The sequence below is a fragment of the Pelodiscus sinensis genome, chromosome 3 (assembly GCF_052426305.1).
Source record: "Pelodiscus sinensis isolate ZL-2025 chromosome 3, ASM5242630v1, whole genome shotgun sequence".
NCBI classification, from domain to species: Eukaryota; Metazoa; Chordata; order Testudines; family Trionychidae; genus Pelodiscus; species Pelodiscus sinensis.
Genome location: NC_143054.1, coordinates 125,080,096 through 125,343,142, shown reverse-complemented (window position 1 = coordinate 125,343,142; position 263,047 = coordinate 125,080,096). Strand labels below are relative to the sequence as shown.

Genomic DNA, 263,047 nt, shown 5'->3' with positions numbered 1-263,047 from the left:
GTTGTCCACTGAATAGGAGCTCTTTCTGGCAACTGTTCACTTACTAGCTGCTACATAACTCATTCTTTCTGCAAACCCATCGAAGATGGGAAGCACTCATGACTCCGGGGTAGGAAATATGATCACCGGGGACCACATACTGCTACAAGGATCAGTTTTATTATGTGAGTGGCTGCATGGAAAATGTCTGATTTGTAAAGGAAGCAAGGAACTCCTAGCTCACTAAAATTACTCTACCAGGCCAGAATGATGGGCCATTTAGTTGTATATCCTGTCTCCAATAATGGCAAATGTTAGATGTTTGAAATGAAGGTACAAATCTCTCTGCAGTCCACTTAACTGCAATATTATTCCAGAGGGAAATGTTTTGCCTTACTCCAAATGGTGATTAATTGAAGGTCTCAAGCATGATTTCTGTCCTTTGTGACTTTAACTGTGCTACAGATCTCTGTTTGAATGCCTTTGTATTGAAAGCATAGGGCCAAATTACCGTAATTTAGCGAATATACCCCGCAGACGCAGGAACCACTAGCCTCCGGGCGGGGGAGCGCTCACCGCCTGGTTCCTGCGCAGCTGCAGGAACCACCATCCTCCAGGCGGGGGAGCACTTATCCCCCTGTTCCTGCGCAGCTGCAGGAACCACCAGCCTCCGGTGAGTAAAAACCGCTGGTGAATAAAAAATCCCTATGTATCCCGCACCCGAATATACTCCACGGGGGAATGCGGGGTTTGTAAAAACAAATATAACCCGCGGGTTATATTCGCTAAATTACGGTAATCAGAAGTGTAATTGTAGTGATGCTAATGGCATTTATACTAGAGATGAATTTGGAAAAGCACGCTACTCAATATCTTTAAATTAACTCCACCCCCATTCCTCATATTTCCTTTCTACAGGAACAGGAGGAGCAAGAGTGGTTTGTTCCCCTTCTGCATTTTTCTCAAAAATGAAATAACCTCAGTGTCAATGAAATATGGAGGTACGTACTCTGATTAGAAACCCACCAAATAATAAATATATATGAAGACTACATCTGTTCAGTAAATTAGGTGTTTTCACAGCAGCTCATTCCATCATATTATATCCCAATGGCTCATCTAATTTATGATGGCAATTCCAGGGTCATTCCTCTTAATCTCCCATTGTATGTAATTTGGTTCTCTCCTTTAAGCATATGGTATATATTTTTATTGCATGCATGGGAAGAAGAGACAGACTCAGACCCTGAACTGGTGCCAACTCAACATCTTGGCTTGCCCCTTGAACATAAGCTTATATAAAAGTTAATCAGTTTTTAGGCTGACTGTACAACATGTGCAGTTGTGATTAGAGTCAGTATTTAAGACTTGGCTGCCAAAAAGATTTTGGCGCTGCTAGGCTTAAAAACTATTTTAAAGCAAGAATCAAACAAACCTGGGACTGTCAAGCAGATCTGCATCGTTTGCAGACAGACACAAGCAAACCCATTTCCTCTTCCCCTCCACTCCTAGAGTATCATTCCAGTGCCCAGTGTTTGCCATTTGTAGGATAAATACCATCTCCTTCTCAGTCCCCAGGGCTGTAAAGTAAAAGATCGGGACAAAAGCGATTCTACAAATGTGACAAAACACATCCACAGCATCTGTATATGACAGTCTGAGGCCCTGTTCTTAAGCTAAGGACTTTGGCTAAGCAGCAGGAACAGCCATAAGCTGGGAAACATATGGTCACGTCCTCACACGTTCCAGGCCAGTCACGTTGAAATAAGTCAATGTGTGGTGAGCCTATCTATCCAGACAAAGGGAAAAACATAAATGTAAAGAAAACTTAGGTTGATAGCTTTCTGTCTGGCAAAGACCCACTCAGTAAAATGATTAAGGCATAGCTGAGAATATTACTATATAAATTGGGGGCAAACGGGAAGTAAGTTGAAGGGGGGAAAAAGGGAGAAAAGGAAACTGGAACCCTGATAAACATTGAAGTGTCTGCCTCTGGACTCTGCATGCTAACTCAGTCACACTAGCGTAAAACTGGGGTAGCATAGTAGTGAGCTAGACTCTTTGAACATTTTTATCTAGTGAAAACAACTCATTCTTGGCTGAAGAAGGTGAAGAATTCAATGGTCACATGCAGTGTCTAACAAGCCAATTTGTTGGCTATTTTTGATGAAAGGACATTGGATTACATTTGGTGGTGAAGTGTAAGCTGTCCACCTACACAGTGACATGATCCCCCTCACCTTAGTATCTGACAATAGTTCCATTAATAGATGTTTGTCTGTGCTATAGAAAAATGGCCTCATTTTACAGATTGGAAGGTGAGGCAGAGAGTAGATTAAGTTGTTCAAGGTCACAGAGGGAAATTGTGAGCAGAAAACCAAACCCAAATCTCTTTTATAGTCCCATTTCAGTGCCTGATCCACTAGGCCATCCATCTATTCCTCAGTAAGGGTGTGTCTACACAGCACCTGAAACTCAAAATAAGATACGCAATTTGCACTAAGCAAATTGAATCGCTTATTTCAAGTCTAATTTGAAATTTGGCACTGTCTACACAGCACCACATTTTGAAATAAAGTGCTATTTTGAGCCATCCCTTACTTCTCAGAATGAGGTTTACAGGGATGGTGAAATAGCACGTCCACTATATTTCAAAACAGCAGATGGGTTCAAAAGACATGGGGTAGCATTGCAGTGTAGATGTACCCTAAGTGGGTATACACAGGAATAAGGGAGCCTAAGTGGGTGTCATTCAAATGCCGAAGGGTTGGAAGAGAGGAGTGAGCGTAAGAGGTAGAGCAGATATTGGATATAGAAGTACTGCCCCACCCTATTGTAACTTACATCAACTTACACTTTCCTACAAACACTCTATTGCGTAAATGACACCACTGTAGATGCATTTATATTCCCGTAAAACAGATTGCCAATCACTCATCTCACCTTACCTGCCAACTGTGACTTCAACCCATTGCTTCTAAGATTCCACATCATGACATCTAGAGACCTTGTATGGCAGGAACCAAAAGTGTTTGTTTGAAATTGTTGGGAGCCAGGCATGCACATCCATGGCATTGTTCGAATGGAGGAGAGAGACTTTTTGAGTCTCAGAGAAAGCTGTCCGGCTCACTCAGACTGAGGTGATTGGAGGCAGGTCATGTAAAGGAAAAGCTGAGTTTGATTTCTTTTTTATAACTTCTATTTCTGTTAAGATCACAGGCTTAAAGCAGACTGAGAAGATGTCCATATCACAGTACCTGTGTTTAAATTCATTTCATTTCCCTCTATTTTTGCCTCATGTCTGCACATTCAGTATAAAAATAGATGTGGATTGCATATAAAGTGATGACCTTTATAAATGATACCAGAGTCTTTCCACATCACTGTAGGCCATTGGTTCTCAAACTGCAGTCCGTGGTCCACGCCCGCCTTGCAAGTGGGCTGCTCCCTGCAGTGGGGAGTCCATGTTAGTGCTCCAGCCTCATGGCTTCCCCAGAAGGCTGGCGCAGCAGCACCGGCTTCCTGCAAAGTGGTGGGGGGAGTCCTGAGCCTCCCCGCCGGATACGGCTTGTGAGGAGAGAAAGCGGCTCTGCACGCTGCTGCTCTCTCTCCCGTGGCCGGGGGTGCAGCAGCACATGGATGCATTGCCTGGAGGATTTCCTGCTGCTCTGTTTCGCCAGAATCCTGCCCAATGGGGAGCAGCAGGAGGAAGATCTGGGAATAGCAGGGGGCGCAAAACCAGGTAAGCGTCTCCACATTCCCAGACACCCCACACACACTCCACTGCAACCCCACACCTGCATCCCACTCTTGCACCCTTCCTTGCTCCTACACCCTCCCTCCTGGCCAGACTCTGCACCCACCCTGGCTCCTGCACCCTTCCTCCTATGCTGACCCCCTATCCTTAGTGTACTCCTGCTTCCATTTTGTCGTCATGGGTGGCTGGCTGATGGTCTGCGGAAAGGTCTGTGTTGAGTTGCATGGTCCACAGGCCAAAAAAATTGAGAACCACTGCTGTAAGGTCTTAGAAAGTCTTTAGCACAAAGCTGAGAGAAGACAGGTGATGAAAAGACAGAGAAAGGTAGCTTGTGTCTCCCCTATTCAGGGACCAGGTCAGCTCCTGGCACAGACCGGAGGAACCAAAAAGGCCTCAATGTGTATTCTATTTAATGTCACCCGCGAGCTGCTATAAGTCTTCCTCTTCTCCAGCTCCCTTCCTAAACCCAGCGATGCTAAGCCCAGCTCCCTTAAAAGGCTGCCACCCTGCTATACTGATGGAAGTCAGTGGGGATTGAGGCTACTTAGGACCTTGTCAAAAGTGAATCTTGCAGGGTTGGACCTGCTACAGGGGGGCTGGTACAATTTGTATTGTGGAGGTGCTGTGAGTAAATGACCCTGTATAAACTACACAAACTATAAACCCTGTTTGTGATGGAAACAACTTCAAGTCAGGGGGTGCAGCAGCAACCCCAGCATTCTTATATCCAGGTCCTACAGAAGGAAAATAGCATGCAATATGTTCCTAAGTTAGGAAAATATGTTGTATGAGTATGAAGCACCGATAATGTGCTATACCTCTTCCTAGTATGGAATGTCTCTTCCATTTCTAATGGCATGATCCTGTCTGTCAGTGCATAATTACTACCCAAGTGTAAGGGGACTGTTACCCCTTATTAAAACTCTGTGGGAGTTTTTTGGTTTACCAGCTTCAGAAGGGGAAGGGTTCATGAGACTGACAGACCCCAGAGACAATGGAAAGCAGTCAACACTCCAGCTCAGCCTGACTGACAGGTTGTAAGTGGGGATTGTTCTGGCTCTGTCTCTGAACAAACAAGCTGTGTGCAGAAGAGGTCCTGCAAAGACAGAGAGCTGAAAGAGGAGTACAAGAAGAAGTCCTGCAGCGACAGAACCAGACACAGACAGGCCAAGCAGTGCAGACCCTGTGTTGAGCAGCAGACTGGCAGTGCTCAGAAAGCCAAAAGGAACAGAGAAGCAACACAAGGAGCTGGAACAGGCCAAGCAGCACAGCCTGCAGCTGGATGTGGTGAGCTACTGGGACCTGCAAAGTGTGGGGAAAGGCTCTGGACTGGGAGAGGGGTCTGGCCACTTAGAGACTGAGGCTGTGTGGTCACTGCCAGTGCAAGCGTGTCCAGCCTGCAGCCCCTTGCAGCACATCCAGGGCTTCAAAGGAAGAGACTGTGAACTGTCCTTACACCCTGCAGACTGCTGTGTTGATGTCCCTGTGCTACAGAGCAGGGCTGTGTGTTCTCATTTAACCATTCTCATTGTTTCTTATTCTATTCTCTTTAATCAGTTGATGTTTAATAAATTGTATTTGCTTTGAACCTTATGATGTGATCACTGGGCCAAGAAGGCCTGCAGTGTAAAGAGAGCACCTCGGAGTGGGGACACCCTAACTCCTGCCCCTAGTGACTACAAGGTCAGGGATTAAGCCCCAGGAAACCTGGGCCCAGCCTTGTTGGGGTTTCAAGGGCTCTGCTACTCAGGAGAGTGGAGGGGGAGCCCTCAGGATCAGGGAGCCGTGGGGTAAAGGAAGTGGGAGCGGGGACTCAGATCCTTTCGCTGGTTCATTTCACCGGGGTGTATAGAAGCCAGGAAAGTTCCCCACAAGAGCGGGACCATTCCCCCGCTTACACAAGCAACACTTTAAAGACCAAAAGACAGAGAGAGAGAGAGAGAGAGAGAGAGAGAGAGAGAGAGCTCTGTCTTCCCTTCACATGCAGTCAGTGGTACTCACATCTGGTGGCAGATTTTGTAGTCCTGCAGCTAAAGGATAAGGGATAGGGTTACTGGAGGCTCAAAACTGCCTAGCGACTTCCCCATTATTGGCACAGGCATCTGCTCTGTTACCTCAGATACCTCATGTTTCATTTGAAATACATTTACTTGCTGCCAGTAGCTTCGCAGTCTTTAGCCTCAGCCTTGCATTGCCATAGAAACAATCTCTCACCTCCCTCTGTTCGTAGTACATTTTCCTTAAAGAATCTTTCTTCTTTACTTATCCACTTGATCTTTTAATTTGCTACCTCTCTCCTCATTATGTGGTTCCAATTCCCTTACCTTTTATCTTGCTCTACTATAGCTAAATATTTACCTGGTAAAATCTTATTCAACTCACAGCCTCTGCGGGTGTGGCTGTCACAATCCTAGTATGATATATCTTAGGGAAATCAGGCCAACTAAGGAAGTGGTGTCACCAAATAAGCTGGAATCAGAACGTCTTGACGTTGATCAGACCAATTTTAATTTGGACTTGATAAATAAGGAGTGGGATTGTTTTAGCAGAAAAGTTAGTGTGGAATTGTGAGGAATTTGCTACCTGGATCACTTTCTGCTGCTATCTAGAAGACGACAACAAAAATGATCCTAGGCGCTAGGTGGTCAAATGGAGTCACTTCAGGGTCACTCAGTGGGTGATTTTTATTTACTGTGTGGTAGTTGCCACTTTCTGCTCTCAAATCTAAACTTTAAATTGAAAAGAGTGGAGACATCAGTGTTCTTTGTGCTTGGAAAGGCGACTTTCAAATTGTACTAAGGGAACTTTTCTAAAATACCAGTATTGAGCTTGGATTCTCATAATTCTTATAATTACCCCTTCCCAAGAACCCAGCCTTTGCTTAGGTCCTTCAGCCCTCAGAGAGCTCTCTGTAAGAGTCTGGCCTGAACTACCTTGGGGACTCATCCAACTGGTCAATCACGGAGCCAGGAATAGAACTCAGATTTCCTGAAATCCAGTCCAGTGCTCTCTCTATAGACAACACTTGCCTCTCTAGATGATTCCAAGAGGGAGTTTCCCAGTGGCAAACTGGCACTGCAAACATATTTTTGCATCACCTGGATTCAGAGGACCCCGCAGAGCACTAGTGATCATTTTGTCTGGTCTTTATTTCAGGAGTTCAGGAGAGTTTCAGATTGCTTCCTTTGCACAGCAATTCTGGGCCCCCCTTCATTTTTCCCTTGCATCAACCATGCACCAAGATCGGTGTGTTGTGCATCGCTATTAAGACTAACAGTAACACTATACAGCATACAACAATCTTCATTTTCTGCAGGAATTTCTACCAGAGGTGAATCTCAGTTCTATGAGATTCAGGGAACCGTGACAATCTCTAATCATCCATCAAAACAAATCAACCTCCCCATAAACATATTGCTTGGACAGCTCCTAGGGTTTAGGAAGATTTATTCCTTGAGTATGTCTCTTTCTGATGTCAGATATGAGTATAATGTGGTCACTAGTTCCTTCTGTGTTGTGCAAAACTCCACTGGTCACTCTGGTGTCATCAGATCACTCAAATCCCTTGTCCTCTTGCTCATCTTTCTCTTCTTTTTTTCATGCCTTCCTCCATGGTGTCCTGTATACCTGGCTCTCCATCCCTCTTGTAATGTATTGGGTTAGCTTCATGTGAATAGATGCTGCTGCTCCTTGAAACATATACGCTGCATAGATGATTCTGCCTGTCATAGGGCAGCTGTGTCGGTATCTAGTGTCTCACAATGCCTGGCCTGTTTCTCGAGCTCTTAACCACAAACACACATGAGGTTATCATCCTTTCAACATGTGTGTATTTATTCTTAGCTTAGTATAACTGAACACATTGCAGGCTTACAGCAGAGAACGTCCGCACAACCTTCCTTCCGCCTAGGCTCATCCTGAGATCTCTTCTCCTGTTTCTCCCACTTGTATCATCCCAAATTTGCAGCCAATTGCTTGGTTAGCCCATCAGTTGCCACCAAGTGTCAACAATTCCCAACAGAAACCAGTGAATTGGATTCAATTATGCCCACATGCTTCCCAGCGCTGCAGCATGTGCCACGACCCAGGTGGAAATAGTGTGGTTGTGTCCTGTCACAGTGGCTCACACAGACAGTAAGGGCTCCAACTATGGGGTGCACCCACCTAGGGTAGCACGGAGGAACATTCTGGAGGGTGCGGCTGGGGCCTGGACCAGCCCCAATATGGGGTAGGGAAGGAGCACCTCCCAGCTCCATTCCTGGCTTTGGCCCTGACCCCAGCTGCTAGTCCTGCTCCTAGCCCCATGCTGGGGGTGCAGTCTGCTGACCCTGCACCCAGGGCTCCTCTGCTGGCTTACAGCTGTGCCCCCAACTTCAGACCCTTACCTCTGTCCATGCCTACCCCCCTTCCTGGAGTCATGGCCCCGCTCCTGTTTCTGTTTTGGAGGAGCAGACGATGTGAGGGGGATGTGAGGTAAAAATATTGGGGACCAGCTGCAGTAAGAGATCTGCAGCTCCTAAAGCTACAGGACCACTTCAGTGGTAGCAGCTTGTATTTCTGGAACTGAAGGAGCAGCGTTCCAGCGTTTGTTAATGTGTGGCAGTACCAATGGGTAGACTTGTTCTTATTAGAAACTGTCGGCAGTAATAAGAGAACTGGAAGAGGCCAGAGGTGTTTTAAATAGTGGAAACAGAAACAAGTATTAACACGAAACACATTCTCTAGCCTGTGGAGAGCAGGATAAATTTGAGCTGTGCTAGGTCAGGTCAATATTTCCCAGTAGGGCCAAAGATATGAATAAACTCCAAGGGACACATTCTTCCCTTTTTATAACTCCATGTGAAGTTGGTGAGTTAGACAAGATAGGAATCTCACCCCAAGTGTTTCCTATTATCAAAGCTCACGGAGCCAGTTCACAGGTGTTGAATCCATATGATATTGCAGCACCCCTGCAATTGCTGACCTTGCACACATGTGTTGACATTTTTCTGTGATTAAGCTCTTTTCCCTCTGGACACTTAATTATACAAAACTCAGTTGCACAGAGGCCCTATCACAGACTTATAATGAACTTTGCATCTCAGTCGTACCGAGAGCCGTCAGCACCTACAGATGCTTAATTCATTATTGAGAGCATCCTAGTCTGTCTGGCCTGAATTCCCTTTTGCACTGTGGCTCCTTTTGACTTCTCTGGCAATGTAAAGAGGTCTTAAGGTGGGCGTGACTGTAATTTACTCCCACTTTAGGGCTTTTCAGTATCCGAGCAATGTAAAGGGGCCTTAGGGTAAAGGAGAATCAGGCTCAATATGTACTATATGGAGGACAAAGTTCTATGCTATCACCTATAGGACTGCTAGCAGCTTTCTACATGTCAGCAGCAATCCAGATTAAGCTCTGTATAAGAGTATGTGCTGTCCTGATGCCCTATTGAGTAGCTTTCTTGCCTGTAGGTAAGAAGGCTGAGATTGGAATCCAACCCAAGACTGGCACTCCAGTGTGGCTATACAGGTGGCTGCTCTTTCACATTAATGCCACGTTGGATGCCAGATTCAATGGAAATCCTTCTTGCTCATCCTTGTTGGCTGCCAACGTGGCCTCTGGCACGTTTCAAAAAGAGCAGGGGATTCCCAAGTTGGCAGATGAATAGCCCTCAGGTTCCATTGACCAATCCATTGTGAGAGGAGTCTCCCAATGCATAATGGCCACTCCTTCACCTACACCAGGGTGGGCAAAATACAGCCCGCAGGAGCCTCAGCCAGGCTCCTTGCTTGTCCCACCACCGCACACTGCTCAGAGCAGCTCTCTGAATGCTGCGAGCCCAGGAGAAAGTGGGGAGGGGCTTTGCATGCTGCCCCTGCCCCCAACACAATCTCACCGCTCCCATTGGCTGGAAAGCAGCCAATGGGATCCACTTGATTGCAGGATAGGCAGCATGCAAAGTGCCCCTCCTCCTCTGGGCTTTCAGTGTTCAGAGCTCCATATGGCCTTGCAGCTGGCTGCTCTGAGCAGTGTGCGGGAGCATGAAAGGCAGGGAACCTGCTAGGCTGCTGGCTGGGAGCTGCCAGGTAAACACCTCCTGGCCTGAGCCTGCCTCTGGCATTCCAGCCCCTCCCTCTTCCCAACCTTCTGCACCCCTACCCCTTCCCAGACCCTGCACCCCAACTCCAGGTCACAACCACCTCCCAGAACCTACACCTCCTCCTACACTCCTCCTGCAGGTCACAATCTCTTCCCAGACTTTGCACTCTAATTCCCTACCCTTGGTCACAGCCTAGATCCCTGCACACACACCCTTCACTCCTGCTGGTCACAACCCCCTCCCAGACCCTGAACTCTCTCCTGCATCCCTCCTCCAGGTCAGAATCCACACCTGCACCAATACCCCATAACAGATCCTGCACCCCCTTCTGCATCATAGTCTCCTGCCCCAGCTCACAACCCCCTCCTTCACGCAAACTCCCTCCCAGATCCCATACCCCCTCCTGTATACCAACCCTTTACCCCAAACTCCCTTCTGCACCCAACCTCAATCACCTATCTCATGCCTCTTTCATTAATATCATGGATGAGTGCAGCCCTTGACCACTTACCAAATTCTTGGAGTGGTTCCTTCATCAAAAATTATTGTCCACCCCTGACCTATGCTGTCAGTATGCTGCTAAGGGCCTGGTCTTGTAAACTCTTACTACTGGCTGAAGTATTCCCTTCTCTGTGTAGTTTCAATGGGCCAAATTCTGCTCTCATTTATACCTGTGTATATCTGGAGTGAATCCCTTGAAGATCACAGCTGTCCTTTGGATTTATACAAGGGAAGATGAGCAGAATTGCTTCCATGGAGACCCCTTGTGGTGGTAGGCAATGTGGGTATGTCTACACTACAAAGTTAGTTTGAACTAACGTCCGTTAGTTCGAACTAACTTTCATAGGCGCTACACTAGTGCTCCGTTAGTTCGAACTTAATTCGAACTAACGGAGCGCTTAGTTCGAACTAGGTAAACCTCATTTTACGAGGATTAAGCCTAGTTCAAACTTACTACATCAGTGTTTCTGCAAAGTGCTTTGTGATACCTCTGCTAAAAAAGCTGCTATAGAAAACCAACTGGATAAATGCTAATGTTTCATTAGAAAGGAAAAAGTGAATGTCCACAAAAGTCAGCACTGCCTACAAACGCCCAGCTGTTCGTTAAAAAGATGGGCACACAATATCATTTTATTATGTCTCTTGTTTTAAAGGTGACTCTACTGAGCTGGAAAAACCTTATTAGAATTTAACATCCTACCCAATGCAATTTCTTTGAAATCACTTTAAAAAGGGTAATAAAAAAAAGCTAAAAATTGCATTGATGCTCTAGCAGAAAATGGTTACAGCTTTGCATGTCATTTGGGGTCAGAAAGCTCTCAGAATGAAATTCTAGCAAAACTAATGCAGAGCACACCTCTCTCCTCAAACCCTCAAAGTGCTGCAGTGCTAATATATCATCTGTATGCACACAACCTATGGTTTGATCAATATTTGAACAAAGTCTGATACTGACTCTGTGCTCACCTATGCCTGTGTTCTTCCAATGCCTTCAGCTGCATAACACCCAGTTTATAGGATAATGAGAGGATAATTAGGTCCATAATATCTGCAGTATGTTTACATATCTGTATCTCTAAAAACCAAAATATACTTGATGAAATACATAATTAGAATATTAATCACTGCTTGGATACTCTCAGAGCTCTCCGGTACAAGGTAATTTGTCTTGACAAAGATTCACATGTCTCTGTTCTGTTTCCTTTCTTCTCATGTGATGACATTGGTGCTTGTGTCCTTTACACGTGTGTGTCTGGAAAGGCGTAGCTTCCACTGTGGTTGTGTTAATGGACATACATTGCATTGCTTTTAGTGTAGATACTTTTACCATAGGTGATTTTTTTGGGGGATCAGCTAGGACAGATGATGGGGAACCTCAGACCCGGGGGCCAGATGCAGCCCCTGGCTTGCTTGGATCTGGCCCTCGAGCCTCAGGGCACCCCCAGCACTGGGAAACCTGCATTGGTGCTCCAATCCCTCTGCTGCCCCACCACAGAGCTGGAGCACACAAAATCTTCTAGGTTGGGCCCTTCTAGGCTTTAGTGTGCAAGGGGAATGTGGAGAGTGTCTTTCTCCTTCTCAGTTGGAGGCCACGTCAGTGAGGGGTTGTGTTTGTTTTTCTTGCTTCTCACTTGTGTGCGGCCCCTGACTGATTTTTTTTTCCTGTGGATCAATGGCCCCCAATCCAAAAAGGTTTCTCACCCCTGTTCTAGAATGAAATCCATCCTCAGATGCACAGTCTGAGCAGTTGTGCTGTGGAGTTCCTACAGGTCGAAGGCAGGGAAAGAGCTGTACTTCCAACCCAACCAGAGCTGTACTGTGTTGGCTCTTCCAGCCTTAGATTTGGAATAGCCTCTGTAACATTTACATCCCTTTCCGCAGCTGGTTTTGGGGAAAATGAAAGGTGAATCTACACAGTGGTGGATCCACTGACCCCACTCCTAACTCCTTGCTTTGTACCAGTGAACAGCAAGTCTTCCTGGGGTGGTCTCTCTCTCTGAAGAGCACAATTACCTCACTGGTTCTGACCTTCTCTGATTGTGGAAGAAGTGGGGAGAGTTTAACAAGAGACCACACGCTCACCAACTATTCAAACAGTAACAATGTGGGACAAAACCAGGAAGAGAATAGGATCTAGTTCTTATGGCAAGGGCTTAGTTTCTAGACTCCTAAATTCTGTTCCTAGCTCTTGCATTCACTTCCTTTATAACCTTTGACATGTCACTTGGCCTCTCTGTTCCTCGACTTACCTTTCTGTAAAATGGGGGAAGAACAACACCTACCTTCAGGAGCTCAGTATTGGTAGACCACTTGGAGATCTTTGGTGCTGCCTTACCACAGGTGTAAGTATTAGTATAAATGAAGTGGGAATAACCATTTCTAAGGAAAGCCTTAGTAAATGCTTCCATTGTTATGTCTTTGATTGCAGACTCTTGTCTGACACAGAATGAATGGAACTGCATACTGTAGGGAATGGCATATGTTGGATTTGCTAGTCTGTTTGGGGTGGGGAGAGAGAAATGAGATGGCGGCAGTTACTGAAAGGCAAGGCTGACCAAGAATACAACAGTGCCGTGTATAAAATATTTAATTCCACAGATTGAGATGGTACGACCAGACTGCCATTGACCCCGGTATCCTTGGTGAATATTGCATAAAGGGCCCTTTCTTCTTGTCACTATACATAAAATCCATGCTTTATTCCTAATGAAATTTGAGTCTTGACTGACACTTAGCTTAACAAAGGCATTGAGCTCAAGGGTTCTGCTACTCTGTATGAGCACCCGGGTCATCTGAAGCAGATGTCTTCACTGACGACTGTCTTGAAATGTGCAGGATATGAACTCTAGCAAATTTCCCCCTGCACAACTATGGAATTGAAAGCACATGTTTGGGGGCAGAAATGTGGTGCAACATTTATAAAGGGAAACAAAACAAGAGGCACTCTACACAGAATGAATGCGGGAGAAAAAGAGCTCACTTTGAGTCTGTCCTTGCTGTGTTGTGAACCTGGGTGTACTACAACTGCTGGAGTCGGGTCTCTTGGCTGCGCTAATGTATCCATGCTACATTACACAGACATTCTCACTTGGGTTTGTGGCTTGAGCTACATACACAATGCAAAATGGCAGGACTAGGTCTCTGCAGGGAGACTCAGACTCTGACCTACTCCCTGACAGGATTTAGGACCAGGATCCTGCATGCCAGCTGACTTGAGTCAGACTGATTTGTATGTGAAGGGAAGCAGGGCTTGGGTTCAACCCTGAGGCAGAGCTCCGGCTTAGTGTGCAATGTAGATGCATCCTTATGATATGTCTGCACTGCCACTGAACACCCACAGCTGGCCCATACCAGCTGATTCAGACTTGTGGAGCAGGGGCTAAGAGGCTGTTTAACTGTGGTGTAGACATTTGAACTCAGGCTGGAGTCCAGGGTCTGGGTCAACGCTGGCTAACGGCCCTGGTGCCCCCACAGAGCTAGTTCTGTGTATCCTCCACCTGAATTTGCTAGGGTCTGTTCCCTCTGTTCAGGGAAGCAGAAGGTCTGATAGGACCCCATATCTCAGTTATTGTGCAGGTGCACGTTTCTAATGCATGTCACTCAGCATCACTAGATATCACTGCAACTTTCCTTATTCTACTGAAAAACATGTTAGGAATGGTTTAGGCTCGTTTTGAAAGCAGGAGCATGGCAGGGATAATCCTGGGCCCTACCCGGTATATTTGAGCTGTGCTGATTCACTGGTCCATAGCTGCATGCAAGGGAGTGTCAGCCACAATCGCTTCTCCTTTCCCAACCCCAGAGTAGCCACCAAACTGTCACACCTGCCGTGGGTACTGCAAACTGGTGCTGTGAGGATTCTGTGCAGGTGGCCAAATTTCACCCCGAGTCAGTGGCACGGTGCAACTGAACCTGAAACGTTTCATTCTATCTGAATCAGCCTGGGAGAGACATTAGGTTTGGGAGGGGTCCCTATCAACGTTCAAGAGTCCTGCTACATAACTATTACAAGAGTCCTGCTACATAACTATATAAAAATGTCTCTGTCATTAACCCTTTTAACATCTTCACAGTTCTTAATAAATATTAATTAAAAGCTCCTGACTAAATATACACAAAAGGTAGGCTAAATATTACTAGCCTCATTTTACAGAGGATGAAATTGAGAACACGACTGGTGATGGTTGATCATTTAGGGAGGTTAAATGGTTTGCCCCAAGGTCACAGAGCTGTTCAGAGTCAGATCAGAATTTAAATTGCAGGAGTTCCTCTGATGATAACGCTAGATTCAGCTGTCATAATGATAAGCATGCTAGATGGCACCATGTACCCTGCCAACAAGTTCACAGAAAACAATCACAATAGACTGCTTCTAAAATCTTTAAAGTGTCTGAATTGAAAGCACTATCTTATAGGTGCTCAGCTAGCAGGGAGATGGGGACAGTATAAACAGCTAAAGAAGGGGGGGGACCTTTTTTTGGGTCAGGGGTTGCTGACCCACAGAAAAATCAATTGGGCGGAGGCCAGCACAGGCTACCCAATGCTGGGGGAGAGGAGCCCTGAGTCCCGGGGGGCCAGATCCAAGCAAGCCACGGACCTCATTTGGCCCCTGGGCCTTATGTTCCCCACCCCTGACCTAGATAATACAGTACTAAACTGCTGATCCTACATGGGAGTAACAGTACACACAATGTTTTACAGGATCAGGACCCATATATACAATACACAGCTTGAAAATTTCCTCCATCTTATTTTAAAAAGACTTTTAGTGCACATTTATGGTAATCTTTATGAAGGCTACTGTCAATAGAAGCAGCTAGCAACAGCATGAAGTCTTCAAGGTACAATCAGTGAGTGTTTGTTCTCACGATGAACTGCCTAATATTGCTGGGAGCTTTGATTTCTTTGGAGCTGAAATCCTCTCTCTGCTGACTGGACAGTTCACCTAAGTTCTGCATTAGCCTCCTAAGCCTTGAAAGTTCATTTGATTTCCAGCAACTGTTTAAATCAGACTAAACACTGGATAGTGCATGCATTCATACAGTATATACACTAATACTACAGTGCACATAAAGACAACGAAGGATAGATTTCCACAGTTAACTATACAGCCAAATAGACACATACATAAAAATGGAAACATTTTCAGGAGTATGAGAAGCAGTGTATCCTAGTGATTTGAAGAAGAGGCTGGAAGTTCAGAAAAACCAGGGTTTTTATCTGACTCTGACACAAACTTTCTGTGTGTTCTTGGTCAAGACACTTAACCTAACTATGTCTCCATTTCCTTTGCTGTAAATTAGTGATGATAATACCTTCCCCTCCTTTTTATGGCACTTTGAGATCCTCTGATGAAAAGTGCTATAGAAAGATGCCGTGTTACCTGGAATACCTAGTTCAGCTGGAAAGAATGATTATTTATTTGTATAAAATTCTGCACATCTGGGAGTCTTCCAGTTGCATATATAGCTTGTCATTAATGTTTCAAAGAACCCAAGAAGTTTCTGTACTCATAAGTATACCTTGGTCAACATCCTCCATGGTCAATAGCATATATGTTGCCTCCAGTTTATGCTTGCATTTGCAATATGTCAACCACTTGTAATATTTTCTGTCCCTCTTTTTTTCAGACATTCATTACACCAAAGATGGGCATCAGTAGTAGGCAAAAGCTTATTTTTTAAAAAATCGGACAGATAGTGAGCACAAGTAGCTCTGTAACTTAAAACAAGAAAGTTCCTCCCTTTTTAGTTCCCCTTTATCTCTAATTTTGTCATACTTATCATTTAGAATTTCTCGCTTCTCCAAAAGAGGTAAAAAGTACACCTTTTCCCTGTATAACCTATTAGCTGGGTAAAAAACGTTTACATCAGATTTTGTTATATAAGAAAAACATACGGCGTTGCTAGGGATTTATGTAGGCGGTTTTGGCAGATTATTTTTAATTATTGAATTTGGATTGGGAGGGAAATTGAATTTGGGGCTGAATCTGGTTCCAAGAATGTGTTATTAAGGGCATATCTTTGCTAGCAAGCTTACTGCAGCACAGCTGTACTGATGCAGCTGTGCCACCATAAGATCACTTTGGAGCCGCGCTATGCTGATGGGAGAGTGCTCTCCAATCGAGCAGTGGTAGCTATGTGAACAGGAGAACATCTCCCACCAGCATAGCTCTGTGCGCATACATGAGCACTTATGCCAGCAAAATTTATGTCCCTTTGGGGAGTGGGCTTTTCACACCACCGTGTGACAGATGTTTTGCTAATGTTGAGTGCTAGTGCAGACACTTTTAATCCGAGTCTTAGTGAATCAGACTTGGACAGAGCATGCTGCCTGCTGATCACAGCCTAGGCTGTGCTACATCTGATGCAGAGTCTATATTTCAGTATAGGTTGAACCTCTCTAGTCCAGCACCCTGGAACCTGACCGGTTCTGAACGAGAGAATTTTCCAGACCACAGGAGGTCAATATTGTCTAGCAGCATTATCAACACTTCCACTGCTTGCTGGGCCATTAGAGGATATTTAGGGGTAAATTAGAGCTAAATAACAGCACAGAACACTGAATGCTAGGATTAGTGGCTGTAAACACACTGTGGGGCTGCGGGAAACTTAACCACGCTCATGAAAAGTAGATGTCCAGCTAACTAAAATCATGCCAGACCATGGATGTTTCTGGACCAGAGAGTTCTGGACTAAAGAAGTTCATACTGTAGTGTTCTTTGCTTTGTGATTTGGTGCCAAGGGTTTTCCTTTATGCATTTTTGTTTTTTTAATTGACTGTTTTAAATCATGAAATTTTAAATTAAAAATTGAAAATACGGATAGTCCTGTGCCAGGGTGCAAGACTGTGGTAAACAAAAGGTTAACTCTGATTTCCTCTCCCAGCTCACTTGCTCAGGAATGGGGCAGCTGGGGACTAAGGAAGGAGGAAAATGCCATGCAGGCGTCCCCAGTAAAGCTTTGAAGAATGGATGAGCCCCAGGCCGAAAAGGATTCTGTGGCTGTTTGTTGCAGCTTATGGTAAATCATTTGGATTCTTTCATGGTTATATACAGACTTGCTGCTAAGGACAGACCTGCCTGGTTTCTGCTGTGTCTTGTTTCTGGCGAATCACTCCCATCCTCTGTACAGCTCCCTGGAAGATCTGATTTGTAGACAGTGGAGAACAAAGTTCACTTGATGTGAAGTAGGCCCTTTACATGTGTGAGGCAAAAGGCATTTTAAAGAGACGTTGCCTCCGCAAAATAAGGGGGAAAACTGTAGAAAAGAGCCAGCAAGAGACTCCTGCTGGTGGGGGCCGAAGCAGCCAAAGCAGGGACCTCTGGTTCTTTAGACATTCAGGCTATGTCTACACTGCAGAGTTTTTGTGCAAAAACGGAGTGTCCACACCTTAAGTATATTTTTGTGCAAGAAAATTTACAGTGAATTGACAGAACAGAGGGGCTTTAGCGGTATAGGTATTCCTCTTTCTACGAGGAATAACTCTTTTTTTGCGCAAGAGCTCTTGCACAAAAAGGTGTATGGGGATGGGAAACAGGCTGTTTTTGTGGAAAAAAAAAACCCCTATCAAAAGAAGCACAGGTGCATTGGTGGCCATTCTGTTAATGGCAATCAGAGCTTTCTTGCGAGAGCGCGCCCATGCAGTCTAGATGCTCTCTTGCGCAGAAGCCTGCAGTGTAGATATGGCCTTAGAGCAGTGGTTCTCAGCCAGGAGTATGTGTGCCCTGGGGGTACTCAGAAGTCTTCTAGGTGGCACATCAACTCCTCTAGATATTTGGCTAGTTTTACAACAGGCTACATAAAAAGCAATAGCTAAGTCTGTACAAACTAAAATTTCATACAATCACTTGTTTATACTGCTCTATATACTCCAGGGTTTCCAAACCTATGGGTCAGGACCCAAATATGGGTCGCAATTACATTTCAGAAGGGTTGCCAAATGTCTCCCCAGGTAGCTTTGCCTCCCCTCCTCCCCCCATTTTTGAACTGCCTTGGGTCACCAAGTCTTCCTGAATTGTCAAAATGGGTCCCCATCTGGAAAAGGTTGGGAACTGCTGCTATACACTGACATAAGTACAGTATTTATATTCCAGGTGATTTATTTTATAGTTCTATGGTATAACAATTTTTCAGTGACAGAGAGCTGTGTCACTTTTATATGTATATGTCTGATTTTTGTAAGCAAGTAGTTTTTAAGTAAGTTGAAACATGGGAGTAAGCTAGACAAATCAGACTCCTGAAAGGGACAGTTGTCTGGAAAAGTTGAGAGCAACTGATTTAGAGAATGTCCCATTATTTTTACTGTACTTTCTCTGCCCTGTGTTGATTGGAGTGTTTGCTCCAGCCTTCCAGCTTTTCCCCCCAAAAGGCAATCAACTCAGTCTCTTCACCTCTGGGGAAATGGATGGGGGAAGGAGGTGATTTTCCAAGCCAAAGAGACATACCTGTGCTAGCTGATTTCCCTAGTGTGCAAAAATAGATATATAAGGGTATGTCTACACTACCACCCTAGTTCGAACTAGGGTGGTTAATGTAGGCAACCGAAGTTGCAAATGAAGCCCGGGATTTAAATATCCCGGGCTTCATTTGCATCTTGCTGGGCGCCGCCATTTTTTAATCCCCAGTAGTTCGGACTCCGTGCCCGCAGCTACACGCGGCACAGAGTAGGTAGTTCGAATTAGGCTTTCTAATTTGAACTACCGGTACACCTCATTCCACGAGGAGTAACGGTAGTTCGAATTAGAAAGCCTAATTCGAACTACCTACTCTGTGCCACGTGTAGCTGCGGGCACGGAGTCCGAACTACTGGGGATTAAAAAATGGCGGCGCCCAGCAAGATGCAAATGAAGCCCGGGATATTTAAATCCCGGGCTTCATTTGCAACTTCGGTTGCCTACATTAACCACCCTAGTTCGAACTAGGGTGGTAGTGTAGACATACCCTAAGGTATGTATTTGGAGCAGCTATCTCCCCCCATCCTGTGCACCACCATGGCTACCCTTTTATTACCCTTCTATCACTAGCTGGATCACAGTTATCATGACTCTATCTAGCTAAGTTGGAAATGGCATCTCCAGCTCCAAATGTAGACATACCTTCAGCTTCACTCCACACTTACCTCATCTTCCCCCCCCTTCTCACGTCTCCTGTTCCCCTTCCCTTTCCCTTACTTTCCATTTAGCTGATCCCCTCCGAAATACCCCGCACCCCCAAAATTGTGGCGCTCATATGACATTTATAGTTATCACATTGTTCATTCTGCTTATGTGATCTACCCCTTCCCCTACTTGTGTCAGTTTGGTCTGTTTGCACTTAAGCTTTTTGGGGAGGGGGTATATTGATATATTGATGGGTCAGCTTGACTTTAAGCATTGTGAGGTCTGGTCTACACTGAACATGTATAGCAGCATTGCTACACTGGCCAAGGGCAAGGGCTCAAACTCACTTTACCTTAGGACCAGTGCCAGTCCTTAAATCCTCCGAGCAGGCCAGTCGGTACCCGCCTCTCGGGCAGGGCTCTGGGGGAGGGGCATGGATCTCTGTGTGTCCCCGCTCTGCTGTGTGTCTGCTGACCCATGCATACCGTCCCCCAGGTGACCGCCCCCCATCCTGTCTTTCACTCCCAGGCAATTTAACCCCCCTTCGGACCCACCACTGGCAGCACAGTGGGACTAAAGTGGCTTCCTGCTGCTAGCCCCATGCTGCTGCCGGCATATCCCTGTGGCTTTAGGGAGGTGTGTGCAGAGCCATCCTGTCCATAGGACAGTTCAAAGGCCACCCCGGGCCCTATGCTTTGAAGGGCCCCACAGCAGCCACCCTAACCCTGTTCAGGATGGTAGTATTCATGCACTGACAGAAAAAACCCTCTGATATATCCTTTCTAGTTCCACTGAGCTTGCTTAAATTCCTTTGGCTATAGTGTTTCTCATATACTGTTCTAATGTACTGAGTGTGGACGGGACGGCTCTGCTCAGGTTAGTTCATGGGGCCCTGGGTGGCTCGAGGCTTGTAGCAGCCGATGGGCCCCCGCACACTCACTGCAGCAGCAGGAGCCATGGGGAAGTGGGGCAATGTGGCAGCCTGCTCTGCTCCACCACCATCTCCCAGAGGCCGCATCCCTCAGGAGAGAGGGTTCAAGGAAGGTGTATATGGGGAGGAGAATGTGGAATGGGAGGTGGGGTGAGGGCAGAGCAGGGGCTGAGCTTGGGGGAAAGGTACAGACGCACAGACCCAGGCCACAAGGACTCATGTGCCAGCAAGTGCATGTGGGCCACATTGAGGAACTAGTCAGGCTGTAAGTGGCCTGCAGGCCAGGAGTTTGAGACCTCTGGTCAAGGGTGTGCATTTTTTCACACCTCCTCTATGACCAATCTAGCTATGCTGAAAAAATAGGCAGTGTCAACATAGCTAGCCCTGTCAACATAGCTAGCCCTGTTCAGGGTGATAATATTCATGCACTGACAGAAAAAACCCTCCTGCCAGTATATTTTCCATAGTGATATATTCTTTCTAGTCCCACTGAGCTTGCTTAAATTCTTTGTATAGTGTTTCTCAGATCCTGTTCCAATTTATCATGTAGGGCTGTGAACCATTAAATAGCTACCACACTCCAACAGAGAGGTGGCTGCATTTCACTGATGGATGGGGTGATTTGTGTATGGTTCTAAAATGCTTTGAGATCCTAATGGATGAAAGGTGCAATATAAATATAAAATGAATTTTATTTTATTGATATTTAAATATTGCTTTTTTTTTTTCACGTGGAGCCACACTGGAGAGATCTCTTGGAAAACTTCCTCGTCAATCTAGAGATCCTCCTGAGGATGTCCTTATTTTTGCATTCATTATTATTTCTTCTAGGAGATGTCAACTTTCCCATCACTGGGCTACACTAATTCCTGCCTGCCAGAGTGATTCAGCAATTTGTCATGCAGTGTTGCAAAGGGAAAACATCCTACTGGCTTTCTGCTGTGCAGTCTGTTTTAGTTGTGGCCAGCTATCAAATGACATATTCATATGGCTGGTTGATTCTTAACACTGAATCACTGTAAAACAGGTTATTTTGAGATCTTTAGCTAGCTAGTGGCATTGTCCATTATACATAGGGACTTCCTTGTATAGACAGGATCAAGGTTACATACCTCATCGCTTTCCCTTTTCTAGACAGGGCCAGATTAAGTAACTAAAGGTTATTTTTAACTGTGAGGTGGGTTGCTAAAGATACTAAATTGAAGGGCAGTCAAGTTCTGTAACAGAAAATATGCAGAAAAATTTGCAACAAACTCAAATACGACATTTTAAAGTGTATTGCATGAGTAAGGCTCATTTGGTTTTGTTGTGCCCTAGAAAAATGGGGACATGTTTTTTGTTTTGTTTTTGCTTAAAAAAAGAAGAAACTCATGTGACAATATTATAATTGTTTTTCCCATAGTAAATTATTAAATGGGGTGAGGGGGAAGGAAGGGGTGTGGTCACACATACTGGTTACTATGTCCTATGTTATGAAGCCTGGTACACATATGTTATATGACTTATGTTATGAAGAATGGTAAACATTGGTTTTATAGATGTTCAGTCACGTCTTAAGAAACCCCCCCACTATTCCCCATGTTGGATACATATGACTTAGCCGGTGACTGCTTAGTTGCCATGGATCACTAACTCATTTTAGGTGCTGTGTGATTCAGAGCAACAATTTTTAGATGTGTTTCCCACATAAATTAGACTGTTTTCTCTAGTGGCTGTTTGCCTATATTGGAATTCAGCTGCTAGAACAAAACTGGGTACTAACTGTAATTTAATTTCACCTCCTGCCATGGGAGCAGTACTAGAGGCTCAGCTCTGACAGGCCTTAGCATTACTGCAACACTGTCTCTTTTAACAACAGAAGAATCTCTGCCTCTTGGTATCTGGACCTTTGTATTGGGAATAAGACAGATTTGAAATACCTGCTGTCTCATCATACCCGGGTATTGGCTGCTTGTGAGATGTTTAGCTAATGACAATTCAGCTGTGACATTCAGAACTTGATATTAATGTCTGACGTTTCCTTGTTACCGTATTGCAAGGAGCACCTGTGAGTCTATATTGACTTTCAGAGGGTGTTCTTTTGTTTCTGCAAGATTTAAAAGAAAGGTCCTGGCCAGTTCACATGCTAATGAAGGTGCAATCAGAATGTTAACCAGGCACAGTAAAGGAGAGTGAAGGGAAAAATAAAGTGGACAGTCTGGGTGGTGACTCATGAGACTGACTACAGACTCTTATACTGCCAGTGCAACTCCAGTCCAGACTGGTAATGAATGTATTAAAGCTGTTAGCAGCAGAGAACTTGCAAGTGGCCTATGTGATATGAGGTTGGTGGGTTCTGTGCCCACTCTAATGGACAGGTTTCCATATCTCAACCCCCCCCAGCACAGCTGGCCCTAGCTGGTTGTTTTAGCAGGAGTAAGATTGGAGAGGAACCAGCCTTCTCACCATGAAAAATCTGGTGGTATCAAGTGCTGTCAGTAAGGCTGTGCAAGAAGTGGAACTTTTGAGAGTTATTTCCTTTAGGTGATTTGATATCAGAAAGATTTAACATCCAATGTGGTTCAGGTTTTGGTTGTTTTGCACAATGTGATGTGAACACTCATCTTCATCCCAACACAGTTTCCAGTTTTAAAAATGTCGAAGTTGTGGCTTCAAAAATAACGCCTGCTTAAAGTTAAAACAAGTCCACTAAAACTCAGATGATCCTATTTTCCAGCAAAGACCTGACATTTTGCAACCTTTGTCTCAATAGTGCAAAATTTTCAGGAATCTGAAATTAAAAGTGAAAACATGAAATTTCAAAATTAAAAAAAAATGCTGTCTTGAATACCTCGCTTGGCTCAAGCTGTTTAGCTCTGTTTGCCCTCCCTACTGACCCCGTGCAGCAAGATGCTCCAATTGAAGGAAAGGGGAGTCGAGATTTAGCTTTCCAGGGTGAGTCTTTGAACTCATGCACCCAGGCCCATTGATAGGGGTGACAAAGGGGGCAGTTGCCTAGGGCCCAGTGATTCAAAGGTCTCCAGGGGGCCTGCCACTGCAGCAGTGACAGCAGCTGGAGCCCTGGGCCCTTTAAATTGCTGTTGGAGCACCGTGCGGCTCTTAGGGTTGCCTGAGAAGGTGGGGCTGCCTCTCTGCATGGCTCTGAGAGCTGGGGAGGGAGTCCAGTAGCCAGCACTGGGCAGTGTTGAGGGCTGGCTGTCCTGGCCCCATCTCTTCTGCCTGAAGCCCCGCCTCTTCTGTTTTTATGTAGTTACACACCACCTCAAAGTGGCACCAGATCCTGCCAGCACAACAAATTCAAAACCTGCAGGCACATCTCCATTACTACAACGATCAGCACCTGATTTTGAGCCCGTGGGGCGCTATGTGTGTCTATCACAATATCTGGTGTACCTCATCCAGTGCACTAAATGTCTCAAACACCACAAGCCAATTCCGACCGTCTGTGATAAACTCACACAGAAAAATGATAAAAGAGGCTTCACAAAGCGATCCCTCCTCCTCAAAGAAAACCTTCACAACACTTTTAAAACACGAGAGCTTAAATTCATTATTTTGCTAGACAATAAAAGTCATGGACTAAACATAGACACTGGATTTATGGCTTGGTACAGCAATCTGTAATCCACTTACTGTCTGTTCCCCCCCCCCCCAACCTCAGAGGCTTAAACAGGTCACTTGAATTAAGGATGTAAAAATCCCATGTAATTGGTTAACTGATTAAAGGGGAGCTCTGCAGGGGCTGCAGGCTTTCCAGCCCAGCAGGAGTGGTCCCCCACTGCCTGCCACAGGCAAGGGCTTCAGTGGTCCCACTTGCTGCAGGCAAGGGCTGCTCCAGCCCCCACCAGTTAACTTTAACTAGTAAGCCTCACCTGTTAAGGGTGAGACTTGTGATTTAACCAGTTAAATATTTGCATCCCTACCTTGAAGGGTTCCTTACTATATGTGCTAACTACTTATGTAAAACAGCTGTGTGTGGCTCAAAAGCTTGCCCATCTCACCCACAAAAGTTGATCCAATAGAAGATATTGTCTCATTCTCCTTGTCTCTCTAATGGCAAAAGGCCCGACAACCCATGATTTCTGGTGGTTCATTCTGGGAGGCTAGAGACTTATATATATAACTCATGAGCTTTTGTGGACAAAATCCACTTCCTCCAGTTTTGCCCATGAAAGCTCATGATACTATATATATATAAGTCTCTAAGGTGCCACAGGACTACACATTTTTTTAAAGTTACAGACTAGCTACCCCTCTGAGTCATTCTGGGAGGGTATGACCCCACTGTCATAGCTTGGCAGGAAGTTTGTTCTATAGTGACAGATCAGCTGAAACACACCTGAACAGGGGCAGTTCTGTGCCTAAAATGTTATTGGTAAATCCTTTACTTCCCTTCCTAAAATCTGCTGTGTGTTGGAAGATGAGTGTATTCTATCCCAGAAAGAAAGAGTGATCCTGGAACTATAAAATGTAATGCTTTAGGATCAGTGATGACTGGCATTAGGCGTCCTGTTGTCCCTTATATAGTTACCTGTGAGTACACCGTAAGCTCTTTAGGACAGGGGCTGCCTGTTTGTTCTGTGTGCGTGCAGTGTCTAGTACAGCGTGATCCTGGTCTGTGACTAGGGCTTCCAGTCAGTACCGCAATACAAATCACAGGGGACAGGAAGTGCCTATTGAGTACACAGCTGTGGAAACAGCAAAAGTGCCCTTCTCCTAACGACTAATAGATCTGCAGAGGTCAGGGACATCCTCGCGGAACCCCCTCCTGCTTCCTCCCAGGGAGTTTAACTTCTGAAGGAAGGTGCTCTGCTGCTAGGGACTCTCCATCAGTCACATCCCCTGGAAAAGTGATAGAGATGTAGCCGTGTTAGTCTGGTGTAGCTGAAACAAAAGACAGGACTATGCAGCACTTTAAAGACTAACAAGATCGTTTATTTGGTGGTGATAGAAATGTAGCCGTGTTAGTCTGGGGTAGTTGAAGCAAAATGCAGGACAATGTAGCACTTTAAAGACTAACAAGATGGTTTATTAGATGATGAGCTTTCGTGGGCCAGACCCACTTCCTCAGATCAAATAGTGCTGTCTGTATCTGTGCGAGTTTCTTCATATGGTTGATGGATTTCCATTCCAAATGGCTAAATGTAGTGCCTTGCATGTAGAATAGTGATAGAAATGTAGCCGTGTTAGTCTGGGGTAGTTGAAGCAAAATGCAGGACAACGTAGCACTTTAAAGACTAACAAGATGGTTTATTAGATGATGAGCTTTCGTGGGCCAGACCCACTTCCTCAGATCAATATGTGGAAGAAAATTGGCACGACCATATATACCAAAGGGATACAATTAAAAGAAAAAAGGGAACACATATAAATTTGATGAATCAGATTGAAGAACAGAGGAGGAGTAAGGGGGGAAGGCTAGTGTCTGTGAGGTAATGACATTAGGGGTGATAATTGGGGAAGCTATCTTTGTAATGGGTGAGATAATTAGCATCTTTAAGACCCATACATAAAATGTCAAATTTAAGCATGAATGACAGTTCTGAGGCTTCTCTTTGAAGTCTGGAGTTAAAATCTCTTTGAAGCAATATGCATGTTTTAAGGTTATTGAGAGAATCAGGGGCGGCCTTAGACTAGCTGCCAGCAACTGGTGCCCTAGGCGAACCATGCAATCAGCGCCCCCACCCCCAACCCCAAGGGCAGATCCTTGAATTTGGCACCCCATTTAACTTGATACCCTAGGCGACCGCCTAGTTTGCCTATATGGACGGGCCACCCCTGGAGAGAATGGTCAGTCTGGTTAAAATGGCAAGCAACGGTTCTCTCTCTGTGAGAGAGCCTGATGTCTGTTTTATGTGCATTGATTCTTTGGCCAAGTGTCTGAGAAGTTTGTCCAATGTACATAGCAGACGGACACTTTAGGCACATGATGGCATAAATTATATTTCTGGATGAACAGGAATATGTGTTCTTGATCTTGTAACTGGCATGGTTAGGTCCAATAATGGTATCAGCAGAGTGAATATGTGGACAAAGCTGGCAACGGGGTTTGTGGCAAGGGAAAGTTCCAGGGTTGGTATTAGTGTGATATGTCCTGTGGTTGTTGGTAAGAATCATCCTGAGGTTAGGTGGTTGTCTATAGGGGTATGTCTACACTACAGCACTAATTTGAACTAACTTAATTCAAATTAGTTAATTCGAACTAAGCTAATTCGAACTAACGCATCTAGACCTAAAAACTAGTTTGAATTAGCATTTTGCTAATTCGAACTAGCATGTCCACATTGAGTGGATCCTGAACCGAGGTTAAGGATGGTCGGAAGCAGTGCCGGCAGGGCATCAGATTAGGACTTAGAGCATGGAGCTGCTGTCTCAGGCTAGTTGAGGGCTGTGCTTAAAGGGACCCGACCCCCACCCCAGACAGACAGTTCTCAGGGGTTCCTCGCTTGCAAAGCAGTCCTGGCTTGGAGTGCCCTGAGTGCCCACAATAGGCACATCACAGCACTCGGCCATCAGCCCGGCTGCACTTGCTGCAGGCTGCCATCTGGGGGGAGGGGGTCAATCGGGGGGCTGCAGGAGAGCTTCCACCCCGAGGAGCCCGCAGAGCCACCCCAGTCCTCCCCATTGGGGGCTCGTACCCCATTCCTCCCTCACATCCTTCCACTTACCCCTCCCTAGCCCCCCCCTTCCTGATAAAGGACACGTGTTCAAAATAAAGGACACATATTCAAAAATAGAAACTCTCTTTATTGAACAAAACTCGGGGAGACTAGGAAAAGGAGGTGGGAGAGGGGAAGAGAGAGGGTGGGAGAGGGGAGGGCAACTAAAATGATCAGGGGTTTGGAACAGGTCCCATATGAAGAGAGGCTAAAGAGACTGGGACTTCTCAGCTTAGAAAAGAGGAGACTGAGGGGGGATATGATAGAGGTCTCTAAAAGCACAAGTGGTGTGGAGAGGGTGCATAAAGAAAAGTTCTTCATTAGTTCCCATAATAGAAGGAGTAGAGGACACCAGATGAAATGAATGCGTAGCAGTCTTCAAACTAATAACAGAAAGTTCTTCTTCACAAAGCAAATAGTCAACCTGTGGAACTCCTTGCTGCAGGAGGCTGTGAAGGCTAGAACTATTAACAGAGTTTAAAGAGAAGTTAGATAAAGTCATGGAGGTTGGGTCCATGGATTGCTATTAGCCAGGGGGTAGAAATGGTGTCCCTGGCCTCTGTTTGTGGAAGGCTGGAGATGGATGGCACGAGACTAATGGCTTGGTCATTGTCTTCGGTCCATCCCCTCCAGGGTTCCTAGTGTTGGCCGCTGTCGGCAGACAGGCTACTGGGCTAGATGGACCTTTGGTCTGACCCAGTACGGCCATTCTAAGCTCAGGGCTCAGGGTCGGGGGTCTCACTGGACCACCCTGATTTTCATGCAGACCTGCTCCTGGGTGGCCAGGCTGGCAGCTATCCTGCCCTAGACGGCCACTTTCCTGTGTCTAGTGAGGAGGTCATGGATGAGGTCCACGATGTCCACACTAGACCAGGTGGGCGCCCGCCTCTTGTGGAACTGGGCAGGCTCCCGGGAGCCGCCAGCCTGGTCCCGGGAAGAGGCAGAGGGCTGGGTGGCAGCGGGTGGCTGGTTCGTGCCGTGCCAGGTGCAGGGTCTGCTGGCTGGGTGCTGGCAGGCTTGCACCTGGCACGGGCACCGTAGCCAGACCGTGCCCCTTTAAGGGCTCTGGGGCCGGGAGGGGGGCAGACGAGTTTCCCTGGCGGTGTCCAGAGTGGCCACCAGGGCAAGCTGGGGAGGGCTAGCCTCCCACTAGTTCGAATTAAGTGGCTACACAGCCCTTAATTCGAACTACTTAATTCGAACTAGGCATTAGTCCTCGTAGAATGAGGTTTACCTAGTTCGAATTAAGCGCTCCGCTGGTTCGAATTAAGTTTGAACTAGCGGTTTGCCTGTGTAGCGCCTATCAAAGTTAATTCGAACTAATGTCTGTTAGTTCGAATTAACTTTGTAGTGTAGACATACCCTAGGAGACTATGGGTCTGTCTCCCAGAGCCTCTCGGAGGGTAGTATCCTGTTCCAGTATAGGTTGTATAGGTTGTAGTTTATTGATAATGCGTTGGACAGGTTTAAGTTGGGGGCTATCGGTGATTACAAGTGGTGTTCTATTGTTGGTTTTCTTGGGTCTGTCTTGAAGTAGATGGTTTCTGGGTATTCAGCTGGCTCTTTCAATTTGTTTTTTTATTTCTCCGGGTGGGTAATTGAGATTTATAAATGCTTGGTAGAGACCCTGACGTTTCTGGTCTCTGTCAGTGGGATTAGAGCAGATGCGATTGTATCTAAGGGTTTGGCTATAGACGATGGATTGTATGGTGTGTCCTGGATGGGAGCTGGAGGCATGTAGGTAACTGTACTTCTCTACTTACGCTACATCGATGACATCTTTATGATCTGGACCCATGGCCAAGGAACACTGGATGCATTCCACAGGGACTTTAACAACCTACACCCCACCATCAATCTCACCCTGGACCATTCTACACGAGAGATCCATTTCCTGGATACGACAGTACAAATCAGCAATGGAAAATTAGACACCACTCTCTACAGAAAACCCACTGACTCTTACAGTTAGCTACATGCCTCCAGCTCTCATCCAGGACATACCATACGATCCATCGTCTATAGCCAAGCCCTTCAATACAACCGCATCTGCTCTAATCCCACTGATAGAGTCTTTTAAGTGCTGCATAGTCCCGTCTTTTGTTTCATCCCCTGGAAAATGCATTCCAGGAAGGTTTGCTCCCTCTGCTGGGGGTGGGGGGCAAGTGACGAAGCTAAGGCTGACAAGGACCATGCTTATTTACACTCAAAAGCACTGGAAGTTTTGAAGGGATGATGCCAGAGTAATCAGAAATTTCTTCCCCTCTCAAGTGTAGTCACCAGCCACCAGAGGCCTGCTGACAAGGGGGACGTGATTTAGCAGCAGCAGTGACCAAAGCCCTAGGTCTTTTAAATTGCTGCTGGAGCACCGCACCATGCACTCTGTACGGCTCTGTGGGTTGTGGGGGGAGTGAACTCTCTGGGCAGTGTGGAGGGGTGTCTACCTTAGCTCCATCCCTTCCACCCAAGGCCCTGCCCCTTCTGGGTGCACAAATCACACACACACCTTGCCCAAAGGCTCACAGTGGTTATCAGCCTGGCCGCCCCCACAGAATTTACTAGGTTCTTGTCCCCTCAGTCCAGGAAAGCAGAAGGCAGGATAGGGCCCCATATCTGAGCTACTGTGCAAGTGCCAGGTGCATGGTTCTAATGCATGTCACTCAGTATCACTAGGTATCACTGCATTTTCCTTATTTATCTGGAAAACATAATGTTAGGAATGGTTTAGGCTTGTTTTGTTTTGTGAAAGCAGGAACATGGTAGGGATGATCCTGGACCATACCTGGCATATTTGAAGTGAGGGGATTCACTGGCTCACAGCCACATGTGAGGGAGCGGCAGCCACAATCACTTCTCCTGTCCCTACCCCGCAGCAGCCACCAAACAGCCATGCCTCAGTGAGTACTTCAAACTGGGGCTGTGAGGATTCTGTGCATGAGGATTCCCACATTTCACCATGAGTCAGTGGCACGGTGTAACTTAAAACATTTCCGTTCGAGCCAGGTGGCCGATTCAGTCAGGGATACATTTGGCCCAGACTGTCCATCTGAAATATACAACCAAGGACAGTTATTTATACTTCTGTCAAACCGATGCTGGGGGGAAACAGTGCGACTGTTGTTTTCATAGAAATCCAGAGGGGCGGGAGGCAGAGTGAAATGGAGCCAGGAATGCAAAGATGGAAAGGACTGAGACATTATTTAGGATGCACATCTCACAGCAGATGCGTTCTTCAGTAACACTGTGCAAGTAACTCCATTAGTACTGTTAACTTAGCCAAGCTGGAACTAGCGATGAACAGCAACAGTACTGTGAATGACATTACACTGGAATCTCATCCCTCTATTACTCTGTATGTATTTATATGCTAGGTATCAATGAAACCTATCTTATTAAAAATGATTTACACAGCTTTAGGGGGTTTGCCTCTATCAATCTTCCTCCTTCTTGTGCAGTGGTTATTCACAGTGCCTCAGAATGTGCTGGAGATCCCTCTGAAATATATAATCTATCTCAGTCAAAGGCCACCAGGGCACTGTCTGGTTACTCTGGAATTATGGCATTCATATTAGCAAGTCTACTAAGAAATTCATATTCAGGAGATGTGCACTCTGCAGAAAAATCTCATGGAAATTAGATTTCAAGAAGCGAAAATAGCACAATGCAATGTGATTACAGAAGGTGGAGATCTTTTCTGTGTTTTCTCCCATTCTTCCAGCAATTAAGTTTTCCCTCTGGCACAATTTGAAAACGATCATTTATTTTCATTAATTTGTCGACATGTCACAGAAAATTATATTGACTTAAAAAAAAAAAACACAAGCACTTTTTAAAATCAAGCTTTCATCATAAATCTGCCAGAAAGATTTAATGCACTCAAGCTTCTTCTTAGGGCACTCATCCATGTTATGCATACTTGGCCAAATGCAACCCTGGAGTAAGCACGTGTCAGTCTCCTGCAGCCAGTGGAGTTTCACCTGCTTGTATCACAGCAGAGTTTGGCCCAATAGCTTTTGCAAAACAAATGGTGGTGACTTGTTATATTCAGATTATATGTGACATAAGTAATGTCATACAGATAGACAAAATTCAATGTGTTCCACTTCTGGATGCGCATATTCACACTCATTAAATTCCTATCTCAGAAGTCTATAGGCCTGCTCACTTAGGCCAAGTCTACACTGGCAAGTTACTGCACAGTAAATCAGCCCTCAGCGCTGGAACTTCTGTGGTGTCCACACTGGCAAGGCACTTTAGTGCACACTTGCTCTGCAGTTGCTGTTCTCTAGCTACACCATCTCTGCAAGAAGCGTAGAGCTCGCTGAGCTCTGGTGACAGCGCTGGGGTGTCAGTGTGGTGTAGCACAGAGTCCTGACTGGCCTCCGGCACCCTTCCCACAATGCCTGTTCCGGCCTCTCTGGTCATCTGTTTGAACTCTACTGCCCTGCTCAGGTAACCAGCCAAGTGACCAATCTTCAGACCTACCCCTTCATTCTTTTTGAAATGTGAAAGTCCCCTTCCTGTTTGCTGGGTGATGCATGGTGTGTTCTCAGTGCATCTCTCCAGCTGGCCATGCTTGTTCTGTGCACCAGGAGGACCCCTGCTTGGAGCCATGCTGAGGTGCTGGACCTGATCAGCGTTCGGGGAGAGGAGGCAGTCCAGTCCCAGCTGCACTCCAGCGTAGGATCTCTGGGCACATCTCTAGATGCACGAATGAATAGGGTTATGAACAGGATGCACTGCAGTGCAGGGTCAAAGTGAAAGAGCCGTGAAATGCCTGCCACAAGGTGTGGGAAGCAAACGGCTGCGCCCACAACCTACAGGTACTACAAAGAGCTGGATGATGTACTTAGAAGTGACTCCACCTCCATTCTGAAGAGCTCTGTGGATACCTCAGGGGCCATCCGACACTGCACTGAGAAAGAAGGAAGGCGTTGTGCCTGAGTGTGCTGAGGAGAAGGGGGGACCTAGAGCCAGAGGAGGCCTCGGCATCCATAGAGCAGTCGGGAGCGGTTTTGTATCCCTGAGGAGGTGAGCCACTCACAGCCCTCGGAGGCTGCACGTGATGCGACTGGTGAGTGAATTGGGAAGCACTTGAGTGACTTGCCAGGACTGAGAGGGTTACAGAAAGGAGACGTGTGTGTTACACAAAGGTTACAGAAAGGAGAGGAGGTGTGATGCTGCTCCCAGCAGCGGGTTGGTCAGCTGGCCAACAGACCATTGAAGCAATCTCTTGCGTCTTGGTACCTACCCTGCCTCACAGATCTATTGAAAGTCTGTACCGCTTGCTTCCATGCTCACTTTAAACAGGAAAATGTCTTCCAGGGTGAACACAGCCTGTGGAAATGGGCAGCCATTACTAAAACTTTCGCTCCCCCCTGCAGTGCTCTCCCCAAATCAGCCCTGCCCAGAACGCAGTATGGCCATGCACGAATGAAAACCCCTGCTCCCCGTCACTCTGCCCAGCTGCACCAAGGAATTGCCCTGTGATTCTGCTGTGAGGGTTTCCCCTGCCCAGCTGCCCTAAGGGATACCCCCACCCAGGCTGCCACAGCAAAGGTTGTCCTGGCTCTTTCCCCTGCCCCACTGCACCTAGGGTTTCCTTTGGTCATCTCGCGGTTGTGGGGTTCCTGTATGTTATGTACGTCACTCTTTGGCAGTCAGGCAGTGCTAAGTAAGTGGACAGAGCAAGTGTTTCAAAGGGGTTGAGGATTGACGTGGGATCCTGTAGCGATATAAACATTAGTATCTACATCTTAAGTTGAACAGGCTCTGTAACTGAAGATTGTTAACACTGTCATGTCTTCTATGGATTGGGCTTGGGAGGGGCTATGTAACATTAATGTCTTCTGTGGCTTTGGGCAAAATACTTAAGACAAGTGCCTCAGTTTTCCCATCTGTAAAACGGGAATCATAATATTTACCTACCTGTGTCTCAGTGTTGTACAATGTGTGTAAAGAGCTTTAAAAAAATGCTGCCTTCAAAATCTAAAGGCTGCTTTTTTTTTTCCTCCCAGGAATCCTATTTACAGCTGCTCGGCCTCAACACTAAATTGAAATGGAACTTTTTTTATCATTATAATGAATCCATTAACGTATGCCAGGGGAATTGTATGACGGGGTATTATTTTCTGTAGAAGGTGATTTGGAACACTTAATGATACAACCTTAGCTAAAGCTTTTCACTTCTACAGATGCCATAGCAATTATGTTTTAATATAAGGATCTTGATATTTTAGAATAAAAAGAGTAACTGCTTTGGCACAAGCCCAGGATTCCTTCTGGTTTGCTGATGTCCTTTCAGGAGACAAGGGATCTAATTCTTCATAGCCTTGATGCTTGTAGAGTCATTTGTGCTTGTGCACAGTGTGTGTCAAAGACTAGCACTCTGCTCATGTAACACAATATACCCACTTTGTGTGGTACATGCTGCTACGCAAAGTGGCAAGGATGGAGAATCCGACCCATAGGGAATATTCAGCCCTTCAGAATATGATACTGAAATGAGTTGCTCTCCGTTCAGCTCCATGGCTTTGTCTGCCTTACAGAATTCAGCAGTTAGCATGGCTGTCAGTCAGTCTAACTGAACTGGAACAGCTAAGCTGCAAACATAGACAAGGACAAACCGAAGAGTGCTGAAGGCACTTAGTTGCAGACATGATAGACGTGAGAGAAAACCTGGAAGAGCTTGGCTCTAGGAAGTTCTTTCCATTACTTGGCCATAGAGGGACTAAGGCTATGTCTAGACTGAAGGCTTCTTCTAAAGAAAGCGTCTACACTGCCAAAGCGCATTGAAAAGCGACCTGCTTTTTCAAAAGATCGCATCCACACTGAATGGATGCTATCTCGCATTTAAGCTGTGATTACTATGAGTGGTGTGGCCACCAGGGCACCTGTGCTTTTTCCTCTTTCCTCTTCTTTCGAAAGAACTCCCTCTTCCCCATCCACACATGCCTTTTTCCAAATGAGCTCTTTCGGAAAAAGGCTTCTTCCTCCTAGAAAGAGGTTTACCAATGTCGGAAAAACCCCTCTGTCCTTTCGATTTTTTTTCAAAAGAACGTGATTGCAGTGTGGATGCAAGTGAAGTTTTTTTTTCAGAAAAACAGCAATTTTTCCAAAAAAACCTCTGTAGTTTAGACATAGCCTGAGTGTCTTAGTTCTTTTATAGCCCTTTTACACCCCTTTTCTTATCAAACAATGCTTCAGTTAGAGAAAAAATAAACTGTACACAGTGGTGCTGGAATGAGGGATGCTGGGGTTGTGCCTGCACTCCCTGGTTTGGTGTAGTCATAACCAACCACCAAATACATGGTTGCCATAGATTCAATCATCAGCACCCTCACTATAAAAATGGTTCCAGCCCACACCGCTGATGCAGTGGAGCAAAGCCCTTGCATGGGTTCTACTTTCCATTGTATACAGACACTCCCTTGTAACAGGGTACTTGACTGAAATGAAGTCTTTGTGTGGCACAGATGAATACCTAGAGCTTTACTTCCCTTTTAAACTAGTAAGCATGTTGCTAGTCTTATGATATGCAAGGTCGTCACACTTATCTATTCTGAGAATCTTTCTCTTTTTCTTGGCCCTTATGCTTCCAGATGGGAATGGAACAAAAGTTCAGTGGAAGGAGCGACCTGCCCTCTCCCCAAAAAGAGAGAAACTAAAGGATTGCCGGGACTAGAATCCACATCTGGGGGCACCTGACATTGGCCCATTGCCACCGAGAAGCCATGCAGAGCCAGTGCCGAAGAGCCCTGGGGAGATTAGGTGCCACAGGAAGTACCATCCAAAAGGGAAGCACAACATTAGCCCTTTGATTGGCTCACATATACTATTTAACTCCGTTTGGCTATCTGGTCAACCACACAGACTTCTGGCTCTGGATCTTTCTTCAGTCTCCAGTTTCCAGCCTTGGCCTGTCTCTTGCCTCCTGTCTCCAGTCCAGTAACTACTCCAGATCTTTGGTCTCCAACCGTGGCTTGACTGTGACCTTAACTCTAATAGTGATTCTGATTCCTTCCTGGTCAGTTCAATGGGAGTTAGGTGTCTAGGGGCTTTTGGAAACCCTACTTGGTGTCTGCCTGCATTTTAGAATCTGGCTCCTAACCCAACCAAAATCTAATTGGTTGGTTGATTGATTAAGCTGATTGATTCTGAGCACCTGAGGCTCCTGTTGATGCTAAAATGGGTGTGGGTAGGCAGGATCTCTCTGAATCAGTAGAGTGGTGCTATTTATGACATCTATGAGGAGTTAATGCTTGTGTGATAAACGCATTCATTCTCGCTCTCACTCTCTCTGATATATGTGTTTGAAAAAAATGATTTTAGTGAGCTGGCTCATTTCCCAGTGTTCTGAGAGAGTCACATATGTCTGCTTTCCTGTGTAATCTGATAATTTATTGCAATTAGTGTTTGAAATATTTCTGAGCCTCTAGTTGCAGCAGTTAACCCGTATCTGTAAAATAAATATTTCCCCTGATTGTCGCATTTCCCGGTGTTTTATGTGATCCTGTAATGAAAGATCCTATTGCGATGCATGCTGTGTGCTCAAATGAAGAGTTAAGGTTTTCTGAGGGAGCTTTGCCACTGAATGTCCTAATTTGCTTTTGTGGGTTTCAATTATGACTTGAATGTTTTGTTAGCTTAGACTTTTTCAATTTAACAGTGAAATTTATGGTTGATTTCTGATCTCAGTAGGTTCATTCCAGCTGCCTGTCCTTTGATAACTAATTTAGCAGTATCTGGTTATTTTGTGCTCATTATGGCATCTGGCCAAATGAGTCATTAATTCATCCTACCTTGCTTCTACTCATGCCCATCTTTAAAAGAATATATTAAATCTTAGCTGTCTAATATGGCTCCAGAGACCTGATATCTTTCCTCCCCCTCTTGTTTTTCAGCTGTAGGTTGGGTTTTTTTTTTTTTTTAGTGCTTATGAAGGCTGCTGGATTCACAGCTTTGGAGAATGAAGGCCTGTCTCTTCAGAGTAAATGCAGCTTTCTTACACTGCCTTGCCAATGTGGCTCAACCCGGGTGGGACAGAGTTTAGGAGGGGAGAGAAGGTCAGACTCCATATCCATTTAATTCTTTGCTGAACTGAAGTTAATGGAACAAATTGTCTGGCAGTGGTGATGTGGGACTAAATGTGGACATTTCACTTTTAGGACCTGGATTGAGTCCACCAGACACGTTTTGTGGAAACCACTGACTAGCCACAACCTACTTGGCCTGGATCTCTCATTTTAAAGTAAGGATTGTTCCATAGATAGTTCAGTTGTGTGTGGCACAGCCCCTCAGCTTGCCATTCTCTTGGGGTGAAATTCATCCCAATATCTAGGCCCAGAGGTGGTTCCCTGCACAGAGGTGAATGTTGCCGTTGATGAGTAAAATGGTGGCCATTAAACACTGCATAGTAAAAATTAAAAAAGGACAAGATCGAGTTTAAAAAATCAAATAAATTAATATTGTTTCCGTTGGGTTTCATATTGTAAATGAGATGGCTCTTTTAAACAAGATGGTTCTGCAAGAGCACACTATTCCACTGAGTAGGGGGGAGCTGTGCAGGCCTCCCACAGGCACTCCCCAGGCCTGGGAGCAGGGGGGCAAACAGGCTTCCTGCTGGCACTTCCTCGGCCTGGCCCGTGGTTGGGGGGGGGGGCAATGCAGGCTCCCCACCAGCATTCCCAGGGTCTGGCCGGGGAGGTGCGGGGGAGAGGAGGCCATTCAGGCTGGCTGCAGCCATGCTGACTGGCCTGCTGATGCTGGGGAGATGGGGTGTGACTCCTGTGGTAGGGGCCGGGGTTGCACTGCCCAGCCTTGGCAGTGCTCCGTGGGGGAGGGGAGGGAACATGATGATGGTGGAGCCTGTGGGGCTTCCCTTCCTCCCAGGTCTGGTGCTGGGCCAAGGGGGAAGAATTTGGGGCAAGAGGGCCACTTACCTGGGCCAATGGCAGGCAAGCTGGTGAACCCCTTCCGCAGCTGGCCACTTTCTTGGTGGTGTGGCTGCCCCCAGTGGTGTCATTGCAATACAGTTGTCTCCTCTGTGTCCATTGGTGAGTGTAATATCCCTCTGCTCAGCCCCTTTCCTTTCCATGTTATGAAAAACTATCGAATTCCAGGTACATCCTGCTCTCCTGGCACGACCAAACTCTGATCGTGCTTTAAATTAGGAGAAGAGGAAGCTGCATAACAAATTTGGTGGTCCTAGCTCTTGCTGTTTTAGGAGGAGTTCTTGAACAAACAGACTCTCAGACAGATGCACAAATCTCTAAAATATATGGCTATGTCTAGACTGCAAGCCTCTTTCGAAAAAGCAAGCCGCTTTTTCGAAAGAAAGCACCCAGTGAGTCTGGATGCTCTCTTTCTAAAAAGCCTGTTTGCTTTCAAGAACGCCTTCTTTCGAAAGAGCACTTTCGAAAGAAGGCATTCTTCCTCGTGGAATTAGGTTTACCACCGTCAAAAGAAAAGCCGCATTCTTTCGATTTAATTTCGAAAGAACGCGGCTGCAGTCTAGACGCAGGTGAAGTTTTTTCGAAAAAAGGCTACTTTTTTCGAAAAAAACCCTGAGTCTGGACACAGCCTATATGTCTAGATTATATCTGTCCTCGTGATTTATTTTCTGGGGATTTGGAAAAATACCTTAGTTGAATAGGTAAGTTTTGAAATATCTTCATTTCTTTTACCTCAAAGTGTTGCATGGTGATCCTATAATTGGATCTGCATGGGCAGACACTTACTCCGAAATGGAATTACACTCCTAAATTCATTACACTCGTATACTGGCAGAATTGACTCAGCTCTTTGTCTCTCATGTAGTTTGATTCAGTTTGGTGAACTTCAGAGTCTCTTTCTATGAGGTCTTACAAATGACATGCATGCTATAGAATCATAGAAATGTGGGCCTATAAGCCCTGTTCTACACTAAGGAGTTATTTTGAAATAACAAGCAGAGCATCCATACTATCAAGCCTGTTATTTTGAAATAAGGGGCTGGTTATTTAGAAATAATAAATCCTGCTTTCCTTAGGGAATAAGCCTATTTCACAATAGTTGTTTTGGGAGTTATTACAGTAAAACTCCAATAGTCCAGCATCCAATTGTTCGGCACTCCCGATACTCCGGCATCAAAATGCCAGGTGCTCCTGACCAGCTGATTAAAAAGCCTGCTGCTCAGCACAGGTGCTGGCTGTAACCAGATGGAGCATAAGGTTGGGGGGGGGGGAGTGGGATCGTGTTACAGTATGAAGAAGAGCGTTTTGCTTCAGCAAAGGGGAGGGGAGGGGAAGGAGGATCAGGTTACAGCATGGAGGAGACGCGAAGAGGAAAGGGGAGGAGAGAGGGAGGGAGATTGTGTCCTGGCCAGCTGTTAAGGATCTCCTGATTCTCCGGCAAATCTGATAATCCGGTACCACCTAGGTCCAAAAGGGGCTGGATTATCGGAAGTCTACTGTATTCTGAAATAAGTTATTTCTAAATAATTTCCTAGGACATCAAGTCCAGCCTCCTGCACTGAGTCATGGCCAATTAAACCTAGGCCATCCCAGATGGGTTTCTCGAACCTGTTCTTAAACACCTCCAGTGATGGGGACCTCCACAACTTTCTTTGAAAACCTATTCCAGGGCTTCCCTACCCTTATAGTTAGACAGCTTCTCTTAATATCCAACCAAAATCTCCCTTGCTGCAGAATAAGCCCATTACTGCTTAGCCTACATTCCGTGGACATGGAAAACAACTCATCACTGTCTCCTTTGTAACAAAATGCAAGACTATGTAGCACTTTAAAGACTAACAAGATGGTTTATTAGATGATGAAAAATGTATTTGATCTGAGGAAGTGGGTCTGGCCCACGAAAGCTCATCATCTAATAAACCGTCTTGTTAGTCTTTAAAGTGCTACGTAGTCCTGCATTTTGCTTCAGCTACACCAGACTAACACGGCTACATTTCTATTATTATTCCTTCGTAACAGCCTTTAACATATGTAAAGATTCTAATGAGGTCCCCCTTCAGTCTTTTTTCAGGACCACATATGCCTGCCTTTTTCAATCTTTCCTCATTGGTCAGATTTTTCTAAACCTTTTATCCTTTTTATTGCTCTGCTCTAGACCCTCTCAGATTTGTCCATATATTTCCTACTGTGTGAAGCCCAGTTCTAAACATTGTGCCGCACCAGTGCCAGTTAGAGTGGGACAATAACAGTAAAAGCTAGCCACTCCTGGTTTTGACCAAATTTTTCCCTCTTCAAAGTGTTGCATGGTGTACTATCTGACTACTGCTGCTGCCATCTAGCCTGCACTTGGGTGCATTTCAGTGGTGCTCTAGGTTTTCTCATTCAGGATGAAAGGTGCTGGGATATAAATGTATTATTTTATGATTTTTGATTAGATATTCCTTTGCATGAGAGAGAATTTGGTGCTTGTGATATTGCCTCTCATTGTTCATTGTTTGTAACTGATGTTTTTGCATGAAAACTTGAAGTGACTAGCAATGGAGGGGTTTAGATAGAAACCTCCCCCGTTGGCATATTATTCCACAAGGTATCTTGCACTGATCTCTAAAGCAGCTTGTATTGGACACTGTCAGGGACAAGATACTAGACTAACGGACCACAAGTCTGCTCGAGTCTGGCAATTTCTATTTTTTCTTCTTGTGTTTGACATCTTGTAAACAAAATTACAATCCCTTAAAAAAAACCCCCAAATCCCTATCAAATCAAAACCAAAGTTTTATATATAGTGTCGTAAAGTACAATGCAGAACTCTGCTCCTGAGAGAGACGGTGCTTTGCTACGTATCAGCCTGCTCCTGGCTGTGGAAGGAATGCTCTGGAGAATGAAGTTGTTATATGGAGTATTGTTTTTAATAAGTATCATATACCTCTCAGATCAACTTCTTTTATATTAAGCTGTGTGACTGCCAGGAGTTAAATTAAAAGAGGGTGTTAAGGGGAGGGAGGCAAACAGGAAATTAAATAAAGGCAAAGGAAGGCTCTTTAAAGGAGCAATGCGGGGAGAGCCCCTGTTTGGCTCCCAACAGGTTGGCATAGCTTGTTCCTATGCTCTGACTCAGCCCAACCCATAACTTGAAGGCCACTCCAGGCAAAAAATTGTACATGCACAACTATGTGCTATTCTCGTAGTGATGCATAATTGAGAAAAGCTGCTCGTGTACCTGCTGTAGGCTGTCTCCATTTCCCTATATTTGGCACTAAATGAGCTCAGCCCAGGGTGTTTGAGCAACAGCTGTTTCAAACAGGAGAAATCAGATTCTGTGGCAGCACAATAGACAAAGAGTCTTCTACATCCTGCATGTAGGAATGTGGGGAGTGCATCGCTGAAAAATAACTTCAAGTGAAATGTAAGCAGGACGGCTGCTTTCCATGCATGCTCACTGATCGTATTCCCTCTTGACAAGGCCATGTCAAAGCAGAGTCAAGGACAGATTCCTTTTTCGAACCAGCTGTTAATGGAATAAGTAATTCTACAGACCTGCCATTCACATAGCACCTACTTTATATGCATTCGAATGAATTCTGTCCAGGAAATATAATTGGCTTAAATCAGGTTGATCCAACTGAAGATCTAAACTTCCGTTGAGTGGTATTTATATTTCAGAAACTAGTCTTTGGTGATACTTTACATGCTAGGAATGCTAATCTTGGGCTTACTTGGCACAAAAGTAGTGCCAAGGTCCATCAATTGACACTGGGTTTTTTGTAAGTATAACATACAAGTGTATAGTTACAGCACAGTGCAGTCACTGCTGGGATGAGAACCAAACTGAACACCACAATGTGCAACAGTGGCAGGTCAGGGTTATTATTTTTTATTTTATTAGGGTGGGGTAAAGTGCCTGTCAGTGTAGAAAGACTGTCTCTTTCCTTCCCACCCCCCTGTAGGGGAATATTTCTCTGGGATGCAGCTGCAGGGTGGCGCAGCAGCTGGTAAGGAAAGAGTTCAAGGAAGCAATCACTTGTGGGGAGGGAGTGCCTGCTACAACCAGACCATACAGAGGGATGAAGAAGTAGTATCATGAGAAGTGTAATATACTGAGGACTGTGTTGGAATGGCAAGCTATCCCTTAAGACACGGGGGCAGCAGGAAGTTCCTGGTCTGGCTTGCAGGCTGGAGCTGTAGCAAAGCACGAAAGCAGAGTCTGTTTAAAGTAAAGTAGGGTGAGTTATCCTCAGTGTCTTAGGGAACAGCCTGTTTTTTCTTTCTCTCTGTTTTAGCATTCTTCTGTGCTGGTGTTCTGGATTCTAAGAAAGGAAGTAGTGTGTGATGGGCAGTATAAGTCTAGCAGTGGTAATGAAGGGGTTAAAGAGCAGTTGTGGGCCGGGCTGGCTGGTCTTGTTTCTTCCAGTCAGTCATGTCAGGGGTGGAATAAGGGCTTAAAAGCAGGAAGTTCCAGATATTACTGAACAGCTCTAGTAGAGAGTAGACAGTGGCCCAAGAGACTCATGGAAGCCTGCAGGAAAGTCATACACCCGTTCCCCCCCTGAGCCTTCCTCCAGCGCCTATAAAGGACAAGAAATTCTCTGGTATGCCAGCTGGGTAGGATAGGTTCTGCAAACCATTGTAATCTGGGCTTAAGTTAAGTAACGTAACATGAGTAACTTGCCTAATTGTTTAATGGGCATAATTGGGAAGGTGAGCAGAAGGTTAAGCTGGCATAACAAGCTGTATGTTGGAGTCATGATAGCTAGTTAAAATAAGCAGGAGCATCCTGATATTAGTAAACAAGCCTAAAGGCGGATAAAGTAGAGGTCACATTATGCATAGACAAAGCAGGCTGCACAGGGTTTGGTACATGAAGAGTAACCAAGTCAACTATGAAATGTATTATGCAGTGTCACACAACAAGCTTTTACTTATTTACCTTTCTACCAACACTAGTTCCTAACTGTACGTTGCAGAGTTAGGGACTAATGTTGGTACAAAATAGATAAGAAAACAGTTTGTTGTATGACTTTGGATCTGTGGTGTACCTTGCATCCAGCCCCTGTGTTTGAGTATGGTCAGTTCAGCCTAGCTTTGCTGTATGCCAGACAAAGGTGTCTGAAGGATGAGATTGAAATTGAACTGAGTTTTTGGGGAACTGAATGGAAGAGGTCTTGGGGGAACCTCAACAGCCTGAAGGGGAACTGTTAGGTGTCTGGAATAGTGACTCTCTTTCCTTTTGAGGGCAAGGGATTCTATGAAGGGATTAGGGGAGTCAGGAGTCCTGCTCTCCTCAAACACGGTTGGACTATTTGATGCCATTTTGTACCACAAAGAAACCCCTGCTAAAGCAGATTGATGCACCCTAAGGATTTTTCAATGTCCAGACAGCAGGAGGTTCCCCATAGCAGCCTGAGAGCTATGACAAATGGTGTCAAATGCAGGCACAAGATCACCCCGGAACTAAGAGGAGCCGCGGGAAAGGGAAGTGAGAGAAAATTACTTACACTCCTGGCTTGTCTAAGCAAGATGGACTTGGACAGGCTGCTGAAATGGCTGACACAAAGCCAACAGCAACAAGCCACACAGCAGCTGCTACAGCAATTAGCTACACAGCAGCAGCAGGTGTGGGAGCAGCAAGCGTGCTAAGGGAAACAGCGACCTGACAGCAAGACTAACATCAGTCGGTCCAACAAATGTTACCTTTTTTACAAACCAAATAGGGTCGTAGGGGGAGCACCAATAAGTCTGATGACAAATGCCCCATCTGCAATGGTGAAGCTGGCAAAACTGGACCCATATGATATACCAGCCCAGGAAGTGTATGTACATCTGGATGGGATGGCCACACAGGGCTACCTGAAAGTCAAAATGTCCAGCCACTGAGATATTAGCCATCTGCACTTTGGAGAAGGAAAATACTCCCTAAGAGCATGACCGAAATGGTAGTTCAGTGGTTCAGGGCAGGCCCTCTCAGAGGTCCAGAGAGGCCCAGGCCACTTCCAGTTTTTGAGGTCCCTTACCATAATGAAAGTAAAAGATGAAAGTGTGTTCTTCCTTTGACTTCCTGCAGTGTAGGCAGTGCCTAAAGCTGAGTTAAGCTATTTCGAGTTCAGCTGCGCAATTGATGTAGCTGAAGTTGCATAGCTTAATTCGACGCTAGCCCTGCTGTGTAGATGCACTCCATCTGGGAAGTCCCTCAATTCTCCATAGGCTCTTTACCTTTTGAACTTTGAAGACAACCTGTTCTAGACCTATTGCAGGAGTCTTGGGAAGAAGAGAGCCCTCAGGTGTCCAACATGTGCCTACACCCACTCCAGTTATGACACATCTTAAAGAACGAGGAGGGTTTCCCAGAGAGAGACTCCTCATCTGGCTCAGTGCAAACAAAAGATGCCCTATAACTGCAGAGCTTGATTGAGAGAGTTTAAATCATGTGATCAGGAACTGTTACTGCTACTCAGCTCAGAGTCTAAAGAGTTGATCCACTGTCAAGGGTCCTTTGAGGTGAATAGAAAGGCAAGACCCCGCTGATTACACAATCCTGCATTCAGGGAAAAGGAAAGATCAAAATTTATCATATAAACCTTAAAGGTGCTTTTCATCAAACCCTATCCCCCATATCTTCAAATTAGGACCCCAGACCCTGATGGATAAACCTGGATAAAGTCTGCAGAGATGGAGAAAAATCTGAACATGTGACATGTCCAGCAATCTGTTCCCATGATCTTCTCATCCACTCCAGAAAGGCCCCATTTAATATTGAAACAGCATCAGGACAAGGACAAGTGAGGGGAAACCCCCCATCCCCTGCCCTGGAAAATATGGGACCTAGAGCAGTGTTAGATCCAGAGCCATAGAGGTCTGCTAAAGTAAGTGCCCCATTGCCCTGACCCCTAAGCCAGACAGAATGGTGCATAGTTTCCCACAAAGTTAGTATGATGATATCTAAATATGACACCTATCCCATGTTACTGGAGCAGTTATGGGCGGCAGAGCATATCTACCATTGACTTTTGCAAAGGGTACTGGCGGATCATCCTTACAGCTGACTGCAGAGAAAAGATGCATACTCCATACTCTTTGGTTTGTACTAGTTCTGTATCCTACAGTTTGGAGTCTGTGGTGTACCCCTGACCTTCCAGAGACTAACGGATAAAACCTCGTCACCCCATCGACAATATGCCATCCGGACAATGTTGTTGTCTATAGCCAGAGATGCGGGGAAGGGGCAGATTACCTGACACTGGGGCCTCAATCCCTCCTGGAGACAGCCATTTGGTGAAATGCAAGATCGGGAACCACAAAGCCAAGCACGTAATTATGCAATAGCAGGTGGGCAGCTGCGCTCTGGCTGGACAAAGTTACTTTTTCGATGAGCTGCCTTATCCCTCTGATGAAAGAACAAGTGCAACGATTCCTAGGTTTAGTCAGATGTTATCAACATTTTGTCCCGGGGTCTTTGACCACTGCAACTTCCATAGCAACCCCTCCCCCTTTTTTTTAAAATGACAGACCATGTTCCGCTTCGATAGTTGAACATAGTGTAGGAGGCCAACATTGAATAATGATTTAGCATTTTTTTACTACTCTCAGATTGTCTCCAACCAGACACCAAGCTAGAAAAGCTCACCAGAATGCTGCCTTTCTCCCCTTTGAGGGTGTAGCACCCTATCCACTTTAATGCCCTGACCCCAAACCTGATGGGGAGAGTGTGTGACAGAGTGTATAAGCACTGAAGTGTCCATGCAAAGGTTAAAGAACAGCACTGGTCAAGGCTGGCCCTTCCCCTCTGGCCCTGTCAGAGGTAGAATAAGGGCTTAAAAGCAGGCTGTTTTGGGTAGTTGCTCAACAGCTCTGGAGGAGAGCAGGCAGCCACTTTTCAGCTCCTTGGAGAGACTCCCAGGGGAACTGGCCATAGTGAGGTCATTCACTGATTTTTTTCCCCTCCTCATCCTACCCATGCCCACAAAGAAACAGTAGATTTTGGTATACCTGCCATGTAGGAGAGGTTCGACAAGCCCCAAGGCGAGTCCTTAGGTGATGGATACTGATATAGTACATCCCTAACGGGACAAAAGGAGAGAGAGCCTGGATCCCCACTCACTTCAAAACACTGTCAGAAAGAATAGTCGACCTGATTTTGTATCAGAGACCCTGCCCCGGCTTAGGCAGATGGGGGCACCATAAGGCATTTTTGGACAGTAGGAGGTTGCCACCTGTAGTTAGAGAACTGTGACATTAGTGTTACTCTTGCTGGAAGGCTGCCATGAATCTCTGCTAGTCTATTTTCTCTCCATGTGTACGTGGAACATAACAGTAAAGTTTTTGGCAAATGCAATAGACTATAAATTTTCTGGGAATCTGGAAAGTGGGATGGAGGGTTTGTTTTTTTACTGATGGGAAGCAGGATCGGTCTGGGCATGTCACAGGCAAATGGAAGGAAGGCTCAGAAGCAGAGCTGGGACAGGGCTCTTTTCACAGGAGGTGGTAGCAAGCAGGGCTGCATGGTGGAAGGCTTGGTCAGACAGGCTGGGGTTGGATGCCTGTAGGAGCAGGCTGTTGCAATGACAAGTATAGGATTCTGTGTTTTAATATTCTTTGAAGGTGTGTGGTCTCCTCCCAGGTTATCAAAGTGTCAAACATCTTCAACTAAAATAATATATTCACCCTGAAAGCCAGCCTTCCCTGCATTTAACACCTCATTTTTTACGTGAATGCTAAGTATGGGAAACTTCCAGCCCACTGAATTAGCCTCATTACCACCGGTCTTACAATTGATGGGTATTTTTTTCTCTCCTTTTTCTGTTATAAATTCTGGTTCTTTGTTGTTCCTCTCCAGCTCATCTGAGGAAGTGGGTTTTGCCCACGAAATGTCATGATACTATACATATTTTTGTTAGTCATGTGGCAAATTGCATATCTTATTTCAAATCTATTTTGAAACAGCTTATTTTGCAATTTGGTCTACATGGCGCCAAATTGCAAAATAACACACTATTTCGAGCCGTCCCTTATCCCTCGTGCAATGAGGTTTACCAGGATGGTGAAACAGTGAGCCTGTTATTTCGAAAAATACTTCGAAATAACGGGCGGCTTGTGTAGACGTGGGGTAGCTATTTCAGGATACTTCCGGTTTCCTGATACAGCTGTGCAGTGTAGACATACTCTTAGGGACTATTTGTTATCCTTGCTCAAGACAGGTGCACTTTTGATTTTCTTCGTCCTTACATTTCTATGAACCATTAGGAGCCAACACTCCATCAGTAAATAGTTTGAATCCATATCCAATCTCTGCAACTCAGCTCCATCTCCACTAGTAACTGCGTCAGCCCACTCTTTTGGATGCTAGGAAGAAAATTCATCCTTCCATCTGGTCCTGTTCATCTCATTACTGAACGGCATGATTGTAAGCTATTTTAATGTCTGCAGAAAAAAAATTGCATTTTATGTCTCATGGAAATGGTCTCATTTACAAAACTGAAAAAATGGTCAAAACTGCTAATAATGCCATGGACTCTCTGTCACTTAAGGTGCATCTACACAGCAGGGCTTAGCGTGAAATAAGTTATGCAAATTGAGCTACGTCAATTGCGTAGCTTATTTTGAAACAGCTTATTTTGAAATTGGGAGTGTCCACAGCACTATTTTTGAAATAGAGCACTCTTCCTCCAACTTCCTTTACTCCTCGTACAATGAGGGTGATAGGAGTCAGAGTAAGAAATCCTCCAACTTGACAGCATTTCAACATTATTTGGAAATAACTGCCTGCTGTGGAGACATGGACTAAGTTATTTCAAAATAACACTAGTTATTTCAAAATAATGTTGCTGTGTAGATGTACCCTTAAAGTGCTCACTATCTTATGGCTTTGCCTTCTTTCATCAGACTGCTTTGGTGAATTATCAAGTGCGATGGTGTTAGTGTCTGAGCCGTATGCACCTCCTCTCTCCCCAATGTTGTTTAAAGCATCTCATCTGTAAACAAAAAACCCCTAGTCTCTTTTTATTATGGTGCTCATGAGAAATGTCAGACAAATAGTCCTGAATCCAGATGTCCCCTTTAGCCATAGAACAGGTCTGGCATAGCCAATAGCAATGTAAACTTTCCCAAATCATGCCACTAAGATGCTACAAACTTGACCTGGAAGGCTCTCCATGCCTATTAATTTCTTGACTGACTTGGGGAGATTGGCAACAGGGTGTTTTTGCTAATACTGATGGCTATGGTGGTTGTGATAAGGACTCAAGTCTATTACAACTACTCTCTCATTTCACATGGGATGTCAAACACCAAGTGGTCACCCTACAAATGCCAACTTGAAAGCTGAGCTCCCATGTTTGGTTTGCAGTTGAAAATCTCTATAGCTGGAGTAGAGCAAATCTCCAATCAATACCCTCTCAAACATAAGCTTGACGCAGGAACTTCTGGGCAAAATTTTACGGCTGGTGTTTATGTAGATTGTAGAAGATCAGACTTGATGATCATAATTGTCTCTTCTGGCCTTAAAATTTAAGAATCCATTCAAGCGAGCACATGTTAGAACAGCGGCTCTCAAACTTTATTGTACTGCAACCTCCTTCTGACAATAAAAATTACTACATGACTCCACATGGGGCTGAAGTTGAAGCCCGAACAATAGAACCCCAGACTGGAGAGGTGTGTGTGTGTGGTGGGGAGTGTGGGGGGAAAGGTGCATGAAACCAGGATTGGCCAGCGCAGTGAGGGTAGGGACAAGAGGCGACCCCTGCTGCTGGCTCCTGGCCCCTCCAGTAAATCCCCCAGGCCACCTAGGGCTCCATGAGCTACCATTAATATGAGGGACTGTCTTGACCATAGGACAATTGGGGCAGGTGCTATGGGGCCTCCCAAAGCACAGGGCCCATGGTGGCTGCTCCGAACCATCCTATGGATGGGCAGGCTCTGGGTGAAGCCAAAGCTCGAGTTAGAGAACCACTACATTACAGTAACTTGCCTTCAGAAATGTCTCAGTGAGAATCTTACTTATTTCTCACTTTCATGTACAATGTTTTTTTTTCCTTCTCTAACTAAATCTTGAAATAAATCTATTTTCTCTGTGCTTTATCTAATTAAAACAAACAAAAAAAAGCTTAATTCATTCGAGTGTTCTGTGAACTTTACCCAGACAAAATGCTGAACCTACCAAAAGCTCAGAGCAGTTTTTATATGTGTAGGTTTTTTGTTTGTTTGGGATTTTTTTTTTTTTTTGGCTATTCAGCAAAGCTTTTCTTCTTCTTTAAGTTAAAAAAAAAGAAAAAAGAAAGAAAAATCTAGAAGCCCACAACTTCGATAGACGAAATAGATAGATTTTCATAAGAGAGCAAAGCAGTTAAATAAACACTATTTGTATTGGTCAAAAAAGATTTTTGTTGTGCATTGCAAACTAATGCTTCTGTGTGTCATTGCACAGTGCCTAGAGGACTGAGGTCATGCTTCTTGAATTCAGAGAACATCAAGGTGGCAAGGGCAAGCCCTCAAAAGGAAGAAGAGATCATAATTAAGGTTGCATGTGCAATCTAGTGCATATGCATTATGATACAGTCCCAAATTACATGATCACATACTATTTTTCCCCCCACAGGACTCCTGCCTCATTCAGTGCGCAAGATGGATGGTGCTCATTTTAATAAGTGGCAATTCAGTTTTTTGTTTCCTGATTGTTCAGTGCTTGGCCCCAGCTCTGGTTTGCTGCACACTATTCCAACCCTGCTCCAAAGACAGAATTATTAATTTCCACCTGGGCTTTTCTGGGGAGCTCATTATCATAGCATCTGAATGCTTCACAAACCTTTATGCATTTATCTACACAACAACTTTGTGAGATATTCTGGCCACAGGGGCTCTCAGAGGAAAACAAAAGAGAGTTAGGAAACAAATAAAAAAAACCTTAGCGATTCAAGAGGCAACACATGAAGAAAAGGAGAGGATTCAAATGAATCCCTGAGAACAGATACAGAAAGTGCCCTTTTCTCTAATGTTCAACTGAGTTGGGATTCTCAGTGAAGGACAAAGTCCTGTGTAAAGGTGCTTATGGCGGGCGGGGGAAGGGAGGAGCTGCAGAGAGGGCCACGCAGAGTGTTAGGGGGAGCATGTGCAGGCACCCATTTAGCAATTACAATTTTGTTGAGGCACAAGGGCATGGTGCCCCTCCTGCATGCTATCGCAAGTCACCTTCTGTGTGTGCATAAACAAGAGAACAAGATCTGTGGAACTGTGGGACTAACGCTAGGACAGGGCATGACAGATTCAGGGCTAGCTGCTGGAATGGCACAGATTCTGCAGCACTTCTGGAATTTAACTTCTCTGACTTCAGAACTGACCAGTATTCAGAATGCTAATCCCAGATCTATCCATGTTAGCCACGGGGGGTTGGAGGAGAGACTTGAAATCAAAAGACACAACTTCGTTCCAAGTCCCTAAGCAGAACCTTTCCACTAGTAGAGCAGAACCATCTAACATACAGAATTAGTGATCACACAGACATTTGCCAGCATGGGGTGAGGAAGTGACTGCCTCACATTATATGTTAGTGAAAGACTTTTCATGGAAACGTGAGAGAGTAAAGTGTTGTATGGCTCTTGGAGAAAGGAAAGCAGCAGCAGGGAGAATATCTAGCTTTGCACTGCGTGATAAGTCTGAGGGGGTAGTCGCGTTAGTCTATATCTGCAAAAACAATGAGGAGTCCTGTGGCACCTGAGGAACTTTAGAAAGAAGGCGTTCTTCCTCGTGAAATGAGGTTTACCGCCATCGAAAGAAAAGCCGCGTTCTTTCGATTTAATTTCGAAAGAACACGGCTGCAGTCTAGACGCAGGTGAGGTTTTTTCGAAAAAAGGCTACTTTTTTCGAAAAAACCCCTGAGTCTGGACACAGCCTTAGAGACTAACCGATTTGTTAGGGCCTAAGCTTTTGTGGGTAAAACCCACTTCATCAGATGAATTGGAGTAGAAGTTATAGAAGCAGGACAATGAATAAGGGAGAAGTTGCTTGTGTTAATGGGTCTAATCAAGTCAGGGTGGAAATGGGTCTAATCAAGTCAGGGTGGAAATGGGTCATTCGCAGCATTTGGTGTGGAGAAGTTGGGAATGCTTTAACCTCACTCGACAGTCAGTAATATATTTGAAAGTAGCCAATCTTCTACAAAAGAATTTCAGAAACTTTTTGCAAGGGGAGATAACTGAACTGGAATTCATTTGCAAATTCAACACTATCAGTTTAGGACTGAATAAGAATTTCAACTGGTTAACACTTTACACAGGCAATTTCCCCTCTCTGGATGTTCACATCTCTGCACCAAGTGCTGTGAATGACCTCTTGGTATCAGTGGAAGAAGCTTCCCCTTAGTTGGAGAATTTAAACAAAAGCTGCCCAGAAGAGACTATTTGTCACAGGAAGTCTCTAAGGGTATCTCTACACTAGCTCGTTAGTTCGAGCTAGATAGGCAAATGAGGGCAAATGGAATCGCAAATGAAGCCCGGGATTTAAATATCCCGGGCTTCATTTGCATGTTCCCGGGTGCCACCATTTTTAAATCCCCCTTAGTCCGAACTAACTGTTCGTGGCTAGACGTGGCAGTTAAACGTTAATTCGAACTCCTTAGTTTGAATTAACTGTTACTCTGCATGGATATTTAAATCCCGAGCTTCATTTGCAACTCCGGTTGCCTTCATTTGCCTACCTAGCTCGAACTAACGAGCTAGTGTAGACATACCCTGTGAGAGGAGATATAGCAAGCCCATATGCAAAGGTGTGTGTGAAGGGCGCAAAAGCACCCCTCTGGCCCCCCCAAGTAAGTATGCTCTGGCTGCCTGGGGGAAGGCTGGGGCTGATTTCCCCACTTACTTGGGGGATCATGGTGGTGCAGTCACACCCTTGTGGCCCACACTTACAAAAAAACCACACACACCCCAGAAATTTCTGTGTATGGGCCTGTATATAGGGAAGTATCTGTCCCCATAAAGGCAGTGTCTAGACCGCAGGGTTTTTTCGAAAAAAGTAGCCTTTTTTCGAAAAAACGTCACCTGCATCTAGACTACAGCCACGTTCTTTCGAAATTAAATCGGAAGAACGTGGCTTTTCTTTCGACGGTGGTACTCCTCATTTCACGAGGAATAACGCCTTTTTTCGAAAGTGCTCTTTCAAAAAAAGGCACTATGTAATGCAAACTGTGCTTTTTCGAAAGAGAGCATCCAGACTGCCTGGGTGCTCTCTTTCAAAAAAGCAGCTTGCTTTTTCGAAAGTACTGGTTGCAGTCTAGACGCTCTTTTTCAAAAGAGGCTTTTTTGAAAGTATCTTTAGAAAAAGCCTCTTTCGAAAGAGGCTTGCAGTCTAGACATAGCCAAAGGTAGTAAGGAAGAGTGGTCACTGAATATCCGCTCTATGATGTGTCCTTTTAAGTCCTGGGACTTTTAGAGGGAAGGCAGAGCTAGGTATTGGGAGCCAGGAGGATGTCCCAGGGGAATGGATAACACGTGGAAAAAACCCTAACTGCTGTTTCTTTAAGGGCCTGGGACCAGGAGTCCAACTGGGATAAACTTAGGGAAAAACCATACATAGGGCCAGCTGGAGGAGACACTGTCTGATGCTCTGCAGCTGGTCTAAATAACGCCCACTCCAAGGAGCAGAGCAGAGCACAGCACCAGAACAGTGAGCAAACTCCAGGGGAGAAGACTACAACCAGGTAAGGCTGAGAACAACGAAATTTGGAGTCTGAGGAGTTTACTTGGATTGGAACAGTTCCAGGATAAAGAACCAGGGGTATTACTGGAAGGGGAAAAACCTTTGTCAAGGGTTTTTAGGAGGCCAAGTTGTGCACCTGCAGTCCTCAGCCTGGGCTTTCTGCTGGCTCTCTGTGGTGACCACACCAGCCTTAACCTGGCTTATCCAAATGGAATTATTGTGGGCAGGCTTTTCCTTCTTGTCAGTGGGAATGCTGAATTTCTTGAGACCTGCCCTTGTTTGTTGCCATATCATAGCTTTGGGTTTCTTTTCTGTCACGGACAGCTCTTAAATTGGAAAGTTTGAAACGGAGAATATAAGCTACCTGGTTCACTAAACTGCAGCATGACTCAGTGTCACGGTTGAGTGACTGTGGCCCTGAACTGAAGCACCAAACCACTGATAGAGTGTGGCTGGTGTATTGAACTGAACAAAGGCATGGATCAATGAAGGCATTAACAAGGCAGCCTTCTGGGAAGCAGAGATGACACAGAGGCCTATGTGATGATACCCAAGAGTCTTTTTGGTTGGTTGGTTTTAAGAACTAGCTCTATGGCATGGAATCTGTAATGCACAGAACAGTGATGTATTAGAAAGGTCTTTACAGCAAAGCCCTGTCATTGAATTTCCAAGAACAAAAGAACTCCTCTCTCTCTTTCTCTCTCTCTCTCCCCCCCTCCCCGTCTTCTCACACCAGCACTCATTTTGTCCTATACACTGACAATGGCAACCAATCACTCCCCTGGAGGCAATGCCATTAGTGGCACCATCAAGCCTGTTACACGTGCCCTTCTTATTTGATCGTTTCATGTGTAAAACCACTTCCAGACCCTAGAGAGATGTACCTCTCCCCACTTCTTCTCCCATCAGACTCTGAAGGCATGCTGTAGTGTACAAGGACCACTGCAAGGCTCCACTGAGGAACTGCACAATCACGCTGCAAGTGAGACTTTATTGGAAAGTCATAAATTACTCTCTTCCCCCACCTTCAATAGCATTTGACTGGCTGATATTGTACATAAGGAATTCAAAGAGCACTCAAAGATTTATTGACGTAGAGACCCTGCTGCTATTATGAATTCATCATGTTGAGGTATCGGAGAGGTCCAGTGTTTGCAAGGCAATCCCTACCCACAAAAAATCCCCCAAACCTAATTCTATCCAAACTTCTAAGAGTCCTTGACATGGCAAGAAGATCATAATGGATTTTCTTTCCCATAGATTTCCAATTGTAATTTAGTTGCCTCAGTTCTCTCTCATACACGTAGATTCTCTCTCTCTCGCTCTCTCTCTCCATGAGAGTGGAGAATAAATTGGGGTGAATCCAATTACTGGAAACTTAATTAAAATAACTTTTAAATGACTTAAGCTCTTTTCCAACAAGTGATTTTTTTGGTGACAGCTGTGCATGGACAACTTATTAGTTAGTGAAGCCAACATTGTGGTTTTCTTATATAAACAGATTAATTAATCAGCAATTAACGCTTTTGACCATCTCTGTTTTTAATCATTGCAGCTATCATTAAGCATAACAGCTTATTTCCCGGCATTATTACCCCAGTTGCCACGAGTGAACCTTAAAGCCGTTTTCAGGATACCCTCTCATTGCCACATGCTCATCGTTTTTTAAATCACTCCTGCCTCTTGCTTTGGAATCTTCCATGTGTCACCACCTCTTGGGAGTGAATTGGTTTAGAAACACTGGAACAAAATATTGTGTTCCATTTTTAAATTCTGGCGGGGAAGGAGGAAGAGAAAAGCTCTCCTCCCTTATGAAAACAACACTTAAACACACTTTTATATAGAACTACAGCAAATGTGGCATAAGTCTGAAACCTGCCATGGCCCTATTGTTAACACAGGCCCAGCACTTTTGCTTGGCTTGAAATGATCTAGGTTTGCTTGAACCAATTACAGGCTGTGCACATGGAGACAGTCAAATTGCTCCAGTTCCCAGTCAGTCTTTCAGTTACCTTCACACCCTTCTGTTAGCATGGGGCTGTCATTACTTGATCTAAATCTTACGTGAGCTGTACCACTGGGAAGGATGAGAGTAGTAGACTGGCAGTAATGTGAAGGAAGGCAATATCGTCAGCCTTAGTGATGATAAAGGGGGAGAGAGCTAAAGCGAAGATAAGTCTATTGAAAACTACGGTCTCTGGACAACATCCAGAGATCCGCTTGGGAAAAGGGAGAAAAGAAACATGAGACACAGCTTGATTGTAGTCTTTAAATCTAGCCCTAGAAAAGCCCTTGGGACAATGGAAAATAAGAGTTTGACCAGTAGAGACTCTAGTAGGCCACAGGCACATGCAAATACCCAATGAGTGGGCATGTAGCATGTATCTACATTCATAAACAGGCCTGCTGATGGGGGAAGGGCAAAAGGGGGCAGATGCCCTGAGGCCCAGTGATTCAAAGGGGTCTGGGGCTCCAGCAATGGTGGGTGGAGCCTTTAAATCACCACTGGAGCATTGTGTGGCGTGCTCTGGGTGGCCCTGAAGGTTGCCTAGGGAGTGTGGAAGGCCAGCATTGTGTGCTCTGGGCAGTGCTGAGGGCAGTCTGTCTCAGCCCCCACCCCTTCTGGGAGGATGGTGCTGCCCCTCCTCCCACTTTGTCTAGGGGCCCAGCAAGTCTGTCGTCCCCTCTGCTCATAAACTAGGTGCATGGAAAAATGTGTGCAGACAGATGTGCCTAATATTGAATAATTGGCTGAAATATTTGGCAGTTAAGGATTCTTTGAAAGACTTAAACAAATGAGTGTCACATTTAACCCTCTCAGCAGAGTCAACATCAAATATAGTCCCCTGGATTCCCAAGAAAGGAAAACAAGAAGTGCAGATGAGGGAAATAATTTTCAAGGGGGAAAGGGGGCACTTCATGTGTTTTGGTACATGGTCATGAGCTGCCTCGGGAAGGGATGGGGCCTCAGATAGAAGGGGTGGGGCTAGGGGGTTACAGAGAGAGATAAGAAGAGTGTGTGTGTGTGTGTGTGTGTGTGTGTGTAAGAGACACTCTGTGAGAGACCGACTTAGTTACACAGATTGAGAGTGTGCAGCAGTGTGTATGTGACAGTGATTGTGTGTGCGGCACAGACTGGATGTGTGTGATGGTGACACAGAGAATTTGTGTGCTGGGTAAGTTTCTGAGAGAAGCCATGCATTGTCTCTTTAAGGGAAATCTGTCCTGCTCTGTTGTCTTCCCCTGAGCTGCATTCCTCTGCATCACTTACCAACCATGTTTCAGATTGGAGATGCTCCGCTATGAGTCTCCCTCTCTAACCCCTGCTCTGCAGAAATGGGGTACAAGAGCAAGAGAACAGACTGACTTCAGCACTTCCTTCCCCTCTGCACAGCTAGCAGGATGGAACAAGGTGCAGGGAGAGGCAGCTAAGCACACGCTGCCGGCTGCAAGTATGCACAATTTGCTAATCAGCTGGGTGGGCCAGAGAGAAATGCTTGGTGGGCTGGATCCAGCCCCCGGGTCTGATTTTTGCCCACCTCTGTTATAGAACAAGCTATTAAGAAGCCACAATTGGAAGCAGGACTCAGTGGGGCAGTAAAATCTAATAAAACCTTGATGGACAAAATAGAATGGTTATCGGACTGGTCCGTGATGTATAATCTTGGCTCTTAGATCTGCTATCAGTGGTCGAAGAGAATAAGTTGAACATCAGAAGACCCAGGTAAAGTCAAGCAAGCCTCTAGAATCCCTAAAATGAGTCTGAAGAAACAAAATTTCCTCTGGTATTTATAGTAGTCTTAAAAATGTCAGATTTTCACAGCAAAGACTGGATGATGGCTTTATCCAAGAAGAACAGATCACAAAATGTTGATTTTTGTAGATTTGAGTCCGCACAGACAGCAGATGCAGTGCATGCCTTTATCTGCAATGTGCTTTCTGTAAAGGGCAAGTGAACACTGCCACTTTCTGCCTTGTAAAACACAAGGTGAACTCTACAGGGTTGGGGGGCAGAATGTGCTCTGTCACATCATGATATAAATAGAGTTACAGCCTGTCTCTGTCTTATGACTACCTCCACTGAAGACCATCCGCACTTACGACCAAAGCGGTCGTAAATGCAGTCCCTGAGTTACGAACGCTATCTGAGCTTATGAACAGCGCGGTCGCCATGTAACTCAATGGGATCCGAGTTACGAACACTTCGAGTTACAGCCAAGTGTTTGGTCTGTAACTCGTTCGTAAGTCGGGGACCGGCTGTACTCCAAATTTACACTGGTGTAACTGGGAGTAGAGTCTGCTTGCCTGTATTTTCTGTCACCAGAATTTCTCCCTCTGTCATGAAATCTATACTCAGAATTTAAATCCATGAGGATGATGCAGGAGTATCTGGCTAGAAAAGTTATTGTAAGTGGCACTAATTGCCCCCTATCCTTTTACTTCATAACTTAGTGCCTACAGTTTTAAAAGTCTCTGTTAGGCCAAACTGCACCTGCTGCTAATCTCCATTGATCTGCCTCTCTCCTGACATATTAAAGCCTTTGTTCTGGTCTCGCATCACTGTAAATCAGGAACAACTTCATTATAATCCATTTGTGTTCATTGATATGAGTAAGATCTAAATCAGGTCCTAAACCAACCCTTCTGCAAACAGGCCTGTCAATCACTCTGTCAGCTCCATGCAAGAGGATGAGGTGGGCAGATGGAAATAGGGGATTTGCCATAAGAGAGCAATCCATTGACCAGTGAAATCCAAATTCTTTTCTCCAGCAGTGACCCATACGTGGCATTTTGGATGAAGGCAAACTCTTCTTCCCTCCCCTAATGTGCTTATCTTCCTCAGGCCTTCTCTCCACTTTATCAGAGGATTGACGCTCTGGCGGTCAATCTTCTGAAGTACGATTTAGCAGGTCCAGTAGAGACTCGCTAAATCAAACACTGAGGGTTCCCCCATCGACCACGGCACTCCTCACTGTTGTGGGGAGTAAGGGAAGTAATTGGGAGTGTTTCTCCTGTTGACCTCCTGCTGTGGGGCTGCCCCAGACAATTGATTCAATGTACGCTCCAGATATGCAATTCACATAGCTGGAGTTGTGTATCTTCCATTGATTTTCTCTGCCAGTGTAGACCTGGCCTCAGTTATGCATCTTGTTCTGTTCACTCCCTCTAGGGCATCTGGCATCGGCCACTGTTGCAAGACAGGATACTGGGCTAGATGGACCTTTGGTCTGATCCAGTATGGCTGTTCTTATGACATTACATTGCTTTAAAATCTAGCTCTATTCAGTCAGTAGCAGAGGCAGAACAGACCATTTTAAAGACAGCTTTAAAAACCAGGACAATTATTCTTGGCAGTGAAATAAATAAAATGGCAGTGACAGGGTATCCACATTTGGGTTTAACCCTCAGCCATTTTGTATTTAACATATTAACACTGAACTCAAAAGCAGACCAAACAGCAACTATGCTGGCTGACAATAAGGTGGGAACACCCACTGACCCTTAGCATGTCACTGCTGGTTTGACAATAGGACCTGATCCTGCAAACACTTACTATTGAATGCTATGCTCACTCTTGTAAACAGGGCACTGAGAACTGCATTCAATGCTATGTGATTACAGACTGGGCCTTTAATCAAGGCCTGATTCTGATTTCAATTACCTCACTGCAAAGCATAGGAATAACTCCATTGAAATTAATGGGATTATATTGGTGTAAGATCAGAAACAGACCCTTAGTGATAATGGCTTCTCATCTTGGATGACAGGCCATTCTGTGTGCATCTCCTCTAGGTTTCTGTAAATCAGGGGTGGGGGACCTTTTTTGGGTCAGGGGCCTCTGACCCACCAAAAAATCAGCCGAGGGCCACACACAAGTGAGAAGCAAAAAGGAAAAACCAAACCTTCACTGGCATGGCCCCCAACGGAGAAGGAGGAAGACACTTTGCACTCTTTGCACACCAGAGACTAGTAGATATTATGTGCTCCAGCCCCACCGTGGGGCAGCTGGCATGCCAGCGCTGGCTCCCCATTGCTGGGTGGGAGCTCTGAGCACCCAGGGACCAGATCCAGACAAGCTGGGAGCTGCATCCAGCCCCTGGGCTGTAGGTTTCCCACCTCTGCTGTAAAGCCAAGACTTGAACCAAGTTCCATGTGGTTCACAGGCTGCTACTCTGCTTGGTGAACCACAAAAAAACTAGGGTTGTCAATTGACCTGCGTTAATGCCCACAATTAACGCAGGACAGGATTAACATGTTAATGCTTTTGATGCATTAATCACAGGCATTAATGCTGCCCTGCCCCTTTGAAGTGCTGCTCTGGCACTTCAAAGGGGCAGCGCAAGCAGAGCTGGGGATCAACTGGAGGGCCCTCCAGCTGATCCCTGGCTCCGCTTGCGCTGCCCCTTTGAAGTGCTGTTTTGGCACTTTGAAGAGGGCAGTGCATCTGTGACGGACCGGGCCGTGTCTGGGCACAGCTGAGGGCGTCCGCTCAGGGCGAATTGCTCAAATCCGGGGCTCCTTACAGCCCCCAGACTGGTGACCTCTCCAAATAGGCCTCAAACCAGTCTCACAGAGCGCTTCAGCTGCCTGCCTGAAGCCTCACGAGCAAAACCGACACCCCAGCAATATCCATGCCCCAGATGGCCCTGGGCCTCATACACAGGTGGGGGGGGGGGGGGGGGTCCTAGCACCCAATCCCACCTACCCCGAACAAGTTCTGTCTGGTTCCAGGAAACCAGCCACAGATCCCTGGTCAATTTACCCTCTGGATCTTACCCACAAATCACGCTGGGCCAATCCTTTAGAATCTAAAACTAAAGGTTTATTGTTACAATAAAGAAAAGCATGAGAGTAAGGTTGTTAAAGATTAGTACGTTACATGCACCGAATCTTCCAGTCCTCAATGCAGGCTCTAGCAGAGATGTTACAGCTGCTGGTTTAAAAGTTCTTGTTGCACATCCTATCATCAGGATGGGTTCATAGGTCTTCCGGGCTCTTCGATCCCTGCAATGCTGCCTCTGGGATGAAGTGCTGAGCTGAGAACCAAAATGGCATCGACCACATGGCCTCTTTATACCTCCTTCCTGGCCTCTTCTTGTCTGCAGCAGGTCACCTGGTCAGAGGCCAATCTCTGTGTTTCCTGCTGGCTGCTCTCAGGTGACAGCCCCCATTCTTTGGGTGTGTCTTTGGCTCATCACGTGCCATTGTCCCACAGGGCCTGGCTAATCAGCCTGTCCATAGCAATGCTTAACCACATTCAGAGAAATATTCAGCTTCCACACAGATTACAGATTCCTACCTACACACACAGACATTATACACTCACATAAATAGCGTACATAAGATCAGCGAACAATAAGCTCCCATTCAATACCCCACATGGCTCCCTTTTATACCAATTTCTGGGGCCAACACCCCCACCTAGGGGTGCAGCAGCGATCTGGCTGCTTCCCTCCAATTCGGTAATGTGACAGCATCAGAAGCCTGGGATCAGCTGTGGACTCCAGCTGATCCCCGGCTCCATGTTGCAAAGCCCCTTTGAAGCCCTGGAGTACTGCGGTGGCACTTCAAAGGGGTTTTGCAACGCAGAGCTAGGGATCAGCTGGAGTCCCCAGCTGATCCCATGCTCCTAATGCATTGCCCCCTTTGAAGCGCCGCTGCAGTGCTTCAAAGGGGCAGCGCTGCATGGACCCCAGGGTCAGTTGGGGACTCCAGCTGACTCCGGGCTCCCGTGGTGCTGCCCCTGGGAAACACCATAGTGGCCTTTACAAGGAGCAGTGCTGCACAGAGCCGGGGTCATCTGGGAACTTCAGCTGATCCCGGGCTCCTGCAGTGCTGCTCCTTTGAAATGCAGCCTCTGCGCTTCAAAATAGCAGCTACACTGAGCCTGGGGTCAGCTGAAGATTCCAGCTGATCCTGGGCTTCAGCAGCGCTGCCCCTTTGAAACGCCACCACAGCGTTTCAAAGGGGCAGCGTGCGTGATTAATCGCGATTAAATTTTTTAATCGCTTGACAGACCTAAAAAAATCCCCCAAACCCTTGACAAATGAGTAGAGGCTCTGCTAGGGCTTTTCTCAACTGAACACTGAGACTGTCTGACCTCAGTTATTGCAATGGTTCTAAACCTGTGCGCCACATTTTCTGAGGGTGGAATTCTCCCAGCCTTTTTGTGTAACCATTACACTTGCCCATTAGCACAGATGGGGCAATCCTCTGCACTGTTCCACATAGTGGGCCAATCTGTGCTGTTACTTCCCTGAATTCATACCTGACAGAGAGTCGTAGGGGGAGCTGTGCCAGCTTCTAAGTCAAACTGAGCAGTGAGGTATATGGTGGAGCAAATCACCCATGGGATATAAGTGGATTGTAAAATAGGTCTAAATAATATAGTAGTATCCCCAGTGTGGCATTGAGTCCATGTACAAAATTAATGTAATTTCCATGTCAGGGTATGTGGATGTAAGAGGATAGTAGGAAAAGGATCTATTGCAAACTCCCTTCCCACAACATACTCACTTCTTTCCCCTTATTATTAATTGATTTTCCTGCTGTTCCCAGCCCACCTCCTTTTGATGCCAGATATGTTCATTTTGCACACTCATGAAAACTAAGTTAGTATAATTTCCTACTTGCATGTTTAACTGTAACAGATTCTAACCACTTGTCTTTCATCTCCTACTTTGATTGCAAACTCTTGGGGCAGGAACAACTCTCAGATGTGTGTGCAATGCCTGTAAGCACTACCATAGTAGATAATATTCCATCATCTACACTTGCTTGGCCAAATTAGTGTTTACCTTACCATGGCGTGTGATAAATGAGTTGAACCAAGTGATGGAAATGGAGTGCAACTGCAGTATTTTGGATCCTAGGGCATGAATAATCCTGGTCCGTTATGGATTACCAGGACCTGTAAGGCATAACAAATCTTCTTTTCAACAGGTTTACTTCTTAGCCTGGTGGCTGTAGACATAACCTTTGACATAAAGCAGCTACTGGCAGACTCCTTCTCTTTCAGTTGAATTCTTTCAGTGGGCCTGATCATCACCAGACAACATTTTCCATTCCTTCATCAAGTATCTGTTTAAATAGATTTCATTAGCCATGAAAGGTTTATGATGATTTTGGCTGAAGGGATTGTTTTAATATGTTTATTCTTTTGTATGTATCTTATTTTATCATGTGGTATTGTCATAACAATGTCCATTTGTAAACAGGATGAACTGATCCTGGTTTTACTTTGTCTCTCAACACACAGGACTTGTTTCCCTCCTATCGGTTATATTAAATGTGGGTAGGTTTTGATTTAGTTAACTGCCTTGCCATTTTTTATTGCAGTCATATCTTGGAGCCTCAGTCAGGGACAGGAAAGGTTTAAGTCCTAGCTTGACAAAGCCTTGACTGGGAAGTTTTAGTTGGGGTTGGTCCTGCTTTGGGCAGGGGTTTGGACTCGATAGCCTCCTGAGGTCTCTTCAAACCCTGAAACAAAATACAGGACTATGTAGCACTTTAAAGACTAACAAGATGGTTTATTAGATGATGAGCTTTTGTGGGCCAGACCCACTTCCTCAGATCAAATAGTGGAAGAAAATAGTCACAACCATATATACCAAAGGATACAATTAAAAAAAAGAACACATATGAAAAGGACAAATCACATTTCAGAACAGAAGAGGGATGCGGGGGGGGGGGGGGGGGGGGGAAAGGTAAATGTCTGTGAGCTAATGGTATTAGAGGTGATAATTGGGGAAGCTATCTTTGTAATGGGTAAGATAGCTAGAGTCTTTGTTGAGACCCCCTGTGTAGAGTGTCGAATTTTAGCATGAATGACAGTTCAGAGGATTCCCTTTCAAATGCAGATTTAAAAGGCTTCTGAAGCAGGATGCAGGTAATTAAGTCATTGAGATAGTGTCCTTTCTGGTTGAAATGGCAAGAAACTGTTTTTTCTTTGTGATCCTGTCTAATATCTGTTTTGTGGGCATTGATCCTTTGGCGAAGTGTCTGAGACGGTTGTCCTATGTACAAAGCAGACGGACACTTTCGGCACATGATAGCATAAATTATATTTCTGGATGCGCAGGAATATGTGTTCTTGATCTTATAACTCACTTGGTTAGGTCCAATAATGGTATCAGCAGAGTGAATATGTGGACAAAGCTGGCAACGGGGTTTGTTGCAAGGGAAGGTACCAGGGTTGATATTAGTGTGGTATGTCCTGTGGTTGTTGGTAAGAATCATCTTGAGGTTAGGTGGTTGTCTGTAGGAAACTATGGGTCTGTCTCCCAGAGCCTCTTGGAGTTTAGTATCCTGTTCCAGTATATGCTGTAGTTTATTGATAATGTGTTGGACAGGTTTAAGTTGGGGGCTGTAGGTGATGACAAGTGGTGTTCTATTGTTGGTTTTCTTTGTAATGGGTAAGATAATTAGCGTCTGTATTCAAACTTGAGTGTAAAGTGTCGAATTTAAGCATGAATGACAGTTCAGAGGATTCTCTTTCAAGTGAAGTCTTAAAAGGCCTTTGAAGCAGGATGCAGATAATCAAGTCATTGAGACAATGTCCTTTCTGGTTGAAATGGCAAGAAACTGTTCAACACTTTACACTCAAGTTTGAATAAAGACGCTAATTATCTTACCCATTACAAAGATAGCTTCCCCAATTATCACCTCTAATATCATTAGCTCACAGACATTTACCTCCCCCCCTCCCATCCCCCTTCTGTTCTGAAATTTGATTTGTCCTTTTCATATGTGTTCTTTTTTTATATATATGGTTGTGACTATTTTCTTCCACTATTTGATCTGAGGAAGTGGGTCTGGCCCACGAAAGCTCATCACCTATTAAACCATCTCGTTAGTCTTTAAAGTGCTACACCGTCCTGTTTTTTGTTTCAGCTGTTCCACAAGACTTTAAGAGTATTTGTTTCATCTGACACTATAAAAACAAGAGAGACAGAAGTGATTATAATCACAAAGCTATATCTTATAACACTATGGGGAAAATCTTAAGCCATGTTCCTTTGCTAGACTTCTGACTTTAGCTGCGAGAATCTATCCTGAGAGCCAGTGTGGCTTCTGCTTGGGAAGGACCACTGCAAACATGGGCTTCTCTGTAAGAAAACTGCAGGAAAAGTGCAGAGAGAGGCATGTGTTCCAATAGTATAATTTATAGATTTAACAAAAGCCTTTGATATGGTTAGATGGTCAGGACTTTACATTGTTCTTATGAAGCTTGGTTGTCCACCTACATTACTAAACTTTGTGGAAAAACATATAGGCGGGCATAAGGTAACTGTAATGTAAGAAAACCAGGAATCTGACTCATTTTAACATCAATAATGGAGTGAAGCAGGGCTTGTACTAGTCCCTATGTTGTTTAATGTTTACTTTTCGTTCCTGCCTCAAAATGTGTTCTGTGATATTTGAGGTGTTTTAGCAATGGACATGATGGAGGTGTGTTGGGTGCAGTCACAGAAGACCTCTAGGGATTGCTCACCAGTGTGCTGATTATCCCCATGACACCCACTTGCTTGCTCTCTGGGGTTCTCCACTACCCTGTCCAGCTGGGCCAGAAGCTCTGGTCTCTCCCAGTCAGGACACAAGAGTTGGGGTTACCACCTCCATGAAGAGCAATGAAGACACTGAACCACTTCAGCTCTGGGAGGATGCAGTTCCAGGGCACAGCAGCTGGGAAACCAACCCACAAAAGGGATCGAAACCCCAAACAAATCCATCTTTCTTTGTGTAAGAGTTTTATACCAGGAAAATTCATGTGGATGGTCACCCTCTTTTTCAATGAAGGAGAGATATGCACAGTGGCTGTCTATACTGGCGCGATCTTACGCCAGAGCTATGCAAATGAGGCTCAGCGTGGCATATTGCCGAGCCTCGTTTGCATAACTAATGAGCCATCATTTTTGCGGAAGAGGCTCTTGCGCAAGACAGAGCTGTCTACACTGCCCCTTCTTGCGCAAAGCCATTATGCTGATTATTTTCAGGCATAATGGCTTTGTGCAAGAAGGGGCAGTGTAGACAGCTCCATCTTGCGCAAGAGCCTCTTCTGCATAAATGGCGGCTCGTTAGTTATGCAAATGAGGCTTGGCGATATTCCAAGCTGAGCCTCATTTGCATAGCTCTGGCACAAGATCGCGCCAGTATAGACACAGCCAGTGGTTGTTCCCTTACCTTTCCCTCAGTAACAATTATTTACATTGGTTCTGATAGTAAATTAACGTGCTTTTATTAAGTACAAATTGTAGGATTTAAGTGCTTGCAAATGAAAACAGACAAATCAAAGTCAGTTACCAAGTTGAAGTGAAAAGAACACCCATAGCTAGTGCTTATTCACTAAAAAACATATTGCCAGCAGATTCCTACCCTAATGAGCTGTTCTTGTTCTAGGCATAATCTTCATGTCAGAGACTTTTACCGTGGCCTGGTAGATGTTATTGACCAATTTGCTACCTACTTGCCTGCAACAGTAGTATGAAACAGAGCCTAGAAGAATAACATTAACTACAATGAAAATCCATAATTAGGGAAGACATAGCGTTTTTTATCCACCGTTCTACATGGCTCAAAAAGCGATGACTTTTGTCAAACATGCCCCAAAACTAATCAATTTACATATCAATTGCTTGTGTAAAATTATTTGAATAAGATGGCAGAGTGACAAATGTGGAAGTGTTAAATCATGCTGGCATGTCATTTATGGGAAGTTGATTCGGAAGAAAAGACTCAGGTGGCTTGGCCATATCAAGCGAATGCTACGCTGCAGGATTCTGAAGAGAATGCTGTTCTCTGAAAGCTTACAAAGGGTCTAGAACGAGGCAGACAGCTGTGAAGATTTCAGAAAGTTTGCAAGGATGATTTAGCATCGGCTGGAACAGTGATGGGCAACCTAAATTAGTGAGTAGACCGCATGAGTGGTTTCCTTCATCTCAGTAGGCTGCAAGATTGTCATAAACAAGATGGTCTCCCAGGATAGGGTAATTTTGCTAACTGTGCCTGTGTACTGAGAATTTGCAGGGTGTGCCGATTGAACCGTAGCAGCACTTTGGCTGCAGAGAGAGCTCACGGCTCTCACAGTCAATGTTGTATGCAATCAGCATGCACCTCACTTCACATGCCCTGGCTTTACGTGTGTGTCACTTTTGTAATTGCGGCAGGAAAACACTGTGTGGAAAAGAAACCAGCAGACTCTGACAGTCCTGCACCTGGTCACCAATAAACGAAATGTCTTGTGGGCAACACGTAGAACCCAAATGGGCTGCATGTGGACCTCAGGCTGCAGGTTATCCACCACTGCTTTGGAATCTGTGAATAATTGGGAAAGGGATGAAGAATGCCACTATGACTGGCAAAGTCAGCTTGTAGATAGAGCGAGACATTGCAAGGCAGACTGGATCACGTGACAGTGCCATTCATTCATAGTCATACAATTTTTGTGTTTGTTTTCCATCAGCTTTTAAATTGTGGACCTTTACTGATGCAAATATTAAGGGAACGTGAATTTCAAAGCTGCATTTTTACACATTCACTTGAAAGTCTGCAGTTCACTTTACATATTCATGTCTGAAGTCTTTACATGCTCATCCACTCATGGAACAGAAACAATATGATACACTTTCTTTGTACAATCACAAGTATCATGGTTTGCATTTGGAATAGTTATGTGTAATCCAAAGAGTAAAGATTTTGCAAAGATATTTGTCAGTTAAATTCTCAAATCAATGAATTTGAAGAATGAATTATCAGCTCCTCAATATTTTATAAGCAGAAAATTGGGATGTATTAATGTAATCAATTATTCATTGTCAATTATTCTGTTTTATCCATAACTCTCCTGTGAGGTTGTTAAGTAAATGCTATTATCCCCATTTTCATAGATTTTTTTTTTTAACGCCAGCAAGGACCATTATAATAATCTAGTCTGACCTTGTGCATAACATGGCTCAAAGAAACTCATCTAATAATTTCTGCAACAAGTCCATAATTTCTGTTTTAAGCTACATCAGCTCTTTCAAGAAGATTTGCATTTTTATCTGAGGACTGCAAGTGATAGAAAATCCATCACAATCCTGGGAACATTGTCCCTGTGGTTAGTTACCTTCACTGCTGAATTTTTTCCCCTTGTTTCTAATCTGAATTTATCTAGCTGCAGTCTCCAGCCATTGGATTTCATATCTTTTTTTTTGTGAGCTTAAAAAATCATCTTGTATCAGAAATTTTATCCCCATCTGATACTTGGAAACTGACCCTATAATCTTTAAACTTCTCTTGGATAAAGTACATACACTGAGCGGCTTAAGTCTCTTAATATGACGCCGCATTTTCCAGGCCTTGAATAATTTTCTCTCTCCTAAATTCTTTCCAGTTTCTCAGCATATATTTTTAATAGTGGAATTCCTGAAACATTCTATATATTATGGGAGTCAATCTCCTAACTTAAAGGCTGTGTCTACATTGGCATGATTTTGCGCAAAAGCGCCCGCTGTTGCGCAAAAACATGCCGCCTGTCTACACTGGCGGGGAGTTCTTGCGTCAGAACACTGACATTCTAATGTGTGAAATCAGGGCTTCTTGCGCAAGAACTATGATGCTCCCACTCAGGAATAAGCCCTCTTGCGCAACTGTTCTTGTGCAAGAGGCCAGTGTAGACAGGCAACATGAATTTCTTACGCAAGAAAGCCCGATAGCTAAAATGGCCATCGGAGCTTTCTTGCGCAAGAAAGAGTCTACACTGGCACAGATGCTTTTGTGCAAAAACACATCTCTTGCGCAAAAGCACATGCCAGTGTAGACGCTCTCTTGCGCAAATACTTTAACGCAAAAACTCTTGCGTTAAAAGTATTTGCGCAAAATCTTGCCAATGTAGACGTAGCCAAAGTGTTGCAACCAAAAAGTCTTTTGATTAGACACTTTTGGGTGTGTTTCACCCATTATGTGTGTGGCTGTGTGTGGTGTTAGAACCAGGATTGTTACAGCCCAGGAATTAATTTATTGCTTTGTTTGGGAGTGCTAGATCCTACCTCCCTCATTTTGGGGTACACAGAAATAATGGACAGTCAAGATTCAGTAAAGTAAACGTTTCTCCATTTTCAAATATATTTATTTTTCACAACACAGAATACAAAGTGCACAATGCTTACTTTATATTTATTTTTTATTAAAATATTTGCACTGTAAAAAAAAAGAAATAGTATTTTTCAGTTCACTTAAAGAGATTGCACTACAGTATTTGTAATGGAATGCTGAACTTACAATGTAGAATTATGTACAAAAAAACTTGCATTCAAAACCAAAATAGTGTGAAACTTAAGAGCCAAAAAGTCTACTTAATCCTACTTTTTGTTCTGCCTGTTGCTCAGCCAAACAAGTTTGGTTACTATTTGCAGAAGATAATGCTGCCTGTTTCTTGTTTACAATTTTAGGCTTGGACTACTTATGGAAAACAGACCCCACATTGTTATGGAGTTGTTTTGGAGCAGAAGCAGATCCTTTGTGCTGAGATCTTGGTGTCATCTTTGTCACATCACTCTCACATGTTTCAAAACTTTCTTTAAAATATAAACTTAAAAAAATCTCTCCCCTTTTCTAAACCTAACCAAATTCTCTGCCAAAAAGCTGTATAAACACTCCCACGTAAAATGCAAATGCGCATACACAGCACAATAGCAACAAAAACCCCATACAGCCAAATTGCAAGAAAAACATGATTAGTGAAAAAATTTCCATTCCCCTTACAGTCGGTTGTTAGCTAACCTCAAACACAAATGGATTAAAAGGTTGTATCGCCATGCAAATTTTGCTTATATTAGCATTGCTTAACTGTACCAACTTATTTGAAAGACCATGCCACTTAGTCACTAGTCTCTGTAAAATAATCCTCTTGATTTTTTTTGTTTTACGTGTTCTACCTTATCTGAATTAGGGAGCCCTGCTTTAGGTTATGTCAAGTTATCTCAGTTAGAATCTCATGCTTAAATATATCATTTAGTTTGTTTAAATTCTTCATATCACCTCTTGTCTTCTCTCAATCTCTGTCTAGTAAGTCTTTCTTTGCATGTTTGTGAACTAGTTTATTCTAGTCATTCCATTCCATACAATAACTTCTTTAGAAGATGGTTACAATATTTCTATGGTCAGGAGCTCAGAAATTAGGCAATGGAAGAATTAAATTTCCTTTGTGCATTTGCTTTATGATACATCAAGATCATATCAGTTAAAAATAACTGTTCTAATATAGGTCTTTATACCCCACCAGCTTCCACAAAGAACATACATCAGCGGTTCCAAAACTGTGGGTTGTAACCTAAAATGGGGTCGCACTGTCAGTAGATGGTCAGAAGACATCATTTTGCTCTACAGAGCATGACCTCGTGTGTACAATGCATGCAAGGTCACAGTGTAAAGAGGATGCCTTTTTGTAATGCAAAATGGTATCATTCCTGCAGTGTGACCTCGTGGGTAGGGTGCAGGCAAAGTCACGTTGTGGGGAAAATTATATTTTGCTCTTCAAAATGGCATATCCCATGCTATCTGGTGTCCTGGAAGGAAAGAATTCATTAAAATGGGGTCATGCTGGTAGAAATTTTTGGAACCCCTGATATACACCTTTAATTCCAGCATCTTTCTATCTGTTAACTGGTTCTTTATCCATCATGATAATTTAGCTAAATCTTATTTAGTCTTATTAAGTCTTATTTCAATTCAGTAACTCACCAAATGAAATTTTATCCAAGTGTTCTGAAAATGTTAAATAAAACTTGTGTCTCATTCTCCATTTACCCTGGAAATAATTAAGAGTAACTCTACTGAACTCAGGGGTGAAAAAAATTAGTCAGTCTAGATTTTTATAAGATCAGCCAGCATGGTGGTATTTGAAGTTCTTTAAATTTATATGAGAGGAGAATGAAGGCCAATAATTGTCTTGTTTCTACTAAATCAACAGTTGTTTCATTAAAAAGATAACCACATTTGTCTGACATGATTTATCTTTCAAAGAACTATACTGACTCATGCCTATTAGAGGATTTTTTTTCAGAAAATACAATTTTTAGTTCAATTTTTTTATCTCTTATCTCAGCTATGGTTGCAATTATCTGACACTTGTTTACCTTTATCTTGTTTACTGAATTAGTGATAAACAATTGCTTAATTTCAGCTTGTCCTCATGAATACTCACCATCACACTGCTGGTGTGCTGCTAATCCTTTTCCTTAACAAATACAGTGCTAATTCTTTTGCCTCTTTCTTTTGAAGGAACAAGAGTTTCCTAATTTGTTGTCCTTTTATTGACCAATCCATTTTTTTTAGATTTATTTCTCCATTGTTATTTTACAAAATACTTGTGTTTCATTTGTTCTATGAAAGGTAGAGACTCACAGTTAAATACAGATTGTTAAGCATTAGAGTTAACTGCAAAAAACTTCCACCTGGAGGAGAGCCTTTTCTTTTCCCCTCAATTGTTGACAAAGAGCCAGTGTAAACACTGTTTTGTTGACAGAACTGGCTTCTGTGAATATCCCACAAGGCCTGCCCTGACGGTTCTGCTCAGTGTTTTGATCTCTGCTGCTGTGCAGGCACGCTCCCCTTCTCTTTCAAAGCTTTGGGAGAATTGTCTGATAATTGAGTGAGCTTTGTTTGGGGAACAAAGAAAGAGAAAATCATTGGACTTCTCCTGTTCTTCCCTGCACTAGGAACAGAATGGTAGGCAGACTGCTGCTGCAGAGGGAGGGAGACAAGCTACTGTGTTGCTTTGACATTGCTCAGCATGGAGAACTCACAGAGCTACTCATGATGTTGCTCCCAGCAGCTGAGGCTGTGGGAGAACACAAAGGGAATCCCAAGATGTGCAGGGATCAGCTCTGCTTTCGCACAACATGGCACTGTGTGATACATACCCACAGTGCACTGCTCACGTTGTCAATAACGGTGTCCCAAGTATAGACATGATCTGTCAACAGAGGAAGTAAGCATGAACACCCTCTGTTGATTTTTGCTTTGTCTACTTTTGGATGCTGCAATACTTTTTGTCGACAACTTGATAGTGTACACTTTTCATAAAAAATTGTCTGTAGTTAGTGACACCTTCTGTAATGTGTTTAAATGGCACTTTTACGGAAATCATTACTGAAATGTTTTGTTTTCTTCCTGAAAACAAGTTTTATGGTCAATAAAACTTAAAAAATGATTTTGTTAAAACTTTCTCATCAAAAAACAAAGAAAATGTTGCAGAAAATAGAAGATAGCTCTCTTTTTGAATCCTGTGGAATGGGAACAACATTGTTTCATAAAATATTTCAATTTGCCTGTTTTTCTACCAGCTCTGAGTATTAGGTGTGTTTAAGGCTGTTGCAGAGAGGAAAGATTCATCATCAGGAGAGGGGAGGGTGCTGCTGCCATAAGCATAAACCTTCCCATTGACAGTAACTTCCCATTAACAAAAAACAGGACGGTGTAGCAATTTAAAGACTAACAAGATGGTTTAATAGGTGATGAGCTTTCGTGGGCCAGACCCACTTCCTCAGATCAAATAGTGGAAGAAAATTGTCACAACCATATATACCAAAGGATACAATTAAAAAAATGAACACATATGAAAAGGACAAATCAAATTTGTCCTTTTCATATGTGTTCATTTTTTTAATTGTATCCTTTGGTATATATGGTTGTGACAATTTTCTTCCACTATTTGATCTGAGGAAGTGGGTCTGGCCCACGAAAGCTCATCACCTATTAAACCATCTTGTTAGTCTTTAAAGTGCTACACTGTCCTGTTTTTTGTTTCAGCTGCACCAGACTAACACGGCTACATTTCTACCACTATTCCCATTAACAGTAACTTCAGAGTTGTGTATGAGATCACAGCATCCATGCCACCTGATGCCAGTACAATGCAAGAGAAGGAGCTGTTGGAGAACGATATTGCAGGTTTCATTTTGGTACATGTATTTTATGCAGTGAATTCTGTGAAGCATAGAGGTATAGGTGTTTATATCATATACATGATGCCCAAATATAACTTTCCATATTCCCCCTCTTCCCTTCCACACACACACTTAAGAATTACATGACATATTAAGTGCTGCACAATGACAACAATGGGGTTTCAAGCCAGTCTTGTTTTGCTTCATCGGAACAGGCCAGGCAGATTAGGTTAAAGTACTCTAAACTATTGGCATTTCAAAATCATCTATCACAATCCAGAGGCCATGAACTGCAACCATGCGGGAAAGAGGGAACAGCGGGAAGCCCTGGAGGAAAATCAGCAACAAATTAAAATGGAAGCTGTTGAAGCCCATGAACACTGCTGAGACTGTCAACAGCACATGGAATAGGAAACAGAAGGAAAACAATTGACATGCCATTAATATTATTGGCAAATGAAAGAGGGTGTTGCTGAAGCCCATACAGGATAACAAGAATGTCAGCAACAGACGGGAGAAGAAATAGTGAAAGACCAGGCTATGTGCTGGTAGAAAGAACAGATGTGTGCCCATGGCTATGTGGACCCTTTGGCATGCCCAGTAATACTTTCCATGATGCTGTGAGATTCAGTCCAGGACAATAAGGAATCCTGTCCTATATCCCTTACTGCCTCTGTGCTGTGCAACTTTGGCTCAGAGCCCTGGTCTCGGCAGCATGCTCACGGCATAGTAGCCAGACCCTGGCTTCCAACCTGGCTTCCTTCTAATTGCTGGTAACCAACTGCCCCCCTCCCCTCCCCTCCCCACACACTCAGGTTCCCCCCTCTCCCAACCCGATCCTTCCCCCAAGTCACTGCCCCCTTCTCTGCCTCTTCCTCCCAGACCCTGCTCCTGATCTGTCTCTTTCTCCCAGACCCTGCCTCTTTCACTCCCTCCCCCTCTCCTTCCTGTCACTTAAGTTGAGCTCCCTGCGCTCTGCCACAGGGATGAAAGATGCTGCAGCCTGACAAGGCACATGCCTGCAGGTAGGAGGCAGCCCTGGGAGAGCGGGGACTGGTTTGGAGTAATGACATGGGCTTTGTCACCTTGCATGGAAGAGAAATGTCATTGTCTCTCCTGGCTCAGTTTACCCTGAAGACAGCCTCCAGCAGACGGAATCTGATTCTTTTGTCTAGGGCAGGGTGACTAAAGCCCAGCCTACCAAACATCTCTTAAGAAATATTTTCAGCCCATATTAGTAATTTTTTGGACCTCATCCAAACATACATCGTGCAATAATAGTACCAGTGTGCATTCGATACCTTACATGAGCCCTTTTAAGATACAGATGATGACAAACAAGGTGCTTTTGGAATCACCCTCTCTGTTTCCTTTCAAGGAGAGCCTGCAGCATAGCTTCCCCATAAAGATTTTAGTGAGGGATAGGACCTAGAGGCATGTCTACACAGCAGGGCTAACGCCAAAATAAGCTGCACAACTTGAGTTATGTCAATTCTGTAGCTTAAGTTGAAATAGCTTATTTCAGCTTTGGGCACTGTCTACACAGCAGGAAGTCCGAGTTAGAGCACTCTTCCTCTGACTTCCCTTACTCTTCGTAAAATGAGGGTTACAGGAGTTGGAATAAGTCCTCCAGCTCGATATTATTTCAACATTATGTCAAAATAACTGCTTGCTGTATAGACATGGACTATGTTATTTTGCAAAAACATTAGTTATTATGAAATAAGGCTGTTGTGTAGACATAGCCTATGTGACCAGACTCCAGCCAATGGCCTGTATTTTTCTGAGGGACGTCTGTGTGCAACGTGGCCCAAGTGAAGATTTAGACCTACAATCCACAAATTCCTTTTAGTATCCATCATGCTCTTTCTTTCCATTTCTTTTTCTGCAGCTTGTTATTGCCCTAGTCCTGGTGGGTATTCCTTCCAGCCTTTCTCTTATCTCGTAGGTCTACACTGAGATTTACCTCATTGCTTTGTTTGGTGGTGCAAGGGAGAGAGACTATACAATATGCAGTGAATGGTATTTATAAAAAGAAAATCATTTGGTACAGGGGCTGAGTCAGCCAGAATATATTTTACAGAAAAATAGCACCAGTGGTCTGCAATATCACATGTAGAGTGGAATTTGTGGCTTTGCATAAGTTAGCACAGTGCTTTGACAGTGAGAAAGATTGATGAAATCATCACTTTCACTTTACAGAAGAAATGGCTCCCACACGGTCCTTTAAATCTCTTGTTATGGCCAAGCTCCCATTTTCCCCTCATGAGTTCAAAAATGCAGCATGAAAACACACAGAGAATCCCCCTAGCTTCATAGCTGCTGGCATCTATATTTCATTATGCGGGTAGGAAGGCATGTGCTCTCTATGCCCTGCCATATATTTTTTAATATCCTGAGAGCAAAATGTCTTGTAGCAATTGGAGAGTGGGGTTTCTTCTTCCTCTTTTAATATTATTATCGAGATAGCCTCAAAAATGTGGTAGGCATTTTACAGAGAAATAAATAAATAAAAACCAAACAAAACCAAGGGCCCTTAACTTGAGTTGGCAGTTTAAGATCCCGATACTGTGCAAATGTAGTCATGCACAGAATTTGACATGTGTGTAAAGTTATACACTATGACAGGTGGGTTGTGTAAAGATTCGGGGATGGAAGTCTATGCAAATTCGCATACATATTGTTAGTGCAATCGGCTACAACACAGTGTGCATTAATAGATTAAAGGAGCAATTATCATATGGTTGAACGACTAAGAGCCTATGGATGCTCACCGTGGGGTGGCTTATGATTCGAGTATGTGCTGTTGTGTAAAGAGAAAACAACAAAACAATGTCAGGAGACCACAGGAGCACAGCTGGATCCCAAAAAACCGTTGTTTACTAAATACAGTATATTCCTGATTTTCCAAATGCCTGTTACCTGAGCCTCTACTTCCAGAACCTTGCTTCATGCGAGTGTAAACACCAACAGGAATGCAGCCTCCCTGCTACCACAGGCACCTCGTATCTACCACAATCCAGCTGGCAGCACAAGGAACTCCCTGCAGCTTTGCTGTTATTGGGAGTGTTTGTGATACTGGAGCTGCAGAGGGCTCCTTGCACTATTGCTTCTGCCCTCTCAACTGGCCAAATAAAATCTGTGCCCCCCCCCCATCAGGCGTATACTGTACTTTTTATTGGTGCTTCAGTTTCTGTGTATGTGGCCCCTCTTCTCAGTGTGTCTTTATTCCCCGCTTGGAGGTTTTTATTCTATTTTTTTTGCATGTGAAAATTTTGTAAGCCACCTCGAAAATTTAAAATAGAGAGGTGGGGTGAAAATATTTGTAAATAAATAAAATAAATATACAAGCCTGCGGCTTCTATGGGCTATGGCTGGCACTGGTTTCTTGTGGCTTCTAAAACACAGAACCTGGTGAGCACCACTAAGGCTATGTCTACACTCGTGGCTTCTTGCACAAGAACATCTTGCGCAAGGGTTCTTGTGCAAGAAGTCTTGCACAAGAAAACGTCCACACTGCCATGTGCGAGCTGTGCTTTTGCACAAGAGCACCCATGGCAGTGTGGATGCTCTCTTGCGCAAGAAATCTCTGATGGCCATTTTAGCCACAGGGCTTTCTTGCGCAAGAAATCCCTGCTGAGCGTCCACACTGCCCTCTTGCGCAAGAGCTCCTGCACAAGAGGGCTTACACCTGTCAAAAAAGAGCGTAGCTCTTGCGCAAGAAGCCCTCTCTTACCACGCCGTACTGTAAATTTCCGTGCGGAAGAGCGGGTGGGCAGTGTGGACGCTCTGCGGATTCTTGTGCAAGAACGGCCGTACTTGCGCAAGAATCCACACGTGTAGACACAGCCTAGATGTGTAGGACAAAAAGACACTGCCCTGTTGCTTGGGCTCACCACTTCCATGATTCCATTTTGAAAACTAAACGGTCATGGCAATGTGTCCCGCCACTGTGAAAAGTAGTTCCAAGACGATGGCCCTGACCAAGGTGCAGTACATTGGTACCCTCGCCCTTGACCACACTGGGAAGAAAATTGTGACTTAAGGTATGTCTGCTCAGCAAACACAAACCCATGGGCTGGCCCGTGATTGCTAAGTTGGGCTCACAGGTCTTAGGCTAGGGGCTGTTTCATTGCTGCGTCGACTTTCAGGATTGGGCTGGAGCCCTTAGTGTTCCCACACCCCCAGCCCTGAGCCCCTCTCCAAACCAGGAGCCTCCCTCCTGCATCCCAAGCCCACCAGTGCCAACCCCACGCTAGTGCCCCACCTGGAGCCCTCATGCTCCTGCACTCTAGTCCTCTGTCCCAGCCCAGTCCCCTCCCACACTCAGAATCCTTGGTAGGTTTGCCAGATGGTTTCAACAAAAATACCAGACACACTTGACATTACATCACAATCTGCATTACATCTTATTTAGAAAATACCGGACATTTATATTTTCTCAATTTGTTTCCTGAACAGAAAGCTCAAATACTGGACTGTCCAGTTCAAAACCGGACACCTGGCAACCCTAATCCTTTGGGCCCAGACACATGAATTTTGTTATGTGCACCAATATGAAAGTGATGCGTCATGCATCACCGCTTTATTAGTGCACATAACACAATTCATTTCACTCGGGGTGGAAAAAATTAGTGGGAGCAGCACTGCTGGAGTCATAAGAACATAAGAACGGCCGTACTGGGTCAGACCAAAGGTCCATCTAGCCCAGTATCCTGTCTGCCGACAGTGGCCAGCACCAGGTGCCCCAGAGAGGGTGGACCGAAGACAATGATCAAGCGATTTGTTTCCTGCCATCCCTCTCCAGCCTCTGACAAACAGAGGCCAAAGACACCATTTTATCCCCTGGATAATAGCCTTTTATGGACCTAAACTCCATGAAATTATCTAGCTTCTCTTTAAACTCTATTATAGTCCTAGCCTTCACAGCCTCCTCTGGCAAGGAGTTCCATAGGTTGACTACACGCTGTGTGAAGAAGAACTTTCTTTTATTAGTTTTAAATAGAGTCTGAGCTCTAGGTCTCTGCTTTCCTTTATCCAAATGAAATATGGAGTATTGAATAGATCCCCGCTTAGCAACAAGCGCAAATGAATTACAAGTGGCGGAAATTGCAGCTTGGCAGTTTAAAACTATCACAGTCTCCTTCAGCACTTCACTTTCTGTTCTCTCTGCATCAGTTTCCCACAGGCCCTCTTCATTCGAGCCCTGGAATGGGTCTTCACTGGGCCCTGGATCAGGTGGGCATAGGTGCCGTCCAAACACGGGATGTGAATGGTTAACCACTAACCGTCAACCTTACTGGGTGATGCTTACTGGTAACAGTTAACCAGTGGCTTGGCCAGAGTAGCCCTTGCCTGTGCCAGGGCTGGAGTGCCCTCTCTCCCCCGCATTTAAGCCGTTAATTGGTTAAACATAATGTAGAACTGGTTAATAGATTCAACAAGATTTTATTTTCCTCACCCAGACAGTGCCACGTGGGCCCAGGGCTTCCACTATTGCTACTGCAGCAGTAGTGGCAGCACAGAGCACTGGGCCCTTTTCAATCACCAGGTCCTGGGGCAGCTGCCATCCTGGTGGAGATGGGCAAGGTGTAGGCAGGAGCAGAGTTAAGGAGACTTGTGAAAGTAAGGGGAGGTTTAAACCTTATGTTAAAAAGAAAGAGAGAAAGGAAGATAATATGGAAGGTCCAGGGTGCAGCCGTCGGAGGAATGGTTAGAGTGCCTGGAAAGGAATCCCTGTAACTCAGTGCATCTGTTGTCAGTGATCACATTGTCTGTGAAAACATGTGCTCTGATGTTTGAGGACTGGCTTGTTTTCAACTGCAAGTTCCATCCCTGTCTTTTAATGGCTCTGGGGGATGTATGGCTGGATTAGTGTGGCTGTGGTCACTGAAATTCCATTAGCAGCCCTTCATGCCAGGTAGGAATGATTGAAATGGCAGGGGCAGATACAGAAATAGTAGCAATACATGGTGCAGCAGCAGGGGAAAAAGAAGTGGTGGTTGCTGCAGCTGTATGAGGAGGAGCAGATATAACTGAAAACATTCACAGGAGAGCTTCTCACAACTCTCCCCCCCCCCAGCCCCTTCTATCTCTGGTGAGCACTTCTCACCGAAGACTAAGCCCACCTCAAGTGTGAAATCTTTTTAAATCAAGACACTGTGGAATCACCCAAGCACAAAAGCACATGGGAGCAATTTGTACCTGTTTCACTCCTCCTCCTGGACAGGTGGAAGGGCTGAAAAATCTGGCCATTCTGGAGGAATCATGAGGGACGTGCTTTCTCTATAGCATAGTTTCCCTTTTACCCCAGTCCTTTGGAAGCTCCCCTGTCAGTGCTTGGAAGAAACCAAGTCAGTACAGGACTGGAAATGGCTGATCTCTGCAGCATCTCCCTCCTCTCCCCTCCCTTTACCTCCCCAAGGCCCTGCAGCATCTCAGCTGAGGTAATTTAATGCTAAATCAGGTCCAGATTTTGTCATCCATTATTCACACTGAATGGTACCTTGCTAGGATGAGCAGAGCCATTTTATGCAGTGATGGAACAGGAGAGAAGGTGGAAGAACATGGCTGGCTGCCAACGCTCACTTTCTTGTTGTCCTGCTCTGTGGTTTGAAGGCTCCTGAGGGGAAAGAACATAGGGCTGGTAACATAAAATTCATAGTCCATAAAACCACTCTTTGGAGTGACCTAGCAATAATTGTAACGTAAATGTCATTAAAGTTGTGTTTGACCCTTTATTTGTTTGGCTCAAATGCAACTAAGATTTGCAGTGCATCTGCCCATTTGTTGAAAGTATCTGAATGTAATTGGTAGATGGTTTCCAGATGCTGTTTGTGTTTTTACTGGTGTTTGTGACAGGTGATATTTTTTCTGTAGAAAGGATAGCCCATAGTTTGGCAAACTCGTGGGTCAATGGGGAGATTCTGGGGTCTTTTCCAGTTCAGCTGTGATAGTGATCTAAATGCTAACAGCAAAGTCTTTTTGGAAACTTTTTAAATGGGTCTAATGCTTTTACAGCATGTGAGTCTAGCAGAGCATGCGATCCTCTTAGCTGTGTTGGTGTGTTAATCATTTCGTGCAATGAGGAGCTGCAGTCTAGTTGCTAGGCAAGACAGCGGAATGGGATGGTTGTCACGTAAGGTGTTGGGTTTTCAACCGGAATGTCTGGTTGAAAGGGGACCCTGGCAGCCCCAGTCTGCACCACTGACAAGGCTGTTAAAAGTCCACTCAGTGGCACAACAGGGCTAAGGGAAGCTTCCTCTCTGCCGGGGCTCCCGGAAGCAGCAGCATGTCTCCCCTCCAGCTCCTACAGGTAGGGGCAGCCATAGGGCCCTGCACCTTGCCTCCACCCCCAGGGCCAGCTGTGCAGCTCCCATTGGCTAGGAACTGTGTCCAGTGGGAGCTGCAGGGGCAGTGCCTAGAGCCACTGATCACATCTCCGCATAGCAGCCGGAGGGGGAACGTGCTGCTGCTTGCAGAAACTGCTTGAGGTAAGTGCCGGCTGGAGCCTGCACCTCTGAGCCACCTCTGTGTCCCACCCCACTGCCCCAGCCCTGATCCCTCTCCCACCCTCCAAATGCCTTGGCCCCAGCCTTGGGGCATCCTTCTATGCCCTCACCCCCGGCTAGAGCTGGGGACAGAATTGCAGGGCCCCAGGGCAAAGGGGGCAGCTCCAGTTCCCAGAAGGGGTGGGGCTAAGAAACTAGTCTCCTCTAGTGAGCCCTATGGGCCTGCCCGGCTCCCACCATCTGGGGCTCTGCTGGCAGTTGAAAGGGCCTGGAGCTATGGCTGCTGCCACTACTGCAGTAGTGGTGGCAGCAGCCAACTGGAAGCCACTGGGCCCTGGGGCAGCTGCCCCAACTGTGCTCCCTGTTGGTGGCACTGTCCCCAGCCCCACCTCAGAGCCCACAATCCCAGCTGGAGCCTCACCTCCCCGCCAAGCACTGCCCTCCCTGTCCCAGCCCTGATCCCTCTCCTGCCATCTGAACCCCTTGTCTGCAGCCTAGAGCAACCTCTTTAACCCTAACCCCTCATCCCCAGAGCCTGCATCCCCAGCCAGAGCCCTCACCACTCCCCACCCAAGTACCCTGCCCCAGCCCAGAGCCCTTCCCAAACCCATCATTTCTATACCCTCCCCCCCAGCCCAGAGCCTGGACCCCTCTCCCACATCCCAACCCTTGCCTCAGCTTGGAGGTCTCTCCCATACTCTGAACTCCATGGCTCTACCCCAGCCCCAGCTAAAGCCCTCAGCCCTCTAGCCTGCCCCACTGCCTCAGCCTGGAGCCCCCTCCCAGACCTCATCATTTCTGACCTCGTCATTTCTGCCCCCACCCCAGAGTTTGCACCCCCAGCTGGTGGCTTCTTGTACCCCAGCTTCCTGAGCCAGCCTCAGGAATAAATGAGGGAGGGGAAATAGAATGAGCCGCAGAGAAGCGCAGGGGAAGAGTGTTTGGTTTTGTGGGAACAGAAAGTTGGTAACTGTAATTCCCTGGCGGTGGATGCTGGTACTGTCCGTGTCACAGACATGTGCAGGTGTCACTATATACAAAATCTAAGAATGGAACTAGAGGCTATTAGTATTACTTTATACATAAAAACAAATATTAGATCACCTCCTGTTTTAAGGCACTGTCCAATAGTTCCCCCAAACATACTGAGTACAACTCTGTGAGATCAATAATAATAATAAGTTCGTATATAGCATGTTTCAGCTGTAGATCTCAAAGCATTTTACAAAAGAGGTAGGCATAATTAATTTCATTATGCAAATGGGGAAACTAAGGCACAGGGAGACAAGCCCACCTAGCAATCTAGTAGCATAGCTGGAAATAGAACCCAGCTTAGTGATTTATCCACTAGACCAGTGTTTCTCAACTAGTGGTACGAGTACCCTTAAGGGTACTCGAAAGACATCGGGGGGAGGGCGGGGGGAGTACGTCAACACAACTGAAACTTGGAGAAAACTGAATTTTTGTTTTAAGTTTTACAGCACTTTATTATTTTTGTACTTTTTACATCCCAAAATTTCATTGCTCGCCTGGCTACGATTAAGTTGTTTAAACAAATGTGTTGCAATGGTAGAAAAAAAAATTGCATGTCTTAAAACTGTAGGTACTCGGGGTACTTATATATATATTTAAAAAAATGGTACCTTATTAAAAAAAAGGTTGAGAAACACTGCACTAGACCATCCCACCTACCTATTACTCAACCCATTTGTGTTGGTGTTTTGAGTGGTCACAGAAGACAGGTATTATTGTATTTGTTCCTTCTCTCCATCTCAGAGGGCTCTTAGGTTTTAGAAAAGCATTAGCATTCTGCCACTCTGTCCCTATAATAAAGCTCAATAGATTTCACTGGAACTAGAATGCATCTTTTTTCCTCCATCCAGCCTCCCACATAGGTCTTTATTAATAGTTTTGGAATGCTGGAATTTAGGCCCCCTAAATTTGTTGTTTATTTTTCACTCACCTGGTAGCTGCCAGCCAGAGGAAGGAGAATTGAGAGAGGCATTTCTGGAGAGTAACACAGCCCATGCTTGGTTATGGTTTAAAAAAATCACTGCAAATTTCCGACAGGATAGCTATGTTATCTAACAGTTATGCAGCTGGAGGATTCAGCTGTGATAACTGAGGCTCCGCCTCCCCCTCTACAATGCGTGAGTTGTCATTGCATTGAATAGGACTACTTGGGTAAGTACTTGTCAATGTGCATGAAAGTTTTAGAACTAGCTCTGAGAAAGCAGATGGAAAAACACCAGTGAGCTGAGTTGCCCTGGAATTACTTTTATTTTTTAATACAAATATTTTAACCCATATACATAGTTTAAAACCACACTGGTGGGGAGTCCGGTGCCCTTTGAGATCCCCCTGAATAGTGATCCCAAACCAGGTCAGACTTTTCTTTCAATCCATAATTCGCCATCCATTCTTGTTGCTCATTCATTGCAGCCCCGGAACACAATGTTGCACAAGAGACATAAAGAAATCACGCCGATAAAAAAGGAGCAACCACGGCAGTATCGGAGAAGAGAACTAGTTTCATCCAAAAGGCTCCTCGGCACCAGCAGCAGAAACTTGCATGAGATGTAGCTTTTGTTTTAAAATGGGGATACAGTGGGCCTAATGCTGAGCTGTGCTGCTGAGTGGCTGACACTGGTGGGAATTGTGAGTGTTGAGTGTCTCTTTGGCTCAGGCACAATGCCCCAAATGCAGACACCTAACTTACATTACCATGGATAAATGTTGAATAATAATAATTAATAATAGTAATAATAATAAATGATGGTGGCCCATTCCACACTTAGACATCTAAACCAACACTAATTCTGAACATTCAAATATCTGCATTGAGCACTTCTGTGCATGATGCACTCTAGTATTTGGATTCCATACCTGGGAAATTTGGCCTCCTGATATTGGAGAGGGAAGTTCTTCATAACAAGACTAGGCCAGGATGGAATGGCTTTAACAATAGAGGTCCAATGTCAGAAGGACAGCCTCAAAGGACTGTTTTCCACAATAACTCATACCTTCCCAAGTAGGTTTGAGGATCCATGTTGTGGGTCAGTCCAGGCCAAGTGAAGACACTATCCACCCACATGGTCTTACATCATTCAGCAATTCTTTCCAGCCCACTTAAGGAGGGGCATCAACTGACGCCAGTCCTCCATTCAACATTAGAACAGTAGTTGAAATTCTGGTGCAGGCCTGGAGGATGGGAATGCAAAATGGAGGAATTGTAAACTGGGGGCATCCTGCAGGCTCTGAGAACAAAGTCCCCTCCTCATCTCTCTTCCCCCTCAACCCCCATATGTCTTTCAGAGGCTGCACTCACTAAATTGAATGCCACTTATTAATCTGGGATTGCTTGAGATGAGTCCATCTGGAAGGAATCCAAACCGGGAGCTTTGCAGATTGCAACCTGTAATCTGGCTTTAACTTTGAAACCATCAAGCTTTGAAATGTGTAATTTAGAATTGACTCCCTGCAGATGTAGTTAAGTACCATAAGCTTCAGATCAAAAAAGGGATAGCTCGGGAGCATGCACAGAGAGGGCGGGTATAGAGCAGTGGTTCTCAAACTTTTGGCTGACAACCCACCCTACTCAACACAGACCTTTCCGTGGACCACCAGCCAACCACCCATGATGACAAAATTGGTGAAGGAGGGGGTGGGGGTCTGGATGGGAGGTTGGTTGTAGGAATGGGGTGGGGGAGGGTACAGGCGTGAGGTTGGGATGCAGAGTGTCAGCATGATGGGAGTGTGTGAGGGGGGTGGGAATAGGGGCACTTACTTAGTTCTGTGCTTCTTCTCGCTCCCAGGCACCAACCCTTGCTGCTCCCATTGGCCGTGATTCCAGCCAATGGGAGCAGTGGGGAAAGCCTCAAAGTGAGTGGTTTCCTGCGCTGCTGTTTCCCCAGCTGGGAGCAGGGGGTGTGCAGAGCCGCTTCCTCCCTTTGCAAGCCAGATCCAGCCCACGAGGCTTACTCCTCTACCTCACAGCAGAAAGCCATCGCTGGTGTGCCAACCTCATGGAGGGAGGGGCGCAGGGCTGGAATGCCGCTCCCAAGGTAATGGGGAAGGTGAGTCCTGAGCCTGTGGCTTTCCTGCAAGACAGTCACAGACAACTAGAGACAGTCAGCTAAGAAAGTCTTCCCAAAGCATAAATGCATCGAAGTCAGTGGGGCATTTTACCATTGGCTTCAGTGGGAGCAGGAGCAGGCTAACTTGCTGGAACAGCAGATCAAGAGGACATACAAAAATGCTAGTACTGATGATTACACTGTGATTTCAATATTGTCCTTTCAGAGCTGTCTGTGGGTATATCGACACCCCTGGCTCCTCATATGGCCATGCACAGGATTGTGCCAGAATCCCCCTGTTGGCCACAGTTGCACCCCAGAAACCTGAAGGCAAGTCGAGGGTGAGTAAGGTGGCACATCTGTGGGGTGTGTGGGTAAGTACAGGCATTAAACTGTGGCTGCTTTTAGAATGCTACAGCCATGCGGCTGTACCACTGTAACACTTCAGTGTAGACAGTCACTATAGCAACAGGAGAGATGCCTCCCATCATTGGTCTATATTGAGACCACCTCCCCAGGAGGCAGTAGCTAGGCCAATGAAAGAATTCCTCTGTCCAGCTAGTGCTGCCAACACTGGCAGTTAGATGGATATGGGTCTGTCTTTCAGGGTTGTGAATTTGTCGGACTCCCCTGGGAGACGTAGCTCAGCCCATTTAACTTTTTGGGATGGAACAGTCCTTAGTTGTGTTTCGGCCCCATACTTGTGCCACTTTGCAGAGTGAATGAGGGTACAGGGTATGCCTCGAGTTTCATTCATTCCCACACATGGTGAACTCCTTTTTGTCCTGCCCCTGACACACTCCAGGTCCCTGTCCTCCTGCCCACTGGTAAAAGCAATATGACACTGACCGGACACAGATTTGGAAAGATCCTGGTTGGAGAAGGGAATAGAAAACTTTACAGCTGGTTTTCTAAGCAAAGGTTAGTCACAGCAATCTTGACAGTCTCTAGCCCTGGTATGTGCCATTTCTGGGCACACAGCCCATACGCTTGAGGGTGTGGGGGTGGGAGAAGGATGTGGTCTGGCAATTGGGTGAACAGTGCAGTGTTCCTTTCCAGTTGTCTGAGGGGAGGAGTTCTGGTTCTGAGCTGACTCTTCAGTAAACCAAATGAAATTGCAGGGTGTCTCTGTATCTATCTACTTTATTGCGTTTAGGAAGACACAACACTAGGATTCTGACGTGAGGCCGGGAGACAGTGGGTTGATTCGTTGTTCAGATCTTATTTTGCATAAAATGGCTGCATGCTTGCAGGGAATACAGTCAGTTTCCATTTGAATTTCCTCCCTGTCCTGCAAGCATATTTCAGCAGAAACTCCAGATGGTTCTTCAGGTTCACCAGCAATGCAATCTGCTTGATTCACCTTCATATAGCTGACCAGACCTCTGCATTCAGCAGATACATATTCCTGGCATAGATTGCTGGATCACCTCAGCAGGAGTGGAAAACCACCTCTTGCGTCCATTTTGGTACTTTGAATATTGCTATGTTCACCACATATTCGCTAGCCTTAAGAGAAAAATATTGTACCCTGCTAACATAATCCTGGGAAGGAATCACACCACCTTTCTCCAGCCCTGTTGTGACAATGTGAATATTTTAAAAAAATGATTAAACACGCTAGTGCTGTGTTCTTACCGTTATTAGCCTCTCTGATTCTTCCTCGTGGGCTGCAAAAGTTGTCGGAGCAGCAAGAGCAATGAGATAACAACATTCCTAGAATGCTAAAGTATCAAAAATGTAACCTTCTGCAGTCAACTTATGCGAGAGGATTTCTTGGTTTGTTCCAGTGGCCAAAAAGATAAGGCTGCTCTTCTCTTTGAATTGGCAGGACCTTTGGCTTCTGAGAGCGAAACTATTCCACCAGTAGGGTAGGAGCAGCGCCCCAGATGCAGCAGAGGTACATGGAGAAGGACCATGGAGGAGCAATTCCATATGGTTGGACAGGAGAAATCAGAAGCAGTTTGACTTCTTCAGGGCATACGAGGATCGGGCTCTTCAGCTGAAGAAGACATTGTGAACCAATCCGTGGACAAGGAGATACTCCATGGGGAATGGAGCAATCCCTAACAGAGAGGTTAATTGAACTAGTGACCAAAAGAGCGTGGTATCTTCTTACTGCTGAGGCCCAGAACCAATCTATCAGATGCTGCTTCCTTCCTTGGGTTGCCACCCAGTGTGCTGCCAAGCCAGAGGGTCGTATTGAGTGATTGCCCCAGCTGAATGAAGAGAATTCTGATCCTTTAGTAGTCCTGGAACACCATCATGTACCGACCCCAAGAACTGGTCACAGGACAGAGCCTCAGTTCTTGGTAAGGCTACATCTACACTGCAGCGCTATTTCGGGATACCAGAGGTATCTGGAAATAGGGATTCCACATCTTTTGAGCACGCCCATTATTTCAAAATATAACGGGCTTGCTATTCTGACATCCCTGTAAATCTCATTCCACAAGGAGTAAGGGATGTTTTTATTTCAATAGACAGCGCCAAATTTCGAAATAAGTTATTTTGAAACTAACTCTAAATAGGCTACGCAATTTGTGTTGCTCAAATTGCTGCTTATTTTGAGCTTCAGGTACAGTGTAGATGCACCCTGAGAGTTTATTGTCCTACATCCCTCACTCCTTCTGATAAGGTGGGGAAGGAGGAAGGTGCAAAGACATTAATATGTGGACGACATTCTCACTTGTGAACCGTTACTTTGGTAACCGTATGTTGTTCTGATTTCAAAAGCATTGCATCGTCTAATGCATGCTTTCCATAGTTATGTTTTGCTTACTGTGTGCTAGTCCTCTTTCCTAACAATGAATTGAAAGGGATTTTTCATTCTTGAGTGAGACAAGAGCCTCATGTAATGGACTGTTGAGTAATAATTTGGTGCTATCATAGTGCAAGTATTTCTGATTTTTCCCAGAAAGGTTCAGAAATATCTTAGGTCATGTGCATACATGGGAGGAACAGGGAAAAGGCAGTGTCTGATATCATATGCTTTAAAAAGTACTGCTATTTTTCTATATAACAGACATCTAAAACACACCGAAGAGGTTGATCAATGGCTTAAAGATTTTATGCAAGTTGAAAATCAGAACCCAGGAACAATAGCAAAAGAAGAGGTAACATGGGGCAAAAATGTCAATCTCCCCCACCAACTATTTCCTAGGGAACCATAGGCGCTGGGCTATAGTACAAAGTTAAGTCAACATTAGCTGCCTTGAATTGACATAGTTGTGCACAGGTCCAGGGCTGGCCCACAACATTTTAGCACCTGAGGTGGGGAGCTCAAATGACGTCCCCATGTTCCCTCGCTTGGGCCAAAACTTTGAAAGGTCTCAATTCTCTGGGTCCTAGTGGTGCACCCCCACAGTCTGGCACCTGAGGTGGCCACCTCAGTTCGCCTCATGGTAAGGCCAGCCCTGCACAGGTCTATGCTTAAGGTAGTCTCCCACCCGTGTAAGTGCCCTGCTATGCTGACATAGTAGCATTGCCTCCTCAAATGGCATTGAGTCACAGTCCATGCATGTAGATCAATCCAGCATGAGCATAGACATTGTGTCACCTATCGTGACCCTCACGGTCCTCCAGCCACTGTCCTACACTGCCTGAGACTGGCCATCCTGGTCAAAATTGTTAACTGCACTGCCATGGGAACACACACACCAGCTGCCTCTCCTCTGTCTTTAAACCCCCATACATTTTTGAAAGGTCTTTTCTTGATTAGACAGCTGAGCAAATACACCTAGTAATTCTCCTTCATAATGTGCAACTGCACAGCTGACCTTCCTGGCTACACACTCCAGCTGCATTCCTGCCTGGAGTAGACAGGAGATATTGTATCCCTGGGCCTGTGGGGAAAGAAGAGACTGGGCAGGCACAGGTACAGACCAGCTGTAGAAACATGGACATCTGTGAGCAGATTGTTCAGGGGATGGAGGAGAAGGGGTATGACAGGGACCAGCAGCAGTACCACGTGAAAGCCGATGAACTATGGCAGACGTACCTGCAAGGCAGGGAGGCCAACAATTGTTTGGGTACAGACTTGCCCCTTTCACAAAGAGTTGCATGCCACATTTGGCGGATACCCCACCATCACTTCCGAGGAGGAGGACGAGGAGGAGTATGGGGAAGCAGGCAAATGGAGGTTCTAGTTGTGCTGTAAGCCAGGACCTGTTTTTGTGTCTACCCATGATCCAGGCCAGCTCCTACAGCTGAAAACAAATGAGCGTAAAGCTAAATATAGGCAAGGATCTTTGGGTAAATGGGTGAATAAACTTCCTGTTACAGTGATGGCACCAACAACTTATCAGGACACAGCAATCGAGTTTTTACTAAATGTACGGGGGTAAGGGACTAAGGCTATAGAGGTAGTTTTCTATCTTTGCATATGTACATATCCCTGCCAAACTGAAGTTTCCACTTCATGCATCTGACAAAGCAGGCACCAGCCCACAAAAGCTTATGCCCAAATAAATCTGTTAGTCTTTAAGGTGCCACAGGACTTGTGGAGGCTCCCCTGCTTTTCCTTGGTGTGATGGGTCAGGGCCCTTTTATTGGGCTCCACTACAGCCCTACTGGGGGAGAAAAGAGAAATGACCCAGGTCTGCCTCCTAATCTGGTTCCCAGCTTCTTGGGCAAGTTTTCTCTCAGTCCTCTGTGCAGAATCCCTCTCCTCTGCTTGGGCGGGGTTTCACTTCCCCTGGTGTTCTGATCCTCTGGTCAACAACAACAATACTCCTTCAAACAACAGTCACTCTTCTTCTCTCCTCCAGTCTGACTAATGCAGGGGTGTTTTATTAGGTCTCTGGCAGGGCCTTAATTGACTTCAGGTGTTCTAATTACCCTATAATAACTTCTCCTCAGTCATGGGGAATAAAGCTCTGATCATCTTGGGGCTTATCTACCTCTCATTGATCACTCTCCTGCAGCTCTCTGGCTCTGCTGTACTACATTATTTGTAGTGGAAGAGGTAATGCTACAACAAAATGTTGGCATTTGCTTTTTATTCCCCTCTAGAATGAGGCAGGAGGGTGTGAGGAATAATTTGTTTATAGATACAGGGATGTCCCTGGAATCCCCTGAGAGATCTCAGTGAAGCTGCCATAGATGTACCCTTCCATCCCGCGCCAAAGGTTTCTAGGGATGGCAGCCTCATTTATTCTTCCTTAGTAGGATGTTTTCCCATGCCATTTGATGTTACGTTCAGCAGACACCATTGCTTAAATTGGCTAGTTGCTCACAGGCCTTGATCCCTTCACACTTATGCGCTTGGCGCCTTTGTTACCCTTTGGAGTGAGATCTCACAAGAATGGCCATACTGGGTCAGACCAAAGGTCCATCTAGCCCAGTATTCTGTCTGCCAACAGTGGCCAATGTCCGATACCCCAGAGGGAGTGAACAGAACAGGTAATTGTCACGTGATCCCTCTCCTGTCATCCATTTCCAGACAAACAGCGGCTAAGGACACCATTCCTACCCATCTTGGCTAATAGCCATTGATGGACCTAATCTCCATAAATTTATCTAGCTCTTTTTTGAACCCTGTTAAAGTCCTAGTCTTCACAACATCCTCTGGCAAGGAGTTCCACAGATTGACTGTGCACTGCATGAAGATCACCTAAAACCATCAATTCTTGTAGAGAATGGTTCCAGTGTTTAAGTTAAGGGCCTTATATTCATAGTTTAATACAACTGAACAGTTCTGTCCTTGTTTCCCTCATCCCTCACCATGGCAGGTGGTGTCATTGGCACTATAACAAGTGCTCCAAAGCAGAAGTGCCTAAAAGCATATTTTGTTTAACATTTAGGGGAGAAAGGGAAGGCGGATTGCTGAATCTGGTCTGTACATACTATACTGACAATGGTACCGCTGTGTTTTATCTATAGCGGTGGCCAGTGAAACCTTAAGATGTAACCCTCCCACCCTCCACACACTCATATCAGTGGAACAACTAACCCAGATGAGGAGGAGAAAAAGAGGGGATGTGAAAAGACACGTTCAGTAAGATCCTGCAAGCCAGTGCTGCGTTGTGCCCTGAGCAGAGGGCTGGAGGGTAGCAATTGCAGACTGTACGGAGAAGAAAGAGTAGACAGGAGAAAGGGTGATCAACCAGGGCATGATGGATCTTCACCTTTGACAAACTTAAATGCTGCAGCCACTTGTGGACCTCCAAGTTCAACAAACCCAGGCTCAACTCCCATTGCAGTTTGTGGAGAACTACAGCATAGTGAATTGCTACACTCCCCAGCCCTGACATTTCTCATGGCCTCTAGGCCAGCATGCCTTCACCTATATCTCTACACTGGGGAGAAATTATGGGCAACCACAGCTTCACATACTGTGACTGGAGAGAGCCACAGTTGATGTATGTGCAACTACAAAGGACATGAGTATTCCTTCTTCTGGTTTATTTATTAAGGTTCCCAAATTTCTGGAGCTAAAATGTATTTTCTGTTAAGTTCTTCAGATTGCTTGTTTGGTGCTATTTTCATAACTGTATAAATCCTTTATTTTGAAAGTGATTCATCTCTATTAGTTTACAGCACATGGCGTATCAAGCCTGCTGGCAGTGAAAGTAATGCTCTGGCATAATCACTACTCATTCTATCAGTGGCAAACATAAATGCCACTGATCATCATACATTTACAGCAAGCAACCCATCATGGTTAGCTGCACTGGCAATGGTATATGCACAGATGTGCACCAAACAGGAAGTTGCTCCTAACACATCCCCAGACTGCAGTACCAAGTTGAGCGTCATACACCACAGTGCATTGCTGTTGCTTTCTGTTATAGTATCCTTTCAAAACATCCCTGAGCTGTACAGCTCCTCATTGAGCTCGTCTGATGGCCCTCGTGTTTGGCTGTTCAAATGAGCAGAGAGTGGCTCCACCTCCACCCGTTAGCCTCGTGGCAAACTCTCTCCCCTTTGCTTCACAAATATTATGCAGGACACAACCAGCAGTTATAACCCTTGGGACATTTTTCACATTGAGAGCCAATCGAGTGAATAAGCAAAGCCTGCTTCTTTTTGGTCTGCCAAAAGCTTATCCAATTGTCATTCTGCACCTGCTGAGCCTGTAGCTGAATCTTTGCTTAACCCTTTCTGTTGTTGTAGTCTGTGGCAAGGTGCTCTGGGGCCAAAGTAGGACGTGTGTGCCATCAATTGCTCCATTGCAGCTCGGGAGCCCCATAGCTGCAGAGCCATCCACTATGTTCTACACGTTGTTCAGAGTCACAGTCCTGAGTCATAGGAAATTATTAATGGCTCTGCACACTTGCATGACATTGGCCCCTAGAGTGGATTTTCCAGCTCCAAAATTATTTCCCACTGACTAGTAACAATCTGGCAATCCAAGGTTCCACAGTATGATTGCCACTTGCTTCTCCACTATCCATGCAGCCCTGTGCTAGAGGGCTGGGGTTGTGCTTGCCACATAGATCCAGGAATGTGGTCTTATACATCCAGAAGTGCTACAGACAATGCTTGTCATCACAAGCTTCATTATAATATGGTCCCACCACCCAGTGCTCATTTCTCAGAAGAAGCACTCCACCATCTGCCATTGCTGCATGAACATTACTACCAACTGTGAACTGTTTCAAGAAATGATTGGCTGCATCTAGATTGGCATGATTTTCCGGAAATGCTTTTAATGGAAAAGTTTTCCGTTAAAAGCATTTTTGGAACAGAGCGTCTAGATTGGCATGGACGCTTTTCCGCAAAAGCACTTTTTGCGGAAAAGCATCCGTGCCAATCTAGACATGCTTTTCCGCAAAAAAGCCCCGATTGCCATTTTCGCGATCGGGGCTTTTTTGTGGAAAACAAATCTGAGCTGTCTACACTGGCCCTTTTGCGCAAAAGCTTTGCGCAAAAGGGACTTTTGCCTGAACGGGAGCAGAATAGTATTTCCGCAAGAAGCACTGATTTCTTACAGTAGGAAGTCAGTGCTTTTGTGGAAATTCAAGTGGTCAGTGTAGACAGCTGGCAAGTTTTTCTGGAAAAGCGGCTGATTTTCCGGAAAAACTGGCCAGTCTAGACACAGCCATTGTGTTCCCCGTGGTTCTTCTTGTGACCCTGCAAATACCAGAATATCATGCATCCTGTGCTTGCAAAACTTATGACAACAGCTCAGAGCTGTGCAGACTCCAGGCTTCGGTCAAGTCCCATGGGTTTGATGGGAAAGTGAAAATAGGTGCAAAAATTATGGGATAGAACTAATATTATGGTATGGAGAACATTGCATAATGGCAAGTCGATGCCTTGCTTACAGTCACCCATGCGCAACTCATTTATGCCCCACCAACTGTTGCCAAAGCTACCTACAAGACAGTGCACTGAATGGTAGTGAATTGTTCACTGTGCTGCCTACCCATGATGCAATACAAGTACTCCTGGTACCTATATGGTCCTCTGAAGCAAGGTGCCAAGTATGCGTGTACACAATTGATTTACCAACTGTAGTGACCATATGCCAATGTAACTTGTGTTGGCAAAACTTTGTAAAGTTTCAACTGCACTAGGGATTAATGCTCTTTAATAGCCATTACTTGCACTTAGTACTGCAGACAATAAAAAGTAAAAAAAATTCAATAGATATAGTACTACCCACTCAGTCATAAGCTCATTAAAAAGTGCAAGTGCTCCCACAACAGAGCTAAAGAAGTATGAATAGCAAAGACTAAAACATTGCACAATAACTGCATAACAAGCTGTCTGTCAGCCTCCACAGCACAACTCCAGCCTCAAGATGATAACCCAAAGGAGGAGCTCTGTTATAATTGTCTTTAATGTGCTCAGTCTCACACAAATGCATGCCTAATGAACTTTGGCTCCAGAGAAACAGAATCTTCACAAAGCTGTGCAGCCCCATAAGAATGCACCAATGTTCCCTCGTGCATGGACAACAACTAGACAGGATGGGATAGTTTCCATGGCATAGGCAAATGTTATCTGCTGCTTGGTGGGGGATGGACGTGACCCTGAAAACTTTGGTGACCACTGGTGTAGGTGTAGCTTTAGTTTGGTTCCAATCTTACTCCCTTTGAAGTCAGTAGAAAAATATTCATTGATTTCTGCTGGCCCCGCATCAGGCTTTTTACACAAATTGAATCATATCTTTCTCCTATAACCATAAAAAAACACTCCAAACCCTCACTCATTCTTATTCATAATGGGAAGATGTTTTACAAATAACAGAATGTGACAAATTAGCATGTAAATATATAAATAATAAGGAGGTAAAGCTAATACATGATTTATTTTGACTGTTTTAATTACTTTTTAATTTGTTGATAATACAGACTCCATAATACATTAGGAGACATGCTGTATTACATTTTCTAAGAGCAAACAAGTCTTAGCATTATGGCATCTCCTCACAGTCCTTGTTTGCCATCAAATGCTCGCTGAGCACTGGGCAGACACAACTAGTTGGACCATTAACGTGTACACTCATATTTGACAAAGCCATCAGAAAGGAATGTTGGAAAAAGTTGAGTGTAAATTGAGCAATTTCATTTCCTTAAGCCCTTCCCAGTACTTTGCAATTTGTTTATACAATAATAATACCAAACACTCAGCTACTCCTGCATGTGCCAGAGCCCCAGCTGCTGTAAAGTGGCACAGCTGCATTGATGGGGTCACTGTATCCATGTTAGAGAGGAAAGAGGATGCAGTGTACACTTCCTCCCCTGGTGCACCCATGCACGATACAGGCATAATTGCTCTCTCCTACTGCGGTGGTGAACAAGGTGACTCCTGTTAACGTTGCTGGCAGCACTGACTGACCTCACCAGAGCCCTGTAGGTCTGGCCAGGAGCTTACCTGTTGATAAAGTGTACTGTCAATTGTTTGATCACACTTTGGTTCCTTAGAAAACATACTTGAGACCAAATTGCCAGTGTCAGTCAAGTTTATTACTATAACCCAACAAACGTTCTGTGTGATTCCCTGCTCTGGAAAGCTGTCTTGTGCAATGATCTTACATTTGCCTTATGCATAATGTGTGCTCCCAAAGCAATACCCCTACAGCCATCTTTTATACCCTGCCTGTTTGCAAGTAAAAGGGACTGTCTATGGCATCTGAAATCAGCTTTCACCAATCCACCGTCTACCAATGTTCCCTCTAGTTTTTTCCATCCGTGTGCACAAAGGCATGTACGCATGTGCATCACCAACACAAACACATGCTGGTTGCTGTGGGTGCTCTGCTAATCAGCTGGCGGGGAGGTGCCTATGGGTGCTCTGCTAATCAGCTGGCAGGGAGGCATTTGGATCTCTTCTGGGTGGCCACCCAAGCACTCAGCGTACAGAGAACACTTCTGTCCATGTTGTTTTTCTAGCACTATGGTATATTCCCTCTCTCAGTGTTCTGAAAACAGACATTTAAATTACCAAAGGGCATGAAGCCATCTCCCAGGTTCATACTAGAGCAGAACAATCATACCCTTTGTTTTCCTTTGGGATATTACGCTACAGGCCTGTGAGAGTAACTCCCTTTCTGTTGCTATGGTAAAGCACTCATCTGTCCTGATCTTGACAGCTTCCCTAGTTGCTTGAGCCAAAACTTACCTTAGGGAATGCAAGGGGTTATAGGATACTTAGCATATAAAAATCATAGGCCAATTTAGGCTATAATATGTGTACTTAATGCATACTAATATATATATGATGTGGTTAATATAATGTATTAATATTATTAATATGATATGCATATATGTTAGCAAGCATCTATTAGTAAACATATCCCTTCTGAATGGCTAGTAGTAGGGCAGGCTTTTTCCTTCCTTTAAGGATTTACCTGTTTTCCTAGTATTTGCAACAGATAACAGGATTTTCCTAATGTTGGTGATGTGGAGAAAGAGACAAAATCGTGGAGTCCCAACTCCATTTTTATTCCAACTTCCTCAAGGAAAACTTCTAACAAGGGCTCACTCTTGCACCTATTGAAGTCAATGGCAAAAACCCCATCGTTTGAAAACCTCCTATTGAAGGTTTGGGCGCTGAGCCAATAGGAGCTAAGCCCAATTAAGGACTTCAGGATTTGATCTTACATTCCATGTTGAGAATTTGTGTAGCCGGTTTCTACCTGGAATCCATTAATAGCAGTGTCATATAAACTCTTGTAAAATGGGGTTTATATTGGAAACATTGGCATGAACCTTAGTTACAGCGATGAAATAGCAACATCATTGGCTATAATTCTTTGAACTTGTCTGGGCTACTTCATTTTCAGATGTCTTAAAGACTTCTGGAGAAAACAGTTCCTTGTCTGAATGACTCAGGAAAGAACCTTAGCTCTAAATGTACCTCTGAGCTAACAAGATCTGAGTAACATCTTGTTAGTCTTTAAAGTGCTACATAGTCCTGTATTTTGTTTCAGCTACACCAGACTAACACAGCTACATTTCTGTCAAGATCTGAGTAATGTGTGTTGCTGTAATGCGACTGTTCAAAGGAAATGAGCAAACTATTACTAAATAAACACTGTAAAGTTAATTGACCTTTTATTACAGAACTAGCCAATAGCCCATCATAAGACGAGATTATCCGGTCTCTTCTCCACGTCCATGTCTGTCTGTCTGTCTGTCTGTCTGTCTCTCTCTCTCTCTCTCTTTCTCTCTCTCTCTCTCTCTCTCTCTCACCTCTCCTCCACTTCCTCTGCCTCTCTCTCCGTCTCTTCTCCTGCCTCTCTCTCCGTCTCTCTCTTTCTCTTCTCCTCCCCCTCCTGCCTCTCACTGGGGGAACTGCGGAGCCCAAATGGCTGTTTGGGCTCCGCACTCCCCATGCTGCATGGGGAGCGTGGAGCCCAAATGGCCGCGTGCTCTTGCGAAGTGGCCCAGCTGAGCGGTGCAGAAGTCCGCTGAGTGCCACGGCAGGAGGCGAAGGGGGGCGGGGAGGTGATGTTCACAGCCAGGGGGTGGGGCCTGGAGCCACCGTCTTGCCGCATGTCACCACCCCACCCCCCTTCGCTTCCCACCATGGCGCTCGGCTGACTTCTGTGCCACTCTGCCGGGCTGCTGCGGAGGCGCAAGCGGAGCAAGCGTTCGTTTGGGCTCCCCTGCGGCGGCCCAGCTGAGCAGCACAGAAGTCAGCCAAGCGCCACGGCGGGAGGCATAAGACATGACTCAGGCAACAGCGCTGCTCAGAGGCAACAGCCAGCATTTCAGTATCACAGAGTCACAGACATTGGGCTACTATATATATGATAATAGGGAGACACAACCAAAATGTTTTTAATGTAGATACAGCTTTTCAAAATGTGTCACTGTGTGATGGCCCCAAAGATACTGAGTCAAATTCTGCCCTTAGATTTTACCTGTGCAACCCCCATTAAAAAGGGGTTAGTGTAAACTGGGGGCTGAAGCTGGTCCATCAGCTTTATAGGAGGAGAGAGTAGAAGAGTGGGGAATTCCAGTTCTGCTTCAGGAAGACAAGCAAAGAGGGTCAGTAACAAGACGTTAAAGCCAAAAAATTAACATCTCTGTATCTAGAGTTGCCAAACCTCCAGGATCGGATTATGTCATGTGATGAAATCTTCCGGAATTCATCCAGCCAAAGTTAGCAACCCTGTTTGTATCTCTGTTTGTCTTTGCTTTGAAATAGGGATGAGACTTTATCCACGGGGATTTTACTAGGCTGAGTTAATGTTTCTTGAGATGCTTTGTGATCTGGGATGGAATGTGCTAAATGCAAATGCTGGCCCTGATTTTGGTGGGAGTAATTTCAATGCAAGGAACGAAAGATCAGTTTTAATCAGTATTATTCAAATTAGGCAACAGTGTACTTCCATGCTGGGTTGCCTAATGCCCTGGCTATGCTTTCAAGTTGAACATATGTTTTTAATGATGAAAATGATTACTTGGATCCAGGGGACTGGAATCACAGTGAGCTCTGTCATTCTATATCATGGGGAAAAAAAGTGACGTGGGAATATTTGTGTGGTATTTTTCTGATGCATTGTTCTTTCCAGGAGGTTTGGGGCTGCAGTGCAGCTGTCTGTGGAGACCTCCAACTGCACTGACAATCAGCGGCTTTCAGAGATTCATACACAGAGCCAAACCCTACCTGCAGCTCCTTGCTGCTCCCCCTCCCCGCAGCACAATTCACTCAGAAGTCCAGCTGCCACTCATGACAGGTCATGACTAAGGATAAGATTATGTCACAGAGGTCATGGATTCCGTGACTTCCCAGACATCTGTGATATTTTCCACTTCACCCTGGAACAGTGGGGCTGGAGCTATTAGGTGGCAGGAGCATCAGGGGACCTCCTACAGCTCCCCACTGCCAGATCCCGAGTGACTAGCCACCATGTGAAGTGGGGTCCCCTGTAGCTTTCAGCTGCCAATGGGAGGACTAGGAGCTCCAACCCACAGAAGGGAAACTCCAGAGCTGGCAGCTGCAGCATCAGCATGTGCTGGCTTCCCTCCCTTCTTCACCACAGCAAGACTTGGGCATTCATCCCCTACTCAGCCCCATTTTGTCGAGGTTATTTTTAGTAAAAATCAGGGGCAGGTCACAGGCTTGTTTATAGCCTTTAATCATGGCAGCCAACTACCCCCTTCTCTATAGGACATGGAGTATGGAATAGAAGACATACAGAAGCTGCTGCTGCTGTGAGCTGTACTACCTTGCGAATGGGTTTCCACTGAAAAATCCATGTGTTCCATTGGTGAAGGGAGAAGGCTGGCCATATATAGCAACCACCTCCCCAGCTCCTCCCATTGTCACTGCAGAGGCCTCCAAAACACACAGAGCCCCGACTTCACAGTTGTTGCACTGAGGAGCTTCCACCATCCTGAGCCAGCTCTGATCCTCCCTTCATATTTATGGGCCAGGTTTAACTAACATTTACATTATTTTCATCCTACCATATGTCTCAGTGAAGGGGACAATAAAGTTGAGTATTCGGCAGAGGAAAAGTAGGCTTGGCAATTTCTTCATTTCAGTAGTTCCACCTCTCTGCCAAACAAAGAAATCAGCAGTACACATGGACCATATTTTTCTATAAGTTATGTCCTGGCCAAATCCCTGTCAGCATAAATATGTGTTAGGCCACACAAAATCTGATATTGCATCACTGGATGTGAGTCATTGTTTACCTCAGAGTGAAAAGAAATGTTCTGGATAGAGGCAAAATTGTATGAGATTAATATGTTTAGTCAAGATTCAGGAATGTAATTGAATGGAAGTTCAACATTCATATGCAGGAATAAAAAACTGCTATATCAGTATATTTTCTTATTCATATATATATGTGCATATATGTCTCTGTGTTTACATATATACATCTGGATGTGCATGTTGTGTGTGTGTATATACATATATATATCACAACTGGCACGAAAGAAAGATAAAGTATATATATGTGTGCTGATATTTTCAAACAGCTAGGAAATTTAGCCACAAGACTCACATTAATTTAAAACTTTTAAAGGATCTTTCTTTCTTAGGGTTCGTCTAGATTACAGGCTTTTGTTGACAGAGTCTTTGTCGACAGTATCTGATACTGTCGACAAACCCTCTGTCGAGAAAGAGCGTCTAGACTATAGCCAGTACTGTTGACAAAGCAAGCCGCTTTTTCAACAGAGAGTCTAGATGCTCTCTTTTGAAAAAGCACAGTGTGGATGAAATAGTGCCTTTTGTCGACAGAACTCTGTCAACAAAAGGCGTTATTCCTCGTAGAATGAGGCTGCCGTCAACGAAACTGCCGCGTTCTGTCGACTTACTGTCAACAAAACTCGGTGGTAAAGTAGACGCAGGTATAGTTTTGTTGACAAAAGTCGACTTTTGTCAACAAAACCCTGTAGTCTAGACACACCCTTAGTGACATGAGTGCTAGTTGTTATACAGGTTATTATAATACGGGCATTCTCACATGAGTAATTGGACTGAGTCGACCTGTTCATTTCACATATTTCTGTAAGTAAATTTACTATCAAAAAATCACAAAAAGGCACTTTAGTAAAAATAATCCAAGAAATGTTGGATAATGACTTGTGACCATAAGTGGGACTTGCACCAATTTAAAAAATTGCTTAGAAATAGTAAGTTTTCAAACTATAAAACTACTTTAAATTTAATCTGCACTTATTGCCTTTTTGCACGTGAGATGTAGAGTGAGGAAGCTCTGGCATCTTACCAACTAAACAATGGCAAAATAGTCTCTGTACAGTTTTTCCTATGGGTAAGCAGCCATCTACCAGTTGCTGTCAAAGAGTAACAATTTTTGATAATTACTAAGCAGAGTGAGAACCAACGACACACTGTGTTCCATACCAGTCCCCCAGGACAGCCAGTATTGCAGAAGTAATTTTATAAACAGACCCTGTAGTTAAAGTCAGCTGAAGGAATTAAATGTTTGTGAAGCTGGGAGCACTTAACTGTAGCAACCTGCTGTGGGTGTCTGAAAACATGGAGATAAGAACCTCTCCCTCTGTGTGGGGAGAGGAGCCAGAGTCTGACAGGGGAGGGTCTGCTTTTGGGGGCAGCTTAGTGTCTCACATTAGGCGGAGCTGCTGCTTGTGAAAGACATCAGTGTCCCGGACTGTAGTTGAAACAAAAGACAGGACTATGTAGCACTTTAAAGACTAACAAGATGGTTTATTAGGTGATGAGCTTTCGTGGGCCAGATCAAAATTGTGGAAGAAAATTGGCATGACCATATATACCAAAGGGATACAATAAAAAAAAAAAGAACACATATGAAAAGGACAAATCAAATTTCAGAACAGAGGGGGGATGTGGAGGGAGGTAAATGTCTGTGAGCTAATGACTTGATTACCTGCATCCTGCTTCAAAGACATTTTAACACCAGACTTGAGAGAGAATCCTCTGAACTGTCATTCATGCTTAAATTTGACACTTGACGCCGAGGTCTCAACAAAGATGCTAATTATCTTACCCATTACAAAGATAGCTCCCCAATTATCACGTCTAATATCATTAGCTCACAGACATTTACCTGTCCCCCTCGTCTCCCCTCTGTTCTGAAATTTGATTTGTCCTTTTCATATGTGTTCACTTTTTTTTTATTGTATCCCTTTGGTATATATGGTCATGCCAATTTTCTTCCACAATTTGATCTGAGGAAGTGGGTCTGGCCCACGAAAGCTCATTATCTAATAAACCATCCTGTTAGTCTTTAAAGTGCTACATAGTCCTGTTTTTTGTTTCAGCTAGACTAGACTAACACGGCTACATTTCTATTACCAGACTGGGAATTACTCTCTATGGGTCAACTCATTATCTTAAAATAAGATACAACTGCTTTTTATGGGAGGCTCCTGCAGTGTATCAAATGGGGGAAATTAACTGCTCTTTTTTGGGGGAAGGAGGGGTTGCTGTCTCAAACTGGAGGACATGTTTTTCCTCAGGACAGTATAGGCCACCACAGAGTCTCCTTCATTTCCATTCAGCCAATCCCACGTGACCCTTCTGCTCATAGTGGGCAGAAAAATCCAACTTCCCTCAGCCTCCCAATATTTGTTATAGTAGAATCTGGTGGAACAGCCTACCCCATGTTTATTGGCATGAAATTAATGCAGTACTACAGCAGAGTGATGTGAAGTGGTTTGATATTAAACACACATTATTCTTGAAAGGTCTGTATGGTTTAAAACAAGTAGAAATAATCAGTAATGGATTACTCATCATCATTATCTGAGACCTACACGGGAATATAGTATTTTTTTCTCATTCGAGTGTCTTCTTCTGTTGGCAAATGTCCCGTGTCCTCCATATACATTTTCTAGAATGCTTATTTCTAACTCCAGCAGCCTTTGGCCTAAAATTAATGTAATTGGTTGAAACTGCATTCCTTTTCTTTCCAGAACTGTAGATCTTTAAACTTCCTGAGGAATTCATAGGAGAAAAACATTTCTAAAGCTGTATCAGACTAAAAATTACTAGGAAAAGTCAGATGTTCCACTCTGTTTTAAATGGATAGTTATTCATAATAATCATATTGAATTGATCAGTTAGTGGCATCAGGAAGAATTTCTTCTCTCTCCCAAGCATGTAGCAATGCTCAAATGACTTGATGTATTTTAGGGGATTTTTCAACTTCCCGTGACTCATCTCATACTGGAGATTGGAAACCAAGCTAGATGGCTCAACAGTGATTTGTTCCAATACAGCATGGCTTATGTTTATATTAGGTCAGACAACAGGTCTTACATGTTTGTCTTCAATCTTTGGACGTGAATAGCTGCAATGTCTGCTAAGAACAAGTCGCTTTCAAATTCAGGATTCTGCTGGGCAGTATGAGTTACGGTTAATTCCAGACTTAGCCAGCTGGTGTTCACCTGTTTATCCATAGCCCTGAATTATTTATCCAGCACAAGTTGTAGAGCTCTGTATTACTGCAGCTTGTTCTTGAGTTCTATACTTTTTCCCAGAAAAGCAATACAGATCCACAGGACAATCTCCCATGTCAATTTCAAGTGACTGAAGATCCCTCACTAGCCTTCACTGCAGAGTTTTGAACAATGTGATGAGGAACGACATTCGTAGGTTATGTCTACACTACTGCCTAGGTTGCTAAACTTATGCCACCCAGGGGTGTGAATCTTCCACCCTCTAAATGGCATTAGCTACACCTACATAAGCACTTGTGTGCATAGTGCTCTGTCACTGGTAGAGCTTCTCCTGCGGACGTAGTTTATGTTGCTTACAGGGAGATTTTTTTTTATGCCAACAGGAGAGTTCTCTCCTGTCAGTATAGAACATCTTCAGCAGACACACTCCAGCGGTGCAACTCTGTCAGTACAGCTGCACCACTGCTGTGCTGTACATGTAGACATGGTTATAGACAAGTATTTATGATTTAAGGTAACAATCTGTAACCCATTAAGCCCCCTTTTTGGTCTGATGAAGGCAGAAGAGTTAAAGAGCTACTTCACTTTGTATGGCTCCTACACTATGTTCTAACTACTTATGCTAAACAATCCATTCCATCTTATATTTAGCTTGGCACTCGGAGTACCTTTCCCAGACCTGAAGAAGAGCTCTGTGTGAGCTTGAAAGCTTGCATCTCTCACCAACAGAGAAGTTGGTCCAATAAAAGATATTACCTCCCTCTCTTTGTTTCATTCATTGGCATGGATATAGATACATATTACTGACATTTATAACCACTGTGACAAAGTCAACCAGAGGGCTGCAATAGAGTGGGAAAAGGCAGCCGTAGAAGGGTAAAAACCAATTCCCCAGCTAATTAGAAGATGGGGGGGGGGGGAGCCTACTGTATATCAAGCAGGAGCAGCTGACGGGTTGTCTCAGGCAGATTAGGATCAGCTGGGACAGAACCATGTTGGATTAGGGTCAGCAGATCCCACTTCAGGCCTGCCTGAGCCCTTTTAAAGCCTCGCCTCTTGGGTGGCGGGAGAAAAGAGACAGGAATACAAGAACACCAACAGCTATTGAGATAAGAGACAGCAGGGGAGTGAGGACCTTCTTCAGGAGAGTCTGGGCTCCTACCTCAGGGAAAGACTACAAGGCCAGTCTCCTGCTAAATCTCCCCTATTTATTGTGGTTCTGGACTGCCAACTCTCTGGTCATCTGAAGAAGTGGGCTGTGCCCACGAAAGCTCATGATACCATCTACATGTTTTGTTAGTCTATAAAGTGCTACATTAATAAATGATGTGCCATAGACAAGTCTGTCAGATAACGAGACTGAAAAGATTGCTATGGGGTGAGTTCAGTAAGGCTTAACATTACAGTCATGGTTTCTAGAATGCCATCAATTTACATGCAACCTCTTCGATAATAAACAGTTGACCCCTTCTGGTCCCAGATATTTTTCTCTCAAATTTAAATCCTTAGTGTCAGTGTAAGGTAGAAGGATATGTGTGTATGTTGTAAGCAATGTGGCATGTGGAATATGATCTGAGAATTCCACACACCAGTCATTTCTCTGTGGAGGCGGTGGAGATAGCAGAAGCGATGATGGGGAATCATCACTAGAGAGAGGTGTGCCAGCATTTATGAGCTAATTCCCAGGACAACCAGCAGGATGCACCACGGTGGTGAGTCACATATACTCTTAAATGGGGCTTTAGATTTTATTTATTTACTGATTGAGCATGACCAATGAGCTTAATGTTGTACAGCATGTACGGAATGGGATCCAGAAAATTGATGTAATGTGGCAGAAAGTTTGGCCCAAGCTTCCTGGGGCTTACTGTGTGGGGACCAAGTCCAAAAAGATACTGTGCATCAGCAACCTCAATCATTTTCAAGCTGGACAAGAGTGATCCAGTGATATACTATGCTTGGACTTTCAGAAAGCCTTTGACTAGGCCTCTTACCAAAGGCACTTAAGTAAGAAGATATGAGATAAAAGAGAAGGTACTCTCATGGATCCATCACTCGTTAAAAGTTAGGAAACAAAGGCCAATAATAAATGGCTAGTTTTCACAGTGGAGAGTGGCAAATAGCAGATTTCTCCAAGGGTCTGCATAGGCACATGTGCTGTTCAAGAGATGCATAAATGGTCTTGAAAAAGAGTTTGCAAGACAGTAGAAAACCACTCAAAACAGTTAATTCCAAAGCTGGCCATGAAAAGATACAAAGGGATCTCATACAACTGTGTGACTGGGCAACAAAATGGCAGATGAGATTCAATGATGATGAATGCAAAGTAATACACGTTGGAAAACATAAACTTAACTATACATATAAAGTGATGGGTTATAAATTAGCTGTTACCAGTCAAGAAAGAATTTAGAGCAGTGGTCTCCAACCTTTTTAAGCACGAGATCACTTTTTGAATTTAAGTGCAATCCAAGATCTACCTCAAACCCAAATACCCTTGCCCTGCCTTCTTTGTGCCTGTGATGGGGTGTGCCAACCCTGCACTGGTAGTGAAGGAGTTAACCAGGCTGGCTGGGCTGAGAAGGCCCCTCCCCTGCAGCCCAAATGGGCATGCTCCAGCTGCAGGGTCAGTATAAAGGCCAGTGGAGCAGCTCAGTTAGGGCTGACCTCTGAAGGCAAAGGAGCTCCTGCCAGGGCTCCCATGGAGTCAGCCAGAGGTACAGTCACCATGCCTGTCATCAGGGGTGGATATAGGGCAGGGTGAACGGGGCGGCCGCCCCAGGCCCCGCGCTTAAAAAAACACCGCGTATGCGCCGTGCAAAAGGGGGGGCCCTGCGGAGTTATGCTGCCCGGGGCCCCGCAAAACAGTCATCTGCCCCTGCCTGTCATGAGCTACTGCCACAGCTGTGATGCCAACTGCTATGTTGCCAGCCACAGGCGTCACTGACTCCAGGCCAAGCACAGCCACTGGTGCGTTCACCAGTCCAGGTGGGAATGGAGCCAGCTAGTAGGCGAGAGTAGGAAGCAGCATGGGGCAGGAGATCACATGGAGAGCTCGGCATGCTTTGGGGATAACTCCCTGCCGAGCCAGTGGTGGGAGCCCGGTGGAGAGGGAGGTCCCAGGACCCCACACCCCCCTACCCTGATGCCCCGGAGAGGGGTGCCATTTGTAAGCAAGACAGACTAGGCCCCTGGGCCAGATTGACCCCCAAACAGGGGGGCTGTATAGACTCGGCCACTAGACCATATTGACTGTCCCCCAAGCAGGGGCAACACAGACTCAGCTGCTAGGCCAGATTGACCCACCCCCCCCCAGGCAGGGGGCAACACTGACTTGACCACTAAGCCGGATTGACCCCCGCATAAGGGGCGGTACAGACTTGGTGCTAGACCATATTGACCCCCAGGCAGGGGGCAGCACAGACTCGGCCGCTAGGCCAGATTGACAGAGGTAGCACAGACTCAGCCGTTAAGCCATATTGGCTCCCAGCCAGGGGATGGCACAGACTTGGCCACTAGGTCATATTCTCCCCCTCCTAAAGGGGTGTGGGGTGTGTGACCCCGTGACAGTGTCCCTTCTCTGAGGCCCTGCCTCTGCTCATTCCATCCTCCCTACCTCCCCCATCTTCCCTTACTTTCACTAGGCTGGGGAAGAGGGTTGGGTGCAGGCTCTGGTCTTGGATTAAGTGATTTGGAGTGTGAGAGGGGCTCTGAGCTGAGCTTGGGGCAGGCAGCTGGGATGCTGGAGAAAGTTCTAGGTGCAGGCTCTGGGAGAGTGTTTGGATGCAGGGGTGCTCAGGGCTAGGGCAGAGGGTTGGGGTGCAGGAGGAGGTTTGTGACTGGGGTAGGGTTTCAGGATGTGGACTCTGACTGGCAACTGCTTACCTCAGGTGGCTCCTGGGTAGTGGTGCAGTGAGGTTAAGGCAGGCTCACCCTTACCCTGGCTCTGCACCACTCCCAAAAGCAGCCAGCAAACTCCATTCCAAGTCCTGTTGTGCCTCCCACCCTGCTTTGTGGAGATAGGATACAGAGTGGGAAAGGGGGCACCTTGATATCAGTGCTGTCCTCTCCCTCCCCTGCTCTGCCCAGCAAGCAGAGGTTCCCAGGGGCCAGGGGAGGCAGCTCCCAGGCAAAGAGCAGGAGATGCACAACAGGGGATGCAGGAGAGGGGCAGCTGAAGTGCCGGCACTTGGTAGCCTCTTGGCCAAACCCGTCAGGATCACCTGTCAGAGGCTCCAGCGTCTACCAGTAGATCCCAATCTATTGGTTGGTAACCACTGACTTAGAATCATTGTGGATAGTCAATGTGGGTAGCAGTCAAAATAGCTAACAGAGTGTTAGGAACCATTAGGAAAGGGAAGGATAATAAGATAGTATAGTATTTTCTATTATATAAATCCAGGGTACACCCGCAACTTGAATACTGCATATTGTTCATGTTGCTCCATCTCAAAAAAGATATATTAGAATCAGAAAAGGTACACAGAAAGGTAACAAGCTATTAGGGTTATGGAACATTTTTCATATGACAAGAGATTAAAAAGACTTTTCAGCTTAGAGAGACTTCAAAGGCGGGGGATATCAGAGAGGTCTATATAATCATGAACAGTGTGGAGACAGAGAGCAAGAAAGTGTTATTTACCCTTTCCCATAACACAAGAAACTGGGTCACCCAGTGACATTTTAATAAGCAACAGGTTTAAAACAAATATAAGGAAGTATTTATTCACCCAGCACACAGTCAATCTGTGGAACTTGTTGCTAGGGGATGTCGTGAAGGCCAAAAGTATAACTGAGTTCAAAAAAGAATTAGCCATTGATGGACCTATTCTCTATGAATTTATTTAACAGCCAAGATGCTCATGGACACAACTTCATGCTCTGAGTGTCATTAAACCTCTGACTGCCAGAATTTGGAACTGGACAACAGGGGATGGATCACTTGATAAATTGCCCTGTTCTGTTTATTCCCACTGAAGCATGTGGCACTAGCTACTTTGGAAGGGGAATAGGAGTCTAGATGGACCTGTGGTTTGACCCAATGTGGCTGTTATTATGTTCTTATGAAGATATTATTGCTGTCCTTATTCTCTGTGTTTTACATAAAGACACAATTGAGTGTTTTCATGCATGGAAATCTAGCTGGAATACTGAGTTGAAAATATAACAAACTGCATTGTATAATCTATTAATTGTTTTGAAAGGAATTTTTCAACCTTTTTTCATTTGTGGTTTCCTAAAAAATTTCAAATGGTGGTGCAGGCCCTTTGAAATTCAACCTGTAGTCTGCCTGCCTCTAACCATAGAAGTCTTAGACTGAAAACTGACTGAACAGAATTCAATTGTAAAATGTCTCACGTGTTTGTCACAGCATGTGACACAGCATGAGAGAGGGCACTAAACTGTGGGTTCCTATAGTAATGGCAACACTTTCGGGTTTTGACCTATAGGTGCGGGTATGTGATTGATCAGAAAAACAAAATGCCTTTTCTGGGATCTGAAACTTTATTTTCCTAGTCATTCAAGGGCTGTTCCCCAACTCTGGCACTTCAAAAATGATCCAAGAAATGTTGGATAATGACTTGTGACCATAAGTGGGACTTGCACCGCGTATGGTGCAATTTCATTTCTGGTATGAAATTTCCTAGTTCTTTTGAAAGAAAAAATACTAAAGGCTAAGACTCTGCCACTCCTGCTCATGCTGCATATTACCTCACTCCAGGAGTAGTTATTTGCATGAAAATTGGAGTGTTCCTGGAGTGAAACTAGGCAGGATTTACTTCAAAATGAATACATTCCTGCAACCTTTTTTCTAGCTGTTCCAGCTATAATTAATGGGATTAGACCGCTCAGCAAATAATGCCAGAAATCTGACAATAGCCATTCTCAACTGGCTGTAGTTCATTGCATCGATGTATTACTTGTACAGTAGCTTAACATTAGTGTTCCATGAGTTGGTACCAATGTCACATTTGCTTTCTGTGTGTGCATCTTAATTGTTTCCTCGCAATTTCTTTTTGGCTCTTGCCAAAAAGATTTTATACTTTTCTATCTTTTGATTTGAGGAAACTAGCTGATCAAACTTAGCATCTAAAATACCCAGGAGATCATGAACTAATTTGGTTTTCTGTCAGACTCTTCCAGTAGACCTTACATAATACAGGTTGCATCTCTCTGGTCTGGGACTCTCTGGTCCGGCAACATCCATGGTCCAGCAGGATGAGAGAGCCATGGTAGTTGGGAGTCCGGTGGCCATGAACGGAACTGTGGGGCCAGCAGCTGTGAGAGGAGCCAGGTGCCTGGTGCTGAGAGCATGAAGCTCAGTGGCCAGGGCTGGACCAGCAGTGGTGACAAGCCAGGGGCGTGAAGTCTAGTGCCCAGGCCAGATCGGCCGCAGCATCTTGCTGGGGACTCAGAGCCTGGTAGTCTTAGAACAGTAGAACTGGAAGAGACCTCGAGAGGTCATCGGGTCCAGTCCAGAGCAGGACCCAGTACTGTTTAGATCAGTGGTTCTCAACTCATTTCAGTCCACGGACCACCAGGCCAATCAACATTTTCATGGATTTTGGACAATGTTCCTGTGGACCACCGAAAAAGTCACCATGGACCAGCAGTGGTCCATGGACCACCAGTTGAGAACCACCAGTCTAGATCATCCCTGATAGGTGTCTGTCTAATCTGCTCTTAAATATCTCCAGAGATGGAGATTCCACAACCTCCCTGGGCAACTTATTCCAGTGTTTAACCACCCTGACAGTTAGCAAGTTTTTCCTAATGTCCAACCTAAATCTCCCTTGCTGCAGCTTAAGCCCATTGCTCCTGTCCTATCATCAGAGGCCAAGGAGAACAATTTGCAAGTCAGTGGCATGGAGCATGGCAGCTTGGGATAGATTGGTAGCAGAACCCAGCAGTGGCAGCTATGGTGTGGGGCCAGCAGTAGATCCCAGCTGGCGGCCAGCAGGGGAGCTGAATGGATAGCCAGGCCAGCAGCAGAGCTGGGTGGGAGTGCAGAGCCCAAAGGGGAGTCTAGCCAGGTCTGCTGATGGACCCCAGAAGACCCTGGAGTCCATCAACATAGGGGCTGGAATGGACCTAATCTAATCCAGTAAACCTCATTTAGGACTTGTCAAGTCGTGAGGGTGCTGGACCAGGGAGGTCCAACCTGTAGTTCATTGTTTTGATAACTGGAGGAAGAAGATAGCTGGCTAGGATCTAATGGGCCCTGCTAATATTTTCCTGGTTCTAAGAACAGAGGAGCTCACTACAATAATGCAGCTGCTTCATTTTTACCTTTTGTTATAATTACTAAAGGACAGGGAATGCTTGGAGGCAATCTGGCCAAAAAAGCAATGGAGGAAAACTGAAAATACTGAAGAACGCAAACAAAGAACATCATGATCTGCTGCAGGGAAACTCAGAGCTGTTGGGATAATTGTTTTATTAAAGTCATGCGCCAGGAAGCTATTTCAGTGTTATTAATTGCACCAAGATATACTGCTCCCTATAAGGTCTAGAAGGATGCCACCCTCCAGAAAAAGACTGAACTAAGCAAGTTTCTGATTGGAGAGATTAAAACAAGCAGTTTTACTATAAAAAGCAAGATTGTTAGTTCCAGCTGAGCCTGCCAAGAAAATGCCCTGAAGCTTAAAAATTCCCCACCCAACAATCCCAAAACAAAAGTCAGAACATCCACACCACAAGACAGCCACATTGGAAGTTTTTGTCTTCTTTCTGGGATAAATCCTATCCTATGGCCTGCTGCTATAGAAGGTGCCTACTGAAGAATCATAAGGAATCATTTCCCAACTACACAGACAAGCAGATATCTCCACAGGGCATTGAGGTATACTACGTGGCTAACATATTGGGCATATGCCTTTTCCTCAAGAAATCAGGGACTACAGGCTGGGTAGTATGTTTAGATTCAAGCTGACTCATGTCTCTGCTGCCATTAGATTTGCACATTGGCCAGCAAGAGAACCCTTGTGTAAACTGCTCCAGTGCATAAACACAGTAAAGAGTGTGAGCAACTCCTCCAGAAACTGCCTTCTCTGTAAGGGAAGAGGGGCTGCCCATAAATTATATATCACATATTTTGGTGACTTTTCAAACACTATTCACTCTTTGCAACACTGAAACAAACATGCAGAATTAAGAAGCAACCCACCCATTTCCCTCATGCACTACATAAGGTGTAGACAGCTTCAGACAATTCTTTGGATGAATGCATTGCTGTCAAAACATCATTAACCCTTGATCTGGCTGCTACAATTCATGGTAGGAATTAGCAACTTTGCCATCGCTGTCCATGGAACACTAAGATAAAATATCATGTATGCCTTTCTAGGCAAATATTTATCCAGCTTTTATATAATAATTAACCTGAAGAACTTCTGTTGCTAACTTTGTCCTGAACAGCTGAAAAGTCACTTCCTATAAGGTTGTTGTGGAACGTCCGCATAGAATGTAATTTATCATGCACAGAGCAATGAGAAAACAAGCCTTTTTTACAAAGTCACTCAAAGTTCACATGAATGGCTATTTGGCAAGTGTATTTTAGATACACGCTGGCTGTGTCTACACTGGGCCACTTATTCCGGAAAATCAGCCACTTTTCCGGAATAAGCTGCGAGCTGTCTACACTGGCCCTTGAATTTCTGGAAAAGCAACGATGCTCTACTGTACAAAATCAGCCGCTATTCTGGAAAAACTATTCTGCTCCCGCTCCGGCATAAGTCCTTATTCCGGAACACTGTTCTGGAAAAGGGCCAGTGTAGACAGCCCAGTAGTCTTTTCCGGAAAAAAGCGCGTCTACATTGGCCACAGACGCTTTTCCGGAAAAAGGGCTTTTCCGGAAAAGCAGCCTGCCAATGTAGACGCTCCTTTTCCGGAAAAACTGAAAACGGAATAGTATTCCATTTTAAGCATTTCCGGAAATTCATGCCAGTGTAGACACAGCCTGACACTGTTTACCAGTAGAAAGCCAGATGCTGACAGGTGCTCCCCATAGGTCTGGAAAACCTGTGGCCAGCAGAGTGAGCACAGGAACTAACATAGGGGCAACCGTCATCACAGAGAGATGCTTGGGTGGAGCCTATGCATCAGAGGCCATGGTCCACCTAGTTTTGCACGTACACTTTTGCATGTACCTGATACTTACCCCAATAGCTACTGCCATGCATAAATTATTCTTGCTCCTAGCAATGATAATGGTCTAGGAAGATTTTGTGCATTAAAACCATATTTTCAAGTGCATATTAATGTTGATTTTGCACTCATCTTCAGGAAGGAAAATAAATCAGTAGGCCTTATTCTTCTCTCACTTACTTTAGCTTTACCCCATTATAACTTCATTGAGTTCAGTATAGTTACTGCTCGTGACAAATTGCTTGTGACTGTCTGAGGCACACTTAATATGCCTCCCCTCACAGGGAATTCTGCTCTAAGACTATGCCTACACTGTAGCGCTACTTCAGGATACCGTGTCTTTTGAGCGCACCCGTTATTTTGAAATATAATGGGCTCTCAATTCCGATGTCCCTGTAAACCTCATTCCACGAGGAGTAAGGGACATTTTGGAATAGGAATTTGTTTCAAAATAAGTGCTGTGTAGACGGCGCCAAATTTCGAAATAAGCTATTTCAAAATTGACTCGAAATAAGCGACACAATTTGCGTAGCTCAAATTGCATCACTTATTTCAAGATATGGGCACATGTAGATACACCCTAACAGTCCTATATTCCAGTTGTCCACTGATGCCTTAGACTCTTTTGAGCATCAGTGAACACAGTCGAGGGATCTCTGCAGTGTCCCCTTCTGGATCCCTGGTTTTTAAGTGCAGACCTTTGCTCTTGCTCCTGTTTTGTCATTCATTGTCCCAAGAATTTATTTGTGGCCTAGGCTCAAAGATTCCTTCTCTGTGCTTGAAGGGTAGCCCTTTAGTTTTGGTCAGGCCTAGGCTCACCCATATAGCACAATAGATTCTCTACCAGTTCTGCTGCCTTAGCCTTTCCGGCTTGTTGTTCTTCAGCCAGTTTCCTTCCATAGTCAGTCCTTCACTGGAAAATACTCTAACCCTTTATAGCCCCAGATGCAGCTCCACCTTCTTAAATGGCCCAAGTGGGAGCAGCTGCTGGGGGGGGGGGGGGAGGGGAGGGGCGGGAGGAAGAGGGGAGACCTGGAGCTGTTCCAGTGACAAAGGCCAGCAACCCTGTGGTGCCTGGTTACCATGACTGATTTATACCAATGTATGCGAGATGAGATTCACATCTAGTATGTCTGTTTCTAAATCATTGGATAAATTATCTTCCGTGTGAATTTCTTGAGACAAAATGTAATTTTAATAGATGTGACCTCAGTTACAGCTGTATAAAGTAGAAGGGACAAATCGACAAGTAAGAGCCAAAGCTAGCCATCTCTTTAAGAAGATGTATGTCTCTTACCACACAATGACTACCCAGAAATACTGTTGGAAGTGGAGAAAACAGTGATCATTACCCTGACGGAGTGAGGGAGGAAAAAAAGACTCAACATGAGATGCTGTTGTACTATCAAAGTCCTTCAGCTTAAAGAGACATATGTGGAAACTTCTTTCATTTGCAGTCACTCTTCCTGAATGGAAATGCTTGCCGCTCTGTTCAAAGCTCTGGAAAGAGCACAGGGCTAGGAAAACACACTGTCCCTGAGGTGCAGTCTCTGTCTTTGAAATTCTCTCATGTCTCTGAAGGACTTGTTGGGCCACATTAATCCCTGATTCAGTGGAGTTAACCCAATGAGGAAGTTGGCTCCTTGTGTTAGAAGTAGAGGCGTGTGAGAGAAATTTCTGTTGATTTTTTGGTTTTAGCTTTGCCTTTAGGAAACTACACAGTTTCAAAGCCAAAAGAGCCATCAAGGCTACAAAGGAGGTTGGTTTCCATTTCCTGCTGTGTAAGAGCCTATTTACTGTCTCTTCCAAAGTACTGAAGGATTCCATGGGGGGAGGCGGGGGAATCAATATATGACTTCTGAAAGCAAATGTAAATTGAAACTGTTGTGGGCATTTATTTTCTTTCTTACATGAAATCTGCTTTTGAGTGTGATACAAAAACCTGACTAATTTGTTCTGATGATTGGGAGACCCAATGCAAAGTATCAGATTTTGCAGATTATGTAAACAAGCATGCAAACAAACATGATAAAGTAAATGCATAGCATGTTCATTTATAATGTACTTTTAAAATTTTAAATTCAAGGATATTATGTCAAACTACTGAATTGCACAATGAAAAATACTCTTGAGAAGGTCCTGGCCTATATTACCCTACAAAATTAATGGTCCATTTTGATCAATTTCACAGTCATAGGCTTTTTAAAATAATAAATACCATGATTTCAGCTATTTAAATCTGAAAGGTCATGGTGGTGTAATTGTAGAGATTTTGATCCACAAAGAAGTTGAGGTATGGTCACAAGGTTATTATCAGAGGGCGGGGTAGCTGTTGCAGTACTGGTACCCTTACTTCTGTCCTGCTGCTGGGGGTACTGCTGCCTTCAGAAACTGGACAGCTGTAGACAGGTGGTTGCTAGCCGGACATCCGCCTCTGAAGACAGAGCCACAGTCAGCAACAGTGCAGAAGTAATAATGGCATGGTATGGTACTTCCATCTTTACTTCTGCGCTGCTGTCTGCAGAGCTGAGCCCTAAGTCAGCAGCTGCCACTCTGGATGCACAGCTCTGAAGTCAGTGTAGAAGTAAGGATGGCAATACTGCAAACCCTCCCCCTCAAAAAAACCTTATGACCCCCCCAACTCTCTTTCAAGTTAGGACCCCCTATTTGAGAAATGCTGGTCTCCTACCCATAAAATTTGTATAGTATTGGGTAAAAGCAAACAGAAGACCAGATTTCAAAGGGGGGGGGGGCAGCGGCGACCAGATTTCACGGTCCATGATGTGTTTGTCATGGTTGGGAATTTTTGGTAGGGCCCTAATTAAACAGGCGCATTTGCTTATTACTGGTAGACTGTACCCCATACCTACGAAAAGATGATTTTGAGCATAGCTGAATGTATTAATGGCATTTGTTTCCCACATTTTCTGAGGCTTTTTGGTTGTCTCCCTCTCTCTCTATAAATAGATCAGGGCAGTAATCTAATCAGTTATATTTCTAAGGTTCCTATCATGAGTTACCTGAGCTTCTAATGCTGCCCTGCTGGGCACCTTTGTCACTGACTTCACTGAGTGCAAGATCAGGACCCAAGTGTGGTGCAACATGAAATGTAGCATGAAGCATGCTCCAAGATAGTCTTTCTGTTTCCTCCCTTTCCCATTCCTTCTCCATCCTCTTCTTCTTTTCTTTATTCTAGTGAATATGTCTTTTTCCTTATTCCCCCTTTCATCTAGCATGGGGGATAGAAGGGCATGGTGCTAGTGTAAAAAGACCTTGAATAGGTGGTGAATATAGTGAGGCTGTGGCTCAGTGTCATACCATGCAAAACAGTAAGGTATTCTGTCATTTGGAATATTTTGTCCAGTCATCCAGGAACCTTATCCTAGGCTATTTTAGTTGAAGTTTTTCTGCAGAGGACAGCTGCTTTGATGGATCACAGATGGATGTTGCCTGTTCCCAGTCCATTAAGGGCCCTGTTGATCTGGAGTACGACAGAAATGTATAAGGCACCAGTGGCGTTTGCAGAACAATGGTGCAATTTGTTCTGATGTATCTTTGTTGCTCAAAAGACAGGCAGCTATGTGACATACTAGTTGTAGTTTTCACTTGGTGTCCCCCCCCCCCCATCTCCTAGTGAGAATGATTAATGGAAGTGTGAGCTGTGTGAATCACAGCACATATAGTTTTGTCCGAGAGGAAAGGGTGGAATTTCCTGTCTTATCACAAATGGTAGAAAGTGTTTCTCATAACTGTTGAGAATGCTGTGGCCCTGGGAGCTGTGAAGAGTCCAGTATAACCCGGAGGAGTCATACAAATCTGATGACCAGTGATCAGATATCCTTAGTCAAAGGTTGATGTCAATATTACAGCAAATCCTTCTAGGGATTCTCTCTTCCTTCCAGCATCTTTCTTCCAGGAGAGCTGTTTCTGTGCTATGTCTCTTTCTGAAATCTGATTGTCAAGAGTCCATAACATAGGAAGAAGCCACATGCTGCATGAGTTTAGTTGTTACAATCTTCTCATTGGTTTTACTCAGGTAGAGCAAGCTGGAAATAGGGCAGTAGTGTTTCTACAAGTTTCCACACAATTGGTGGGACAATAGCATATTTCAAACTGGCTAGAAGCATGCTATCTTCTGAAAGATGATGTCTGCCATCAGGGGACATGATTTCCCTTTGTTTTCTCTGGATCATTCTAATAATCCTGCTCTTAAAATATTCTAATATTTTCTTTTAAAATGTGTGCCAGCTTGCTTACATTTTTCTTAAACTTTTTGCTTTAAGGGAAACTTTGGTTTTTATTCTGCTGTGTAAGTAGGATAGGATTTGTTGGGGCAGAGAATATGTGTGCAAATGTGCTATTAATAGGAGATGCAGCTATTAGTATATAGTTAAGACTGCATAATGATTTACATTCTAATCCCCTGTGATTTACTTGCTTATAACTTTCTGAAACATTTACACTTCGGGGTGAAATTTGCTGGCCTTAATATCTGTCTAAAGATGAATACATTTGGAATATTTCAGCAAAACTGGTTCAGTCATTCTCGAATATCAGCAGCATGAAAAATACATTTCCCATTCTAAACTAAATTATTGAAACCTTTCTACAACTTAATCAGCAGAAGGTTGAAAAGTGAAATCTGGCATAATAGTAGCTAACCCTTGTTGAGCAGAAGGGCTTTCGCTTGTTCCAGAGGAAATTACTTAGGATTTGGCTGAGTTATAAGCTTTTGAAAATTGCATAGTGAGCATGAGCAGTACATTATTTTGCTAAGCTTGTAAAGTGTGTGGCTACAGAAGGATTTGCTGTGCATGCATGGATGACTAATTTTGCTGTGGAATGAAAAGTTGAGTAGTAGTGACATATGTTACTGTACACCAGTGAGGTCACTGCAGAGGCTGAGGAAGGTCCTTGAAGATCTTGAGGTTGTGAAGGAAACAAGGAAAGAGTTGCATGGACTATGTTGGGGCAGGGGGTATGGAAGGTATGGTATTTTGTAGTTCAGACCCTGTAGACTTTGCAAGGTTAAAAGAGATTAGGAAGGCTCCATATTTTAACACTTTAGACACCGGTGTGCAATGTTTTCTATGAAAAACAATTCAGTCAAGAGTACTTTGTTATTGGGCCTTCTGTTAAATCTTTGTATATACTTTCTGTCTCAAACTGTGGCAGATCTGATCTGTTTAGTGAGGGAACCTGCCAGGGGCATAATGCTGGCATACAGGTGCCTACCTCAGCTTGCTCCCAGCTTGTGTCATCATGGATGTGGCAAGCACTGCCCTCCATGAGGGCAATCACTGTCTTCTGTGGCTGCTCTAAACATTGAGGACCAGGCCAATGAAGAACTGATCCCAGGATTGGCCCGAGCTCCATTGCACCTCCTCTCCTCACTGCCTTCAACATGCTTTGGGGACACCTAAGAATCTGGTTCATAATGTCTATACGGCTCTCTGCAGCCTATACCTGTTAACAAGTGTATCTCATTCCAAGGGATATCAATTATCTTGTTCCAAAAGTTCCACATAAATTGAGCATCTCACTCAGTTTTATTGCTGAAAATTATTTACTTCCAAAACCAAGAATCATGAAATTGAATGTACAGAGTCATTTACACTAAGTGGATAAATCTCTTTGCATGATTTTAAGTTTCCTGAATAAATAATAGCTTGTGTTCCTTAGTTTGTGGGTCTGTAAACACTGCATTCAGAGGTGTGATTGCATCACATATAGACATACCTGAACTAGGTTTAAGCTAGCTAGTACGAGTACCAATAGCAGTGAAGCATGACAACATGGACTGCCACATGGGCTACCTGCCCTATCGTGGATGGACGTGAACAGCCTACACTGAATCCAAAGTTGTTGCAGCTTTATCGCTACTGAGATTGTGCTAGCTAGATTAAAGCTAGTTTGGGTTTATCAACTTGTGCTGTAATCACACCTGCAAATGGAGTGTAGACATACCCATTGTTACATATTATATCCCACAGTCAGTCCTTGGCAGGTGCTTTGACTGAAATCTTCAGATGCTGAACACTACATCATAGGCAGCCATCCTTCATATGAAAGGATCACCTTTCAGACTCCATGCCTGCATAGTCTTCAGCCTCTCTGATGAGACTGTCAACAAAGTCTCCGCTCTGGTGAGCAACAGACAGGGGCAGATTTTTACACTCCTTTTCTAATGGCAGTTTCTGTTCCTGGCAATGTAACAGAGCTTTTGTCAGCCCTAATGCTGGTACTTTGCCACATTCCCATACTGCTTGGAGTCATGTCTTCCAGAAACTGGCAACAGATACTGCTGCCACTGGGGCAGATGGACTCACAGACGGATAGCAGGAGCAGGATTGGAAGAGGCTGCTGGCATCAGTAGACAGAAGAATCATAGAAATATGGGACTCATCAGTATATGCAGCAATAAACTGGAATAAAGTTAAAAAAATTGATTCGGCAATAAAATAAAGTTTAAAAAATTTGGTGAGATGATAGAGCAAACCTTTAAAAATCATGAATATTGTTAATAACTTGGACACTGTACTGATGATATATATGCTGTTTGTTTGTTTTGTTCTTTGCAGTTTCACATTCTTGTTTCTTGTCATCTTACTGTGAGAGCAGATGGCAGCCAGAGCTGAACAACAGGAGTCCGGTGGCACCAAAAGAGGCTCAGCAAGTGACCAATTGATGACAAACAGAAGTCACCAGATCTCAGTGAGAACCAGGAACTGTGGCAGCTGTTTTGGGCTGCTTAGGAGTGGAGTCAAGGTAAGCAGTGGCCCCAGCAGAAGGCAAGGGAACAGTGCCAGAAAGAGATGTTCCAAAAGCAACAATCCAAAGTCGAGCTTATAGGGGGATCCAGTCTGCCGTTTCCTGCTGGCAGACAAGGAAGTGGGAGCCCTATACTAATCCCCTGCTAGAGGGGTTTCACGTTTAAGGTTGGAGACTATCTGAAAAGATTCCTTATCTATTTGAATAAGCGTCAGTGCAAGGGGACTCCGTGGCTGTCACGAAATCAGTCTCTAAACCGAATGAGTTACACCGAGGCCGTTTCCTCGTGTAAAGATAGTGTAGGGCAGAGGGGGTTACAGCGAGTGCCAGCGCAACCACGGGTCAAGCAGGTAAATTTCAAGGAGAAAAAGATGAGGCTCCAGTAGGAAAGGATTCTTGTGGTAAAGGACCCGCACCGCTTTCTGCACTGGCGTCCCCCTTAGGCAACTCCCCGCCCTTTCTCCAGGAATATGCCCCGAGCGTGCACACGGGGCCAGCCCTTCGGCTAGCGGGGCGGTGGGACCCCTGGCGTTTCACCCCCGCGCGGTAGCTGCTCTGGGCGCGGCGGGCGGCGGGCTCCCCCCCCCCCCAGGCCTAAGGCAGCGCCGGGCGCGCGGGGGAGGCGGCAGGTGGCCCGCGGCAGCGGAGACTGGCAACAGCCCCGCCCCTCCGCCCCAAGTGGGCGGGGCGGCGGGGCGGCCCAGCGTGCCGTAACCATGGAGACGTCGCTAGTCCCTCCCTGAGCGGCTCGGGATTGGCCGGGGGGCGGGCGCTCGCCCTCTGCCCCCTGACCCTGCGCGGCGGCGGCGGCTGGCGGCCGTTTCCTGCTGGCCTGGCGGCGGCGGCAGGATGCGGCGCAGGTCTCGGCTGCTGCTCTGCTTCGCCTTCCTCTGGGTGCTGGGCATCGCCTACTACATGTACTCGGGCGGCAGCGCCGCGCTGGCCGGCGGCGGCAGGAAGGTGAGTGCGGCCAGACCCGGGCGCCTCTTGCCTCGGCTCCCGCCCCCCCCCCACCTCCGCGGTGGGGCTTCCCCGCCCCGCTCTGCCCGGCCCATGTGCTCCGCTGCCCCGCCACGCAGCGCCCAGGCCCGGCCCCTCCCGCGCCCTTGCTCCCCGCAGCGCCTCAGCCCGCGGTGTGGCGCTGCCCCCTTCCCCATAGCGGCCTCTGGCGCCCCCCCCCCTTGAGTGTCTGTGTGTGTGTGTGGGGGGGTGGGTGTGGGGGCCGGGGGTTCCTTCATCTCCTGCCGGGTGCGTGCGGGTTTCCCCCGCCTTCCCGGGGCGCTGTTCTCCCTGTCTCGCAAGTGATGTGACCCGGGGCTTTTCCCGGCAGGGAGACGCTGCGGGACGGGGAGATGCCTTTCTTGTTACCTCTGCCCCCCCCCCCCCGCCCGCCGCTGTGGGGCATAAAGGCTTGTGTCCCCGCCCCGCAGCACGTTTTAAAAAGCAGATGGTTTCTTTGTGGACTTCAGACCGGTTTCACCTCGTCATTGTGTGGATCGCTCCAACTGCAAAGAGCCACGTCTCAGGCTGTGGGGAAGTTTGTGTGGGAGGGTAGAGAATGGGGGCCGGACTTGGGGGCAAAGAGGGAATGGGCAGGAAGAGATGTCCTGGCTGGCTTATTCACCTATGGGAAGAAGCAGTTAGTTAATTGCAGCATCTCGCAAACGGTATTTGGTCCGTAGCTAGGATGAGTTCCGCCTTTGGGTTTTCGCTTCAGTTCTCGGTCTCTTCCGGCCGCTCGTGCTTTTCTCTCTCTCTCTCTCTCTCCTTGGGGAATTATTAGCCTCTGCTCTTTTTTGAATGTTGAAAAGGGTAATAATTCCATTACTCCACTCTTAGCCTATAGACGATAAATACAGTGTTAATAGCAGTGGAGACTTTTCTTTCCCTGTCCATTATTCTCCATTTTTGTAAAATTAGTTTAGCAGTTTTCTTTATTCCCACAATTATAATGCGATTAAAAGGTTGGGTTTCTTTTTTTTCCCCAGATTATTTTTGTAGTTCTCTTGAAAAAAGAGCCTGACTTCTCAAATTGCTAGCTTAGTTTAAGATAGCTTAAGCCATTTTTATAAATGGCTCAGTTAAAAATGCTTTAATAATAAAACTGCCTGACTTGCTATAATTCAGAAAGCAATCATGTACTGTGACTTGTTACAATATATTATACAATATTATATATTATAATATCCAATATATTATAAAATATTATTTAAGAAGTCATGAAAGACATTTCCATGCAAAAGCTTCAGAGGTAGCTGAGAGGATTGTTTAAGTATTTCCAGTTTCAGACTAATAGTTTAGGAGACCTTAAAGACTCACAAAACATGTAGATGGTATTATGAGCTTTCGTGGGCACAACCCACTTCTTCAGATGAAAAGTGGGTTGTGCCCATGAAAGCTCATGATACTATCTATGTGTTTTGTAAGTCTTTAAAGTGCTGCTAGACTATTTGTTATTTTTAAGTATTTCCATGTAAGGCTTTGGTTAGATACTTTTATAGTAAACTTCCTTGAAGATCCAAAGATATTTAGACAAAATAACATTTTTAAAAACTTGAGTTTTTTCATTTTTGTTGTGTCAAATTAACAAAATATTTAAAGTAAGTTTTTATATTTTTAAGACCAGTAAAACAAAGTAGTGTTGACTTCAAAAAAAAGTTATTGGTGCAAAATAGTTGTAATGTTAGTCTCTAAGGTGCCACAGGACTTCATATGCATGTTCACGTCCTATCATGTAAAAAAACCCAGGATAATATGGTTTAGCTAGGAATAGGCCTTTTAAATCCAATTAGAAGATGGGCTCTCTTTCCCATTAATGTTAGTGGAGTTTGAGTCATAGATGAATTGGTATTTTCAACATAGAAGTCTGCTGAGGGACAGAAACTACAGTACATCTTGAAGTAAATAGTTCCACAAGTAAGATTTTACAGAATTAGGGTCTGCATCTGGGCTAACGTTTTCTGTGCTATCTTTTCATAGTCAAAATGAGTTTACAGTGACAATTGAAATAAAACTTTTATATTGTAATTAAATATTTAGTGTTTAACTATAAATACACACTCTCATTCTCAAACAGAGGACTCTTAGCTGCAATAGGTCTAGCATGTGATGGAATTAGGCCAGTGTCTTAAAAAGCTCTTTGTTGAAGGTCCACACAAGTGTATTTAGTAAGTCAAAACAGGCTGCTGATACCTAATTTTCCCTGCCTCCATCATATACTAAGCTAATATTTATCTTGGGTTTGAATATCTAGAGAAATTAATATCAGAGAAATATGATGTTAATTAATGTTAAGAGGGCTATGGAGTTGATCCTTTTTCTCAACATTTAATGACCAGTTACCATTTTGTATAAAATTCAGTAAGTCTGAACAATTGAGAGAAGTATAGCAAAGAGGAGCCAAAACCTGTGAAGAGTTTTAAAAACATGGACAGGGTCTTAGCACTGGACTGAAGTAATGCCTGGAACAGAGGAAAATAGGCAGTGGGGCCATAAGAAACAAGTGGGGGAATTAGCACTTATACTATGCTTTGGTGAGTTAAGATTCTATTTTTTGTCAGTGAAGCATAAAATTTAATCCCAACCCATAGAATGGTTTAGTGACTATAAGTAGAGGAAGAGATGTGTGAATGTAATGGCTTTTGAAATATCTGTAAAAGGCTCATTGACTTAGAATGTCAGATTCTGAAATAAAGCAAAAACACACAGTCTTAGTTTCATGAATAGAAATGCTGCTGTGGTGAATTTCTTGGTCTAGATGACTCTGTATGGTAAAAAACACAGAAGAGTCTCTCATGGAATATCAGTTATAGTGGACTGAATTCTTGGCTTGCTCAGTCTACAAATTACAGAACTGGGAAAAGGATGGTTCATAATTAAAGTTGGGATGCAAATTACTTAGATCTCATTTATACAAAGAACACATGCTTCTATTAGGATGATACAAGTACAAATTTAGAGGCTAATCCAAGTTTACTGAATTTAATTCTACAAGGTGGTGGTCAATCAGTTCCTATTGACTTCAGTAGTTTTACAGATTATTTGTGTAACTGTAAACTAGGGGCCCTCATAAACTGGGGCCCCATTTGTGCTAGGTGCTATACAAATAGAACAAAAACTCAGTCCTTGCCCAAAAGGTTCACAATCCAAGTATGAGATGAGATAATAGAAGTATATAGACTGATGGAGGAGTACAAGTAAATAGTGAGATGTTATTGGTCTGTATGTTAGACAGTGGTCTCTGTATAGCCTAACATCATTTTTTGCTAAACATTGTGGCAGAGTAGGGTCTTTAGGAGGGATTTAAATGTGAGTAATGAGGTAGCTTTGTGGATATTTATAGAAGTGTCTCACAAGCATGTGGAACAGTTTAGGAGAAAGCATGACTTTGAGGGTGTTCACTACTGTGAACAATTAGGCCTGTCAAGTAACAAGGAGTTTTATTTTTCTCTTATTGGTTTTCTCTCACGTCTTTAATGTGTGTGTCTGCTCTTTGGTTTTCTACTTGCAATCTTTCAGTGCTTGCACTGCTTTATAAACAATATGTGTAACTAATAATGCGTATTTTTTACTGAAGTTAAGCTATTTGGGCTCTCTAAGTAATATGCTAAATAAAATAAGCATGAAAACATAAGCATGTCTTATCAGAAACACAAAACATATAGCAACCTGGCCATAAGGTTAAGGGATGGTAAACAATGGTTGGCTGCCTTTTTCATTCAGGTTTCTTGATTACTTAGTATTTCAAAGGTAACATATTAGAATGATTTATTTAGCACTCTTTTACCTGTGAATAATGAATATTTATATGCATTCTCATTTAGAACAGACTTTCATGACTGCTCCTATTTTCAAAGCAGGAAAATACATCTGTTAGAGCTACAGAATTGTGCATTGGTTGTTCAGATTTCACAGGGACAGTCAGATTCTGCTCAAATTCTGCTCAAATTAACATGTATGTGTGTAAGGCAATCATAAAAAGGCTGTTAACTAAACATATAGGATTTCCCTGGCTGGCCTGTTCTCTTCCAGAGCTGTAGAAAGCCAGTCAGACCAGAAGCTGCCCAAGGCATCTCTGATTGGGGTGGGGTCACTACACAGCAAATAGAATTAGGAGCTACTGAGCTCATTGTAACACTCTGCAAGGTCATCTTAAAGTTCAAACCAAAAAATATTGTAAAATGGTTCCAGGATCTGTTATTCCAGGATGTCTTGTGTCCTAGTAGAATTGGGAGGAGTCTTAATTACAATTAGTTGAGCCATAGGGAAGCATGTTATTCCTGGGCTGGCTTTGTGACTCCTCTCTACAGAGAAGTTTTTATTCCCCCCTTCCCCTCTTCTGACTTTCTGGATTAAGGATGTTAAAATGCAATTATCTGGCTAATCATACAGTCCATACAATTTTTATTGACTATACGATTAGTCAATAAGTGCCTCTGCAGAGCCACAGTGGAGGTAGCACCAGAGGAGCTCACTCAAGCTGGGACTGAGCTTGAGTCTCGCAGCCCCTGGTTGCCACAAACAGAGACAGCTTGTGGCTGCTTTGCAGTAGTGTCCCCTATTCCCCCTCTACCGCTGCTTCCGATAAAGGCAGCGAGGGAGAGGGGAGGGGAAGAGGGCACCCCAGAGACGGTGCTGGGGGGGACCTGGCTTTTAAACTGGCTCTCCCTCAGCACTGGCTCCTGACCCCTCCTTGCTGCCTCTCATAGAGGCAGCGGGTCAGGGGTTGCCACAGAGAGCATGGGGTGATTGCTTGAGTCCCTGCTCACCCAATGCTCCCTGTGGCACTTAGGCTTTTTTGAAATGTACAAAAGCCCAGCAGAGCTCTTACACATTTTAAAAGCTGAAGTGCTCACAGTGGGAACCGGCACGAGCAGGGCCTGAAGCAGTCCCTGCTCGCGCCATTTCCTGCTGTGCCTCTACCTTCTCTGCCCCTGTGGAGACCGTGCTGGGGGGAACCGGCTTTACTGGTTCCCCCCAGCGCTGGTTCCTCCCCCCTGCTCTTGCTGCCTCCCTCTGATAGGGGGGAGCGACTAGTTGAGCTGATTACATGCGTATTCTGGATTGGACAGATTCTTGACAGGTTGGCTTACCATGGAGCAAAATGCAAAGGAATGAATCAAATGAATAATGTGATGCCTTCACTCAAGAGCATACTGTTTAAGAATAAATCAAGGTCAGAGTATGGGGTTCTAAGATAGCTCAAGAATCACAGGATTTTAGCATTGCATCCCTTAGCCCTATATAATACAGCCCCTTTTAAAAAAAACCCACAAACATTAAGTGGAAGTTTTCAATGAAGCATGTATAAGAAGTATGTAGGAGAGAACAAGTATGCTACATGTAGAAATACATTTCACATTCATTTTTGCAGGTTTTAGTGGAAACAAGGAAACTTTGTATAGTTTTTTTTCCCAGTGATTGTAGTCTTAGGTGTTACTTTTAGCCTACTTTTGTCATCTAAAATGGAACTTGCTAAGTACCATTTTTGGTTGACAGTGCCCCCTTTTAAGTTATAACATAGGACATGTCAAAGAACATGTAAAAAGGTTGTGGGCTGTTTTGGGAAACTAAAGTGTGGAAGCTGCTGGGAGCCTTCTCAATGTGGCCTCTGTTGCTTGTGAGAGGATATGTGCAACCCATTCTGTCCATCGCAATTTGAGGATTCTGAGCATATGGCCCCACAATCTCTGGTGAGTTTTTTGAGTTGCTATCATTTGAGAGAACTTTAACTCCATGTACTGTCTGTTCTTGGATTTGGGTTGTTAATATCTCAATGTTGGTAAAATTTGGTTATTCTTAATCTTGAGCAGATAGCTTAACTAGCTCTGTATGGCTCTTTTCTCCTCTTGAGTGCTTAGTTTCTCTAGAAAGAGCATGGAACTATTAGATAAATGATGTTCCTTTCTGTCTTGAAGGTAATAGATGATGCCTTATTTTTTTCTTGTAATCTGCATTTTTCATTTGAAGAGGAATTGTGTGATATATTAGTGCTACCAAGACTTTTCTTTCAGTGCAGAACAGAATCTGGTATTTTGAAAATGTAGTTGTATTTTCTGCTTATTAAAGTCTAATTTTACAGAAATTATTTTAGAATGCTTTGAATGACAAAAATGACTCCATGTCTGTGCTGGTTTTAGTCAGTCACCCTCATGGAACATGTCTAGTCTTGTGTGAAAGTAGGTTCAGGTGCAGTGACTGGCCAGAACTGTCAGAGTATCCTACAACCCAGCTTAAAATTATAACAACCTACTACATTATGACTCTTTGAGGTGATATTAGGATGAGAAATTTTGTATGGAGAGGTAGTGTGAAACTGATATTTATATGCACGATACCTGTCACTTACGTTTTTCAGTTTACTGACCAGTCTCAATTATACTATTCTTGAGTAAAGTGTGGTAGATATGGGTCAGGGAGCAGTGTAGGGAGAACTATTTAATGGTTAGAACTTAGGGATGTTAAATTTAGATTAATTGGCTAATCAAATAGTTGATGCAATTTGCATTGACTTTGATTAGTGGATAAAAGCACCTCTCCCTTTGAAATAAAGCAACAGCCCCAGCGTGAAAGTGCTGAGTGCTCAAAGGTGAAAATGCTGCAAGGGCGGGGAAGGAGGGGGCAATGGAAACTCAAGCAGCCTTTCTGATAGAGGCAGCAAGGGAACGAGGGGGGGGGGGGGAGCGATTAATTGACTAGTGTGTTGACTGTCTGATCAGCAAATGCTTATCGGATAGTTGACTAGTTCCCATCCCTAGTTAGAACAGGGAAGTGGGGAACAAGACTCGGATTCTTTTCATAGTTTTTTCAGGAGCGTGGTGTATCATCTTGAGCAAGTCTCGTACATGACCTCTTAGTCTCTGTTTTGCATGGCTGTTGAGTCCCCGCTGGTCCTGTGTGTCCTGCAGGGCTTCTGCTTTTGAACTGTAGGGCTCTTGCTACAGTTCAAAGGCAGAGGCGCCCTTATTGACTAATTGAATAGTTGATGGAAATTGCATCGACTATTCGATTAGTTAATTCATCTAAATTTAATTCATCTAAATTTAACATCCCAAATCTGATGCCTGTCTGTGATATAAATATGTGGGATTTTTTTTCCATTAATGTATGGATAAAAGCAAAAGATTCAAAATGCACTTCTTTCTCATCCTCGCTGTCAACTACTTTCCTCTTATTAAGGTATTCTCACTTAAAACTTTCAAGTTGGATATTAGGAAGAACTTCCTGTCAGGGTAGCCAAGCACTAGAACAAAATTGTCTAGAGGGGTCGTGGGATCTCCATCATTGGAGAATAAGAGCAGGTTAAACAAATACCTGTAAGGGATGGTCTATATCAGTGTTGCTCAACCTTTTTTTTTTATAAAGTACCCCCTTAAAAAAAAAAAAAAGTACAGGCAGTCCCCGGGTTACGTACAAGATAGGGACCGTAGGTTTGTTCTTAAGTTGAATCTGTATGCAAGTCGGAACTGGCATCCAGATTCAGCCGCTGCTGAAACTGACCGCCGGTTCCGACTTACATACAGAATCAACTTAAGAACCCCAAGCATCCCCAAGTCAGCTGCTGCTGAAACTGATCAGCAGCTGATTCTGGGAAGCCCGGGGCAGAGCAACTCTGCCTCGGGCTTCCTGTAGTCAGCGCTGGTCAGTTTCAGCAGCAGCTGACTTGGGGACACCTCGGGCAGAGCAGCTGGGGTGCTGCTGGGTTGCTCCAGTAGCGCCGCTCCTCGGCGCTACTGGACCAACCCAGCAGCACCCCATCTGCTCTGCCCCAGGCGTCCTGGTTCAGCCGCTGCTGAATCTGCGCCTGTGCTGCTCCGCTGCCGGCTTCCTGGAGGCTTTGCAAAGCTGCGGGGGACTCGGGCAGCGGGGCAGCCCAGGCGCACCTGGGCTGTCCCGCTGCCCGAGCCCCTCCGTGGCTTTGCTCCGCGTCTTCCTGGTCTGCAGACCAGGGAGACGCGGAGAAAGCCCCGGAGTACACGGTCGGCAGGACCGCGAGGTCCCGCAGTCCGTGTCCTCCGGGGCGAGCCCCGTTCGTAACTGCGGATCCTACGTAAGTCAGATCCGCGTAAGTCGGGGACTGCCTGTACTCCCCTTATCTACAGTTTTCAGACACACATTTTTTTTTCTACCATTGCAACACATTTGTTTAAAAAACTTAATCACCCACCTGGCTACAATTAAATTTTTGGGTATAAAAAGTTCAAAAATAATAAAATGCTGTAAAACTTAAAACAAAAATTCAGTTTTCTCCAAATTTCAGTTGTTGATGTACCTCCCCAGACTTCTCAAGTACCCCTAAGAGTACTCAGACCACTGGGTGAGAAACACTGGCCTAGATAATACTTAGTCCTGCCCTGAGAGCAGGAGACCTGATTAAATGACCTCTCAAGGTCCCTTTGAGTCCTGTGATTTTATAACTGACAGACTCTTCTGCTCCTCACACTGAATTTTAAAGAACTGCTTGTATCTAGAAACACTGCTGTTCAATGTACACTCTTATTACAACAGTGGTAATTTTGTATGACTCATTTTTTTAAGTTTCATGAAAGTTTACAGTATTTTGAATAACTTCTGCACAAGAAAAATTAGTAACCCCCTCTACAGTAACTATAGGAGGCAGGCATTTGTAAGAAATTTGATAATTACTGGTTGCATCATGCATCGGAGTTGCTTGAAGTACAAAGGATTTAGTTGTAGAAAGGTTGTACAAAAGATTGACACAAAACTAATGTGTTATATGAGAAATTGACTTGACATAACCCGCAGCCATCTTGTGCACTTGTCCTCACTTTCAGTTTACGGTGCCTATCAGAGTCAGGAAAAATCCAGCCTTGGCTTCGGCAGACAGAACAAAAACATCTGCACAATTGCAGTGTTCCTAAGATAGATAAAGTGAAAGGATAGATTCATGAGAACTGGAGAGGGGGGTTGAGTAGTTGACCTTGGCCTGGCTGCCTGTGTTTGTACGTTTCTTGCTGAAATTGCTTTACTGATAAGTAGAATAATGAATTATTATTTGCTGTTGCTAGGGAGATTGTTAGCCTATTAAGAGCCATTATGATAATGTGCTTTGTCTGGAAAAAACTTACAAAGAATTTAAAGTTTAGTTGAAGTTTCGGTTGGTTTTCTATGAGCTAGGAGACTGACATCAAATTTCTCAGCTGCTAGTAGAAATGCTGACCATTGGAACCCTGCTGCTGAATCACTTGACCCCAATCTCAAGTTTTGGGTAGCTGTATGTTGGGTGCTTCTAGGCTATTGCTAGGTTTTGAAGTGTGCTTTGTACTCAACAAAACAAGGATTTTTGAGCATGTGTGTGAGGAAAAAATCATTTATCGGATGGAAGTACTCTTTCTCCCCCCCCCCCCCCCAACTTATTTTCTGATACTGTCTAAAAAACAGAGATTAGCTACCAGAGCTTTGGGTTCAGCTAATCTTGGGTAACAAATGTTAAGTATAAATCCTCTGACAGATGATTTGAGAAGAAAATATGTTTCCTCAGTATACCAGGTTTCATGTATTTAGCCATTTAAAACCCAATCTGTACAGATGAAATTAGTTTTAGTAGCCAAAACCGTTTTGGTCACTTACTCCTATTTATTTAAGGGAAGCCAGTAAATACATTTTCAGCAAGACATTAGAACTATAAGGATTGCTAATGGAGTGGTGACCAGTTTTTGATTCTTTGTTTTTCTTAAATGGAATTGAAAAAATTAAATATGTATTAATGTACTTGCAGACTGGCTGCTCCTTAGTGAAGAGATGGAAACTTTCCTTTTTGTTAATCAATTTGATTTGGCAGCACTCTGTTGCCATCTGATGGTGTGTTGGCTTAAGTTAGGTATGGGGAACCTTTTTTAGGTTGTGGTCTACTAACCGACAGAAAAATCAGTCCCTCACTGACGTGGCCCCTGACTGAAAAGGAGAAAGACACTCCCCGCATTCCCTTCACACACCACAGCCTAGTGGGGCCTGGCTAGTACATTTTGTGTGCTCCAGCCCCATGGGAAAGAGAGATGGGGAAGTGCAGTGCCACGTGGGGTCCCCAGTGCTGTGGGGGGGAGAGGAGGGGGGCAGATCCAGGCAAGTTGGGGGCTGCATCCACTCTTGGGCCTTAGGTTTCTTATCCCAAGCTTAAGTCACTGGTTTTGAACCTTAGTGGTCCATAGACCGCTAAGGTTCTGCAGACTGTCCAAGATTTCCAAAGGACCTGCACAGCCATTTGAGAATTTGTTGGTGTTGGCAAGAGGAAAAAGGTTGAAAATTATTACTGAATGATCAAAGGTCTCTGTCCAGCAAATAAATATCTGTATCACAAAACCTCTACTAAACCTGGCAGACTCAGCAGAAAGGACAAGGTGTGTTAGTCTCTAGGCGAATCTTTTCATTGTATAGAAAATGTTTTGTCTGATTAGGATTGAGGCATGTGGGCCAGACAGTGTAAAAGAGTCTGTGGCAGCGGTCACCAAACTATGGCATGAGCCGATTTTTTTCAGTGGCACATGGAGTGGGAGCTCAGGCCTGCGCCTCCTCCCCCACACAGCTGCTGGAGAGCCCTCCTTCCCTGCAGCAGGTTAGGCTGCAGTGGGAGGAGGCAGCGCTGGGGCTGAGGCTGCTCAGCGGTGCCTCCAGGTCTTGCCTGGGACTGTGTGGTCGCAGCAGGTGTTGCAAAGGCGTGCAGCGCCAGCTAGGTGTCCCACCGCGTGCCCAGACTCCCACACCCCATTCCCCTCATTCACCTCCCGCACCCCCCACCAAGACCCTGCACTCCTGGCTTGCTCTGACGCCCTCCCCACTGGCCTGGCCAGACACCTACTCCCACCCTGCTGCTGCATCCACTGTTGCTCTTACACCCTCCTTTGCTCCTGCTCCCTCCACCTGTCCAGGCACCCTACTCCCAGCCTGCTTCTGTACCCTACTCCACCCAGACCTCACAACCTCTCCCCTTTCTGCATCCCACCTCCCTCCATCCCTCCCAGATCCTGCACCCAAATCCCTATCCCACTCACTGGCAGCCCTGTTTCACATACTGAACACCTAACTTTTGTCCCTACTTCAGGGCCTAAGTGCGTCCATAAAATCCAGTAACTCTGGCACCCCAGAGAAATTAACCTGGCTTATGGGAAACCCTGAACCTCAGTCCTGCCTGTCCCTTCTCCTCACCCTGTGAAGCTAGAGCACCAGAGGAGTGAGGTGTCTGAGTTGGGGGCCACATCAGTGAGGGTTGGGGATATTTTGAGGAGTTTTTTTTGCTTCTCACTTGTGTGGTGCCCAACTGATTTTTTTCCCCCCACTCCCCCCCCCCCCACAAAAAAAAGGTTCCCCACCCCTACCATAAAGAGAGAAAACATTGAAACCTTTTGTGTGCAACATATTTTACTTCATTTTTAAATGAAGTTTGATAAACTAACATGTGAAAGTTAAAACACTTAATCTGTTTAATTTAAATTAAACCATTCTCCCTAGCTGCAGCTGGTTCAGAAAATATGGTCACCGTACCCAGCCTACCCCTGCTCCCTCCTGCCCCCCTCTTCTGCCTGGCACACAGATCTGTGAATAAGTTAAATCTTGGCATGCCACTTCTGAAAGGTTGCCGACTCCTGGTCTATGGTATGGATGCTGCCATTATATTAGTTCTGTCAAGAAGCAGAGCATTTGTCATGAAAATCCCACTGACATGCAGCTTTTTCACTGTGATTGATTTTAACAAATTGGCAACACTTCTATTATGTGGAGTACTGTAGTTATTACCTATACATAATACTCTAGTTCGGGGGGGGGCCAATCTGCGGCTCTCAAGCCGCATGCAGCTCTTTGATTAAAAAAATGCATCTCCTGCTGCTTCTGAGCCACGCGCCTAGACTTTCTCACAGCCGGCCGCTCTGCACGTGGCATCCCAGCGCATGCTTACGGCCGGCAGCTCTGCACACGGTGTCCCAGTGCCCGGAGGGAAAAGCATATGGTGGCGGCTCTGGGACCCAGGCATTAGGTTGGGGAGGGATGCCTGGCTCTAGGGCAGGGCAGGGGGATTGGGTTAGAGCTGGGAGTGGGGGGGTGGGGTCGTCAGGCTCTTGGGGAGGGGGATTGGGTTAGAGTGGAGGGGCAGAGGGTGCCTGGCTCTGGGGGAGGGGGATTGGGTTAGAGCAGGGGAGGTACCTGGCTCTGGGGGAGGAGAGGGGAAGGGATTGGGTTAGAGTGGGGGGTTGTGCCTGGCTCTGGGGGAGAGGGAGAGCATTGGGTTAGAGCCTGCACTAGTTGATACTTTTTTGAAGTTTTAATTAAGATATATTCTTTCTTAGTTTCATCAGATAAGCATCTGACTTATCTTCAGAAAACTTCAGAAGAAACAGCTAAATGACAAAATAATAATTGTAACAAATACAAAAAAAACCCTTTGTGGAATCTTGGGAACTGATCTGTCCTTTTCCAGATTCTTCAGAACTATTCTCAATACCTCTAAAAATGATAAATGAATATCAAAAGGACAGATTTGCTGAATCATTTTTCTTCTTGGATAAAGGCAGAAATACTCCATTCCCGGCCACTAAACCCCTCCTTGGAAAAGACTGTAGTTACTTACTAGATTCAGCGTATTCAGTATCATGTGAATTGCTGTACTTCACAGCAAACTGGAGCCAGTCCATGGCAGGATTCTTAATTGTTATTTCATTTAAAATTTCCTTTTTAAAATGAGAATCCAAATACAGTGGCCCCTCTGGTCTGATATTAAATTTAATTTTCTGCATTGCCCACAAGGTTTCAGTGTTAGATAAATTGTAGCATTTCTGTTAATTGTATCCTAGATAGTGGCTGGGGCCAACTAGAAGGGTTGCCAGGTGTCTGCTTTTGAACTGGACAGGCCAGTATTTGAGCTTTCTGTTTGGGAAATAAATTGAGAAAATATAAATAAAGTAGCCAATTAGCCCGTCATAAGATGGGATTTTCAGGTCTCTCCTCCACATCAGTCTTCTCTCCTGAGCCTCCGGTCTCTCGCTCACGCTCTCTCTCTCTCCTCCTTCTACTGCCTCCCCCCCCCTTCTCAGCTCTCCTCCGCCTCCTGCCTCTCTCTCTCTCTCTGACTCTCTTTCTCTTCTCCTCCCCCTCCTGCCTCTCGGGGGACTGGGGAGCCCAAATTGCCGTTTGGGGTACGCACTCCCCGTGCTGCATGGGGTGCGCGGAGCTCAAATGGTCACTTGTGCCACTTGCTCCCACGCGGTGGCCTGGCTGAGCAGCGCAGAAGTCAGCTGAGCGCCACGGTGGGAGGTGAAGGGGGGTGGGGCGGTGACATTCACAGCCAGGGGGCGGGGCCTGGAGCCACTCTCATGTTGCATGTCACCACCCCACTCCCCTTCGCCTCCCACCATGGCGCTCGGCTGACTTCTGCGCCGCTCAGCCATGCCGCCACGGGAGAGCAAGCATCCGTTTGGGCTCCCCTGAGGCGGCCTGGCTGAGAGGCGTAGAAGTCAACCGAGCACCATGGCGGGAGGCGAAGGAGGGCGGGGGGATGACATACATGGCCAGGCCCCGCCTTTTGGCCATGTATGTCACCACCCCACCCCTCTTCTCCTCCCGCCGTGGCGCTCAGCTGACTTCTGCGCCGCTCAGCCGGGCCGCAGCAGGGGAGCAAGTGGTACAAGTGGCCATTTGGGCCCCACACTCCCCATGCAGCATGGGCCGCCCAGAGGGAACAGCCAGCATTTCAGGCAACAGCGCCGCCCAGAGGGAACAGCCAGCATTTTGACATTACAGACTCAGACACTGGGCTACTATATATATGATGTCCGGTATTTTCTAAATAAGATGTAATGTAGATTGTATGTAATGTCACAATCAGTTCATACATGGAAAAGGGATACAGTTGTTCATACAAAAGGTATCCATCTAATGCCTAACACAAAGCTTTTATTAATACAGGCAGTCCCCGAGTTACGCGGATCCGACTTATGTCGGATCCGCAGTTACGAACGGGGCCCTCCCTCTCCCTGGTCTCCAGCAGACCAGGGAGAGGAAGCAAAGCTGCGGAGCATGCGGCCGGCTGACAGCCCAGACGTGTCTGGGCAGTCCACTGCCCGCGTGTTCTGCCGCTTTGCTCCCCGTCCCCCTGGTCTGCAGACCAGGGGGACGGGGAGCAAAGCAGAGCAAAGCCATGGAGCCCGAGGGCAGCAGGACAGCCATGGCGCGTCTGGGCTGTCCCGCTGCCCCCGTGCTCCACGGCTTTGCTCCGGACGCCTGTGGTACAGCAGCTGGGGCGCTGCCGGTTGGTCCCGTAGCGCCGCTCTGGGCGCTACAGGACCAACCTGGCAGCACCCCAGCTGCTCTGCCCCAGGCGTCCTGATTCAGCCATTGCTGGTCAGTTTCAGCAGCGGCTGAATCAGGATGCCTGGGGCAGAGCAGCTTGGGTGCTGCTGGGTTGGTCCAGTAGTGCCGAGGAGCGGCGGTGCTACTGGACCAACCCAGCAGCACCCCAGCTGCTCTGCCCCAGGCATCCCCAAGTCAGCCGCTGCTGAAACTGACCAGTGGCTGACTACAGGAAGCCCCTGCCCTGGGCTTCCTGGAATCAGCCGCTGATCAGTTTCAGCAGCGGCTGAATCTGGATGCCAGTTCTGACTTACATACAGATTCAACTTAAGAACAAACCTACAGTCCCTATCTTGTACGTAACCCGGGGACTGCCTATACAAACTTTTAATTCATTCAGTATATTTCCTTTATAACACAATCAATATTCTAATTACTCCTAAGAGTCATAGTGTGATCATGCTGACTCACAAGAATCCTTCTGATCTTTCTGACTTGCCATCAAATACAGACACAAGCAGTTTGCTTGATGCATCTTTGAATTGTTCTTCCCTGCTAACTAGAGAAGGGTGGCCAACAGTTACAGTTGTTTAACATTTATTCTTGAACTACCCAACAAGCACATTATATAAAACATTATAAAACTCTGTGGTCTACGTTATCTCTTATTGCTTTTTTCTTTTAAAAAAAAAACACCCCAGTTTAGTCACATCTTAACCAATTAAGTAGGAAATTAGCTGGAAAAGTAGATGAAACTTTATCTGTCAAGATCATTGTCTTGATTTTATATATCAGAGGGGAAAAAGACTTGAGCATATTCTGAGTCCTAATGGATAAACTGTATGTATCCTAAGATTACCACGTTACTGTTTGCCAGTTTCTACATGAAGATACAGGCAGGAATAACAGTGATGCTGCAATTTTAGAATTGACACCTTGTTTTAGCTATTCAGAGAGTCTTCCGCAGTGTATTCCCTCACTGTGTTTATTGCAGGAACAGTAGCAGTACTGGATAACAAGATAATGAATAATAAATCAGTTCACCAAAATAGATATTGAGACATTCCTGTTCTTATTTCTAAAACTTAACATTATTTAATGGCTTAAAATCCAGTTCAAAGAGAAAAGTAAGTGGCATATGAGGATATCTATCTGGGTAACACTAACAATCCCCAGTAAAAACTGGTGAGCATACAACACATGGTAGTACCACCAGGGTGTATAGGTATCGATGGAAAAAGGCCAGCATCGTTGTATAACTATAATCCTTAAAAATAAGCACATAAAATATACATTTTGAATAATGCTTTGAATATTTTAAAAACAATGCATTCTTGTTTTTCTGCCTTATCTCTGCCTTGCAGCATCTTCTGGGAAGGAGCTAACGTTTGTAAATTGCGTTAAAGATGTTGTACAAAACACTGCGTAAGTGACTTAGGTTTTAAAAGCCTTGACAACACTTATGTAGAAGAAGAATGATTTCAGTATGGTTGTGTGAGGTGAAAGCCACTGCAGATAAGTAAATAAGGTGTGGGCCACTGACCCACAGAAAAATCAGGGGCCATAGAAGTGAGATGCGTGCCCAAAAGAAAACCATCTTACTGGTATGGTCCCCAACTGAGAAGCAGAAAGACACTCCTCACATTCCCAGCACACACCAGAGCCATAGGCTAGGGCTAGTGGATTTTGTGGCACCACTTCTCTACCGCTGGCTCTGCGGTGGGACCCAAAACTGAGGAGTTCAGTGTGGGAAGGGACTGCTAAGAAGAGGACTTTGGGTCTGGGGTCTGTGAGAGAGTGTAGGAGCACCTGGGGTGGGTGGGCTGAGTGTGTGTGGGTGTGTAGGAGCATCTGGGTGGGAGGGGGCATGTATCTGGCATATCTCCCCAGGGACTCAGCTGTGTCCACCACCACTCCCAGGCATTGTCCTGTGCTACTCCTATAGGCTGTGATTACAGCCAATTGGAGCACTGGGGGAAAAGCCTTTAGTCAGTGCTTTGCTTTACTGCCACTTGTCCAGTGAGGGGGAGGGGAAGAGGATACAGCAGAATACAGAACTGCTTCCTCCCCCTCTGCCCCCTTCCCCATTGGGCACAGCCCGTGGGTCAGATCCAACCCCAGGCTTACCTGACTTCGGTGGTGAGGGTCAGGGCTCTTTGCCCCCTTCCCCACACCTCTGGCACAGCAGGGAGCTGGCACTGGCACCCAGCACTGTGTGGAGTCCTGAGGGGGACACAGGGCTGGAGGGCCAGTGCCAGATCTCTGCTTCGGGAGGCAGGAAGTTCTTGGCCTCGGGGGCTAGACCCAGGTAAGCCAGGGGCTGAATGCGACCCCTGGGCCTTAGGTTTTCCACCTCTGGTGTAGGGTGATAGATGCATATATTGTACACGGTATCCTTTCAAGACTTGGTCTAAACTTAAAAATTAAATTCACATAGCTACATTGGTGAGGGTATGCAATTTTGTTCTCACTCTTCTGAGTGTAGTGATATTGATCTAACCCCACTGCAAATGCAGCTATGTTGATGAAAGAATGCTTCCATTAATATAGCTGCTATCTTCTGGGGAGAAGGTATTTCCACATTGATAGAAATCCCCCTTGCTTTTTAATAGGCTGTATCTGTGCTAAGGGGTTGTGCTGACGTAGCTATGGTGATATGGTTATGCTGCTGCAATTTCTATAGTATAATATCCCTAAAGTCCCTGCCTTTCCTTTAGTCTTACTATGTGTCGTTTCCTTCAGTGTAAAGGAAGTTTCTTCTGCTTGAGATGGAAACCTCCACAATACAGTATAAAGTTAGGATCCTTGACTATTACAGAAATATTGGAATTGCAGCAGCTAACTTTCAAAATATCTTGGGGAGATACATAAAATAAAAGCTTACCCGTGCAAGATGTTACTAGAAAAATGACTGGAATCATCATTTTTTACCATCTTCTTCTTGTTTAGGGCAATATTAGAGAATGTCAGGAGATCTCTTAATCTGGTTTCTTCACAGCTATATGTCTTTATCCTGTATTGCTGCACCAGTTTCTTTCATGCATCCTGTCAGTATCTCCTGTGTAGGACTAGTCATTTTTAGATAGGACTTTAATTTGGCAAAGTCACTGAGTGATAAATGCACATTGGGAAACATAATATCTAATCTATAAAATATAAAATTATAGGTATCTAAATTTGCTTTTACCTTTCAAGAAAGAGGTACTGGAGTCATGGTGAACAGTTCTCTGACTACATCTGCTCTGTGAACAGGTTAGTAACACCCCCCCCCCCAAAAAAAAACAACCAAAAAAACCCCTAAAACAACCCTAACAGATTGTTAGGAACTATTAGTAAATGAATAAACAGAAAATGCTTTCTAGTCACACCACCTCAGAAAAGATGTATTAAAATTATAAAAAGTGCAGAGAAGGGTAACAATGATTAGGGAGTGTAGAATAGGGATGGTAAAATGTATGTAAGTAACTGTGTAACTGCTGAAAACTTCAGTTATACACGGAGCAGCAGTCTGCTCCCCAGGAGCCAGTGTACATGGGGAGCCAGCTGTCTGAGAAGCAGCAATGTGGGCCTGCAGGCAGCTCCCTGGAGCTGGCTCCCTGCACATACCAGGAACCTGCATGTAATGGTGAATGCCTGGGCTCATCTGTTCACCATTTACACAGTTACACATAAACATCCCTAGTATAGAACTGCTTGAATATGAGGACAGATTTACAAGCGGAACAATTCTAATCTTTTTAAAGAGGTAAGTATGGGGTGGGGGTGGGGGGTATACTAGAGGTTATAAAATTGCGAATGGTGTAGAGAAAGAATATAGTAGTTTTATTTACTCTTTCACACAACATAAGAACCAGCTGTCACCCAAAGAAATAAATAAGGTTTAAAACAACATAAGGAAGTATTTCTTCACTCAGTGCACTGTCAAACAAAGAGGGTAAGTGTGTTCAAAAAGAATTAGATAGATTCATGGAGATAATAATCAATGACTGTTAGCAAAGTTGGTCAGAGACAGAATCCCATGCTTTCGCTGGCTCTAAATATCTGACTGACAGAAGCAGGAAATGGATCACTTGATAATGACCTGTAATCATGATTAATTGTGTGTACCTCTCCTTTGAAACGCTGCTGGCCCAGCGTTTCAATGGGGCAGTGCTGCATGGAGCCTGGGATCAGATGGAGTCCCCAGCTGACCCCAGGCTCCATGCAGCGCCGCCCCTTTGAAGTGCCGGGGCACAGTTTCCAACAGGCCAGCTCAAGGCAGAGACTGGGATCAGCTGGAGTCTCTAGCTGACTCTGGGCTCCATGCTGTGCTGCGGTGGTGCATCAAAGGGGCAGCGCAACACGGAGCCCAGGATCAGCTGGAGTGCCCAGCTGATTCCGGCTCCGTGTTGTGCTGCCCCTTACAAGCGCTGCAGCAGCACTTCAAAGGGGCAGTGCAGCATTAACGTGTTTAAAAAATGTAACAACTTAATCCTGGACTGCATTAGTCGAAGGCATTAACGCATCTCAATTGATGGCCCTAATTAAAAGGGATTTTATTTTATTTATTTATTTATTTATTTTACTTTTCATGTTATACTAATACTCGTAGATCCTAATTCCTAGCATTATATTGCTTAAATCCTGTTGTTTTTTAGTTTTGTTTTGTTTTTGGTCCCACCATTGGGGCTCAGAGGCGAGAAGAGAGGAGTCTTGGGCATAAAACTTTTCAAAAGCATGTCAGTTTTCAAACTGTTCTTGTGCTCACTAGCATAAGAGTACAACAGCTGTGATACCGCTGCATTTGCTTGTGTTGTGACATGATTTATTTTCCCCTCTTCTTTTCTGCCTATTATATGCTTGTCCTGAACTAAGGATTCAGATTATAAAATTGCATCTTGTTTCCTGTATCTGAGTGACCTTCTGCGATCATCAAAACATGCTGTTATACTTAAATAATTGGCAAGGAGGCTTGATATTTTGTGCTGGCATCAAATGTCACTTCTGGTATTGGGAGCTATAATAATAATTTACCGCATGTCTGAATGCTGAGTCTTTATTGCCTGTAGTCCTGTCATCTTGCTTTCAGCTTTTTTTTTTTTTTTTTTTTGCGTGCTTATTAGCTTCTTTGTTAGCAGTCTTTAGAGCATTTGTTCCTGGTAATGTCAGTCAGAGGCAGTCCCTGCCAATTAATTCAAAATCATTGATCTGGAATGACTGACAGAATAAGGAGGATGCTGTATCTCATCCTTTCATTCATGAAGAAAAAAGTCCTCTGACCATACCATCCACCCAGGTAGATTACAGAGTGTACATGCTGAGCTTCTATTATGCTGGGGGGGAGGGAGGGGAGAGTGCTCCCCCTGCCTCCACTCCAAGCCCTGACCCCACTCCACATCTATATTGTTTGGCTTGTTTCTATAAAAACAGTCTTCATTAATGTGTGGCTCTGATACTGTTGCTGGTGTTGAAGTAAAATTACTGACCTGTGGTAATACTCAAAATATCACACATCTCTCGCACTAAATAAGTCTGTCTAGCTATTCTTTGACTTGCTTTTCCCTATTCACACCTCAAACTTACAGACTTCAAGGGCAGAAGGAACCACTGTGACCATCTAGTTTCATTTTCTGCATATTGTTGGCCATGGAACTCTGCCTGCTCCTGACCACTAACCTTTCAGTTACTGAAGTCCTCAAATCATGATTTTAAGACTTCAAGTTACAGAAAATTTTGCTGTTTCCACTAGTTTAAACCTGCAAATGCCCCATGCTGTAGAAGAAAGTGAAAACCCCCCCGCATGGTCTCTGCCAATGTGACCCAGGGAAAATTTCCTCCTGATCTCAAAAATGATGATCAGTTAGCACCTATGTATGTGGGGAAGACGTATCAGGCAGATACTGGGAAAGAATTCTCTCTAATAAATGAGAGCCCCTCCTCATCTAGTATCCCATTATCAGCAGCTGGAGATTTTTTGGTATTGGCTTACGCCAGTGGACCACATGCCATCAGTCAGTTCTATCATACCACCCCTCCATAAGTTTATCAGAATTAGTCTTAAAGGCATTTAGGATTTTTTGCCCCCATGGCTCCTCTTGCAAGAACCTCTGTTGTTTAGTAACCTTCTCCTAATTTGAGTCCAAATTTGTTGGTCGCTTCATAGCAACTTGTTTTTGTGTTTAGGTTATACAGTAAAACTCCGATGGTCCGGCTCTCCTGATGGTCCGGCACCATCAGGAACCCGGACGTGCTCTGGGCAGCCGGACCATTGGAGCTGCTCTGCCCCCAGCTTCCCCGATTCAGCCGCTGCTAAAACTGACCTACGGCTGAATCGGGGAAGCCGGGGGCAGAGCAGCTGGAGTGCTGCCCGGTGGGTCCCGTAGCGCTGCCCCTCGGGGCTGCGGGACCAAGCAGGCAGCACCCCAGCTGTCCCCGATTCAGCCGCTGCTGATACTGACCAGCGGCTGACTCCAGGAAGCCCGAGGCAGAGCTGCTCTGCCCCGGCTTCCTGGAATCAGACCCTGATCGGTTTCAGCAGCAGCTGACTTGGGTACACCTGGGACAGAGCAGCTGGGGGGCTGCCGGGTTGGTCCAGTAGCGCCGAGGAGCGGCGCTGCAGGAGCAACTCGGCAGCACCCCAGCTGCTCTGCCCCAGACATCCCCAAGAGCAGCTGGGGTGCTGCTGGGTTCGTCTCGCAGCGCCAAGGGTTGGCGCTACCGGACCAACCCGGCAGCACTCCAGCTGCTCTGCTGCAGGCATCCCCGATTCAGCCGCTGCTGAAATTGACCAGCAGTGGCTGAATCAGGGACGCCTGGGGCAGAGCCAGACTATTGGGGGGGGGCATGAGGGGTCTGGGGAGGCATCCCCCCCACCCCACCCCAGACCTCTCATAGCCCCCCCTTCCGATAGTCCGGCATATCTGATAATCTGGCACCCCCTGGGTCCTAAACGTGCCGGATTATCGGAAGTTTACTGTAATAGCATTTAACCTAAACAACTTCTTTCCCTCCCTGATTTCTCTCTTTATACATACACACATATAAAGAGCAATCCTATCTCCCTATAGCTTTCTTTTGGTTAGGCTAAACAAGCTACGTTCTTTGAGTATCCATTCACAAGGTGGTGTTTCCATTGCTTTGCACCTATTTCCTTGAATTGAGCTATCTTAAACATGGGAGACCAGAGTTACACACAGTATTCTAGATGAGGTCTGAACAGTGCCTTGTATAATGGTGCTAGTAAGAGGGAGGGAAGCAGACAGGGAAAGAGTAAAGTCAGAAATGCATTCTAAAACCAATCATATCTGATAAAGGATAAAGCATGTTTACTAGCACTACCAACTCTCTCTCCCCTCTCCCCCCCCCCCCCACCCTTGGGCCTCAATTTTCTTCCTTTATTTACTCTTTATGCACCATCCTATAGACATCTGCCTATGGAGCCATGTGAATGAGCAGGATGAGCGTCTGGTGGGGGAGAAAGGGGGAAGGACCAGGCTCTCATGTGTCCCCTCACACATCGCCTCTGGCTTCAGTCCACGAGGAAGTAGAGTTTTGGGGCTTCAGAACAATGCTGAGCATCTGCTGGGGCTCAGGACTTCAGCGGGAAACGGGGCTAAAGCCCCACGGCTCACCTTCCCTGCTGGGCTGGAAACGCAAATGCTGACAAGCTTTCAAATTTCTGATGGCTGTAGTCGGCAACTTGGAGGGCCTGTAAATTTGGCCATCCCTGAAATACATGTATGCATCACAGTTAACAGTATGAGATTGAAGTGTTACATAAAGACTTCCATGAGAGTTGGAGCATTTCAGTTTGGTCAGAAGTTATTTTGGGAGAAGGGAATGGGAAAGTTGACAGGTGAGCTTGTTAAGTGGGTGTTACCTTCTGAAAGCAAAAGATTTGACAGGACTACACATTGAACAAGTCATTATTTTTAGAGTGATGACTTCAATCTGTAGTTGTACTCTTCTGTTACAATATAGTTACCTATTGAGAGAAGTTTCTTATTTCTGTTTTCATGCTCTTGCTCTATGCAGCCTATCAGTTGTCTTTTTACACTATTTAAAAAAGTACTTCTTGACAAGGTCTGTTCCAGTTAGCTATCTAGAGCACTATACTAGTGATAGGCACAAAGGATTATTTGGATTCTTGCATAGGTAGCCACATTTTCAGGGGCCTGAAATAGCTTGAGAGAGACTGGTGCCCAACTGATCAAATATCCTTTATCGGATGTGACTGGTTTTAGAATGCTTTCTCTACACTTCGGCCTTTCCTCTTTCCCTGTCTGGTTCCCCCCTCCCATGTTCTCATTTCTAGAATTTAATTATAAAGCAGTATTTCACAGATGCCTTCTTAATGATGTAATAGTTCTGGATGCAAGTGTTAATTAAATGTCCAGAGGGGAAGAGAGGTGTTACACTGAGTAAATTAGACAAAAATCTGTCTCTTGCTTTGTAGCTGAGCAAAGGATTGAAATGAATGTAGTATATAACTCAACTAGAAATAGCTAGCACCTATTTTTTTCCTTCAACAGTGTTTTCACTGTTCGATGCAAGCATGCCTTAGCTTTGCTTAACAAATTGCATTGTATGACTTTCAGATGAAATATTTTATCTGGTAAATAACAGCAAATTTTAATCTACTAACAAGGTTTGTGAGATTGTGCTATTCAAAATAATCTACAGTCTCTAAGAATTTTTAAATCCTCATATCTAGGTTCCCTTAAGTCCAGTAGAATGTAGTGGTCTTTTATCTCACACTACCATTTGTTTTCCTGCGTAAGAGTTAGGTTAGTAGTTGGATGTTAGTGTTGTCTGATTTAAACATAAGGCTTCAGATCATGCCCTGTTGTTCTAGGTCAGAAGTTCCCAGACTCTTTTTGCTGTGCTCCCGTTCAGAAATTCATGTACCCCATCTTGTCCCTAAGCCCCCTGTTCATCTCCCCTAAGCCCTATTGCTCTCATTCTGGTAGCCCATTGGCCCCTCTTGCATCTTCAGCCGGCCCCTTACTTCCTAAGACCAGACCACAATCCCTACCAATGCTACCCCTTCTGTCCCAGAACATGGGAACAAGGCAGTTTGTCAGGCTGGATCTCAGATTTCTTCCACAGCAAAAAGAGATCACTGCTGCTCAACTATTAAGTCAACCTCCGAATTAGTTTCCCTTTTAATAAAAAAATCTACTTTTGCACAAGGTTAGAATATCTTTTACAATCTGAAATACAGAGTACAAATATTTTTTTTGGTAAAAGCATAATGTGTTCAGGGGAAAAAACAGCTGTGTCCCACCATCTTCCTACTCAAACCACTCAATTTTTAACAGACTTAAAAATCCTGGAATTCATAATTTAACCAGATAGATACACTCCTAGCTCTGTTTCATATTAGGTTGAAAAGTAGCTTAATGCAAAATGTACTTGCTTTCTGAATCTCCTGCTTTCATAAGCAGGAGGATGTGGGCCAGTAAATGAGCTGCATGTCAAACTATTTATCAGTACGTTCTGTGCACTGACCCAGTATACAGAATATATACCGAGAACAGAAGTTAGCCTGAGCTGTGTGTAACTTTAAAATAGGGATGTAAAAATGGTTAGATGCTAACCAAGTAACCAATCACAATTCCATCAGTTAAATGGGCCCTGTGGGCTGCTTGCCATATGGGAGCTTAACCGTTAACTGGAACAGATGAGCATTAGCTTATCGGTTAACTGGTTAAACTCTTACATTCCTAACTTAAAACAGAAATACCACATAACAGCCAATCTTCTGCTTCAATTTTCCTTAATGCTGCCTGTGATGTGCATTCCTAGAAAACTGATCCCGCTACCCCATCTGTTCCCAAATATCCTTGACTTAATTTAAAGTAGTGCAAAATAATAAATATGCACACACATTAGACGTGCCAACATTGTTTTTCTTTTGAGTCTTCTTTTTTGAAATTCTTCTCAATTAGAATAAGTGCAGTACAGTATGCAGTGCATGGCTTGTAGAAACCAGCATTAAACCATCAAAGAAAAGCTGCTTTGCACTCCACATTGGTGGAAAGGATGTCACCCACATGCTTAAGATTTTTAATTTGCATTTGGAAAACTGGAACCCTAATGAATCCAGTCTGTTTATCTTGAGGATATTTATAGAATGACACAGTTTGCAAGGCCAGTCATTAGTATCTCCGATTAACTGCAGCGTAATAATAATTTCTAATAGTCCCCTGCTCTATAGACCTGTTTGAATGCACAAAAAATTGTCTCCTACCAGTGGACCTTGGGGTAAGGTTGCCACCTTTTATTAAAAAAAAATAGGTAAGCGAAGTAAAAAATAATGAAAAATGGTAATGTACACACTTAACCAACCACCTGAACAGAAGTAAGTTGCTCTTCCAGCAATTGTAGAACAACAAATTAGTAACTTTAAAGACAGTTTGTCAGCTGTCATTTCCATGGTGTTTTTGTGGTAATTAGGGTCCAGACAACCCAAACAGAACAGAAGGTTGAAACTTGAAAAGAAAAGCAGTTACAGTAACCTGTTGTATGCAGTGTTGTTGCGGTGTTAAAATGTGTCGATAACATGTGTTATGAAAGCAGGGCCGCACATCTGCTAGGAGCAGTGATTCCCTAGTACAGCTAGGAAATATGGGCAAAGACTCTGCTGGCAGTTGGGAAATACTAGGTACTGCCATGAGTGTCAGCTCCCCTGGAATGAGGAAGACGCTTGATGTTGAAAGTGTGGACAACTCATTCTACCCTAGAAAGCAGTAGGAAAAGCCCAGAAGGGTGCAAAGCAACCATTGAGGGAAGTCAAGGTAGGGAAAAGATACCCCTTAATTGTATGGGTTTAGAGTGGTCATTTAAAATATAATGAAACATGAGGGAGGTGGAAGAAGCTAATAGGAAATGCTCCATTGCATTTTTTGGCAAAAAAGTCTCACTGAACAGATTTATCCTATTGCATGGGGTATAAAACAATTCAGCTCCTCCTACCTGTTCAGTAGAGTGGTTCAGGGTATTAATAGACCACTCACTGTTAGTAAGGCTGACTAGAAGAAAATAAATTTGTCCTTTTAGAGATGAAGGAAGTTTAATATTTCACTATGCTTATTTGATTGAGCTTCTGCTTGAATGCAAATTATCTTGTTACTACTTTTTAAAGAGATGCTATCCTCTGAAACTTTTGGCTAATTGAAAGCATCTTTCTTTTTGTCATCACCTTTAACAGTTCTTTCCCGACCCCTTTGTTCTGTTTGATTGTAGGGGTCTTTTCTTTTAGTTAGCTTCCCCCATGTTAACTGGCTGCACAGGTTAATAGTTGAAGCAAAATGCAGGACAATGTAGCACTTTAAAGACTAACAAGATGGTTTATTAGATGATGAGCTTTCGTGGGCCAGACCCACTTCCTCAGATCAAATAGTGGAAGAAAGTAGTCACAACCATATATACCAAAGGATACAATTTAAAAAAAAATGAACAAATATGAAAAGGACAAATCACATTGCAGAACAGGAGGGGGATACGGGGGGGGGGGGAGGAAGGAAGGTAAGTGTCTGAATTGATGATATTAGAGGTAGGGAGAGTGGGATGTTTGTGAGTTAATGGTATTAGAGGTGATAATTGGGGAAACTGTCTTGGTAATGGGTGAGATAGTTCAAATGTTTAAGTCCTTGTTGGAAAGTGTCGAATTTTAACATGAATGACAGTTCAGAGGATTCCCTTTCAAGTGCAGATGTAAAAGGTCTTTGTAGCAGAATGCAGGTGGTTAAGTCATTGAGAGAGTGTCCTTTCTGGTTAAAATGGCAAGAAACTGTTTTCTCTTTGTGATCTTGTCTGATATCTGTTTTGTGGGCATTAATCCTTTGGCGAAGTGTCTGAGATGTTTGTCCAATGTACATAGCAGACGGACACTTTCGGCACATGATAGCGTAGATTATATTTCTGGATGCGCAGGAATGTGTTCTTGATCTTATAACTCACTTGGTTAGGTCCAATAATGGTATCAGCAGAATGAATATGTGGACAAAGCTGGCAACGGGGTTTGTTGCAAGGGAAGGTACCAGGGTTGGTATTAGTGTGGTATGTCCTGTGGTGGTTGGTAAGAATCATCTTGAGGTTAGGTGGTTGTCTATAGGAGACTATGGGTCTGTCTCCCAGAGCCTCTTTGAGTATGGTATCCTGTTCCAATATAGGCTGTAATATAGGCAGGTTAATAGTGAAATTGAGAAATACATTAGAATATTCAAATGCATAAAGTAAACTGAAAACCTTCTATTTTCCTTCAGTTATAGTAATATTATGTGGCACATAACAGGGGGTACAGAATTTTCAGACTATCCCTTTTTAAATAAGGTTGTCCCAAACTGCACTTGAATTGCTGTAATTACTACTGTTGTCAAAATAAATACTTCAGTTCATTAATGGTAATGTGTAGCTTACAATAATTACTGGCTCTAGTTCAGTAATTGACTGCTTCCTGAATGTGTACTTGATAACCTTATATACAGTGAAATGTTCCTAATATTAGAGGTTTTTGTGCAGTGTCATATTAAATGTCAAATTGCCACAAGCTCCCAAGACAGCTGCCCTGGAAAAAGTGCTTCTAAAACAGTTTTCTATTGTGGGATTTGTGGGAGGGAGGGGAGAATTTTACTCTCCTGTTTCTCCTCTAGGATTTTATTTCCCAGGAGATCTTTGTTGGGTAAATGGGGTTTTTGTTAATCTCATGGCTTTTTTTCCTTCACATACTTGCACTGTATTTAAACCATCAAACAAATATTTTTACTGTTTGAAATTGTATCAATCCTGGATTTAAAGAATGTGCTTGAAACACATGATTCTTTTCTAACCAGTGTGAGTTAACTTGTATAAAATATGAATCTGTTCCCATAAACTCCATATCTAAGAATTGCTCTGTACTACCCTCTGAAAAATACCTTACTATCAGAGGATAGCATCTCTTTAAAAAGTGGTAACAAGATAGTTTACATTCAGGGAGAGAAGCTCAATCAGATAATCATATTGAAATGGTATTTTGATTTGGATATGGCAGATCATGAATTTCATTAAGAAATTGAGTATTTTGAGTTCAGGTCTTGTTTGACTTCTATCCCAGTCAGATTTCCTACCTCCGCAGCCTTTTCTCCCTTTCCTGTCTCTTATTTCAGCTTCAGTGAATTGCTTTCCTTTCCTAGTGACTTTGGACACAAGTCTTTAAGGGGGATATCATGGAGGAGGAAGGAAAAAGTTGAGAGAAATACAGAAAAATTGCATTCGAAGGGAATTCTTGGTGACACATTGCAAATTATTTTCCTAATGTAACTTGCTGAGGGAACAGTGTAATGCATAGAGTATGTGTTTATAAACTACTGCAGTGTTAAAAGAAGGGCTGTGGTACAGAATTGAAAGATTATACATTGACAAACATCCTTTCCAGCAAAACAGAACCATATATTTGTTTATCTAGTCTCAGATCCTAGAGACCCCATTTTACCCTGAAAACATCTCGGCACCTTTTAACTACAGAATGTCTTTCTGGAAGTCTAGATTCTTTTTCTTCTGTAGGAAGAGGTACAGCTGTAAATTGAGTCACATATTTATTTGGCTTCTGTTAGTCCTGTTTACTGTGCATTTTCATAATGAATTTCCTTGAGTTTTACTGTGTGAAGTCACAAAGAATGGCAGTGAACAATTTGGCAAATCCTTTGACTTGTAAAGGCTTTATATTTTGCATTTTAAAATGTTGTTTTGCCACTGAAATGGTAAATGATAGAACAAATGGAGTAAGCTTGAGAGTGTATAGAACAAAAAGATAAAAAAAAAGCCAAACAATATTTTTAGAAAACTGTATAGATAAATCCTAACTTGTCTAATTATGTCAGTATCAACGGTACTTCTTCCCACTGATGTAAGTGCCCTACTATACTGACATAACTTCAGCTCCCTGAGAGGTTTAAAGCTTATGTCTGTGTACTTAGGGTGACAGTGTAGATGTAGATTCTGTCTCTTACATAGTCTGTTTTGTCAATTTCACAACTCCTGCCATGAAATTAAAAGAAGCCCTTCCTCACCAGCAGAACTGGGCGGTTTTGTACCCTGCTCCTGGCCAGTAGCCAGGGCAAGAAGCTGGGGCAGTTTTGGACTCTGCTGCCAGTGGGGGAGCCGGGCAACTGTCAGTTTCACTGTCCTTGGGGCTATGAAATTGATAAAGCTGTCCAACTCCCTGCAGGAAGTGGGCAGGCAGGGGGAAATGAGAAATCCTGACTGAGTCTGCTCCCAGCCTGTGGGCAGCCAGGCTTTTGGCTGGGAGCTGCCAGAGCTGCTGAGAGACCCTCTCTGCTCTCCATGCTGCCTCTTAGATTGCTCAGTACTATTGATGGTGATATGCACGCCTGACCCAAGAAGATTAGTATAGATACGCGCTGCTTCAGCGATTATTTTGGTGTACAAGTTGACCTGACCCATGTAAGCTTAGTGTTACTGACACTCGAGTCAGCAGACTTGTGTTAAAGCTTGAGCGTAGGTTAAGGATTTTCTGAACTGCGCTCAAACCAAAGACTCTGGTGTCCACACTGCAGTACACAGACATGAGTCAGAGTAACCCTATCCCTGAGTGTCTGGCTTTTCCCCCCCCCAGTGTCAACACTCTGGCCCTACGAAGATGTTGCACTATAAGAAAACTCTACTGCCCACCCTGTTTCCTATCTATGATCCCAGATGTGAGACCCAAGACAACTCCTCTGCTGCAGGCCCTACCTTGGCTTCACCCCTTCCCTCAAGCTGTCCCCCTATTCTGCCCCATCCTGCCCTTTCCCCACTCCTTAGCCCCCTTCCCCTGAGCAACGCGAGCTGGATATTACGTGGGGGTCTGCTGTGAGGAGGCAGCAGGGATTACCCTTCCCTCCCCACTGCACTCACTGCGGTGGTGGGAGCTGTAACAGCCTGGCAACTTGCTGCTCTCTACCCCATGATCTTCTCCCAGCCTGCTGTGTCCTGCTTCTCCTTGGCAGTGGGAAATGGAGTGCTCTGGGCGGGGTTCTCTACTTCTTGCTGCTGCAGTGAAGTGGAGAGCGGCTGTCTGGGAGATGGCAGCTCATAAGAGTGGAACAGGCTGCCAGCTTACTTTGGCTCCCACCGCTGTGGTGAGTGGGCAGGGAACCTCTGCTGCCGCCTTGTGCCAGGCCCCCAGGTAATCTGCTGGGCTCCACTGATAGGACAGTCGTGGCGGCCATTGTGAGGCCTGCAAAGCATGGGGGAGGAGAAGGGGATACCCCAAACTGTCCTATGGACTCGTGATGCATGTGACTAGTTGACTATCTGATAAGCAAATACTTACCCGGTCGAGTAGTGTCTTGACTGGTCACTAGGGATGTTAAATGTGGTTAATTGACTAGTTGAGTAGTGGGTGGAATTTCCATCAACTGCTCGACTAGTCAATAGGCACTTCCGCATTCCTCCTTTGAAATGGGGCTCTTGTACATTTCAAAGGAGGAATGCGGAACTCTTGGTACAGCTTGGGGCCGGTGGGTTCCTGCTTTGAAATGTACAGGAGTCCCCAGGGGTTGTGTGTGGCATTTCAGCAGAACCAGGGATCAGCTGGGGACTCCCCAGCTGACCCCAGATTCTGCTGAAATGCTGCATGGAGCCCAGAGTCAACTGGGCAGTCCCCAGCTGACCTTGGGCTCCACAGCTGCCCCTTTGAAACTTAGCTGTTCAAAACTCACTGCTACTTTGAAGTACCCTTCCCCTCCCCCCCGCTGCCTCTGTTTCATAGAGGCAAGAAAGAGTGGGGGGAGATGACTAGTCTTTAACATCCCTACTAGTCACTTTCTCCTCCTCCCCCCGCCTCCTATCAGAGAGAGGCAGTTGTGGGAAGGGGCGAAGAAGAGCAGGAGCTGGTGCTGTGGGGAGCTGGCTTAAAAGCCGGTTTCCTCCTGCACCATCTCCACGGGTGGAGAGGAGGCTGAGATACAGTGAGGGAAAAGGTTCAAGCAGGGACTGAAGCAGTCCCCACTAGTTCTAGTCCCAACTACTATGCCTGTGAAATATGCAGGAGCCTTGGGCAGGTCTTGTACATCTCAAAGGAGGAGGCACAGTGGGGAACCGCTTCAGTCTATTTCAAAGGCGGAGGTGTAGTAGGATAGTGAGCTACTCAATTAATTGAAATTCAGCATTCCTACTATGGACAGGTCAGGCTCTAGTACTGTTGATGACACTCCGATACCCATAAGGAGCAAACAAGTACATAGATTGTGAAATTAGCACGTTTGGTAGCTGTCTCAGTAGAATGATGGCAGTTTGAGACTTTATACTGAACCAGGCTCTCTGATATCCCCTATTTGGAAGCATGCTAATGTTGATCTGAGCTGCCACCTTTTGCAAAGAGAGATATGGCTTATGCTTTTAACAGAATGCAATAGATAGCCCCCAGATTGTCAGCATAGTCAGGACTCGAGTTGATCCCAGGAACTCTGGAATAACATCTGGAAGATTTCCAGGACCCAAGTCAAACTTCAGCTTCGTGCACACAGGAAAGCAGTAGGGTTCAGATTCTGTCCCAGCTTCACATGCGCTTGGATCCTCCTGCCCTTCAAAGTCATGAGACCCTAGATTTGATGCTCAACCCTGAGCTACACTGCTGTGTAGACACACCTTTATGGTGGTCATCCTCTGGTTACTAATGCATCTTAAAACATTTAAATCCATTAAACTATTTTTATTGTACATTTGCTAATACAGGGTAAAACAAATACCTATTCTCTAGCATCAGTTTTTAGAAAAGAAAATGAGACCATGTTCAGCATATTACTGAAATTAAAATTCTAGTAAAATATTTGCAAGTACTGCATTTAGTATGGCAAGAAGCGAGTTCTGAAGTTCAGTGGCAAGCTTAAATCAAGTATAGAGTATTGTTACTCTTGACCACTATTTCTATAGCACTTGATTCAAGGCAAGTACTAGTCTTGTTGACTTAAAAATAATCTGTAGTGTGTTCCAATTTTAACTAGGCATATTATAAGATACAGAAATAGATTTTTTACATTGGCTAGACATGTTAATTCTTCCAAGTTTTAATATCTTTGAGACTGGTTTAAATATTTCAGCAATTGTAAGAACTTGTTTTTTCCACTTTCCCAGTCTAGGGCTTGTTCACACAAACTTGCAATTTTAATTCACATCTTTCATTGTATGTGCACAGATTTGCACTGAATTTTCATTTTGGAATCAAGTGTTTTATTTAGGGATGTTGAAAGGTTGTGTTTGTGGTGGGGTGGGAGGGTTTTTTTGTAAATCTGTAACTACTAAAAATTTCAGCGGTTACAGGTTTACACAAATGGGGAAGTGGCAGCTTTGCAGGAGCTGGTGCAAGAAGGGAGCTAGTTTGTAAGCTGGTGCCCTGCAAGCACCAGCTCCTGCAGAGCCGCCTGCCCTTCTTTTCCCCTCCCTGCACTGCTGCCACTGATAAAAAGGGAGCAGCATAGGAAGGAGGGGGAGAAGCGGTTCCGAGAGAACCAGTACGCATAGGAAGCCAGCTACCTGTGAGCACCAGCTCCCGCCTGCTCCACCCCCACCCCGTGATGCTACCTTTGATAGAGGCAATAGCATGGGGCTGGGGGCCTTGTGTTGTAACCGTGAAGGTCAGTTAAGAACATGATAATGGCCATACTGAGTTGGACCAAAGGTCCATCTTATCCAGTATCCTGTCTTTCAACTGGCCAATGCTAGATGCCCCCAGAGGGAATGAACAGAACAGGTAATCAAGTGATCCCTGGTGCCCATTCCCAGCTTCTCACAGAGGGTAGGGACACCGTTCCTACCCATGCTGGATAATACCCATTGACGGATCCATCATGCATAAAGTAACAATTTAACAATTAACAATTTAAACTAACACAGCCCTAGTTCTATTCTGAAAAAGCGAATATTTTGATCTGTCTAACTCAGTTTTGTTTCATTGTAAGTCTGTGCAATCTTCTGATCAAATTGATTAATGTGGTGCAAGTTTGAGTGTAAACCAACCTTACTCAGTACTCCCTGGTGTATAACAATTCCTCTTGTATCAAGATGGAGGTACAATGGTACCAATATACTAATTTATTTAGAGCAGAAAGGGTAGCAGCTTGTGTGCCAAATTCCCCATACATTTCCAATTCATATTTTCATCTAGCTGTGGTCTGGATTATTTCCTTTCCCTTGTAAGTTCTGTAGGAAGATTGGGTACACAACTGCTTCTAAATTGCTGATCTGTCACTGATGATTAAACAATGGGAAGATACAGCATGTTGACTTTCAAGCTTTTATTTGGATTCCTGAGAGTTGCAGACTGAAGCAGAGTTCTTTGAAGTACTCTCCAGAAATTCAGAGCTGGTACAGTCTAGTCTGAAACCACAGGTGGCTGCCATGCTTCAGCGGTCTACCCATTCAAGTCCAGAGAAGTGCATAATGTTGGTTATGTCTTCTGTCCATTTACCTGTATAAATATATATTTGACATTTGTGCATGTGTCTGAGTCTGTCTGTCTGTCCACGAGTCAGTTTGTTCAAGAACTTCTAAATGGTAACTGCTAGGACCACCAAATTTGGCATGCAGCGTCCTCTTATCCTAACTTAAAGCAAGGTCCTGGTTAGGGAAAATGGGATGTGCCTGAAATTAGATTGCTTCCTCCCCTTCCATGTTCTAGAAAACAGAGGGAAAATGTGATACTCAGTCACCACGGGGGGCAGCGAGTGCAGGGGACAGCTATACTGCAGAGTGACCACTGAGGACAGCCATTCCACCAAGGGAGAGGCCACCTGGGGCCTGGGCTCGCCATCTTGCCTGCCCTTGGCCCCAGTGCCAGAATGGAAGCTCCACCGTCCCACTGTTGTTGGCTCACAGGCTGCCCAGCATGGCTGCAGCCAGTCAGCCTCTGCAGCCCCTTTGCCTCCTCTTCCCTGGCCAGGTGCAGGGAGTACCCAAAGGGGAGGCCTGCATAGCTCCAACCACCTCAGCTGGCCCCTCCCAAACCCTACGGCCCTGGGCTGGGGCAGGGAACACCAGGTAAGTCTTCTAGTTATAACAATAAACTAGATCTGTTGAAAAGGATTCAGATACTTTGTTCCCACAGATGTGAAATGTCTGTCATAAGAACTCTCATGATACCCTGTAAAGGAAACTTTGATCTGATCATCAAGTTTAGAAGCTTTTATTGGAAATATACATCTATGCCTGAAGGGACTTCGTTAAATCTTTGGCACTCACTTTCATTTCTTTTTCCTACTCCAGTTGTGATTCATCAGATATACCCAGATCTGACTTTGTTCGGCTTCTGAATGTTGTTTTTTTTTTAAAAAAATTGTTTGTTTAAAAAAAATGCCATAGTACTCTAGTTTTGTCCAAGTCCCAGGAAATACACTTATTCTCTTTCCAGTCAGGGTGAAAAGACCTAGGATACATAATTAATGCAAAGTGTGAACTAATGTGCATTAATTGAATCAGAAATGTTAGGTTTTTAATCTTGGAAAACTTAACTAGATGTCTTGGTTAAATTATATGCTGGTACTTAAAACAACATGCAGTGCCTGTAGCCTTTACCTGTTTTCATTCTGTTCATTGATTCTTATGAATAGCTGCCTTCCATAAACATTTAATAGGAAAGTATGTGGGTATTATCTGCACAAACCTGTGGATCCATAGGAAAACAAGTGTGGCTTTTTTTTTTAAGATGGTAGTTGTATGTCAGAAGCTCTAACACTGAATTAAGCTATGTCTACACAAGAGACCTTCCAGTGGCACAGTTTGTACCACTGCAGCTGCATGCTGCATTGCCTGAAGGTCTATTGTGTGCTACTCTATGCTGAGGGGAGATACCTCTTGTTGGCATAATTAAACCACTTCCAATGAGTGGCAATAGCTATGTCGGCAGGAAACACTCTCCCACTGACCTAGTGGTATCCATGTCAGCACTTGTCAGAGATGTGCTTTTTTCACTTCCCTGTTTAACGAAAGTGCTAGTGTAAACATAGTCTTAGCAACATTTAGTGAAACTAAAAGCTTGATAAGATATCGACCAGTGATATTACACGTGTTAAGCTGCTGTGCTTGAAGCTGTGATTTTTTTTCTAATGATTCTTGATTACATGTTGAAGTTCCTTGCCTTACATGGGCAGCTAAATATTCACTGATTTATTATACTTGCAACCTTTGTCAACAATATCTAGCTGGTCTTCCGGTAGTGTAGAGGAAGGAAGAGCGGTACCAAGAAAAACTCTGCAAATGTAAGTAGGCATAAGTTCAATAGTGTTCTGTTAGAATCTGTTACCCTCCCTGTGCCTGTCAGTCAAAGTAGCATTAAGCTGCATGAAGTGGTTACTGTTTAAAAAAAAAAAAAAAAAAAAAAATTCAGTACCCCTTTCTACATCACCATTTATGATGTGAATTGGTCTTTTCTACTGCTGCTAATTGGCAGGACAACAAAGGAAAGATTAATGAGTGAGGGACTAGAGCACTGTAGAGATTTTTTTTTTAACCCATGATATGTGAAGTTCAGGACCATCAGAGAATTGAGTGGTTACATAGTGCTGCTGCTTGTTTCTAGATGCTAAACAGCATCCATTTCCCCCTTCTCTTTTCTCCCCAGGAAAAACACTTTCCTAGAACTATTATCCTATGTAAGCTATGGATGTAAGTGGCTAGTTGACTACTGGATGATCATATACTCATTAGGTAGTCGAGTAGTGACTCAAGTAATCGTCTCTCCCCCCTCTCCCCCCCGCTGCCTCTATCATAGAGAGGCAGCAGGTGTGGAGCAGGAGCTGGAGCTGGGGGGAGTCGGCTTAAAATCCAGCCCCCCCCCCCCCGCACCATCTCCGTGGGAGGCAGGAGGGCAAGGGAGACAGAGGCTAGCAGAGGGCAAGGGAGGCAGAGGCAGCTGGCTTGCGCCCAGTTCCCCTGGTTGCACCTCTGCCTTTTAAATGTATTAAGAGCCTGGCAACTCTTAATACATTTAGAAGGCAGAGTCACAGCAAGGTTAGTTCCTGGGGCTGGGAGCTAACCCTGTTATGGATCTGCAGTTTCCCCCCTTATTGACTAATCAAGTCCTTAATGGAAATTCCAGCGGATTAAATGCAATTTAATACCTGTAACGTAAACCCTTACTGTTGTTACCTCATGGATATGATTGCGAGGTGGAGAGGTGGGGAAATGGTTCATACAATTGTGAGTGGGAGGGGGGTCATCAAAAGGACAGCTTCTCTTTAAAATATGGTCATCATCACAGCTTGACAAACCCCGGCGGGAGCTACTCGCCAGCCCCGTACCGCGCATGCACCAGACCAACACTGCGCATGTGCACAGTGCCAGTGAATGGGGAGCACGGAGCGACCGGCTGAAATCAACTCGCCATGGGCGAGTAGAATCAGTGGTTTGTCGAGCCCTGGTAATCATTATGGGGGAAAAAAGACTTTCTGGAGTGTATTGTATGCATGTCATTTAAATCTGTGTAAGTGTCTATTTTCTCATTGTTCAGGCTGTAAATGTTTCCAAAACTGATGTTCATTTATCTGTGTAACGTTAGGTCCTTTTAAATTTTGCCTAGTCTGTCATCTAACTTTGTGGCTTAGAAATCAGGACATAAGATCAGTTGTGTGGCTAGAAAAAAGAAATGGTAAAAATGGCTTTTTTGCCTGACATATCTACTCCTAATTTGACTGTTATGTTTGCTTATTTGATGCAAACAGTTTTCACCACTGTTAGCTGTATTGACTCTGCAAGTACTGTGAACGAGTAAACTGGATTGTGGTGTGACCTGCATTGTAAGAACAGAGTCTACAAGTTCTGATTTTTATACTACTCTGGTAGATCCCTGTTTGTCTTAGCATTGCAGCAGTAAGAAACCCTCTCTTGACTCAGTAACCTAGATATCAAGTTTGTTCATTATGGTAGAAAATATGGAATTTCAGATGTCACTTTTGCAGCCACTCTTGAATGTGACTCAGCTGTGCCTAAATAAATTAGGCCAGGAGATATGGTTTCCTCACTTAATCAAAATAATTAAAGATGAAATCCAAATCTAAATCCATTAATCCTTGCTCCCTCTGTTAATCTTGTTCAGTGTGGAAGTTCTAATTAAACTAGTGATGTCTGCTTATATTAAATATTTACAGTGGCACAATTCTGCTAATACAGTGTTAGAGTTGTAGTTCAAACAAAATTTTAAAAGCAATATTTAGTGTGGAGCTCTTTCTTTCCTTAATTAGGGATTTTGGTACCTCTTAAACAGTGGTTTGTTATTGCATAAACGGTTTCTCTGTCAAGAGCCCCAGTTGTAAAACAGCCAGGGCTTTTTGTTAAGAGAGCTTGTCAAACTTTATTTTTTCAAAAGAGAATAAAGATCTAAGATGACTTCTCTTGCTTCCTCTCCAAATTCACCTTGCCCCCTTATCAATTAAAGTTGGTTCAATTTAATTACTATGGCACTAACCAGTTTCCTAGGCCAAAACAGTTGTGCCTTTCTCTTTTCCTCCCTCCATGATCCAGAATGACAACAGATTTGGATATCTTCTTTTCTAGTTTGATATGTATTGTTGACCACTAAAATCAATTATTCACTTAAGTACTCTGAAATAACTTTCATTTTAATTTGGAATTTATCTGAAATGTAATGTACACATCACAAAACTGCATGTTGGTGTCTTATGCATATAAATGAAATACAGTTCATTTGTCATTACGTTTCAGGAACTTGCCTATTCACTTTTTGAAATCACCCCCCAAAAAACTGCTTTAGATGTGTTTTGGTTTGATGGCATCTTACATTTAGTGTATGTAGCAATATGATGCAGTGTCATAGTCAACAGCTTTGTGATACTGATTTGCCTTGGACAGATTAGTATCTTACAACATTATATTGTTTGGTGTTTTTGGTAGGAAATTTGTTTTTTGTATAGATCAGTGTGTCTCAATTTTATACGTCATTTCACTATATGTCCTCATTTTTGGAACGTTTTTTGGATGTATAGCATGGGACACCCTGTAATTCTCCAAAACACATTTCAAATCAGCTGTTCTATTTACTCTTCCATTTGCTAATGTGATATGACACATGCTCACATAAATCACCTGAGGAAGATATAAGCTGGTCAAAACAAATTTTTAGTTCTCATAAACGTACAGCATATCACAAACATCTGTAAAGTGGTTTGTAGTGAGTCCCGCTTATTACAGGTGGCCTATTTTGAGCTGATACCTATACAGTAACTTCCAGTGAGAGTCAAATGTAATGGTATAATTTGAAAATGCTGCCCTGCTTACACCTGTTTGCAGTATTGTGGTATTGAGGAAGGGACAGGTTTGGGTGCATGAAGCGTAATACTCTTGACAGAGCTCATAATACTACCTTTGATAACTGTCTGAGGAAAGGAGAGAGGGTGGTTTCATTATGCAATCACTTCTGAAAAACAGTTCTTAGAAAACTATTCTTAGTACTAATAATCTTGCAGCACTTTTAAAGACTAACCACATTTGTAAATGGCACCAAGAGCTTTCATGGGCACAGCCCACTTTTTCAGATGAATGGAATTAATGAGTCCAGGTTCCAAATAAATAATAGAAGGAGTTGGAGGGGAGGGAGAAGGGAAGGAAAAAGGGGGAGGGGATGGTCAATTAGTGTCCATGCTAAATTAAGCTGATAGTGGGTACTAAGTGCTCTTAACTACCCAGTGTTTGGTTTTTTTATGTCATTAGTATGTGGAATGTAGTGGGCCATCCACACAAGCTCTTTGTTTAGACCTCTGTTGCAGGTATCAAACTTTGTCAATTAAATTAAATTCTGCAGCCTCTCTTTCAAGCTGGTTTTTTAAATTGGCTTGCAATAATATGGTAACTTTGAGATCCATTAATGAGTGCCTGGACAAGTTAAAATGTTCCCCAACAGGTTTCTGTGTGTTACCTTTTCCAATATCTGATTTGTTGTGTCCATTAATCCTTTCTCGTAGAAACTGTCAGTTTGGTGGATATACATGGCAGAGGGGAATTGCTGGCATTTAGTACTTCAGGAACTTTTCAGTCTCCACATTCTGCTTTGCATAAAATCCAAAAAGTTGTATGAAATAAAGGCTCACTGCCCTTCTTTGCTTTCTCTGGACTATTGTAATATAAGCATTGCACTTGTAGTTGAGGACTTGTGTTTGGTTCTGTGATTGTCCCAGAGAATCTGGAATTATATTGCATATGGTAGAGTTGTATGATGAACGTACTCATTCTTATTGTTGGACAGTATTGGCCAGCAAATGGCCTTTGACATGGTGTCCAAAATTTTGTTGCAAAATTTATTATGACTGGCTATTTGAAAGTCACTTTTTATGTCTCTATTTTTGAAGATGAAATTAAATAAGGAAGTGTTATTTACACTCACGTAACTTTTTGCCAGAGGATGTTGTGAAGGCCAAGACTATAACAGGGTTCAAAAAGGAACCTCTATAGTTTGGCACACTTTGGTCCAACAACATCTGTGGTCTGGCATGATTTTAGTTAGCTGGATGTCTACTTATCATGGGTGTGGCCAGATTTCCCTGCAATCCCATAAAGTTTGTTTATAGCCACCAGTCCTGGCTCTCGGTTCTGTGCTGCTATTTAGCTCTAATTTACCCCTAAAATGTCTAAGAGCTCAGTAAGCACTGGAAGTGTTGGTAAGGTTGCTAGACAATATTGATCTGCCATGATTTGGCAAATTCTCTGGTTCAGCATTGGTTAGGTACTGAGGGTGCTGGATAAGAGAGGTTTAACCCGTAGGTAAATTCATGGACGATAAGTCTATCAATGGCTATTGGCTAGGATTGTCAGGGATGATATCTCTGGCCTCTGCCAGAAGCTGGGAATGGACAACAGGGATCACTTGATTACATATTCTATTCTTTTCCCTGAGAAATATCTGGCATTGGCCACTTCTGGTAGACAGGATACTGAGCTAGATGAACCTTTGGTCTGATATAGTAAGGCCTTTTTTCTGTTCTTGCAGTAAGCACAATGTTTTAATATTAAAATTATGCAAACACAATTATAGCAATAACACTTTTCTTCTATCCTAACAATATACTAGATATAAATTATTATTCCACCATAATTTATGCCCTGTTTGTGAAACTTCAGGACTGTAATTTTTAGCTGCTGGGTTGTTCTTCCTTCACTAGCCAGTTAGCCAGTCATAAGACAGGATTTTCAGGTCTCACCTCTACGTCAGTCTTTTCTCCTGAGCCTCTGGTCTCTCGCTCCATCTCGCTCTCTCCTCCCCCTCCTGCCTCTCACTTGGAGGACCACGGAGCCCAAATGGCCATTTGGGCTATGCACTCTCCGTGCTGCATGGGGCGTGTGAAGCCCAAACAGTCGCTTGCGCCACTTGCTCCCACGCGGCCGCATGGCTGAGCAACGCAGAAGTCAGCTGAGCGCCATGGCGGGAGGTGAAGGGGGGGCTGGGTGGTGATGTTCACAGCCAGCGGGCGGGGCCTGGAGCCGCTGTCACGCTGCATGTCACCGCCCTGCCCCCCTTCGCCTCCCACCGTTGCTGCCTTCTGCGCCGATCAGTCGGGCCGCCTCAGGAGAGCAAGCAGCGCAAGCGGCCGTTTGGGCCCCACGCTTCCCATGCAGCATGGGCTGCCCAGAGGGAAGAGCCAGCATTTCAGGCAACAGCGCTGCACAGAGGGAAGAGCCAACATTTCAGGCAACAGCGCCCCCCTTGAGGGAACAGCCAGCTCTCAGACACTGGGCTACTATATATATATGATAACTGGTAAGAAGCAGAGCCAATTCGGTGTCAAGATTTTTTTTTTTCACCGCATTCTGCTTGGAATTGCTATGATACTTTAGCTTTGGTCTCTTTATATTTTTGAAGAAGTCAAGTGCAGCAGGAGCTCTTCTTACCCTTTTCCTCTCCGCAAAGCTGTATGTTTACCAGCAAGGCTTGAAAGTTGTAAGTGACAATTATTACTTGAAGGGTTAGGCCTGCTTCTCAGTGGAAAAATGGCTGTACTGCCATTACTAGAGTCCTTGACGGAAACAAAATTTTATATTCACATCTGCAGAAATGAGCAGCAGACATCCACATCTGCAGATCTCTGCAGATTTGCACGACTCTAGACGTGCGGTTTAAAGGAATATAATAGTTTAGATATTACCTATTTTGTGTTTTAACTGACACGGTTATAATCAACTTCATTTTGTTTAAAGAACACAATTGGACATATCTGGATATGGGTGACAGGAGAGGGATTACCTGTTGTGTTCCCTCCCTCTGGGGCATCTAATATTAGTAATTGTCGGCAGATAGGATACTGGGCTAGATGGACCGTTGGTCTGACCCAATATAGCCGTTCTTATGTTCGTGTCTATCTAGTTTCACTTTTTTTTCTTTTATTTCCTAGACTAAATAATGGTATGACTCTTCCTGACTACTTCATCTTGTCTTCCCCTCCCTCTGCTGGAGGCTGCCCGAGCCTTTGCACTCTGGGTAGTTGGGCCAAAGCTGAAGCCCGAGGACCTCATCCCTCTGTGGGAACTTGTAACTTGAGTCCTGCTGCCCAGGGCTGAAACTGAAGCATGAGCTCTGGATGAGGCTTCAGCTTTGGCCCCAGCCAGTCTAGCACCAGATCTGGTGATCCCATTAAAACAGGCTCCCAAATCATAATATGAAAACAGCTGCTTTAGTAAGATATGAAGTTCTATCTCTAATCTCTCCTGCTTGGAAAGGGAAGAGAGCTAGGATTCCAACTTGGGAGCTGTCTGTTTTCTGTTCAGATGTGTTCCTTATTACTAGGAGCTTGACGTGATAGAAGGTATACATTTTCACCCCTCCTCTCTGTGGCTACCGGAATGAAGAAGGCACATGCATGGTCCTCTTCCTCCCATCATAGAACCTCGTGATTGCTGCAAAGGTGATGGGACAAACATCATCTTGTTTTTTCCCTTTTCTGGTGAATAGCTATGGTGACGTCCACTTTTCCAAACAGTTCTAAGGTAACTGGCCTGATTCTTGTTTGGTTCACTTGTTGGCTTCAGAGTACCCAATGGTATAACAAAAAATTGGGGGAAAAAAACTATTCAGATTTAACTTCCTCTTTTTTGTAATTTGGAAAAGCTCAGGGCAGCAGGAGTAGCAACAGAAGATCTCGCAGTTGTCTGCAGATTTAGAAAAGCATCATTGTAACAGTTTGCGCTCTGCCTGCTTCTGGAAGATTCTCTTTTCTTCTGTACCAGTATAGATAATTCAGTTTCTCTTTGCGAACAGAACACAAGTCTTTCAATGGTGTCATTCCTATGACATAAAGGTATAATTATCTCTCATCTTTCAGTATTGAATCTACAGTGAGTGAATACTGTCCCTATCAAGCTGCTGTGAGACCTTTTCTCTCTCATAGGCCTGGAGAAACACACTAGTCCATTTTAGCATACTGTTTAGATGTCCTAGTTGAACATGAGGCATTAGTGAATACACCTGGATTACGCTTATTATATAGGAACTAGCCAATTAGCCTGCCATAAAATGGGATTTTCAGGTCTCTCCTGAGCCTCTGGTCTCTCTCTCTCCTCCCTCCTCCTGCCTCCCCCTCTCTCTCAGCTCTCCTCCGCCTTCTGCCTCTCTCTCTCCGTCTCTCTCTTTCTCTTCTCCCCCTCCTGCCTCTCACTCTCCCTTTCTCTTCTCCTCCTCCTCCTGCCTCATCATTCTCTCTTCGTTCTCCTCTGTCTCTGTCCAGGATTCACGCTCATCCAGGCCCTGCCCCCTGGGCATGTATGTCACCGCCCTGCCCCCCTTCGCCTCCCACTGTGATGCTCAGCTGACTTCTGCGCCGCTTATCTGGGCTGCCGCAGAGGAGCAAGCGGCGCAAGTGGCCGTTTGGGCCCCGCGCTCCTCATGCAGCACTCCTGTATTTTGAAAATACGTTTGTGGACAGTGTTCCAGCCTCCATTATAACTCTACCCTTTGGGTTCCGGCTCTCCCATTTCTTCCTTGTCTGGTCCAAGATTACTTCGGATTGTTGGGTACCCGGCCTGGTGGAGAGAGGGTATGCTATCCCTCTTGTTTAAAATTATTTGGTTTTATCTAGCACATCTTTTAACTTGAATGATTAGTGTTTGAGATTTTAGTTAGATTCAGCACACCTACCCTTTCTGTTAGTGTGAGAACTCACAATCTGCATATTCTGAGATCTGAGTAGATTTTTCAACAAAGCCATGCGTGTTGGACTTCCTCTTAAGAGAAAATTTTGTGCTATCCAAGTGAGAAGAGTGTAACAAATGTGCTGCCTGCTAATCTTTAGTTTCCCACTTCATTTTAAGGCCCATCACAAGGACATGTTTGGGCCAGTATCTTCCATGGGACATGAGTTAAGAGTATAAAATAGGGAATGGTGGCATCAGAGCCGGCCCAAGATACGGGCCAACCGGGCTACTGCCGGAGGGGAGGGGGCGGTGGTGCTGCGCGTGCTGGGCTGGCCCTGAGTGGCATTATGAGATGTCTTTACTGACCTACTTGTGCTAAAAGCAATAAGTTTAAATATTCTGACACAGGTGACAGGTGAAGAAATTTTAGAACAAGCATAATTCTTAAAGGTGAGCAGCAAAGGACATAAGTGCCACTTTTGTGCTGTTGATTGTTTGGGAAGAAAATTAGCCATCCTTAATCACTTTTCCTGCTTTTCCTAAACCTTAAAAATGGATAGTCTCCTTCATCTAGGACAGGGGTTGGCAACATATGGCTCACTAGGAATAGATATTAGAATTGGAGAAGATAGAGAGGCAGCGCAAACGAGTAGGAATGAACAGCTTCCATAAGAGGAAAGATTAAAGAGTGGGATGACTTAGCTTGAAAAAGAAATGACTAAGGCATGATATGATAGAGGTCTATCAAGTCATGGATGGTGTAGAGAAAGTGAATAAGTGTGTGTTATGGGGAAGGGAAGAATTAGAACCAGGATCACCCAGTGAAATTAATAGGAAGCAAGTTGAAACAAATGTAAGGAAGTACGACTTCTCACGCACAGTCAACCTTTGGCATTTTTGGCTTTTGCAACTTCCCATGGCAACAAATATAACTGTGTTCAGAAAAAGAATTTGATAAGTTCATGGAGGATAAGTCCATCAATGGCTATTAGGCAAGATAAGGGACACAACCCCTCTGACTTGCCAGAAACTGGGAGAGGGTGACAATGGATCACTAAAAACTTCCCCATTTTTTTCCACTTCCTCTGAAGCATCTGGCATTGGTCACTTTCAGAAGACAGGAAAGGGAGCTAGATGGTTTGACTGATACAACTGTTTTAATGTTCTTAAGATATTTTGCAGTTAGGGATCAGTAAAGTTTAATAATAAAGCCTGATGGAAACAAACCAATTATCCCATTTCTGAACACTTATGTTGCTAGCGTAGATCAAGTCTTAAGTCGGTATAATTATCCACACTTCTGAGCAATGCAGTTGTGGGTACAGCCCAGTGTGAACAGGATGGCAAGAGAAACCCTCACATTGAAGTAGCACCTTCATTGAAGTGCTATGGCCATTGTTGCAGTGGATTTGAGAGTAGACAATCCATGGGCCTGTTACAGTGCAATAAGGTGTGAAGAATCCATTTTCACCAAGGAAAACTGGGATATGTAGAATCTTAAGAGTGGGAACAAATGATATTTTTAGGGAATGAGTCGTATACATCTAAATAGTCTCAAACCCCCAAGAGGACACTCCATAAGTACAAGTTGCTATTTGCTATATTCATTTTTTCATAAGGCTGAGGAAGCGGTGTTTACCAGCAAGTGGTTTCTGAATTCTTAATCCGCTAGAACAGCCTTCTAGAATTGTTATAAAACTTGCTATTCCAAGTACAAATATCTACTCTGGTCTAGGGATGTCAACAACTAGTTGACTATCCAGTAGGCAAATGCTTATCAGATAGTGGACTAGTTGCTTTCCCTCCCTCCCCCTTGCTGCTTCTATCAGAAAGAAGCAGCAAGGGGTTGGGGGAGAGGAGTGGGTGCTTTAAAGTGGCAGTGCTGCCTAGAGCCTGGGGTCAGCTGTGGATTCAGAGGGAACAAATGGATTCACAAACTGACTTTAAAATACAGGCAGTCCCCGACTTACGCGGATCTGACTTATGTCGGATCCGCAGTTACGAACGGGGCTCGCCCCGGAGGACACTGACTGCGGGACCTCGCGGTCCTGCCACCCGTGTACTCCGGGGCTTTCTCCGCGTCTCCCTGGTCTGCAGACCAGGAAGACACGGAGCAAAGACGCGGAGGGGCTCGGGCAGCCCAGGCGCACCTGGGCTGCCCCGCTGCCCCAGCCCCCCCGCGGCTTTGCAAAGCCTCGGGGAAGCTGGCAGCGGGGCAGCCCAGGCGCCCCGCGGCTGTCCCGCTGCTGGCGTCCTCAGAGGCTTTGCTCCCCGTCTCCCTGGTCTGCTGGTCTCCAGCAGACCAGGGAGACGGGGAGCAAAGCCACGGAGGACCCAGGCGGCGGCACTGCGGTGCGTCTCGGTCTGCCGCCCATGTCTTCCTGGTCTGCTGGGGTGGGGGGGGGGCGCAGCTAGTACGCCCCCTCCCTCCCCCCAGCAGACTAGGCTTTTCTCCAGACGCCTGTGGCAGAGCAGCTGGGGGGCTGCCGGTTGGTCCTGCAGCGCTGCTTTGGGCTCTACTGGAGCAACCCAGCAGCACCGCAGCTGCTCTGCCCCAGGCGTCCCCAAGTCAGCTGCTGCTGAAACTGACCAGCGCTGACTACAGGAAGCCCGAGGCAGAGTTGCTCTGCCCCGGGCTTCCTGGAATCAGCTGCCGATCAGTTTCAGCAGCAGCTGACTTGGGGACGCTTGGGGTTCGTAAGTTGAATCTGTATGTAAGTCGGAACTGGCGGTCAGTTTCAGCAGCGGCTGAATCTGGACGCCAGGTCCGACTTACATACAGATTCAACTTAAGAACAAACCTACAGTCCCTATCTTGTACGTAACCCAGGGACTGCCTGTACACACATTATAAATGTTTTTGAAATCACAAACATCATGTAAAAGATTGCAAGACAATGGAAAGTTAACTCCACTTGTCTAGCATTTCTACAACAATCAGAATGATATACGTATATGATATAATCTTACATTGAAATTTTTCATTGAAAAGCTTTCACTTCTAATGGATTGATTGTAACCTGAAATTGGATGGCTGGACTCTCTGAGCTATTTCTCCTGTTGTGATTGTCCAAGTTAAAATTCAAGACTTCTCATTGTTGGTGCATTTGATTGGAGTATAAAGGCTCTTTCTACATTGCACCTGTTTTATCCGTCATGCTTGAATCAGTCCTTAATTTTGTTTTTTGTTTTGTTTTCTATTGTGTGCAGTGTTAGAGTTTTCTGAACAGTTCACAGGTGGTGACCTCTGTCTGAAGGGAATACAGATGAATAAGCCACTGGTTAAGCAGGCTTTGGCTTTCATCATATTTTTGCCATCCCCTTAGCATTCATGGGGAAAGGTTACCCACCTTGTTTTAGAATATTAAATGTACATCAAAGTTATGGTAGGAAGGTAAGTTTCAGTTCCAGCTCAGTGTTTTGGCTATTATATCTATTGTATTATTGAGATTTGGGTTAGTTGGCTCAAATGTTTTTATTTTAGTTGTGGCAGGAAAGAGTCTGTGGACAATGTCAAAAAAAAGTGTGCAATTCATGCCCTACCAGACCCTCCATAGGAAGCAAACTGATACCTACAAAATTTTCATCTTGCCCACTTTCATAATCCGTTTGGGAACATGTGTCTTCTGCACGAGAATACACAAACATTTATGCAAAATAGAGATATTTGCTTAGTGTTAGAAAATGACATTTAAAAAACCCCAAATGTTTAGCACTCCATTTATAGTAGTATGGATAAACTTCAGCTGTGCATGGTTGGTATATGGCCACTTACCTACTCGGTGATAATTGCTTAGATATGTGTTTGATCAAATGGAATTCCAGGTACCAATTATTTATTTGCACTTCCTAAGAAGGGAGGGACCAGAAAACATGAAACGTGAGTCATTGGGACTTTTATGTGTAACTGTCAATTGAAAAACATATTGCAATGAACAGAATGCACCACAATAAAGGTGAAGGGCTGTGGATCTCATTTTAAACTGTATATTCTTTGTACTGATGGGGTACAACTACACAGCGGTATGTTGAAATAGCTTCCCCACAGCTTAACAAGACACCCATTATTTCAAAATATTTTTCAAAATAACGGGCGAGCTATTTCAGCATCCCTGTAACTCTCGTTCCACAGGAGTTAAGGGATGCCTCAAAATAGTGCATTATTTCAAAATCTTGCACTGTGTAGACATGCCAAATTTCAAAATAAGCTATATCAAAATAGTTGAAATAAGATACTCAAATTGTGTAGTGTAAATTGCGTATCTTATTTTGTGTTTAGGGGTGCTGTGTAAACGCGCCCGTACAGCTCTGCAATTGGTGCTGTTCAGTGACTGCATGAAATAATTGGTGGCCTGGACAGGAATCCTAGGTATTATAGTGACGTAGCATGTAGTGTTGACAAGTACTTCTGGGGAGGCAGATTGATGCAGGTGACTTGTATGTGTTACCCTGTTCTTGGCAGAGCACTGTATAGGGACCAGGGGTCTTTTATTTATCAAAACTACTTTGTGTATTTGGTATTTAGACTTACATTCGGCTACCCAATTTGGTCTTGAAGTATCTTTCAAGATGGGCTCATATGACCTTAGGTGGAAAAGTTTGCCTTTCCATAAGATTTTAAAGCAACTTCCTGTAGAGGGTAGATAAGTCTTCATTGGTGTGGTGCATTAATTCTGTTGCAGGGGGAGGAGGGTCTTTCTCTTTGGAACTTCTAGAACAAGTAGAATTAGACTTGGATGCTTGCTGAGATTTGTCTGTAAAGGGAATTTGGAATGCAGAAATATGGAGGAAAATACAAGAGCAGTGATTGGAGGCAGGAACAAACAATCAGCTGCAATATTGATCTTAGTTTGTTATATGGCTATCAACTGTAAGGTGTCATAAAACATTTTTACCAACACAAGAGACTTATGTGGTCTGCTTTTGTTTACAGTTTATCATTCATAAAGGAAAGGGAAGTGCACTACAGTTGTCCTTACATGACTATGATGCTTAAGGATCTTAAACCAGAAGTTAACTCGGCTCCTTTTAGAGGCTTTGGCTAAATCAGTCTTTCTTGCTCTTGTTGTTTGTTTTGCATTGTGTGAGGTACAGGCTGAACCTCTCTGCTCAGGGACTTTCTGGTCTAGCAACTGCCAGATCACGAGTGCTGCTGGACCAGACAACCCTGGACCAGAGAGCCCTAGCAACTTTCGGCTGGGAGCCCAGCAATGGAGCCCAGCCTGGCAGCTAGTGGGGGATGGGAGTGCAGCCTGGTCTGTCCTCCAGCCCCTGAGCCAGGGGGCCAGAAGCAGAATGACAGTCAGGAAGGGACCCAGCCAGGAGGCCAGTGCTCCTAAGAGAGCCCTCACCTTCCCTGGTTCAGCAAACTCCCTTGTGGATGCTGGACCAGAAGTCCAACCTGTAATAAATAATACTCTGTGCTCAATTCCCGAGCTGTACAAAAGATCCAAGGCACAAACTTCTTTTGAATTGAAGCTTCATTTTCTGTTCTTTGGTTTTCTTGGCAGTTCTTTCTCTCATTCTCTTTTCTGTATTCTGTCTGCTCCCTGATTTCACTGTGGTGTGCACTCGACTGGGAGGAAAGGTGCTGAGTAGTGCCACTGTTTGCATCTGGCAGACCACATCTAGTCAGAGTACGTCTGCTTCTTTTTTAGGGTAGCTCTTTAGGAGCTTGTTTTCACTTTGCAGCAGTTTTCTCCAGTCTCCACTATGGATGAAAGGGAAGTGATGCTGTTTTCTTCTCTAATGAGCAGCAAAAGTGACTAGATTGGAAAAGGAATTCTTTGCACTCCTCTACCCACACTATCATAAATGTTTTGATCCATGGTCACATTCCATATTCTTTTTGAAGTTCTAAGATGGTTTTCTCTTAGTATTGTGAAAGTAAGGCTGGGTTGAAGTGAATTTACTACATCCCTACAAGGAAGCGGATGGGAAGTAAGAGACTAGTTCAGTAGTAGAGTGATTATTTGCTCTCTCCCCTTCCCCCGCCTCTGTATCAGAGACAACAAGGGTGGGGGGGGGGGGCTGGTGCTGGGGGGAGCCATCTTAAAAGTGGTTCCCCCTAGCACCGTCTCTATGGTGCAGTAGGGGAGCAGAGTTGCAGGGTCCCAGTGGTGGCAGGACAGGCCCAGTCATGCCACCCCGGAAGCTAACCCTTCTGCAGCTCTGCACTTTAAATGAGTTAATGCCAGGCTGTTAATGCAGAGCTGCAGTGGAAGTGTGCCCCCTTACCTCATTGACTAATCAAAATTCCATCAACTACTCAATTAGTTAATTAACATAGTCAACATCCATTCTTCCTTGTATCATGAGATCTCCTTTATTCTAAGAGCTATAAGTCTGAGGGCTTTTACAAGATATGAGCTGCCCCATCCTTCACTCTTCAGCCTCTTCTTTTTTGCTGATATTTTTATGTGTTGTACTTCAGCTATTGCCTAGTCTTTTTTCTCTAACGGCCTATGGAGAATTGGAGAACTATTTGGGTAGTAATACTGCAGGCATGCAAGCTATTGAGGGGAATTTTTTAGCCTTTGCTTATGTTTGACTATCTGGGGAAGGGGAGGATCTTTAATAAACATTCACTGACCATCTTTCCTTCAAATAAGGGCTGAGAGAACACACTTGCCAGTTCCCTGGCTCTTCCGAAAATACAACATTTCATATTCTTGACATACCTAATAATAAGATTTAAAAACCCCTTTCAGCTTTTCCTGTACACTATATATAAAATACATTTTCTTTTGGTACTCTATTCTAGAGCTAAATGGGAGTGGGAAGGGCTGAGTTACTACATTCAAGGATGCTTAAGGACCAAATATTCCAACTAACTCCTTTGTAGGAAGCTTTTTGATTCTTCAGTATAGAGCAATCCCAGTATTTATAAACATTTTGGAAGTAGGAATGGCTCTGCAACTCTAGCACCTTTATCTTGCAAAACTAGATGTTTATGACTAAAGGACATTTTAAACTATGGTGTCTAATAGACGTGATTTACTTTTCACAAATCCATGTTGACTTGTCTGGCAGACTAGATTATTTAAGTTAAGTAACTGCTGGCTAAATAGAGAGGAGCCAATAAACGTTCAACAAAGTTAACTTGATTGTGTAAACTCTGGGGCATGTAATAAAGGATAATGAGCAGAGAGCATTAAAGTTATGTGTGTTCAGGGAAGCTGTACACAGCTGTCTGTGCTGGGACCAATATTTTAAAGGTTTTTAAAAAAAAGTAATTAAAGAATTAAATTTGCAGATAAAAACATTGAGGGAATGGGCCAGACTCAGCTGTTGTATAATTTGTGATATATAAAATGTTAAATGTAAATATGCCTAAGTAGAATGTTTATGGAGTTTAATACACTAGAAGAATAGGGTTAAGTAACCACAAGGTAACAATAAATAGAATGGGAGAGCCTTGTCTATGAGAGATCTTGAGAGAACTAGTGAGGTGATATGATGGATTCTGATGAGCAATTGCGTTTTCTAGCCAACTGCTCTGTTTCATGGTTATCGACTGAGTTTAATTTTTTCAAAACTGCTCAGAGTGCAGCCACAGGGAGAAGGAAGCGCTGTGGCCATCATGACATTGACATGTTTCTAGTCAGATCCTTTTCACTGAGACCATGCAGCAGGGATGTAAAATCCCATTTTAATTAACCAGTTAAATGTTCAGTTTAACTGGTTAATTGATTAAACGGGCGGGTGGGAAGGCTGTAGTGTCCCTGTATCATGGGTTGGGGCTGTTTCTGACCCCGCTCTGGGCTACTGGCTCCCAGCCCAAATGGGGCCACAAGTGGAAGGAGAGCTGCCGGATCCCAGCCCATTACAGGCTCATGGGTCGGGAGTCAGCAACCTCACGTGGTGCAGAAGTGTCAGTCGGGCGTGGGGGGGAGGGGGCATAGGAGGCTGTGGGTTCCCAGCTCACGCGGGCTCCTGGGCTGGGTCTCAGTAGCCTTGTGTGGGGCTGGAAATAGGAGCTGGGGGGGTGGGGGGTAGCCATGGGCAAGGGGGCTGCTCCTGGGTAACAGTTAATCATTACCTGCTAAACATCACCCATTAAAAGTGACGCTTACCAGGTAACCGGCTACCAGTTCAGATCCCTACCATACAGAAACCATTTTCCTGCTCCTCAAGTATCTGACGGAGAATGTTTCAAAGACAGTCATGTCAGGTACAAGTTTAAAAACTGAGGCATAATGAATCTGGGGTTAAGCTTTGGGTTAATGGGGAATACAACGGTCAGTTGACAAAGTGAACTAGATACGTAATAGACATAACTCAACTTGTCCCAGATTGAGGTGGGTGGGTTGTCCATGAGTTAATGTATAAATGTCCTTAGGCAAGCCACCCATAAAGTGTAAAGAGTCCATCTTTGGTAAAGCATATAGGCTCATGGATGAAGTGTATCACATGGAGCGTGCTGGTGGTTCTGTGGAAAAGAAGCATAGTCTGTTGAGTCTCTCAGGATCTGGGTAACTCTGATGGAATGTTGTGGCCCTCAAGCCTGGCCTCCAAACAAGGCACTGAGTTAGATACAAATCTAGGCAGAGATCTGAGATTAAAAAGAAGCATGCAGCTATAATTTGCCTCTGTCAGGAGTGGTTGTTTTTTTTATGTGGGGAAAATACTTCATTATGGCAGAAAATTCAGATATGCTCAAAATATTTTTGAAAAGAAAATAAATTGCATGTGTTGGGATGCGGAATTAGGGAGTAGGAGGAAATGGGGAGAAGGGTTTGTAGCGGCAGTAAAGGGAGGGAGATAAATGGACTTGAGAGGGGTGGAGGTTGGGAGAAGTGAAGGGGAGGGTTATGCAACCGTGAACATCAAGGGCAGAATAGGGACAAGAATGCCAGTCAGCCTCTCATACTCCTTTCCCATGTATGTTTAGTATCTGAGGCCTTCTAGCTAATGTGATAATTTAGTGTTTCTTGTCCCTCTAGGGGTGTCTGAGCTTCTCTCCTTACTACCTTGATTGAGCTGAGCTCTGCAGGACCATGGCCTTTTTGCAGGGGGAGCGGGGGAAGAATGGTGGCCTGATGTGCTCTCTCTGTTCCCTGTGTGCTGAAGAGGAGCCCAGTTCCTCTGATAGTGAAGCTGAGAACATGTACCAAGAACTCTCACTGAACGCTGTCATGCTTTATGCATTTCACAGGCTCTCTGTCAATGGGAAAAGGAACATCCACTAGCACAAGTGGGTCAATTCATGTCTTAAAGCTATTGTTTCTGGTTATATTTATCCGAGAATATCTCATGGAGATGAATGTCTGAATTTTCTGTGCTGCAGATAGATGTGTAGAGGCCCTTCCCTTCATTCTCCCTCTGTCATTCTTCCTTAAAAAGTCCCCTTTTCAGCATCATAGTGAACTACTATGTCCACTGTAGTTAAAATTTTCTAGAGCATCTTTCTGTTTAAAGCTTAGCACTAAGGCTACATCTACATTGCTCATCTTACAGTGGCACAGGTGTGCTGCTTGTTGTCCTCAGAAGAGAGCTCTCCTGCCAACAAAATAAACCACTTTGATTTAGGCATGGTAGCTTTGTTGGCAGGAGAGAGTCTCAGAGCTTGAGTTGCTGGCCAAGCCCAAATATCTACCCTGCAGTTAAGCAGTCCCTTATCAAAAGCCCGCTGTCACAGATCAGCTGTGGGTGTTTTAATTGCAGTGTAGACATGTGTCTGTTGTCTCAGTGGACATTTTACTTCTAATACCTTGTCACAAACATGCATCCTGTTGTGGTTTCTGACAGTTATAACTGAAATAGGATTAGTAAATCGTATCCTTGCACTACGGTAGCTCTTGAAGCTGTTCCAATGAAAATTATTTTATCCGGTTTACGGATTCTGGGATTGCTGTTTCTGAACTCTTATGAGTGTCTGATCCCAATTACCATTGAAATCATGTCTTTTGATATCACACTGTAAACATTTGTTTATAGAAAATAATGTAGAAAGACTTTTTGTATTCTAACTTCTGGCATGAAAATATTTCTCACTCAGTGTAAATTGGACCTCTGGAATAGGGCCTTTGGCTAAACAGTCTTTGAGTTCTGTTTTTGAATCTTTTTCACCTGCTTTTTGTATGTGTGAATTCCTCTTAGTAAGAGTTTTTAAATAATGGATTTAGAACAAACAGCCTATGCAGAATAATAAAAGCTATTGGTTTCTTATCCAATGCCTATGAAAGAACCATTCTGTGTGGTTGCTAACACACATAGGAACCACTCTAAAGTCAGAAAATTAGCTAGATCTTGCTTTTGTCATGGTTTTTATTTTGCTAGTAACAATTTGCAAGTATCACTATTTCCATGACCTCTCCCCTCTCCTCCCCTCCACCCTGTAGTGATGTGTGGAATTTTATTATTTTCCTATTGAAGCTCTCTTGGCATACTCACAATAGCATCATACAACTCAAGCTGCTTGGGAATCAAACAGATTTAAGATGCGTTCATTTAATCTTTTTCCAAGTCCCAAGTATCTAATACCTCAATACAAATAGCATCTGCTGCTGAGCCTGCGCTTGTCATAGAAATATGTGCCTATACATGTCCGTTTGCGTACACACAGTAAAACGATTTGAGAATAAATGACAGTTTTAATCATTGTTTGTAAAAGACAAATCACTTATTGCAGAAAATATGACCTAGTTGTCTCCCAGTTTTTCTTTTCAGAGGTGGAAAAATAACAATCACAGATTTTCATTTGTGTGTAAACTGTGTTTGCAGAATTTTTGGGAAGTAGCTTAGTTCTGTAGCTTACTAATAGTACAGATCAATAGGTGTTCTCCCCATCAATCAGCTGGACAGGGAAAGCCCAGACTAGTCTCTTGCTTTGGCTTCTAGAGTGGGTTTTTTCATTTCTTGGGTTGTAGGGCAGCTAACTAACAAGTAGAGCCCTACAAATCTGCAGTTATCCACTATATATCTGCCGGTATCCACATCTGTGGATGTGGATATCCACAACTCCATGTTTGCAGATATGGATGTAGATGCATATACACATGTTGTACCTAGAACCCTGCAAATATACAGTTATTCACTTTATGGCTGTGGATATTTGTGACTCATTTTTGTGGAAACAAAATTTGCATCCACACAGGACTCTAACAAGAAACATTGAAAGAGAATATTTAGAAAGGGCAGCAAATGTTTGAAACTAAGTTTTTTTTTTTTTTTTTTGTTTTTTTTGCAAGCCTCCATAGCAGTGGTCCCCAATGTGGTGCCCCCGGTGCGTGGCGTGCATGGGTGGCCCCGCCCCTGGGCGTGCCGAAGCCCCAAAAGGTTGGGGACCACTGCTCCATAGCAATAGTATTCTGTTGAGAGCTTGAGCAAGTCCCCACTGCTGCTTCAGAGAGAGAGAAGCAATTGTCACTCCAAGGCAGAGAGGCTCTCCATAATGCTCTTTTTCCTCTTCCTTGGTAGTACTTGCCAGTGAAGAACAAATGGCCATTCCTTCTGCTCTGTGGGAGGAGCTATATTTTTGAAAGACACTGCTGGTTGGATTGAATGAGTTTGTTTTGGCAAGTGCGATCTTCCTCCGCCTCTGGAGTAGGAGAATAAACCTGTTGTGCATTGCTTCTTCATCCTTTCATTTTCCATCTTGGACAATAGGTTCTCATTGATCTAAAATCAGATGGGAACTTACCTGTTGATTCCTTTTGTGGGACCAGTACCAATAGAATAGACACCCACCTGTCAGTTCTGAGACAGCCAAATGTTTTCTTGATTTTAAAAAAAGCTGGCTTTAATCACTTTGTAGCTGAAAATTTATTACAAGGTATCTAAGTCGGCTGGAATTTCAGATGGTGGTGGTTGTTATAAATGGGGATAAGTATTGGTTAATTAACTAATTGAGTAATCAATGGAATTTCCATCAACTACTTCATTAATTGATGAGAGGTGGGGGCGCTTCTGCTGTGGCTCTGCATTTCAAATGTAGTAAAGAGCCCAGCAGGCTCTTACTACATTTAAAGTGCAGAACTGCAGCAAGGTTAGCTGCCAGGGGTGGCGTGAGCTGGGGCTTAACAGTCCCCCGCTCCCTGGACCACTGCGGATCTGCCTGATGTGGCTCCTAAGCTGGCTCCCCTCCTCCCCCCGCAACACTGGCTCCTGCACACACACCCCAGGTGCCCCTGCTACAGAAGCAGCGGGCAGAGGCAGGAGCGATTAGTTACTTGACTAAACAATAAGTCTATGCTTATCAGGTAGTCGACTACTCGACTGGTAGCTTACATCCCTAGTTATAAGGGGAAGGAAGGAGAGCTCCTATGGATAGCTGGGGGTGGAACTACTTTTGGATCTTCATAGGTTGTTTAATTGGAATCTGATATAACTGATTGAAAATCCTGTGAAAAGTAACAGAAATAACCATGTTAATCTGATCTTGGTAAAACAGAAAAAGCCATGTAGCACTTTAAAGACTAACAAGATGGTTTTAGGTGATGATTTTTCTTGGGGTAGACCCACTTCAGATCATATTCTGAAAGGCTGAGGAAGTGGGTCTGCCCCATGGAAGCTCATCACCTAATAAACTGTCTTATTAGTCTTTAAAGTGCTACACAACTGTTTTTGGTAAATTGTGTGATCCTTGCAAGGTGGGTGGGGGGAGAGATGGGGAGTGCTGTAATGGAGTTTTAATGCTGCCACAATTGGATTATGGATTTTTCTGCTTCCCTGTGTGCATGACTAAGCTTGCCTCCTGTGCTGGCAAACTGCTCAAGTACATAGGGTTTAAGGTATCCCCAGCTGCCAGGGCTCCTTGCCAAACTGCTAAGATATTCAGTTGTAACAATATCCATTAACTGAGATTCTGTGGCACTTGACCTATGTGGAGGAAGCATATGGTGACTGGGTTGAAGGTAAAGTTAAGGATGTCTGGCATAACTTCATTTCTGTTATAACTCTAAACCATTTGAAATCTTTATTTTTGACGAATGTGAATTGTAATTCTCATGGCTATAAACTGTTAACTAATATCTTGGCTTTTAATAGGATTATAAATAGTCAATGGGATGAAATAAAATACTATTGTCCAAATGAAGTGTCCTGTTACAGGCTGCTAAACCAGAGATACTTTTTATTATTGACATCTGCTGAACCAGTTGCTGATCTGCACTTAAAAATCCTGCATGTATTGACTGATTGGCATGTCTGATGTGAAAGGCCAGTTCTTATTTGCAAGCTCACTTCAGTTTCCATAAATGTCACCAAATGGCAGAAGGAAGGCATGAATGATTTGCACATCCAGCTTGCTACTTTCTGCACCATTAAATCTACATCCCAGGTTCTGGAACCTGGGAGATTGGTGGTGTTGACTTAACACGGGGGAGCTTCTCCCCTAATCGTCGGATCAATTCCCTCACGGTCCTCTGCCTCTCCACTAGTACAGCAACGTTGTCATACATGGCCAATTCATTCTGGCTCACCCGAGTGTGAAGGCCTGATGGCACCCCCTCATATCGGTTAATAACCAATGCCTCTAGCTACAGGCCCCAGGTTATAACCATCTCTGGGCAAGATAGATGAAGTCATATAAATGAGAATGCAGAGGTTTGTTCTCTTGGTATCTCCGTTCGTGATACAGCACTGCAGCATCTCCATTCATGGGCCCGCACTGCAGCCATCACTCCTGCTCAGGCTAAGATCTCTGCCTTCAGCGGAGGGTAATCTACTGTCGTTCCATCAGGCAGGTCTTCTGGGCTTCTCCACACAGGAATGAGCCAAGTATACTGGTCCACTGGTCTCTAGGCCAGTCCTCACATTCTGCAAGTCTCTCAAAGGTGAGCAGGTAGGCTTCCACATCATCCTCCATACTTGTCTTGGGTAAAAAGAGCGGCTTTTCACTCTTTGGCTACCTAGGCTCCTGGAGTTAGGGTTTTCAGCTGGGCCACTATTTCCTGCAGGAGGGCTCGATGTTTGGCTGCCTGATGAAGAACATAAGAATGGCCATACTGGTCCATCTAGCACAGTGTCTTGTCTGCCGACAGTGGCCACTACCAGATGCCCCAAAGGGAGAGAACGCAACAGGTAATCCTCATGTGATACCTCCACTGTCACCCATTTCCAGATAGGAATGGTGTCCCTATCCTCTACGCATCCTGGCTAATAGATTCATGGATGTTATGTCCACCACTGGCTATCTGGCTCTCTTTTGAAGTCTATTAAAGGAGTTCCAAAGGTTGGCTGAGTGAGGAAAAACTTCCTGTTTAAACCTGCTGCTTATTAATTGCATTTGGTGACCACTAGTTCTTATATTGTGGGAATAAGTAAATAACTTTTACTTATTCATTTTTTCCACACCAGTCATGATTTTATAGACCTCTTATTTTCCACTCCCCTCTTCATCTCCCCTTTTGTAAGATGAAAAGTCCAAGTCTTTTTTAATCTCTCTTCATATGGGACCCGTTCCAAATCCCTTTTGTTGTTCTCTTCTGTACCTTTTCCAATGCCAATATATTCTTTTGAGATGAGGTGACCACATCTGTATGCGTTATTCAAGATGTGGGTGTATCATGGTTTTATATAGCGGCAATAAGATATTTTCTGTCTTATTCTCTATCCCTTCTTAAATGATTCCTAACATTCTATTTGCTTTTTTGACTGCCGCTGATTGGTCTCCTGCTACTGCCTCTTGTTGAGCATTCACCTGGGCTCGGGTAGCTTCCTGCAGTGCCTTGCGCTAGTGCTTGTACTATCGCATCCGTTTTGGTGAGAAAATACCCCAAACCAACACCACCTTTTTTTTACTTCTACTGCAGTGTGTGCCAATTCCACTACTGACACCAGCTGAGACAAAGCTCCTATGAAAACTTAGTGAGTCCTGCACTTCCTGGCAGATTTGCCTGCCTCAGAGGCTCACAGCAGCACACAATGTTAGGTACCATACCCTGAGCTTTAATTTGCTGGCTGTTGAGCTCTTGTCATCGTTAGTCAGCATATGGTAAAATGGAGAGTAACTCGACAGTCTTTTTCCCCCATGTGAAAGTGGGGAAGTGGGTGTTGAGGGGAGCCCAGGCCCACCATCTACCCAGAGTTCCAGCCCAGGGCCCTGTGATAGTAGCTGCTCATGTGAATCCCCAAAACCTATTATTTCAAGATTCTTGGGCTGCCTCCCCATACCTTCCCCAGTACCTTCCTTCTCTCTGGTTCTTTGTCCTAGTTGTGATCTCCTTTCTTCCTACTCCCAGCAGTGCTCTCCTCCTTCCTCCCAGTTGCATGCACCATACTGCTGCAGGCAAGCTTCTTTTATAGCCAGTCTGAACTGGTTTTCTTAATTACCCCCAGGTGTCATAACTGGGTTAGGCTGGCCTGACTCTGCAGGCCAGATCAATTAGACCCAGGTGTTCCACTGCCCTGCTTGGTGGCTCTAAACCAGCCCCTCCCTGGTACTCTGGGAGCAGGGATCTCCTTGGGTCTGAGGCTTATAGATCTGCTCCCTACCACCCCCACATTTTTTAATAGCCTTCTGCTGTAACCCTTTCACAATATGCTCTTATGGCAAGTGCAGCTATACCTGCAGTATGGAGCTTACTGCTGAATGCTATTCCTTTGAAAGTCGGACTATCTATATATAGCTATAGATATTGAAAGAGAGAATGGTTATTGCTTTGTTCAACTGAGGTGTCTTAGGGTACGTCTAGACTACATGCCTCTGGTGTCAGAGGCATGTAGATTAGGCTACCGGACATAGTAAAATGAAGCGGCGATTTAAATCATCGCCGCTTCATTTAAATTTACATGGCTGCCGCGCTGAGCCGACAAACAGCTGATCAGCTGTTTGTCGGCTCAGCGCGGCAGCCATGTAAATTTAAATGAAGCGGCGATGATTTAAATCGCCGCTTCATTTTACTATGTCCGGTAGCCTAATCTACATGCCTCTGTCACCAGAGGCATGTAGTCTAGATGTAACCTTACTGTCCTGTCAATTAATCTAAGTCGTTATAGTTCTCTTCAAAATTTTGCTCTAGGCTTTATTATGTGGGACTTGATATCAATACTTATGTCTTCACCTTTGGATGTGGTGCTCCTAGTCCTTGCTCTTGTGATAGTTTATAAATTTTAGAGTTGTTGGCAACTGTAGTGAAGTATACATTAGTAATCAGTCCAGATAATCTGGGCTTTCTTTTGAGGAAGGGGATTGATACCATGGAGTTTTCCTTAGCCTAAGAAAAGCAAACTGCTCACCAGTTTAACCCACATCAGAATACCCCAAATGGTTAATTGAAAGCTGATGTCTAGGTGAAACTTGGTAAAATTGTTTAAAGAAGAAAAAAGTTCAAGAAAGGCATATGCACTTGGTTAATAAGTTGCACTCTGTCTTTGTGCATCTGACAAAGTGAGGTCCAGCCCAAATACATTTATGTCCAAATGCCCCTGGAGCCCAAATGTTAGTCTTTAAGGTGCCATAGGAGTCCTCATTGTTTGCACAATTAAAATTTGTTAACATACCTGCAGTTACATTACATACTCTACAAGAAAAACTTAGCTCCACTCATCGGCTAATTTTAGTACAGCTGAAAGAAGAAAATTGATATGGGAGGAAATTTCAAACATGAGGGAGAGGCCAGAGGCAGAGGAAGCTAGGTTTTAAAGGGAAACTGCATGTGAGTGCAGCTGGAAATTTAGGGTAGTGTGACTGAGTCTTTCTGATGTTTTATTTACCAGCAGTAATGAATCATTGTTTCAAAACTACATATTTGAGTTCAGGGAATAAATATTTCTGAAATGCACAGACTAGTCATGTACTTTGGATAATTCATATTCTGTCCAATTCTTCTATAATTTCAGTTAATTTATGTAGTCACTTCCTGTGGTAATCTCCCATGCACTGTTTTCATACCTGCCACATTGTACTCACAAAGTTAGGTCAAGTAATTCTTGTATATACTTCTAAAACATTTTTAGATTAAACTTGTTAACGTGTTAACTTTCCCTGAGCCAGCATACAAGTTGAAAAGTTTTCAACTGTCTTTCATTTGAGATTTAAATTCTAAAACCTGAAAGATGACTATTTTAAATAATAATAATGTCAGTTCCGATCCATAGCAGATAAATGGAGCTAATTGGTTTATCTCTTAGCCCCCAACTGTCTGGCATGCTGAAACATACAAATATCTCCTACACAGCTCTTCCTTTACAACTTCTTTGATGCAGTTGTACATTGTCAGTATAAATGTTTGTGGCACACTGAACTTGAATGAAGCTGGAGCAGATTTTCCAGTCTGCTGCACCATAGTGCTGTAAAAACAAACCTCTTGCTGCAGAATATAGAGCAGCACAAAGTATGTGAATCTTGTATAACCCAAGGAATTCTGAGTAGTCAGATTTCTGTTAAGCATTGTTTACTCCAATCTGGTCTGAATCTGTAAAATCCCAGTTCAGACTTTACGGCTTGTTTCAGTATTTGCACTGGGGGGAGGGGAGGAGAGCGTGTGTGTGTGTGCGTGAAAGCCCTATAAAATAAATATACTTAAACAGCAATGCATGTAAATGTTGCACATGAAATACTTCATTTTGAATTTGGTATCAATAAACTACAGTGGGTTGGAGCTTTCGAAATGCTTTGACAGATATATACTCTGAATTTTCATGAAAGTCTAGGATATTTCTCATTTATATGGACAGACAGTACAGGTTGTACTTCTCTAGTTCCACGCTCTCTGGTCCGGCAACAACTGTGGTCTGGCATGATTTTAGACAGACAGATGTCCACTTATGTGTCTGGCCAACTTGCTTGCAGTCCCATAAAGTTTGTTTACGTCTACCAGTCCTGGCGCTCAGTGTTCTATGCTTTTATTTAGCTCTCATTTACCCCTAAATGTCTTCAAAGAGACCAGCAAGCAGTGGAAGTGTTGGTAATACTGCTAGACCCGTAGTCTTCAACCACTTCTGAAGCAGTAGTGGGCAAAGAGGCCTCCGTGGGATGGATCAGGCCCCCCAGTGAGGGTGGATCTGGCCTGTGGATGCCCTGACACTCCCTGGTCCCCAGGCCAATCAAGGCTTTGAGACAGGAGGAACGTGTGAAGTCTTTTGCTCCCTGACCCTGCCCTGCAAGTGCAGTATGTCCCTTTCAGGGTGGGGGCAGGTAGGAAGAGACTTTGTGCACTTCTCCTGCCCCCAAGCACTGATTGGCCTGAGGTTGGGACAGCTCGCTATGGAGTCTGGCATTATGATCCGATCAGTGACTGGAGTTGACCTTTTGGTACTGAATGAAAAAAGATACATTGGGTGAGAAGAGGCCATGATGGGGCATCAGCCCTGGGAGAAGGTGGAGAGCAAAGCCCACAGCTGTGGCAGATAGTAGCCAATTAAGGCCCAGTTGGGACTACATAAATAAGGACTCCAGGAGGATGGAAGAGAGTTTTGCTCTTGCTAGGGAGGAAGAAGGACCTGGCTGCCAGGGAAGTTGGGAGCTTCCTAGGACAGAGCAGTGCTAGGGTGCTCAGGTCTGGCCTCACTCCCAGGCTGCAGGGCCTGAAGCAAGGCCTCAGGATTCTAGAGCTGGCTGTTCTCTCTAGGCAGGAGAAGGGTGGGAGTAAAGACTTCACATGCTCCCTCACCCCCAAGCCAATCAGGGTCTGTGCGAGCAGGAGCACAGAAGTGTCCTGCCCTCCCCACTTCTGCCCGATGCCTTGCCCCTTCCAGGGCTGTCCGTGGCCACTTCAAAAATTAGTGAAGTGGCCTCCTGTCTAAATTTATTGCCCACCCCTGTACTATAATGAACTAGCCACACTCAACTGGCCAAATAGCCACAGCTGGCTAGTAGCTAGCGTGTTGGACACCACGGTGCTAGACAATATTGACCTCCTGTGGTTTAGCAAATTCTCTAGTTCGGCACTGGTCAGATGCTGAGAGTGCTGGGCTAAAGCAGTTCAACCTATATTAAGAGTGTAAAATAGTTTCAGCAACCACTCCTGTCCTTGAATTACCTTGCTGATTTTTACTGTTATATAGTTAATATAAGCTAAAGCCAATATTTGATCTGAATGATGTTGGGAGGCAAATACACTTGTTAATACAGTATATCTAAACTGCCCTTTCTTGCTTAGTTTGACTGTGAGGATCAAGGTTGGTTCTTTCCTTGTCACATGCCACCATCAATATTAAAAGTTCTGCAGGGCAAATTCTGCCCTTCATGGGTTTTCGGAAAGATAACTGACTCCGTAATTGAGACTTAACAAACAACTGTAATGCAAGAAAAGGAACAGAATTTTCCTAAGTTGTGTTGACTCTGCAGAGCTAATAGGAGCAGCTGAATGAATAAATAGGGTACAGATGTGTAGAATAAACGCTTTCCCATACACACGTCATAATAAAACCTCACTCTGGTAGTGCACCTAATTATCAAATATAGTCTTTTCATATAAATGCTTCCTGTTATCGCACCTTCTCTCCCAGTTGGATTCTATGATGTCAATTCAACATTAGGATACATCAGTTGTTTGTATGGTAACATGAACACATGATAACGATTTTTCTGTGGGATTAATCAGGAAGAGAAATGAGCCTACTAGTGAACTTTCATCTGGTATTTATCAGTATCCACTGGAATTCGAAAAGATGACAGTTGCTTTTTCATTAAATATTAGTTTTTTCCCCAAAATTATTAGTCAGAAATACAATGTAATTTTTTTAAAAATCTGCTACCAACAGGAGTTCTGCCAAAATGGGTGCTTGTACATGGCACTTCCTATGTATCTTTCAAAAGTTTCTGTATCAGACATTATTAATAAACATAAATGGCTATGTATTATCTATTAATATTTAAATAGAAGTGTTAAGATGTGAAAACAGCTGCACATGCTTTTGTTTTTGTCACACATTGCCATCACAATTCTTTGTGGAAACAAACTTCAGTTTCACAAATTACATTTAGATTCACATTTCTGAATACATTTTTTATTTGAGAGCAAGAAGTTTCTTCAAGTAAGTAGTTGACACGTTAAAAGTTCGCTCAAGTTTCTAGAACCCTGTTTTATTTTCCTATTTTGGGGAAAAACTGGGAAATTTGCCATACTTTCTCTTGTTCCTAAAATAAGACTGTTGAGCTTTTAATGCTCTTAAAAGGGTCTAAAGATCATGTTGGTGCCAAAGAGTAAAAACGACCAGACTCTTCCTTTTAAAAATTATTGTCCTTCAATTATGCCAATTTTAAAAAATGGTTTTAAGTTGTTTTATTTCCCCCTTAGGAGGACCCAAATGACATTGATGCACTAAAAAAGAAAGACCCTCGCAGTAACAATGGGGAAGACAAAGCACAAAGTGTGGAGACCCTGCCTCCAGGTATAGTAATACTGTTTGTTAAAGCAAAAAACTGAAAACTATGAAAATGAGAGCCAGTTAACTTTTTCCAATACAGGTTTTTACCCAGCAAGTGAGAGGAGAATTAAGCAAAATGTGGATTTGCTTTAATTCTGAAAACTTCAGGTTTCTGAACTCTAGCCCACCTTGTGAGTAAAAATACCCTTTTTTGCTGAGGCTTGGTTTGAAAACATTCTACCTACATTTGATCTGTGCTTGCTTGTGCAGATTCAGTTGTTGGAAGTGGCTCTTGTAAATTTCTCCCCCACTGTTGGGACTGGCTGGTGGTACACTCCCCAGTGGAATGTGATAATTAACACCCCAATGTTGAACCTTCAATCAGAAACAGGTAATTTTAGCTTCAAATTGAAATAAAATAGGCTTTTGTGAGAAACTACATGTTTCTCTTGTGTAATGGTCTAAGCTCATGAGTGGAGCTATAAGCTTTGTGCTCCAAAGCACTCCAAACATCTACCATTCATATCTGACCTTCTCTAGCATATCATGGATGAAAAAGGCAAGGAGTCTTACGTCTTTGTCACAGAGGTACAGGGACATTTCCTGAGATACAGGCTAGGAAAGCTCCAAGTGACTTTGATAAATATGTATTCTTGTTAAGACTCCTGTTGCTACAAAACTGCTGTTTTGCAGCAATGATAAATATGCATAGCTAGAATAAAAGCACCAAGGAGTGTAAAACAAAAAAAACCCAAAAAAACAAAAAACAAAAAACAAAAAAACCCCACCCTAATCACTTATTAAAATTTGTTTCTGATACCTAACTCTCTATTTGAAGGACAAGTGTGTCTTGCAAAGGAAATGATGTTCTACCAAATGGTTTTATAGCATGTTTTTCTCATTCATCTTCTATACAAATCCAGATGCTTGGCCAGGAGAAATTATAACCTACGCATCTGGAATAGAATAGATGATCTTGAAGAAAATTAACAAACAAGGAGACTTTTCCTCTTTAGTTTAAGCAGGATTTGCTATAATTTTAAGCATGTTTTGTTCTGTAATCATAAAATCTGACGCAGCATAAGCTATTTAAATTAATGGTTTTCCCCCCTCTAGTGTTTGGCCCAGTTTCTGACATTTTTTGGAGAGTGGGAAATAGAAGTGTTACAGACATTTGCTTTTTATTAGAAATTTGATTCTAACCATTTTCCAGTTTATCCATGTGAGTAAACATGTTGGTAATTCTGTTTTTGGTTTCTAGCAGTCACTTTTCTGTGCAGTTTTTTTTTTCCTTAACAGCCTCTATGCAAATATTTCTATCTCTAATTTTTGCTGTAGTTGTAGCTTTTCTTGTGTGTTTTTAGCTGCATCTCTTCATTTGTAGGGACTTGACTACATAGCCCTGGTTTAGAGTGGTGGTGTGGGGCATACCCACCTGAGTAGTGCAGAGGGGGCAGGGAATGAGAGCAATCCTCTCCTGACCCCAGCCTTGCTCCCCTGCTTTCTGCCTCTAGTGGTGGGGAGTATTGATACATCTCATTCAGTGTTCCCTCTAAGATTTTCAATCCATGAGCTGAGTGAGTTTTGTCTTGTGCACCAATATTGATGTCACGTGCGCTTGTTCAGATTTGTGCCACTGTGGTTGTTACTAACAAAATTGTGTGTGTGCCCCACCCTGCACTTCCAGCATCTCCTGCCATACTGCATCCTGCCCAGGACCCTCAACCCCCTTTGCTCAGCAACACCCATGCCCGGTTACCCCTCATCCTCTGGCTATGGCACGCTGGGCGTGGGCCCAGTTTGCTCAGCCCTAAGGCCGGCCCTGTGACAGGGAAGCCACGTGGCATATGAGTCCAGCCCGGCCCCAGTTGTTCGCCACCCACCATGCTAGGAATTGCCCTAAATTGTGAATAACAGATCTAAATCCAGCAGGAAAGATTAGATGGCATCAACTCTTGGGGGAGGAGTGGACGACTTTTTTTTTTTTTTTTTGTATTACTACAATAGCACTAGCAAGTACACTGTATAGTGAGTGCAGCCCCAATTCTGATGTATGATCCAGTTAAGACAAGCCATCCTACTTTGCATATTCAACAACCTTAGCTATTTCACTTGGGCATTCACTGCATTGCTTCCCTGGACTCATGGTTAGAGAGGCACTAGGCTTCTTCAGAAATGATGAAAGGAAAAAGCAAAGAGAAGTAACAGAATTGTCATAAGTGTGTGTTTTGTTTGGACATTGCAGGAGGTTAGAAAATCTCCCCCTCTGTTTCGTTATAATATGCAAAGCCAGAACACCACCAAGCTGTTACCCAAAAATTCCCAGTGAAGACCACCCAGGGTTACACTAGTATGGCTTTATTAAGGAATTAATATGCAGAGGATAGAGCGGCCCCTAAAGGTTTAAACTAAAGAGGAGCCAGCATCTGGAGGGTCTGTCTGCTGATCATGGCCGGGGAGCTGTTCAGGAAAAGAAAGGGAGCTTCTCCGAAAGAGAGGGGCTTCTGCCACATGCTCTCTCCTTTTATTGCTTCTCTACAACTGCTGTGACTCATCCACCTTCATCATCAGGAAGCATGCCCAGACTTCCCTTGATCCAGTAGAGCAGCAGTCTCCTTAATTGGTCTAACTCATCACCTGGCTCCACATGCTCAGCCTTGTAGTTTCTAATCCCACAGGCACACAAATTCATATCTCAGGGAGAATGCAGTTTAGAGCAAGATACAAGCAAAGTGGCCGAGAGTTACAAAGATTACCAAGTTGCAAGGCTCAACAATCACCAAGCTTACAATAGGTTTCTGAACTTATAAAGCAAAGTTGCAAGTTTATACAGATTGCGGAGTTTAAAAGGCAATGCTGCTGAAACAATTACAGAGCTTCAGAGAATCATTTACAAATCATCAGTAATAAAGTGATTTAGAACAATGTTTCTCAACCTTTTTTTTTAAAGTACCTACAGTTCTTAAGTATCGGAGGGGGAGCCATGTTAGTCTGAATCTGCAAAAGTGGCGAGGAGTCGTGTGGCACCTTATAGACTAACCGAAGTGTTGGAGCATAAGCTTTTGTGTGCAAAGACCCATTTTGTCAGACGAAGTGGGTCTTTGCCCACGAAAGCTTATGCTCCAACACTTCGGTTAATCTATAAGGTGCCACAGGACTCCTCGCCGCTTCTACAGTTCAGACACACAGTTTCTCCTCCCCCCCCCCCCCCCCCCCCCCACCATTGCAGCACGTTTGTTTAAACAACTTAATCGTAGCCAGACGGGCAATGACATTTTTGGGTGTAAAAAGTACAAAAATAATACAGTGCTGTAAAACTTAAAACAAAAATGCAGTTTTCTCCAAATTTCAGTTGTTGACGTACCCCCCCCCCCCCCCCCCCCAAGACTTCTCTCGAGTACCCAAAAGCAAACAATTCCGCTGTGTAGGTAAGATAGAAAATATGGCAAAAGACCAGCTTGGCTTAACAAGGAGATCTTGCATGATCTCAAAATAAAAAAGGAATCTCATAAAAAATGGAAACTAGGACAAATAACAAAGGATGAATATAGGCAAGCAACACGGGAATGCAGGGGCAAGATTAGAAAGGCAAAGGCGCAAAATGAGATCAAACTAGCTACAGGCATAAAGGGAAACAAGAAGACCTTTTATAAATACATTAAAAGCAAGCGGAAGACCAAGGACAGGGTAGGCCCACTGCTTAGTGAGGAGGGAGAAGCAGTAACAGGAAACTTGGAAATGGCAGAGATGCTCAATGACTTCTTTGTTTCGGTCTTCACCGAGAAGTCTGGAGGTGTGCCTAACGTAGTGAATACAAGCAGAGAGAGGGTAAGTTTAGAAGATAGGATACACAAAGAACAAGTTAAAAATCACTTAGGAAAGTTAGATGTCAGCAAGTCACCAGGTCCTGATGAAATGCATCCCAGGATACTCAAGGAGCTGATAGAGGAGGTATCTGAGCCTTTAGCTATGATCTTTGAAAAATCATCGCAGACATGGGAGATTCCAGAAGACTGGAAAAGGGCAAATATTGTGCCCATCTATAAAAAGGGGAATAAGAACAACCCAGGAAACTACAGACCGGTCAGTTTAACGTCTGTCCCAGGGAAGGTAATGGAGCAGGTAATTAAGGAAATCATATGCAAACACTTGGAAGGTAATAGTGATAGGGAATAGCCAGCATGGGTTTGTGAAGAACAAGTCATGCCAAACTAATCTGATAGCTTTCTTTGATAAGATAACGAGCCTTGTGGATAAGGGAGAAGCGGTGGGTGTCATATACCTAGACTTTAGTAAGGCATTTGATACGGTCTCGCATGATATTCTTATTGATAAACTAGGCAAATATAACTTAGATAGGGCCACAATAAGGTGGGTGCATAATTGGCTGGATAACCGTAGGATGCTCTCCCTGCCTTCCCTCCTCTACAAAAAGTTCCCATCGTCACCTGCTCGCTTCAGGGCTGGCCGGCGGGGCCAGCTGCTCTTCACACATCCCACCTTCCACTGTGGCTTTTTTGCCACCTTGCTTGAAGCAGCTACTCTCACACTGTATCCTCTCGCTGTTCCATGCTGCAGCCACATCCTGTGGGGAGGTTGCCCTGGTTGTAGAACCAGTGCTGGCCACTTTTGGGGGGCTGGAGAGCCCAGGTGAGCTCCTCTTTGGGCACTGTGCTGCAGAGCAGTCCCGCAGACACCTGTGGAGCCTATGGTGAGCTCTGTCTGTCCCATGAGGGGAGCCAGGGCTCAATATTTCCCTAGCAGGGGCAGGTGCACTATGCGCCTTGGGCTCCACCCAGCTGCTACCGTTGAGGCTGCTCTGGTCATGTCCCCCATGGTGTTCTCTGAGCACGTGTCTGACAGGAGTGGTAGGAACTGCCCTGACCTGGGTTGCCTCTGCAGGAGGCTGGTTCGAGCCCCAGCTGCAGAGCCCCTGCTCCAGCCCAACAGTCTCAGCTCAGCCCCTGCGCAGGGACTCGAGCTGCACCAGCAGAATTGAGCCCTGCCATGCAGCCCACCCTGACCACAGCTACAGCACTGGCAAAGGGTTGAAGTTAGGGCCAGGCCCACAAAGTGGTTGCCCAGCTGCTCCTGGGGTGGGGCTGCCACCTGTCTCTTAGCCCTGCTCTGGAGCAGCTGAGCAGCCAGTGCATGGGCCCTGCTGAGCAGGTGAGTAGGCCTCAAATTCTTGGTGTATGCCCATGCAGGCGCACACTTTAGGGGGAACTATGATCCCATTACTGGGACGGTGGGGCACAAGAGAAAGTTTGGGCACCATTGGTTTAGGAGGGTTCTAGGCGTACATCAAATGCCTTAGGCTTTCTTTTTAAATAGGGGAGACCTTTTCATTGGTCATAGGGAGCAGTCACAGTTGTTGGGAGTGGTATGGGAAAGACATGGAAAAGGAGGATTTAGAGGTTTCTTCTAAAGATACAGGTGGAGAAGTGAGGAGCCTGGAGCATATGAAGCCAGGAATGAGACCAGCTGCCAGTCTTTTCTACCTGTTAAAGTAAGAACGAGGAATAAGACTTAACATGCTCTTGCAGAATACACCATACTCTGATTACAATGTTCAAATAATATATTGTTACAGGATTATACTCTTAAAATATTGTGCTTTTAATAGGGGAATACACAATCAAGGGATCTCTAATCCAGACCTCTAAATTTTTCAGAGGGGTAGGCGAGTTAGTCTAACAAGAAATATTTAAAAAACAACAAACAGACTAGTAGCACATTAAAGACTAACAAAACATGTAGATGGTATCACGAGCGTCCACAAAAGCTCATGATAACATTACATGTTTTGTTAGACTTGTAGAACCTTAAAAACTATTCGTTGTGTGTTAAGTTTTTTCCTGCAAATTTTGTGCAACATTTTAAATCCAAGTGGTTAGGTTTTAGGTGACTGGCTTTTTCCTTCTCTTGGCTCATATTCCCTTCCTGCTTTCTCATTCGATGTTTAGGAAAGCTACTGCTTGTTTCAGCCTTTTGCGACATGTTTTCAGACCTCCAAGGAAAGCAAGGAATTGTTTATGAAAGCTGAGTGCACTAATGTTTTAAAAGGTAGAACTTGAGTCAGTCTTTATACAAAGTTACTGACTTTTTAAAAGTAAATTGACGTTTTACTATCAAAAATTCTATTCAGTGCTGTGTAGATCCTGAAACGTGATACAGCACTGCAGAGAGCTAATTTCCCATACTCTGAAGTGGTGGTGTCTGCTTCAACAGGGGTAAAGCAAAACTCTGACTGCTTGTCTTGACAGCTAACTAAAGAAAATGATTTATTTTCAGCTTTTAGAATTTTATATTCCCCACTCATATGTATCTGGATCAATCTTCAATTTTATTAAATTAAAAAATTGTAATTATACTTTTAATTAAGTGTTGCAGTTCCCCTGCTGAGTAAAGGAGCAATTAATGACACTGTTGAACCTGATGTTACAATTTTTATAAAGGACTTATGAAATAATACTAAGTCTCAGAGGCTAAAATTAATCAAGGAACCTATTTTAATTACTTGCTTTCATTTTTTTCCCTGGCTTTCTTCATAGTATAGGTTACCCCATTTTAGATTAGAGTTAACATCACAAATATTTTTCAATGGTCCTTCTTGGAGAGGAATTAAATGTTACTGCACCGGTGACATGACATTCCAGTTCTCTTCCCCCTTTTGTTTCTTTGGTAAGACACAATCTAGCAGTTATTGATACCCACAAAAGTCAAGAGAATTGTACAGTATATCCAACTGGTCCTGACTTATGTTTTGTGATTAAAAACTAGTCCAAAAAGTGAGCTCCTGATCCCCCGTATCACCTCTGGCTGCTGCTTGGGTTGGGGATCTCTTGAGTAGTTCACCTGCTATTTTTTCCAGACTCTTTTACATAGCCCAGCTATTGCTCCAGCTGATACCTGAGTTCCACTCAAGTAGACTTCTTGATGTCCATCTCACAGAACTACACCTACCACTGGAGTTTAACCTGTTCCCTTTGTCCGCATGCAAATTCATTTGCTCTGTCATCTCTTCTGTACCAGTTTAACTTATTCTGTGGCCCATTTCCTTCTCATTCTTTTTCTTCCAAGTTAATTCTGTAGGTCAGGAATGGCCAAAGCAGGACATGTTCAGCTTCCCTTTCTGTCCCTGGTCAAACCTAGAACAGGAGCTTTAGAGTCAGCTATGGCAATATTAGATCCAGGTGATCAGCCTTCAAATGTTGGGCATCCACATAGCCAGCCTTGGGATTTTACATTATGCATCCATGGTGATTCCAGATGCCACAAGGAGACTACTCAATGAGCCAAGAACACAAGGATTCCTCCCCCCCCCCCCCCCAGTCTCCCAACTGTCTTATTACTGCAGGCTTTTTTTTATGCTGGCACTCAGGTTTTAGCCCTAAGTCTTAAGCTTCAATGTGACATTATCAGTAATTAGGAATATGATTCTATTATTTTCAGACCTGTTACATAAGACTGCCAGTTCTGAAACTTAATTTGGTCTTACATGAATCAGAACCACCATTTTGGGGGACATTTTTATTATTTTAAAAGCAAGTGTCTTACAAGCTAACCCAAACCTACACTGTCGCATCAAATGTATAGTAGCCCAATGTCTGTGACTCTGTAACACTGAAATGCTGGCTGTTCCCTCTGGGTGGCGCTGTTGCCTGAAATGCTGGCTGTTCCCTCTGGGCTACCCTGCTGCATGGGGAGTGCAGGACCCACACGGCTTCTTGCGCTGCTTCCACCCCTGCAGCGGCCTGGCTGAGCGGCACAGAAGTCAGCCGAGCACCATGGTGGGAGGCGACATGTGGCATGGAAGCGGCTCCAAGTGTGGGGGGGGGGGGGAGAAGAGAGAGAATTGGCTAGTATATGAGAGATTCTCTGAAACAATACAAAGTGTAGGAATTTTTTTTTTATCAGTATCACAAAGGTAAAATATAAGCTAAGTATTTACTGCATTTGTATCTGTCTTTTAATGTGCTTGGACAGTTGGAAACAGAGCCAGCTCTCCAACCCACCAATAAATGCTCACTCATAGTTCTGAAAAAGAGATCTGCAGCTTGTATACTGGGGCACAAAGCAGGTAATGTACAAATACATGTTCAGTTGCTGGAAAAGGCCAGTTAAGAGCCATTTTTCTTAGAACTGTATTAGTAAACTGTCAAACACTATCTTCTTTGCCGCTTCAAAGGCAATATCCTTGTTTTTGCTGAGCACCACTTCAATTTCCTTCTGTGCAGTTACAATTTACAATAGTTCACTTGAGCTGTTGTAATTTATAACCATGCAGTGCCACAGGAGCTGTTCTAGCTGATGTAAACCTATCTAATGAGAACATGTGAATTGCTTCTTCCAACTGCTGCCATACCATTTCACTGTGGGCACACGTTCCACAGTTGTCAGCACAAATCTAGGAAGCAGGGGTTGGTGGGAATACCATTTCAGCATTGGAGAGGTGCTGTAACAACTTTGAAAGTGTCATAGAAATTAACATTTTTAATGTATACAGTAGTATTTAGAAAAAATAAATGTCAGTATTACATTAAAGTCTTTATTTTTGAAACCAGAAAAGTGAATGCATTGCACTTAATAAAATGGAAAACAAACATGCACTGAATAACAGAAGTTACTGTAATCCAGTATGAATCAGGAGTATTATAGTTTTGGGGTAAATTAATGCTTGGCATCTCTGTATTCTGCTCAAGGAAAGCTGTCTCAGGCCTCTTGCCATCAACATCCGCTGGGTAGGGGACACATGTTTCTCTCCCTCCTAACTCAGGGGTTTTGACTTGCAGCTCCCTTGCATGTCATTGTTTTTATCTCCATGGGTCTGAGTCCAGCACCTGCACGCTACTTTCTTTTCTAGGACTTTGCACACTATGCAGATTGACAACAGTAAAGGTCTATCTGAATGTCTGACCAATCTCTGGCTGTCCAGAGTTATTGTTCCTGTGAATGTCTGCTATAATAGTATACCCTTGATGCAGAGCAGCAGGTTATGTTTAAAGCATCCTAAGGTATACTTGCCTAAGAACTTTTGTTAGCGTCTCTGGGGCGCGCCAAGGGAGTGACACTCTCTGCCAATCTGTCGCTTACCGAACTTGCTCAAAAATAACTCTGAAATGATAGTTCCCCGTGTTTCTTTTGAAAAATTGTCAGTGAAGCATATCACTGTTTTTACCTTAATTCTGTACTGTAATGTTAAAACAAGCAGGCTTGAGAGAGAGCATATGTCCCCAAAAGCATGGCAACCACTGTATTACCAGGGATCACATAGCTATGTGCTCTCCAGTAGAGTTAAACTGCTGATGACAGGACATAAAAGTTACGGTGTTCCAACTAGGTCATGTATTTCATATTGGAAAATGGTCAAGTGTCCTCATTATGAGTAGCATTTGGATGTTTTACAACACAATTTTTAAAATTTACTTGTAACCACGTTTCTGAGGAACACATCTTTTGGAGCATAGAGATTAAAAGTAATGATTTCTAAGATAATTGTGCCAAATTAAACCCCAGTGGTTTGGTTTAGTGAAGTTAATTGAAATCTAAACTGGAACAATTAAATGCATCTTTCTTGGGGTGTAAATCTGTGTTTGACTCATCAGCTGCCTGATGTGGAATATCCTTAAAAGTGGAACATATGGTTCCTGAGGTTAATACTTATAACCGAGGAAAGCAGTGTGGTGTAGTGGGGACATTATGAATTCAGTTCCTACTGAAACTCTACACTAGTAAATTGTGTGGCTCAGAGCAAGTCACTTTGTACATCAGTGTAAGCCAGATGTAAAAGAGGTGTATTGCCTGCCTCAAGGGAATGTTAAGGCTTCATTTATTTTTAAAGTACTTTGATCTGGTAAAAGTGAAAACTTTTTCAGACATTTGAAAACTAGAGCTTATTGCTTCAGATCTGTGATGTGAATATTTAACTCTGGGTTTCTCCTTTTCAGGAAAAGTTCGATGGCAAGATTTTGATCAAGATAACTATGTTGGTGTTACTATGGTCCGCTCTGGTCAGGACCCATATGCTCGTAATAAATTCAATCAAGTAGAAAGTGACAAACTGCGAATGGACAGAAACATACCTGATACCAGGCATGATCAGTAAGTGCCAACTCAGCAGTTGTTGAGTTAATCAGCTGTTCTTAATCTATGGCTGCATATGGATCTTCTGTACGCTGTACAGTTGTGTCTAAACTTCCAAAAATGTGAATTTCCTGGCTCAAGCAGCTGGCTGATGATTTGAGCTTTAGAAATGATAAAAAAAATGCTTAAGCTTGCTTGAGCTCTGTCTTTTGTATGGTTTCCACTGTTCTTATCAGTTGAATTCACAGTTGAACTGGTGAATTACAGATCTGTTTTTGTTGGTGTTCGTTTTGTAGTGTCTATATTTCTAGTACTTTGCTGTTATTGGATCCCACGCAGAATAAGCAAGATGCCAAAAACTGTAGCACTTCTGTTGCAGGTTGCCGGTGCAGGAAGAGTCATGAACTGTCTGAAGCTCAAATTCCATCCTGAGTACCTGGGTTGTGCATCATGGAATTCCTTCAGAACTGGGGGTTGATAGAATCCACATGTGTATGCCCACTTCTGCTCTTTGGGTAGTATTCCCCACTCAGGCTTTGTTAGCTGTATACCTGGGGTGAATATTCAATGGATTCATGAAGTAGTGGGACAGCTGCGTATCAGTGCACAGGAATACTACAGGGCTTCATGACCTGCTGAGAGTCTACATCCTCTGGCCAGTCCGCTTCCCTGTATGCTGCCCATCTTCAGATGAGTTAGAGTAATGAAGAGGGCACACCATTTGCCCCAAGAGGTGTGAACTGCCTCAATTTCTATTCATTGGGTGTGAATGCTGAAGCCTATAGAAATGCCTAGACTATGGGGACAATACTGGCATATCAGCACCATAGCTATGCTGGCATAACCCCATAAGGCTCTCCTACAGCAATGAAAGGGGTGGTTCTGTCATTGTGGGAGAATCATCTGCTGAAATGATGGTAGCTGGGTCAACGGAAGCAATTTTCTGTCTGTCTAGCTGCATCTATGCTGGAGGTTAGGCTATGTCAGTCACAGAGTATGGATTTTTCTCACGTCTTTGATTGATGTCAGTAAATTGATCTAAAATTTAAGTTCTAAGCCAGTCCCTTCTGTCTCTACCTGTATCTGTTCAAAACAACTGCGATCCATTTCTGATGGTGGTAGTCAGCAGCAAGTTTCCTCTGAATTGTTATTAAAAGTGGCTAGTTCAGCTAGGATAACACCACTTTCATTATCAGTTTAGATGGGCTTTTTGGAACATCATGTTAACAATTGATCAAAACGTAGATGGAGTGGGGGATATGGAGGGGACCAGCTATGTATCTGCTTCAGCTACAAGGATTGCATTATTCATAATCATAATGATACTTACAAAACATAATGCTCTTTTGTCTTACCTCAAAGTCACTGGCTAAGGATATGATTCTTCAGTTGTTAAAGGTTAGCTAGTTACATACTGTACATTTGTAGAAAAACCTTATTTTGAATATGTATATCAAAAAAGTGTGCATAGATCTCCAATTGTAAGGCTGTAAATTATGTTCAAAATTGAAAGTTTCTTCCAGAGTCCCTGGTCATAAACTTGCTTTGTATTTTCTCTTCAGTCTTTCCATAAAATGATCTTGGTATAGTGAAATGAAGCGATGCTATCTGGGTTCGGGGTTTGTCCTTTTTTATGTTGGTATTAAAAGTGAAGCTGTGGTATTGGTAGTGAATGGTATTTGTGTACATGATGGAAAAGCTGTGTCGTTTCTAAGAAATAAAGAGAACTTTAGCATTAAGATGGCTTTGTCTTTACTGTTTTCTTTTTTTCTGGACTTGAGATTATAGGAAGAGAAAGTGAAGTGAGTAACAAATGAGTTACAACCTGCACTCCTTGGTAATTTACAACATTCTGGCTATTAGCTGGCCTGGAATCTCAGTGAATAGGACATTCTGACTCTATTTTAGCAACCATCTACAGTTTTATTCTCCCCAGGACATCGAAAGATTATTCTAAAAAGCAAAAAGGGATTTCTGTAAAAGGAGAAGTTGGCATTTAACACAGAATTCTGGAATGACAAGTGAGACAGAACTCAGCCTTTCTGATCCAGCTCCTATTCCCACTCATTGCTGTTAAATGGCCAGGAGAGAATGCTGGAGAACCCTTGCTGATGTCAGGGGCATCCGCAGAACACATGTTATAGATGGAATATAGAAATTCATTAGGCTGATGAATTGAGAGGCTAAACTTACATGAGCCCAACCAAAACTGATAAACACATTTCTCACTCCTCCTGCCATTGTGGGCTGTTCAATAAGATAGGATAGTTATAGCTTTACAATGATTTCCTTTTTCCTTATCTCTTAACTGCACTGAGTCCTACAAACATTTTAATGTTCTGTAGCTTTTTGGCTGAAGATGAGCCATGTAATGGGTTTGAGCTTCACCTATTAAAAAAAGAGGCCTCAAAAACAGTCCTTGTAGTAACTGTTAGAATGGCAGAATAATTGATGAGAACAGAAGTTGCCCTTTTGCCGCATCTGTCAGTTTGCCCCGCAAACTCTTGTAAGTCCATGTTATAAATGAAGTGGAGTTGCTTTACAGCTACTGACCTATTGTCTTGCAACTTAGACTTGGTCTACACTACAGTGCTAGGTCAACATAAGACAGTCTGTGTTAACTCCAGGGTGTACACAAGCTAGGGGGCAAGAAGGGGCACAAGCCCCAATAATTGTCAGACATAGAATTTCCCTGGTTCTGAGGCTATGGCAGGGGCACAGCACATGCCTAAGTGTATTAAGTATCAGGTAATTGACTAATCAAATAGTCAATACATTTTTGCATTGACTACTCGATTAGTTGATAGGGCGCCTCTGCCTTTGAAGTATAGCAGCAGCCCTAAGGCTGCTGCTGTACTTCAAAGGCGAAAGCACCAAAGCCCCGAGTCAGCTGCTGCTGCTGCTTTAAAATGCCGAGTGGAGCCCGATTCCAGGCTCCAAGTGACGCTGCTGCTTTGAAATGCATGAGGAGCCCTATTCCAGGTTCTTCATGGTATTTCAAAGTGACCGAGCTGCATGGAGCAGTTGACCCTGGGCTCCATGTGGTGCTGCTGCTTTGAAGTACCCTCTTCTATTCCCCTGTCCCCCCTGCTGCCTCTATCTGATAGAGGTAGCAGTGGGGGGAGGGAGGGAGGAAAGCGACTAGTCGACTATACTGTCAGCTGTCCGATAAGCATTTGCCTATCGGATAGTCAACTAGTCCCTCACACCCCTAGACATGCCCCTCCAAAAGCAGTGACATTTAAATTCCTGCAGACACCCCTGTGTTGAGCTTACTATGTCTGTGTCTATACTACAGTGCTTTTCCCACCATTTTAAGTCGCCCACTTCACTGACCTAATAACTGCACTTCCATGAGAGGCGTAGTGCTTTGGTTGATGTAGGGTGGTACAGCCGGTGTCTGTGTAAACACTGTGTTGTACTTCAATTGTCTCTTGGCTGGCAGCTCGAACCCCGCCTAGAGCTTATAGCTGGAGCCACCTGGTAGCAGGGCTGATGGCTTAGGCTGTGGCCCCTGAGGTTGCAGAGATCGCCAGCTATCATTGCCCCACAATGCCATACACAAGTCTGTAGAGCTGCTCCTGATGAAGCCAAACACCGAACGACGAAGGCATTTCATGGACGTGAACTGTGGTGGCTGTACATTGACCTTGAGCTATGTCGGCGTGAGCACTTTTGTCGGTAAAACGTATGTCATTCAGGGGTGTGGAAAATATAGAGCAGCTACACAGGATAAGTTACAGCAGTGCAGCTGTGCCTCGGTAGGATCTCCTATGCAGACACAGCCTAATTTAGGTTACATTATTTTTGTCATTTAGATAAGGCTTAGTCTTGGGTCTGGTTTTTGTGCTTTGTTATTACCGTAAATTAGTGTGTATAATCCACAGGTTATATACATTTTTACTAAACAGCACCTTCCTCCCCCCCCCTTTGGGTGGGGTATACAAGTTTTATTTTTACCCATTAGAATTAGGTCAGTTCCACTCCGCTGCAGGGAGGGCCTGATGAGCTTCCAGCGCGCTTGCTCTGTGCTCTCCGTTTCCCCGCCCGGAAGAGAGTGGGTTGCGCCTGGCTGCGGCTGCGTGGGGCCTGGACGCGAGTGTGGCTCCCCTCCCACAGGCCGGCCCGCTTGTCTACGCTGCACTCTCCGTTACCTCCTGGTATGTGCAATTACCGTGAATTAGCCTATAGAACCCGTGCGCTATACATGTCCTTGGGTAATTTGTTTTTTGGGGTTTTTTTACACACCAAAGAAAAATTGCAGGTTATGCATGAGTGTGGGTTATATACCCTAAAACACAGTACTGTGAAAGCTCTTGAGACGCTCTATACTACTGTGGGCTGTCAACCAAAGTTATGCTACTTCAGCTATGTGAATAATATAGCTGAAATCGGCCTACTTAGGTTTGCTTAGCATGTTATTTTCACCGTAGTAAGTTGACAGCTGATGCTTTCCCCTCGACTCTGCTTATTCCTCACGTTTTGGTGGAATACCAGAGTGGACAGGAGAGTGCTCAGTAGTCAATTTATCAAGTCTGTAGTAGATGCGATAAATTGATGCCTACTGAATCAATTGCTGTCAATTCAGCTCTTTGTGAAGGCATACGCTTAGAACAGGGGTGGGGAACACACAGAAAAATCAGTTGGGGGGGCCCACACACAAGTGAGAAGCAAAAATCCTCTCCAATCCTTCTCCATTTTCCTCCCTACTCCCCTGGCCCCCAAACCACCTCTCACTGAGGTGGCCCCTGACAGAAAAGGAAAGGATCACTTCCCACATTACCCTCGCACTCCAGAGTCCTCAGGCTAGTAGATTTTGGGTGCTCCAGCCCTGCAGTTGGGTGGTGGTGGGTCTGGAGTACCAGCCTGAGTTCTCCAATGCTGGGGTGGAGCCCAGAACTTCAGGGGCCAGATCTAGGGAAGCCAGAGGCCACATCCAGCCCTGCCTTAGAGTGCTTGGCTTAATACTAGTGGCTTTTCTCACTAGTGACACAACAGTTTGTTCCGCCTACCATCTTTGCTTTTGTCGTCTCTGGTGCTGATTGTAGACTGCCATTTTGGTATTAAGGCATGCCAGTTTCACCTCAGTATCTCATGCTGCTTCTGTACAATTGAGAACATTGATAGATGGTTGCAATGGTTTTCAGGTGAGGGTCCATGTCCCTTGCGGGGTCTGCAAGCTGTTTTTGGGGGGGGGGAGGGAGTCTGCAAAATCCCAAGCCATACTGTGGGACCAAAGCTGGGAGCCCTAATTGCCTACCAGTGACCTATGGGGCAGATGCCTTGAGCTTCCTGTCTGTCTGGCATCTGAAGCCCCAAAGTCATACATTACTCACCTAGCAGGGCTAAGCCTTTGACCCTTCCCTTGCTGCTGGGCCCTGGGATTTTTATAGCATATTGGGGAGAAGGGAGGGAGACTCTGAAAGAAAAATGTCGAGAACTCCTGTGCTAATGGATTTATTTGAGAGCCTGACTTGCTTGTCAGTTCATTGGAAAAGCAATCTAGTAGGGCTGTAAGATGTCTTGCACTGTTGGTGTATAGATGGGCTTGCTAACTAGAACAGATTGATGTGTTCTGAACAAAAGTTGCTTCCAATTGGAGTTCTCCAAGTTGCACAGAAGAGCACCCAACTGTGGGCAGTACTCTCCTTATCCAGTTCCCACAGGACTGCTTAACTGAAATTTCCATCTGAATGGAACAGAAGCCGGATGAATAGTAAACCCACAAACTTTTTGGTTGTCTTCCAAAGTGCTCCCTATTCCTTCCCTACTTGCTTACTTTGCCAAAAATACTTGAAACAGGAAGGGTATTTAAGAATTCGTACGTGGCCTGGGAACAGGTGACTTTCCCACACTTCTCAAAACACACTTTTTGCCTTTATTTACAAAGTAATAAATGTTTGCATTTCATTAGCACTTGGAGATCCCAACTGAAATTATAGTGCCATTGTGTTAAGTACTTTACAGGCATCTAGTAAGAATCGTTCTCTGCCCCAATACCCAATTTCAGCACAAGCCTTTTCCTCTTTTTTTTTTTTTAATGCTGTGAGGTTTACCTCCAAGTTCTGTTGAGCCCAAGATCTCTCAACCCATATTGTTGCACCGGTTAATGAACCATAAGGAATACAAGGTCAAGACCCTGCAGCATATAGACACATGCTGAGAGGAAGGGCCAAGAGACGGACATGCCATGCTGATACAGGAACTAATGGACCAATTTTTGACTGAAACCTAAAATCTGATCTCTTCTTCATTTGGAGTGTGAAATATCATGAAAAGCACAAGTAAGTTACTTTATTCTCGGTACAACTAGGCACATCTCTTCAATAATATATAAAATCCTTTTTTTAAAAATCTATGGAAGGAATATATCCTTAACAGTAAACTAAAATACAGACATAAGTTAGCTTGTTAACAGTTGATCTAATACACTTTCTGTCTACTATAATTAAACAGCTGTGAGAAAAAGGGGCCCTTCAAGCTTACTGTCTTTTAAAGGAAGTAATAATCAATGAGAGCACTATTTTTCAGAGTTGTGCATTAAATAAGTTGCTAAAATGGTGGTGTTTAACTCTAGACCAGTGTTTCTCAAACTGTGCTCTGTGGAGCCCCGGGGCAACGCGAGACATCTCCAGGGGCTCCACAAGGTTGACAAACTGGAAACATCGATAGGTACAACACATACAATCAGTGGACCGCTGGGGCTCTGCATAAATTTTTACGCATATAAAGGGCTCCCGAGCCCAAAAAGTTTGAGAACCACTGCTCTAGACTTTGCAAACTGTTTTTATCAAGTATCCAAAACTCTGTATTTATTTCAAATACATCTGCTTGGACACCCTTCTCTATATAGCTTTTATGTGTTAAAAAAAAATACTATGAAGGTTAAAATTGCTTAATTTCAGAATAACAGTTTGCGTACCACTTCCTGATTTCTGAAGACTTATGCTTTAAATGCAGTCTAAGCAATGTTGGTGCAATATTTACTCAAGATTAAAGCATTAGCCATCACAATTTGGGGTGCTTCAATAACTTGAGGAAAACAAAATGAAGCAATCCACCTGGCTTAATTTAATTCTTCACTAAATTATAATTAGTGCCAAAAACATAAATTGAGTCAATTATAACTGAGTTAAATACAGAAATGAAGGAATTAGGTTAGCTAAACAGGCAGAGCTTCAAAGATGGGAGGAATTGAGAGGGGCACCAGAAAGGCAGATGGAGACGGTGTTGCTGTCACCTTTTTGTTTAAAGGATTTGTAAAGACAGCATTCTGGAGTTTCCTCACAATGGTGATGGTCAAGCTGATTAGATACACAAGATTTTTTTCTAATATTAATCATTTTGGAAAGCAGGAAGAATCCAGTATTTGTTTCCTTTTCTGCTTGGAAAGTACTGAGGGATTTAACAATGCAGCTGCCTTAGTGCAGCCGTGCCACTGTTGTCCTTAGTGAAGATGCAACCTGTACTGACCAGAGTTTCTCCTGTCAAGTGCATGTACTCCACTTCCCTGAGAAGCATTTGCTATGTTAATGAGAAAAGCCTTCCTATCAACAGCACTGTCAACACTAGCATTTAGGTTGCTATAACTGAATTACTGAGGAGTATAGATTTCCACACCCCAGAACAACATGGTTATGCCAACATAAGTTTGTAATGTATACCAGGGCTCAGTAAAGCAGACGAACTAGCCTGTAGTTCATTGAGCAGTTATAAAGAGATGACCTTCTATTTACATTTGTCAGCTACAGTTTAATGTGTGAGAAATCTAATCCTGCATCTGTTTCGACCCTGCACACTCAAAAAAAAATCAGCCTCTATCTTGTTGTAATTTCAGTGAGCTTATTAGCAAATGTATTGAATTGTGATAGCTGGTGTACTCTAGCCAAGTCCAGAAGATATATAGGATACTTTATTCTCAATTTTTCCATCTGCAAAATGGAGATATCATCTTTTTGTGAAGTGTTTTGAGCTCTGTTGATTGAAAAACTCTAGTGGAGCTAGTTTTCGTTGAGGGGGAATGGAAAGTGTCTCACAATGGCTTATGCTACCAAACTTGATATGTTGACTTTATGCAGGAAATACAGGACTGCTTGATCACTTTTCACTAAATCATACTAAAAAGCAGGGGTGGGGGACACCTAAGGCCTGGGTGCAAGATGTGGCACCTGGCTTGCCTGGATCCAGCCCTCAGGATTCCCCCCAACATTGGGGAGCCCACACTGGTGCTCCAACCCTCCATCTATTCCTCTCCCCACCATGGGGTTGGAGCACAAAAAACTATTTAGCCTGGGTCCCTCAAAGCTCTGAGGTGCAAGGGGAATGTGGGGAGTGTCTTTCTCCTCAGTTGGGGGCCACATCAGTGAGGATTTTTTTTTAACTTGTGTGCAGCCCCCAACCGATTTTTCTGTGGGTCAGCAACTCCCAACACAAAAAATGTTCCCCATCCTTGCTATAAAGACAGCCGTAGTCCTGGGGAGAATTAGAAGAGGACAGGACCAATGAAAAAGATGTACCTGGGAAAAGATTGCTTGTGTGCTGTGCTTATCAGATGGAGATTGCATTAGAACAAAAATAAGTCTCTCTAAATGTAGTGTATTAGAGTATTTCTCAAAATGACATCCACTGACTGTTCTGTCCAGTTCCCATATTGTGTCAAAAGTTAAAGTGAATCTTTTTCTTTTAACTTGGACAAAAATAATCATGGCTCCAACCCAGAAATAGAAAAGTGATTTGAAACCTTTGATAACAGCATCAGAAGAAGGAAGAAAAAGGCTTTTAAGATCTGAGTTTGTTTCACCGAGTATTGTGTTTCTGTCTAAATTACAGGTGATTTTGGGTAAAAGTAGTATATTTTCTCTCAATGTTAATTCTTTTCTAAAACATTTAAAGGAAAAAATGTATGAGGATTTTTCTCTTTTACTTCCTAATTTTTTTTAACTAGACTGTTTAAACGGCTTTTATGAGTGAAAGCTGATGTGTTTACAAGCCTATTTGACACTTACTTAAATAACACGGCTACATTTCTATCACTATTAAATAGCTAGGCATTTTACCAGCACAGAGCTTTCATCTTTTCTTTAAATTCTTAATTGTTTAGAGGAATTAAACAATTTCCGACAGGTGGTTGGGTTTTTTTAGTCATAAAGGTGAAATTAGATTGGAACTGGAGGGAAAGGTTAGCCAGTTAGGAATGGCCTGGGACAAATTGAAGGCAACACTTGAGAGAATGTGTGAGGTCAAATGTGCTCATATAATGGCATGGTTTGATGGCCCCTCACAGTGGCAGTAACTGTTGATATTATAGTGGATTTCCTCTGTACAGATGAAGTTACTGTGGTAACAGTACTGAGCACGAACATCACAGTAATTCCAAGACAAATGCAGCTTTTAAATTTCAGCCTCTAGCTTCAATTTTAACAATTTTAAAAAAGCTTAAAAATCTCTTCCTTGCCCTGTTTCTAATGGAATCCTTTTCAGTAGTGCTTTGAAGTGACTTGATATTTTAAATTTATAGTACTTGACTGTGCTTGGATAGGTTTATAAAGAATTGGTTACCCAGGCCAGCTCTAGTAGTATTGTAATTAATTGACCTTGGAAAACTGGCTGTTGATCAGATTTTTTTTTTTTTTTTTTTTTTTAGGGAAGTCCAGCAAAAATTAAGGTGGCTTCCAAAATTCTTGATAGTGGAATGACAGGATGTGCATCTTGAACATAACTAAAGTATTATCCTATCTTGCAAATATTGTTGTTCTATGGCTAAAATTGAGCTGAGTTTTGCAATTAAAGCAGGAATTCAAACATTTGATGCATGAAGAATAGCTGTCCTTCTCAAAACTACAATACCTACTCTTTGAATATAGAATGAGAAATCTAAATAGGTCACATTTAAAATATACAATAGGCAAATTCTTTCAGATAATTATGCACTAGTTCAAAGTTGAAGCTTACTTTTTCAAGGCAGGAAGCTTCTCTTCATCAAGTAATGTGACATTCCATAAAATGCATTCTACTTCAGCTTTCCTCATCCGCAAAATGCAACAACTAAATGAAGTGAAATGTTATATTTTCAAATCCTACGTTGTTTAATGCCATGATTCACTGGTAGACAGAATAGACTCAAGTTGTTAAAGTGGGGTAAGTATATCCTACTTAAAGAAGAGCACGTTAACTCTGGTTTTGAGGAATACTAGTTTCAGTGTTAGCAATCTAATCTGTTTGAATTGCTTTGGGCCAAAAATGCATGACAACAGACCTAATTTTCAGTATATGGAACCATTACATGTGCTATGGGCCTATACCAGGGGTATCCAAACTTTTTTCAAAGAGGGCCAGATTTTATGACGTGAACATGCGTGAGGGCCGACCATTTTGCCTGACATTCTTTGAACCATTAAAATTAAACGCAAATTAACTATTTTATGCAAAGTTTATTGCAAACGGCATACTTTTCATTCCGTCACATGGATGACCAATCTAAACAGGTGTTAAATCACTCTGCCTTTCATATCTGAAGGCCAGATGAAAAAAAAATCCAGGAAGCTGAAATATGTCAGGAACATTGTAAAGTACATTACATATTATTGGTAATAAAGGTTGTCTGTCAACTTTTAAGTTCAAAAAATATGAACAGGAACATAACACCAAGTATACATGTTGTGTCCAAATATATTCATAACTGATTTAGACCAACTGACATTAACTGAGATTTTACAATGTATTCATCTCAATACATATGGATTCGCTGGGGGCCATAAAAGATAGATATTGCCAAATTACCTGTGGGGCCGTATTAAACCGGAACACGGGCCGCAATTGGCCTGCGGGCCGGACTTTGGACATGCCTGGCCTATACTATTATTACCATTCACAGTGTTGAGAGAAGTGGTAGGCAAACATTGTAAAGCTCAAGGCCTGCTGGCAGCTTGCCGAAAGCCAGAGAGTTGTGACTTTTAGTAAAAGAAAGGCATACACCCCAACTGATAGTCTTGATTTTCAGAGGTGGTGTGCATCTGCAACTGCCAATGGAAGCCTCCATTTCACTGAGGAACAGTTGGACTTTTTGAATTCACTGGCACTGTGTGATCCAAGCCTTGGTGTATCACTATAGCCGGATCCTGCATGAATGTTTAGATGGGGTGAAAAAAGCCTTATATGTTTTTAGTAGTGCTCTTCTCCCCCCCCCTTTTTGTGTGTTTGTGTGGTGGACAGAGGCATGGTATTCTCACCCCACAATAGACATGAATGAGGTATCCAGCCTCACTGTACAGACCATGAACACCAATTGAGTCACAAAGCCAAACCTGACTCTGAAAATCCTGATAGACAACAGTGCAATTGAAACATCTCCCCCAGCCAAGGCAGGCAGACTTATGCCACGAGGGCTTCAGCTAGTGCACACTAAAAGTAGCAATGGATATTGTTGCACGAGCAGAGGCTTGGGGTAGCTACCTGACTTGGATTCACCCCGCTTCCTGGATTTGAGCTCAGGTGGCCAGCCTGAACCACTGTGGATGTAGCATAATCCATGCTGTGTTTATTGTGTTGCCTCAAACTCCTCTAATGCAAATCCGTCTGCCTGGCTGGAAGGCTCGTTCCCAGTGGCAGTGTAGACCATATAGGTGTGAGTGGCATAGACTTGACTTGTAATCACAGCTGTTCTGTGAAAATCTTTGTATCCCTGCTAGCACTAGTGTGTATGTATGTGTCATTCTGTCACTGCATTAGGGATTTGGAGTTGTGTTGCTAATGCTAACATTGTGTGTACTGTAGATGGGGCCTTTTATAGGTGGAAAAGGCAGAAGCTTTCACAGCTCTAGCTGCTGCTTCTTGCTTCTCCATTCCATAAATATTTATAACTTGTGAGTTATGTGCATATCATTGACTCCCAGGTCCTCTGATGTAGAGAGAGCTTTTATGCAGGCAGATAAGGTATTCTAAAATTTTAGGTAGGAATCTCATTTCTTCTTAAGTGGATTGGATTGTGTATTATAAACAATGTTTTGTCTGATGTGCTGAGTTTGCTATTAGTTGGTGGTGCAGCTAATCATGGCGGTCCATAATGTGCATTTGTGTGCATTAGAATGGGAGTTCTTAGCCAGGGGTACGCAGAGGGCTTCCAGTGGGTACCTCAATTCAGCTAAATATTTGCTTGGTTTTATAGCAGCCTACATAAAAAGCAGTAGCCGAGTCAGTAGAAACTAAAATTTCATATAGACAATGACTTGTTTATACTGCTCTATATACTATACCCTGAAATGTGAGTACAATATTTATATTCCAATAGATTTATAATATGGTAAAAATGAGAATGTAAGCAATTTTTCAGTAATGTGCTGACACATCTGTTTTTATGCCTGATTTTTTGTAAACAAGTAGTTTAAGTGAGGGGAAACTTGGGATATGCAAAATAAATCACTTCTGAAATAGGTACAGTAGTCTGGAAAGTAGGGATGTAAGCGACTAGTCTATTATTGGATAAGCATAAGCTTATCAGAAAGCCGAATAATGACTCTACTAGTCACTCCCTCTCCTTCCCTTTTGCTGCCTCTATCAGAGAGGCATCCAGGGGAGGGGAGATCAGGAGCTGGTACTGGGGGGAGGCAGGGGCATAGCAGGGAAACAGTGCAAGTGGGGACTGAAGCAGTCTCTGCTCGGGCTGGTTCCCCCTGAGGCACTTCAGCCTTTGAAATATACAAGAGTCTTGCTGTGGTGCTTCAGCACACTAGTCTAGGGCTGTTTGCCATGAGCAGGGGCTGCTGGACTCATTTAAAATGCAGAGCTGCAGCATGGGTGGCTCTCGGAGCTCTGCAGAGCAGTCCTATCGACTAATCATATAGTCGATACAGATTGTATTGACTATACAATTAGCCTGATAACCTCATTTTAATATCCATACTGGAAAGTTGAGAACCACTGCTTTAGAATACCAAGCTTCTAATATTTAATTAGAGGACATCAAAGGAAATGAAGTAAAAAAGATAGATTAGTGTGCATCATTATAGTCAGACAAGGATCACGGTTTTAAATTCCCAGGACTTGACACACATCATTGGATCGCTTCTAAAGTGAGACTTTCTCTTACTCTGTTAATTTGGGAAGGGAACAAACACAATAATTTTTTCAAACATATTGCCAATAAGATTTGTAAACAGATTAATTTTATGTATTTGGGGAATAAAGCATTTTGGGGTTGGTTTGTTTTTTTCAGCTTTAAAAGACCGAGAATATTAGAGTTGATGAAAACTTGTTGAAATACTCTCCCATTATCACCCTTTAGAATGATTGTGCTGTGTATTTAATTGTATGACCATTGTCACAGCCACTCCTACTATTTTTCAAATTCTGAATTTTAAGAATCCTAAAACATGGATTTTTAGAATAACATAAAAGATTGTTTTTTTGAGCAAGCCCAGTACAGTAGGAGACCTGTAAATGGAATTGGATGTTGAAAGTGGGGGACTGAGCACAAAACTGGGCACCAGTACTAATCAATCAAAATGCAACCCTTCAAATACTCTAATTTTTAAGAGGTTTACTCAGTTACTTACATTTGGATTTATAAAACAAATACTTAGCACTTGGATAAATATCGTGAAGAACTTTTGAAAACACCATTGCACTGAAGTCAAATACAGTCAAAACCAAGAAACTTAAAGATTTGTAATATATTACAATTCAAGGACAGAGTAAAATCCAGTACAACCCAGATCATCAGTTGTATTAGCTCATTGTGTTTTAAAGGCATTAGTCTATCCCTTTTAAAAGGTAACTGCCACTTTATTCATCAAGGTTTGCGTTAATAGTACAAAGCGAACTGCTCAATAGAAAAGTGCCTGCTTCATCTTTGCAAGGAAACAAACGCTTTAAAAGAAAATATACTTGGTCGGATTAAAGCTTTAATTTGGTTTTCAGTTACTTATTCGGTTAACAATGTTTTATGGAAAAGTGCTTCCCCTGTTTATTGCCTGGTGATATTATTGAACTGAATTTTCATCTAGCCTAATGTGTGTGTGTGTGTGTGTGTGTGTGTGTGTGTGTGTGTGTGTGTGTGTAAAATGTTACTTCTCAATAAAACGTTCCTGTTTAATGTTGCTTTTCTGTCAAGTTGTCACCAGCAATTATCTGAACCACCAATTTTAATTAACAGCCTTTTAAAAATAGAGCTCACAACTTGAATAAAATTTTCTATGCGTACTGCAATTTCCATTTGAAGATTTCAAAGCAGTTTCCTACTTTGCTTAAGCAATGCTTCTATTTGAGCACTGAGTACCTCTTCCGTTTGCCCCATCTTTGAGTTATTTTTTTGTTCAGTGCTTTATTGTGGCATTCAATCACTCACTGGGAAAATAGGCTCACCTTTAGGGCTATCATTATTACTGTATTTTTTTTCTCTTCTTTCTCTTCCTGACTTTTCCCTCCTCCCAGAGGATTTCACTTTAGCAGATGATACAGGGAAGGCATTAAAAGCGATGAGGCAACAAGATAGTTAAATGTCAGAATGTTTGTTTGCTGGCCAAATTCAGACAACAGTTGAAACATCTCCAGTGACAAGAGCTCCAGCTTGTTCTGCCATCTGCTTGCTCTGCCTTGCTTGTCACTGTTGCACAGTGTTCATAGCAGCCCTTGCATGTCAATTCATAGTTTTTACCAAACATTGATAGTAATAGCATATACATACATCTAGATTTGCATGTTACACATCCTTGAAAACTTGATACATTGATGTGTGTATTTTGACAGAGGAAGGTGAACACTTGAACCCTGTTATTTGAGTAACTGTAAAAATCGCATGCTTTCAAATGAAGTACAGTGTAAAATACTCTTAAGAGTTTACAATGGGCTGATAGCAAATAAAATTTGAGCCCTTTTAACACTGGAGTGATTTACTTAGTCCTTGAATACTGCCAGCACATAGCATGACTAATGAGCAGTTACCAGAATAATCAGAGGAAATTACTTTATTCTAGTGCTACTCATGGGAGCCAAGTATTTTAATCTCCCAAAGACTATTTAAGGCATATGTAGGGACATAGCTACCTTATAGGTAACAGCATCATAATGGAAGTCTTTGCAGTGTGAGTATTGTTTAAATTACAGCTTTTTTTTGTCTTCAGGTGTCAACGGAAACAATGGCGGATAGACCTGCCAGCCACTAGTGTAGTGATCACCTTCCACAACGAGGCAAGATCTGCTTTACTTCGAACTATTGTCAGGTATACAGAGATCCTATGGCCCTGAAAGTCACTCCCATAACTGTTTTTTCAAAAGTAGGGATGTAAAAAGTTGTTTAAAAATGTAACTGTGTGAAAATGTTACTATGTAAATTGCTTTATACTGCATTACTCAAAGAGCATGTAACCGTGTAACCACTAAGATTATAAAGTTTTATATATAAGCTTTATACTGCAGAGCCTGCAGCGAAGCTGGCTCTCCAAAAGCGGACCCAGCAAGAGCTGCCAGCCATGCTGCTGGGGAAGCTTTGCAGCCACAGTGGGGCCCACAATAAAGGCTGCTAGCTCTGCAGCCAGCTCTCCAGGAGCAGGGCCAGCAGCCCCTGCCAGCCCAGCTCCCAGGGAACCAGCATGTAACATGGTGGCGGGGCGGAGGGTACAAGGGTCTGCCACTAACAAGCTGCTCCAGCTGCCAGGAGCTGCCCCTGTCTGTGGTGTGCACAACAGAGCTGGAGCAGCCCCTTGCCCAGAGCAGGTGGGGAGCTGCTCCAGTGCCTACTGGTTAAGCAGAACTGGTAAGCCTCACTCCTTAAGTGTGAGGCTTACCAGTTAACTATTTACATCCCTCTTGGAAAGTAAACCCTAATTACTTACCTGATTTCTCTTTTTCCCAGTGTACTTAAAAAAAGCCCATCACATCTTATCAAAGAAATCATACTGGTGGATGACTACAGCAATGATCGTAAGTACTGTCATGGGGCCTAAGCCTTCAATATCCTTACTCGTGTCACTTGAGGTTTGGAGTCGTAGGTAGGGATATAAGCGACTAGTTGACCATTTTGCTTATTGGATCGTCAACACACTAGTCGAGTAGTCGCTTCCCCACCCCTTGTTGCCTATATCAGAAAGAACCGGCTTAAAAGCAGGTTCCCCGCTGCTCCAGCTCTGTGGGAGGGGGCATGGGTGCAGCAGCGGAGTTCTACCTTTGTCATGTACAAGAGTCCCCGCTGGGGCTCTTGTACATTTCAAAGTGGAAGCACGGCATGGAGCCCAGGGTCAGTGAGGGACTCCCCACTGGACCCAGGCTCCATGTGGCATTTCAGTCTTTGAAATGCATGAGAGCACCTGCTGGGGCTCTTGTACATTTCAAAGCGGAAGCACCGCATAGAGCCCAGAGTCAGCAGGGGACTCCCTGCTGGTCTCGAGCTCCACTCAGCGTTTTAGTCTTTGGCTGCTCTTGCTACATTTCAAAGCGGAAGTGCCTTTATTGACTAATCAAATAGTTGATGGAAATTAGTTGATTAATCTCATTTTAACATCCCTAGTTGTAGGTTCAGTATTTGATCTTAGTCTGTCAGATTTGTTGTCCTTGCCATTTAACTGTGAAGAAACATGCAATATGTAGTTCTTAATTACATCTTGCTGGGTGCACATGACATAGGAGAAAGAGCTTGCCATACTATATACATGGTTTTTATTATAAACTTGTAATATTTGTACCAGTTACTTGATACCACTGCTGTATGTAATAAATACATACATATAAATATTAATATTGCTACTAAGAAATAGAAGCATAACTCAGTTTTCATTAGGCTTGGACAATGCAATTAGGCATCAGTATAATTCTGATTAGAAGTCAGTTTCTATTTCATTTCACTTGTGAGTTCATGCAGTAGCAGGATTCTGTGAAGTTGGGTTGTGAACACTGCAGAGACATAATACCTTTTTTGAAAGTTTCAAGAAAAATCTGCAAAAGCTTGTTTCTACAAAATGTAAAAGTTGCATCTAAAATAATGTTGGCAGGATACCTTGAATTTACAAGAACATCCATTTTGTAGCACATTAGAAGTATACCTCAGAAATATTGGAAAAACTTAAGGCAAGCTCATTTTTACAGTTTGAAGTCAGAATGAATCTCCCTTGTCAAAGAGGTGAAAAATTATTCATTTATAAGTAATTAAAATGTAAATATTTTGAAACTTGAATGTTTTGCTTTTAATTGTAGAGCAGTTAATTTTATAATTGTCAAGCTGCATATCATTCATTTTAATTCATGTCTCATCTAGCTGAGGATGGTGCTTTGTTGGGGAAAATTGAGAAAGTGCGGGTTCTTCGAAATGATCGTCGAGAAGGTGGGTTTTGTGGAATTCCTTTGAAGAGGGGAAAACGCAGGCCTAAAATACAAGATAGTTAGTTAGCAAAAAAACTAACAGTGAACTTGAAAAATAAATAAATATGTGCTATACATATTCCCTATCTCTTTGTGCAAAGAAGTATACGCAGGTTAGTAATACAATAAATAAAGTAATGGCTAGGTGTGAAAATAAGAATTTTTCAGTCTGATTCAGGCACTTTTCCTCTCTCACTTTTTCTTCCCCCCATAGAAATGGCACAGTAGTCCCTAGCTTCACAGCATAGGAACCCTTTAGACACCAGTTTCTTTAATACGCGGTTTAAAGCCTTACAGCTATGGGACACTGTCCTGCAGCTATTAGTTGATATAACTTTGGGGTTGACAGTTCATTCACAGCTACATTAGCTATCAAGAGATGTCCTTTTTCACTTGTATAAATATTTGCCTACTAGGCTGCCAGTCTTGCCCCTGGAGCACTAGAATTATTGGATGTTTAAGTAACTATAAGAGTGCCTGGTTTTGGACATTGACACACTTTAAACCTCTTGACACTGTGTAAGTAAAGGGATATGAGGCACAAGAATTTCCACGCAGCTAGGTGTTCAGTGCATGAATATGTTGTTTGGATTTTACTTTTAAGCAATGCTTTGTTGGGCGGGGGAGGGGAAGAATATTTATGACATATGAAGAAGATGTTTAAACATGGAATGAGAAGTTCTAGTTTTGTGAGAATAGTTCAGCGTTGAGGGTCAGATGCCAAACTAGAAGTAATTGAAGATGGAGGAGTAGAAAGTGTGCTCAAGGAATTCTGAGGTAGAAGGAAAGGGGAGAGATTTGGTATTGATGTCCCGTTTTGCAAAGTTAGGGTTTGTCTATGCATGTTAGTTACACTACTTATCTATACCAGTATAATTTAAAGCGGCACAACCCCCTCCAGTGTGGATGGATCAGTATTACTGCATCTGCCCTAGAGTTGCACTGGTATAACTTGGTAGAAAATCATATCTACTCAAAATAATTAAGAGATGGTCTATGGTTGTGTAAAGTTTTTTTGTTTTTGTGTGTGTGTGTGTGTGTGTGTGTGTGTGTGAGAGAGGGAGAGGGAGAGGGATGGATGTGGGGTTTTTTTTTCTTTTTTTTTACACTAAGGAGACCAAAACTTAATCACCTTTGGTGATTTTATTTTGTAATTATTTCACTAAATCTACACTAGCAGCTTGTTTTATAGCTAGGCTTGTTAAACAGGCTTCCTGGATTGGAGTACTAATTACATTTTGGAGAACTGAGCTATTGTCTCATTATTGATATTCTTCTTCCTCTGATGACTTTTTTTCTTCCTCAGGCTTGATGCGCTCTCGTGTCAGAGGGGCAGATGCAGCACAAGCTAAAGTCTTGACATTCCTGGACAGTCATTGTGAATGTAATGAGCACTGGCTGGAACCTCTTCTGGAGAGAGTAGCTGAGGTTAGTTTAAGGTGTATGCTTACTGGGCATAAAATTATTTATACTCAATTTATTGTATGCATCTGTAAAAAGATTTTCTCTTTGAAGTGAGAGAAGGCATGACTGTTCAAAGATGAAATCCCACTTTTTGGTCATTTAATCTAATCAGTAGGGCTTAAAATACTCTTAATTTTTCCAATTCTAACAGGCTTCTCGGTTCTTCAGTGACTTTTCTCAGGAACCTTTTAAGAAACTGTAGGGTTAGATATAATTCTCATGCCCAAAGGGACCCAAGAAGTAAACTGGATTTCTGAGCCAGTACAGCTCTTTGTAGAGGAAAAATATTTTTTCCCCCAAGGCTTCTGTCTATTTCTGTTCTCTGTGACAGTACAGTTCCACTGTGTGCACTCTTTTGGCTACACTTCACTGGTTTTAGAAAGTTAAATTGGGAGGTATAATATGTCATACAACCCCTTCATTAAAACAGAACATGGTACCTTTTTACTCTGGGTTTCTGACAGGAGAATGGAGCGCCAGCACTACTAAGTGATTTACTTGGAGGAAGCATTTGATGCATTTTGCTCCACATGCCAACTAAGTCCAGCGGTATAGAAATAGTTAAATACGCTTAAACTTGCTTCCTCCCCGTTATGATACAGGAAATACCTCCTTTAGAAGCATATATATATGTATGTATGTATGTATATGTATGTATGTATTAATCGTATATGAAATCTTGAATGATTCTCTGTTTGATATATTACAGTTTTCAGTTTCACTATTTGAATTGTAACAGCTTGGTTTTATATATTGTTCAATGAACATATGACTGGAAAAGCCCTTATGGATTTTTTCAGTTCACTTCCCAAATATTATAGGCAACCCATCATAAATCCTCTCTCTGAATGGGATGAGCATTGAAGAGTGGTGGAGTTCAGGTTTCTCGCTTGGGTTGATATTAGGATATGACGGGTTTTGCCCTTTCAAAAAGAAAAGCAAGACTCAGTGACTAGATGACTGGGGGTTTGAGAATGGAGCTTATTGCTTCCAGTCTTTGTGCCTGCACAGGTTGATAAGGATTGGACACAATTCATATGCAGTATGTGGTGGCTCCTGATTTCATAATGTGTTGATCTCAGACTTGCTCACGGTGCAAACCATATGTTGTTTGGCATTACTTGGCACTTTTTTGTACAGTCTCAGCCTAAAAACTGAATGGCTGTGAAAACTCACCTGTTTAAAGTCTAGAGGTGACTTCTTCAGGCCAGGGTTCAGACACTTTTAATTGGGAAATGTAGAAAGACTGCATGCTGCTTTCATTACTACATCAGCTTTGTAGGTAACTAGAGGTCTTCTCTTTCTAGTGCTGCTCAAGAGTGACTTCGTTTTTACAAAGATGGAATACATTGTAAGAGGTGATAGAAAATGTGTAATGGGGAAGGAGAGTAGGCTAGCAGAACACAGCACAAATAGCTTAATGTGGAGACTGAATTGGATCCATTTATGGTGGACATGTGGTAATAGTGTTGCCACACTAAGTGTAAGCTGCACCTTTTCCCTTCACAGATCTCTCCAGAGTATACCTGCCTCAGACATTATGACCCTGCCTTCTGTCTGGGAATGGAATTCCATGATTCTCTCACTCACAGACTGGGTTTCTGGGCTATAGCAGTTTACTTACCATGATTTCTCAACAGGCCCAATTGGGCTTGGCACTGCAAGAGCCTTCCCTTCAGGAGCTGTGGCCAATAGAGAAATCGAGTGACTCAAAGCACCTTTTTTAAAACAAAGTTTTGTACACAGGAACATAGCAATCAGAGAAAAGAGTTTAAAACAATAGAAGGCCTATACCCACAATGTCTTACCCATAGCTTGTCATTCCTCCAAAGCCAATTTATCATAGGTACTCCTTCTATTGACAGGGGCTCCATTTGCTTCCCTGCAGTAACTCTGTGTTTTATGGCCTCCTTTTTATGCCCCTCCAAAGTTTCTTTGTTTGATCTGGGTTTCCAGAAACGGGTCAAACCAGCTTATGCAACCCTACTGGGGGAGGTCAGGGATAGGCTTCAAAGTTGATGATTGTCTGCATTATCTGTTGGAAACTGGTAATTGGTTGTTGTTAAGCCACACTCCCGATCTTGGATGTGAGGTGAGCTCCTGCAGAAGCTAATCCTTTTGAAACCAGTTACCAAATATAATCTTAATCAGAGGTATCCAATATTCATAAAAATAATACAGGTAGTTCACATGTTCTTCATAAACCCAGAAATTATCCTTCCTATCTGGTGTTTCAAATTTCCTATATCTGTGCTTAAACAAAGATGGCATTTATATCTGGGAGCAGTTTAAGTCATACTCTCTACTGTAACAGCCTAACTATAGACTTGTATGTAAACGTTGAGTATTACTTAGGGTGACCATAATTCCCTATGCCCTATATGGGACACTGTGGGGGAAGAGGGGTTGTCAGCACTTGAGTCTTCAGCCCCACTGTGGAGGGGGGGTGCAGGAAATGAGATTGGAGGAGGGGGGAGCCCTGTGGCAAGGGCTGCCCAGGAACAGGGCTGAGCTCCATGTCCAGGGCCACCCGGGAACGGGGCTTCATCTCCGCGGAGTGGGCCTCCAGGGAACGGGGCTGATTGCTGCAGTGGAAGGGGGCACTTGGAAAAGGGGCTGATCACTGTGGCAGGGGGGTGCAGACCGAGAATGGGGCTGAGTCCTGCTGCAGGTGGGGGCTGCCTGGGAACTGGGCTTTAGCCCCACGGTGGGTGGGGGCCACCCAGAAACCAGACTTGAGCCCCGGGAGGGCAAAAGGCTTCAGCCCTGCAGGGAGGGCCGACTGGGAACAGAGCAGCAGCCAGCAGGGGTTGCTTGACAAGGGGGTTCCAGAACTTGGGGGTGCGCTGGCTTTCAGGGCTTCAGCTGCATGTTCCTGAAAGTCTGGCAAACTTCCCCCCTCTCCTTCTTTAGGCTGCACAGAGAGGGAAGACACTCCTACCAGATTTCTCCCTTGGCACCCTGCTTGACTCCACACACCACATGCTTTACCACCAGCCACAAATAGGAGGCTGCCGCAGCTGCACTGACCAGGAAACTCAAGGACCAGCAGGGGGCATGCAAATATGGGACATTTTGCCCCTTTTTAAAACAAAGTCGGGATGCCTGAGAGACAGCTTGAATACGGGGCAGTCCCAGTAAAAACGGAACCGTTGGTCACCCCAGTATTACTCTTATTTGACGGTAGTGGACTTCAAAACAAACTAGACATTTAGAAGAAGAAAGGATGGCATTGTGATTAAGGAGTGAGACTTGGGTTCTATTTCCATGTTTGTCTCACGTTTCCCATGTTATCTTCCGTGAATCTCTTAAACTCTCGTCACACAACAGCAGAATGAGGATATCAGTAGGTCCTCTTAGTAATATCATGAAACAATTTAAAATCCTCTAGATAATATTTAGGGTCATGGCTGGAACTCTGCTATATTCTGGCAATCCCCTCTTGGTGCAACAGCCCCTTATTGGGGAACAGCACAGATGATTTGGGCATCTGGGACTGCCACTCAGCTGAGCCAAGGACAAGTATTTTGGAAACTTCAGCTTGCAACCCTCTGCGACTGTGGGGCCTACTTACGTTCCTCCCTGGTCTCACGCATCTGGGCCAAGTTCCTCTGGGCAGCGTCCACTGGCTCTATCAACAACTTCAAGGCGCAATGGGTGCAGTTTGGGGTTCTCTGCTCGGTGTCCCCTTCCGGTTCCCTCATTTTGAACCTTCGACCCTGACCTTTTTTCATCATTTGTCCCCAGGAATCAGCTGGGCCTGGGTCTAGTTTTCCCTCCCTCAATGCTGGGGGAGGGGCTTTAGAAGTGGCCAGGCTAATGCCTGCGCACTCCCAGTGTTCAAATAGGAACCGGAAAGGTTCTCTCAGAGATGGGTACAGATCCCTCACTTTCAACTGAGGAATGAGCTATTTAGAGTGCAATTCTTGCTACACGTGTATTGTACCATATTGCTATTATATACTATATAAAAACCAGATGAGCTGCAGTGCTTCTGGGTGCTCACCGTGGCTCCCAGTTATTTCTAATTAGGGGAGTTTCAGACCACTATCTGAGTATTGGAAATATTTTTTACCAAAGTAAAAACAAACACTATTGTTCAATCATCTTACTTTCTGGAGGTTTTCATCTTTTTTTTTTTTTAATGTATTACCCATTCCTATAAATCAGGTATACTAGAGCCTAACTATTCCCTTAAACTGTTTGGAAAATTGACTGCTCATTTGTGAGTACAAAGGGGTTCATTTAGTGCTAGCTTTTATCTGTGTGGCTTCTATTTAGGATTTGAGCAAGTAGATACTTAAAGGGTGAGGAACAAAAAAGGCTGTGTTGCATTTTCCATCTTGTTCTATCTCCATTTTGATTTGTGCCTCTGGGTTTTTCTAAAGTAATTAGACCAAACTAATTATTCCATTATTTGTCCCTCTACTGTGAATGCAACAGTGTGCAAGGTTTAAAATCTTTGGTGAAAGATCATACTTGCCTATATGCGAAAGCTCAAATGATATTGGTTAGAATCCTTCACTTGAATTTTAATTACAGACCCAATTAGATCCTCCTTTGATTAATTTAGCAGGCTATAGGTTTCAATCAGCCTACTCACTGAAGGTAAAAATGGTTCAGCTTCTGTAAAGTACTCAGTATAACTTGAACTGGCTACACAGATTTCTAGGGAGTTAGCAATTAAGATTAAATGAAGATAAAACAAGGGGATTTTGATATTTCCTTATTTGGACACACACAATTAACGAGAGGAGAGAATACAGCAATCACTTTCAATATATGCAATTAAAATATTCTTGCAAAAACTCAGTAGTGCAAAGGACAAAATGATTGATAACCAGTTACACAAACTGTGGATTACTGAACGCATAACTAGAATTTATATACCCTATTACTTGAAATGAAAACTAACCACATAAATACAGTTAAATGTATGATTAAGAGATTTAGCCTCATGCTTTATTTAACACAAGCACTTCTCTATTATAGATTTAAGCAAAATAGATCACCGCCTCTTTATTGGAGACCTCTTTACATTTTCTACACTAAATCTACAGGGATTTCTTGAGCTACATGTTTTGGTCATGTCCTTAATTGTTGGCATTCTGTTCTGAAATGTTATCCATGCATGTTATCAAAATGATGCAATCTGAATCTTATATCTGAGCCCAGAGTTCTGTTATCACTTTGCATGCAAGCAAATATTTTTCAAGGTTGTTCAAACAAATGTCAGAAGTTATATTGGAATGTATTTATTAGATGTGCTTTCAGAAACACTTAACGGAAGAAATGAAACATTCCAAATATTAGAGTTTGGCATATCAAGAATTCAGTAATTTTGAGAGATCCAGTGGATATATTCAGTAGTAACAAGAGAGAAAGTTCAGTGAATTTGATAAAACAGTTTGCATTTGAAGAACGTGTTGTTTGGAGTAGTATTCAAAGCAATTTCACTACTGATGGATGTGATAGCTGTCCAAAGGCTTTGTTGCTAGAAATTAGTGACTTTTCATGGATTTAATATTTTGATATTTTTCCAACCTACTTGAGTCAATTGACCTCGAACCCAAATTTCCAATGTCACATGCTAGTGTGGAATGGATCACCTGATAACCCAGTTTTGTTTTTTTTTAATGGGAGAAGTTAGTAGACTAGTAAAGATCTGGTGAGTACTGCAGTATATTGGTTTGCAGGAAACTTGAGATGTGATTTCTGGAGCAGCTTTAACACTCCTGTTATTCGGGCTAGTTTTGAGCTGAGAATGGTGTAAGAGCTTCCAACTTGCCTTCTGAGATTTGATGTGCAGGGCAGTGATGTCTGCTTCAGGATCAAGTTGGAGAAGGGGTTATATAAAATAGACTAGGATGAAGAGATGGGTGATAGGCACAAGATAAGGCAGCTGCTTCTGGAGGGAATGGAGAATAATCTCTTAAGATAGCTGAATGAGAAATTCTGACTGTTGAGTGAGTCAAAAATAGGAAAAGGGGAGCTAATGGTCTCCCACTAAACTATTAGACATCTCATCCTGCTTGAATTTTTTTCTCTTGATTTCATTATTTCAATATTACTTTTTAATATTTATTTTAGGACAAGACCAGAGTTGTGTCTCCTATAATTGATGTAATTAATATGGACAACTTCCAGTACGTGGGGGCGTCAGCTGATTTAAAAGGCGGTATGTACCTGTACTGGAATATCAGTCAACAAAAAAATTAATGCATCAAAGCACAAAACACAACCGCTACATTCACAAAACAGACAGCATTAATGCACCCTTGTTCCTTTTCGCACATCTACTTGGGGTTTTAATACAGTCTTAGCCTGGCCTCAAATTGGATTCTGGTTCCATTATTTTAAAGCTGTTTTAAGCCAAAAACAAACTCTTGATGTTTATCCAACCCTGAATCCTCATGCAGAATTCTCACCAATGTTGATGGTAGCTTTTATATGCATTTTAGGAGCAGCATAAGGCCAGTATTTGATTCTGCTCTTAAATAAGGCATTTATCACTATACAGTTTGGCAAGTCGTCAGCAGTGTTGTGCTTATTGATTTTCCCTGCACCCTGCCCTGGATGCATTTATGCCCGTTTATTTAAAAACTAACACTAAACGCTTTTCAATTTGAACTAAGAGTGTTTGTATTATCAGTCATGAATTGTGTGCATTGGTAGTGTACAGTGTGCACCTTCAAAAATGTATATTGGTTGAAAAGATTCTATCATTCCATTATTTCTTAATTTTATATTGTAGAACTCAGATTCTACCATTCCAAATATTCTTTCAAAACCATAAATTAAAAGCACTCCAGGAACCTATTCAGTATGAATAGTTTACTGTCACTCAATGCTTTATACCACTTATAAAACTTCAAAGCAGGTCTGAGCTCTTCAGTTCTGCCACTAAAATAAAAGACAAAACAAAGTGGATGAATGACAATCCCGGAAACTGAACTCTGTCCATATAATAGGTACTATGTAAGCCCCTTCCTGCTGGTCTCCTGTGTGTTTTACCCATGGCTTAGAAAGGTTCCATGGTTTAGAATGTAGTTCAGTTTCCGTGCTCATTTAGTTTTTAGTGTCTACTGAGACTGCCACTACATCTTTTGGTAGTACTGTCCGTTTTAGGAATGATCCCTACTAGCAAAACTAGACTGAATATTGTCAGCCTTCACTTCAGGCACTGTGCTTGAGTATCAAGCCCATGGCTAGCAGTGCCGTGCCTGTCTAAGCACTAAATTAATTTTTATTAAAGGATGAGAAGGGGAAAATCCATAAATCCACTTTTAAATCTAGCCAGTTTCCATATGTTTTCATCTTTTTGGTCCAAGGCAATTTTCAGCATCTTCGCACTGTGGTATTGCCCGTTGGAAAAAAAATCTTTGCAATTATTGTAATAAAATGTTGTTAAATTAGATCAAAACAGTGCTAGGAGTGTGTCCTGCAAATGAAGTAAGAGGACATTCCTTTTTCACATGAGGCATATACTTGAGTGATGCTTGTTTAAAACAACTCCTTTTATTGAGTCAGTGAGCTCAGGCTTTCCCCAGTGACTGAGGATGGTGAGAGAACACTATCATTAGAAGTGATCTCTACGCTTGTTCTGTGTTACAAAGTAACTTGCTCCTGCGTTCCAAAAGAGACCCCTTGTGTTCAGTATAGGGTATATAACTCTTCCCTCAATAGTGCTCTCGAACAGCAACTATAGTACAGGCCACTGTAGTTCAAACCATTTTGTGGAATATAGAAGTTTTTCTTGTTGTGATGGAGACTGTACATTATTACCTAATGTAATACTATTTCCTTTTATATCTAAAAATGGCTTTTAATACGAAATCTTTTAATTTCTGTACTATTAACATTTTATAGGAACCTTCAAACTTGGTTTGTCTTTTAAGACTTGGTTTCTCTCATAAAACTTCAGAACTATATTCGCTTTCTGTGAATATAAATTTAATATAAATATCTTGTGTGGGTAGAAAATGAATTCAGCTGTTTTTCATTTTGATGTCCACATCAGTTCTGCCAGGCAGAAATCAACAGGCATGCATTAAGGATTCTTAGTGCGATAGAGTTTGTGGGGCAAATGTTTCTCAGCCAGTTATGTGGGTTTTTTCCCCCCTTTTCATTCCATTTCTCCAAAGGGCAAACTGCTATCCCTGTATTCATGGAATAATAATAATAATAATAATAAAAAAAAAACCCTGAGCTTTCTGACAAATCTGGAAATCCTCCATTAGTTCACTTCATCTGTTCTACATGCTTTTGGTAGCAGGTGTAATGTGAATAGCTGGCATGTTAGCCATTATATAATAAAGCTTGTAGCGTTCTCCTAGTATCTTTTATAAAGCTCCATGCTTCAGGACATAAGTCTTCCCCAGTGACGGGACAAGAAGAAATTTTCACTGCTGATCAGTGAACTGCTAATTTAACTACTGCGTTTCTAGTACCTTCTTCTGAAGCATCTGGTTTTACCCTTAGCTGGAAGACAGGATGTTGGACTAAATAGGTGATTGGTTTGATTAATCTTTGGCAGTTTCTATGCTTGTTTTTCTAATCTTAAGTCACAAAGCAAGCAGTTCAAAGAAAGAGATTTTTTTTTCAGCCTTATATAAAACAATTTTTAGCTACAACTAAAGCAATGCCTCTGAAGGTTTTAAGATGCCATATTTTCTAAGCATGCAGTTAAAGAAAGTGGCATAAATAGATTTCCAAACTAGGCAGGTGAAAGAAAATGTAAATAAAGTATTGTGACATCCAGGAGAGTTCTTGTAGTAAACAGAGATGAACAAATAAATATTAGCTGATGTTGGAATGGTATGTACAGTCTGACAAGTCAGACAATAACTTTGGTAATCCCCTCTTGTGTCTGTGATGACTAAAAAGTTCTTTGATGTTTTACTTACCCATAGATGTAGGAGACTAAATCATTGAGGCTTTTTGTTTCTCCATTCAGTTTTGCTGAATGGTATGTTTTAAAATACAATAGAGAAGTATTTCAAGATAAACTAAGTTTACATTTGAGCCCATTTCTGTGTCATACTCAGCTTCTTCTTTCATCTGGAGTCTTATTTGTTCTGTCCTTTCCTTTCCATTGTTCTCTCCCCACAGGTTAACCCTGAGCTTAGATTTTCATTGGAGTCCATATGTTAAAACTATTCATTTTGCGCTTTCTATCTAATTTGAATGTCGGATCCCAGTAATTTTAGTCATAAATTTGTTAGTAAAAGTTTACATTCATGGTTCAGCTTAACTTTTTTTTTTTTCCTCTTGTTTGTCCCTCATAGGCTTTGATTGGAATTTGGTGTTCAAATGGGATTACATGACACCAGAGCAAAGAAGAGCAAGACAAGGAAACCCAGTTGCTCCCATAAAGTATGTTCCTATTACCACCCTTCTCCTCTCAAAACAATTGTATATATTTTTAAAAGTGCAACTTCCTGAACTACCAGCTCACAAATATTGTCTTAGCAAATGATCCCTATGCTTACTGATAAGCACTAGGGAGTCCTTTTATGGAAGTTTATATGCAAGATGAAAACTTGCAGTACTATAATGTTGTTCCAGAACATTGCATGCAGGTAGCCTCACGCTAAGTGTCATCCTTTGCTGTCTTTTCTCTCCTTCTCCCCCACCCCCATATTCTTCTAACTAAACGTATGGTTTTTAGTATTGTGCAAGCTGGTGGTGTACCACATGGAATAGAAAAAAGAAACCGATAATAAAAGCCTGTGCATTTGAATGGAAATAAAATCATGATGTTCCTTATTGTTCAGCTTCCATTATTGATAAACATAATAAGCAAAAGTCTGACAACATGAAGAACTTCCTTTATTTTTCCCTTTTTCTAGAATGTGTAGAATTATCTTTTAACCAGCTTGTTGGCTGTTAAACATCATGGGTTAACTATCAATTGTCAGATATATATGACATGAACATTACGTACATTGCTTGATTTGACACACATTGAAAAATGTACATTGACTGAAGCCTATTATGACTGACTGGACTTCCTCATTTTTCCCAGCTGCAAAAATGGGATATTGACCCATCTCTCTGGGATGATGTGGCTTAGTTCATTGATTGCTTGTTTAGCACTCTTGAGACCCTCCAATAGAAATAGTTACAGTGAACAGTATTATTTCTAAGAATTTTAGTGTGCTGTCTGCGCTAATAAGATGACCTCTTCTTTCTTGAATTGAAATTAATATCTTTATTAGGCTAAGACTGTTAGGGGTTTTAAAAATCAGTATGACTGTGAATACATGTCCTATATTAAAAGGAACTTTAGACCTGAATAAGGATCTGGAAGTAGAAACAAACTTTAGCTATATAAATCATGACGGAGTATATTCCTTAGAAATGCTAGTGTGGTGGCATGTATGTAGTACTACATAAGGAATGGTGATTAAATCTTGCAAGATAAAAACAGTGCAACGCTATTCAGCCTGGAAGGTTCAAGTGGCAGATAGATCATTCAATATTTAACTTCTAACTTTCTCCCTTCTGTCTCTTTAGAACACCAATGATAGCTGGCGGCTTGTTTGTGATGGACAAATTCTATTTCGAAGAGTTAGGAAAATACGATATGATGATGGATGTGTGGGGTGGAGAAAACTTAGGTATGTACATTTCTCATTGGATTTCCTTTGAAGAAAAGAAAATTATTTCTTTAACCTATATTTTTTTTTTTTGAGATCATGGGCTTCATTTATAGAGAGGATTGAAATGGTAATTAACTAAGTGGGTTATTGGCAAATATTGAGACAACAAAGCTTCACTTTAAAATAAAGCATTGGAATAGGATAGGCTGGCATGCTGAATATGAATGTCTGAGAGGGAAGCATTTAACTATACCTTTCAATTACTTTTGTGAAAAGGCAAGCCACGAAAAGAAAGGAGGGAAGGAAGAATTTGCAGGAATGTAGATGTACTTTTTGGAAAAAAACGTTCCTATGTAGCTCAGAAATGCCACTCCCTTTTAGCAAAATTGATTAAAATGCAGCAGGTTCTAAGTGCCACCAGTTGAAAGGGCTTCCTAAGATGCTGCTGAAATTTAATCATGTAAAGCAGAATACAAAAGTTCATGAGTTTAATCCTCTTATGTGTACTTTAAGAAGTCAGTTGAAATGTAGCTGGATGAAGACTGATCTAATATAATTTTTTAATCTGTCCTAGTGGACCACTTGGACCTAAGCTTAAGAGAATTGTATTGTTTTTTGTGGGGGAAAGGGGAAATAGCCTTTGACCGTGATCTGAGGCTTGTTCTTAGGTCAAGGGTGATATTTGAGTGGAATAATTCTGTTTTAGTTGTTTGGGTTAGAGCAATATGAAGTTTTTTACCTCTGTTGAGTGTCTTGTATTCAAAAACATTTTTCACCGTGACAACTTTTTAGAACTTCCTGTTTGCTATTGTCTTTTACTGAAGGGCTAAATTAAGTATCTTAGTTTTTTGAAGCAGTGTTATTTGGAAACCAGTTACAATTCAAATTTTGTGCACTGCACATGCAAAGTATACTGCTTTTAGTGTGTATCTGTCTGTCCAGGGTTTTTACATACTTACTTATTTAAAGGCTTAGAGTGCATTTATCTGAATGTGTTGCCGGAAATATACTACAGTAATACAAATAATTGATATGTTCAAAGGCTAGAAGGATTGTGTAGTCTGCCATCCTGTATAACAGGCCATAGAACTTCACTAAAATAAGTCCTGGTTGAACAAGAATACACAATGGAATATTTAAACACTTTTATTCAAGTTTTTGGCTCTCATATTGATTGTGTATTACTAAATCATACTTATTTGAATGTTGCAATTATGGTCACTTTAAAAAAAAAAAAACCTGAGGAAATTCATTGTAAAATTAATACTGCATGTGGCAGTTAACTTTACTTTAACTGAAAGTATTTTTAAACCAGTGCATACAGTATTACCCTTGAGTCAGTATGTTTTAATGCCCTTCTTTCTTTACTTGTTGGGAGAAGGTTCCAGCAACTCACTCAATCCTTCCTTCAGTGGAAACACAATCCTGAGTGTCATAGCCAATCCTGAGATGTTTGTCCAAACACTTTATCTCCTGCTATTCCATCTTCTCCATACTGTTGCCTTTCACTTCCTGAATACTCTTTGGGCTCTAATCCGGCAAGGCACTTAAATACATGTTTAACTTCCTGCATGAGTAGTCCTATTGATTTAATGTGCTTAAAGTTAAGCAGGCACTTAAATGCTTGCTGGATCAGGGACTTGGAGGAGGAGAGGGTAGGATGCAAGCTGTAACTTTTCTCAAGAAGCAGAGCTTTTGAGAGTAACAAAGAGCTGTTTTATGGTGCTCCCTCTGCCCCTGCTCCCCATCTGGAAGGATGTGAGGGAAGCTAGAGGCACTTCTGAAGACTCCCTGGGCAGTTACTTTTCTTCCTGTTACTGGTGTCAATTGCTGCATAAATGAAGTTAAGAGTAGCAAGTAGTGAACTTTCTGCATGCACCCCAGTATTAGGTCAAAATGAATTGACAATAAAAATTGAATAGCCTGCATTTTCTATTTAAAATGAACAATACACACAACAAATACCAGAAATCTACATTGTACAGATTGAACCTCTCTAGTTTGACATCGTCAGGAATGCAACCTTTGCCGAATCAGAGAATTTGCCAAACCATGACAGGTCAATATTGTCTCGCAGCATTACCAATGCTTCCACTGCTTTTACAGGGCTCTTAAAAGACATTTAAGGGTAAATTAGCTAATAGCAGCACAGAATACTAGGAATGTTAGCTATCATGTAATTGAATAATTGTGTAACCACAGGAAATTTTAGCTGTTACAGGCAGTCCCCGGGTTACGTACAAGATAGTGACTGTAGGTTTGTTCTTAAGTTGAATTTGTATGTAAGTCGGTACTGGCGTCCAGATTCAGCCGCTGTTGAAACAGACCAGCGGCTGACTACAGGAAGCCGAAGGCAAAGCTGCTCTGCCCCGGGCTTCCTGGAATCAGCCGCTGATCAGTTTCAACAGCGGCTGAATCTGGACGCCTGGGACAGAGCAGCTGGGGCGCTGCCGGGTAGGTCCCCACAGCGCCGCACCTCGGCGCTGCGGGGACCAACCCGGCAGCACCCCAGCTGCTCTGCCCCAGGCGTCCCCAAGTCAGCCGCTGCTGAAACTGACCAGCGGCTGATTCCAGGAAGCTCGGGGCAGAGCAGCTCTGCCTCGGGCTTCCTGTAGTCAGCCGCTGGTCAGTTTCAGCAGCGGCTGACTTGGGGACGCCTGGGGCAGAGCAGCTGGGGTGCTGCTGGGTTGGTCCAGTAGCACCGTGGAGCGGTGCTGCGGGACCAACCTGGCAGCGCCCAGTGACCCCAGGCGTCAGCGAGAACAGCCTGGTCTGCTGGGGGGGGGGGGGGCGCACTAGCTGCGTGCCCCCCCCCCCCCCCCAGCAGACCAGGGAGACACGGAGCAAAGCCGTGGAGGACACGGGCGGTGGGACCGCGGCGCCTCTTTGCGGTCCCACCACCTGCGTCTCCCTGGTCTGCTGGGGGGGGGGGGGCGCAGCTAGTGCCCCCCCACCAGCAGACCAGGCTTTTCTCGCCGCAGAGGACGCGGGGGGTCCCACTGCCCGTGTCTTCCGCGGCGAGAAAAGCCGCTCCGTGTCTCCTTGGTCTGCTGGGGGAGGAAGCGGGCGGCGGGACCTTTGGACTAGTGTGCCCTGGCAGCTCAAAGCGGAGCTAGCCAGGGGGACACCAGAGCCTGTAGCTGGCAGGGCAGGGAAGCTGGGTCGGAGGCAGAGCTAGTGGGGCTATGGAGCTGACAGGGGTGCTGGGGGTTGGGGAGGAGGCATGGAGCTGACAGCTGTGGGGTCATGAGGGCAGCTTGCAGCCCTTGGAGGCTGGGGTGGGGAGGGGAGCCCAGCAGGGAGGTTGGTGACAACCCCTACCCCCACCAGGAACTCCTCTGGTCTAGCAAACTACTTCGTCCGGGACCAGTCAGATCCAACCTGAAGCCTATTTGGATCTAAACTCTGGTTTAGAGGTTCTTCTTTGTGGCAATTTGATTTTTGTTAACCATTTAGTGAGCAAACAAGGCTTCCTTCATAGTTTTTATATGTGAAATGCTACAGCAGCAAGAGTGAGTCTGTTGTTGAACAAAGCTATACACATATTATGCCATTGGAATATACTGTATGTAGTTTTACCAAACTGACTGTTTTATGTCTTTTTGATGAAATCACAGATGTGTATCCATTCAGAGGTATATAGTTGGGACTGTAAAATTTAAATAAAAATCTATCCCTATGCCTGCTTTATGTAATGGCTATGGGGAGGGAAATAAGATTTGGGTTTTTTACTCTCCCCCAGTATCACAGTGTTTAAATGACTATTCAGATTCTAGCATTGGAGTTAGTTAAAACTATAACCAGTGTGTACTCTCCCTATTGACTTTTCCTTATCTACCTTTCTCCACTACTTTTTACCCTTTCACCTTCTGCTTCCCCACTGTCTCGGGCTATAAGGTGTCGCAAAACCTGTATTTTGGATGGTGGGGGGTGGTTAATGGGGTAATTTGGTTAATTGAAAGAACAAACAGTGATGCATAATGAAGGAGTCTATGCATGATATGTAAACTGGTTGTGTGTGAAAGGTATTTCAAAATTGATTGTAAAAATAAAATCAATATTTACTGCAAATACTATCTTGTTGGACTGAATTTGTGATGATTTCAAGCCTTTAAAAAAACCCACTAGCTTTTCTATGCCAGCTGTTCCAGTTTTAATTCCATGACCTGACAGTCAGAAGAAATCCTTCTAAGCCACTTATAAAATCGAATATTGACACCTGTTTGTGTGCTTACCCTTTACCAGCTCTCTGCTGAAGCTATGCAAACTCATTTCAAACTCATCAATGAATACAACTCTACATAGTTCATACTTGAATTTAGTTGCTTTTGTTTTGCATCAGTTCACTATAGAATTTTAATCTCTAGGAGGAAAGCTGTGTAAACCCTCTAGTAAAATTCACCAGTAAAACTTTTTAAATGCTGGCAGGCAAATGGATGTGAATATAAATCCAATAGCTGCTTCTCCAGAGCTTATAGACCACTTAAGTGAGGTGGTGAGACACACTGAACCCAGTTTGTTAGCTTTTTCAGAGAGCCATCTGTACTTTTCTTTCAAGCAAATACCTATAAAAGCTCAGCATGTTCTCTGCAAGCTAAATATTTCCTTTTAATCCTGTGCGATATAGTGCACATATACTGGAAAAAAATGTAAGGTTTAGAATTTCCAAATTACTTTACGTTTATGTGGATACTTATCATGCATTCCTGATTGCAGAGATTTCATTCAGAGTGTGGCAGTGTGGAGGGAGCCTTGAAATTATCCCATGCAGCAGAGTGGGTCATGTATTCCGCAAGCAACATCCTTACACCTTCCCTGGTGGGAGTGGTACTGTGTTTGCAAGGTAACTGTTTTCAAGTTCTTGGCTATATGGATTTGTGGGTTTTTTCCAGTTTGCCAGCAGGTGGCAGTAGCTTCATTAAACTTCCAAGGCATACTACTAAAATATGTACAATATGATCTGAAGTCAAAATGTTATGAAGAAATTGTTTAATTAAAAGGAGATTACCTTTCAGCTCTAGTGATAACTCAGAAGCTCAAATTAGGGCAAAAATAAAAATTGGAGGACTATTCTGACAATGATGTAACATTTTAATAAAGAGCTGAGGAATTGCCTGGTATCATCCGGAAGAATTCTGGGCCAAATAGGGAAAGGGAAGAAATGCTTGATGTACTTAGAAAATATTTTATATATTAACAGTAGAAACTTACCATCAACTTTGAAAAGTGTTGGTGTCTATATCTAAAAGATCTTGTGGGAAATAAAGGCTTTATATTAGTATTCAGTTTGTTTTTAAAAGATGAAGAAAATTGTTCATTTTTTCCACATCTGACACTCAGAATCCTCCAACTGTACACTTTTAGTGTATTTGTGTGTTGCATTTTGGTTTGGGGCGCTCAGTTCAATACTACGTAATTATAAGGTGTCATGTTAATAATCACACAGGCCCAGATTCTGATTCTTGCACCTATTAAATCTGGCTTGTCAAAATCTTTTTGAGGAAGCCTCATAGTTCAGTAAGAAATCCCATCTTTGCTATTGATTCACTGTGTGAACTTGAATCGCTAACTTTCTCGGTTTTCCTTCTGTTGTCTGAGGTTAGTGATTTTTATCAACATTTGTAAAGAGCTTTGAGACCTATGCCTCAAGGCACTGTGTAAGTAAGTACATTGTAGTAGTATTACATGCACATGCCTATAAGAAATTATCACTCATGTATTGTTTTCCTAAAAAAACAAAGATGCAGTGTGAGGCCTGGTCTACACTTAAAATTTAGATCCACATAGATGTACAGGCAGTCCCTGGGTTACGTACAAGATAGGGACTGTAGGTTTGTTCTTAAGTTGAATCTGTATGTAAATTGGAACTGGCCTCAGCCGCTGCTGAAACTGATCAGTTTCAACTGTGGCTGAATCTGGATGCCAGTTCTGACTTACATACAGATTCAACTTAAGAAACCCAGGCATCCCCAAGTCAGCTGCTGCTGAAACTGATCAGTGGCTGATTCCAGGAAGCCTGGGGCAGAGCAACTCTGCCTCGGGCTTCCTGTAGTCAGCCGCTGGTCAGTTTCTGCAGCGGCTGACTTGGGGACGCCTGGGGCAGATCAGCTGGGGTGCTGCTGGGTTGCTCCAGTAGCGCGGCTCCTCGGCGCTACTGGAGCAACCCAGCAGCACCCCAGCTGCTCTGCCCCAGGCGTCCTGATTCAGCCGCTGCTGAAACTGACCAGCAGTGGCTGAATCAGGACGCCTGGGGCAGAGCAGCTGGGGTGCTGCCGGGTTGGTCCGGAGCGGCGCTGCGGGACCAACCCGGCAGCCCCCAGCTGCTCTACCCCAGGGGTAGGCAAGAAAAGCCTGGTCTGCTAGGGTGGGGGGGGGGCACTAGCTGCCCACCCCCCCCCCAGCAGACCAGGGAGACGGGGTGGCGGGACCGCCCAAGTCCTCCACTGCTTTGCTCCGTCTCCCTGGTCTGCTGACCTGGGAGACGGAGAGCAAAGCCACGGAGCACGCCCGCAGCGGGACAGCCCAAACGCGCCCCGGCTGTCCCACTGCGGGCGTGCTCCGAGGCTTTGCTCCCCATCTCCCTGGTCTGCTGGTCAGGAGACTGGGAGCAAAGCTGCAGAGCACGCCCGCAGGGGGACAGCTCAAGCGCGCCCGGGCTGTCCTGCTGCAGGCGTGCTCCGCGGCTTTGCTCCTGTCCCCCTGGTCTGCTGGGGGGGTCCAGCAAAGCCGCTGGACCCCCCCAGCGGACCAGGGACACCAGAGCAAAGCCGCCGCCTGGGCGGCTTTGCTCGTTTGCCCAGGAGCAAAGCCGCCCAGGCAGCGGCTTTGCTCGGGTGTCCCTGGTCTGCTGGGGGGGTCCAGAGGCTTTGCTGGGGCCCCCCAGCAGACCAGGGAGACCGGGAGAAGCTTTTCTCAGCCCAGAGGACACGGGTGGCGACCCGCCGCCCGTGAGTTCCAGGGTGAGAAAAGCCCCGTTCGTAAGTGCGGATCCGACATAAGTCGGGGATTGCCTGTATCAGAAATTGAATATCCTAGCTATACCAATCTAACCCAGTGTGGCTGCAGCGAGGCTGATGGAAGAATGCTACTGAGACTTGATGAGGTGGATGGAAAAACCCTCTGTTTTTGTAAGAAGAGTCTATTTTATGTTGAAACTGCATGGTAGCTGAAACACTGTAATATTGTAGCCTAGGCAAACCCTAATTCCAGGTGCAAAATATGTTGAGCATTTGTTTTTGGGAATTCCTGCAAGAGCTCCCAAATGGATGAAGCCCAAGAGTCTTAATTTATAGGATTTACAAGATGCTAAATGCAAACAGAATAAAATTGTTTGTACTACAGGTTCTTCAGACTGGGGAGCTTCTGAGCCAAACCGTTAGTCAGTGTTTCACATTAGATAAAATACTCTCTCTGGAAGTGCAGATTCTGTAGGATTACATTGATTCCACATTTAGTATGTCACTAATGAATTGGCTGATTTGGCAAAATAAAATTATTGGTTTTGTTTCTCTCAATCATTTTAGCAGGAATTTTTCTTTAAGTATCTGCTTCGCCTTTCTGTTGACCTGAATTTTATGCTGCTGTGGAAAACTAATAATGGCATGTATGAAGAAACAAAAGATGATAATGAAATGCTCTGTCTTGATTGCAGCCCTGCTCCTATACTGATATTACACCAGGGAATAGAAAGATCTAGTGATTCCAGTTCTGGGTTGGGTTTATGACATAGCTGCATATTAATGTCACAGTAGCATTCAGGGTCATGTTAATGAAAGCCTGTGCAATTTGCACATTTCTCCGTAATTTTCAATTTTGGGCTGATGCCAAGATGATTTTCCTCCCGTAAGGCTTAAGTACTTAATAGAGGCAGGTAACATTTTTTTCAGACAAATAGCTAAAAAAGCATGTTTGGGTTAGCCAAAACTATTTGTGAAATAGTATTAGATTCATAGAATACTTTCAACCAAACTGGAATAATCAAAACGTTTTGGTAATGTCAACATTCAGTTTTTCAGTTCTATTTTGATTTTCAGGCATTTTGACAAAGCAAATGGAAAGGCACAGGAGTCACAAAATGACAAGAGGCGGTAAAAAGTTTGAGTTGGGGTAGCCGTACTAGTTTGTAGCTTTAAAAACAACAAGGGGGAGAAGGCAGGAACCAGTACCTGTGGGAAGCCACCTTTATGCTGGCTCCCCTCCCCCCATTCTTGCCGCAGAGAGGAAAGGGGACAGGCTTGAGCCAATACGCACGGGAAGCCAGCTGTTAAGTGGCTCTCTGCGCATGCTGACTCTGCAGACCTGTCTGCCCCCCTCTCCCTGCTACTTCTCTGGAGGGGGAGGGAGGGCGTGAGCTTAAAAGTCAGCTCCCTCCCTCCACAGCTCTGGCTCTGTGGTGCCACCTTCTCTGCTGCCCCCACCTCCTGTAGACGGGAGGCAGCAGCATAGGGGAGGTGCAGGAGAGGCTGCTCCACAGCAGCAGCCCCTGTTGGTGGGGTGTCTGAGCTCCTCTCAGACAGAAGCTGCTCCAGCTTCTCGTGGAGTAGCCTGTGTCTGTGGGAGGGTCCTCAGAGAGCTTGAACTCCTTCTCTACTGTCCCCCTCCCCCTTCAGACAAGGGCTACTGCTAATCCCTGCTGCTGCCTCTGATACAGTGGCATTGGGCTCCCCGAGAGTGGGGCCAGGAGCACAGTGGCTGCCACCTTGCCCCAGGGACTATTGAATGGTTGCATAACCGCTAAAATTGAATATGGCTACACAACTATTCAATTACCATCTAACATCCTTAGAGTGCACTACCTTCTAGGCTGCAGTCCTTGTCTGTTGCCCTGTATGAATTATCAATAGCAACGAGAATGGATAGCTTTTGGGCCGGGGAGAAAGTGCTTTTAAAGGAGGCATCATCACTACCTTCTCTAACAATTTTGTGAATCTAGCTCTTTTTTTTTTTTTTTTTTTTTTTTTTTTTTAAATACCTGAACTCTGAAATGAAAGTGTTTGGTTTGCAATGGAATGTTTTGACATTACTCTGACATGTTTCATTTTGACTCAAGGTTTTTTTTGTTTTGTTTTGTTGTTTTACATTTTGATGTTTCTGAAAAAATTGGAAAAATGTCATTTTTTATTTAAAAAAAATCCATTATTCACCAAGCTCTTACATTCAGAGAAACAGCTCAGAGTCAAGCAATAGGAAATGGAATATAATATAATCAAATTAGTGTGTCTAGAGCACTATCCAAAACTGCATTTGGGTTGAAAAAGCTGTGACATCACATGTCAGATGCATACAACCAAATTGCAAGGGTTAATGTTAGTTAGCACAAGTGGGATCTCCTTATTCAAACAGATATCCTTACACTCATTACACGTAATGGGTGAATGGGGAAAATAGTGAAAGGGAAAATATTTTTAAAACTTGTCCCCATCTTTGTTTTTCAAAATGACGTTAAGAAATCAGTATCCATTTGAACTGTAAAGACAGTAGGCGCCTGTAACAAATATCTCTTCTGCTTTGCCTTTCCACATAGCTGATTTTTCTCCTCCTGCTTTGGCTGCACAGCTGTCTCAAGGACAGAAAGGCCATGAAAACCCTTACATCTCATAATTGTTTTTTATTTGGGGATGGGTGGAGGAGGATTAGATTTTATACAATTTTGTTTACACTTGAATTGCTGTTGACTAAATTGGAAGTATTCCTTGACAAATGCCAGAAACAGAGGGGGAGCTAAAAAACAACTGAGTTTTGGCTGAAAGAGTTTATTTATAAAATTTAGTTGTTTCCACAAGGAAACAATCAAAGCTCAGAGGTTGTTTGAGCTTCCTCTTCGCTGGTGATTTTTACATTGAGGAGTTTTTGACCAGCATTCTTCAGCTTGTGGTTATTTCATTTCCCCCGCAGAATCAGAAAGATACAAAATAAAAATGTCTTCAGCTCCCAAACCAATATATGATAGAAATGTAGCCATGTTAGTCTGGTATAGCTGAAACAAAATACAGGACTAACAAGATGGTTTATTAGATGATGAGCTTTCGTGGGCCAGACCCACTTCCTCAGATCAAATAGTGGGCCAGACCCACTATTTGATCTGAGGAAGTGGGTCTGGCCCACGAAAGCTCATCATCTAATAAACCATCTTGTTAGTCTTTAAAGTGCTACATAGTCCTGTATTTTGTTCAAACCAATATATGTTATCCAAAGCTAACATAAGTATAAGTTTCAGAGGGGTAGCCAAGTTAGTCTGTAACTGGAAAAACTTAAACAACTAATACTCTAGCAGCACCATAGAGATTAACAAAACATGTAGATGGTATCATGAGCTTTTGTGGGCACAACCCATTTCTTCAGATGAAACCACTGTATTAGATCAGACCAATGGTCCATCTAGCCCTGTATCTTGTCTTCTGACAGTGGCCAATGCCAGGTGCTTGAGAGAGAATGAGCAGAACAAGCAATCATTGAGCCCTGGTCTACACTGGGGAGTTATTTCAAAATAACTCCCCTTATTTTGAAATAACAAGCGGAGCATCCACACGATCAAGCCCATGATTTCGAAATAAGAGGCTGGTTATTTCAAAATAACTCCAGCAGAATAACTTTATTTTGAAATAGCTATTTTGGGAATTATTTCAAGAGGAGATCAAGAAATGAACATTCCATAAGCTTGTGTGTCAGTCTTCTGTGGCTTTAGTGAAAGCTGCTTGTAAGATAAAAGGCAAACTGTCAAATATTTCCAGCTATTGAGATTTTAGATTCTTTCAAGTTGCTGATTCAAAAACCACTCATTAAATTTCGTTTCTGTGCAAGCTCAGTAAAGTAACCAAATAGCTTTCAAAAAGAGCATTGTAGAAAATGGAAGCATTGAACAAAACTTGTTTACCTTCTCTAATTTGAAGAATTGACTAGCTATTATGACTTGTCTATTGTTCTGGACTAACTCCATGTGTGAACTCTTATTGTAAAATAAGTGTCCACTTAGGTAGCTAATTAGGAATTGGTTCTGAATTAAAATGGATTATTTATCTTCTTATGGGTTAATTTTCAGGTGTTGACAAACCCTTAACCCATCCTTACACTGCAGGGCCTATAATGGCACTTAGGGTGTAGATTTTTTGCACTCTTGAACATCATAGCTTTGTTAACTTAAATTTTAAATGTGGCTTAGGCCTAAGTATAAAGAAAGGCACAAAGTCCATTCCAAATGTGTCTGCTTCAGTCATATCACCTCTGTGGTATGTGTAGCAGTGGGTGGAGGAAAAATCAAAACAGACAAAAGTGTCATTATTGTTTCGAGTTAGTCTGTATAAGATAAACTTTAAAAACAACAAATAGTCTGGTAGCACTTTAAAGACTAACAAAACATTTAGATGGTATCATGAGCTTTCATGAGCCAGTCTGACAGGAGACAACATAACCTGCATCTCAATTTGATTGTTCCTAGAAATACACGTAGGGCAGCAGAAGTGTGGATGGATGAGTACAGAAACTTCTATTATGCAGCAGTGCCTTCAGCCAGAAATGTACCTTATGGCAAGTAAGTCAGATTTGTTGCTTCTTCCCATTCACTTATTGTGTTTGCCATTAGTAATTTATGAGGGTATAAGGGTGTTTCATTTCTTAGAAAAATATTTGACCAAAATTTCATGTATTAAATGTACTCTTAAAATTTATCAGATGCAACTGCCAGAACTTTGCTGTGTTTGTTTCTCTAGTATTCAAAGCCGAATGGAATTGAGAAAGAGACTTAGCTGCAAACCTTTCAAGTGGTATCTTGAAAATGTCTATCCTGAGTTAAGGTGAGTCTAAAACAGCTTTTCAGTTTTCTAGAAGCATAGGCTCTTGATTTACCTGATTTTGGCCAGAAATTTTACTACATCTCTCCTGCACAAGCACACAGAATATTAGCTGGTTAAAACTTTAAAACATGTCTCTTGCAGTTTTTGCTTACTACTTGAGTTGTGGCTGTTTTCTTCACTGGCTCATCCCTTTTACTTTTGCTTCATATCAGTATTGTAGTTGCATCTTGTGATTCAGTCACTGTGTAGAGGGCTGACTTGCTTGTCTAAAACTGCTGTGTTCATGGGCTAGCTGCCTGCTGGAAATGCATCATTCTGTGTTCTCCTTCAAGCTCTTAGCTTCACCTATGTGGTGTGCTTAGCTCTGTGAGCAGCCTTAAACTTATGTGCCGTTTAGTGAGAGATCCTTCTTTATAGAGTATTCTATAGGTTAACTGAGGTCCTTAGATGAAAACACTTAAGGTACATTGAAGGCCTTGGGCAGAGCCCAGGTCTGAGAATCGTAACTCTCTTGTTTTAATCCAGCTCTCACTGAACCAGTGTTCTTGAGTAGTCCTTAACCTTTATACATCTGTTTTTCTCTTGTATGAAATATTGGGGCCTCACAACCTGACAGGATGATTTGTGAGAATGATTTGAAGATAAAATGTACAGTGAGTGTTGATTTGCTATGTATAATACAGTCTGATTGGTGGATTTCCAGTCACCTCTTCTATAGGATAGAAAAATCTTCACAACTGTATTTTCTTACCCGGCAAAGATTTTAAATCAATACAGACACGATGTTCAATATCCTATCACTAACTCTACCTGTCAAACCGAGAGGTCTGTAAGCTAGTAGCTCTCATACACCTAATCTGATTGATTAAATAATTTTAGAATAGTATGTGGCATTTATGCAGTAGCATATTTCTTGCTCCTTGGAGTTGCAAAACACTTTATAATTAGAACACTGTACTACCAGTATTTATCCCATTGTAAATTTTTTAGGCAAAAGCAGCAGCTACTGTGCCCCCAGTAAAAACACTTTCACAGACCCATATGCATTTAGAACCTGTCTTATTTAGAGGGAAGATAATGGTATTGAGATCTGTTATCTCCTCCCCCCCCCCCCCAAAAAAAAAAAGTGCCGTGGGATATTTACTTTCCCTTAATTGGGCAAAAATGATCCGTGATGTCTCATCTGAACAGATGCTTTTCTGTCTGTAGTTCCCCCACCTGTGCCTACTAAAAGATGCGCTTAGGGTCTCTTGTTTTAGGATTTGCATAAATTTCATTAGAAACTTAACTAGAAATTTTAAGATTATCTATACCTTTTGACACATCCTCAAGCAACTAATAAATTTGGCATTTTGTAGCTTTGTTCATTCACCATGAATTTTACCTCAAGGTGGCAATGCTAAATGTTAGTGGAAGAATCCTCACTGCAGGCTTATTGCTCACTTAGAACAAATACTATTCCCCGGGTTTCAGTAAATAAAGGATTATTAACCTGTAACTTTTACAGTGTCAAACTTTTAAAATATTGACTTAATTTATTTTTGGATATTAGCAGTTATTTATGGCTTAAATCTCTTATAAAGTCAGTGTATGCATCTTCATTCTTCTCTAATAAATGGCTTTATTTTAAATTAACCTTCCTTAAAAGTTGGAGAGCTCAAGAGAGTAGTGTGTTCAGATCCAGGTTAGGTTTTATGCTAGGCTATTTGTTCAGTTGTGCCATAAACTGTTGGACCTGTTTTTGCAAGGAATTGTGGCCAAAATGGTAGAAATCTCAAGATTTGAGGCCAAAATATAAGTGCATCCATTGCAGTTTTTAATCCAACCTGGAATCAGAATCATAGGGTTGGGTCCTGTGCAAGAATTACTGGATGAAATTTTATGTCCTGTGTTGTGGGGGCAGTCTGCTAGCCTTAAAAAAAAAAAAGACAACAAGTATGGAGAATGGGTAAATCTCTATATTTTTAATAAACCATATGTATGTCAGTTTATCTGGGTGAGACTAATCTGCTTGAATACAGAGTTAACTCAAAGGAAGTGCCAGGGCAAACCCACCAGTAATGAAAGAGTGGCAAAAAATAAGACCCTTGTGGTAAATGGCTCCTAAGGAGTTAACAGTGGTTGGACCATCAATAGGGAATCAATTGTCTGGCTTCATTCAAACTAGAAAAGTTTCTCTGGCCAGGGCTAAAGCCTGAGATCATGGGAGATCCTAAACCTCAGAGACTCTAGAGCGAGTTTGTGCGGCAATGGAAAGTGGACAGTCTGGCAGACACACCTAGGAATGTTTGCTTCTCTCTGCCAGCAGGGCAGAGGAATTCTTAATCTCAAATTTTCCTTGCCAGCTTTGATAAGCAATACCCGTAGGTATAAGTCCTCTGATTTATCTTTTGATTAGTGTGCTTTGTATCTTTGAAGAATGAATAAATAATGCTTTGTTTTGAAGATGCAATTTCTATGTCATAACAAATTTATGTTGTCACAGGCTTCTGAAGGGAAACACTTACAGGTGCCAAAAGTGTGTTTTGGCTTTTGGTGTTAACATGGTTGGGAGCCAAAGGGAGTTTTAAGCCAGAGCTCCAGTCCTAAAGAGGTTAGACTGCTTGGTTCCATTCGGAGTGAGGTGCAGGAAGCTAGCCTTTCACCTAACAGGTGCACTCAAGAGGAACTAAGGGAACCAAGGGACTGTTCACCCTGTAGATGTGACAAGAATTTGGTTTCAAGGTTCTATGTAACATTAATACATAGACATTCACAAATCTACATCAAAACGTTGCAAAACTAAGTGCACAAAAACTAAGGAATTCTAGTTTGCCTGTGCACCTTCAACTCTTCTTATATTGCATACATTATTATAATCTTTCAGTGATTACATACTATATTTTCTACAGCACACATACCTTATACAGTGTTCAGAGTGGAACAGTGGGATGACTGTGAAGGGAGATAGGAGCTGTCCCTCATGTAAAGAGGAGGATTGTGGGATGCAGGGTTGGGCTGAGAGCCTGGAGAAATGGCTGAAAGTTAGAGGCAGTAGGAGCAGGTGATGGCAGGGGGAAGTAAAAAAGGCAGGTAATGCAGGGCAGCATTTTCCCACTCTATTATCCTGCCATCTGTCCTGTTCCTCTATGCCCTTGTCCATTTCCATTTTTATTCCTCTTCATTTGAGTAAGGCTGTCATCTTCTCCCCTTCTGTGCTGGCTTGGTACCAGCCGTGTGAGCGTGGGGAACAAAGGTAAAATATTCTGTGCTCCTGGTTCTGATGCCTGGTGTTCAGCAGCCCAGGGGAAACAGTTAAAGTACTCCTTCAAGTGATTGCTCACGTCCATTCCATGTAAATGTGTGCGCTGCATGCATCGATTGTTGGAAGGTTTTTCCTCCACAGTACCCATTGGGCTGGCAGGAGAGCCCCCTGGAGTGGTGCCTATATATGTGCGCATATATACCTCTGCCAACTTTCCACCCCCTCAGTTCCTTCTAACAGCCCATGACAGTCATTGGAATGTTTCTAGCTTGCTCTCCAAGTGAGCCTTAAGTGGTTCTCATTTTAAATAGTTTTAGTAGCAGTTCTAGTTTTTCTAGTGTTGTTTGTTGTTTAGTAGTAGGTTAGTTTCATAGTGTAAATAATTAGGGACTTGCTTTCGCGTCCCCGTGCCTCTTATGCAGGGCATACCCGGGCCTCAAGGCTTTAAGCCCTGCCCCAAGTGCATTAAGCCTATGCCACACGAAGCCTGTCTAAAGTGCCTCCAAGAAGCTCATCTTCCCATCAACTGCAAGATTTGCTGCAGCTTCAAGCCTTGTACCAAATGGGAAACGGACTCTCAGATCTTGCTAATGGAGGTGGTGTTCCATCCGTCACCAGCCAGCCAAAGGTCACCTGCTTCGGTGTGGTGGCACCCAGAACTTTCAGGGCATCCTCGGTGCCACAGCATACCCAGGCTCGGCACCGTTCCCAATCTCTGGTGCCTCAGAAGAAGCGGATACCTAGCAGGGACAGGTCTCCATTGTGGCGCACACACCAGCACCAGTCAAGCCCGCCCTGGGATCCGAACCCAGAGGATGACTTGACCGAGGTGGACGGGCTCTCCACACCACCGAGGGAGCTTATAGAGCTGATCTCCTCACTAGCCTTGCCTTCTGGCCTAGTGTACCGACAGGATAACCGTGCCACCCTCACCAAGCTGCTGCCTCCAACTCCGGCACCAGCAGCCAAACCCTCATTTGAGTCATAGAGGACCTTTGGCACCAACACCTTTGGTACCACCCTGGGTGCCTTTCCTTGTGCCCCAGCCTTTGGCACTGTCATACACACGAGCTCTGCCAGTGGATGCAACTTTGGAGCAGCTGATGCCGCTGCATCCTCCATCTCAGCCCCAGGGCAAGCCTGAGTCAATGGCCAAGCATGCTCCCCAGCACCATTCTCCAGTGCTTACCTCCTCCGCTCTGCCCTGGTTGGCCTCAGACTATTCTTCTGACTCTGAGGCCGAGTCTTATCAAAGGGTGTGATATCCAGGTCACGCTCCCAGCACCGTTCTTTTTCTCAGCACTGCTCCCAGCACCAAAGTGACTCAGTACAGCCATTCCAGGTGTCATGGCTCCGGCAGTAGCAGCCTCCAGTGCAGTGGCCATTGTGGACCGACCCCCCCCCCCCCCCCGGGCTTATCACCAGGCCCAGGGACCCGGGCCTTCCCGCCCTACCTCTATTTACTCAGGTCCCACCATCTGTGACCCCCATAGACCTGCTCTCCATTGTCAACCCATTCTCATCCTTCCCCCACTTCCCCTCCCAATCAAGCCTTTGCCCAGCTCCTTGGGAGATGGGATGGCAGAATTGACCCACAGAGTGGATCAGGAGCAGTCGGTGGTCTCCCAAGACTCGCAGCAGCAACAGCAGGAGGAGTAGGTGTTGAGGGAGTCCTCTTCTTCATCCCCAGATGAGGCACTTGAGGGGTCTATGCCATCGATGGACTCAAGATCTCACTAAGACCCTTAAAAACACCTTGCACGGAGCAAGTTCAAAGGGTTCTCTTGGGAAGCAGGTAACCTTCTACCAGAGCCACGTATTTGGCAAAGTGAAAGCGCTTTTCCATCTGGGTGGTACAAAGAGGAGTCTCCCTGATGGATGCCCCTATCCCATCTGTCCTCTATTTATCTTGTGGGTGCAGGGATGGTCTTTGTCCTCGGTCAGGGTACACCTGGTGGCTATCTGTGCCTTCCACTCAGGCTCGCAGGTCAAGCTGCTCTTTGTGAACCCTATGGCTCACTGTTTTTTGAGGGGTTTGGACAAGCTTTACCTGCATGTTCATCAACCAGTCCCCCTCATGGATCTCAGTTTGGTCCTTTCTAAGCTTACTAGTCCTCTTACACCTATCATGGAAGGTATCCTTTCTGGTGGTCATTCAGTCAGCCAGACAGGGGGTTTGAACTCAGGGATCTAACTTCAGACTCCTCCTCCCCTCTCCCCCAATACTGTTTTCTTTAAGGATAAGGTCAGGCTCCTTCCGCACCCTGCTTTCCTGCTCAAGATGGTGTCCCATTTTCATATTAATCAGGATATTTTTTTGCTTGTGTTTTGCCCCAAACCTCATACTTCCGGTAAAGAACAGGCTCTACACACATTAGATGTATGAAGAACTTTAGCTTTTTATTTAGACAGGACAAAGCCCTTTCGCAAATCTCCCCAGCAATTCATTGTAATAGCTGATAGAATTAAGGGTCTCCCTGTCTCAGCCCAGCATATCTCATTGTGAATCACCTCTTGTATTAAGACTTGCTATAATTTGGCAGGGCTACCAACCCCTCTCCTCATGGCCCACTCCAATAGGGCCCAGGCCTCCTCAGCCACATTTGTTGCTCAGGTACCTATCCTGGGCATTTGCAGGGCGGCCACCTGGTCCTCAGTTTTCACCTTTGTTAACCACTATGCTTTTGTGCACCAGGCCAGGGAGTATGCAGCCGTTGGTAGAGCAGTACTGTGTCACATTGATAGTTAAGGCACCAACCCCACCTCCAGAGGTTCTGCTTGGGAATCACCTACATGGAATGGACATGAGCAATCACTCGAAGAAAAAAATGGTTACTTACCTCATAATGGTTGTTTTTTGAGATGTTGCTCGTGTCCATTCCAATCCTACCTGCCTCGCCTTCATCAGAGATTTTCGGCAAGAAGGAACCAAGGGTGTGGCAAGCTGGCAAGGGTATATATGCACATATACAGGCGCCACTCCAAGGGGCTCTGCCTGCTGGCCCAACGGGTACCACTGAGGGAAAAACCTTCAGACAATCTGTGTACACGGCGCACGCACACCTCTATGGAATGGACATGAGCAATACATCTTGAAGAACAACAGTTACGAGAGGTAAGTAACGGTTTTTACCCAGCTCTTTGTTGAACCATGCTCATTGCAGATGGAATCTTTGGAAATGTTTGTTGCCAGCTCCTAAAAAGCCTTTACTGAATATGTGTAATATTCTTTGGGGCAGGAATTTTTTGTTCTCTGTTTGTATAACACCTAGCACAATGAGTTCTTGGTCCCAGAGTGGTGTTCTTTGGCAATATGCTAGCAGAAATAATAAACCTTGATTTTCAGTGGTTTATAAAGTTGTCGAATCTCAGTGAATTTTTCATGGGGACCACAAAAGGCAGCTCCTTAATGCCACAAAGACTCCCTGACAAATCTCAAGTCCCTGCTCCACAGCATGGAGACATTGGTTTCTCAAAGGAAAAGTTGAATTTGCAAACATTGACAAAGCAATGTATTTTTCCCCCAAACTTCATGAACTGTTTTTTTTTTTAAAAAAAACAAGGCTGAGGCAGAACTGCCTTATGTCAAATTTCTGCTTCTGGTTCAAGTGTGACAATCATAAGCTACCGAAAAGAGAAATTTAGAATGGAAAGTGTTGTACAACTTGAACGACATGCATCACTGCCAGCTATAGTTGTGATGTAACTCTCTAATGCTCATTGTAGTTCTCTGGTATATTTCATTCATACTCAGCCATTCACTGAAAACCTTTGACCGTTTACTTATGAGAGCAGGGTCATACTTGTAACTTCTTCAGAATGTTGTGGGGAGTGTCATAGAGCTTGTGTGCCAAAATAACATTGCCTCTCAAGAAGGCTGTTAAGTAAAGGAAGGATGTCAACGTTAAACCGAGAGAAACTGAATTAAAACAGATGCTTTTTGTTTTATATTTAGGGTACCTGATCATCAAGATATAGCTTTTGGGGCTTTGCAGCAGGGTACCAATTGCCTCGACACTTTGGGCCATTTTGCAGATGGTGTTGTTGGAGTTTATGAATGTCATAATGCTGGGGGAAACCAGGTGTGTATTCTATGCAGTTATTTTTAAAACTTGTTTTTTTTTTTAATATGGAATTTGAGGCAGGCAATGTGTACTGCTTTTAGGAAGGTTGAATCACTAAGGTAGGCTAAATCACTTGTGTGTCAAATAATTTGAGTTTTAGAATAATACAGGCCAGAGATGGCAATAGGAATCGGATTATCCACTCCATATCTCAATCTCTAAATTGTTACTCTTCCCGGATAGCTCCCATGCCATCCGCACCCAGAGTTTCATCTTTATTAAAACACTAGGAGATTACCTGGCATTTTTCGGTCCTTAACTGAAATAAGTTTTGTTTTTCTTCATTTAAATCATTGTTCTGGGGTGGGGATGGGGCTGAGGAGTTCAGTATGTAGGCTGCCCTAGGGAGAAAGGACAACCCCAGACCTCACTCACCGCAGCAGCATGGGGTGAAGTGAGAAACACCTGTCCATGGCTGCTGCAGCTGCAACAGGCACAACCAGGGGGAGAGGTGCACGTGCCCCAGCTGGGGGACGGACGGACACAAACTCACCCTGTGAAATACATAGTAGGTAGCTGTCTTTCTCCACTCTTGGCCCCTGCAAGCCCAGTCGGGTTATAACTGTCTCTGTCTCCATCTCTGTCCCCTTCTTGCCCTCATGTGGTCATTCTACAGTGTAACCGTCCCTCCTACCAGACTCCTCCCTGTCTATTTTATGAGAAACAATCTAATTCCAGGTGCATCCTATTGTCCTGACACAACCAAACCCTTACCTTGCTTTAAGTTATGATAAGAGAGAACTGCATTCCGAATTTGGTGGTCCTAGCTCTTTCCATTTAGGAGTTCTTGCACAAATGGAATCACGGACGGAAGGACAGACTCAGATTACTGAAATATATATTAAGATGTTTCCTTTGAGACATGTCTACAAAAAAGTAGTAGTTTCGGCTGAGAGTTTATATCACCATTTTCTGTAAGTGTCCTGAAGACAAAAGGGGCGGGGGCACTATTTTTTAGGTGGGTTGGTTCCTCCCACTGGGAAATAGTTGCTGAGTGTGAAAAAGATTTTTCTTAAATTCCAGACACGTTCTTCCAGAAAGCATAAGCACCAAAAGTCCCATCCCACTCATTAACAATAAAGATTGTGTTCCAGTAAATCCTTTCTAATCCTTCTTTTAAAAACTAACTGCAAGTGTGTCAAAGGAGTAAACAAGAACTGAATGAAAACATTAATTACTGCAAAGGATGTAATTATACAGTTGTCTTATAGGCACCATTAACCAACTACTTGCATATGCTTTTCCTCTAGTTTCCTGTGCTGGCTTTGTACATAAATGGTTTTCAAATTCAACTCAAATACAATTAAATGGATATTAATATTATTAATAAAGAATAAAAAAGGTATACAGGCAGTCCCCGACTTACGTGGATCCGACTTACGTCGGATCCGCACTTACGAACGGGGCTTTCTCGCCCCGGAGGTCGAGGTAGCGGATTGCTACCTGCGAGCTCCGGGGCGAGAGAGCCCCATTCGTAAGCTGCTCCGGTGCCCCTGGTCTGCTGGAGACCGTCTCCAGCAGACCAGGGGCACCGGGCGGGTTCCCGCGCTTCTGAGGCTTTGCCAGAGCAAAGCCTCAGAAGCGCGGGAACCGCCGCTGCTGCCGCTTGAGACCCAGTGCCTGTGGTCTGCTGGGGACGGTCCCAGCTGACTTGGGGAAGCTTGGGGTTCTTAAGTTGAATCTGTATGTAAGTCAGAACTGACGGTCAGTTTCAGCAGCGGCTGAATCTGGACGCCAGTTCCGACTTACATACAGATTCAACTTAAGAACAAACCTACAGACCCTATCTTGTACGTAACCCGGGGACTGCCTGTATAGTTAATTTGCTAATCAGTTTTCTACCATATCAGACTAGTAATTGCATCCCTTTAAATTAAATTGGAGGGGAGGGGAAACCAAAATCTTACCAGGATCACAAAACTAAAAAATATGAATAATTCCAGAAAAAGCAGTATATTCATCTGAATGCACTCCTACCATACTATCCACTTTAGAGGCATCTTCAATTTTAGTCTCCATCAGAGATGAGAAATTTTTTCCAGATGTTAATTTGATGACCTTGTATTAGAAATGTAAAATCCCTTGTAATTGGTTACTGGTTAAACATGAAATTTTTTGAGGAAGAATGGCTCTTGCGCAAAAGGGTGGGTTTTGCTCAAAAGGCGCCATCTACACAGCGCTTTTTTGCACAAAAACCTCTTGCCCAAAGGGAAAGAAAGAGAAAATGCATATTGAGTGTGAACTGTGCAAATGAGCGCTTTATTTGCATTTGCTCTTCCTCAAGAGATTTGTAGTATAGTCGTAGCCCAAGATTGGGTGTTTCTGATAAGGGTTAATATTTGAAGTTTTTGTGGAAGCATCAATATGTTTGTGTGGATTTAATAATGGATGGGAAGACCTGGATTCCATTCCCCAGTACTGCCACTCGTTCACTTTGTAACTTAGATAACTTTTAGCCTTTTCATGCCTCAATTTCCGTATGTAAAATGGGAATAAATGTTACCTTTGCAAATAGCTGTGAGATCTATGGGCACAAATTACTAGAAAGTAATGCCTACCTCTTAGCTGGAAGTGTTGTTTAAAGAAGATATTCTTCATAACATTACCATTTTAGCTACTATCCTTGGAGAAGATATGCATTTTAAGTTTGTTTTTATACACATGGGCTTGACTTCAGCTATACATTGCCCACATTCCATCAAGAGCTGGTGTAAGAATCCCCCAAAGAGCAGTGGCTTTACATTGTTGAGCCTGGTACCCCGTCTGTCTTGGAGACCTAGAGTGTGATACCTCAGTTTGCACCATAAGTGGGTAGAGTTTGACAGGGAACCCGCCCCCTCACCCACTCCACCCCCCAGTATATTTTTGCCTATTAAAAATGAGCCACACTCAGGGAAGCCTCTTGGGGCATATGAACTCCACTAAGCCCAAGAAGCCCTCCTGATAAGTAACCAGTGTAAGAAATCCATTGAAGACTTCTGTTTAAGGAAAAATCACCTATTTTTAGAGAGTCTGTGTAGTTCACAGAAGTGACAAGCTTTACCAGCTAGCTGGTACTGCTTATTTTCATGAAACATCAAATGTGAATCTCACAAAGGGTATACAGTTCAGTACTTCCAATGTTTAGAAATTCACATGAATTTTAAAATACTGGTTCCAGTACCTACTATTAAACCAAAATCGTAACAAATGACTATTACTTCTACTTTGTTCTTTAAAAAGGTAGCTACTTACATAAGGATTGAAGGGACCTATCCAGCAAAAGTCACGTTTCTGTCTCTGAAACTACACATTTTAAAAATACATTCAGCATTAGTTTGCTCTAAACTGTAAAGAAGTTTGAGTAGCTTTGTGGTTCACAAAGGGATGATAGGGAGTTTACATTTTCGTGTGCAGGCATATCTTTTCCTTTAGACTTATGTGGTATGGTTTCAGTTATCCCAGATGATGAATTGCTAGTAGATGATTACTAAATGTATATGATGATAATGGTAGGACGCTGGAGAAATTCTGATTATTTTTCGTGCATACTCTCATGAGGGAATTAACGGAGTCATTCTACATCAAGAGGATTGCAAGATATAATCCATGCCAAAAGTGCAGTTAAATCAAATGAAAAATTTGATTATATAATCAGCTAATCTCTTCCAGTCATGTACATTGCTTCCCAAGTAGTTTTTAATGTTATGGCTAATAAATTCAGTCCTGTACAGCTAGGTCTCATAGGAAATTTCCTGTGTAGGAAAGATAGAAAATATGGCAAAAGACCAGCTTGGCTTAACAAGGAGATCTTGCATGATCTCAAAATAAAAAAGGAGTCCTATACAAAATGGAAAGTAGGACAAATAACAAAGGATGAATATAGGCAAGCAACACGGGAATGCAGGGGCAAGATTAGAAAGGCAAAGGCACAAAATGAGATCAAACTAGCTACAGGCATAAAGGGAAACAAGAAGACCTTTTATAAATACATTAAAAGGAAGAGGAAGACCAAGGACAGGGTAGGCCCACTGCTCAGTGAGGAGGGAGAAGCAGTAACAGGAAACTTGGAAATGGCAGAGATGCTCAATGACTTCTTTGTTTCGGTCTTCACCGAGAAGTCTGGAGGTGTGCCTAACGTAGTGAATACAAGCAGAGAGAGGGTAAGTTTAGATGATAGGATACACAAAGAACAAGTTAAAAATCACTTAGGAAAGTTAGAGGTCAGCAAGTCACCAGGTCCTGATGAAATGCATCCCAGGATACTCAAGGAGCTGATAGAGGAGGTATCTGAGCCTTTAGCTATGATTTTTGAAAAATCATGGCAGACGGGAGATTCCAGAAGACTGGAAAAGGGCAAATATTGTGCCCATCTATAAAAAGGGGAATAAGAACAACCCAGGAAACAACAGACTGGTCAGTTTAACGTCTGTCCCAGGGAAGATAATGGAGCAGGTAATTAAGGAAATCATATGCAAACACTTGGAAGGTAATAAAGTGATAGGGAAGAGCCAGCATGGGTTTGTGAAGAACAAGTCATGCCAAACTAATCTGATAGCTTTCTTTGATAGGATAACGAGCCTCGTGGATAAGGGAGAAGCGGTGGATGTCATATACCTAGACTTTAGTAAGGCATTTGATACGGTCTCGCATGATATTCTTATTGATAAACTAGGCAAATATAACTTAGATAGGGCCACGATAAGGTGGGTGCATAATTGGCTGGATAACAGTAGTCAGAGTTGTTTTTAACCGTGCTAAATCCTGCTGGAAAGGGATAACAAGTGGAGTTCCGCAAGGGTCTGTTTTGGGACCCGTACTGTTCAATATCTTCATCAATGATGTAGATATTGGGATAGAGAATACGCTTATTAAGTTTGCAGATGATACCAAACTGGCTGGAATGGAACTTCTTTGGAGGATAGGGACATAATTCAAAATGACCTTAGCAAGTTAGAGAAATGGTCAGAGGTAAACAGGATGAGGTTTAATAAAGAGAAATGCAAAGTGCTCCACTTAGGAAGGAACAATCAGTTCCATACATACAAGATGGGAAGCGACTGTCTAGGAAGGAGCATGGCAGAAAGGGATCTAGCGGTCATAGTGGACCACAAGTTGAATATGAGTCAACAGTGTGATGCTGTTGCAAAAAAAGCAAATATGATTCTAGGTTGTATCAACAGGTGTGTTGTAAGCAAAACTCGTGAAGTCATTCTGCCGCTCTACCCTGCACTAGTTAGGCCTCAGCTGGAGTACTGTGTCCCGTTCTGGGCGCCACATTTCAAGAAAGATGTGGAGAAATTGGAAAGGGTACAGAGAAGAGCGACAAGAATGATTAAAGGTTTAGAGAACATGACCTATGAAGCCAGGCTTCATGAACTGGGCTTGTTTAGTTTGGAAAAAAGAAGATTAAGGGGGGACATGATAGCCGTTTTCAAATATCTAAAAGGGTGTCACAAGGAGGAAGGAGAAAATTTGTTCCTCTTGGTTACTGAGGACAGGACAAGGAGTAATGGGCTTAAAGTGCAGCAAGGGAGGTTTAGATTGGACATTAGGAAAAAAATCCTAACTGTCAGGGTGGTCAAATATTGGAATAAATTGCCAAGGGAGGTGGTGGAATCTCCCTCTCTGGAGATATTTAAGAACAGGTTAGATAGACATCTGTCAGGGGTGGTGTAGACGGAGCTTGGTCCTGCCTTGAGGGCGGGGGGCTGGACTCGATGACCTCTCGAGGTCCCTTCCAGTCCTATTATTCTATGATTCTATGCAGCTCAGAATCCTCCTCCAGTACCAGGAACAGACTTTATACCTAAAAGGCCTGATTAAGAAGTGATTTGAAGGGGGAGAGGCAGCCTCCAATGATAGGGGGAATTTGCCTAGGAGGAGGAAGGGAACCAGAGAATGAGGACTGAACAGAAGCTGTAAGTGGGATCCCAGGGAGGTCACACTGAGGTTACTCGGGGCAAACCTCAAAGAATGGGGCAGACAGTTCCCAAAGATGGGGGATAATCCAGTACAGGCAGTCCCCGGGTTACGTACAAGATAGGGACTGTAGGTTTGTTCTTAAGTTGAATCTGTATGTAAGTCGGAACTGGCGTCCAGATTCAGACACTGCTGAAACTGACCGCCAGTTCTGACTTACATACAGAATCAACTTAAGAACCCCAGGCGTCCCCAAGTCAGCTGCTGCTGAAACTGATCAGCAGCTGATTCCAGGAAGCCCGGGGCAGAGCAACTCTGCCTGGGGCTTCCTGTAGTCAGCGCTGGTCAGTTTCAGCAGAAGCTGACTTGGGGACGCCTGGGGCAGAGCAGCTGGGGTGCTACTGGACCAACCCAGCAGCACCCCATCTGCTCTGCCCCAGACGTCCTGATTCAGCCGCTGCTGAAACTGACCAGCAGCGGCTGAATCAGGACCTGGGGCAGAGCAGCTGGGGTGCTGCCGGGTTGGTCCAGTAGTGCCCACGGGCGCTGCAGGACCAATCGGCAGCGCCCCAGCTGCTCTGCCCCAGAGTCCAAAACAAAAGCCTGGTCTGCTGGGGGGGGGGGGGGAGGGAGCACACTAGCTGCGCCCCCCCCCCCCCCCAGCAGACCAGGGACACGGGGAGCAGAGCCGCAGCGGCAGCTTTGACTGAAGCGGCAGCAGCGGCGGTTCCCCGCGCCTCTGAGGCTTTGCTCTGGCAAAGCCTCAGAGGCGCGGGACCCCCCCGCGGCTGCGGCTTCAGTCCGGGTGCCTGTGGTCTGCTGGGGACCGTCCCCAGCAGACCACAGGCACCCAGACTGGAGCGGCAGCAGCGGGGGTTCCCGCGCTTCTGAGGCTTTGCTCTGGCAAAGCCTCAGAAGCGCAGGAACCCGCCCGCTGCTGCCGCTTGGGTCCCGGTGCCTGTGGTCTGCTGGGGACGGTCCCCAGCAGACCACAGGCACCGGCACCCAAGTGGCAGCAGCAGCGGTTCCCGCGCTTCCGAGGCTTTGCTCTGGCAAAGCCTCAGAAGCGCGGGAACCCGCCCGGTGCCCCTGGTCTGCTGGAGACCAGGGGCACCGGAGCAGCTTACGAACGGGGCTTTCTCGCCCCGACTTCCGGGGCGAGAAAGCTCCGTTCGTAAGTGCGGATCCGACATAAGTCGGATCCGCGTAAGTCGGGGACTGCCTGTACTAAGATTTACCAAGCCAGCACAAAATAGCTTCTATAAATACCTTATGGGTTTCACTGAGGCCCAAACTCAGTTCTCTAATAGCAACTCACCCTTGGGCTTTCTCCCAGACACAGTAGTCCAGCAATGGGCAACCTAGGCTAAGGAGTAGGCCGCATGAGCCTCTTTCATCGCATTGGGCCACAAGACTGTTGTAAACAAGACAGTCTCCTGGGATAGAATAGTTTTGCTAACAGCGCTTGTGTATCTAGATGCACTGTGTGCTGATTGAACTGTAGCAGTGCTTTGATGGTATGCAGAGGGCACCCATTGCCTTCTGTCAGTGTTGTGTTGCAATCAGCAGGCACCTCACTTCACGTGCCCTGGTTTTTTAAGCATGTGCCACTTCAGTCAGACCGGTAGGGAAAAAACAACACAAACAGAAACCAGTGGAATCTGGCAACCCTATGCATGGGCAACGAAAAGCAAAATCTCTCACAGGCCACAGATTGAATTCTGATGGGCTGCAGGTTGCCCATCACTGCCCTGGTGAAATATGATGAGGATTACTAAAAATCTTATCATATAAGAAAGCTTTACCAACCTCAAAGGGCTGGACATATTACCACCCAAGTTTGTGAATTTTTCAGATCTTGCCTAAATACATGCTTATAGCTAATTCTTATTAAGCTAAAAATGTATTTTAAAAAGAATATTGGTTAAAAGTTTGGTATACAGATAGACATGAGTACTGTTCGAAGATCAGTTTCATATGGTGATGGTGAGTTTTGTAGTTACAAAGAGTTCTTTCAGAATTTCAGTCCATAGATTATAGTCCAGTGTTCATATCCAAGGTGATCCAGGTGGGACTGGAGATCTCTTATGACATAAGATTCCCCTGCATAAAACATCAAGCAGATCTGAGATGAAAGGATCAGATGCCAAGAATGTTTATACAGTTTTTAGGCAGCCTCTTGACCAAAGAGTCCTACAGTCCTACAATAGGCTTTTGAAGTAACTACATGGATAAATATACAGTAGTTTATCCATTAAGCAGTTTGTGATAAAACTTAGAGACAAATAGACAATATTACTACTTCACCCAGGATTCATCTAAATGTTAATATTCCCTTTTGATCTCTGAATTAGTAGGATAGTAATAGGAACTATCTGTTTACAGGACTTAACATCTAACAAGCTAGGTGAACAAATGCAATTAGTATCACTTCTACTTCTCTAGCAATACAAGTTTGCATTTCAAATGGACCTCGCCCATTTGCATACTTTTCTAACCAGGGTCTAAAGGTTGAGTCACAGGAGCATAGAGACCAAACCTGTCTGGGCTGGAGGTGGGAACCAGAGCAGACCTTCTGATGGTGGTAATCAAGCAAGCTGGGCAATAGTTTGAGGCAGTCTAATAAAAATGGATAGACATTTTTATCTTTTTTCCTTTTAAGAAAATACTAGGAAGTTATATAAAAATCTGTTAAGAAAACTCTAAGTGGTGAAGTCTAGTACATATTCATCGTTAGAAAATGTCAAATTTGTAGTTGTCCTTGAAATCTTAATTCGGCCTCTCGTGCATATGTACTGTGGTAGTATTGGCACTACTGGTTTATCCAGCTATGTAGACTGTCTTCTCAAACCCTACGCAACCAACACTCCCAGCTATCTCCGAGGGTATGTCTACCCTACAGCACTAAGTCGAACTAACTTAATTCGAATTCTCGTAGACTCATAGACTTTAAGGTCAGAAGGGACCATTATGATCATCTAGTCTGACCCCCTGCACGGTGCAGGCCACAGAATCTCGCCCACCCCTCTTAGAATAATCCTCTCACCTATGTCTCAGATGTTGAAGCCTTCAAATACTTTGAAGGCCCCAACATGCAGAGAGTCCTTCAGCTGTGATCTGTGCCCAATGCTACAGAGGAAGGCGAAAAACCTCCAGGGCCTCTGCCAATCTACCCTGGAGGAAAATTCCTTCCTGACCCCAAATATGGCGATCAGCTAAACCCTGAGCATGTGGGCAAGACTCACCAGCCAGACACCCAGAAAGTTCCCTATAGCAACTCCTATCATCCCTCCATTGACCTATTTCCAACTGATCATGAATGGTCAATTAGTTACCAAGATCATGTTATTTCATCCAACCATCCCCTTATCATAGAATCATAGAACTGGAAGAGACCTCAGAAGGTCGTCAAGTCCAGCCCCCCGCTCTAGGCAGGACCAATCCCATCTAAATCAACCCGGCCAGGGCTTTGTCAAGCCGAGACTTAAACACCTCTAGGGATGGAGACTCCACTACTTCCCTAGGTAACCCATTCCAATGCTTCACTACCCTCCTAGTAAAATAGTTTTTCCTAATATCCAATCTGGACCTCTCCCACCACAACTTGAGACCATTGCTCCTTGTTCTGCCATCTGTCACTACTGAGAACAGCCTCTCTCCATCCTCTTTGGAACCTCCCTTCAGGAAGTTGAAGGCTGCTATCAAGTCCCCCCTCACTCTTCGCTTCTGCAGACTAAACAGACCCAAGTCCCTCAGCCTCTCCTCGTAGGTCATATGCTCCAGACCCCTAATCATTTTGGTTGCCCTCCGCTGGACCCTCTCCAATGCTTCCGCATCCTTTTTGTAGTGGGGGGCCCAGAACTGGACACAATACTCCAGATGTGGCCTCACCAAAGCCGAATAAAGGGGAATAATGACATCTCTGGATCTGCTGGCAATGCTCCTCTTCATGCATCCTAATATGCGATTAGCCTTCTTGGCTACAAGGGCACACTGTTGACTCATATCTAGCTTCTCATCCACTGTAACCCCCAGGTCCTTTTCTGCAGTTAATTCGAACTAAGCTAATTCGAATTAGTGCATCTAGACCTAAAAACTCATGAGGTCCACGATCTCCGCACTAGACCAGGTGGGCGCCCGCCTCTTGCGGCCCCGGGCAGGCTCCTGGGAGCCGTCAGCCTGGTTCCGGGAAGAGGCGGAGGGCTGGGTGACAGCGGGTGGCTGGCTCATGCCGTGCTAGGTGCAGGATCTGCTGGCTGGGTGCTGGCAGGCTTGCACCTGGCACAAGCACTGTAGCCAGACCGTGCCCCTTTAAGGGCTCCGGGGCCAGGAGGGGGGCAGAAGAGTTTCCCTGGTTTGGCCCAGAGTGGCCACCAGGGCAAGCTGGGAAGGACTAGCCCTTCCACTAGTTTGAATTAAGTGGCTACACAGCCCTTAATTCGTACTACTTAATTCGAACTAGGCGTTAGTCCTCGTAGAATGAGGTTTACCTAGTTCGAATTAAGCGCTCCGCTAGTTCGAATTTAAGTTCAAACTAGTGGTTTGTACATGTAGTGCCTATGAAAGTTAATTCGAACTAATGGCTGTGTATCTGTGCAGTGTTTTGAGCACAGGTGGACAGACTTGTATTGCCTAAAAAAGCTGTATAGGTGGCTATTTGAAGCAAAGGCTCATGCTCTGAAGCCATGGGATCCAACCAGTTCTGAAGCCACACTCAACCGGCTAAACAGCACGTGTAGTGCGATGGACACCATAGCTCTGAAGCCTAGGGAGATGGAGGGGCTTCAGAGTCCAAATCACAAATCTGTTGCCCTGAGCTGGGAGGCTCCCTTCTTTGTCTACATTGGGGTTCTAGAGAATCATGTTTCAATATGGTTCAGCTAAAATTAGGAATGTAAAATTCTGTTTGCTTAGTTAACCAGTTAAATGTTAAGTTTAATCGGTTAACTGATTAAACGGGGAGGCTGGGTGGAGGCTGCTTAGTCTGCACAGGCTGGGAGTCGGCAGTCTTCTTCACCGAGAAGTCTGGAGGTGTGCCTAACGTAGTGAATACAAGCAGAGAGAGGGTAAGTTTAGAAGATAGGATACACAAAGAACAAGTTAAAAATCACTTAGGAAAGTTAGATGTCAGCAAGTCACCAGGTCCTGATGAAATGCATCCCAGGATACTCAAGGAGCTGATAGAGGAGGTATCTGAGCCTTTAGCTATGATCTTTGAAAAATCATGGCAGACGGGAGATTCCAGAAGACTGGAAAAGGGCAAATATTGTGCCCATCTATAAAAAGGGGAATAAGAACAACCCAGGAAACTATAGACCGGTCAGTTTAACGTCTGTCCCAGGGAAGATAATGGAGCAGGTAATTAAGGAAATCATATGCAAACACTTGGAAGGTAATAAAGTGATAGGGAATAGCCAGCATGGGTTTGTGAAGAACAAGTCATGCCAAACTAATCTGATAGCTTTCTTTGATAAGATAACGAGCCTTGTGGATACGGGAGAAGCGGTGGATGTCATATACCTAGACTTTAGTAAGGCATTTGATACGGTCTCGCATGATATTCTTATTGATAAACTAGGCAAATATAACTTAGATAGGGCCACGATAAGGTGGGTGCATAATTGGCTGGATAACCGTAGTCAGAGAGTTGTTGTTAACGGTTCTAATCCTGCTGGAAAGGGATAACAAGTGGAGTTCCTCAAGGGTCTGTTTTGGGACCCGTACTGTTCAATATCTTCATCAATGACTTAGATATTGGGATAGAGAGTACGCTTATTAAGTTTGCAGATGATACCAAACTGGGTGGGGTTGCGACTTCTTTGGAGGATAGGGACATAATTCAAAATGACCTTAGCAAGTTAGAGAAATGGTCAGAGGTAAACAGGATGAGGTTTAATAAAGAGAAATGCAAAGTGCTCCACTTAGGAAGGAACAATCAGTTCCATACATACAAGATGGGAAGCGACTGTCTAGGAAGGAGCATGGCAGAAAGGGATCTAGCGGTCATAGTGGACCACAAGTTGAATGAGTCAACAGTGTGATGCTGTTGCAAAAAAAGCAAATATGATTCTAGGTTGTATCAACAGGTGTGTTGTAAGCAAAACTCGTGAAGTCATTCTGCCGCTCTACTCTGCACTAGTTAGGCCTCAGCTGGAGTACTGTGTCCAGTTCTGGGCGCCACATTTCAAGAAAGATGTGGAGAAATTGGAAAGGGTACAGAGAAGAGCGACAAGAATGATTAAAGGTCTAGAGAACATGACCTATGAAGCCAGGCTTCATGAACTGGGCTTGTTTAGTTTGGAAAAAAGAAGATTAAGGGGGGACATGATAGCGGTTTTCAAATATCTAAAAGGGTGTCACAAGGAGGAAGGAGAAAATTTGTTCCTCTTGGTTTCTGAGGACAGGACAAGGAGTAATGGGCTTAAAGTGCAGCAGGGGAGGTTTAGATTGGACATTAGGAAAAAAATCCTAACTGTCAGGGTGGTCAATTATTGGAATAAATTGCCAAGGGAGGTGGTGGAATCTCCCTCTCTGGAGATATTTAAGAACAGGTTAGATAGACATCTGTCAGGGATGGTGTAGATGGAGCTTGGTCCTGCCTTGAGGGTGGGGGGCTGGACTCGATGACCTCTTGAGGTCCCTTCCAGTCCTATGATTCTATGATACATGGGGCCAGAAGTAACAACGAAGGACTGGCGGGGGGAGGCCGCTCATGGGTAACAGTTAACCATTCACCTCCCTAGCTAAAATGGGCTCTGCATTTGACCAGTCATTGAATCAGAAGGTTGTCAGTTTGGAATATTAGTTTACACTTATTTTTAAACTGTGCATGCATGGAAAAAGCGCTGTTTGAACACTTGATGCTCTGAGTGAGAAGAGGGGCTCTTTGTTACAGAAAGTGCCTCTGCTGAGCCTTTTTACAAGAGTTTAACAGGCCAACTGAGCATGTGTATGTTTTTGCACATGTATATGTTCACAACTTGATTATTCATTGTATTTCCTTGTATTCCAGGAATGGGCCTTAACTAAGGACAAGTCAGTGAAACACATGGATTTGTGCCTTACTGTTGTGGACCGAGCACCTAGTTCACTAATAAAACTCCAGGGCTGCAGAGAAAATGACAGTAGACAGGTGAGTACATAAAGTGTGTTCACAGAGAGGCATTGCTGATAACTTGATTTGAGATGGGTGTGAAACTCAGGAATGAGTCCAGTGGAAAAGATGGTATTAGTGGAGCTAATATAAAGATGCCACACATTTTTCCATTAAATTATGTGTGTGAGAGAAAAGAGGACTGTCATAATCTCTTCATAACCTGCTAAAAGTGAAGGTCTGAAAGTTCCGTCACAAGGTTTTTTGGTGGTGGTAAAAAAAAATTCATAATGAAGTGCGAAGCGTCCATAAGAATCTAAATGTTGGCAACTAGGTAAACCTAAAACTCTGAAACAAGATCACAAAAAGGAAACAATCTTGAGACTTTTAACTGAGGAAACACAAAGATGCAGGCATATGTAAAGATAGATTTCATTCCAGAGACCATGAATTCTACATAGTGTAACCCTCCCTCTACCCCAAATATTATAACCTGGGAGGCCAGAAGGTCCGAATTTTGGACCAAACTGAGCCCTCATTTATATTCTTGACACTTCTGTGAAACTGAGGTTGTATAGCTATAAGTGAGGGTTGAATTTGGCTTTATTTTCCATTTCAGTCTTTTTACTACAGTATGTATGTAATTTCTTAAAGTGCATTATGGAACATGGGTGGAAAGCTACAATAGCACTTGCACCATTATCCTTTGCCCTAAAGTTCTTCAATGAATTATTCTAATAACACATCACAAGTACCCTAGATGTCTTTTGCTTTGTGCTTAGACCTCCTTCCTCTCCCTATCTTAAACCCATGAGAAATGCACTAAATCTGTCCATATGAGCTAACAGAGTTTAACATAACTTGTTTATAGCGGTAGAGTCTCTCTAATATTTGGTTTAGATTTTCACTGCTACCTGTTTGTCTGTCTGTCTCAGTTTTTATTTAAGTAACAGGAATGTTAAGTGCTTCCAGCACACTTATAAATGAGAGAGACCTCTTTTATTTACATTGCAAGAGCATATTTTTCTTGTTTTCCTAAGTGAAGCTATCATAAGGTAATATAGTAGGATGTAAAGAAAGACATAACAAATAATTGTCAACATTTATTGCAGCTTAAAGGTTCGTGTTATAGGTAAACAGTACAATAGTAATATAATAAATGTTAGGGGCAGAGATCCATAGGGGACGGGGTGTGCATTTAGAGGTCATGTCCAGATAATATCAATGTAGAAAGCTGTCCTCCTCAAGCATGCCTTATAAGTAAGTCAGCCCAGTAGCTGTGGGATGTAATGCCTGGGTCTACTCTATCAAACTATTTCCAGAGACAGATCCATGATAAATTTCTGTAGCCCCTATTTCAGTGAAGCCCAAACATGTGTGACAGTCTAAGTCTCTGAGGAGAAGAGCTTGATTCCTTTTCTTCTTCACACCTGAGCAGCCAAGAACATATACATCAGTTGCAGAAGACATGTCTTGCATATTATTTAAGAGGAAAATATAAGGAAAAGCCTTTCTGGATCTAGGGAAAAGGCAAAAATTGAAGGAAGACATAGGACTCCTCCTTGTTAGAGCGCCAGGCTCCCTAAACTGATTGCAGCATTAAGCAGCAGTTGCTTTGTTTTCTGGTTGCCATGCCTAAGTAAAATCACATTTTCAGAGTCATCTCAGCAGCAAATGCCTTTCATTTCATCATAGAGAAGTCTTCTGTGCAAAGTTCTGGCTTTTTCTTTCCTTTGAGCCTCTGTGCTCTTGTGCTCATGGAGCAGCCATTGTGCAAATATTTCATGAATAGGAGTTTTCTTTCTTTGAGCTACTATTTAGTGAAAATGCTAAATGGGAATACACCCAAATGTAATGGATTTGGGACAGAACTTCGGGCATCACTCTTTCCTCTGCCCAATCCCCTCAGTCTTCTCATCCAGGCGAGGAGACCAGCTTATGCCAGTGTCTGTGTACAGTTAGGGTTGCCAGATGGCTGAAACAAAAATATCAAACACTTCCCCTTCTTCCCCCCCCCCCAAAAGGGGGGGGAACCAAAGTTGAGCCAAAAAAAAAAGACTCCAAGAACCCTGGATCACTGGTAGGGGTTACCAGGTAGTCAACCGACTGAGGGCTCCTGGCGGCAATTGCGGCCCCAACTCCCAGCCGCTCCCCCTAGCGCACGCCAGGCATCCGTCAGGTGCGCAGCCGGAAAAATCAGAAAATACCAGACATTGCACATGTCCGGTATTTTCTGATTTTTTTTTAACCGGACAGAGCGCGCCAATACCGGACTGTCCGGTACAATACCAGACACTTGGCAACCCTATGTACAGTTGCCAGTATTTAAGAAAATTTGGCAAAAGTCAGTTTTTGAATAGGCCGTAAGCTGCTAGGTCCTCATGTGTCATAGGGTTTGTGGATATGCTAGTTACAGTATTTACCAATATTCTTGTCACAAACTCCACTTTTAAAGGCAGGGTAAGAATCATCCCTATTTTAACAGATAAGGACACAGATAGGAAGAGAGTTGTTGGCAAGGGCTGTAGTCAGAAACTGTCAGCCAGGAATAGAATGCAGGAGTTCCTTGTTCTTAGTCCCACAATTGGTCAATCAGACAACAGTTCTGGACAATGCTGCTTTTAACAGCCACAAATTAATTAGGGAGTTCCAGAATTTGAGCGATCAATGGCTGTGGTTTCCACAGGCTCTGAAAGATTGCTCTTGGTGTCAGTTCTTATGATTACAATTTTAAAATATTGGAAAAAAACTGAAATTAGTGCTGACATTTGTTCTGCAAGTGCTGGGAGGGAGGAGGCACAGCTGCAGGCTTTGCAGGCCTTTAACCTAGCACTGCATTGGGATAGCATGCACTTTGTACTAGAAGAAGTGTAATGTCCTGTTCTAGTACAAAGTATTAGTTGGCTTAAAAGTTGCTTTATGGCTTGTGATAGTTTAGACAAATCTTAAAGGACAGGATATAATCCAGGGGTGGGCAAGATACAGCCCACCAAGCCATTTGATACAGCCTGTGGCCTGCCCTGCTGCACTCCCACCCCCACACCAGTCAACACCCGGGGGTGGGTTAGCGTGTGAAGTCTCCTCCCCTGCCAGTGGTGTGAGGGCACCAGCTGTTCTGAGGATGGAGAACTAGGAAGGCAGGACATGAAACATATTTTTATCCACACTTGGATAGCTCATTACTTTCTTTTCTTTTCCAGAAATGGGAGCAAATTGAAAGCAACTCTAAACTGCGGCATGTTGGCAGTAATCTGTGTCTAGACAGCCGAAATGCCAAAAATGGTGGTCTTACCGTTGAGGTCTGCAATCCTTCTCTGTCACAACAGTGGAAATTCACACTTAATCTACAGCAGTAGAATGGCTTACACACACAATGCCATCTTGTTTGCGAGACATTGGCCAAAATTTTGATCGCATTACTGATATATTTCTTAAACTTTCCACGGAACTTATATACCTCAGTATTCCATCATCATCTGAAAGGAAGAGAAAACACAATGGAACACAAGGGAACCAAGGGGACATGGAACACTGCGACTGTCTCACTGAACCACAGCTGCAGCAGAGTCCCCTTCTGGTGTAAAGACTTACCAGTTCCTGTCTGACTTCAGTTTAGTACTTGCACAGCAGATGATTAACATCCTTAGAAACAATTGATGTACAGTAGCAAATGGATCTTAACATGCAGAAGAAGGGAGGGGAATAGAGCACGGGGAGGGAAACTGGGGAAAATAAACTTCTAGGAGAAACTGAAATCTCCATTTACATAGAAATCATCGCTTGTGGTTTCCAGAAGCTGAAGTGACATTTTGAAGGGTTTTTTTTCCGTGTGTAATTGGTATATTTGAATATGAACTTTTCTATGATGAACTCTAAATATATATATTATATATAATATATATATTTTGTCAGTTCCCAACTGTTTCAGTTTTCCTCATCTTGTAATTATCAACTAAGTGATTAACATAACATAAACCGAAAATTGGATTGGAATGCAGTGAGAGAACCAAACTTTGTGAAGGTGTGTAATGTCCATGCTAACACTGGATGCTTTTGCTTTGTGAACTGGACCTACTTCTTAGCACTTCACCATCTTTGGAAATTATGGAACTCAGGAGGAGGAAGAGGAAACAGCAGAACAAACTGATACGTCTGCACAGCTCAGTGCTTGGATTATCTCTTCTGACTGGGATTCGGTACATGTGCCCTGGGTGTTGTAAACTTGTACTTGATATTTATATGAAAAATTATATAAGCAATGCAACTCTCACAGATGCAGCCATTGGGGGTTCAGCACAGTTTGTTTATTTTTGCAGGGCTCTGATCAGCTAATTTCTTGGTGCTACTAGTCCATAGTATCCTGACTTATTAGGATCTCTGTGTACAGACAGCCCAAGATCATAGTAAGTTTTAGTATGCAAGAATCATCAGAAGCTACATGAGATCTGAGTTGCACTTGTTTAATTGATAAACCTGTTATGGGGGATCCTACTTGAGGTTTTTTAATCTTCCAGGCTCTAATCTGGGTATCAACAGGTGCCTGGTGTGGTATTTTTAACGTTAGAACACATACAATTTACAGCCTCAGCCCAACTGACACTTTTATATTAAAGCAGTGCTGTCAAAGTTAGGTTGACTCCAGTGTTCACCTACCTGCTTATGTTTGCCTGGTCTACATGATTTGTTAAAAGCATTTATTTTTAAAATAAAAAAGCAAGGAATCCGTGCTGGCAATAAAAAAAACCATTGCATTGATAACTTATAGATGAGCAATGTAAAAACTAGCCTGGTAAGATAATGGATCTCAAACAGCCTAACGGCTGATTTAAAGAGAGAGACTTAGAAATATTGTTCCTAAACCATACTATGACAGTGTTCTTTTCCTTTTTCTGGGTCTCTGGGAGTAAGTATGTCACGAGCTGCATTTTCCTTTCTGGCTGAGTTTAGTACAATATGTGGAACTTCTCCATGCACAATGGTTTTTACTTTGCAGTGACAGACATTGGAATAAGAGGCCCATAAATGTATCTGATGTATGAGCTGAAGTAGCACAACATGGATCTGTGGATCTATTCACATATCCTTTGGGTGTACCAGGAATGTGTAGGGAAGAGATTGAATCAGCGCTTCTCCTTCCTGTCCATCTCTCCTACAAATAAACCAAGAGGAGGAATCTCTCTCTTCTTCCCCTACTCCTCAGTCCTTTTGTCTCCACCAGTAAAACCTTGGGGATTTGCCTGTTTCAAGATGGCATGCAGTGAATAAACTTCTTTTCAGCATTCAGTTTCTCTCCATCCATACCCCTTGAGGTTATGTCTATGCTTTCAAGCACTACAGAAGCTAGATACTGCTCTAGCAATGTAAGGGGTTTTCTGCTCACTACTGCTTTAGAGGAAGTTACTAGGTCCCTGGAAAAACAAATCCATTGACCTAGCAGTGTCTCTTCTGAGGCTTATGTCAGGCTTAATTATGTCTCTGTGGCGACAGTTTTCACACCTCTGTGCAACATAGCTAGGTCAGGCTAAATTTTCACTGTGGATTAAGCCTAAACGAGGCGAGTTTGGGGAAGGATGTGATTCAGTAAATGCAGCCGCTGTGGGGATTACTGCTGCTCTTGAGAATTTGTTGAATTCTTAAAGAATGATCTCAGCTTCAAATTCATTGTCTAATTATTCTGAAAGAAGAGCATTGAAAAGGTGCACTAAATTCATACTAAGCTGCTTTACACACTGACTTGGATCTTACCAAATGGACAGGCTATTGCTAACTGAAATCAGGAATGAAGGTCTGGATAGTGTTTAATGTTCTGATTTCTAGCTCTCAGCAGGATCGCTAGTAAAAAAAAAAAGTCTTAATTTTAAAATTCCCCCCTCCCTCTTCTTGATTGCAAACCAAGTTTTTAAATGTCATCCAACATATTGTGAAATAGAAATATATCTCTAAACCCCTACGGATGCTATGCAGACGCGTCTTAAGCACCACTGTATATTTCAAGGGCGCAGAACAGAAAGGAGGGTTATATCCTTTTGTTAGATATGTTTACATGACAGTGTGCCAAAGTTATTTACTGTGATTTAAGTATTTTTAAAGTATCAGGATTATTAGCCCACTTTTAAGAAAGGTAAAATTCCTACGAACCCCTGAAGCAAATTGTGATGGAGTCTTCTCTGATAGAATTTTTTTCTTATTGTCTTCAAAGCAAAAAATAATGGTACATGTGAGCTTGTTTTGCAAATTTTCAAAATATAGTTTGGAAATTTTTTCCGTTGGTTTAAAAAAAATCTGCTGTACAGAGCTTGTACTTTGTTCATTTTATAGATGGAAACCATCCTTGAAAAATTTAACTTAAATAAAGAAGATAATTACTTTATAGATAAGATTGTGGTTGTTGCTATAATTTGATTTCATGCACCCAGAAACTGGCGGCTGTTTCCAAATGTTTTGATCCACTTGGTTGGTTTAAGATGCTTGTTACATTTTTTTTCCAGATGTCTTTACGGAAGAAAAGTTACTTGTGAGTTTAAACGTTAAGTTGTAAGAAACTCACACTGAGGATGTATTTCCCTCTGAAGGACCAGTCAGTTGCCCATCTCTGTGGCTGCTGAGGAGCGCTGTTGTGGGCTGGAAGGTCTCTTACTGCTGGGAGTTTCAGGAGGAACAGGGTCCTGCTTCATTCCTCCAATGTACCTAGTTTCTCTGATTATTCCCTCAGTATGGAAAAGCTGAAGGAAGAGACCGTCTCTGGTAGCAACAGCTCAGTCAAGTAGGAGGGAACAGCATCTGGCAACTCTGAAGGCATGTCTAGACTACATGCCTCTGCCGACAGAGGCATGTAAATTAGACTACCCAACATAGTCAAAGAAGCAGAGATTTAAATATCCCCCGCTTCATTAAAATAAAAATGGCCGCCGCGCTGTGCCGGCTCAGCTGATCATCGGCACAGCGCGGCAGTCAAGATGTGGATCAGTCGACAGGGAACGCCTTTGTCGACCGCTCCTGTAAACTTCGTTTCACGAGGCATAAGGGAGTAGTCGACACAGGCTTCCCCTGTCAACCGATCTACGTCTTGACTGCCGCACTGTGCTGATGATCAGCTGAGCCGGCACAACGTGGCAGCCATTTTTATTTTAATGAAAGGATTTATTTGTTTAAATCCCTGCTTCATTGACTATGTCGGGTAGTCTAATTTACATGCCTCTGTCAGCAGAGGCATGTAGTCTAGACGTACCCTGAGGTAGCAGAGGTTTGGGTAGGTGAGAAAAATGTGGCTGTCTAGTGAGGTAGAGGGGAAGGAATAAGTAGCAGGGATCGAGCTTTTGTGGGGCCATGCAAGTAGAGTCAAACTTTCACCAGTGCTTAGTATTGGCCTAGCTCAGGAATCACACCAAGGGGCGCATAGCCCTATGAAAATCCTACCCTTGCAAGGCATCACACTAAGCTTGGATTTTATCCAGGAAATTCTAATTGGCGAACACCTTTGCTGTTCATTGACAGAACAAAGTTCCCAGAGCCAGTCTTGGGCTATGCTCCTGCTCACACCAACATCATTAGCAAAACTCCCATTGTCTTTCAGGGGCCTTTAGTTTGTTACTTGGGGGGAGATATAAACACAGCCATGTGGTCTCTGAGGAGATGGATACCTCACTTAACCAGCCCTGCTGGATGATTGTGGGACTACACCAGAATTTAAGCATTGCCAACATTTTACTCACCGCTGTCTGTGCAACATAAATCATTAAGGCTATGTCTACACTACGAGGTTTTTGCGCAAAAACTTGCAGCGCATCCACACCTCAAGTGCTTTTTTGCGCAAGAAAATCTACAGTCAATCGACAGAACAGAGGGCTTTTTGCAGTATAGGTAAACTTTCTACGAGGAATAACTCCCTTTTGCGCTACAGCTGTTGACGAAAAGGCACGTGTGGATGCTCTGCAGGGGTTTCTTGCACAAAAAGAGCCTATCCGAAAAAGCACAGGTGCTCCAATGGCCATTCTGTTAATGGCAATTAGAGCTTTCTTGCTCAAAAGCACAAAAGCGATGCACTTTGAGGTGTGGACGTGCTTGTGCCCAAGAAGTTTTTGCGCACGAACTCTTGCGCAAAAGACTACTTGTGCAAAAACCCTGCAGTGTAGCCTAACCCTCTGTGCACTAGAATCCTGTAATATTAGTGGATATGGACAACCTAAACATGTAACAATAAAATAGACATTTATAGAAAACATTACTGACCCCTAGTCATGTTTGGTTGAAATCAAATAACCCTGTCTAATGATGAATTTTCATTTATAAATTACATTAAAACATCTGGATTAAATGAACCAAACATCCAACAAACTATGTTTCATTAGAAAAAATTGCTAATTTTCTACATTTTCAAACCATAAACAGAGGGTTCATGTCCTATATCTCATGTAATATACACTCAAGTGAAACTGTATCCTATACTACTTGGCAAGAGAATGTAATTAAGTAATCTGTATAATATTTGATACAAATTTGTCTAACCAGTATATCAAACTTAGTCTTCCTCTGAATAAGCTGTGTAGTTTTGCATTCCATCTGAGAAATCTGTTACATTTATTCTAATTTCTGAAAATATTGACTACCAAGAAATGTAACTATCATAAATGAAATATTCATTTAGCTCTTATTAGAGAATTAATCGTTGTGTTCCAAAATACCCATTTGAGACTAGTCATTTTCAGTGCTGAATTCAAATGTCTGAATAATAGAAAAGCAGTTAATGGAAATATCTTATTGGAAGGCATTAATCTTCCCTCATTACAGATCAACCAAATTATGCCTCTTTCTCCAGTGTTTTTAAAAAGAATACCCGACTATGCCAGGCAACGTAGTTACACAATGTCGAGAGAGATGACTGTAAGCGTGTTAGGGCAGACTCTTTTGTTCAATGATTGTACAGCACCTAGCACAGTAGTTTTCTGGTCCATGACACGGGTTCACAGGCAGTTCAATACAACTATGTTTTTTAAAGGTTGCTATTTTGTATGAAAACATAAGAATTGGCTCCTTTGTGATAGCCTTATTTTCATTTTAATTCACTGTAAGTTAGTATCTTGTGCCAGTGTGCTTGCACGGTTTCCCTGTACTCATCATTTAAGCTGAAGCTCCACAGTGTGCAAATTCTTGATTTAACATGCTTATAGCTGGTATACTTGCTTCGGCATAAAATGATTTAAACATTTCCATCAGTTGGGGAAAAAAATTGATCTGGGCTTACAGGCAATGATTAGAAAATGGGGGGGAAATGTAGGGAGCTTATTCTGTGCTAGACTGCACATCATAGGAAGCAATTTAACATCTAGGAGCTATTTTAAGGTCTGCTAGTAAACTTTTTTTAAAACAGTCTTCAGGTGTCCTGTCCGTTGCAGGCTTCCAAAAATACTCTTAATGAATGCAAGATATTCATTCAGCCGTGTCATAGTCAGCTCTGTACCAAGAGAGAGAAACAAATATGAATTCATTTGATTTTCCAGTGTTTGATTTTTTTTATTAAAAGGGAATTAGAGGTTACCAGTAAGTTGCATCCACTCCCTGGCTTGCCTTTCACATCAGTTTCCATTGTAAATTACTAAGGAAATATGGTAAAATTAATAAGTCACTAAGTACAGTTTTGGGTATGAAGTCAAAGCCCCCTTGTGTAAATAATGCTTCAGCCTTCCTCCCACTGTGAAATCAACTACTCTGAGCTGGGGTTAGTGTATTTTTGTTCCCATGTGCAGTATATTCCTCACTTTTACCAAAACTCCCTTTTCCCCTATGCTATCACTGCATTTGGCCTAATGATGGAATGTAATGGGAGGATTAAATAGCAGTATCTTTTGAGAGGAGGGAAGTACAAATCTGACTCTCAGGCATCCAAAGCAGAGTTTCCCTTGTCACTCTTTCATTTGACTATCTGGCCTGTACGCAGTAAAAAACAGTTGCTTTTTTAATAAACCTGAGTTCTGTTTGAGGGGAGAAATACAGTTTCTACCTGTCTCGTGTGGTTTAGTGTCTGAAAAATTACAGGCATATTATGCAAACATGATTTTCTTAACCACTCTGATAAGCTTTTACCACACTCAGGCACTGGTTCTAACTAGGGATTTAAAATCACATTTAAAATGTTAACCAGTAATCTACATGTTTAACCAGAAAACTGGCCTGCTGCATTTTACCATGGGCGAGCGGACCAGTAGAGCAGCCACCTGCCTTGTGGTGTGCTGCAGGGAGGGGGTTTCTCTGTGTGGGCCAGGTACCTGTTAACCAGTTACCCTGGCAAGCTTGCCAGGGTAAGGCAATGCCTACTGGGCAACCCCTTTATATTCCTAGTCCTAGCATGCCTTTGAAAAATTAATTCTTTATATTACAGAACCCTATGGAATCAAAGTTCTAGAATGTGATGTCCGCTCAAGTTCTGAAGTAGTAACCACTATAGTGGCTCCTGCTATAGCAAACTAGCCCCACTCAACTGGCAAAATAGCCACATGTGGCTAGCATGTGGGATGCCACAGCTCTAGAAACCCAGGTAAGATTGGGGCCCATTGTACTAAGCAAACATTGCACAGCTGCAGTAAGCAACAATGTTTATTACCAGGACAATACAGAAAAATAGTGGGAGAGGATGCAGTTACCTAGGGGAAGTGTCTCACTCGCCATCACACAGCCCAGTCAGCTGCAGAACCTGGAATTCTTACTCCCAGTCCCTGTACTGTATTTCTGCCTGTTTTGGACAAAGATGTGTTGCAAGGGGAATTCTGGGTTGGCTAAACCAGGTTCTTAATAGACAAAAGGCAAAAAGAAAAATGTGGGAAAATCAGTGGAGGAGGAACAGAAAACTTCAATTCACTTCTCAGTAATGGCTCAGGACAATAGCTAGGTTGAGAATATTTTCTGGAGCAGTGAAATTAATAGACTGTTAAAGTGAGAAGGGACTATAATGAGCATCTCTCACCCAGTAATTCCTATGTCAGCCCCTGGCTTCTGGTTGAACTAAAGAATGCCTTTCTGTAAGATGTGGATTTTTGGATTCAAGACGTTGGGTAACATTTTCAAAAGTGCTTAAGTGACACAGCAGCCAGGGTGCCATTTTCAGAATTGCCTTGGGCACATATGTCCCTAACCCTCATTGAAAGTCAGTGCAGTGTAGTAGGATGCATTTGAAAATGTTACCCATCACGTAACGGCGTTTGCAATGATTTATTACACTCCATTAAAAATTGTCCATTTCCAGTATGAATTGGTCTAGCTTCCAGCCTCTTGGAACTTGATATGCATTTGCCTGATGGAATAAAGACCCCCATTATCAGAAATCCTCTGCCAGTGTCAGTATTTCTCAGTCTTGATCAAGCTACATCCCAAATTACTCTTTTATGAGCTAAAATCTTGCACTTTTATTGAGACATTGTAAAGCAGGTTTTCCAGACCTCAAATCATTCTTTTAATTCTTCTCTGAAGCCCAGTGGAATCATAGTAAGAAACTAGGGTCCTATCCCATTTCCACTCCAGTTAACTCCTGTTGGCTTCCGCAGAAATAGGTTTGGGCTCGTATGGCCATTCGCATTCTCTGTGGTTCACAGCTAGCCTTTTATCACTCATGTTTTACTTTGGAGGTTTAATGGCAAAGGAGTTTCTGTCTCTATCGGTGAATAACTGGGAATCAATATTCTTGAAGCATAGCGAAGTTTAACAACTTTCACCGAATTCAGCATGGCAAGGTAAATCAGGGCTAGACCTGCAGCTGATGGGATAAGTCTTGTGCTATGTGAAAGCAATAAACACAATACTATTATCAAACAAAAGCAATATTTATAGGTCACTGATCTGGAGTAGGTGCTGCTAAAGAATTGTCAATATTTGCTGCTTAGTTGACAAAGCAAACATCCTCCTATTTTACTGTAAGAAATATATAAATGAGCCCATCATTTTATACCTAGGCCTGTACTACATGTAGCTGTTCTACATAATGGTCTTAAAAATGGGAACAGGTACAGATTGAACCTCTGTGGTCCAGCATGACTTTAGTTAGCTTATCCTGTATGTGGCCAAATTTCCTGTGGTCCCATAAAGTTTTACAGTCCCAGCTCTGTGTTCTGTGCTGTTACTTGTAGTAAGTTGAGGGTCAGTAACATGCAGTCAGCAGGCCTAAATAGAGGCCTGTAACATGAAAACAGCAATAGGCCTGCAATCTAGTGAGCAAGACTTTGGTTCAGTAACACAGGAGCCAAGAAAGAAGCCCTATTGATAACTGTGTGATTGTGTAAGTTAGGTCGAGCATGAAAGGACACAGGGAGGCACTGGGTACAGACTGTAAGCCAAAGGGGAGTAATGGAACATCTTCATAAGAAATGTC

At 43.7% G+C, this 263,047-nt stretch overlaps 1 protein-coding gene across 1 annotated transcript; it reads left to right on the top strand.

Moving 5' to 3' along the window:
* The first annotated feature begins 116,170 nt into the window (after positions 1-116,170).
* On the top strand, positions 116,171-257,069 carry GALNT2 (polypeptide N-acetylgalactosaminyltransferase 2). Its single transcript, XM_075924720.2, has 16 exons — positions 116,171-116,356; positions 178,972-179,065; positions 188,992-189,145; positions 204,244-204,342; positions 204,975-205,042; positions 206,370-206,435; positions 207,780-207,901; positions 214,028-214,115; positions 217,225-217,312; positions 218,456-218,559; positions 223,258-223,384; positions 229,976-230,068; positions 230,247-230,330; positions 237,530-237,656; positions 250,612-250,731; positions 253,893-257,069. The coding sequence occupies exons 1-16, from the start codon at positions 116,246-116,248 to the stop codon at positions 254,046-254,048; spliced, it is 1,701 nt and encodes a 566-aa protein (XP_075780835.1). The 5' UTR covers positions 116,171-116,245; the 3' UTR covers positions 254,049-257,069.
* The last annotated feature ends 5,978 nt before the right edge of the window (positions 257,070-263,047 follow it).

What these genes read in the sequence shown, in the direction of transcription:
- GALNT2 (XM_075924720.2), top strand. Translation starts at nt 116,246, where the DNA reads ATGCGGCGCAGGTCTCGGCTGCTGCTCTGCTTCGCCTTCCTCTGGGTG. An exon ending in TTACTTCGAACTATTGTCAG is followed by an intron (nt 204,343 to 204,974) that starts GTATACAGAGAT and finishes TCTTTTTCCCAG; the next exon opens with TGTACTTAAAAAAAGCCCAT. An exon ending in TCGAAATGATCGTCGAGAAG is followed by an intron (nt 206,436 to 207,779) that starts GTGGGTTTTGTG and finishes TTTCTTCCTCAG; the next exon opens with GCTTGATGCGCTCTCGTGTC.